The following is a 287,897-nucleotide window of genomic DNA, read 5'->3' as shown; positions in this document are numbered from 1 at the left end:
TTAACTACCAGCCTGCCTTACTGGACCTTCTTTCCTTCCTTCCTTCCTTCCTTCCTTCCTTCCTTCCTTCCTTCCTTCCTTCCTTCCTTCTTTCCTTCCTTCCTTCCTTTTCTAACTACAAGCCCTGCCTTACTGGACCTTCCTTCCTTCCTTCCTTCCTTCCTTCCTTCCTTCCTTCCTTTTCTAACTACCAGCCTGCCTTACTGGACCTTCCTTCCTTCTTTCCTTCCTTCCTTCCTTCCTTCCTTCCTTCCTTCCTTCCTTCCTTCCTTCCTTCCTTCCTTTTCTAACTACCAGCCTGCCTTACTGGACCTTCCGTCCTTCCTTCCTTCCTTCCTTCCTTCCTTCCTTCCTTCCTTCCTTCCGTTTCTAACTACCAACCTGCCTTACTGGACCTTCTTCCTTCCTTCCCTCCTTCCTTCCTTCCTTCCTTCTTTTTCTAACTACCAGCCTGCCTTACTGGACCTTCCTTCCTTCCTTCCTTCCTTCCTTCCTTCCTTCCTTCCTTCCTTCCTTCCTTCCTTCCCTCCTTTTCTAACTACCAGCCTGCCTTACTGGACCTTCCTTCCTTCCTTCCTTCCTTCCGTTCTCCGTTCCTTCCTTCCTTCCTTCCTTCCTTCCTTTTCTAACTTCCAGCCTGCCTTACTGGACCTTCCTTCCTTCCTTCCTTCCTTCATTTTCTAACTACCAGCCTGCCTTACTGGACCGACCTTCCTTCCTTCCTTCCTTCATTTTCTAACTACCAGCCTGCCTTACTGGACCTTCTTTCCTTCCTTCCTTCCTTCCTTCCTTCCTTCCTTCCTTCCTTCCTTCCTTTTCTAACTGCCACCCTGCCTTACTGAACCTTCCTTCCTTCCTTCATTCCTTCCTTCCTTCCTTCCTTTCCTAGCTGACAGCCTGCCTTCCTGGACCTTCCTTTCTCCCTTCCTTCCTTCCTTCTCTCCTTCTTTCCGTTCTTCCCTCCTTTTCTAACTACCAGCCTGCCTTACTTTACCTTCCTTTCTCCCTTCCTTCCTTCCTTCTCTCCTTCTTTCCGTCCTTCCCTCATTTTCTAACTACCAGCCTGCCTTACTGGACCTTCCTTCCTTCCTTCCTTCCTTTTCTAACTGCCAGCCTCACTTGAACTTCCTTGCTTCCTTCCTTCCTTCCCTCCCTTCTTCCTTCCTTCCTTCCTTCCTTCCTTCCTTCATTTTCTAACTACCAGCCTTCCTTACTGGACATACCTTCCTTCCTTCCTTCCTTCCTTCCTTCCTTTTCTAACTACCAGCCTGCCTTACTGGACCTTCCTTCCTTCCTTCCTTCCTTCCTTCCTTTTCTAACTACCAGCCTGCCTTACGGGACCTTCCTTCCTTCCTTCCTTCCTTCCTTCCTTCCTTCCTTCCTTCCTTCCTTCCCTCCCTTCTTCCTTCCTTCCTTCCTTCCTTCCTTCCTTTTTTCCTTCCTTCCTTTTATAACTCCCAGCCTCCCTGACTGGAACTTGCTTTCTTCCTTTCTTCCTTCCTTCTGTCCTTCTTTCCATCCTTCATTCCTTTTCTAACAGCCACCCTTCCTTACTGGTCCGTCCTTCCTTCCGTCCTTCCTTCCTTTTCTAACTGCCAGCCTCACTTGAACTTCCTTCCTTGCTTCCTTCCTTCCCTCCTTCCTTCCTTCCATCCTTTTCTAACTGCCACCCTGCCTTACTGGACCTTCCTTTCTTCCTTTCTTCCTTCCTTGCTTCCTTCTGTCCTTCTTTCCGTCTTTCGTTCCTTTTCTAACTGCCTCCTTGCCTTACTGGTCCGTCTTCCATCCGTCCTTCCTTCCTTCCGTCCTTCTTTCCTTTTCTAACAGCCAGCCTACCTTACTGGACCTTCCTTTCTTCTATCCTTCCTTCCTTCCTTCCTTCTTTCCTTCCTTCCTTCCTTCTTTCCTTCCTTCCTTCGTTCCTTCCTTCCTTTTCTAACTGCCAGCCTCCCAGGAACTTCCTTCCTTCCTTCCCTCTTCCCTTTTTTTTCTAACTGCCACCCTGCCTTTCTGAACCTTCCTTCCTTCCTTCCATCCTACCTTCCTTCCTTCCTTCGTGTTCTAACTCCCAGACTCCCTCACTGGAACTTGCTTTCTTCCTTCCTTCCTTCCATCCTTCCTTCCATCCTTCCTTCTTTTTCCAACTGCCAGCGTGCCTTACTGGACCTTCCTTTCTTCTATCCTTCCTACCTTCCTTCCTTCTTTCCTTCCTTCCTTCGTTCCTTCCTTCCTTTTCTAACTGCCAGCCTCCCTGGAACTGCCTTCCTTCCTTCCCTCTTTCCTTCTTTTTCTAACTGCCACCCTGCCTTTCTGAACCTTCCTTCCTTCCTTCCTTCCTTCTTTCCTTCCTTCCGTCCGTCCTTTCTTCCTTCCGTTCTTCCTTCCTTTTCTAACTGCCACCCTTCTTTTCTGGTCCTTCCTTCTTTCCTTCCTTCCTTCCTTTTCTAACTGCCAGCCTCACTGGAACTTCCTTCCTTCCGTCCTTCCTTCCTTCCTTCCTTCCTTCTCTCCTTCTTTCCGTCCTTCATTCCTTTTCTAACAGCCACCCTTCCTTACTGGTCCTTCCTTCCTTCCATCCTTCCTTCCTTCCGTCCTTCCTTCCTTTTCTAACTGCCAGCCTCACTTGAACTTCCTTTCTTCCTTCCGTTTTTCATTCCTTCCTTCCTTCCTTCCTTCCTTCCTTCCTTTTCTAACTGCCATCCTGCCTTCCTGGGCATTCCTTTCTTCCTTCCTTCCTTCCTTCTGTCCCTCTTTCCGTCCTTTGTTCCTTTTCTTACAGACACCCTGCCTTACTGGTCCTTCCTTCCTTCTTTCCTTCCTTCCTTCCGTCCTTCTTTCCTTTTCTATCTGCCAGCCTACCTTACTGGAACTTCCTTCCTTCCTTCCTTCCTTCTTTTTCTAACTGCCTGCCTCACTGGAACTTCCTTCCTTCTTTCCTTCCTTCCTTCCTTCCTTCCTTCCTTCCTTCCTTCCTTCCTTTTCTAACTACCAACCTGCCTTACTGGACCTTCTTTCCTTCCTTCCCTCCTTCCTTCCTTCCTTCCTTCCTTTTCTAACTACCAACCTGCCTTACTGGACCTTCTTTCCTTCCTTCCCTCCTTCCTTCCTTCCTTCCTTCTTTTTCTAACTACCAGCCTGCCTTACTGGACCTTCCTTCCTTCCTTCCTTCCTTCCTTCCTTCCTTCCTTCCTTCCTTTTCTAACTACCAGCCTGCCTTACTGGACCTTCCTTCCTTCCTTCCTTCCTTCCTTCCTTCCTTCCTTCCTTCATTCCTTCCTTTTCTAACTACCAGCCTGCCTTACTGGGCCTTCTTTCCTTCCTTCCTTCCTTCCTTCCTTCCTTCCTTCCTTCCTTCCTTCCTTCCTTCCTTCCTTCCTTTTCTAACTACCAGCCTGCCTTACTGGACCTTCCTTCCTTCCTTCCTTCCTTCCTTCCTTCCTTCCTTTTCTAACTACCAGCCTGCCTTACTGGACCTTCCTTCCTTCTTTCCTTCCTTCCTTCCTTCCTTCCTTCCTTTTCTAACTACCAGCCTGCCTTACTGGACCTTCCGTCCTTCCTTCCTTCCTTCCTTCCTTCCTTCCTTCCTTCCTTTTCTAACTACCAACCTGCCTTACTGGACCTTCTTTCCTTCCTTCCCTCCTTCCTTCCTTCCTTCCTTCTTTTTCTAACTACCAGCCTGCCTTACTGGACCTTCCTTCCTTCCTTCATTCCTTCCTTCCTTCCTTTTTTCCTTCCTTCCCTCCTTTTCTAACTACCAGCCTGCCTTACTGGACCTTCCTTCCTTCCTTCCTTCCTTCCGTTCTCCCTTCCTTCCTTCCTTCCTTCCTTCCTTCGTTTTCTAACTTCCAGCCTGCTTACTGGACCTTCCATCCTTCCTTCCTTCCTTCCTTTTCTAACTTCCAGCCTGCTTACTGGACCTTCTTTCCTTCCTTCCTTCCTTCCTTTTCTAACTACCAACCTGCCTTACTGGACCTTCTTTCCTTCCTTCCCTCCTTCCTTCCTTCCTTCCTTCTTTTTCTAACTACCAGCCTGCCTTACTGGACCTTCCTTCCTTCCTTCCTTCCTTCCTTCCTTCCTTCCTTCCCTCCTTTTCTAACTACCAGCCTGCCTTACTGGACATTCCTTCCTTCCTTCCTTCCTTCCGTTCTCCGTTCCTTCCTTCCTTCCTTCCTTCCTTTTCTAACTTCCAGCCTGCCGTACTGGACCTTCCTTCCTTCCTTCCTTCCTTCATTTTCTAACTACCAGCCTGCCTTACTGGACCGACCTTCCTTCCTTCCTTCCTTCCTTTTCTAACTACCAGCCTGCCTTACTGGACCTTCTTTCCTTCCTTCCTTCCTTCCTTCCTTCCTTCCTTCCTTCCTTCCTTCCTTCCTTCCTTCCTTCCTTTTCTAACTACAAGCCTGCCTTACTGGACCTTCCTTCCTTCCTCCTTCCTTCCTTCCTTCCTTCCTTCCTTCCTTCCTTTTCTAACTACCAGCCTGCCTTACTGGACCTTCCGTCCTTCCTTCTTCCTTCCTTCCTTCCTTCCTTCCTTCCTTCCTTCCTTCCGTTTCTAACTACCAACCTGCCTTACTGGACCTTCTTTCCTTCCTTCCCTCCTTCCTTCCTTCCTTCCTTCTTTTTCTAACTACCAGCCTGCCTTACTGGACCTTCCTTCCTTCCTTCCTTCCTTCCTTCCTTCCTTCCTTCCTTCCTTCCTTCCTTCCTTCCCTCCTTTTCTAACTACCAGCCTGCCTTACTGGACCTTCCTTCCTTCCTTCCTTCCTTCCTTCCGTTCTCCGTTCCTTCCTTCCTTCCTTCCTTCCTTCCTTTTCTAACTTCCAGCCTGCCTTACTGGACCTTCCTTCCTTCCTTCCTTCCTTCATTTTCTAACTACCAGCCTGCCTTAATGGACCGACCTTCCTTCCTTCCTTCCTTCCTTTTCTAACTACCAGCCTGCCTTACTGGACCTTCTTTCCTTCCTTCCTTCCTTCCTTCCTTCCTTCCTTCCTTCCTTCCTTCCTTCCTTCCTTCCTTCCTTCCTTTTCTAACTGCCACCCTGCCTTACTGAACCTTCCTTCCTTCCTTCATTCCTTCCTTCCTTCCTTCCTTTCCTAGCTGCCAGCCTGCCTTCCTGGACCTTCCTTTCTCCCTTCCTTCCTTCCTTCTCTCCTTCTTTCCGTTCTTCCCTCCTTTTCTAACTACCAGCCTGCCTTACTTTACCTTCCTTTCTCCCTTCCTTCCTTCCTTCTCTCCTTCTTTCCGTCCTTCCCTCATTTTCTAACTACCAGCCTGCCTTACTGGACCTTCCTTCCTTCCTTCCTTCCTTCCTTTTCTAACTGCCAGCCTCACTTGAACTTCCTTGCTTCCTTCCTTCCTTCCCTCCCTTCTTCCTTCCTTCCTTCCTTCCTTCCTTCCTTCCTTCATTTTCTAACTACCAGCCTTCCTTACTGGACATACCTTCCTTCCTTCCTTCCTTCCTTCCTTCCTTTTCTAACTACCAGCCTGCCCTTACTGGACCTTCCTTCCTTCCTTCCTTCCTTCCTTCCTTTTCTAACTACCAGCCTGCCTTACGGGACCTTCCTTCCTTCCTTCCTTCCTTCCTTCCTTCCCTCCCTTCTTCCTTCCTTCCTTCCTTCCTTCCTTCCTTTTTTCCTTCCTTCCTTTTATAACTCCCAGCCTCCCTGACTGGAAGTTGCTTTCTTCCTTTCTTCCTTCCTTCTGTCCTTCTTTCCATCCTTCATTCCTTTTCTAACAGCCACCCTTCCTTACTGGTCCGTCCTTCCTTCCGTCCTTCCTTCCTTTTCTAACTGCCAGCCTCACTTGAACTTCCTTCCTTGCTTCCTTCCTTCCCTCCTTCCTTCCTTCCATCCTTTTCTAACTGCCACCCTGCCTTACTGGACCTTCCTTTCTTCCTTTCTTCCTTCCTTGCTTCCTTCTGTCCTTCTTTCCGTCTTTCGTTCCTTTTCTAACTGCCTCCTTGCCTTACTGGTCCGTCTTCCATCCGTCCTTCCTTCCTTCCGTCCTTCTTTCCTTTTCTAACAGCCAGCCTACCTTACTGGACCTTCCTTTCTTCTATCCTTCCTTCCTTCCTTCCTTCTTTCCTTCCTTCCTTCCTTCTTTCCTTCCTTCCTTCGTTCCTTCCTTCCTTTTCTAACTGCCAGCCTCCCAGGAACTTCCTTTCTTCCTTCCCTCTTCCCTTTTTTTTCTAACTGCCACCCTGCCTTTCTGAACCTTCCTTCCTTCCTTCCATCCTACCTTCCTTCCTTCCTTCGTGTTCTAACTCCCAGACTCCCTCACTGGAACTTGCTTTCTTCCTTCCTTTCTTCCATCCTTCCTTCCATCCTTCCTTCTTTTTCCAACTGCCAGCGTGCCTTACTGGACCTTCCTTTCTTCTATCCTTCCTACCTTCCTTCCTTCTTTCCTTCCTTCCTTCGTTCCTTCCTTCCTTTTCTAACTGCCAGCCTCCCTGGAACTGCCTTCCTTCCTTCCCTCTTTCCTTCTTTTTCTAACTGCCACCCTGCCTTTCTGAACCTTCCTTCCTTCCTTCCTTCCTTCTTTCCTTCCTTCCGTCCGTCCTTTCTTCCTTCCGTTCTTCCTTCCTTTTCTAACTGCCACCCTTCTTTTCTGGTCCTTCCTTCTTTCCTTCCTTCCTTCCTTTTCTAACTGCCAGCCTCACTGGAACTTCCTTCCTTCCGTCCTTCCTTCCTTCCTTCCTTCCTTCTCTCCTTCTTTCCGTCCTTCATTCCTTTTCTAACAGCCACCCTTCCTTACTGGTCCTTCCTTCCTTCCATCCTTCCTTCCTTCCGTCCTTCCTTCCTTTTCTAACTGCCAGCCTCACTTGAACTTCCTTTCTTCCTTCCGTTTTTCATTCCTTCCTTCCTTCCTTCCTTCCTTCCTTCCTTTTCTAACTGCCATCCTGCCTTCCTGGGCATTCCTTTCTTCCTTCCTTCCTTCCTTCTGTCCCTCTTTCCGTCCTTTGTTCCTTTTCTTACAGACACCCTGCCTTACTGGTCCTTCCTTCCTTCTTTCCTTCCTTCCTTCCGTCCTTCTTTCCTTTTCTATCTGCCAGCCTACCTTACTGGAACTTCCTTCCTTCCTTCCTTCCTTCTTTTTCTAACTGCCTGCCTCACTGGAACTTCCTTCCTTCTTTCCTTCCTTCCTTCCTTCCTTCCTTCCTTCCTTCCTTCCTTCCTTCCTTCCTTTTCTAACTACCAACCTGCCTTACTGGACCTTCTTTCCTTCCTTCCCTCCTTCCTTCCTTCCTTCCTTCTTTTTCTAACTACCAGCCTGCCTTACTGGACCTTCCTTCCTTCCTTCCTTCCTTCCTTCCTTCCTTCCTTCCTTCCTTCCTTCCTTCCTTTTCTAACTACCAGCCTGCCTTACTGGACCTTCCTTCCTTCCTTCCTTCCTTCCTTCCTTCCTTCCTTCATTCCTTCCTTTTCTAACTACCAGCCTGCCTTACTGGGCCTTCTTTCCTTCCTTCCTTCCTTCCTTCCTTCCTTCCTTCCTTCCTTCCTTCCTTCCTTCCTTCCTTCCTTTTCTAACTACCAGCCTGCCTTACTGGACCTTCCTTCCTTCCTTCCTTCCTTTTCTAACTACCAGCCTGCCTTACTGGACCTTCCTTCCTTCTTTCCTTCCTTCCTTCCTTCCTTCCTTTTCTAACTACCAGCCTGCCTTACTGGACCTTCCGTCCTTCCTTCCTTCCTTCCTTCCTTCCTTCATTCCTTCCTTCCTTCCTTTTCTAACTACCAACCTGCCTTACTGGACCTTCTTTCCTTCCTTCCCTCCTTCCTTCCTTCCTTCCTTCTTTTTCTAACTACCAGCCTGCCTTACTGGACCTTCCTTCCTTCCTTCATTCCTTCCTTCCTTCCTTTTTTCCTTCCTTCCCTCCTTTTCTAACTACCAGCCTGCCTTACTGGACCTTCCTTCCTTCCTTCCTTCCTTCCGTTCTCCCTTCCTTCCTTCCTTCCTTCCTTCCTTCGTTTTCCAACTTTCAGCCTGCCTTACTGGACCTTCCATCCTTCCTTCCTTCCTTCCTTTTCTAACTTCCAGCCTGCCTTACTGGACCTTCTTTCCTTCCTTCCTTCCTTCCTTTTCTAACTACCAACCTGCCTTACTGGACCTTCTTTCCTTCCTTCCCTCCTTCCTTCCTTCCTTCCTTCTTTTTCTAACTACCAGCCTGCCTTACTGGACCTTCCTTCCTTCCTTCCTTCCTTCCTTCCTTCCTTCCTTCCCTCCTTTTCTAACTACCAGCCTGCCTTACTGGACATTCCTTCCTTCCTTCCTTCCTTCCGTTCTCCGTTCCTTCCTTCCTTCCTTCCTTCCTTTTCTAACTTCCAGCCTGCCGTACTGGACCTTCCTTCCTTCCTTCCTTCCTTCCTTCCTTTTCTAACTACCAGCCTGCCTTACTGGACCTTCTTTCCTTCCTTCCTTCCTTCCTTCCTTCCTTCCTTCCTTCCTTCCTTCCTTCCTTCCTTCCTTCCTTCCTTTTCTAACTACAAGCCTGCCTTACTGGACCTTCCTTCCTTCCTTCCTTCCTTCCTTCCTTCCTTCCTTCCTTTTCTAACTACCAGCCTGCCTTACTGGACCTTCCTTCCTTCTTTCCTTCCTTCCTTCCTTCCTTCCTTCCTTCCTTCCTTCCTTCCTTCCTTCCTTCCTTCCTTTTCTAACTACCAGCCTCCCTTACTGGACCTTCCGTCCTTCCTTCCTTCCTTCCTTCCTTCCTTCCTTCCTTCCTTCCTTCCGTTTCTAACTACCAACCTGCCTTACTGGACCTTCTTTCCTTCCTTCCCTCCTTCCTTCCTTCCTTCCTTCTTTTTCTAACTACCAGCCTGCCTTACTGGACCTTCCTTCCTTCCTTCCTTCCTTCCTTCCTTCCTTCCCTCCTTTTCTAACTACCAGCCTGCCTTACTGGACCTTCCTTCCTTCCTTCCTTCCTTCCGTTCTCCCTTCCTTCTTTCCTTCCTTCCTTCCGTTCTCCCTTCCTTCCTTCCTTCCTTCCTTCCTTTTCTAACTTCCAGCCTGCCTTACTGGACCTTCCTTCCTTCCTTCCTTCCTTCCTTTTCTAACTACCAACCTGCCTTAGTGGACCTTCTTTCCTTCCTTCCCTCCTTCCTTCCTTCCTTCCTTCTTTTTCTAACTACCAGCCTGCCTTACTGGACCTTCCTTCCTTCCTTCCTTCCTTCCTTCCTTCCTTTCTTCCCTCCTTTTCTAACTACCAGCCTGCCTTACTGGACCTTCCTTCCTTCCTTCCTTCCTTCAGTTCTCCGTTCCTTCCTTCCTTCCTTCCTTCCTTTTCTAACTTCCAGCCTGCCTTACTGGACCTTCCTTCCTTCCTTCCTTCCTTCCTTTTCTAACTACCAGCCTGCCTTACTGGACCTTCTTTCCTTCCTTCCTTCCTTCCTTCCTTCCTTCCTTCCTTCCTTCCTTCCTTCCTTCCTTTTCTAACTGCCACCCTGCCTTACTGAACCTTCCTTCCTTCCTTCATTCCTTCCTTCCTTCCTTCCTTTCCTAGCAGCCAGCCTGCCTTCCTGGACCTTCCTTTCTCCCTTCCTTCCTTCCTTCTCTCCTTCTTTCCGTTCTTCCCTCTTTTTCTAACTACCAGCCTGCCTTACTGGATCTTCCTTCCTTCCTTCCTTCCTTCCTTTTCTAACTACCAGCCTGCCTTACTGGACCTTCTTTCCTTCCTTCCTTCCTTCCTTTTCTAACTACCAGCCTGCCTTACTGGACCTTCCTTCCTTCCTTCCTTCCTTTTTTCCTTCCTTCCTTCCTTCCTTTTCTAACTGCCAGCCTGCCTTACTGGACCTTCCTTCCTTCCTTCCTTCCTTCCTTCCTTCCTCCCTTTTCTAATTACCAGCCTGCCTTACTGGACCTTCCTTCCTTCCTTCCTTCCTTCCTTCCTTCCTTCCTTCCTTTTCTAACTACCAGCCTGCCTTACTGGACCTTCCTTCCTTCCTTCCTTCCTTCCTTCCTTCCTTCCTTCCTTCCTTTTCTAACTACCAACCTGCCTTACTGGACCTTCTTTCCTTCCTTCCCTCCTTCCTTCCTTCCTTCCTTCCTTCTTTTTCTAACTACCAGCCTGCCTTACTGGACCTTCCTTCCTTCCTTCCTTCCTTCCTTCCTTCCTTCCTTTTCTAACTACCAGCCTGCCTTACTGGAACTTCCTTCCTTCCTTCATTCCTTCCTTCCTTCATTCCTTCCTTTTCTATCTACCAGCCTGCCTTACTGGGCCTTCTTTCCTTCCTTCCTTCCTTCCTTCCTTCCTTCCTTCCTTCCTTCCTTCCTTCCTTCCTTCCTTCCTTCCTTCCTTCCTTTTCTAACTACCAACCTGCCTTACTGGACCTTCCTTCCTTCCTTCCTTCCTTCCTTCCTTCCTTCTTTCCTTCCTTCCTTTTCTAACTACCAGCCTGCCTTACTGGACCTTCTTTCCTTCCTTCCTTCCTTCCTTCCTTCCTTCCTTTTCTAACTACCAGCCTGCCTTACTGGACCTTCCGTCCTTCCTTCCTTCCTTCCTTCCTTCCTTCCTTCCTTCCTTCCTTCCTTCCTTCCTTCCTTTTCTAACTACCAACCTGCCTTACTGGACCTTCTTTCCTTCCTTCCCTCCTTCCTTCCTTCCTTCCTTCTTTTTCTAACTACCAGCCTGCCTTACTGGACCTTCCTTCCTTCCTTCCTTCCTTCCTTCCTTCCTTCCTTCCTTCCTTCCCTCCTTTTCTAACTACCAGCCTGCCTTACTGGACCTTCCTTCCTTCCTTCCTTCCTTCCGTTCTCCCTTCTTTCCTTCCTTCATTACTTCCTTCCTTTTCTAACTTCCAGCCTGCCTTACTGGACCTTCCTTCCTTCCTTCCTTCCTTCCTTTTCTAACTTCCAGCCTGCCTTACTGGACCTTCTTTCCTTCCTTCCTTCCTTCCTTTTCTAACTACCAGCCTGCCTTACTGGACCTTCTTTCCTTCCTTCCCTCCTTCCTTCCTTCCTTCCTTCTTTTTCTAACTACCAGCCTGCCTTACTGGACCTTCCTTCCTTCCTTCCTTCCTTCCTTCCTTCCTTCCTTCCTTCCTTCCTTCCTTCCTTCCTTCCCTCCTTTTCTAACTACCAGCCTGCCTTACTGGACATTCCTTCCTTCCTTCCTTCCTTCCGTTCTCCGTTCCTTCCTTCCTTCCTTCCTTCCTTTTCTAACTTCCAGCCTGCCATACTGGACCTTCCTTCCTTCCTTCCTTCCTTCATTTTCTAACTACCAGCCTGCCTTACTGGACCGACCTTCCTTCCTTCCTTCCTTCCTTTTCTAACTACCAGCCTGCCTTACTGGACCTTCTTTCCTTCCTTCCTTCCTTCCTTCCTTCCTTCCTTCCTTCCTTCCTTCCTTCCTTCCTTCTTTCCTTCCTTCCTTTTCTAACTACAAGTCTGCCTTACTGGACCTTCCTTCCTTCCTTCCTTCCTTCCTTCCTTCCTTCCTTCCTTTTCTAACTACCAGCCTGCCTTACTGACCTTCCTTCCTTCTTTCCTTCCTTCCTTCCTTCCTTCCTTCCTTCCTTCCTTCCTTCCTTCCTTCCTTCCTTCCTTTTCTAACTACCAGCCTGCCTTACTGGACCTTCCGTCCTTCCTTCCTTCCTTCCTTCCTTCCTTCCTTCCTTCCGTTTCTAACTACCAACCTGCCTTACTGGACCTTCTTTCCTTCCTTCCCTCCTTCCTTCCTTCCTTCCTTCTTTTTCTAACTACCAGCCTGCCTTACTGGACCTTCCTTCCTTCCTTCCTTCCTTCCTTCCTTCCTTCCTTCCTTCCTTCCCTCCTTTTCTAACTACCAGCCTGCCTTACTGGACCTTCCTTCCTTCCTTCCTTCCTTCCGTTCTCCGTTCCTTCCTTCCTTCCTTCCTTCCTTCCTTTTCTAACTTCCAGCCTGCCTTACTGGACCTTCCTTCCTTCCTTCCTTCCTTCATTTTCTAACTACCAGCCTGCCTTACTGGACCGACCTTCCTTCCTTCCTTCCTTCCTTTTCTAACTACCAGCCTGCCTTACTGGACCTTCTTTCCTTCCTTCCTTCCTTCCTTCCTTCCTTCCTTCCTTCCTTCCTTCCTTCCTTCCTTCCTTCCTTCCTTTTCTAACTGCCACCCTGCCTTACTGAACCTTCCTTCCTTCCTTCATTCCTTCCTTCCTTCCTTCCTTTCCTAGCTGCCAGCCTGCCTTCCTGGACCTTCCTTTCTCCCTTCCTTCCTTCCTTCTCTCCTTCTTTCCGTTCTTCCCTCCTTTTCTAACTACCAGCCTGCCTTACTTTACCTTCCTTTCTCCCTTCCTTCCTTCCTTCTCTCCTTCTTTCCGTCCTTCCCTCATTTTCTAACTACCAGCCTGCCTTACTGGACCTTCCTTCCTTCCTTCCTTCCTTCCTTTTCTAACTGCCAGCCTCACTTGAACTTCCTTGCTTCCTTCCTTCCTTCCCTCCCTTCTTCCTTCCTTCCTTCCTTCCTTCCTTCCTTCATTTTCTAACTACCAGCCTTCCTTACTGGACATAGCTTCCTTCCTTCCTTCCTTCCTTCCTTCCTTTCTAACTACCAGCCTGCCTTACTGGACCTTCCTTCCTTCCTTCCTTCCTTCCTTCCTTTTCTAACTACCAGCCTGCCTTACGGGACCTTCCTTCCTTCCTTCCTTCCTTCCTTCCTTCCTTCCTTCCCTCCCTTCTTCCTTCCTTCCTTCCTTCCTTCCTTCCTTTTTTCCTTCCTTCCTTTTATAACTCCCAGCCTCCCTGACTGGAACTTGCTTTCTTCCTTTCTTCCTTCCTTCTGTCCTTCTTTCCATCCTTCATTCCTTTTCTAACAGCCACCCTTCCTTACTGGTCCGTCCTTCCTTCCGTCCTTCCTTCCTTTTCTAACTGCCAGCCTCACTTGAACTTCCTTCCTTGCTTCCTTCCTTCCCTCCTTCCTTCCTTCCATCCTTTTCTAACTGCCACCCTGCCTTACTGGACCTTCCTTTCTTCCTTTCTTCCTTCCTTGCTTCCTTCTGTCCTTCTTTCCGTCTTTCGTTCCTTTTCTAACTGCCTCCTTGCCTTACTGGTCCGTCTTCCATCCGTCCTTCCTTCCTTCCGTCCTTCTTTCCTTTCTAACAGCCAGCCTACCTTACTGGACCTTCCTTTCTTCTATCCTTCCTTCCTTCCTTCCTTCTTTCCTTCCTTCCTTCCTTCTTTCCTTCCTTCCTTCGTTCCTTCCTTCCTTTTCTAACTGCCAGCCTCCCAGGAACTTCCTTCCTTCCTTCCCTCTTCCCTTTTTTTTCTAACTGCCACCCTGCCTTTCTGAACCTTCCTTCCTTCCTTCCATCCTACCTTCCTTCCTTCCTTCGTGTTCTAACTCCCAGACTCCCTCACTGGAACTTGCTTTCTTCCTTCCTTTCTTCCATCCTTCCTTCCATCCTTCCTTCTTTTTCCAACTGCCAGCGTGCCTTACTGGACCTTCCTTTCTTCTATCCTTCCTACCTTCCTTCCTTCTTTCCTTCCTTCCTTCGTTCCTTCCTTCCTTTTCTAACTGCCAGCCTCCCTGGAACTGCCTTCCTTCCTTCCCTCTTTCCTTCTTTTTCTAAGTGCCACCCTGCCTTTCTGAACCTTCCTTCCTTCCTTCCTTCCTTCTTTCCTTCCTTCCGTCCGTCCTTTCTTCCTTCCGTTCTTCCTTCCTTTTCTAACTGCCACCCTTCTTTTCTGGTCCTTCCTTCTTTCCTTCCTTCCTTCCTTTTCTAACTGCCAGCCTCACTGGAACTTCCTTCCTTCCGTCCTTCCTTCCTTCCTTCCTTCCTTCTCTCCTTCTTTCCGTCCTTCATTCCTTTTCTAACAGCCACCCTTCCTTACTGGTCCTTCCTTCCTTCCATCCTTCCTTCCTTCCGTCCTTCCTTCCTTTTCTAACTGCCAGCCTCACTTGAACTTCCTTTCTTCCTTCCTTTTTTCATTCCTTCCTTCCTTCCTTCCTTCCTTCCTTCCTTTTCTAACTGCCATCCTGCCTTCCTGGGCATTCCTTTCTTCCTTCCTTCCTTCCTTCTGTCCCTCTTTCCGTCCTTTGTTCCTTTTCTTACAGACACCCTGCCTTACTGGTCCTTCCTTCCTTCTTTCCTTCCTTCCTTCCGTCCTTCTTTCCTTTTCTATCTGCCAGCCTACCTTACTGGAACTTCCTTCCTTCCTTCCTTCCTTCCTTCTTTTTCTAACTGCCTGCCTCACTGGAACTTCCTTCCTTCTTTCCTTCCTTCCTTCCTTCCTTCCTTCCTTCCGTCCTTCCTTCCTTCCTTCTTTCCTTCCTTCCTTCCTTCCTTCCTTCCTTCCTTCCTTCCTTCCTTCCTTCCTTTTCTAACTGCCACCCTGCCTTACTGGAACTTCCTTCCTTCCTCCCTTCATTCCTTCCTTCCTTCCTTTTCTATCTCCCAGCCTCTCTCACTGGAACCTGCTTTCTTCCTTCCTTCCTTCCATCCTTCCTTCCATCCTTCCTTCTTTTTCTAACTACCAGCCTGCCTTACTGGACCTACCTTCCTTCCTTCCTTCCTTCCTTCCTTCCTTCTTTCCTTCCTTCCTTCCTTCGTTCCTTTCTTCTTTTTCTAACTGCCAGCCTCTCTGGAACTTCCTTCCTTCCTTCCCTCCTACCTTCGTTTTCTAACTGCCACCCTGCGTTTCTGAACCAACCTTCCTTCCTTTTTTTCTTCCTTCCTTCCTTCCTTCCTTCCTTCCTTCCTTCCTTCCTTCCTTCCTTCCTTCCTTCCTTCCTTCCTTCCTTCCTTTTCTAACTGCCAGCCTGCCTTCCTGGACCTTCCTTTCTTCCTTCCTTCCTTCCTTCTGTCCTTCTTTCCGTCCTTCGTTCCTTTTCTAACTGCCACCCTGCCTTACTGGTCCTTCCTTCCTTCCTTCCGTCCTTTCTTCCTTCCGTCCTTCTTTCCTTTTCTAACTGCCAGCCTACCTTACTGGAACTTCCTTCACAGAATCACAGAATCACAGAATCCCAAGGGTTGGAAGGGACCTAAAAAGATCATCTAGTCCAACCCCCCTGCAAGAGCAGGGTAACCTATAGTACATCACACAGGAACTTGTCCAGGCGGGCCTTGAATTTACAAATATGTAAAGGGTAGGTGTCAGGATGATGGAGCTAGGCTTTTTTCAGTGATATCCAGTGATAGGACAAGGGGCAATGGGTGTAAACTGGAACATAGGAAGTTCCACGTTAACATCAGGAAGAACTTCTTTACTGTAAGAGTGACAGAGCACTGGAACAGGTTGCCCAGGGGGGTTCCTTCCTTCCTTCCTTCCTTTTCTAACTGCCAGCCTCACTGGAACTTCCTTCCTTCCTTCCTTCCTTCCTCCCTTCCTCCCTTCCTCCCTTCCTCTCTTCCTCCCTTCCTCCCTTTTTTCCTTCCTTCCTTCCTTCCTTCCTTTTCTAACTGCCAGCCTCCCTTACTGGAACTTACTTCCTTCCTTCCTTCCTTTCTTCCTTCCTTCCTTCCTTCCTTCCTTCCTTCCTTCCTTCCTTCCTTCCTTCCTTCCTTTTCTAACTGCCAGCCTGCCTTTACTTTAACTTCCTTCCTTCCTTCCTAGTCTTCCAGCCTGCCCTACGAGATCTTCCATCCTTCCTTGACTGCCAGTCTGCCCTTCCTCTCCTTCCTTCCTTCCTTCTCTGACTTCCAGCCTGCCTTCCTTAAATTATCATAACTTATTAAAAAATATCATGCAGGATTGAGTCAAAATGTCTGGAAGAAATATAAGTATTACATAAACCCTAATGTTATTTAAGGGCTATATATTTTTATCAATGCGGTGTTTAATAAAACTGTTGTCAGACCTGTTTTTCGTATACCAATATTGACCACCTTTAGTTCTATTGATTTTCTTTAATAGCTTACAGATCAGACTTGTATTCAATTATAGATTTTTTTTCCTACATGAATGCTAGCCAACAATCATCTGCATTTTCCTACTTACTCATTTTAATGCCTGTACTCTTAAATTCATCATGTCTTCTAGAATGTGTTTCCCAGTTTCAAATTTATTGAAAACATACAGTACCAATCCAGATAGCTGCTCAGTAAGTTTTAATATAAACTTAGCTGAACAAGTTACTTTATACCTAGCTTTTATGGCTAACATTCTCCTGAGTTACTGCTGGAATAGGATGTGTTTTCTCACTTTGTGATGTGAGAAAATTTTGGGGTTTACTCATATGCTCCAAACATAGAAAAAAAATATTATTCAGTCTTTTGTGATTTACTAACAACTTTTCCATCATTTCTATAGTCCATATGATTCTTAGGATTAACATAACACTCCCTAAATGTAACACTTCTAGCCATGGCAGCAACAAGGTACATGAATGATGCTTCAGTTTATAACTGAGACAGCAGAGGACTAACTCAGATCTAGAAGTTTCCTTTTATATTCCCCTCCATGCTTCCATACATCCCACACCTTTTTTCTTTATTTTCATCTTGTCTAGGAACTATCATTCATCATTTTTTTCCAAGTAAACTTGGAAAAAAAAAAGTTTAACTATCTTTACACTACAGTTGAGCATATAAGGCTAATAATATTTGTATTTTTAAGTATACTTCACACGCAATTAAGTTTGTTACAAGGCTTCTCAGAATTGCCAGCTGTTAATATTTATACTATTATGCTTTCACACATCAAGGTAAGATCTATACAAATAACACCATGAATACTCTTGCTGAGATCAGCTTAAGCCAAAGTAGTAAATTCACTTTGCAGAAGCTGAGGTGTATTCTCATCAGGACTGCAGTACAAAACATGAATTTTCAGTTCACGAACCACATTTAAACAGTTGTCTTCTGAATGATAATTTCACTCTTGTGTTAGCAGACCGATAAAAAGCATGTAAAGCATGTTGCCATTAAAGTTACTCTCCATTTAACAAACAGTATTAAATAAACCCACATTCAGTGGCAGTAATGCAACTTGGACCAATCCCCAGGTACTCTTAAAGGGGTTGTTCTTCATGTATGTGTTCTGGGTTCAGCAGTAGCAGTCATTGTAACTCCTTAGTAGCTGGTGCAGTGCTGTGTTTTTTACTTTCAGCATGGGAACAACGCTGATAACACCGATGTTTTTAGTTGTTGCTAAGTAATGTTTACTCTGACCAAGGACTTTTTGAGTCTCATGCTCTGCCAGGGAGGAGGGGAAGTCGGGAGGAAGCAGAGACAGAACACCTGACCCAAACTGACCAAAGGGGTATTCCGTACCACAGCACATCATGCCCAGTATATAAACTGGGGACAGTTACCCAGAAGGGCTAGATCGCTGCTCGGGTCTGGCTCGATATCAGTCGGGGGCTGGTGAGTGGTTCTCTTCCCTTGTTATTTCCCTTATCATTATTATTACTGGTGGTAGCTGTAGTGGTTTTGTATTATAACTTAGTTACTGGACTGTTCTTATCTCAACCCATGGGAGTTACATTCTTTTGATTCTCCTCCTCATCCCTCTGGAAGCAGGGGGAGGAAGAGGGGGGAGTGAGTGAGCGGCTGCATGGTTCTGAGTTACCAGCTGTACATAAACCACAACAGTATGCTTCTTAAAATCATAGAATCATAGAATAATCTAAGGTCCCTTCAAACCCAAAAGGTCATCTAGTCCAACCCCCCTACAATGAGCAGGCACTAGACCAGGTTGCTCAGAGCCCCATCCAACGTGTCCTTGAATGTCTCCAGGGATGTGGCATCTACTACCTCTCTGAATAACCTGTTCCAGTTACTCTCTGAGTGTTTCACCACCCTCATCATGAAAAATTTCTTCCTTATATCTAGTCTGAATCTACACTTAGTTTAAAGCCATTACCCCTTGTCCTATTGCAGCAGGGTCTACTAAAATGTCAGTCCCTATCTTTTTTATAAGCCTCCTTTTAAGTACTGAAAAGCTGCAATAAGGTCTCCCTTTAGCCTTCTCTTATCGAGTCTGAACAAGCCCAACTCTCTCAGCCTTTCCATATAGAACTGCTGCATCCCTCTTGTCACTGAAAGTTGGGAAAATAAAACTCCTTAATACCAATGTAGCATTAAGAAGCAGGCATTATTTATTACAGCACAGGTGTATGGGTGATAGCTCCGCCTAACATGCTTGCCAATTCTTACAGGTTTTTGTTATAAGCATTCATCTTATACATGCACATTATAATTCCCAGAAGTCTTATACATATTATAATTTCTTCCCAGAGCTAATTAACATAGGTCATTACCCACTGGAGCATGTGCAGTTTATTATGGGTGAGGGTCGCAAGGGTCTTTGTAACCTCTGGTGGTCGTATCTTTGTCAACCTTTTGCTGAACTTCTATAGTCTTCCTTATTATGGTCTTAAATTGGCTTTTCTTCTAACTTTGTGAGGAATGGTTCCCAGTTCAGTTAGCTGGATAGGCACTTTGTGAGGAGTAATTCCTAGTTCAATATGCTGGATAGGCAAAGAATGTTCTTTACACTTTATCTTGCTCCTTCTTGACATATGCATGGTTTTTTTTAGTTAAAGACCAACTTGGCAGTTTGATTCAGCTTACAATCAGTAAAACAAGTCCTCTCTTATAACTCTGAGAATTTTTGTGGCCCTGCTCTGCACCTACTCAAATAGATCAATGTCATTCCTATGCTGAGGTCTCCAGAGCTGAATGCAGGTCTCCAGGTAGGGTCTCACAAAACAGAGTAGAGGGGCAGAATCACCTCCCTTGTCCTGTCAGCCCACACTACTTTTGATGCAGCCCAGGATATGGTGTGCTTTCTTGGCTGCAAGCAAATATTACTGATTTATGTCCAATCTTTTATCCTCCAGTACCCTCCATGTCCTTGTCCACAGAACTGCTCTCAAACCATTCATCCCCCAGGGATTGCCCCAACTCAGGCGCAGAACTTGGCCTTGTTGAACCTTATGAGGTTTGTATGGGCCCACTTCTCAAGCTTGTCCAAGTCCCTCTGGGTGGCATCCTGTCCCTTGGGCATGTCAACCACACCACTCAACTTGATGTCAAACAGTACTGTTCCCAATATGGACGCCTGAGGGACACCACTAGTCACTGGCATCCATCCAGACAGAGCCATTGACCACTAACCTCTGGATGCAACCATCCAGAAAATTCCACCAAACAGTCCACCCATTAAATCCATTAAATCCATTTCTCTCCAATTTGGAGAGAACGGTGTTGTGGGGGATTAAGTCAAATGCCTCACACAAGTCCAGATAGATGACATCTGTGATAAACACATAAATGTATTGGCTTTCGCAAATCATAGGTGTTGCTATGTGGATATAACTGTATGAGTTCAGAAAGCTCACTAAAGACACAAGATTAGACAACAAGTTGAAAATTACCCGAACTCTTGAGCAAAATGGAGTCACATAGCAAAAGAATTTGTAAAGGTAAAAGAAGGGGGGGGGGGTGTTTGATATGAGGTAAGCTAGTGCCTGGAAAACATAGGGTTAAAGTACTTTTAGCCTAACTTAGGTTGAAGATAAAGAACAATGTTTGTGTTGTAAGTCTGTGGAATTTAGTGGCCCCACTAAACATGAATGAATGATTTCAGATTTCACACCATCCTTCTACTTATCAGTTAGTTTAGAGACAGAGCCTCCCAAACATCTGCTAGCTTTGGATACTCCTTGTCTGCCCATCCTGCAATAAATTTTGTACGAAGGTCGCACTGGTGTAAATCTTTGCCAGCTACCAGAAACTTGCAGATATGGCTGGTTTCAGCTAGTTTTGTGATTACTGGGGCATCCAACTGTGCCAAAGGTGAAAAGTACACCACGAGGAAGACTGCTTACTTCATCTTGAAGACCCCTACTCACATGAGGAAGGCTGCTTACTTCATCCTCAAGACCCCTGCCCACAATCACCGGAGAGAAGTGCACAGATGCCAAGAGGAGGAGACTTATGATAATAAGTTCTTGGAGCTAGTTATAATATTCCCTGCCTATACACAGCAATTATGAATATGTATGTGACTAATGCAATAGTGAAAGTATATAAACCTGTAACAAATGCTAATCAGCGTGCCTCTGGCTACGGTCACACACCCAGTGCTGTTGCTTTTGCTTTATTGACTTTGTCCCTCAATAAAACCCTGTTATCTCGATTAGAGGAGTGATTTCGTATTTCACACATCCACAGCTCTTCCTTTGTCCACTGATGTAGTCACTCCATCATAGAAGGACACTAGGTTGTTCAGGCAAGACTTGCCCTTGTTGAAGCCATGCTGGCTGTCTCAAATCACCTCCCTGTCCTCCATGTGCCTTAGCATAGCTTCTAGGAGGATCTGCTCCATGATCTTCCCAAGCACAGAGGTGAGGCTGACAGGTCAGTAGTTCCTGGTGGCCTCTGTCATGGTTTAGACCAAGCCAATAACTCAGAAACATGCAGTTGCTCTCTCTCACACGCACACACACACACACCCAGGTCAGGATGAGAAGGAAAATTGAAAAAATGTGAACTCAACAGGTTGTGATAAGAACAGTTTAATAACTAAAGTATAATATGCTAATAATAATAATGATGGGGGGGGGAGAATATAAACTAAAAGGGGAAAAGGAAAAGAAGAACAAATAACACAAGTGATGCACAAAACAATTACTCACCACCCGCCAACCGATACCCAGCCCAACCCAAGCAGCAATCTGGGCCATCTGGTTAACTCCCCCCAGTTTCTATACTGGGCATGACGTGCTGTGGTGTGGAATATCCCATTGGCTAGTTTGGACCAGGTGTCGTGTCTCTGATCCCTCCTGGCTTCTTGTGCCCCTCCTCACTAGCAGGACATGAAAGACTGAAAAGTCCTTGACTGGGGTAAGCATTACTTAGCAGCAGCTAAAATATTGGTGTGTTATCAGCATTGTTCTCAGACCAAAGCCGAAACACAGCACTGCACCAGCTACTAGGAATGAAAAAAATAACTGTTACAGCTGTAACCAGAACAGCCTCCTTTCTATCCTTTTTAAAAATGGGTGTGATATTGCCCTCTTTCTAGTCATCAGAGATTTCACCTGACTGCCATGAACTTTCAAAGGTTCCTCAAGTGGTCACAAACCTGATCTTCACTTACAGTGGGAGGGACTTTGCTCCCCCAGTCCCCACCTTGCAGTTCATCCACTCGAGAGGTGTGGGGAGAGAACCTATGTCATGGTTTAAGCCCAGCTGTTAACTCAGAACCACGCAGCCGCTCACTCACTACCCCCATTCTTCCCTCCCCCCCCACCCCCACCCCCCACTCCTGGAGGGATGTGGAGGAGAATGGAAAGAATGTAAATCCCATGTGTTGAGATAAGAACAGTCCAGTAACTAAGGCATAACACAAAACTACTACTTCTACCACCAATAATAATAATGATAATGGAAATAACAAAGGGAGAGAATACAACCGCTCACCACCCACTGACCAATACCCAGCCTGACCCAAACAGCGATCTGGGCCTTCCAGGTACCTCCTCCCAGTTTATATACTGGGCATGACATGCTGTGGTAGGGAATACCCCTTTGGTTAGTTTGGGTCAGGTGTCCTATCTCTGTTTCCTCCCATTTTCCTGTGCCCCTCCTCACTGGCAGAGCATGAGACTGAAAAGTCCTTGATTGGAGTAAACGTTACTTAGCAACATCTAAAAACAGTTGTGTGTTATTAGCACTGTTCTCAGACTGAAGTCAAAAACACAGCACTGCAGTAGGTACTATGAAGGAGAAAAATGAGTGCTACTGCTAAACCCAGGACAACCTGCCAGTGAAGACTGAGGCAAAAAAGCAGTTGAGTACCTCAGCCTTCTCCTTGTCCACTGTTACCAGCTTGTTACCAGTCTTGTTAATGTCAGGTACGCTTTCCTTGACCTTCTTTTCTGGCTGACATACCTGTAGAATCACAGAATCACTAGGGTTGGAAGCGACCCCTGGAGACCATCTAGTATAACTCCCTTGCCAAGGCAGGGACACCTAGAGCAGCTTATACAGGAATGCATGTAGGTGGATTTTGAATGCCTCCAGAGAGGGAGACTCCATGACCCTCCTGGGCAGCCTGTTCCAGTTCTCTGCCACCCTCAAAGTAAAGAAGTTCTTCCTCATGTTGAGGAGAAACTTCTTGTGGTTTAGCTTATGGCAATTGCTCTTCATCCTTGTCGCTGAGCACCACTGAAAAGAGTGTGGCACCATCCTCTTGGCACCCACCTTTGAGATATTTATATGCATTAATGAAATCCCCTTTCAGTCTCAGAGAGTTACAGTCTCCAATTTGCCAATATAGGGGAAACCATCCCTTTCAAGAAATGCTCGAACTTAGCAAACAAATTTTCACTCATAGGACCATCACTGCAGACAAGGCAAATGATTCTGAGCAAAGCAAAACATTTTATTTCTTCCCCTTAGCAGATGTAGTGACTGCGACTCATGAGTACCAGGTGGAGATTGTCACCACAGCATCAATTACTGGGATATGAAACAGCAACCTCTGTAAGGCCCACATCTGTTTTAGGAGGATTTTTCTGATGCTAGAATCAGCCCAGAGTGGATCCAATTTCCCTGGCAGTAAATGCCATTTCGAGGGTGGAGTTGGCAAGGGACTGGGTTTATAAACTCATCTATCAAATATTACTTGCATTAATTCTGCCCTTCTTTTCCTCAGTTCTTCCACTCCCAACTCACATACTAGTGATTTTTTATTTTCTTTCTAAAGGAAAGATCTCTAGCTTTACTAGAGAACTTCAAAAGTAGCCATTTAACTGCAGACAATGAAAAAAAAACCAACCCAAACAAATGAAAACAAAACAACCCACAACAAAATCACCCCCCCCAAAAAAAAAAAATCTAAGCCTTTATGTTTGCAGAAATAAATTGAAAGGTCAGGATATGGGGCAAACTGACTCAGTACTGATTGTCCAAGTGTGCATACAGAGAGCTGTGGCACCTGCGCTAACACTGAGCACAGCGAATCAACCTGGACTTGTGCAAAGCGTTCAACACTGTCCTGCATGACATCCTTGTCTCTAAATTGGAGAGACATCAATTTGATAGGTGGACCACTCAGTGGATAAAGAACTGGCTGGATGTCCACATGCAAAGACTTGTGGTCAATGGCTCAATGTCCAGCTGGAGACCAGTAATGAGTGGTGTCCCTCAGGGATCTGTGTTGGGACCGGTCTTGTTCAACATCTTTGTTGGTGATATGGACAGTGGGATTGACAGCGGCCTCAGCAAGTTTGCCGATGACACCAAGCTGTGTGGTTCGGTTGATGTTCTGCAAGGAAGGGATGCCATCCAGAGGGACCTTGACAGGCTTGTGAGGTGGGCTGATGCCAGCCTTAAGAAGTTTAACCATGACAAGTGCAAGGTCATACACCAGGTTCGGAGCAATCCCAGGCACAGCTACAGATTGGGCAGAGAATAGATTCAGAGCAGCCCTGTGGAGAAGGACTTGGGGGTGCTGGTCGATGAGAAAATGAACATGAGCCGGCAGTGTGCACTCACAGGCTAGAAAGCCAACCGTATCCTGGGCTGCATCAAAAGGAGCGTGACTAGAAGGTCAAAGGAGGTGATCTTGCCCCTCTACTCTGCTCTTGTGATACCTCACTTGGAGTACTGTGTACAGTTCTGGTGTCCTCAACATAAAAAGGACATGGAACTGTTGGAACAAGTCCAGAGGAGGACCACGATGATGATCAGAGGACTGGAGCACCTCCCGTATGAAGACAGGCTGAGAAAGTTGGGGCTGTTCAGCCTGGAGAAGAGAAGGCTGCGTGGAGACCTCATAGCAGCTTTCCAGTATCTGAAGGGGGTCTACAGGGATGCTGGGGAGGGACTCTTCATCAGGGACTGTAGTGATAGGAGAAGAGATAGTGGGTTCAAACTTAAACAGGGGAAGTTTAGATTAGATATAAGGAAGAAGTTCTTTCCTGTGAGGGTGGTGAGGCACTGGAATGGGTTGCCTAAGGAAGTTGTGAATGCTCCATCCCTGGCTGTGTTCAAGGCCAGGTTGGACAGAGCCTTAGGTGACATCGTTTAGTGTGGGGTGTCCCTGCCCATGGCAGGGGGGTTGGAACTAAATGATCTTAAGGTCCTTTCCAACCCTAATTATCCTATGAGTCTACGATTCTTCACCACAACTGGATGAATTCAGAGACCTATCCCTGCCCAGATGCTCCATTTTTTTGAACCACTAAAAGAATGTATTTTATATGAATATACCAGAATATTTTTCCCTCCTTCCTGCTCATGGATCACAACATTCACAGGATGGTAACATCTGCCTAAGCCCACAGTCAGCCTGACACAGTATCTCCTAGAACATCTGAACCACATCACATGCAGTGCCTTTATCTATTCTTTCTGAAGGACTCCAATACAACCCAGCAGAGGAAAGTGTCTAGCAATAAAACAGCTGTCCCATGAGTCCTGCCTAATTTATTGAAGCAAAGAAGCATGGATAAATATAAAGTATCAAGGGGTCCTTTCCTTTTCAGTAGTAAATCTGTCAACTTTTTTCAAGTCTTAATGCCACCCTGGAGGAGGCTCAAAGCACTTACTTTATGGAAACATAAGAGTACATTGTGCCACTATTATTCCAAGTGTAGAAGTGTGGTAAAAGCTTATCTCTCTGCTCATATTAATCCCTGGAGCACAGAAGAAGAAAAGGAAGAATGTTCTCCCTTTCTATTCAGAACAACTTCAAAAGTCAGATGTTGTTTAGCAGAAGATGAATATACAAAAAATAAAAAAAGCCCCAAAACAAATACCCCCCCCCAAAAAAAAAACCCAAAAAACCCAAACAAACTAAAAAAACCCAAACAAACAAAACCAACTCCAAGAAAGGGATTCCAACAAAACCTTTGAAGCTACTGAAGTAGAAGGAAGTACTGAGTTCTCTGACAAAGTTTTACAGCAGCGCTCTAACCATATCTTATCTCTATCTTCTGAATTTGATTACAATGCTTAGCTTGAGATATTAGCTCTGGTACAAAAGGAAAAGGAAAAGGAAAAGGAAGGTGTCCTGGGTTTACCAGTAGCCGTTTTGCTCCTTCTTAGTAACTGGTGCAAGCTCTGTGTTTTGACTTCCAGCCTGGGCAGAGAGCTGATAACACCGATTGTTTTTAATTGTTGCTAAGTAATGTTTATTCTGGCCAAGGACTCTGTGAGTCTCATGCTCTGCCAGGGACGAGGGAGGCTGGGAGGAAGCAGAGACAGGACACCTGACCCAAACTAGCCAAAGAGGTATTCCATACCACAGCACGTCATGCCCGGGGAGGTAACTGGGAGTTACCCCGGAAGGGCAGGCTCGCTCTCTCTTCGGGGGGGTCGAACTCGTTCGGCGGTGGTATCGTATTCTCTTGTTATTTTCTCTTATCAATATTATCATTGGCGGTAGCAGCAGTGATTTGTGTTATACCTTAGTTACTGGGCTGTTCTTATCTCAACCCGTGGGAGTTACATTCTCCTGATTCTCCTCCCCATCCCTCCGGGAGTGGGGAGGGTCGGGGGGGGGTGTGAGTGGACGACCTGTGTGGATTGGTTTAAACCACGACAGGGCCCCATATACAACTCATTTGATACAGTCTCTGTGATACTCTTGTACCAGAAGTTGGCAAATACAAATATGTCCATGCTTCTATCGACCCTTGGAGACCTTTATAGATATTGCTGGCCATTTCTTCCAATGTAGGCTGGCCCCCTGTGTCAGACTGAGTGTGCATTTTGGTCAGTATAAAAGCCCAAGCTTCATGCGATGAGGGGGGGAGAACCTCATACCACCCAGGTCAACGTTGCCTCTGCGGGGGTGCCGGCTAAGGTTGAGCCTGCCACCTGGCACTGCAATGATGCTTCTCGGAGCTGGTTTCTTGATCGTCTTCACAGGGTTCTTGCACCACGTTCTGTATGTGGGGCTGTGTAGTGGGGGAAATGACTGTCTGTCTGGATTTTTTGTTTCAAATATTGTAGTTGTGTGGAGTGTGCTTGTGGGATCCTATACGTGTGTGTGTGTTGAGGGCAGACGGTGTTCTGTGTATTTTTTGTTGTCAGGTTCGTGTAAAAGTTTTTAACGGGTAGCAGATTAACATTCTGGGCTAGAAAGGGTTAACGCAAAAGTGCGGTTGCTGGCAGGTATTTATGGCTGCTGCTAAGCAGGCAGGCAGCTGTAGCTGCTGCCGAGCAGGCCAGTGCTTGTATCTGCTCAAAGCAGGGTGAGTGACTTGAGAGAAAGAAAAAAAAGATGTCCTCTCAATCTATTAAAGTATTGGGGCAGTTTGTAGAGACACCACAGGGAAAGCCTAAAGAGTGCCTGCAACATGCTGGGCACGTGGGAGGAGCCCTGCTTAGTGTGTTTAAAGTAACCTGGGGGTGAATCCAAGACTTGGAGGAACAGATTGGTTGAAACAAGAACTGCTAACTGAAAAAAGCGAGAGGGGTAGTGCAACCACAAGCTTTATTAGCCACCACCCAAGCAGCATCAGGGTGGCAGATGAAAAGAAACAACAAACTGAGATGAGGCGGAAGTGAAAAAGGAAGGAGCCAGTGCAGCTCCTGTGTTTCCAACCTGCCTGGTCTTTTAAACTGCGAGTAATGACACAAACTCCTTGACTGTTAACACTGTAGTTTACTTCTGCAGCTGCTTCACCTTCCTTTTTCATCAGAATGCCTCTGTTTTAAGGAAACACTTTAACCTGTGTTCCTCTCAAGAACTGATAACCTGGGGGAGGGGGTATATTTGTGTCCTCCTACCTATACAGGTCCATGGCGGCTGCTTGCAAAGTTTGTTAAGCCTTACCGTGAGCTGGACTGTGAGTGGAAGAAGCCGATACCTCATCTACAGGAGCTGACCATGAATACCCAGAGCAGAATGAGATAGAGGAAGAGAAAAAGGAATGATTGCAAAACATCACTTGGGGGCAACTGAAAAGTAACAACTTGAATACGCTCGCAGCCCAGAAAGCTAACCGTATCCTGGGCTGCATCAAAAGGAGCGTGACCAACAGGTCGAAGGAGGTGATCCTCCCCCTCTACTCTGCTCTTGTGAGACCTCACCTGGAGTATTGTGTGCAGTTCTGGTGTCCTCAACATAAAAAGGACATGGAACTGCTGGAACAAGTCCAGAGGAGGGCCACAAGGATGATCAGGGGACTGGAGCACCTCCCGTATGAAGACAGGCTGAGGAAGTTGGAGCTTTTCAGCCTGGAGAAGAGAAGGCTGCGTGGAGACCTAATAGCAGCCTTCCAGTACCTGAAGGGGGCCTATAGGGATGCTGGGGAGGGACTCTTTGTCAGGGACTGTAGTGACAGGACAAGGAGTAATGGGTTAAAACTTAAACAGGGGAAGTTTAAATTGGATATAAGGAGGAAATTCTTTCCTGTTAGGGTGGTGAGACACTGGAATCGGTTGCCCAGGGAGGTTGTGAGTGCTCCATCACTGGCGGTGTTCAAGGCCAGGTTGGATGAAGCCTTGTGTTGGATGGTTTAGTGAGAGGTGTCCCTGTCCATGGCAGGGGGGGTTGGAACTAGATGATCTTGAGGTCCTTTCCAACCCTAACTATTCTATGATTCTATGTGTGCTTGAAAAGTAGCTATTATTAGAGGCTGTGATTTTGTGTATAAAACCACCTGTATTTACTAGCCAGTTGCTAATAAGAAATTACACCTTGTATTGTATGGATTTGTCACTTGTAAAATAGATGTTAGAGCATGCAAATTTGCAGCAGCTGCTAGAAAATGCTAAGGCAGAAGCTAGAAAAATTCTAATATGATGGTAGTGTTATAAAGCAGGTAGTGGAACAAATTATGAGGGTGGGAGAACTCCACTGATAGGAAATTTCTTTGGGTGGCTCCCAGCTGCCACCAGCATCTTCAGCGTGCTGCTGCACCCTGTAGTAGTTATACTGCTAATGTAAATCTGCGTGTGCTTTGCCATAGTAGCGACTTGTTACTGGATGAGGCAGGTGAAACTCTGCACTGACAATGAGGTTGGCCAAATGCCTGCTACCACAGTCAAGGGCAAGACTGGGCTGGCCTCTGTGCTTGCCATCAAGAAGAACCTTCAGCTCCGCTGCTGGCAGCAACCCAGCAGGTGCTGAGCATTGGGGACACATACCATGCCAGACCTTGATGTGAGGGATGTCCTCCCCTGTAATCAGAGAGCCATCCAGGAGAGAAGGTCAGGCCCAGCAGCCTGTGGTTGGCATGAGATATGATCTAGTCCGAATCCCCTGCTCAAGTAGGGTCATCTAAAGCAGGTATTGATAGTAGATATATAAAACAAAAAAGGGGAATGCAAGGATTTTCTCCACACAAACAGTTAGCAAAAGCGCAATTTGTACTAATTTTTTTAAATTTGTCTAGTTTTGATTCTCCTTCCACAGTACAGCGCTTGCAACCTCTGATGGACGATTCCTTGCCCAAACCACCAGTTCTATATAAAGACCTACATGATAACGAGTGGAAAAGACCAGTGCCCTTGCTGACGTGGGGTCAAGGATATGGCTGTGTACAGCTATTGACAGGACCGTATTGGCTGCCAGTGAAACATATAAAGCCCCAGAACTCACCAACATAAAGAAGTGATAATAACAGAAATCTTTGTAATATCTGTTCTATTATGTGTGACCATGGGTAATGGACAAGCACACTGGGCACATTAACTAAATCCCCATTATTCCGACCTGTTACATGGTGGGATGGGGACACACCGATTTTAAATGAAGAAACAACATGGCTTGGTGGAAAATGGATTCCACCCAGTCCTAGTGATTTAAGTGACAATGTAACATTGAAAAATGCTACATTTTATATGGGTACTCCTCCGATTTGCATTAACAAATATAGAACAAATTGGACTCTCAAATGGTGTGTAGGATTCACTGATATGACACATGTTATAGGGGTTCAAGTGACTTCAAATCAGACTAATTTTACTGAAATAATGCTGCCTGGAGTAGTGGGTGGTTATGTTAATTATACAGGACAGCCCTCCTTGCCTATTTGTTCCCTGAAAGTATATAACTCATTACACCAAGTTCAATGGAAACCTTATCTGGGGGAGAAACCCCAAATGATAAATTGGGCAGCAGGAGAAGTCATTGATTGGGGCCCTAATGGCACTCTTCATAATTTAATCTGGCATAATGGGGGTCTATCTGGCCCAGGGTTACAATTATTTGCCACTCACAATCATTCAAACATTAAAACTAATATGTGGCAATTGGCCCTACCTTTTATTAATGTTACAAGAGCTGATTTGTTTAGAATACATGATAGTACTAAGATAACACACCATATTCATTCTCGGAATCAATCACACATTTGTACTACACATTGTGTGGGATAGTTTAGTGTGAGGTGTCCCTGTCCATGGCAGGGGGGTTGGAACTAGATGATCTTGAGGTCCTTTCCAACCCTAACTATTCTATGATTCTATGATTCATATGTATTGGGAATTGCAATGGGCTTAACTATTAAGTCAGGAATCTTAACCTATGAAATAAAAGTGGAAAAAATTATTTTTAAGACATGTATTTCTCCTATTGATGTAATGGAAAATGCTAGTATCATACCTTTTAAGTGAAGAGCTTCTGCATGGCTACCAGTGAATCGCACTTGAGAATGGGAAAGTGAAGGAGATTTAGATCACTTTGTTCGATTGTTACAAACAGATATTCGAGACAGAAAGCATAGAATTAAGCATTTTATAGGTTGGCTTTTATTTACTATAATATCAGCTATCGTAATATTAGCTGCTGCATCTACAGCTATTGCATCACTAACAAAAACAGTACAAACGGCTCACACTGTTAGCCAGGCTTTGCAAAATGTCACTAATGAACTTAGCATTCAAAACAGAATTGATGAACAGATAATGATTTATTTAGATGCTTTAGAATCTGCAATATTATGGTTAGGAGATAAACAAGAAGCTTTGCATATACATGTATCTCTACAATGTGATTGGGAAATCTACAAGCAGGATATGTTTGTTACCTCCTTACCTTGGAATCAGTCTATACACAGATGGGATATAGTTAAAAAATATATTCAAGGGGCATTTGATACTAATCTGCATAACAGAATCAATGCTCTCAAACATCAGTTGCAAGAGCAATTAAAAAAACCTACAAAGAAAGCAAACAACATCAGTTCTAGAAACCTTAAGAGATGATCTTTCAGGGATAAATCCAAAAAATTGGTTTTCTGGGTTAAATTTATGAACTTGGGTATTTCTAGGTATCAGATTATTGTTTACAGTAATTTTTATAGTACTCTTGGGAATAGCTATTAACGTAACACGTCATCAAAATTAAGCACAAGCAAATCATGTTTATGATGTTGTTAAAAACAAAAAAGGGGAATTGCGGGAATACAGGTGACCTGCCAAAAATGACAGGCAGTCAAAGATGTGAGGGATGTAACCAGAACAGCTATAAAACATCACAGATGTGAATAACAAATGTTGGTATGCAGCATATCCTGTATGGGAGGACACAAGCTAATAAACAAAGATAATGTGAATTTTAGTGCTGGAACTGATCAAAGCTTAGCTAGTACAAAACCAAGGATAACAGCTGAATAGTTAAGATCTAAAAATAGCCTATCTAAAAATAGCTTGTGTGATTTTGTATAAATATGGCAAGATGCTCAGTAAAAGTTGATTTAGTCTGCACACACATTCTGTCTCCATCTCATACTTCGCTGCAGTACTCGACCATCTCATGATTGCTACAACCACGGCTGCCCTGGAGCGTCACATTTCCAACCAGCCCTTCCCTGTTGGTGAGCATGAGGTCAAGCATGGGACCTCTCCTTGTTGGCTCTTCTATTACTTGCAGAAGGAAGTTGTCTTCCACACACTTGAGGAACCTCCTGGATTGCTTGTGCCAGGCCTTACCATCCCTCCAACAGATATCAGGGTGGCTGAAGTCCCCCATGAGGACAAGGGTCTGCGAGCGTGAGGCTTTTCCTGCTTATCTACAGAGCACTTCATCCACAGAGTCCTCTTGAACAGGCGGTCTGTAACAGATCCCCACAGTAATGTCTCCCAAAACAATAAAAAAGTAATCTTTATACCAAGACTTAGAAATTCTGAATCTTCTAAACAAGTTCAACATGTTAAATTTTAAGAAGTCACTTTCAGATTCTCCTTTTACTTGTAACAGTGATGCTTTTATCCCTAGTAACTTAGTAGTGAGCTAAACTGTCCCAACAGATATCCCAAGGCAAGACATCTTATAAGGAAGAAATAACCCATTCTTGGGGTCTGTTTTCAATAAATGTAAACTGAATGTGTTCATGCCTTGAGGAGATACAGAGCAGCATTAGTTCACAGAGCTCTGGGACTCTGGCACACACAATGCCCTCCCCTTCAGTCCATCTCAGAATGACTTCATACATCAAATATCAAGCCACAAAAAGGCAGAGGACAGAAATTAATGCCAAGACGATTTAGATCAAATGAGGATGTTTATATCTTTTTGCTACTATATAATACTGGCAAAGCACACTTAGTATTTTAATTTCCTAAATGCCTTTAGAGTGTAGCCTCTAAGTCCAGTTTTGGTATCATCATGGAATTTAATTAGAATAAAAAGCTGTACTTGGAAAGGTCTTATCCAGTGTTGCTGGTTTATTTTCACTTTAATAGAGAGACTCCAAAGAGCTGGCAATATTTACAGAATCACAGAATCACAGAATCCCAAGGGTTGGAAGGGACCTAAAAAGATCATCTAGTCCAACCCCCCTGCAAGAGCAGGGTAACCTACAGTACATCACACAGGAACTTGTCCAGGCGGGCCTTGAATATCTCCAACGTCGGAGACTCCACAACCCCCCTGGGCAACCTGTTCCAGTGCTCTGTCACTCTTACAGTAAAGAAGTTCTTCCTGATGTTAACGTGGAACTTCCTATGTTCCAGTTTACACCCATTGCCCCTTGTCCTATCACTGGATATCACTGAAAAAAGCCTAGCTCCATCATCCTGACACCTACCCTTTACATATTTGTAAACATTGATGAGGTCACCCCTCAGTCTCCTCTTTTGCAAGCTAAAGAGACCCAGCTCCCTCAGCCTCTCCTCATAAGGGAGATGTTCCACTCCCTTAATCATCTTTGTGGCTCTGCGCTGGACTCCTTCAAGCAATTCCCTGTCCTTCTTGAACAGAGGGGCCCAGAACTGGACGCAATATTCCAGATGCGGCCTCACCAAGGCTGAGTAGAGGGGGAGGAGAACCTCTCTTGACCTACTAACCACTCCCTTTCTAATGCACCCTAAGATGCCATTTGCCTTCTTGGCCACAAGAGCACATTGCTGGCTCATGGTCATCCTCCTATCCACCAGGACCCCCAGGTCCCTTTCCCGTTCACTACTTTACCCTAGAGTATTTGATTTAAAAGGCTACTAAAAAGCAAATGTTCTATTTTTAACTCCTTATATTAAAAAAATTCTGAACGTAATTAATGAAACAATTTAAGGAAATGTTGTAAACCCAAAGATATTGATCAAGCACACTACTTTCTTCATTGACCAATCTTAAGATGATAAAATTCATCAACATTCATCACTATTTTTCACTTTTTCTGTATTTGAATTTCCAATCATTACACTGCAAAGTGTAGTGATATTCACTACCTTTACCTACAGCAGTGTTTTTCAAGCTTTCAAATGATAAACGATAGAGTACTTTTAAAATCCATAAAACCTATAGCTTTCTTATAAGAACTGAAGTGCTTAGTTATTTAAAAAGCTTAAAGAAACATGTTAAAAAGGCCTTGACTTAGCATTTTAAATCCAGCTGTTTCAGTAGGTTCATCAGTCATTTTCTATTTGATCTCTCTAGCCTCCTTTCCTGAGTTTTTTTTCTCTTCATCTCTGACCTCCTACCCTCAGTGCATGAATCTGGACTCTTGCTCAGCTTAAATGCTATGACTCCTCTCAATGGTTGTTGGTTTTGTTCTCATCTTTCCAGATAAGTTTTAACCACCAGGGTGACTTGTATTGGCCAGCATCAGGTTGTCTAAAAGCTATTTTATTACATTTAGACCATTGTTTGCTTCATACAAACACAACTGTGCATCTGTATGTGATCTTTTAAATTACCACAACTGGTAGAATGCTCAATCCCTGGTATAACTGGAATGAGCAAAAATGACTACAAGTGGCCTAATGCTTTGAAACATTGCTAAGAATGAATTTCACTGAGTGATGGCCAAGGGTATTTTTTCCAAGTAGCTCATAGAATAGGCTTTGATCATGAGGAAGAAGCTAATGAAGTCAAGGTTGCTGTTTTGCAGCCATTCTTTCCTCTCTGGGTAGCTCTGGAACACAGACCTCCTAAAACCATGAGGCAGAAAAGGAGGAAATGAATGCTCAGCTCAGCAAGGTCTTTCCACAAGAACATAAACTGAAAGAAAAAAATAACTATAAAGTTAAATATAGTTCAGGTATGGCTTTAACACATTTTAATTTCTTCCCTGGAATTAACACATCTCACTTGCTTTGAGAAAGTTAATGGAACTCAAAGGACAACAGTAGCAGGACAAAGGAATTTCAGACTCCGATTATAATTTGCAAGCTATTATGGAGCTACACCAATGCAGAGGGAGCCCAAGGAGAAGCATACCTGGTGCTTACAGCAGAATTTCAAGAGCAAAGTTGCCGTTACCTCTTCATGTACTCCCTAGCCCAGAAATTAAAAAAAAAAAGCCTTCAACAGCATCCTGTGTAGTTATTAATATTCATAAACTGAATGGAAAGTAGTTATTCCTGCTGAGTAGTAGATCGATTAAAAAAGGTGGATCTAAAAACTTTTCCATCTGCTTATCTCTGGGATTTCTTAAGTGAATTTGATAATTTCTGCCTATATCTGAAGCAACAGAAGAACGAGTAAGTTAACTGACAGATGGGCTACTTCTGCTTATTATAGAAGTTCTTTTTCTTTTTTCCCCCCATAGGTGTAGCTCTCTTTCTTCTTATTTCTCAATTTTTATTGTAAAGCTTCTTTACTATGACAGTAAGAATTCTTGCATTGGCATTAGTGTTATTTTTATTGCAGCAGGTGGTTAACAGCTGGTAAAGAACAAACATTACCCAGTTTAGAAGAGTATTTTTACTGACTTGCTAGACACTTGCTTAAAACAGAAATAGCTCTATATGAACACAGAAGAAAAACTGCTTCAAGATGTGAACAATTATTAACACAGCATAAGAAGTGGTGTGAAAGTTAAAAATAATTTCCCTCTGCTCTTGTACACATGCAATCATGAAGTTCTTCATTTTTAACCTTCTATATATTCCCTTTCTCTGCTCTCAGAAATACTGAAATCAATACCATGTTAATAGCAAAAGTACTACATCCTCATCTCTTGCTTGCAGCATTCAGGCTCCCAAATACCTCAAATTTAGTTGAAGTATATAAATCCAGTTGTCATGGTTTAAACCCAGCTGGTAACTCAGAACCACACAGCTACTCACTCACACACCCCCACACCCCCCCCCCTCCCCCCTCTGGGCAGGATGGGGAGGAGAATCAAAAGAATGTAAACCCCACAGGTTAAGTACAGTTTAATAACTAAAGTACAACATAATACAACACTATTGGCAGAGCATGAAAGACTGAAAAGTCCTTGATAAGGGTAAGTACTATTTAGCAACAATTAAAACATTGGTGTGTTACCAGCACTGTTCTCAGACTGAAGCCAAAACACAGCATTGCACCAGCTATTAGGAAGGAGAAAAAAAAAACAAAACTGTTACAGCTGAAACCAGGACACCAGTAGATCACTTGTAAAATATATGCATAAAAGTGAAGAAGATGCCAGTTAATATCCCAGCAAGGTATCTGTGAATTTATGAAACTGGCATCTCAAGAGTAACAGATTTGTGCAGTCTATACCCAGAAGCACAAGCATCAGCTTACACTCATTTTCTATCCAGAAGGTAGCTCTCATGAATCCAAAGAAAAAAAAACCACCTTGTGGTATATACAGAAAATAAATTCTGCAGAACACAGTTTAGCCCCTGTATGTAATCTGCAGTTTAAAATCCTTGGTTAAAAAACATTAGCCATTTTCTTGGTATAAGCAACTGACTGCAGAAAGGACAAAAATACATTCTATACCTAGACATAAAAAAACCTCTACCTGTGAACCTGCAAATCAATGCTATCATCTAAGAGCTTACTAGCATATTAAAAAAAAAAAAAAGTGTTAGTACTTGCAATTCTAAACCACCTTCAGGTTTTCTGCTAATCTTGCTTAAAAAAAAAAAAATCAATTAAATTCTGCAAGTCTGATACAGTTAACTGAATTGCCCATCCATTTTTAATGGAAACCACAGTTTCTGCAAAACTCTTCAAACACCTGCTTAGAAAATAAACATCAATAGCAGTAGTTTCATTTTTTTATTTTTTGGTGGAAACAAAAAGTAGATGTTACATTTCAAGTCAAATTGATGTTATTTGTACTTCTTAGACCTTACACCTGACACACTTGACATTTTTTTACTGCATTCCCTGATGGAGTCATCTCCCTACTGCATACCTCCCAGCTGAACACTTGCATTGCATCATGGAAAATGTAGTCTAGTTGGGTAAACTTGCCTACATGGAGGAAGCAACTAGGCACTCAAAGTTTCTGTATTGTATGCTATCAAGTGCTGTTCACTGTTAAATCCAAGCAAGACAAATGTTGTGGTTTCAGCTGAACCCAGGATAACAAATAAGTATTTTCAACCCTAAGTCGCCAAAAAAGAACGTGTAGCTAGCTCACTGCCCTGGACTTCAAAAGAGCAGACTTTGGCCTCTTCAGGAGCCTGCTTAGTAAGGTTCCATGGGATATAGCCCTGGAGGGCAGGGGGGCCCAAGACTCTTGGTTGATATTCAAGGATCACCTGCTACAAGCTCAGGAGTGCTGCATCCCAACTAGAAGGAAGTGCAGCAGGAGGGCCAGGAGACCTCCTTGGATGGATAAGGAGCTGCTGAGGAAAATTCAAAGGAAAAAAGAGGCTTATAAAAAATGGAAGCAAGGACAGGCGGCCTGGGTAGAGTACAGGGATGTTGTCCGGGAAGCTAGGGACCAGGTTAGGAAGGCTAAGGCCCAGTTAGAATTAAACCTAGCCAGGGATGTTAAGGATAATAGGAAGGGATTCTACAGGTACACAGCAAACAAAAAACAGACTAGGGACAAAATAGGCCCCCTGAGGAAGCTCTCAGGAGAACTGGCTACACAGGATTTGGAGAAGGCTGAGGTTCTGAATGACTTCTTCACCTCGGTCTTCACTGGCAAAGGCTCTGACTGCACCACCCAGTTCTTAGAAAGTAGATGCAGGGGCTGTGAGAATGAAGACCTTGGGCTCACTGTAGGAGAGGATCTGGTTCGATACCATCTTCAAAATCTGAACAACATCTTCGCTGTGAGCAAATAAATGACCTGCTCAGGCAGGTGGCTGAACTGAGGGAGGATGTTGAAAGGTTGAGAGCCATTAGAGAGTGTGAAAGTGAAATAGATTGGTGGAACCACACCCTAAGGCAAGGGCAGAGGGAAATGGTTCAACAAGTTATGGATCCCCTTCCCTCCTACCATCAGACAGAAGGAGAGAGCTTAATGGACAAGGATGGATGGAGGGAGGTTCCTCCTCAGAGAGGTAAGCGAAAACCCTCACAATCCCTTCCTCCCTCCCAATTGCCCTTGAATAACAGGTACAAGGGCTTGGAAATTCAGGGCCAGGTGAATGGAGATGGAGAGGCAAATCTATCTAGTGAGTCACCCAGGGCTAGTCACTCACCCACATGCCTCAGAACTTCCCCAACCAAGAAGAAAAGAAGAGTAATTGTGGTGGGTGACTCCCTTCTGAGGGGAACAGAAGGGCCCATTTGTCGACCGGATCCACCCCACAGGGAGGTCTGCTGCCTGCCTGGTGCTCGGATTAGAGATGTTAAAAAGAAGCTCTCTGAACTGGTGCAGCCGTCTGACTACTCCCCGCTGCTGGTTTTTCAGGTTGGCAGTGACGAAATTATTACGAGGAACGTAAGGGCGATGAAGAGAGACTACAGGGCCCTGGGACGGCTGGTTAAAGGGTCTGGAGCGCAAGTGGTGTTTGCCTCCATACCTGTTGCAAGCGAGGGTGAAGGGATATATAAGAAGACTCTGCAGGTTAATGTATGGCTACGTGACTGGTGCCAAAGGCAGGGGTTTGGGTTTTTCAGTCACGGGCTGCTGTATGGGACACCTGGTTTGCTGGTGACAGGCGGGATACACCAGTCCCAGAGTAGAAAAAGGGTTTTGGGGCAGGAGTTAGCAGGGCTTATTGACAGGGCTTTAAACTAGTTATGAAGGGGGGAGGGGATTTAACTGGGCCTGTTGGGGACAAGCCCAAGAGGAACATGCTAGGGATTGAAGGATGGCGGGCTAAGGAGGACTATCAATCTCTTGTTTCACTTGTGGGAAAGGATAGCTTTTCAGACCCTGTCCCGCAGGGGAAAAAGGGTACTAGGACTGGCTCCCTGAAATGCCTGTACACCAATGCACGCAGCATGGGGAATAAACAGGAGGAGTTAGAAGTCTGTGTGCAGGCTAAAGGTTATGATCTAGTGGCAATTACAGAGACATGGTGGGACAGTTCACACAACTGGAATGTGGTCATGGATGGCTATGTCCTTTTTAGGAAAGATAGGTCAGCGAAGCGAGGTGGTGGAGTTGCTCTTTACGTGAGAGAGCAACTAGAATGTATTGAGTTCTGTCTGGGGTCGGATGAGGAGCAAGTGGAATGTCTGTGGGTACGAATCAAGGGGCAGACTGGCACGGGTGATACAGTTGTGGGGGTCTATTACAGACCTCCTGATCAGGACGAAGGAGTTGATGAGGCTTTCTACAGACAACTGGAAGTAGCCTCGCGACTACATGCCTTAGTCGTTGTGGGGGACTTTAACTACCCCGATATTTGCTGGAAGACTCACACAGCCAGTCATTCACAGCCTAGGAGGTTCCTTGAGTGCATTGATGATAATTTCTTAATGCAAATGGTGGACGTACCAACTAGGAGAGCAGCACTGCTAGATTTAGTACTCGCCAACAAGGAGGGTTTGGTCGAAGTGGTGACGGTCAATGGCAGCCTTGGCTGCAGTGACCATGAGATGGTGGAGTTTAGGATCCTGTGTGGGAGGAATAGAATACCTAGCAAAGCCACAGTTCTGGATTTCCGAAGGGCCAACTTTGGCCTCTTCAGTCAACTGCTAAGGGAAGTCTCATGGGAAAGTGTACTAGGCGGTAAAGGGGCTCAGGATAGTTGGTCAGCATTCAAGGACCGCTTCTTCCAAGCTCAGGATCGGAGCGTCCCAATGAGTAGGAAATCAAGTAAGGGATCTAGGAGACCAGCGTGGTTCAACAAGGAGCTGCTGGGCAAACTCAAGTGGAAAAGGAGAATCTATGGATTATGTAAGGAGGGGCTGGCCGCTTGGGAGGAATATAGGACAGTTGTTAGAGGATGTAGGGAGGCAATTAGGACAGCTAAGGCCTCCTTGGAACTCAATCTTGCTAGTCGGGTTAAAGACAATAGAAAGGGCTTTTTCAAATGCATAGCAAATAAAACTAACACAAGAGGCAATATAGGCCCACTGCTGAACGAAGTGGGTGCCCTGGAGACAGAGGATATAAAGAAGGCAGAGGTGCTGAATGCCTTCTTTGCCTCTGTCTTTACTCCCGCAGACTCTCCCCGAGGGCCCCGGATTTCTATAGCCCCAGAAGGAGTCAGGACAAAGGAGGAGTTTGCTTTGGTAGATGAGGATTGGGTTAGGGATCAGCTATGCAAACTGGACATCTGTAAATCGATGGGTCCGGATGGAATGCACCCACGGGTGCTGAGGGAGCTGGCGGAGGTCATTGCTAGGCCACTTTCCATCATCTTTGGTAAGTCGTGGGAAATGGGCGAGGTGCCTGAGGATTGGCGGATGGCAAAGGTCACACCAATCTATAAGAAGGGCAAGAAGGAGGACCCGGGTAATTATAGACCGGTCAGCCTTACCTCCATCCCTGGAAAGGTGATGGAACAACTTATTCTTGACTCCATCACTAGGCATATCAAGGATGAGGGGGTCATTAAGAACAGCCAACATGGTTTTATGAGGGGGAAGTCATGTATGACCAACCTTATAGCCTTCTATGAGGAAGTGACTAAGTGGAGGGATGATGGTAGAGCGGTAGATGTAGTTTTTCTTGATTTCAGTAAGGCATTTGATACTGTCTCCCACAGCATCTTCATAGATAAGCTAAAGAAGTGTGGGCTTGACGATCAAGTAGTGAGGTGGATCGAGAACTGGTTGAAAGGAAGAAGGCAGAGAGTTGTGGTCAATGGCGCAGAATCTAGCTGGAGGTCTGTGACTAGTGGAGTTCCTCAGGGGTCGGTGCTGGGACCGGTGCTGTTTAATATTTTCATCAATGACCTGGATGAGGGAACTGAGTGCACCATCAGCAAGTTTGCTGATGACACAAAACTGGGAGGAGTGGCTGACACACCAGAAGACTGCGCTGCCATTCAGCGAGACCTGGACAGGCTGGAGAGTTGGGCGGGGAGAAACTTGATGAAATTTAACAAGGGCAAGTGTAGAGTCTTGCATCTGGGGAAGAACAACCCCATGTACCAGTACAGGTTGGGGGTTGACCTGCTGAAAAGTAGTGAAGGGGAAAGGGACCTGGGGGTCCTGGTGGATAGGAGGATGACCATGAGCCAGCAATGTGCTCTTGTGGCCAAGAAGGCAAATGGCATCTTAGGGTGCATTAGAAAGGGAGTGGTTAGTAGGTCAAGAGAGGTTCTCCTCCCCCTCTACTCAGCCTTGGTGAGGCCGCATCTGGAATATTGCGTCCAGTTCTGGGCCCCTCTGTTCAAGAAGGACAGGGAATTGCTTGAAGGAGTCCAGCGCAGAGCCACAAAGATGATTAAGGGAGTGGAACATCTCCCTTATGAGGAGAGGCTGAGGGAGCTGGGTCTCTTTAGCTTGCAAAAGAGGAGACTGAGGGGTGACCTCATCAATGTTTATAAATATGTAAAGGGTAGGTGTCAGGATGATGAAGCTAGGCTTTTTTTCAGTGATATCCAGTGATAGGACAAGGGGCAATGGGTGTAAACTGGAGCATAGGAAGTTCCACGTTAACATCAGGAAGAACTTCTTTACTGTAAGAGTGACAGAGCACTGGAACAGGTTGCCCAGGGGGGTTGTGGAGTCTCCTACACTGGAGATATTCAAGGCCCGCCTGGACAAGTTCCTGTGTGATGTACTGTAGGTTACCCTGCTCTTGCAGGGGGGTTGGACTAGATGATCTTTTGAGGTCCCTTCCAACCCTTGGGATTCTGTGATTCTGTGTTTCAAAATCTGAACGCACACAAGTCCATGGGACCTGATGGAATCCATACGCAGGTCCTGATGGAGTAGGCAAATGAAGTTGCTAAGCCACTGGCCATCGTATTTGAAAAATCATGGCAGTCAGGTGAAGTTCCCGACGACTGGAAAAAGGGAAATATAACCCCCATTTTCAAGAAGGGGAAAATGGAAGACCCGGGGAATTACAGACCAGTCAGTCTCACCTCTGTGCCTGGCAAAATCTTGGAGCACATTCTCCTGGAAGGCATGCTAAGGCACATGAAAAACAACAAGGTGGTTGGTGACAGCCAGCATGGCTTCACTAAGGGGAAATCCTGCCTGACCAATTTGGTGGCCTTCTATGATGGGGCTACAGAATTGATGGATAAGGGTAAAGCAGTTGATGTCATCTACCTAGACTTGTGCAAAGCGTTTGACACTGTCCCACACGACATCCTTCTCTCTAAATTGGAGAGATATCAATTTGATGGATGGACCACTCGGTGGATAAAGAACTGGCTGGATGGCCGCACACAAAGAGTTGTGGTCAATGGCTCGATGTCCGGCTGGAGACCGGTAACGAGTGGTGTCCCTCAGGGATCGGTGTTGGGATCGGTCTTGTTTAACATCTTCGTCGCTGACATGGACAGTGGGATTGAGTGCACCCTCAGCAAGTTTACCGATGACACCAAGCTGTGTGGTCCGGTTGATACACTGGAGGAAAGGGATGCCATCCAGAGGGACCTTGACACGCTTGTAAGGTGGGCTGATGCCAACCTTATGAAGTTCAACCATGACAAGTGCAAGGTCCTACACCTGGGTCGGAGCAATCCCAGGCACAGCTACAGACTGGGCAAAGAAGAGATTCAGAGCGGCCCTGCAGAGAAGGACTTGGGGGTGCTGGTTGATGAGAAAATGAACATGAGCCGGCAGTGTGCGCTCGCAGCCCAGAAAGCCAACCGTATCCTGGGCTGCATCAAAAGGAGTGTGACTAGCAGGTCGAAAGGGGTAATCCTGCCCCTCTACTCTGCTCTTGTGAGACCTCACCTGGAGTACTGTGTGCAGTTCTGGTGTCCTCAACATAAAAAGGACATGGAACTGCTGGAACAAGTCCAGAGGAGGGCCACAAGGATGATCAGGGGACTGGAGCACCTCCCGTATGAAGACAGGCTGAGGAAGTTGGGGCTTTTCAGACTGGAGAAGAAAAGGCTTCTTGGAGATCTCATAGCAGCCTTCCAGTATCTGAAGGGGGCCTATAGGGATGCTGGGGAGGGACTCTTCGTCAGGGACTGTAGTGACAGGACAAGGGGTAATGGGTTAAAACTTAAACAGGGGAAGTTTAAATTGGATATAAGGAGGAAATTCTTTCCTGTTAGGGTGGTGAGACACTGGAATCGGTTGCCCAGGGAGGTTGTGAGTGCTCCATCACTGGCGGTGTTCAAGGCCAGGTTGGATGAAGCCTTGTGTGGGATGGTTTAGTGAGAGGTGTCCCTGTCCATGGCAGGGGGGTTGGAACTAGATGATCTTGAGGTCCTTTCCAACCCTAACTATTCTATTCTATTCTATGAAAATGTCATTTTCAAGCTGAAGTTCAGAAATAATGAAAAATACTGATTGTTCTAAAATCATACATCAAAGTCTCTCTCCATAAGAAAGATGGTATCAGCTTTATTTGCTAGCTCTGATCCTTATTGTATATTATTTTTGTAATATTTTATATCAGCAGTGTGGCTGTAGTTAAGGACAGAACTCCCTGATACAAAGGTAGTGTTTGGTGCTTAACCGGTGCTATATCCTTGGCCTGACACTATGGCTCATCAGCATTTCCTCTCTTTTTTTTCTTTTCTCCTCTCTCCAAGAAGGCCATTTGAGGAATCGGTATGATCCCAAATGGTATGATTTTTAATGAAAACAGAAAAATAAAAAGAATCCTTCTTGCTTTATGCTCTGTGGCAACTGCGAGCATTACACACCACACTCTTTGCTAAAAATTAACTGGGACAGAGGGCCAACATCGGCTGTTTTACAGACCCTTCCGACACAAAGATAAATGCAACATGCTAACTGTGTTCAGTTTACTCACTGTGAGTCATGGCACAGAGCCCTTCACCTTGGGCTACTGGAGCAGTTCCAAGCCAGACCACCTGCAAAGTGAGCTGGTCATGTGGAACTCACACCGGACTGCAACCCACGCTTCCAGGGACCAGCCCGTGTGTAAACATATGTCATGGTTTAAACCCAACCACAAACCTCGTTCACTCACTCCCCCCCCCCTTATGCCCTCCCCCTGTTCCTGGAGGGACGGAGAGGAGAATCGAAAAGAATGCAACTCCCATGGGTTGAGATAAGAACAGTTTAGTAAGTAAGGTATCACACAAATCACTGCTGCTACCACCAATAATAATAATGATAAAGGAAATAACAAGAGGAAAGAATACAACACCTCAACACCAGCTGACCAATAACTCGCCCCACTCCCCCCAGCCGAGCACCGACTGATACCTCATCCAACCCTGCAGTCCCTAGCCCTTCCCGGTAACTCTCGGTTACATCCTGGGCATGACGTGCTGTGGTATGGAATACCTCTTTGGTCAGTTTGAGTCAGGTGTCCTGTCTCTGCTTCCTCCCAGCCTCCCCTCCTCCCTGGCATAGCATGAGACTCAGAAAGTCCTTGGCCAGACCAAACATTCGAGCAGCAACTGAAAACATCAGTGTTATCAGCACTGTTTCCAGGCCAAAAGATCAAAGCACTGCACTGTACTAGCTCCTAAGAAGGAGAAAAATGACTGCGACTGCTGAACCCAGGACAACATATAACACGAACTTTCCCTGTTTTAGTTTGAACCCATTCCCCCTTGTCCTATCACTACAGTCCCGAATGAAGAGTCCCTCCCCAGCATCACTGTAGGCCCCCTTCAGATACTGTAAGGCTGCTATGAGGTCACCACTCAGCCTTCTCCAGGCTGAACAGCCCCAACTTTCTTAGCCTGTCTTCATACAGGAGGTGCTCAAACCCCCTTATAATCCTTGTGGCCCTCCTCTGGACTTGCTCCAACAGCTCCATGTCCTTATGTTGTGGACACCAGAACTGAACACAGTACTCCAAGTGGGGTCTCACAAGAGCAGAGGGGCAGGATCACCTCCTGCTGGTCATGCTCCTTTTGACTCAGTCCAGTTGGCTTTCTGGGCAGCAAGTGCATGCTGCTGTTAAGTTTCTCATCGGCCAACACCCCCAAGTCCTTCTCCACAGGGCTACTCTGAATCACTTCTCTGCCCAGCCTGTAGCTGTGCCTGGGATTGCCCCAACAATGCATTTTGCATTGTTGAACATCCTGCAGCCCAATGACCATAGCTATCACAGTGCCTCTAATAGAACGGAAAGTTTAGGGCACGCCTCACTGAGCCTCCTCAAGGGTTTGTTGCTGGGACACGTGAGGTCAGCAATCCTATGCCCGAGAGGAGCAGTATGCCGATAACACCCCAGCTTCACCCATTTCAGCTTGTCTGTTAAGGCAGGAGCCCAGGCCAGTCCAGACCACCCCACCCCTTGCGGGACCGCCTGTAGGCACCTCCTACCTACTCTCTAAAGCTTCTGTGCCACCTCCAAACAACTCTCAACAATCTCGGAGCTCCGGCGAAAGGCTGGCGTCGCTTTATTTCCCCAGGCAAGGCGCTAGAAGCGGACATTTCCACGGATGAGAATGACTACCTTAGCTGTTACCATATTTTCCGGCTGCGAGCGCAGTTCTGCTCAGCCACCCGCCGACTTTTATAGCAAATGTGACCGAGTCGAAAACTCTGCGGCCCCACCCCCACATTCCCTTCTTTACATAGTGTCAGAGACGAGCGCAGCTAGCCACATCCCTCTTTTCCCACCAGGCGCGCAAAGCACTCTCAGGCTTGCGCTAGTGATATCAGCAGGGTGGGAGTAAAGGCGACACATCGATACGGCATCACGCGCCAGAAGCGGGCGCACTATTTCCGACCAGCACAGACCAAACCTTTCTTAGGCTATTCTATTTATGTTTGTGGTGCCGATTTGCATAAGGTTCCGCCCCCCATCGTGGGCAAGGTGGCTGGTACCGCCTCCTGCTGCCATGTAAGAGAAGAGGGGGCGTAAGCCAGGGGGTGGTTTGCTGTCTTCCTGGTGTCGTTTATAGGGTACAGTCACTTCCGCTATCCACTTACAAGTGGCGTGATCATGGCGGAGCGTGGTCATCTCCCTCCTCCCACCAAGCACTTCTGCTGCAGACCCGGCTATGGCTCAGGGTGCAGGCCAGGCCAGCGGGTGGCCAGCACTGGACACAGTAGTGGGGCGCTCTGCCCCCAATCCTCCTCTGCTGCTGCTGCTGCTGCTGCCGCAGCAGCCGCTGCTGCTGCTGCTGCAGCAGCCACAGCAGCAGCCGCCGCCGCCGCCCTGGGGCTGCTGCCTCTCGGCAAAACCCAGAGTCCCGACTCCCTACTGGACATCGCGGCTCGCAAGGTGGCAGAGAAGTGGCCCTTCCAGCGGGTGGAGGAGCGCTTCGAGAGGATTCCAGAGCCGGTACAGCGTAGGATCGTCTACTGGTCCTTCCCCCGCAGCGAGAGGGAGATCTGCATGTACTCCTCCTTCAACACCGGTGCCGAGGACTCCGTCATCACCCCCGGAGGGGCTACCGCCGGCACTGCGCCTGGTGGGGGCGCGGACACCGCCGCCGCCGAGAACCGCCTGCCTTTCCGTAGGGGCATCGCTCTGCTAGATGGCGGCTTTGTCGATAACGTCTTGCAAGTCGGTGAGTCACCGGCCGGGACCGCACTGCGGAGCTGTGCCGCTGCCACATGGGCAGGGCGCCGCTGGCCTCCTCAGCCGCGGATCTCCCCCTGCGCGTTACCCGTCTGCCATCCGGGGAGCTGCCTCCCTTCCTGTGTCCCCCCCGGTGGTCGGAGCTTCCCCGCCTCCTTAGCGCGCCCTGGCAGCCCCTCGGGGGCTGCTCCACTCTCGGCCCGGCCTGCACGAACCCTTCACTCACAGACTGTAATTCAGGCCACGCAACTTCCTCTGCCAGTATGCTCCTCGCATCCAAAATACGAAATAAACCCTTCGCCCCGCTCCGTGACACATCCACGGCTCCCGCCGCTAGCGGCCGGCCTAGTATCCGACAAGTGGGCTAAATACGATGCCCTCCGCCTGTCCCCTGAACTCCACCGATGTGTCGTGCCCTTTCCCTGTAATCCCGTTTGGCTCTGTTCCTTCTCACCCTTGATAATCCAAATCATTACCATGCCCCGAGCTACAATAGTGAGGAGATACCACCACACCTCCCCCGGGACCGTCGGTGGAAATGAATCAGCAGAAGGTGGCCGGTGGGGGAAGAGAGTGGAATGCACCGTGGTCCGAAATCAAAGAGTGCGAGAGCCCAGGAACGGTTGTGCAGTGCTGGGGGGAGGGAAAGAGAGCGAGCCACAAACAAAAGCATTTCTAGGGCAGCGGCGGCGAGCCAGAGGGTAGGGGTGTGGTCCGCCTAAGCCCCGCCACCGAGGGGTGGGGGGCGCGCGCGTCGAAAAGACCCCGGATTAGGGGTGACGGTTTAGAGGGGCACACGAGTTACTTTGGGACGAGCCCTTGCATTATAACGGTGAGGTGAGGAGGAAGGTGCTGCTTTTCCTCCTCCTTCCACCACTGCCCCCACACCTGGTGGCTATCGCAGCCGCTCTTCACCCATTGTGAGCTGGTGCCTCCGGTTAGCTCTTCTCTGCTTCCGTTTAAAGGGTACTGGAGGTTGGTGCTCTCTTCCGCGATAAAAGGTCTAGCCTGGGGGAGAGAGGAGGCTCCATTCCCCGGCCGCAAGTACCCCCCCAGTCTGGGCGGTGATGGCCCCGCGGGAAGGGGTTTACAGCTTCTGCGGAAAACTTCCGCTGAGGAGTGGTGTGTTTGCACTTCATGCGGTCTGGGTGTACAGAGCGTATCGCCGTGCGGCGGTGCCTCGAGGATGAGGCGGCAGCAACGACGACGATGACTGGGCACTTTGTTCTTATTTTCATGTTTATTTGTGTTCTTTTCGATTTTCTGTTTCCCTCTCCCTAGAAAGGGGAAACCAGACAAAAGAGACTGAAAATATCGCTTCTTACAGCCGGCTACGACAGTCGTTGGGCAGGTCGGTACGGCCCTATGCTGGGCTGGACCGTCCCCTGGCGGTGACTCACTCAGCTGTGGCTGCTGCTCGCCTTTTGTTCACAGCGCCGTATGGGGCTGAGCCGGGCTGAGTTGTGGAGGCGGCGGCACCGGTGCTGTTGCTCGAGGTCGGAGTGTGCTAGGTTCCCCCTCGGCTTTGCCTGCAGCGGATTTCACTTAGCAGGCAGTCTGCAAACGTGCCTTCTATTTTTCGAAGGGAGGCTCTGTTGCTGTCCTTCGGTTAAGCGCCCTTCCTTATGCCTAGGTGGAATTCAGCTTTAGCCTTAAGAGGTTAAGAAAGGTGGGTTTTTTTGTGGGTTTTTTTTTTTAATTAGCTTTCTTATAAATATAATCTTTTGTCTTTCTCTCCTTTTCTCTCGTTCTGAGGTGCATCTGTGGTTCCTCAGGACTAGCAAAACCAGAAGTATGGTGCTTTTAATTTTGTTGACAATTTTTTTTATTCCCTTTTGCTTGCACTTGATTCTGTTTGTAAGTAATGAAGAATGACAGGATTGTACATACCGAGGGTTTCTTGGCTGATTAAATTTAAGCTAGGAATTCACTGTGGAAATGAAGTGAAGGGGTGATAAATAAAAGATATGCAGTCTTTTATAGGATGCCCAGTGTGAGCTTGGCTTTGCTTGCTTTCAGCAGTGGAATAGGCCTCAATGAGTAGTTGTGAAAGAAAAAAGGAAGGTATCTTTTTGCATAGCTTCAAAAGGAATAATGTTGGCAAGGGTTAATGTGAAGAAAGAAAATATGTATAAATACAACTGAAGTGTTGACTGCTGCTTTTGGACCCCTTAACTGCATTCCAAACAAATGCTGTACCTACTGCTGAAAATACATGTTTGTTTGTTTTTAACCTTATGCTAGCCTTCTTTGAAAGGCTACACAAAAATAGTAGTGGAAGCTGGTGATATGGAACATGTCAATTGTATTAAGGGCATTGTCCAAATGCCTCTTAAACACTCACAAGCATGGTGCATTGTTCCTGTTGCATTTGACATTGCTGCTGCCTCACCTTGAGCACTGTGTGCAGTTCTGGGCCCCAACAATTTAGGAAGGATGTTCAGGTCCTTGAATGTTTCTGGACAAAGCTGGTGAAAAGGTTGGAAGACGTGCTCTGAGAAGTGGCCTAAGGACTCTGTGTTTGTCTAGTTTGGAGAAAAGGAGGCTGAGGGGTGACCTCATTGCTCTTTACAACTTCCTGAGGTAGAAATGGAAGTGCTGATCTCCCTGGTATCCAGTGACAGGATACTTGGGAATGGTTCAAAGCTGTGCCAGGGGAGGTTTAGACTGGATATTAGGAAGCATTTCTTTACCGAGGGGATGGCCAAACACTGGAACAGGCTTCCTAGAGTGGTGGTTGATGCCCCAAGCCTGTCAGCATTTAGAGATATTTGGACAATGCCCTTAATAATATGCTTTAACTTCTGGCCAGTCAGGCAGTTGGACTAGATTTTTTTTTTATTTTTTTTTTCAATGAGGAAATGTATTGTAAATCACTTTCCATCAGTTTTTAAAGCAAGGAATCTTATTTTCTGTAGAAGCTTTATATTGGGTTGACCTAACAATTTTTCATAATTTCTTTTGTGTTACTTTTCATGTTTCTCACGCTTAATTTTTCCCCTAATTTCAGGGCTCTCCTTGCTCCTAAGTAAGCTCTGAAAATTGATTTATTTCAGTTTAGGAAAGCAATTCTATCTCTGTATATGGTCAGATGTTTTGGTATGTAGCAATTCCTGAATTTGAGCCAGTTGTCATGCTAGCAATTGACGCTTGTGCACATGCGCTCTCTCTGCACTCCAACGTTTAGATGAACAGTTAACTAAAAGCAAAATATGTTTGTGATGGTAGGCTGAAACAATTTAGAAGTTAGCATTGGACAATTTTTTTTTCCTTAAAAACAATTGGTTGTATTTTTTTGCTATATTATTTGTTTTTTTTTTTTTTTTTAATGAACCTATTAAAATTGAACCCTTACGTAAGACAGGTAAAGTTATAATTAAAAAACCAACAAACCCAACACAGAATATTGCCACTAAAAATAACCACAAAAAAACCCTGCCCCCCCCCTTAGGGTGAGAAGTATGTTATTATGAACAGCAGTTTTTACTGGTGAAGGATAAAGTATGTTATGTAGTACACTATAAGGTATGCAAGCATGGGTTCAGTTTTAATGTCACCTGCTATCCGGGTAATCTAGTTGTTATGTCAAGGCAAATCCTGTAGTTTTGTAGTAGTTAAAGTATGAGTGCAAAGTTATGGTAGTATAAGAATGCAGCTGACACCCTTTAACTTACTTTCTCTTTAGATTTTCTTTGTTGATTAGGTAGGAGAATTTAATGCATTTAAAAAAAACCCAAAAAAACCCCACACTATTTTAACTGGCAAATGCTATTCTAATTTATGAATATGCTGTGACAGGAACTAATTTGAAATTTTAAAAAGCTTTCATGTTCAGCAAGGGTACAGATTTAATGCAAATTCTGATTGCCTGGAATGCAGTCAACCTGACAGCATATGAATACTTGAGTACTGTCTAACAACTGCATTTGATCTGGGAGATCTGTTTCCTTGGAATTTTTTTTTTTTTTTTTTTTTGTTTACTATCTAAAACTATGTAAAAAGCTTTTCTTTTCTGGATATGTATGCAGCTCTTGACATGGCTTCATAATGTTCTGTGACCTGTATCATTAGGGATGTTGGCTGGTACTGCACACTGGTTTGCATTTTCCTTCTAGCTATGTGCCAGTTATGATTCATGATGCCCTTGAGATGCATTACCATGCTGTTCTCTGATGAGGTAGCAATATGCATCCAGTCTTTGTTGCTTTGGCCCCACTGCTGAAGACCAGGATGTCTGGAAAACTTGTGATATAAGTCACTACTTTAAAATTATTTTTTTTTTCTGACTTAATTCTGCAAATGTGTAAGCAGACCAGAGGAGAATAGACTTCTAATAGTAACTAAAGTGTAGAGAATTCCTTTGTGGTAAAGTCAGAACTCATAAAAGGCCTGCTGTAAGAGCTGAGCAGTTGTACAAAATAATTTAATGAATTGTGTCAAATTAGAAAGACTGAAGTGTCTCCTAATGTGTGCTTTTTACCAATGCTTTATTAAACCCTCCTGAAAATTTAAAAATAAAATGTGAAAGATAGGAATTTTTAGCTGCATTTAAAGTATATTTTAAGATAATTGTTATGTGCACCATTGCATGCATAAAAAAGGGAACTTAATCTTTTTATTTATGTTTTTTTTATTCTAACCATCTACTCTATGTTGCAAGTGACTACATTTGATAGTCTTGAAATATCTGGAATTTTTTGCTTTGGAAATGCATGTGAAATAGCTGAGGTCTGACTTTATTCACACTAGTAGAACTAGCTGACCAGATAAATCAGAAGCTCATTTACTGAATTAATGTGCTGAAAATTCAGGTGATTTAGCTTTTGTCCTGCTTTATTTAACAATCTGCCTGTTTACATAAGTCATCTTTCACTGTTAATTGGTGTCAGACCTTTAATATGTGATTATTGGAAAAATGGGGGGGAATGGCACTATAGGCAGAAATTACCCAACAGTAGTGGGGATTAAATTTATTTTTTTTGGGGGGGGGAGGGAGCTTATTTACATTCAAATGATCATTTTAAATGTTGAGACAATCAAATGTTGCATAGTTGTATGACTTGTGAGAAGTGAGACCTTTGTATGCATGCCAAGTTTAACTCCTGACTTGTTACTGACAGCTCTGTAGTAATGCAGATGCAGTATAGAAATTGTGCAGCTGACTACAATGTTTAATTTATACTGACTACTGAAATAAAGAACAGTTGACCACTGAGGCACTTAAAATTGGATAAACTTTTATAAAGTGTGTGACAAATTTTCAGTAATACAGTAGAGGATCAAGTTTGCATGTATTATTTTTGTATTTGTAAACTTGTGTTACAAGCAGGGGTTTGGGTTGAAGGCTTTCGTCATCACTGTCTCTCTTGGGATTGTTTTGTTATTCTTAAAGTTTGACTCTTTCCTATTTTATAGTAGTGGTTTGTATTCTCTGCATACCAGTGTTCAGCTATGTGTGCAAGGCATAGTGGCAACACAAACTCTTTAGCAAATCATCTTCTTACCCTTGTCAAGAGCAGCTGGTGAGCTTTATTAGTATTGGGTTTCTATATTCAACTTTGATGTTTTTGACTGGCCTAAAGCTTATAGAGCACTAATTCATATTCAGTGATTAATGATGATATTGATAATGCATTTATGTATAAATAACTGCAGATAGTATGGTCTTCAAGATTTCATATGCTTGTTGTCATTTTTGCCTCTTAACTGCAGTTTTGGCCATGAAAGAATGGCAGGTAAAATGACTGTGTTAAGAATTCATTAACAGAAATGTCTACAGACAGGAGTTAGCAGAATTGTGTGAAGAACATTACAGTAAGCTATTGATTACTTGCACAGCAGTTGCCTCAAGCACTTACTTTTCCCCTTTCATGTTTGAGGAATACAATATACTGCTTTGGGAGGGTGAAGAAGTAGTCTTAGTAAAACACTTGGGCGACATGGTCTAGCGTGAGGCGTCCTTGCCCATGGCAGGGGGGTTGGAACTAGATGATCTTAAGGTCCTTTCCAACCCTAACCATTCTATGATTCTATATTTACGAAGTTGGCCTCAGTGACCACATTAAGCATGGCTTGTGCTTCTTCAAGACAATTCTGCTGAGTCTGGTGATTTTTAAGAGTTCAAGAACAGGGAAAAATCAACGTTCTAAACTAATTGTTTAATATATTACCTCAATGAAAGAAACCTGGAATGCTTTTATTCTGAAATACTGTTATGAGCAATGACAACTGGCTGTACTGCTGCTGTTGTACATGTAAAATGAGTCTTGGTTCCCCCACTGATTTAGGTTGTAAACTGAAACCTTGCAAACTGACTACGGTTGGTGTCTTGGGGATGAAATATCAGTCCATTATATTCTGTATCTGGATCTAGTGTAGCTATATTACATAGAAGCATGAAACTTCAATTTTGCTTCTTCTAGAGCAGAGGGATGAGTATGACATAAAACTCTTTTTTAGATCTTTGTTATTGCAAGCCATGATATGTGAGAGTTGTCATGCAGTTTTCTTGATCAAATCGAAATGCATGAATTTATAGAGGTGAATTCAGCTAAATGTGCCACTAATGTATGAATGGTAGGCAGTGACTAGGGATGGGATTTGATGTAACAGATACCTTGTCAGTCTGATGGGATAAGGAAGTTGAGAATAACTTGATTGGTGCTACCTTTAGAAGCAGCATGCCAGTTAATTTTACTGACAGTTTTCGGTGATCAAATTTTACATTGTCATGTATCTTGTCAGTAATTTACAGGCTTAATTTCTAGCTAGTTATATAGATGATAAATGTAAGTGGCTGTTTGGCTGGAGTGAACAAGTGCTTAGTAGTAAACAAGAGTTTGGCTCATTGAATAAGATGTACTTAAAGAGAAGAAAGGCAGTAAAATACTGAGTTGACCTTTATAGATGAGAGGCTAGGAAGAGAAGTGGGCAAGTGGCATGCCTGAGGTAAGGTAAAGGTCAAATAACTCTGTAAATCCCTGAAGAGGTGTGTTTAAGGAGGATGTAGTCTGAATGACTGCTCCCTCTACATGGTCTACTTTCAATGGGTGAAGGTGTGGAAGCTGATAGTTTCTTTCCTACAAAATGAAACAAAGCTTTGAAAATGGAAAGCAGGTTAGCAAACAGTAACTTAGCTGTCCTGTAGCTTTTGAAATTGTAAAATATGTTTAAAGTTATGAAGTGGGTGTACTTTTGCTCATTTTAAACCTTGCATCCCAATTTAAATTTTATAAATAAGATGCTCCTTTTGTGTGTCAGATACTTCCTGAAAAACAGTGTATTGACTTATCTATTTGAAGGGTGTTTGTCACACTGTACTTTATCAAAAGTGGAAGCTATTTCTGTTGGGTCATGGTGGGGGCTCCATCATTACAGTGGTAAAACAATCATTGGCTTTGTTTTGTACAACTGTTTGAAACAGATTTATTCATAGAGTTAAATATGCATTAGTAAGATCATAGAATATAACTGAATTTTATTATAAGGTATAGTCAAATTGTGTCTTAATTCTCAACAGGCAATAAATGGCTTAATTTTAAAGCATTCTGTATTACAAAAAGAGCAGCTATGTGTGGTTTTTGTTTCTGGTTTGTTTGTTTTCCCTCCATAGTAGTGAATGTTTGTGGTACTCAGACTTGAGAGGAACTGAGAGGGTTGGTTTTTGTTTGGTTGGGTGGGCTTTTTTTGGGTTTTGGGGGTTTTTTTGGTTTGTTTTTTTTTTTAGGCTATATGTTGTGCTGACCTGGGAATAAGGATGGGGGGTGTGTGCAATGTTTGACTAGATAAATGGAAAGAAGTGTGAATTATGCACATTCACTTCAGTGAATCCTGTCTGTTATGAGGTCCATCATCCCTTCCCTCCTTGAATAATGAAATGAAGTTAAGAAGTAGAGATGAAGTGTTGAGAAGCATCTACTGAAAGGAGGAAGCAGAGGAGGACGACTTTGCAACGAAACACTGAGCTGTGATTTTTTTTTTTTATTTTTTTTTTTTTTTTTTTTTAGGAAGTAAAGGAGCCACAAAAGCCAGTAAAGGTCAAAAGTTCTGGGAGAGTAATCATCAATTTATAGAGGCACTGAAAGGTAAAGGAATAAAATCCTGAAGTATTTCCCGAAAAAAATCCACTGGGGACCTTGGTGAGAGTCATCCCATTATGATGCACTGCACTGGAACCAGCAAAGGCTCAATGGCAGAATCATTCCAGGCAAGGGCCTTGGTGTACTCAATTATTTGGCAGCTTGATTGGTGTTTGGGCCAGGTAGCATGGAAGGGATAGCATTGCATGTGACTTTGGTAAGGAAATTAATGTTCTGAACCTGGGGATGATGGAGTGTGGTGTGAGGGAATAAGCAGATCCACCGATATTGCAGTTGCTGCCGTCTGATGTTGGTTTGAAGTACGGTGGGAAGGGTACGTTTGCAATGTGGGCTGGTGGTGAGACTGCCGCTGAGGTACTCTGAGATTTAGTTTTCTATCAGTAGCTGGTTACAAGTAGTGTAAGTTGCCAGGAGCACATTCAGCACAGGTTGGAGGGACCTTTGGCAGGCTCATCCTCTACAGAGCTTGGTGACACCACACTCTGCTCTCAGCACTAAGCAGCTCCTCTTCCATGGGCAAAAGTACTTTGTTCAGTTTCGTTTCCTGTGAAAATGAATAGATTTGTGAGCAGAAGGTTGTTGTGAAGTTTGTTAGCGATGTGTTCTAGGTGTCTAACAGCAGTGTCTAGGGTGGTGGTGTCCTGGGTTTACCAGTAGCTGTTTTTCTCCTTCTTAGTAGCTGGTGCAAGCTCTGTGTTTTGACTTTCAGCCTGGCAAGAGAGCTGATAACACCGATTGCTTTTAATTGTTGCTAAGTAATGTTTATTCTGGGTAAGGACTTTGTGAGTCTCATGCTCTGCCAAGGAGGAGGGGAGGCCGGGAGGAAGCAGAGACAGGACACCTGACCCAAGCTAGCCAAAGAGGTATTCCATACCACAGTACATCATGCCCAGGGAGGTAACTGGGAGTTACCCAGAAGGGCACGGTCCCTCTTTGGGAGGGGGTCAAACTCGTTTGGTGGTGGTATTGTATTCTCTTCTCTTGTTATTTTCTCTTATCATTATTAACATTGGTGGTAGCAGCAGTGATTTGTGTTATACCTTAGTTACTGGGCTGTTCTTATCTCAACCCGTGGGAGTTACATTCTCCTGATTCTCCTCCCCATCCCTCTGGGAGCGGAGAGGATCAGGGGGAGGGGAAAGGAAAGAAAGAAGGAGAAAAAAAAAGGGGGGGGGGGGAATGACTGAACGACCTTTGTGGTTGGGTTTAAACCACAACAGTTCTTTTTGGCACCCAACGTGGGGCACGAAGGGTTGAGACAGCATGGCTACCCCAGCTCCAAGCACAGCAGCTACACCACCCCCAGCGACAAGTACAGTTGCTACTCAAACCACAGTGAAAATCACTGCAGCTAAACCAGAGGACCAATTCGTACCAATATCAGTTGCCCCTGTAAGCAAGAGAAAAAGCAAAAAAGAGTCAAGAAGGGTGAATCAAGATGAAGAAACAATGCATTCACCACCCGGTCCAACATTTGAGCACAAGTCATCTTCATATGATGAAGAAGAAGAAGAGGTGACTTCTTGACCTTGGACCTCAACTGAGCTACGGAATTTGCGGAGAGATTTTACCCGTCAACCAGGGGAGCACATCATCACCTGGTTGCTCCGATGCTGGGACAATGGGGCTGATGGTCACGAACTAGAAGGTAGGGAAGCCAAGCAGCTGGGATCACTTGCTAGAGAAGGGGGAATTGACAAAGCAATTGCAAGAGAGAAAACATCCCTCAGTCTTTGGAGGCGGCTCTTGGCAGCTGTGAAAGAAAAGTTTCCATACAAGGACGATGTTATGAGTCGTTTGGCCAAGTGGACTACTTTAGACAAAGGCATCCAGTCTCTGAGGGAATCAGCCATCGTAGAGATGATGTATCACATCAAGGCAAATAACGCAGAATATACCCATAGACCCAGATGAAGCCGAATGTACACGACCCATGTGGCGAAAACTAACGCGGAATGCATCATCATCATATGCCCATTCATTGGCAACAGTAACCCAGAATGACATAGTACCACTAACAGTGGATGAAATGATTCATAAACTCTGAGAGCTCGAAGACAATCTCATCCCTTCCATCATCTCAGCTGTGGAAAAACTGTTCCAGGATCTCAAACAATTGAGGGACGATCTATCTGATTTATCCAGCTCCTCATGTGTACCAACACACGTCTCAGCTATTAACAAAAGGTGTCCTATTCTTCAAGAGAGAAGATACAGGAGGTATACACCACGGGCCACCCTATGGTTTTACCTGTGGGATCACGGAGAAGACATGATGAAGTGGGATGGAAAACCTACTTCAGCTTTGGAGGAACAGGTGAGTGAATTGAAGAGGGGAGCAAGGGCTGAGACTGATCATCCCATGAGAGCTGTGGCTTCAGTCTCTGGTGAGCAGGTTCCCAGATGGAGTGGAAGAGCTGATTTTACTCCAGCTCCTGTGATAACAAAGAATAATCCCTTTCAACATGACTTAAGTGTTCAAAGTTGTGATGACTATTAGAGGGGCCCTGCCTCAAGCCAGGTGGAGGTAGGGGACAATCGGATTTACTGGACTGTATGGATAAGATGGCCTGGCACATCAGTCCCACAGAAGTATAAGGCTAGAGACCGGTGCACAGTGTACCTTGATGCCATCAAGCTGTCGAGGGGTGGAACCCATCTATATTTCTGCAGTGACAGGAGGATCCTAAGAGTTGACTGTACTGGAGGCTGAAATCAGCCTGACTGGGAGGAAGTGGCAAAAGCACCCCATTGTGACTGGTCCAGAGGCTCTATGCATCCTCGTCATACGCTACCTCAGGAGAGGGTACTTGAAAGACCCAAAAGGGTACCGATGGGCTTTTGGTATTGCTGCTTTGGAGACAGAGGAAATTGAGCAGCTGTCCATCTTGCCTGGTCTCTCAGAGGATCCTTCTGTTGTGGGGTTGCTGAAAGTCGAAGAACAACAAGTGCTTGTGCTTGCCTACAAAACCTGGATTGTGTCATAAAAGGTGTCGTGCTGATCAGAGGCCAAAACCAGTAGTGTACGATCTTTGTAAATACAGATTTAAGGCTAAAATACAAGCCTGATGTCTGTCTTCTTTCTAAGGCTGGTAATCTTAGATTGCCTGAGAAAGATTATAAATAAAAGCCATAAACCTTTATTCTGAGAGAAGTTAATACTGTATTTCTAATTATAATTTAGCAGTGTTACACTCTTCCCCTTTTTCTAGGGAGTGGGCACATTCCTCACAGCAGCAGGCTTGGTCAATGAGGAAAGTTGCTGGTACAGCAGCATAGTGTGGTTGTAACACTTCCTTGTGAGCATGGGAGTCTTTCTCCAGGAGCCTATTCCAGCAAGCTTGCTCCCTCTTGTCACTTTAACTCCTCCAAGGACAGACTATGAAACAGGCCTAACAAATGTTTTCCATTGTGAAATACTCTAGTCATTAATATGGTAAATCAAATTATTTATTTGCTGTGTTGTGACTCATTTACTGCTCTGTGCCTCATTGTGTGACTCCTAGAACAGAAAAAGCATATTGCTGTGCTTATAAACTTGTGTTTTGGGAATTATTTTTGTGATTGTCATTTGCAAACTTCACTCACTGTGAAGACCACTGTTTGTAACTTCAAGGTGAATGACATGGTTTCTTTAGGCTGGCTTAAATGCCGCGTGCTGTCAAAAGGATGCTGCAGTTCTAAAGTTTGCACTTTGTGCCAGGGTTTGTGGAGCTGTGTGGTGAGCCAGACATCTGGCCTGGTTGTGAATTCAGATCTTGCTAGGTGAGTTTTATCTGGTTTATTGTGAAAAATAATTTAAAAAAAGTGGTACTGTTCTGTCAAGGGAGAGTAGATTTTAAGAGGGGAGTACTGAGAAGTGCAGGACTCATTTCTATGTCAGTCAAACTTAGACTGGCTTGAAGTGATCATGAAGCTCTGACTGCTGCCTGGGGAAAGGAGATGGCTGCTGTGTTTGGGAGTTCACTATTGGCAAAAGGTGGCAAGGTGGCCTGATTGTTCCAGAGATGGCAGCATAGGCCTTTCCTGAGATGTGATGCATGTTGGGCCTGTATGAGCGAGGCATCTTCCGCATCTCTTTATCCATACCTATTTATTCCAATTGTTTATGCTCACTTCTCTCTGTATCATCATAGCTGTTGCAAAAGGTGCTTTTTGCCTTCAAAGTTCACATCTTCTTTTGAGACAGTACTTCAGCATGCTTATATGTAACACAGACTTTTGAGGCAGTTTTCCCACTTATACAGTTGTTTATGGACCAAATTATGTGTTTTATGTTTTGTTTTCATTTATAGTTGTTGAATTCAGTTGCTAAAATAAGCATTTACAGCTCTTTGTTTCATTAGGCTTGCTGTGCCAAAATAGCTAAGAATGAGCTGGAATCTCCTGTTTGTTTCTTGGACTTTGTGAAATTTGAGCTCACTCCTCTAATCGAGATAACAGGGTTTTATTGAGGGACAAAGTCAATAAAGCAAAAGCAACAGCACTGGGTGTGTGACCGTAGCCAGAGGCACGCTGATTAGCATTTGTTACAGGTTTATGTACTTTCACTATTGCATTAGTCACATACATATTCATAATTCCCGCGTATAGGTGGGGAATATTATAACTAGCTCCAGGAAGTTATTATCATAAGTTTCTTCCTCTTGGTGTCTGCGCACTGCTCTGTGGTGATTGTGGGCAGGGATCTTGAGAATGAAGTTAACAGTCTTCCTCATGTGGGCAGGGGTCTTCAAGATGAAGTAAGCAGTCTTCCTTGTGGTGTACTTTTCACCTTTGGCACAGTTGGATGCCCCAGTAATCACAAAACTAGCTGAAACCAGCCATATATGTAATTTTTCTGATATCTGGCAAAGATTTAGAACAGTGTGACCTCTGTACAAAATTTATTGCAAGCAAAACAGGACAGGCAGACAAGGAGTATCCAAAGCTAGCAGATTCTCAGGAGGCACTGTCTCCAAACTAACTGATAAGTAGAAGGATGGTGTGAAATAATTCGCTCATGTTTAGTGGGGCCACTAAATTCCACAGACTTACAGCATAAACATTGTTCTTTATCTTTGACCTAAGTTAGGCTAAAAGTACTTTAACCCTATGTTTTCCAGGCACGAGCTTACCTCATATCAAGCCCCTCCCCCCCTCCTTTTCTCTTACCTTTGCAAATTCTTTTGCTATGTGACTCCTTTTTGCTCAAGAGTTCTGGCCATTTTCAACTTGTTGTCTAATCTTGTGTCCTTAGCGAGCTTTGTTTCTGTTATTGCAAACTCATACAGTTATGTCCACATAGCAACACCTATGATTTGCGAAAGCCAATATATTTATGTGTTTATCACAGGCTTTAATCAGTTGCCTCTTGGCAGCCTCACTGCAGGCTGCAAGGGTCATGATGCTGTAGCAGAGATTTTAATTGGCTTGCATGGTCTTCATTATTGGTAGTAGTGCATGAGAAGGAAATGATGGAACAGGACTTGCAGATCTCAAGCTGAGTTTGTATGGCTGGCATGTAGGGTGGGGGGGAACCTCTTATTGCTTGTAAACTGAGTACTTTTGATATGGGCCTCACTGAGAGTCTAAAATAGCTCTGTGGGGTTCCAGTATCATTACTGCTTCCCCAAGTAGAACAGCATTTGAGTATAATGTTAGTGCTTTTATTTAACTTGCACAGTGTGGAAGTTCAATGGCAGACAGCTGCTCCAGTAAGTGTATTTACTGAATTGATCTGTTTTCAGGACTAGAATAAAGCAGGTGTGATCTATTCCAGATGGACTGAACTAACACAGCACTAATCCTGCCCATAACTGGGGGAGGGAAGAAGTGCATTGGAAGCTCTGTCGCATGATTCTTATTGCTAATGAGTCAACTTTCGGGGCAGAAATGGTTTCCCTTTACCATAAATGGAGATTTCATGGGGCTTTATGTGGGCCTTTCTGGGAGAGGATGCTTTCTCAGCTGCTTGCACTGGGGGGGGATTAAAGTTTATCAACAAGGCTCACTTACACCAGTAGCCTGTTTCAATGTGGAAGGATTAATCTGGGTTGTTCACTTCCTAGAGCCTTCTTACAGCTCTGTCTAGAGGATTATGGCTGTTGGATTCTTTTAAAGTATGCATGAGTGAGACAATCCTTAAGTTGTACAGAGTTTAAGCAGGGTGCTTTATCTCTCTTGGCTGACTCCTGCTGGAAAGGAGCCTGCATGACCTCCAACCCTAATTGAAGCATCTAGTTTCCTTTCTAACCTCTGTTGGTGGTGTTTATTGCACATGTTTATCCAGGCTTCTAAACTGAAATTTCCTCATTTGAGGAAGGTGAAGTTACTCAGTGTGTTATCTTTCCTGCTCCACTGCTGCACTGCTAAGAGTTTTCTAAAATTAGATTGCTTCTTTCTGTTAATTCATGTTTTAGGCTGATGTTCCAGAGTTTGAGGATTCCAGGTGAGAGAAAATGAGAGACAAATAGAGAACTCACAACTAGTTTATTAATATAGGAAAATATAGAGAATCTAACAGATACAGTAAAAGATATTTCTGAAGAGTGTATATCTTACCAACCCCAAGGACCCTGTGAAGATGATCAGGAAACCAGCTCCAAGGATCATCATTGCAGTGCAAGGAGGCAGGCTCTACTGTAGCGGGCATCCCTGCAGAGGCAATGTTGACCTGGATGGTATGAAGTTCTGCTTCCCTGCATCGCATGAAGCTCAGGCTTTTTATACTAACAAAAATGTGCACTCATTCTGACGCAGGGGGCCAGCCTACGTCGGAAGAAGTGGCCAGCAATATCTAGAAAGGTCTCCAAGGGTTGGGACTTGTCCGAGAAGGAACCAAAGCAGGACTCTCCAGGGAGCAGCCAAAGCAGGACCTTCTGGGGAGGAGCCAAAGAGAACACACAGTACTTTTCTGTCTTTGTGTGTTTCACCAAGGACCATTATCTGTTGTCCCTGACACAGCTAATCATAGGTGTTTAATATGATGCTTCTGTGAACTGACCATGATTTCCATAAGCCAGGTTTGTTAAAGAAGTATCAGCTTGAACTCCTGTCCACCTAGTGAATGAAGAGCAGTCAGGTATTATCAGCCAATAAGCAACAATCTCTCTGAGTAATGCAAGAAGTATTTTAAGCACAGTCAAGAAAATGTTCACTTTTGAAGTTTGACTAATCTATATTCAGCATAAGAAGTGCTATCCCAAGAAGGATGAAGGCTTACAGGACATGAGTGGGAGAAGAGGAGAGGAGCAGTGCTTTCTTTATCTTGATGAAAGTCTTAAATTATTTCATCTGCTGTGGGTTGATATGTGTACTTTATTATATTTATGCAAATTCATGATAGTGACACAAATTCAGTTTAGTCTAGAAAAAGTATTTTAAGTCACATTTTATTCATAACCAAATATTGCAGTTTTACTCTGTGGAAGTTTCTTTTCCTTCCCTCAGTAAAAAAGAGCTTTATTGGAAAGGCTTTTAAGAGGGTTAAAAGCCTGGAATTTTTGTGCCATACAGTTGAGTGAACCTCCTCAAACCTGCCAAACTTAAAACTCAGTGGGATTGAAATTTTTTTAATAGAAAAGACAGCTCATGGTGGATATTCATATTGCAAGTCTGAGTGAAAAATAGTCTGTTACCAAAACCTAGAAGAATTTACCTATTTCTTTGCATACAAATTTGCTCACAAGTTCAGAAATTTTCAGAGCTGGTTCAGGAATCTTGACTTGCACTTGGCATCCTTGCCAAAGCCCTCCAGAAGCACTACCTTTGCACCAGCTGAAGGTGAGAATGCTGCCTGTGGGTACATGGCCAGAAGCTGCTTGCTGTAATTTCCCCTCTTTGGACCTTTATCTTGCACCTTCCCAAAAGACATCTGACTGCTTGTCCTGGTTTTGGTTGGGATAGAGTTAATTTTCTTCCTGGTAGCTGCTACAGTGCTGTGTTTTGGCTTTAGACTGAGAATAATGTTGATAACACGCTAATGTTTTAGATGTTGCTAAGTAGCACTTACCCTGATCAATGACTTTTCAGTCTCTCATGCTCTGCTAGTGAGGAGGGGCACAAGAAGCCAGGAGGAAGCAGAGACAGGACAGCTGACCCAAACTAGCCAAAGGGGTATTCCATAACACAGCATGTCATGCCCAGTATAGAAACTGAGGGGAGTCACCTGGTAGGGACTGATTGCTGCTTGGGTTGGGCTAGGCATTGGTCAGCGGGTGGTGAGCAATTCTATTGGGCATCACTGTTGTTTATTTTTTTTCTTCTCCCTTTTTAGTTTAATATTCTCTCCCCTTGTTATTTCCCTTAGCAGTATTAGTAGTATTCTTATCTCAACCCATGGGTTTTACATTCTTTCGATTCTCTTCCCCATCCTGCCTGGGGAGGGGGAGGTGAATGCATGGTACTTATTTGCTGCCTAGGTTTAAACCATGACATTGCTTTCCATCAAGAGGTAAAGTCCTGTGGATTACTTTCCAGTCATTGTTGGGAGACTGCCCACAGGGTGATTTCTTTATGTGCTGAATGTTCCACTAGCCATGTCTTTGCATAGTTTTTGTTGCTGCAGTAGGTGTGAAGTTATACAAGGTTGTTTGACTGAGTAGTCTAAGACAACTCTTGGGTTTTTAATTTTGAAGATGTGAGGAAGAGGTCATACTGGGGGAGGCCGTTACCCCGGGAAGCTGGGAATTAGTGACAAAAAAAAAAAAAAAAACAACAAAAAAAGGAGGAAAAGGACAATTAAAAGCAAGGGGCTTCCTCTTAAATCTGTTGTCCCCACGCAGAACGGCTTTGCTGTCCTGCAGAAGGCTAATGAGGAAACGCGCTTGCACCAGAAACAGCCGGCTGATGCACAGGTAAAGATCTCTACTGGTGCTGCCAAGAAAAAGCGGCGGGTCGTAGTAGTAGGGGACTCTACTTTGAAAGGGACAGAAGCACTCGTCTGTCGGCCTGACCCGGTCTCGAGGGAGGTGTGTTGTCTACCAGGGGCACGGATCAGGGATATTACAGAGAGGCTGCCTGCATGTGGGTGCTAGGGATATAGATAGTAGTAGACTGGGGAACATAAAGAAAGACTACAGAGCCCTGGGAGAGGTAGTTAGGGGCTCTGGAGCTCAGATAGTCTTTTGGTCAATTCTCCAGGACACAGGGGAGGACCTAAAAAAAGCTAGGAGGATTAGCCAGGTTAATAAATGGTTAAAAGGGTGGTGTCACAGTCAGGGGCTTGGGTGTCTTGAACATGGGACTGAAGTTTGTAGGCCAGGTCTACTGGGGGCTGGTGGAGCTGGTCTGATAAAGAAGGGGAAGAGCAGTTTTGGTAGGAGGCTTGCCAGACTGGTCAAGGAGGCTTTAAACTAGATGTGTTGGGGGAGGGGGGCATCATTTAATCCCAACACACCCAGTTAGTTGCCAACACCTATAATAAATGCTCGGAGCAATGTAGATACATTCCAGCCACTCAAGGCAACGAGCCGGCTTCATTTGGAGCTCGGCTCAGATGCCTGTATACAAACGCCCATAGCGTGGGAAACAAACAAGAGGAATTAGAGATGTGTGCACGTCTACGGGGGTATGATATAATAGGCATCACAGAAACATGGTGGATGGCTCCTATGACTGGAGTGTTGAAATGGAAAGCTACAGGCTCCTTAGAAAAGACAGGCCTGGCAGGCGGGGAGGGGGAGTTGCCCTTTATGTTAGGGATAGGCTGGAGAGTATGGAACTCTGTCTAGGGGCAGGTGAGCAGTTAACAGAGAGTTTGTGGGTCAGGGTTAAAGGGAAAATAGCTATGGGAGATATTACTGTGGGGATATGTTACAGACCGCCTGGTCAAGGAGAACCTGCAGATGAAGCACTCCATAGACAGATAAGAAAAGCCTCATGCTCACAGGCCCTTGTTCTCATGGGGGATTTCAACCACCCTGACGTGTTGGAACGATGGTACAGCCCGGCACAAGCAATCCAGGAGGTTCCTCGATTGTGTGGAAGACAACTTCCTTCTGCAAGTAATAGAGGAGCCGACAAGGAGAGGTGCCATGCTTGACCTTGTGCTCGCCAACAGGGAGGGGTTGGTTGGAAATGTGACGCTCCAGGGCAGCCTTGGCTGTAGTGGTCATGAGATGGTCAAATTCGAGATCCTCAGGACAGTCAGAAGAGCATGCAGCAAGCTCACAGCCCTGGACTTCAAGAGAGCAGACTTTAGCCTCTTTCAGGAGCCTGCTTAGTAAGGTTCCATGGGATATAGCCCTGGAAGGCAGGGGGCCCCAAGACTGTTGGTTGATATTCAAGGATCACATAGTACAAGCTCAGGAGTGCTGCATCCCAACTAGAAGGAAGTGTGGCAGGAGGGCCAGGAGACCTCCTTGGATGGATAAGGAGCTGCTGAGGAAAATTCAAAGGAAAAAAGAGGCTTATAAAAAATGGAAGAAAGGACAGGTGGCCTGGGTAGAGTACAGGGATGTTGACCGGGAAGCTAGGGACCAGGTTAGGAAGGCTAAGGCCCAGTTAGAATTAAACTTGGCTAGGGATATTAAGGATAACAGGAAGGGATTCTACAGGTACATAGCAAATAAAACAGACTAGGGACAACATAGGCCCCCTGAGGAAGCTCTCAGGAGAACTGGCTACACAGGATTTGGAAAAGGCTGAGGTTCTGAATGACTTCCTTTCATCAGTCTTCACTGGCAAAGGCTCTGACTGCACCACCCAAGTCTTATAAGGTAGACACGGGGACTGTGAGAATGAAGACCTTGGGCCCACTGTAGGAGAGGATCTGGTTCGAGACCATCTTAAAAATCTGAACGTGCACAAGTCCGTGGGACCTGATGAAATCCATCCGCAGGTCCTGAAGGAGCTGGCGAATGAAGTTGCTAAGCCACTGTCCATCATATTTGAAAAATCATGGCAGTCAGGTTAAGTTCCCGATGACTGGAAAAAGGGAAATATAACCCCCATTTTCAAGAAGGGGAAAATGGAAGACCCGGGGAATTACAGACCAGTCAGTCTCACCTCTGTGCCTGGCAAAATCTTGGAGCAGATGCTCCTGGAAGGCATGCTAAGTAAGGCACATGAAAAACAACAAGGTGGTTGGTGACAGCCAGCATGGCTTCACTAAGGGGAAATCCTGCCTGACCAATTTGGTGGCCTTCTATGATGGGGCTACAGAACTGATGGACAAGGGTAGAGCAGTTGATGTCATCTACCTGGTCTTGTGCAAAGCATTTGACATGGTCCCACACGACATTCTTGTCTCTAAATTGGAGAGATATCAATTTGATGGATGGACTACTCTGTGGATAAATAACTGGCTGGATGGCCGCACACAAAGAGTTGTGGTAAATGGCTCAATGTCCAGCTGGAGGCCAGTAACAAGTGGTGTCCCTCAGGGATCGGTGTTGGGACTGGTCTTGTTAAACATCTTCATCGCTGACATGGACAGTGGGATTGAGTGCGCCCTCAGCAAGTTTACCGATGACGCCAAGCTGTGTGGTCCAGTTGATATGCTGCGGGGAAGGTATGCCATCCAGAGGGACCTCAACATGCTTGTGAGGTGGGCTGATACCAACCTTAAGAAGTTCAACCATGACAAGTGCAAGGTTCTACACCTGGGTTGGAGCAATCCCAGGCACAGCTACAGATTGGGCAAAGAAGAGAGCTCATAGCAGCCTTCCAGTATCTGAAGGGGGCCTATAGGGATGCTGGGGAGGGGCTCTTCATCAGGGACTGTAGTGACAGGACAAGGGGTAATGGGTTAAAACTTAAACAGGGGAAGTTTAGATTGGATGTAAGGAGGAAGTTCTTTCCTGTTAGGATGGTGAGGCACTGGAATAGGTTGCCCAGGGAGGTTGTGAATGCTCCGTTCCTGGCAGTGTTCAATGCCAGGTTGGACGAAGCCTTGGTTGAGATGGTTTAGTGTGAGGTGTCCCTGCCCATGGCAGGGGGGTTGGAACTATATGATCTTGAGGTCCTTTCCAACCCGAACTATTCTATGATTCTACTACTAAAATTGTTTGTTTCATTTTATCCACTTTGGTGCTATTTGAGTTTAGGCCAGAGACTTCCTTTCAGTTTGTGCTGGGTTGATCTCGGCTGGACACCAGGTGCCCACCAAACTGCTCTATCCTTCCTCAGCTGGATAGGGGAGAGAAATATAACAAAAGGTTCATGGGTTGAGATAGGGGCAGGGAGAGATCACTCACCAGTTATTTGTCACAGGCAAAACAGATTTGACTTAGGGAAATTAGTTTAATTTATTACCACTCCAATCAGAGTAGGATATTGAGGAATAAAACTAAATCTTATAAACCCCTTCCCCCCACCCCTCCCGTCTTCCTGGGCTCAATTTCACTCCCCAGTTCTCTACCTCCTCTCCCTGGGTGGTGTAGGGGTATGGGGGTTATGTTCAGTTCATCAGACATTGCTTCTTCCTCCTTTCTCTCTTCCCCCGTTCCCATGTGGGGTCCCACCCATGGGAGAAGGTCATCCATGAAGTTCTCATATGTGGGTCCTTCCCACAGTCTCCTGTTCTTCACAAACTGCTCCCATGTGGCTCCTTTTCATGGGGTCACAGGTCCTGCCAGGAGCTTGCTCCAGCGCAGGCTCTTCACTGGGTCACAGCCTCCTTTGGGGCATATCCACCTGCTCTTGCATTGGGTCCTTCACAGGCTGCAGATGGATATCTGCCCCACTGTTAACCTCCATGGGCTGCAGGGGGGCAGCCTTCTTCACCACAGGCTGCAGTGGAATCTCTGCCCTGGTGCCTGGAGCACCACTTCCCCTCCTTTTTCATGGACCTTGGTGTCTGCACAGCTGTTTCTCTTGCATATCCTCACTCCTCTCTCTGGCTGCTGTTGCACAGCAGTATTTCACCCCTTCTTTAAATATGTTATCACAGAGGTGCTACCACTGGTGCTGATTGGCTTTGCCTTAGCCAGTGATGGGTCCATCTTGGAGGTGGGTCTGTCTTGGAGCTGGCTGGCATTGGCTCTATTGGATACAGGAGAAGCTTTAGCAGCTTCTCACAGAACCCTGTTGCTGCCCCTCCCCCCCCCCCCCCCCCGCAAACCTAATACACAGTTATGCTGTGCAGATGGCAGGTTTAGTTCATCCAGCAGTCTTTTTAAATGTATTCATCTTTACCATCTTTAAAGATGGCAGAAACAGGCACATACTTGATTAGTCTGAATCTGTAAGACTCATCTGTAAGAGATGGCCTTTAATAGTATCTTCCCAAGAATAATACTGCACCAGGTAATGAAGCAAATAAGATATCTATTTATTCTTTTGTGCATAATCATTGAAACTTTGGCTGTTGGGAGGCCTCAGAACATTCTTCACTGGAATCAGCTTTCTGAAACTCATTTTCAGGTAGGGGTGGTTATTCTTGATTCAGACCATTGTATGGATTTACAAAACATTTACATTAAAAGCAGTGGGTCAGTTTCGGAAATACCAGCTTCCTTAAAAGAAGGGAAGTCTATCTTGAATAACGATATATAGTGAATATACAGGTTCATGCTGTATTTCTCATTGAGCTTCATGATGGTTTCAGTTAATTTCCTTCTCTCCACCCCCACCCCATGTAGTAGTCATAAGAAGAAAAGAGAAGGGAAAAGCAAAATGTGAAACTGAAGCCTGTGGTATTTATTATGAAAATGCCACAAAGCTGAGATTTAGACTTTCTACTTGTAAGCAAAATGTGATATTCATCTTATTAGATGCAGCGTTTGAGAACCTTTTGAAATCATTCAATTATTAATTTCTAAAAAGTTGAAATACATTGCTGATGATTGCAAAATTCTTAGTATCTTTTGCATTCTGGTTATTCTGAATACATTTTGGCACATCCTGATTAAACCTGTTTTAATTTGATTCAAGTGGGGATAGTGAATGGAACACAAAGGAGAAAACTCAGATAAAAGTTGGAATAGCTTCAATCAACCTTGGTCATTTAGCAAAAAATGTATTTCTGTGGGAATCGCCGGGAGACGAGCTCATCAGATGATGACCAACAAGTCTCGTTTATTGCTAAGCAGATCGATACTTATATACCTTGCTTGCATGTTTATAGTTTGGTTACAGAGAGATCATTGGCTTATAGCTTTTACATGTTACAATATCATTGGTTTATAGCTTCTACATTTTTGCAGCTACACCGTGCACCCCCCCCACCATCCTCCTTCTCATGCACTTATCACTTAGTGGCCTTGGCTGTGATTGGTCATAGTATGTTGGTGTTTGCCGGTGTCCTTCATTTCCTCATTATCTGGCGTGAGAGGTTTGCACCATGTTCTACACAGATGTCTTGTTTCAGCTTGTTGATGGGAGCGTGACCTTTGACCTTTTTCGACAAGCTAATCCTCCACATATTTCCTCAGAAAATGGGATAAAACATGCATGTGCTGTATCTCGGTCATCATTTGAAGTTTGCTATACGTGATATTAAAGGATCACCTGATCCAAGCTCAGGAGTGTTGCGTCCCGACTAGAAGGAAATGCGGCAGGAGAGGCAGGCGACATCCATGGATGGATGGATAAAGAGCTGCTGAGAAAACTTAGAAGGAAAAAGCTTATAAAAGGTGGAAGTGAGGACAGGCAGCCTGGGAAGAATACATGGGCGTTGTCCAGGAAGCTAGGGACCAGGTCAGGAAAGCTAAGGCTGAGTTAGAATTAAATCTGGCAAGGGATGTGAAAGATAACAGGAAGGGATTCTGTAGGTATGTAGCAAACAAAAGACAGACTAAACAAAAGACAGTACCCCTCTCTCTGGAAGCTATAAGGAGGACTGGCTACCCTGGATTTGGAGAAGGCTGAGGTTCTCAATGACTTCTTTGCCTCAGTCTTCACTGGAAAATGCTCTGACCACACCACCCAAGTCTTGGAAGGCAGGCACATGGACTGTGAGGATGAAGACCTTAGGCCCACTGTAGGAGAAGATGTGGTTCAAGACCATCTTAAGAACCTGAAGCATAGAATCATAGAATAGTTAAGGTTGGAAAGGACCTTAAGATTATCTAGTTCCAACCCCCCCACCATGAGCCCAGACACCTCACACTAAACCATGTCATCCAAGGCTCTGTCCAACTTGACTTTGAACACCGCTAGGGATGAAGCATTCACAACTTCCTTTGGCAACTTGATTCGGTGCCTCACAACCCTTACAGTAAAGAACTTCTTCCTTATATTCAATCTAAACTTCCCCTGTTTAAGTTTTAACCCATTACCCCTTTTCCTATCGCTACAGTCCCTAATGAAGAAGAGTTTTACAAGTCCATGGGACCTGATGAAATCCATCCACTGGTCCTGAAGGAGCTGGTGAATGAAGTTGCTAAGCCACTGTCCATCATATTTGAGAAATTATAGCAGTCAGGTGAAGGTCCCGATGACTGGAAAAAGGGGAATATAACCCCTATTTTGAAGAAGGGGAAAATGGATGACCCAGGAAACTACAGAACATTTGGTCTCACCTCTGTGTCTGGCAAAATCTTGGAGCAGATTCTCCTGGAAGGCATGCTAAGGCACATGAAAAACAACAAGGTGCTTGGTGACAGCCAGCATTGCTTCACTAAGGGGAAATCCTGCCTGACCAATTTGGTGGCCTTCTATTATGGGGCTATGGAACTGATGGACAAGGGGAGAGCCGTTGAAGTCATCTACCTGGACTTGTGCAAAGCGTTCGTCACTGTCCCACATGACATCCTTGTCTCTAAATTGGAGAGACATCAATTTGATAGGTGGACCTCTCAGTGGGTAAAGAAGTGGCTGGATGGCCACACGCAAAGAGTTGTGGTCAATGGCTCAATGTCTGGCTGGAGATGAGTAACAAGTGGTGTCCCTCAGAGATCAGTGTTGGGACCTGTCTTTGTTGGTGACATGGACAGTGGGATTGAGTGCGCCCTCAGCAAGTTTGCCCATGACACCAAACTATGTGGTTTGGTTGATACGCTGGAGGGAAAGGATGCCTTCCAGAAGGACCTTGACACGCTTGTGAGGTGGGCCAATACCAACCTCATGAAGTTCAGCCAAGACAAGTGCAAAGCTACACCTGGTTCAGGGCAATCCCAGATACAGCTACAGGTTGGGCAAAGAAGAGATTCAGAGCAACCATGCAGAGAAGGACTTGGGAGTGTTGGTCAGTAAGAAACTGAACGTGAGCTCACTTCAGTGTGCCCTCATAGCCTAGAAAGCCAACCATATCCTGGTTTGCATCAGAAAGTGTCATGGTTTAAACCGAACCACAAACCTCGTTTACTCACTCCCCCCCTTCTTGCTCTCCCCCTGCTCCTGGAGGGACGGAGAGGAGAATCGAAAAGAATACAACTCCCATGGGTTGAGATAAGAACAGTTTAGTAAGTAAGGTATCACACAAATCACTGCTGCTACCACCAATAATAATAATGATAAAGGAAATAACAAGAGGAAAGAATACAACACCTCAACACCAGCTGACCGGTAACTCGCCCCACTCCCCCCACCCGAGCACCGACCGATACCTCGTCCAACCCTGCAGTCCCTTCCCTTCCGGGGTAACTCCCCGTTACATCCTGGGCATGACGTGCTGTGGTATGGAATATCTCTTTGGTCAGTTTGGGTCAGGTGTCCTGTCTCTGCTTCCTCCCGGCCTCCCCTCCTCCCTGGCATAGCATGAGGCTCAGAAAGTCCTTGGCCAGACCAAACATTCGAGCAGCACCTGAAAACATCGTCTTTATCAGCACTGTTCCCAGGCCAAAAGATCAAAACACAGCACTGTACTAGCTCCTAAGAAGGAGAAAACTGACTGCTGCTGCTCAACCCAGGACAAAGAGCATGACCAGCAGGTCGAAGGAGGTGATCCTGCCCCTCTACCCTGCTCTCATAAGACCTCGCTTGGAGTACTGTTTGCAGTTCTGGTGTCTTCAACATAAAAAGGACATGGAACTGTTGGAGCAAATCCAGAGGAGCCCCATGAGGATAAGGGGGTGGAGCACCTCCCATATGAAGACAGGCTGAGAAAGTTGGGGCTGTTCAGCCTGGAGAAGATAAGGCTTCTTAGAGACCTCATAGCAGCCTTCCAGTATCTGAAGGGTGTCTGCAGGGATGCTGGGGAGGGACTCTTGATTAGGGACTGTAGTGATAGGAGAAGGGGTAGTGGGTTCAAACTTAAACAGGGGAAGTTTAGATTAGACATAAGGAAGGATTTCTTTACTGTAAGGGGTTGTGAGGCAATGGATCAAGTTGCCAAAGGAAATTGTGAATGCTCCATCTCTGGCAGTGTTCAGGCCCAGGTTGGACGAAGCCTGGGGTGACATGGTTTAGTGTGAGGTGTCCCTTCCCATGGCAGGGGGGTTGGAACTAGATGATTTTAAGGTCCTCTCCAACCCTAATCATTCTGTGTTTCTATGAAATGAAATATCAAGTTTGCATCTGCACCGTAATTGGCAGGTTATTTTAGAGTGAAAAACATAGCAGATGAATGTTATCTGTAGCTTTTAATCAGCACAGTGAAATTTATGCAGTTTTTTAAGCATGGTACAGAAGCTACAAAAAGTTTTTTTCTTCTGTTGACCACATTTAGGGTTGATATACATCTACCCTATTAGACTTATATTGGCCTACTAGTGTTTCACTTAAAGCAGGAACAGGATCTCTAAGAAAACTTTCATTGGTCTAATGTTCCTATAATGACTCTGATGCACCTCTTGCTCGTGTTCTTGTATTTCACATTAGCACTTAACAGGAGGTGTCGCAGAATGGGTGGTCACCTTAGGCGAGTGGACAAGATGTGTTAGGGAGACCCTCCCATTGAGTTATGAGGTTCAGAAAGGGACCCCCTTGCTTCCCTGCCTGATCCTCAGATATTAGAGGGGTGGTGTGCAGCTGGATCCAACCCTAGTCTCAGACTTGGTCAGTGGTTTATGTCTAAAGGATCGTGTAGTGCTTGTACCTTGTCCAAATTTGTCTCACACACCAATACTGTCACATTAAAAGGGGGTTTCCTTGAACCCTTTATATTTGACCAGTGTTTTGCTGACAGTCAGGGTATGCAACGAAATGACCATACACTAGCTGTATAATATGCACAGTTTATTAAACAGGCACATTAAATAGAATAAGCATACTAATGTCCTGGTTTCAGCTGTAACAGTTATTTTTCTCCTTAGCGTTACCATAAAAGTCAATCAGAGAAACTCTTTAAGACTCAGTTTGGAGTTTCAGAAAGCAGCATTCTTTATTGCAGCGCTGGGAGCACACGTGAATCGTTTGGCAAAGGTGAGTGCACCCAATACTTGCTGACAGCAGCTCTATATTTAGCACTCATGCATATTCATAAGATTTCCTAAGAACTAAATATAATATTTGCATCCTAATTATGAATGCACTTTCTTGCCAAGTGGGGGGGTCTCTGGTGGTTCACCGATAGTCTTCCTCACTGTGTTTACTGAATGACCTCAGTGCTTGCGCATGCTCACAAGGTCCTAGTGCTGAGTTAACAGCTGGTATCTCCTTGCTTCTGTTCTGTTCCAGTTTCACTCCATGTTGGGAGCCACTCTGTTATCTTGAAGACTGGCATCTTTGGTCTTATTTACTGTTTTCCTAGTTGTTATCAGTCCCGTGATGTTCCTTCCCCCATCAGCCAAACGTTCCTTTCTCTCTACATGTTAGTAGAATACAGCAAACTGTTCTAATTTGCTATGTTAAAGGTGCACACTACTGTTCATCCTACAAACAACATACCTTTTTTCTTATTTTTGCCTCTCTGCATGTACCGCTTTCTATGCTGCTAGTAGTTGATAAAAATTAGGTTAAAGGAAGAGGCCATAGAGAAGTCATGTTCAGCAGGTGGTCAAGCATGCACTGGAAGTCAGGAAAAACCAAGAGGGCAGAGTGAAGGTTGTAGTGTATGGTACATGGTTGTATTAATTTCATTCAGCCTTGAGGAGGGCCTCAGCCCTGAGGAACAGGACTTGGGGATGTTGGTCAATGAGAAGCTCAACATGAGCCGGCAGTGTGTGCTTCCAGCCCAGAAAGCCTACACTGGGCTTTATCAAAGGGACGATGACCACAGGTCGAGGGAGGTGATTCTCCTCCTCTGCTGTCATGAGACCCCACCTGCAGTACTGCTTCAGCTCTGGGGCCCCCAGCACAAGAAGGACATAGACCTGGTCAAGTGAGTCTAGAGGAGGGCCATGAAGATGCTCAGAGGGTTGGAGCACCTTTGCTATGAAGACAGACTGAAAGTGTTGGGCTTGTTCAGTCTGGAGAAGGCTCCAGGAAGACCTTCTAGCAGCCTTCCAGTACTTAAAGGGAGTCTACAAGAAATCTGAAGAGGGACTTTTTACAAGCGCATGCAGTGACAGGACAAGGGTGAATGGCTTCAAGCTGAAAGAGGGTAGATTTATATGTTAGGAAAAAATTCTTTACTGTGAGCATGGTGAGACACTGGAACAGGTTACCCAAAGAAATCGTGGCTGCCCCATCCCTGTCAGTGTTCAAGGCCAGGTTGGATGGGGCTTTAGCAACCCTGTCTAGTGGAAAGTGTCCCTGCCCATGGCCAGGGGGGTTGGAACTAGATGATCTTTAAGGTCCCTTCCAACCAAAGCCATTCTATGGTTCTACTGTTAGTTTAAACCTATATTTTAAGCCTACATTTCCCCCTTTGAGACTTATAGGATATACATATATCTTGTAAGTCTCATTCTATACCCTTTACCCATATTTGATTCTAATACACCATTGTGACCAGCAACTACAAAATTGAATCATGATACATGCTAGGATACAGACACAAATTATTACTATAATGATCACAAACAAGTTTTTTAATCACATCCAATTTGGTAGGTAATAAGTAAGTCCATGCCATAATTCTTCAAATCCCCAAGAAGTATTATCTCTATTGGCCTGATGTAAGATAGAATCATAGAATCATAGAATCATAGAATAGTTAGGGTTGGAAAGGACCTCAAGATCATCTAGTTCCAACCCCCCTGCCATGGGCAGGGACACCTGACACTAAACCATCTCACCCAAGGCTTCGTCCAACCTGGCCTTGAACACCGCCAGGGATGGAGCACTCACAACCTCCCTGGGCAACCCATTCCAGTGCCTCACCCCCCTAACAGGAAAGAATTTCCCCCTTATATCCAGTCTAAACTTCCCCTGTTTAAGTTTGAACCCATTACCCCTTGTCCTGTCACTACAGTCCCTGACGAAGAGTCCCTCCCCAGCATCCCTACAGGGCCCCTTCACATACTGGAAGGCTGCTATGAGGTCTCCACGCAGCCTTCTCTTCTCCAGGCTGAACAGCCCCAACTTCCTCAGCGTGTCTTCATATGGGAGGTGCTCCAGTCCCCTGATCATCCTCGTGGCCCTCCTCTGGACTTGTTCCAACAGTTCCATGTCCTTTTTATGTTGAGGACACCAGAACTGCACACAATACTCCAGGTGAGGTCTCACAAGAGCAGAGTAGAGGGGCAGGATCACAGAATCACAGAATCACAGAATCGCAAGGGTTGGAAGGGACCTAAAAAGATCATCTAGTCCAACCCCCCTGCAAGAGCAGGGTAACCTACAGTACATCACACAGGAACTTGTCCAGGCGGGCCTTGAATATCTCCAGTGTAGGAGACTCCACAACCCCCCTGGGCAGCCTGTTCCAGTGCTCTGTCACTCTTACAGTAAAGAAGTTCTTCCTGATGTTAACGTGGAACTTCCTATGTTCCAGTTTACACCCATTGCCCCTTGTCCTATCACTGGATATCACTGAAAAAAGCCTAGCTCCATCATCCTGACACCTACCCTTTACATATTTATAAACATTGATGAGGTCACCCCTCAGTCTCCTCTTCTCCAAGCTAAAGAGACCCAGCTCCCTCAGCCTCTCCTCATAAGGGAGATGTTCCACTCCCTTAATCATCTTTGTGGCTCTGCGCTGGACTCCTTCAAGCAATTCCCTGTCCTTCTTGAACAGAGGGGCCCAGAACTGGACGCAATATTCCAGATGCGGCCTCACCAAGGCTGAGTAGAGGGGGAGGAGAACCTCTCTTGACCTACTAACCACTCCCTTTCTAATGCACCCTAAGATGCCATTTGCTTTCTTGGCCACAAGAGCACATTGCTGGCTCATGGTCATCCTCCTATCCACCAGGACCCCCAGGTCCCTTTCCCCTTCGCTACTTTCCAGCAGGTCGACCCCCAACCTGTACTGGTACATGGGGTTGTTCTTCCCCAGATGCAAGACTCTACACTTGCCCTTGTTAAATTTCATCAAGTTTCTCCCCGCCCAACTCTCCAGCCTGTCCAGGTCTCGCTGAATGGCAGCACAGTCCTCTGGTGTGTCAGCCACTCCTCCCAGTTTTGTGTCATCAGCAAACTTGCTGATGGTGCACTCAATTCCCTCATCCAGGTCATTGATGAAAATATTAAACAGCACCGGTCCCAGCACCGACCCCTGAGGAACTCCACTAGTCACAGACCTCCAGCTAGATTCTGCGCCATTGACCACAACTCTCTGCCTTCTTCCTTTCAACCAGTTCTCGATCCACCTCACTACTTGATCGTCAAGCCCACACTTCTTTAGCTTATCTATGAGGATGCTGTGGGAGACGGTATCAAATGCCTTACTGAAATCAAGAAAAACTACATCTACCGCTCTACCATCATCCCTCCACCTAGTCACTTCCTCATAGAAGGCTATAAGGTTGGTCATACATGACTTCCCCCTCATAAAACCATGTTGGCTGTTCTTAATGACCCCCTCATCCTTGATATGCCTAGTGATGGAGTCAAGAATAAGTTGTTCCATCACCTTTCCAGGGATGGAGGTAAGGCTGACCGGTCTATAATTACCCGGGTCCTCCTTCTTGCCCTTCTTATAGATTGGTGTGACCTTTGCTATCCGCCAATCCTCAGGCACCTCGCCCGTTTCCCACGACTTACCAAAGATGATGGAAAGTGGCCTAGCAATGACCTCCGCCAGCTCCCTCAGCACCCGTGGGTGCATTCCATCCGGACCCATCGATTTACAGATGTCCAGATTGCATAGCTGATCCCTAACCCAATCCTCATCTACCAAAGCAAACTCCTCCTTTGTCCTGACTCCTTCTGGGGCTATAGAAATCCGGGGCCCTCGGGGAGAGTCTGCGGGAGTAAAGACAGAGGCAAAGAAGGCATTCAGCACCTCTGCCTTCTTTATATCCTCTGTCTCCAGGGCACCCACTTCGTTCAGCAGTGGGCCTATATTGCCTCTTGTGTTAGTTTTATTTGCTATGTATTTGAAGAAGCCCTTTCTATTGTCTTTAACCCGACTAGCAAGATTGAGTTCCAAGGAGGCCTTAGCTGTCCTAATTGCCTCCCTACATCCTCTAACAACTGTCCTATATTCCTCCCAAGCGGCCAGCCCCTCCTTACATAATCCATAGATTCTCCTTTTCCACTTGAGTTTGCCCAGCAGCTCCTTGTTTAACCACGCTGGTCTCCTAGATCCCTTACTTGACTTCCTACTCATTGGGACGCTCCGATCCTTAGCTTGGAAGAAGCGGTCCTTGAATGCTAACCAACTATCTTGAGCCCCTTTACCGCCTAGTACACTTTCCCATGAGACTTCCCTTAGCAGTTGACTGAAGAGGCCAAAGTTGGCCCTTCGGAAATCCAGAACTGTGGCTTTGCTAGGTATTCTATTCCTCCCACACAGGATCCTAAACTCCACCATCTCATGGTCACTGCAGCCAAGGCTGCCATTGACCGTCACCACTTCGACCTTTGTCTTCTTCCAGATTTCTGCTAGATCTGTGGATATTCTGCTGCTCTGGTCTATGTATATGCCAAGAGCCATACAGTTCTGCAGCATTACCTGGGATAGGCTGGATACCTCAAGCTGTAATACATAGCATTTGGGAGTGCAACACCCAATGTACATGTTCCGGTCCACCCTGGGGAAAGGGCCTTTCTAGCAGTAGTATTACACAGTCAATACCACCCTTTCCCTTCTTGAGCATTCCAATAGCCAGTTTGGGGTCTCTTAATCTGGAGTTGCATTGTCCAGCTACAGTTTGGGTAATGTCCTACCAAGGTATTACCAGAGTTAAGAGTTTTACCCAGTGCAAGCAGTTATTGTCTGAGATCCTGTTTTCCCTTCAAAGACATATCACTGGAAACAAATGGCAGTTGGTAAGGCCGCCCATACATCAGTTCATATGGACTCACACAATTCCTTTCTGGCTATATTTGTATCCTTAACAAAGCAATTGGTAGGGCTTGTAACCAAGTTAAACAAGTTTCTTGACATATTTTACTTAATTGTAACTGCAGTGTCTTATTCATACATTTCACTTTTCCACTAGCCTGAGGCCTATATAGGGTATGCAGATCCCACTTGATTCCCAAGCGCTCTCCCACCTTCCGAACTACTTCTGCAACAGCGTGCAGACCACTGTCCAAGGACAAACTTGCTGGTATGCCATATTGGGGTATTATTTGATTCAATAAATGTTTTACTACTTCACGAGTCATATTGGTGCAACAAGGGAAAGCCTCTAGCTAGCCAGAAAATGTATCTTTTTGTACCAATATATATATACATATACACACACCTGAGCCTCTTATGCTGTGGCAATTCTGTAAAGTCCACTTGCCAATAGTCTCCTGGGCCATTGTTTCTGTTGTTCCAGGTGGAGGTCTCTTAGCACGGTAAGCAAGGTTCACACTTTTATAAGTCCAGCTATTTGCATACTCAGAACTTGGATCTTTAAAGCCTCAGTCGCTGATTCTGTTCCCCCATGAGTTGCCTGGTGGTTTTCTTCTCATAAGAGGTTGGGCAATTATTACTTGCCTGTTTGGTGTAACTCACCATTCTTCATCATTTTTCTTGGCTTCTAATAGACTAGGCAATTTCTCATCCACTGTTTGATAACTTGGAACTTCATTATCCAAACACTGATATTTAGGAGGCAATATTAATAACAGGTCCCCACCCACAGCTTCTTTGGCTGCTTTGTCAGTAACATGATTACCAATATTCACTGGAGTATTATCAAATTGATGTGCCTTAAAAGCCAATTTTGACTTTCTGACAATTCCAGAACTCTCAGTAGCGCCATCAGCTCAGCTTCCTGTGCTGATGTGTTGAGGGGGATGCAGGGCTTTAGCCTCTATTATCTCATGTTTGATTACTACAGCATATTCTGATTTCTAGTTTACATTTTCATAAAGCAACTGCCATCCACAAACAGTTTGTAGTCCACATCCTTCAGGGATGTATTTTGTAGGTCAGTATGATTGTAGGTCACTTGATCAGTAGTCTGTAAACAGTTGTGAGTCACCTTTCCTGCTTCTGTGTTGGTTGTCAAAACCACTGCTGGGTTCAAAAGATTAGTTACTTTCAATGCTATGTCCTCTTGTTCTAAAAGCACAACCTGATAGTTTAACAGCTTGCTTGGGGAAAGCCAGTGACTGCTTTTCTGTTCCCAGAATGGCTGTTACCATGTGAAGTACAAATACAGTCTATTTTTGTCCCAAAGTATTTGATAAAATTATCTATTAGAGACTCTAGTCCTTTTCTTGCTTCCAGTTTTATAGGCTAGTGTTTCTGTCTTACTGGTCTGATGTTTGGTTTCAGATGAATAGTTACTGCTTCTGCATTTCTCGATCGTCCTGGTGCTCCAGCAGCCCATACTAGTGGGGTGACTGCATTCTCTACTTCCGGTATATCCGGCTCAGTGGCTGGTTTCTGTAACATAAAAACTCAGGCCTCCACAGCCTGTTCAGCAGGAACATGTATCTGAATTTTCTTTCTTTAAGCCTAATTTATGTATGTAATTTATTCAGTATATCTCTACCCAATAGCAGTATGGGACACTCAGGCATGAAAAGAAATTGATGGGTCAACATCTGTGTAAATTCCACGGGTTGAGATAAGAACAGTCCAGTAACTAAGGTATAATACAAAACTACTAATACTACCACTAATAGTAATTGTCATAAGGGAAATAAAAAGGGGAGTGAATATAAAACTAAAAGGGGTAAAGGAAAAGAAAACAATAAATGTAAACGATGCACAATAGAATTACTCAGCACCTGCTGAATAATACCCAGCCTGACCCAAGCAGCGATCTGGGCCTTCCGGGTTAACTGTCCCCATTTTCTATACTGGGCATGATGTGCTGTGGTGTGGAATACCCCTTTGACTAGTTTGGGTCAGGTGTCCTGTCTCTGCTTCCTCCTGGCTTCCTGTGCCCCTCCTCCCTGGCAGAGAATGAGTCTGAAGAGTCCTTGATCGGAGTAAGCATTACTTAGCAACAACTAAAAACTTTGGTGTGTTATCAGTCTTGTTATCAGGCTAAAGTCGAAAACACAGCACTGCACCAGCTGCTAATGTAGGCTTAAAATATGGGTTTAAACTAACATTAGTGTGTGTGTCTTTAAACTATCATAGTAGAATACAGCAAATGGCCCACTGGAGACTGCAGCAGCAACTTTCTTGTGAGGATCCTCATTCTCCCTTGTTTTTCCTTGAAATTCTTGTACCCCTTCCTCCAGCATTGAGGCAGGTTTTCCATCCCATTTTCTCATGTCTTCTCCATGGTCCTGCAGATAAAACCATAGGGTGCCCTGTGGCGTGTACCTCCTATATCTTCCCTCTCCAGCAATAGGGCGCTTACTGTTAATATCTGAAATGTGGATCTGTACACATGGGGAACTGAATAGATCATCTCTCAGTTGCTTGAACCCCTGGGTCTGGAGATTTTCCACAGCTGAAATGATGTAATGGGTGAGATTGTCTTCCAGCTTTCAGAGTTGACAACTCGCCTCATCCGCTGTTGGTGCCACTGCATCCCTCCAGGTCACTGATGCCAATGAGTTGGCATATGATAATGGTGTACTCCATGTATTTTTCCTCCACATGGGTCACATACATTCAACTTCATCTGGATCTATGGGTGTATTCTCGGCGTCCGACTTATGATAGATCATCTCTAGAATGGCTGATTCCCTCAGGGACTGGAGGCCTTTCTCTATTGTGGTCCACATGCCTGGGCGACATATAACATCTTCCTTACCTTTCCTTCACAGCTGCCAAGAGCCGCCTCTAGAGGCTGAGGACTGGTTTCTCTTTTGCAATTGCTTTGTCAATTCCCCCTTTCCTATCAAGTGTTTCCAGCTGTTTGGCTTCCTTACCCTCTAGTTTGTGACTGTTGACCCCATTGTCCCAGCATTGGAGCATCCAGGTGATGATGTGCTCACCTGGAAGATGGCTGAAATCTGTTCGCATATCCCACAGCTCGGTCAAGGACAGGGGCTGAGAAGTTACCTCTTGTTCTGCCTTTTCCTGTGCTTCTTGTAATGGTTCCTCTGATTCTAGTAATGGCCCTTTCCTTCACTAAACGAGTAGTTTTTAATTTCCATTTTCTCTTGCATATGGGGGCAACTGATACCCACAGTGATTGGTTCTCTGGTTCAGTTATGTCACCTATCGCCAGTGTCTGAGTATTTGTTGTGCTTGTTGTCAGGGTTTGAGTAGTCACAGTACTGGTCACAGGAATTAAAACAGCTGCAGTGCTTGTTGCTGATGTTTGAATAGCCACCGTAATACCCCTGGGGTTTGAGTGGCTGCTGTGCTTGTTATGGGGGTAAAAATAACTTCATGCCTGTTACTGGAGTTTGAGTAGCCGTGGTCCTGGTCATCACAGTTTGAGTAGCTACAGTGCTTGTCATGGAGACTGAAGTGGCTCCAGTGCTTGTTGCCGGGGTTTGAGTAGTCGTTGCTGCTATGATTTGAGTAGCTGCAAGTGCATGTTGCAGGTGTTTGAAGTGGCCAAAATCCTTGTCACTGGAGTCTGAGTCCCTCTTTTTCTCATTTGAGCCACAGTGTTTCTCACGTGGGTTGGAGTAGCCAAATGTAGCTGTTTAACCCGAAGCAAGATATGAACCCTATTCACCAATATACTGGTTCCTCACAATAAGGCCAGGCTGGTTTCAGCATCCCAGGAATATTCAAAATTCTCAAATTCTGCTGTAAATAACCTGGAGGGGGAGGGGAGATGTGGGGGAATTTCTCCTCCATTGGTTGTCTCTCCGAGGAGAAAAAGGAAAAGGTATAGTTATTAATAGTTCCCGTTAGATGGCTCCCAAAGTATAGAGGTGATGGCAATGCTGAGAACACATACCAGATCAGTTTCATGACTAGCAGTTTTATCGTATCACCAGCCACTATTATAAAGTACAACAGTGAGAACCTTAGCCCAGGCCCCAAGGGTGATAAACACCGAAACAGGGAATGCGTACTGCAAGCATAACTTAACTCTGAGACCAAGTGCAACAACTCTGAAAGCAAATAAATCAACATTGTGACCAGTGACTATTAAAAGAAAATAATGAATGTTTATCACTTGATTTGACTTCTTTCCCCAAAAATAATGTAAAAATAAATTCTTGCACTTCAGTAACACCACAACAGGGGAATTAAGTTTCCAGATGTGTTTCCAATTTGCACTCATGTTGCCAGATGCTTTTACACTTGTGCTTTTGGAGGGGGACCCCCCCCCCAAAAAAAAGAAAGCTTGCCCCCCCTTCCCAGAATACCTTTGTTCTACCCAGAGGCCAATTCACTTTACCCCTAAAAGCCTGAGCCTTTGTCAGCTGTTCACAAAATAAACAGCTGTGGATGTATGGAAAAACTATTACTACTGGCAGAAAATGAAAGCTGGCAAATAGTTTCTGTGCTTATAATGGAACAAAGTTTCCAAAACACACAAGCATTTCAATAATATTGAGATATTCTTTTTCTTTCCCCTCCCACACCTATTTGGTGTGATAGCCATCAAAATTAGTCTGTGTAAACATGATAAATATAATTAACCTCTGAGTGCCAAAGTTAGGCTACCCTCCTGTGGGAAAATCACGTGTGCGTGAATTAGAGAAAACTGGGGTCTAAACAAAGTTGTATTATAGAAAACTTTTTAGGGTAAAATACAGTTGCCACTTCCAGGATGGTTGGCATGCACAGACTCTACTCGACCATGGTTCTTTGGGCAACACAACCTGCCATCTTAGAGGAGAAATGGAGGGTTGAGCAGAGTGGAGACACTGCAGCCAGGCTGTGTTGTACTCCCTGCAGAACTGGGAACTTGATGGTACCATACAGCTGATAAACCACATAGCAGCTGTCAAATGGAAAATGTAAGAGATGTCTGTTGCTGAGCCAGCAGCTGTGGCAAAATCACTTCCCTTAGATGAACCTTGCTCATTATTATCTCATTATACTACTAAGGCAGACCTCCATGCCAAAGTTACCCACCTCCAAGGTATGACCACCCCTCACCAAGCATGCAATTTATATTTTTTATTGGCTACATCTTTAAGTGAGAAGCGAGAAAATTTTATACTAATCAGTAATAAGAGAATGCACGACTAGAGTCACTCAAGCTCCACTCGAGAGTAAAGAAAAGTATTAAAGTAGATGTGAGGGGAGGAGATAGAAAAGACTCCATCGTAACTTCTGGAATCAGTCGACAGGCTGAACCTGTCTTCTGCCCCATAGGGATGCCTACTGGGTAAAATCTTTCTCTCATACACAGTAAATAACTGGCATGAGTTCAGCTGTAAGTTATTTTTCTCTTTCCTAGTAGCTGGTATGGTGCTGTGTTTTTGCCTTAGTCTGAGAACAATGCTGATAACACACTGATGTTTCAGTTGTTGCTAAGTAGCATTTACCCTGATCAAAGACATTTCAGTCTCATGCTATGCCAGTGAGGAGGAGTGCAAGAAGCCAGGACGGAGCAGAGACAGGATACCTGACCCAAACTGGCCAAAGGGGTATTCCATACCACAGCACACCATACCCACTATAAAACTGGGGTGAGTGATCCGAATGGCCCAGATCGCTGCTTGGATCAGGCTGGGTATCAGTGAGTGGTTTGTGAGCAATTGTATTGTACATCACTTGTGTTTACTGTTTTTCTTTTCCCCTTTTACTTTTATATTCTTCCCCCTTATTAGTTCACTTATCACTAGTCGTAGTAGTATTTGTGGTAGTTTTGTATTATACTTTATTTATTGGACTGTTCTTATCTCAACCTTTGGGGTTTACATTCTTTTGATTCTCCTTCACATCCTGCCTGGAGTGGGGGGAAAGAAGGCGGGGGAGTGAGCGAGCGTCTGTGTGGTTCTGAGTTACTGCCTGGGCTTAAACCATTGCAGTTCTTTTTGATGCCCAACGTGGGGCACAAAGGATTGAGATAACAACAGGTCTGACCAGTGTGTGTGTACTGGTTTAAGCCCAGCCGGTAATTCAGAACTATGCAGCCACTCGCTCACTCCCCCCCTTCTTCCGCCCTCAGCTCCCGGAGGGATGGGGAGGAATGTAAATCCCACAGGTTGAGATAAGAACAGTCCAGTAACTGAGCTATAAAACAAAACCACTACTGCTACCACCAATAATAATAATGATAGGGGAAATAACAAGGGGAGAGAATGAAAAAACTAAAAAGGGAAAGGAAAAAAAAAACAATAAACCGAAGTGATGCACAATAAAATCGCTCACCACCAGCTGACCAATACCCAACCCGACAAGAGCAGAAGTCTGGGCCTTCTGGGTAACTCCCCTCAGTTTATGTACTGGGCATGATGTGCTGTGGTATGGAATACCCCTTTGGCTAGTTTGGGTCAGGTGTCCTGTCTCTGCTTCCTCCCAGCTTCCCCTCCTCCCTGGCAGAGCATGAGGCTCAGAAAGTCCTTGGTCGGAGTAAACATTACTGGGCAACAACTAAAAACATTGGTGCTATCAGCGTTGTTCCCAGGCTGAAAGTCAAAAACACAGCACTGCACCAGCTACTAAGGAGAAAAATGACTGCTACTGCTGAATCTAGGACAATGTAAAAAAAAAAATTTGTGATAAGCATTCATTGTGTTGGATTAATAGTCACTTGGTATTTGCTCTCGGAGTTGTTGTGCTTGTTCTCAGAGTTTTTTTGTGTCACACCTTACTTGCAGCCTGTATTCGCTGCTTAATGTTTATCAGCTTTGGGGTCTGTGCTAAGATTCTCGTTTTGTTGTACTTTATGATAGTAGCTTGTGATATGATAGAATTATTGATCATGAAACTAATCTGGTATGTGTTCTCATCACTGCCATAATCCCTATACTTTGGGAGCCATGTAATGGGAATTATTAACTATTACACCTCTTCCCCCCCCCCCCCCCCCCCCCCCCTCGGAGAGCCACCCTGTGGAGGAGACATCCTCCCATGCCTTCCCCTCCCCCACCAGGCTATTTACAGTAGCATCTGAAGAATTTTAAAGATTTTTAATATCCTTTGAATACTCTTGAAACCAACCTGGTCTTTTTGCTGGGAAGCAGCATGTTGCTGCACATTGTTCAGGTCTTGTTTAAACAACTACCAAAGAATACCACCAAGAGGTCTTCCCTGAGTCTGGACAGTCATGAGCAGTAGGGTGTGTGGGATAGTATGGGCAAGTACCTAGGCCAGTGGGCACCTCCAGTGCTTTGGAACTTCACCCCTGAACAAGTGCAGAATCTGGAAAAACTAGTAAAACATTTAGAAAAGGTGTGCTGTTGTCCTGGCAATACCAGAGAGGGACAAATGACCAGAAGTTACTGGAGCTTGGGCTATGCCTACAGAGCCCTGCTCAACACTATCCGTTACCCTCAAGGGGAAAAGGATGTCTCTGGACCTGATGGCAAAGCAACAGACACTGCGGCTACTCCATCCCTGACAAGCACAGCAGCTACTCCAACTCCGACAACAGACATTGTAGTCACTCCAACCCCAGTGAAAGACACTGCAGCCAATCCAACCCTGGTAGCAGACATTGCAGCTGAACCTCCAAGTTGTGCCTCTGTCAGTTGCCCCTATACGCAAGAGGAAATGGAAATTAAAGCCAACTTGTTCAGTGAAGGAAGATGAAGAAGGGCCAATACCAGGACTACAGGGGGCAATACCAGAACTGGAGGTTCCCTCAGTACCTGAGGGAATTAGCCATTATAGAGACAATTTCTCATAAGTTGGGCGACAAGGAGCCGCCCATGGATCCAGATCAAGTCAAATGTACATGACCCATGTGGCAGAAATTTTCAGGGAGTGCACCATCATCATATGTCAACTCAGTGGCCTCAGGACAGGCTAATTCAAAGACCCAAAAGGGTACAGAAGGGCTTTTGGTATAGCTGCCTTGGAGAGGGAGGAAATTAAGCAACTGTCTACCTTGCCTGGTCTCTCTGGCAATATTGCACCAACTGAGACTTCCTGATTCCCATCCATATAGCTATTTTATTGACTGGAAAGCCAAGATGTGATCAGCAGGACTTGCTCACTCTTTAAGAGCTCCATATGGCCAGTGCAAAAGTATAATGGAGACTGTCATTGCGTGAATGAGGTCACACTGCCATCGAGTACTGCTGTGCCAGACATGATAGAACTTCAGTATGAACTGGAGTCAAAAGCAGCCAAGGGGGATGCTACAATTGGTATTTCCAATGCATTTTTCTCAATCCCTTTAGCAGCAGAGTGCAGGCCATTATGTGGGAGTGTTATGGAAATACTCATTCAAATAAGAAACCCATTGTTTGTTGTCACAGCAGGGAGGAATCAAGACATGACCATTGTGATCCATAAGCGTGATTCGTTTATTGGGCTTCTACCTCCGGTTAATATAGCAACAGTAATACATGAATATGCAAATACTAGGCGCTTGATTGGTTCTGGCATAAGTAAGGCATTGCGTAAGCTCATTATTTTTGCGGTTAAACTGTGTACTTTTATATCTTCTATTTTATGTGCTTATCTTGTTTATTAGTTAGTGTCCTTGTCTGTAATTGGCCAGAGCATGGCGCTTCCTTCCAGATGTCCCTCAGTTCCTCATTATCTGGTGCTAGTAAGTCTGCACCATTCTCTAAACAAATGTTCTGTTTCAGCTCGTTGATGGGAACGTGACCTTTCTCTGCTAGCCACGTCTCCACAGTTTGTAAACCAGTATCTTGACGTGCTTGCTTTTGTAATACTCCTTCCACAGCCATAGTACCTCTTATTTTGCGTATGTCTTATTACTTAAATAACCTTAAGGGAATGCTACTCATCTGTCACACATACAACCCCCCCTTTTATTCTTTTTGTATCTAAACCATTCATTACCACAAACCCTTGATCTAGCTCTGTGACTATTTTAACTCTTGAGTTGTTTGTTTACTCTGCTATTTCACCCTATAACTTAGCAGCAAAGCTCTGAGCACTCTCTTAAGGAGAAATACGTGTTCTGCTTGGAAGAGTAGTTGCTGTTAACATGTGTGACTGTGTCAGGCTGTGCTGGCAGAAACCAAATCAAATTCTCCAGGCACAAAGAGCAGCAACTTGAGTGCAACAGCCTGATGGTGAGAAAACAGCCCGATTGTATTGTACAGGCTAAATGAGTATAGAAAGTAAAGCCTTGCACAAATGGAGCAAAGGCAACGTTGCAGAATTCAGCTTGTTCATTTGCTGAGAGTAACTATTTGTCTTGGTGATCAAAAAAAAAGGGTTTATTATAACCTTCATAATTGGTAAATAGATGTTTTTATACTTCAGTTTATAAACTGTCATTAATCTACCAGTCTAAAACCAACAGTAGCAACTACTTTCTTCTTTAATTTAAAGAGCATTTCCAATGTGATGTGCTACCTCTTTTATGTGTGCTATTGAACACTTTGGGAGACTCCTGGAGAGAAAAAAGGTATTAACCTAGCTGAGTTACGTGATCTCAAGCAAAATAACATTTCCGTGTTTAACGTTTCATTTGGTGCTTTAACAGATACTGAATATTGAAAATAATTAAATTAATTGATTAGGATAAATTATTGTACTCATTGAAGTACACTTTTTATCTTGTTCAGTTCTTTGCTGGTCATAAAATCGTACAAAATAATGTGGTTCTAAGTTTCATGTCTTGCATGCAGTAGACATTGAGTTTAGTTGCAGCAGAGTTGAGCGCTTAGGCTGCTTTTACAGAGGACAAGATGCAATGTGTTCACTGAACAATAGAAAGCAATTTAAAATTGGTTACAGCCACCTTTTTACCTAAGCTCTTTAAATTATTTTAAAATTACTCTGCTTTCCAATTATTCAACTGTATTGTCCATAAAAGCAAGACATTGTCAGGTTTTAGGATTCTTTTCTTAAAGGGTGTAGTGCATATTTGAAAGCTGTTGTTAGAACAGTTCACTGACTTACTATGTATATATCAAAACACAGCTTACTCAATGCTAAAAGATACAGTGGATCATAGCATTCAAAATGCTATAATCTCTTTATTAGAGATAAAGTTGAGCTGACTCTGTCATAGAAAGATCGTGGATGGCAGTCATTCTGTTTGCCCCACGAAGCCAAAATGACCTATCTCTTGTAGACTTGACACTTCTTTTTTATCTCGCTTGTGGCAAGACCTATGCCAGTTATTGAAGGCACCTTCTGGATTATGGAGGCCAGCATTACTGGAGTTCAGCAAGTAATTTTAGGTTCCCTTTGGCTAGATACCGATATCAGCATGTTCCCTTTCCTGCTCTTCTGGCCCCCTCTCCCAATTTTTGTTCGATACTATGTTCTTCATCTGTTGCAAATGAATAAAGGGATGAAGCCCATGACCCTCGTTGGGGCTTGGTTGGGTTCTTTGTAGTTTGTAATACTTAAATACAGTAAGAAAAAGAACTGATCTATTATGCATTGTGTTTTTGAAACTCTGTATAAAAAGTCTTAAACCTTTTTCAAGGGGCATCTGCAGTTTTTGAAACATGGTTCATCATGTGAAAAGTTGCATGCAATAAGGCTAACTAAAAGTTATATCTTGCTTTTCCTTTGAAGTTTTAGAATCTGACTGCCTTTGTAGAAAGATGGGGCTGGGTTATTCTAAGACATGTATCTGCACAATATGTCACTGGACATTCCTGGTGCTAACATATATTTGGCTGCATCTGCAGTTGAAGAACATGTACTCTGGCAGTGTGGATGTGCCTTAAATCAAGCTTACATTAATTGCTTGTGCTGTGAGGCATACACTGCTAATGTGGAACCTACTGAAAGCTGATAAGTGATTACAGAACTTAAACCTAATTTTCACTGAAACCGGAAATGGTTGGAGTCAGATTTGTAGAGTACTTATACCTAAATCTGTGGACAAATGTATAGCTCAACAGTAGCTATTCAGCTAATCACTTGGTGCATGTTTGTATTTGTTGGCACGAAAATATCTTAAAAAAAAAAAAAAAACCAACAAACAAAAACAAATCCAAATGGGTTCTCACTGGTTTCTTTCAAGAAATAGCTGTTCCAGGAGGAATGAACTTTAAAAAGAGATTTTTAAACAAAACCAACTCTGGCCCTTTTCTTTTGAGCTTTTAAAATCTTCTGGCAGGCATTAACCCCTTCTGATTGTGTGTTTTCTGGCAGCTGAATTTAAGCTTTAGAATTTTTGGACAGTTATCAATATAGTTTAGGCCTAATTGTCTCCTTGTTTTTGTTTGGTGGTGGTGCTTTGTGTGGTGTGTTGTTTTGTGGGTGGGTGGGTGTTTGTGGTGTTTGTTTGTAAGATGTGGGACTTTTTTTTGTGTTGGGATTTTTGAGTACTTTATCTGATTCCTTCCTGAGATTTCTGTGTATTTTAAAGCCATGGCCTAGAAGACTGGTAAGGATTTCACTAACAGGAAAAAGGTGTTTATGTTCAGGAGGAACTTCCTTTGTTTCACTTTGTCCTGTCACTGGGCACCACTGGAAAGAGCCTCTCTCCGTCCTCTTTGCCCCCTCTCTTCAGATATTTGTAAAAACTGATGACTTTCCCCAAGCCTTCTCTTCTCCAGGCTAAACATTCCTAGCTCTCAGCCTTTCCCATGTGGGGTGCTCCAGTCCCTTCATTACCTTCATGTCCCTTTGCTGGACTCTCTCCTGTATGTCCATGTCTCTCTTGTACTAGGGAGCCCAGCACTGGACACAGGACTCCAGTTGTGGCCTCAGCAATGCTGAGCAGAGAGGGACAATCACCTCCCTTGACCTGCTGGCAATGCTCCTTCTAATGCAGTCCAGGATGGCACTAGCTGCCTTTGCCACAAGGGCTTCTGTTGAGCTTGGTGTCCATGAAGACCCCCGAGTCCTTTTCTGCAAAGCTGCTTTCCAGTTGATTGGCTCACAACACAATACAAATACCTGGCAACATAAGCAAATTTTTTTTTTTGTAGGCTACTGATGGAAGAGAATCTTACACTTTCTGTGCAGTAGTACAGATACAATTTGCATTACTGCAGAGCTGAATGTCAGTGACCACAGGCTTGTACAGCAGGTAATGCATCAGAACTTGATTTATTCTTTGGCACAAGATGCTTCATCCAAAGAAGTTCTGACCAAAACGGTAGATTTCTTGGATCTGAGCCTGTGGTAACTGCCTTTCTGCTGCTCATGGGACACACTGGCACATCAGTGTTCCTGTGTCTTCAGTATGCTCAGTGATATAGGTGCAGTTTAGCTTATAGCAAATGTCTGCTGGGGCTGAGAAATCTTGTGCTCAGTCCCAAGGTACCTTTAAGAAACACTTCTGGTCTTTATTTCAAGTACAGTATGCATCACTTTGGTTAGTGTGTTTTTTTAAAAAACATCTTCTGTTCCCTTACTCGCCAAATTTACTAAGCGTTTGCTTGGGAAGGGAGCACGACTATAGGTGGCTACAGGCTGCTCAGAAGGGATAGGCAAGGAAGGAAGGGTGGAAGGGTTGCCCTCTCGTCCTGGATTCAGCTGTAGCAGTTATTTTTCTCCTTCCTAGTAGCTGGTGCAGCGCTGTGCTTGAGGGTTGATTAGCTGCGTTGTCTCCCATTATATGCCTCCCAAAGTATAGAGGTGAACAAGAACCTTAGCCCAGGCCCCAGAGCCGATAAACACTAAAACAGCAAATACTGGCTGCAAGTAAGGCATCTAGAGTGCGAGGAGTTGTCTCTGAAGAATAGCCACAAGCAGGTTGAAAGCTTATGGGTAAGAATCGGAGACCAAGGCAACAAAGGAAACCTTGTGACTGGTGTCTACTATAGGCCACCCAATCAGGACAAGACTACTGATGAAGCCTTCTTACTCCAGCTACAAGAGGCATCATGCTCACAGCCTCTTGTCCTGCTAGGGGACTTCAACCACCCTGACGTCTGCTGGAAAAGTATCATGGCAATCTGTAGGCAATCCAAGAGACTCCTGGAGTGCATTGAGGATAACTTCTTAAACCAGGTAATAGACAGTCCTACCAGGCAGAATGTGATTCTGAACCTGATGGTCACCAATGCAAGTGAGCTAATCGGTGACATCAAGACTGGAGGCAGCCTGGGCTGCAGCGATCATGCACTCGTGGAGTTTGCAGTCCTGAGGGAGATGGGACAGGCAAAGAGTACAGTCAGGACCCTAAATTCTAGGAAAGCCGACTTCCAGCTCTTCCAGGAGTTAGTCAGTAGGACCCCATGGGAAACTGCCCTTAGGGACAAGGGAGCAGAACAGAGCTGGACACTTTCCATAGAGCACAAGGTGTAAGATCCCCAGGTATAAGAAAAAGGAAAGAAGGGAAGGGATTCCCAGGTGTATGAAATTGGGCAAGGAAGGCAAGAGGCTGGCATGGCTGAGTTGATGTCAAACTAAAGGGCAAGGAAAACATGCACAGGCAGTGGAAGCAGGGACAGGTATCCTGGGAAGGGTATAGGGACACTGCCCGGTTGTGCAGAGATGGGGTCAGGAAGGCCAAGGCGCAGCTGGAGCTGAACTTGGCAAGGGATACAAAGAATAACAAGAAGGGCTTCTACAGGTATGTCAACCGGAAGAGAATGGACAAAAATAAGCATGCCCCCCCCAATGAGCAAGACTGGTGAACTGGTAACAACGGACAAGGAGAAGTCTGAGGTACTCTACTTTTTTCTTTGTCTCAGTCTTCATTGGAAGGCTCTCTCCCCGTACCTCTTAAGTGGATGAACTGCAAGGTGGGGACTGGGGGAGCCAAGTCCCTCCCACTGTAAGTGAAGATCAGGTTTGTGACCACCTGAGGAACCTGAACATATACAAATCCATTACGGGACCTGATGAGATCCATCCCAGTGTCCTGAGGGAATTGGCTGATGTAGTTGCCGAGCCACTCTCCATGATATTTGAGAAGTCGTGGCAGTCAGGCGAGGACCCTGGTGACTGGAAAAAGTGCAATATCACACCCATTTTTAAATAGGGTAGAAAGGAGGACCCTGGGAACTGCTGACCTGTCAGCCTCACCTCTGTGTCTGGGAAGATCATGGAACAAATCCTCCTAGAAGCTATGCTAAGGCACATGGAGGACAGGGAGGGGGTTCAAGACAGCCAGCATGGCTTCACCAAGTCCTGCCTGACCAACCTATTGTTGCAGCAGGGAGGAATCAACACGACCATTGTGATCAATAAGCACAATTCGTTTATTGGGCTTCTACCTTTGGTTTATATAACAGTGAATATGCAAATACTAGGCACTTGATTGGTTCTGGCACAAATAAGGTATTGCGTAAACTCTACATTTTTGCAGCTACACCGTGCACCCCCCCACCATCCTCTTTCTCATGAACTTATCGCTTAGTGTCCTTGGCTGTGATTGGTCATAGCATGTTCCTGTTTGCCGGTGTCCTTCAGTTCCTCATTATCTGGTGCTAGTAAGTCTGCACCATTCTACACAGATGTCTTGTTTCAGCTCGTTGATGGGAACATGACCTTTCTCTGTTAGCCACTTCTCCACAATTCCCCCTTTTTCTTTATGAAGGAATAAGGACTGAGTTAGGAGTCGTTGTAAACAAGCAGAACAACATTGCAAAGCACAACAAAGCAACAAACCCCCTATAATTATGAGACCTATAACGGCAAAGCAGCTTGTAAAGCAAACGTATATGCAGCTCTATGAAGCGAACCTCGGTTTTCAAATAACTTGAGTAATTCAAAATCTGTACTTCTAAAATCAGCTAAATATTTCCGAAGTGCTATAAGCAGGTTACATAAAAGTTATTTTGACAGACTATACAAAAGGTCTTTGTTTCAGCCAACTCTGGCGAAGATATCTTATAGACTGACAACCACCACAATACAATTCTACTGTAGGGTCACACTGATGACAAAAACTACAAAGTTATCGAAGCACTTGTTGTATCACCAATCTCAGTTGTACCACTGTATGTCTGTGGCCATGGATCAGATCTAGGAGGGCGACCGTGCTCAACGAAAGCTCTGTGTCGATTAAGGAGTTAAGTTCTGCTATTAGTGGCTGTAGCGCTCGGCACAAGCGATGCTCCTCCCAGGCCTGCGAGTCAGGGTCCATACACTAGCTCGGAGACGCCATCACTGGAGCTTCTGCAGCAGCCGGTCTTAGTCACTTGGATGGTACCCACAGGGGTCCTGCGGGAGCAGAAACACAGGCGTAACCACGGCCCAGATATATTACTTCTGCCGGTCCCTGCCACAAACCTGTATTAGGATCTCGATAGTACGCCTTAAAAGAAGGCTTTATCTTCTGCGCTTCTGTTTGTACAAAGTGCTTAACAACCACTGGAGTTTGTTCATCACCCAAGATACATAGATAATTTAACGTATACAATGTTAAGGAAATCCGCTCTTGAACATCTATTATGTCTGAATGTTTCTTTTAACATCCAAGCGGATGGCCACTTACTCAGAGAAACTATGGTAATATCAGCATCAGAGTCAAGCAACGCAGTCAAAGTTATCGAGTGATTTCCCCAAGTTAATATTGCTGTAATCTCTGGGCGGGTTGCCATTGATGGAGAAAATAGGGCGAGTCCTCCGGTAGATCCAAAACCACCGGTGCACGAACGGTTTGATGTGCTCCTGATATTAACTGCGAAATGGGCACAAGTTGTGCTATACGTGTGCCTTTTGGTATATGCAGAGGAGGATAGTCAGTCTTTGCCATAATCTTAATTTCACCCATATAATCAGCATCGATGACACCTGGAACAATGAATAGTCCTTTCAACGCAGATGATGATCTCCCCAGTAGCAAGGCTCCTATGGGCTTATTATTTAAAGTCAGAGGACCATACATTCCAGTAGAGAGCAATGACACGGTCTTATCATATAAGGTAGTATCTGCTGCGGTTGCCAAGTCCATTCCGAGGCTGCCGGTGGTGGCTGGTTGCAGGGCGATGGAGTTTGATTTGCTGCGTACTCATGTTGAGGCGCAGGGGCTGTAGTACCCATGCTTGGGATCATCGCGCGACGGGTCTTGGCGCTCTGCTGCCTGTTTCCCGACATGTTCTGTTTACGTCGACAGGTAGCAGCACAATGGCTATCCATTTGACAATTAGGGCACCAAACCGAGTGGTGGCAATCTTTTCTCATGTGCCCATTTTGACCACATCTAAAACATCGAGGACCCTTGACCATACCGGTGGCTTGCAAAGGTGCCAAGGCCGCTAATACTTGAGAATGACTTTTTTTTAATTGCCTCTCCCACTGCTTTTACTGCCTCAACCAACATTGCCTTATGCCCCATAGGTACCCGTGCCATTTGTTCTAACATCTCTTCTACAGTGGCATTTGCAGGTAACTGAACAAGTATCTGCCTTACAGCATCATTACAGTTCTGTATTGCACACTGACGCAGTAAAATACCATGCATGTATTCTGGAGTACCTGACTTTCTTATAGCATCAGCTAACCTATCCATAAAAGGTACTGAAGGGCTCGTCCTTTTTCTGTATCACTTTCATGTAGGCAGGAGCTGCAGTAGTATCTTTAATCTGTGATAGAGCTCGCAAGTCTAGTCTCATAGATTCTTTTAACAATTCTGGACCTAGCTGGACTTGAGCCTCCTTAGTGGAGAACTGTCCAATTCCTATCAGGTGGTGTAATTGCACCCCAATCAGGGGATCTCCCTGGCCTCGCTGAACTGCAACCGCCTCTTGACAGGCTTCCTGCCAATACATGTTCCATAACAACAACTGCGAAGGGGTGAGGATTAATTTCACAATACCTTTAATATCCTCAATTAACAGCAAATCTGTTCCCCAAATATATGACAACATTTGCCTAGTGGGTTCAGACTGAATGCCTGTAGAAGAAACAGTTTGCCTTAACTGAGATAGCAATTTCCAATTTAAGGGAGACATTTCAGCATTTACTGCCTGACCTTGAGCGTTAATCTGGTACTTAACAGGAAAGGCGAGAATCTTTTCCTGCAACGCCTGCAAACAATCAAAATCATTGTTTGACAGAGCCTCTCTCTGAATAGATTTCCAGTCTATCACCTGGATTCGCATTTGTCTACCTGTGCTCTGCAACTTTACCTTTTTTCCTTCTCTCCCCCCCCCCCCTTTTTTTTTTTTTTTCAAAAGTTGTTCACCCTGCTTTGCACGGCTACAAACAGCAGCCTGCTCGGCAGCAGCTACAGCTGCCTGCCTGCTTCAGCAGCAACCATAAATACCTGTCAGCAACCACACTTTTGCATTAACCCTTTCTTGCCTGAAATGTTAAACCACTACCTGTTAAAAACTTTTACATGAACATGATAACAAAAAAAAAAAACATAGAACACCATCTGCTCTCATCACACACACACACACACACACGTATGCATATGGGATCCCACAAGCACATTTCACACAACTACAATATTTGAAACACAAAATCCAGACAATCATTACTCGCACTATAAAGTCCCACGTACAGAACGTGGCATAAGGACTCTGTGAAGACTATCAGGAAACCAGCTCCAACAAGCATCATCGCAGTGTGAGGTGGCAGGCTCAGCCTTAGCGAGCGTCCCCACAGAGGCTCTGCCTCCCCCATATCGCATGAGGCTTGGGCTTTTATACTGACCAAAATGCACACTCATTCTGACACAGGTGGCCAGCCTATGTCAGAAGAAGTGGCCAGCAATATCTATAAAGGTTTCCAAGCATCAATAGAATCATAGATATATTTGCTAACTTCTAGTACATGAGTATCACAGAGAGACTATATCAAATGAGTTGTATATGGGACCCCAAGTCTACGGTCCGCCACAGTCCACCACAGTCCTCCCGATACCCCTGATAAGGGCATATTTGAGACCTTCCCACCACGGGTCTTGATCCAGCACATACATCACAGGGAAAGCACACAATACATCTGCATCCCCCACCCATCTCGCTTCTCCCTTTGCAGCTGCCCATTTATCATGAGGATCTGGGGATATAAATCAGGTTTCTTTCCGGCTCCATGTCAAAAGGATCATCCAGGTCAGCATCAGAATTAACAGGCGTCAGAACTTCAGACGCAGCAACAGCAGTCTGATGAGCATGCACAAGCTCCTTCTTGGGGTCAGTAGGGTCCGGGTCAAAAAGAGTGTCTTCATCTCTGTCTTCAGTCTTTGCAGCCGCAGCAGCAACTGGCAGAGGCTCAGGGGTGGCCAGGGGTGGGGGAGACACTGAGTTCCACGATCTCACTTTTTGACTTTAACATCTCTAAAATAGTTCTCCAAATGACCAACAAATGTTTCACAGTGTCACTGCCTTTTGTGGCTGCATCCCTCAACTTAACTCGTGCACCATTCCACAAAGAGACCTCAGATATGGTAGACTCATCAGTCTCTGGATAATACGTCTTTGACCATTTCAACATTAAATTTAAGTCTGTCTCTTTAAAGGTTTCTCCCTTCACCCTAAGGACTGAAAACATCCATAAAACAGAGACTTCTTCCTTAGCGATTTTTTCCCAAGTCCCAAGCTCAAAGGCTTCTCGAACCCCCTGGATTAAGTCCTTATCCTTAATCCAGAGCAACAATCTTTTTAGCATAGCTTCATCATACGCTATCCCTCTCGCAGAGAGGATATGTCGGAAGAGTTGAAGTACTGCATACTTATGTAGGCAATTAATAACTGTCCTCCAGTCTTTAGCACTTTTTTTTTTTTTTTTTTTTTTTGCTTGCTTGTTATCATCAATCACTCTATTCCAAAGCTCATCCCCAAACTTCCTCCATTTGGGTGGATCAAATACATCGTTAGGATCACGGAAACAACCTAACTCTCTCGCGTATTCTAACAGAGCCTTTAATCCCTTCGTTAAGTCCAATTCCTTATCCACTTGCCGCTTCTCTAAGAAGCACTTAAATAAATCATATGCTGCCTCTCTATCCATTATTACTCAACTTTTTCTCAACTCATAAGACATTGGCGCCAGTGCAGCTCACCAGGAGGCAGACGAAATACGGGCGGCGAGCCAAGTAAAATCTTGCTCAGGCTTTCGGAACTGACGCTGCCAGCAGCGAAGCGTTCTCTGCCTTCCGAAGGCTGCATTCTTCGGAGCTTTCCCGATCCCTGCTGTCTTCCCAGCCTTTAAAGGTACCTGGGTTCCTGTTCCAATCGGTCCGCTCCCCTCTTATTCCAGCTGTCTTCTTCGCTCAGTCAAGCAACAGCAAGAGGGTCCCTAGTTCGGGCACCAATTTGTTGCAGCAGGGAGGAATCAACACGACCATTGTGATCAATAAGCACGATTCGTTTATTGGGCTTCTACCTTCGGTTAATATAACAGTGAATATGCAAATACTAGGCACTTGATTGGTTCTGGCACAAATAAGGTATTGCGTAAACTCTACATTTTTGCAGCTACACTGTGCACCCTCCATCCTCTTTCTCATGAACTTATCGCTTAGTGTCCTTGGCTGTGATTGGTCATAGCATGTTGCTGTTTGCTGGTGTCCTTCAGTTCCTCATTATCTGGTGCTAGTAAGTCTGCACCATGTTCTACACAGATGTCTTGTTTCAGCTCGTTGATGGGAACATGACCTTTCTCTGTTAGCCACTTCTCCACAACCTATGATGGAGTAACTGCATCAGTGGACAAAGGAAGGGCTATGGATGTTGTCTATCTGGACTTCTGAAAAGCCTTTGACACAGTCCCCCACAACATCACAGATTCACACTCATTAGGGTTGGAAGGAACCTCTGGAGATCATCTAGTCCAAGCCCCCTGCCAAGGCAGGGCCACCTAAAGCAGCTTACGTGTCCAGGTGCATTTTGAATGTCTCCAGAGAGGGAGATTCCACAACCTCCCTGGGCAGCCCACTCCAGTGCTCTGCTACTCTCAATGTAAAGTTCTTCCTCATGTTGAGGTGAAACTTCTTGTGTTTTAGTTTATGGCCATTGCTCCTCGTCCTGTTGCTGGGCACCAATGAAAGAGACTGGCACCATCCTCCTTTGAGATATTTATGTGCATTAATGAGATTCCCCTCTCAGTCTTTTCTTCTCCAGACTTCTCCAGACTAAACAGACCCAGCTCCTGCAATCTCTCCTCATAAGAGAGATGTTCCAGGCCCCTGATCATCCTTGTGGCCCTCCGCTGGACCCTTTCCAGTGGTTCCTTATCTTTCTTGTACTGAGGCACCCGGAAATGGACACAATACTCCAGATGTGGCCTCACTAGGGTCAAGTAGAGGGGATCACCTCCTTCAACCTGCTGGCCACACTCCCCCCAATTCACCTCAGGGTACTATTGGCCCTCCTGGCTGCAAGGGCGTACTTCCATCTCGTAGTCAACTTAAAATTCACAAATGCTCACAGGTCCTTCTCAGCTGAATTGTTCTCTAGTAGGTCAGCCCCTAACCTGTACAGGTTCTCGGTGTTCTTCCACCCCAGGATGCAGTACCATACACTTGCCACTGTTGATGCCATCCTTCTCTCTAATTTGGAGATACATGGATTTGACGGTTGGACTGTTTGGAGGATGAGGAACTGGCTGGATGGTTGCACTCAGAAGATAGTGGTCAATGGCTCAGTGTCCAGATGGGCACCAGTGACAAGTGCCATCCCTCAGGAGCCTGTATTGGGACCAGTAGTTTAATATAGAATCATAGAATCATAGAATAGTTAGGGTTGGAAAGGACCTTAAGATCATCTAGTTCGAACCCCCTGCCATGGGCAGGGACACCTCACACTAAACCATGCCACCCAAGGCCCTGTCCAACCTGGCCTTGAACACCGCCAGGGATGGGGCACTCACAACCTCCCTGGGCAACCCATTCCAGTGCCTCACCACCCTCACAGGAAAGAACTTCCTCCTTATATCCAATCTAAACTTCCCCTGTTTAAGTTTGAACCCGTTACCCCTTGTCCTGTCACTACAGTCCCTGATGAAGAGTCCCTCCCCAGCATCCCTATAGGCCCCCTTCAGATACTGGAAGGCTGCTATGAGGTCTCCAAGAAGCCTTCTCTTCTCCAGGCTGAACAGCCCCAACTTTCTCAGCCTATCTTCATAGGGGAGGTGCTCCAGTCCCCTGATCATCCTCGTGGCCCTCCTCTGGACTTGTTCCAACAGTTCCATGTCCTTTTAACGTTGAGGACACCAGGGCTGTACACAGTACTCCAAGTGAGGTCTCACAAGAGCAGAGTAGAGGGCAGGATCTTTGACCTGCTGGTCACGCTCCTTTTGATGCAGCCCAGGATATGGCTGGCTTTCTGGGCTGCGAGCTCACACTGCTGGCTCATGTTAGTTTTCACATCGACCAACACCCCCAAGTCCTTCTCTGCAGGGCTGCTCTGAATCTCTTCTCCACCCAGCCTGTAGTTGTGCTTGGAGTTGCCCTTACCCCGGTGCAGGACCTTGCACTTGTCATGGTTAAACTTCATAAGGTTGGCATCAGCCCACCTTACAAGCGTGTGAATGTCCCTCTGGATGGCATTCCTTCCCTCCAGCGTATCAACCGAATATCCTCATCGACATAGACAGTGGGGTTGAATGCACTGTCAGCAAGTTTGCAGATGACACCAAGCTGAGTGGTGCAGATGTCACACCCGAGGGATGGGTTGCCATCCAGAGGGACTTGGACAAGCTTGAGAAGTGGACCCATGTAAACTTCATGAGGTTCAACAAGGCCAAGTGCAGGGTCCTGCATCTGGATTGGGGCAACCCCTGGTATCAGTACAGGCTGGGGGATCAAAGGATTGAGAGTACCCCTGAGGAGAAGGACTTGGGGGTACTGGTAGATGAAAGATTGGACATGAGCCAGCAATGTGCACTTGCAAATCGTATCTTGGGCTGAATCCAAAGAAGAATGGCCAGCGGGTCAAGGGAGGTGATTCTGCCCCTCTACTCTGGTGAGACCCCACGTGGAGTACTGCATCCAGCTCTGGAGTCCTCAGTACAGGAAATTCATAGACCTGTTGAGAGGGTCCAGAGAAGGGCCACAAAAGTGATCAGAGGGATGGAACACCTATGAGAAAAGGCTGAGAGACTTGGGGTTGTTCAGCCTGGAGAAGAGAAGACTCCATGGAGACTTTATTGCGGCCTTTCACTTGTTAAAAGGGGCCTATAAGAAAGTTGGGGAGAGACTTTTTAGCAGGGCCTGTTGCAATAGGATGAGGGGAATGGTTTTAAACTTTAAAAGAGGGTAGATTCAGGTTGGACATGAGGAAGACATTTTTTACAGTGAGGGTGGTAAAATCCTGGCACAGGTTGCCCAGAGAGGTGGTGGATGCGCCATCCCTGGAGACTTTCAAGTCCAAGCTGGATGTGATTCTGGGAAATATGATCTAGTTGAAGATGTCCCTGCTCATTGCAGGGAGGGTTGGACTAGATGACCTTTAAAGGTCCCTTCCAACCCAAACTATTCTATGATTCTATTCTATAATTGTTGGTACAGGAAGAAAAGCTATGTAAAATGGTAGCCATTTTCTTAATCTGGGATGCTGATATCACAGTGAAAGTTAGTAGTGCAGGAGGGATTTAATATATATATATATGACTTTTAGTAAAAGACATTACATTTATCCTGGTTTTAGCTGGGATAGTGTCCTGGGTTTAGTTGTAACAATTATATATCTTCCTAGTTGCTGATACAGTGCTGTGTTTTGGCTTTAGTCTGGGAATAATGCTGATAAAACACTGATGTTTTAGTTGTTGCTAAGTAGCATTTACCCCAGTCAAGGACTTTTCAGTCTCTCATGTTCTGCCAGTGAGGAGGGGCACAAGAAGCCATGAGGGAGCAGAGACAGGACACCTGACCCAAACTAGCCAAAGGGGTATTGCATGCCACAGCACGTCATACCCAGTACAGAAACTGGGAGGAGTTGAATGGAAGAGGCCGATCGCTGCTCAGGGACTGGCTGGGCATCGGTCAGCAGGTGGTGAGCATCACTGGTGTTTGTCTGGTTTTGGTGGTTTGTTTTGGTTCTGGTGGTTTGGGTTTTGTTTAATTTTCTCTCTCTCGGTTATTTCCCTTTAGTAGTAGTAGTGTAGTACTGTACTTTATTTCAACTCTTAAATTCGGTTTGGGTTTTTTGAGGTTGAGATTTCTCTCTTTCTCTTTTTTGTTACCTATGTTGTTGTTGTTATTATTATTATTAATAATAATAAATTGCACTTCAATTATTAAACTGTTCTTATCTCAACCCATGGGTTTTATCTTTTTTTCAATTCTCCTCCCCATCCCACTGGGATAGGGGGTAGAGTGAGCAAGCAGCTGTGTGGTATTCTAGTTGCTAGTAGTGACAAGACAAGGGGTAACGGGTTCAAACTTAAACAGGGGAAGTTTAGATTGGATATAAGGAGGAAATTCTTTCCTGTGAGGGTGGTGAGGCACTGGAATGGGTTGCCCAGGGAGGTTGTGAGTGCTCCATCCCTGGCAGTGTTCAAGGCCAGGTTGGATGAAGCCTTGGGTGGGATGATTTAGTGTGAGGTGTCCCTGCCCATGGCAGGGGGGTTGGAACTAGATGATCTTGAGGTCCTTTCCAACCCTAACTATTCTATGATTCTATGATAACTTAAGTTCTCTTTGTTTTTCGGAGTACAGTATAGAAATACAGGTAGCCTGTAGTTTAGATAGAAGACTGTTGTATGGATGGAAAGTAGGAAAGGAGGTGATAAAACAGATATAGATTGCTGATACCACCTTGCAGCCAAAGCTTTTGCTCTTGCTCTCAGAGGAAAATTTGAAGTGTAGCAATGATACAGCTTTATAGATGTTTGCAGAAAATTCCCCCCAAATAAAAGAAGCAAGCAAGGAATTGTTCTGAAATAAGTAAGTGATCTGTCTTTGACTTTTAACTCCAGTTTGTGTGTTTGACCCCTGTCTCAGTAGAATTCTAATATGTTGTTTCCTTTGTAAATTCTCATGTTCTAAAATAGTCTTCCTTTGGGGGAATTTAGACAAAATTCCCCCCCCCCCCCCCCCCCAACTGTGAAGATCTCCTTTGTGTTTGAAGGCTTGGTGGGGAAAACCTCAAACATTTTCAGCCATTACCTCTGGATGTGTAAGGATGAAGTCATAGCCACAACCTAATTGTCAAATACTTGCTTTTTGTTGGGTATATTCATTTAGGGGGACCTAAGTTGACTTGCTATCAGTTAAGCTTTAGCCTTCCTATGTACTTCTGAGCACATCTTCAGTAGGTGGAGATAAGCATGCAAGGAAGTTCATGGTAGAGATTATAAGGCTGACTGTTTTGTTTAGAATATGTTGCAGAAATGCTACTGTTGCTTTTAAGAGGATGTTCAATAAAATTAAGTTATGAAAAAAGACATGGAGTTTATCTTGAAAGTAGTTGTCCTGGGTTCAGCAGTAGCAGTCAGTTTTTCTCCTTCTTAGTAGCTGGTGCAGCACTGTGTTTTGACTTTCAGCCTGGGAACAGAGCTGATAACACCAATGTTTTTTAGTTGTTGCTAAGTAATGTTTACTCTGACTAAGGACTTTGTGAGTCTCATGCTCTGCCAGGGAGGAGGGGAGGCCGGGAGGAAGCCGAGACAGGACACCTGACCCAAGCTAGCCAAAGAGGTATTCCATAACACAACACGTCATGCCCAGGGAGGTAACTGGGAGTTACCCGGAAGGGCATGGGATCTTCCGGGGGGGGGGGGGGGGGGGGGTGTCTGCTTAATGTCTTCAGCAGGGTGGTATTGTATTCTCTTCCCTTGTTATTTTCTCTTATCATTATTATCATTGGTGGTAGCAGTAGTGATTTATGTTATACCTTAGTTACTGGGCTGTTCTTATCTCAACCCGTGGGAGTTACATTCTCTCGATTCTCCTCCCCATCCCTCTGGGAGCAAGGGGGGGGGGGAGGAAAGAAAGAGGGAGAAAGGGGGGGGGAGAGAGTGAACGAGCTGTGTGGCTCGGTTTAAACCACAACAGTGGTTTAAACCACAACAGTAGTACAGAGGATTTCATGGTAATTAAACGTAAGTTTGTACGGATCACTGAAGATGTATGACTAGGTAAAAATTAAAAATATTTGGGATCGTGCCAGACACAGGAAAGTATCTCAGGTGCAGCCAGAGGACTCATTACATTAGTGACAAGTGAGCTTCGAGATGCATGATCATTTACGTTCCTTCCATGACATGAACGTGTTTAACAAAGTATTTGTTTCACCAAATCCATCCCTGTTAAAGTTGGCCTTGCATGTTACCTAACATTATTTCAAACTAGTCACTGAAATCAGTAAGAAAATGTGTGTTGGGGAAGCTGCTGTAGATTCTTGCGAGTAAGACTTAATTAGGGAAAATTCAGTCCACAATGAAATCACATAATAATGGAATTTAGGTACTGAAGAGCGTGCTAATGTGTTTGAATACCTAACCAAAGGAGGCAAATAGATCATTTACACCCAAAAGGCAAAGTTATTTGGGTTTGAGGAACTTGGTTTGACAGGAGTGTTTGTGCAATTAATATTACTCATCCTGGCTCCTTCTGTTCATATTCTCTGCCCCTACAAGTTTACTATCATGGTCACTGGAGAGCAGTATAACTGAGATGACATTGGCGTGTTTGGGATCTTCATTGGAATTTCTGCACACTTAATTATGTTTTCTTTCTCTTCTGTGAAGATGACAAGATTTCTCATGAGCAGAGGATTTAAGCAAGAAAAGCACAGCCTGTTGGGTCTGGCTGATCATGCTTCAGATCCTTTTCTCAGTAATGAAGAGAGGCAGGTTAGACTAGCCTAAAATTTCTGGAGCTGTGTGAAGTTCAGGCTTTGAGCAGATGTGGTTCTGTTTGGGTGGAGCAGAGACCCTCTCAGGGATGGGGCATCCCCCTTGTCCTCTCACTACATGCCCTTGTACGAAGTCCCTCTCCAGGTTTCCTGTAGGCACCCTTTAGGTAACAGAGGGCTGCAATAAGGTCTCCCTGGAGCCTTCTCTTCTCCAGGCTGAACAAGCCCAGCTCTCTCAGCCTGTCTTTGTAGGAGAGGTGCTCCAGCCATCTGATCATCTTCGTGGTCCTCCTCTGGACTTGCTCTAACAGCTCCACATCTTTCTTGCATTGGGGGCCCCAGCACTGAATCCAGTACTCCAGATGGGGTCTCATGAGGGCTGGCTACGCTCCTTTTGATGCAGCCCAGCATGCAGCTGGTTTTCTGGGCTGCAGTCACACACGGCTGGCTCATGTTGAGCTTACCAATAAACACCCCCAAGTCATCCTCCTCAGGGCTGCTCTCAATCCAGTCTCCACCCAGCCTGTAGTTGTGCTTAGGATTGCCCCGACCCAGGTGCAGGACCTTGCACTTAGCCTTTTTTAACTTCATGAGGTTCGCACTGGCCCACCTCTCAAGTGTGTCAAGGTCCCTCTGGACAGCATCCCTTCCCTCCAGCGTGTCAACTGCACCACACAGCTTGGTGTCATGGGCAAACATGCTGAGGGAGCATTCAATCCCACTGTCCATGTCACCAAAAAGATGTTAAACAGCACTGGTCCCAATACCAACCCCTGAGGAACACCAATCATCACTGGTCTCCACTTGGACATCGAGCCATGGACCACAGCTCTTTGAGTACGACCATCCATCCAATCCACCAAGTGGTCCATCCATCAAACCCGTGCCTTTCCAGTTTAGGGACAAGGATGTTGTGCGGGACAGTGTCAAATGCCTTGTACAAATCCAGGTAGACGGCATGAGTTGCTCTTCCCTTATCCACCAATGCCGTGGCCCCATAGTAGGAGGCCACCAAATTTGTTGGGCACAATTTGCCATTAGTGAAGCAATGTTCGCTGTCACCAATCACCTCTCTGTTTTCTGTGTGCCTTAGCATAGTCTCCAGGAGGATCTGCTCCAGGATCTTGCCGGGCACTGAGGTGAGACTGACTGGTCTGTAGTTCCCTTGGTCTTCCTTTTTTCCCTTTTTAAAAATGGGGCTTACATTTCCCCTTTTCCAGTCAGCAGGAATTTCAGACTGCCATGACTTCTCAAATCTGATGGATAATGACTTGGCAACTTCATCCGCCTGTTCCCTCAGGACCTGCGGATGCATCTTGTCAGGTCCCATGTCCTTGTGCACCTTCAGGCTCCTTAGATGATCTCGAACTTGATCTCCTACGGCAAGCAGTTCTTCATTCTCCCAGTACCAGCCCTTGCCTTCTGCAACTTGGGCGGTGTGGTTGGAGCTCTTGCTGGTGAAGACTGAGTCAAAAAAGTCATTGAGTACCTTGACCTTCTCCATGTCTCCCGGGTAACTAGGTCTCCTGTTTTATCCTGGAGGGGACTCACATTTTCCTTTGTCTTCCTTTTATCCCCGATGTACCTGTAGAAGTTTTTCTTGTTGCCCTTAATGTCCCTGGCCACGTTGAGTTTTGTTAGGGCTTTAGTTTTCCTAACCTGATCCCCCTCCTCATTGGTTCCTCTATCACTTAGAGTAGGAAGTTATCATCAACACATTCCAGGAATCTCCTGGATTGCTTGTGCCCTGCTGTTTTGTCCTTCCAACTGATATTGGGGTGGTTGAAGCCCCCCATGAGGACCAGGGCTTGTGAACGTGAGGCCACTCCTATCTGTCTATAGAAGGCATCATCCACTCAGTGTTCCTGGCCGGGTGGCCTGTACCGGACCCCCACTGTAATGTCCCTCCCTTTAATCCTGACCCATAAGCTCTTGGTTGGCTCCTCATCCATTTCCAGGAGGAGCTCTGCACACTCCAGCTGATCGTTAATGTAGAAGGCAACACCCCCTCCTCATCTCCCCAGCCTGTCTTTCCTGACGAGCCTGTATCCTTCCATTCCAACACCAGTCATAGGAGGCATCCCACCATGTCTCCATGACGCCAATGAGGTTGTTGCCCTTCAGGCGTGCACACGCTTCTAACTCCTCTTGCTTGTTCCCCATGCTACGTGCACTGGCATAGAGGCATTTCAGTTGGGCCCCTGATGATGCTGGCTTATTGGCCGGAGTGGATGAAAGACCTTTGTACTGCTCTTCAGGTGGACAATGCTTACCTGTGTTCCCTCTCCGGGCTCTTGGCATCTCCTACTGGCACCAGCATCAAACTGGCAGGAGTGGGATGGATTGAGGTTCCCCTCCCCTGGCAACTTCAGCTTGAAGCCTTCTTCACCAGCTTGGCAAGCCTGTGACCTAAGACACTCTTCCCTTTCTCTGAGAGGTTGTCCTGGGTTCAGCTGTAGCAGTATTTTTCTCCTCCCTAGTAGCTGGTGCAGTGCTGTGTTCTGGATTTATAGAAACATAGAATCATAGAATAGTTAAGGTTGGAAAGGACCTTAAGATTATCTAGTTCCAACCCCCCCGCCATGAGCCCAGACACCTCACACTAAACCATGTCACCCAAGGCTCTGTCCAACCTGGCCTTGAACACCGCCAGGGATGGAGCATTCACAACTTCCCTGGGCAACTCATTCCAGTGCCTCACCAACCTTACAGTAAAGAATTTCTTCCTTATATCTAATCTAAACTTCCCCTGTTTCAGTTTTAATCCATTATCCCTTCTCCTATCACTACAGTCCCTAATGAAGAGTCCCTCCTTATAGGCCCCTGTCCTGGGTTCAGCAGTAGCAGTCATTTTTCTCCTTCTTAGTAGCTGGTGCAGCGCTGTGTTTTTGACATTCGGCCTGGGAGCAGCGCTGATAACACAAATGTTTTTAGTTGCTGCTCAAATGTTTAGTCTGACCAAGGACTTTGTGAGTCTCATGCTCTGCCAAGGAGGAGGGGAAGCCGGGAGGAAGCAGAGACAGACTCTCCTTCCCATCCCTCCGGGAGCAGGGGGGGGTGGGGGGGGGGTGGGTGTGGGAAGAAAGGGGGGGAGTGAGCGAGAGAGCTGTGTGGTTCTGATTTGCAGCCTGGGCTTAAACCGCGACAGTTCTTTTCGGCGCACAACATGGGGCATGAAGGGTTGAGATAACAACAGATCTGACCAGAGTGTGTCTAATCGTATTTGTGATAAGCATTAATTGTTTTGGATTAATAGTCACTCATCACAGCGCTGGTTTATTGGCTCTCAAAGTTGTTGTTCCTGATCTCACAGTTTCAGTACGTCGTACCTTACTTACAGCCGGTATTTGCTGTGTTAGTGTTGATCAGGTGGGGGGCTTGGGCTAAGGTTCTTGTCTCGTTGTACTTTATGGTAATGACTTGTAATACAATAGACTCATTGATCATGAAACTGATCCGGCTCATGTTCCCAGTGTGGTCACCGCCTTTATACTTTGGGAGGTATATAATAGAAGTGCTTAGCAATTACACATCCTTTTTCTCCTTCTCAGGTGGTCAGCCCGTGAAGGAGACATACTTTTACCCTCCCAGCCCTCCTCCCAGACCATTTACAGCATCATTTGAGAGTTTTAAACTTTTTGAATGGCCTTTTAGTACCGTTGAGACCTGTTTGCTGATTGTGATGGGGATCACCATGTTGGCAGGCATACAGAGTGTGTTTTACCCACGACCATTTCATCTGATCTCAAGAGTTAAGCAGAGTCAGGTTTTGGCTTTGTCTGGGGTTAGATGACGAAGGACCAAGAGTTTTTCCCCGTGGCTGGACAGCCATGAGTGGCAGGGTGTGTAGGATAGTATGGGCAAATATCTAGGCCAGTGGACCCCTCCAGTGCTTTGGAATTTCTCCACTGAACAAGTGCAAAATCCAGAAAAATTAGTAAAACACTTAAATGAGGTGTGTTGTCATTCTGGTCATACCAGAGACAGACAAATCATGGCAACGTGCTGGGGCTTGGCCTGTGCTTACAGGGCCTTGTTCAACACTATCCAGCACCTTCAAAAGGAAAAAAATGTCCCTGGATCTGAGGGCAAAGCAACAGACAGTGCAGCTACTCCAGCTCCAAGCACAGCAGCTACACCTGTCCCAGCGACAAGTACAGTCGCTGCTCAAACTTTGGCTGCAAAAGACAGCGCAGCTACTCCAGCGACAAGTACAGCAGCTACTCAAACCTCTGCAACTGCAAGAGAGAAAAAGTCCCTCGGCCTTTGCAGGCGGCTCTTGGCAGCTGTGAAAGAAAGGTTTCCGTACAAGGATGATGTTATGAGTCGTTCGGCCAAGTGGACTACTTTAGACAAAGGCATCCAGTCCCTGAGGGAATCGGCCATTGTAGAGATGATCTATCACGTCAAGCCGAATAACAGGGATATACCCATAGATCCAGATGAAGTCGAATGTACACGACCCATGTGGTGAAAACTTACACAGAATGCATCATCATCATATGCCCCTTCATTGGCAACAGTAACCTGGAATGACATAGTACCACTAACAGTGGATGAAATGATTCATAAACTCCGAAAGTTCGAAGACAATCTCACCCCTTCCATCATCTCAGCTGAGGAAAAACTGTCTCAGGACCTCAAACAATTGAGGGACGATCTATCTGATCTATCCAGATCCTCACGCGTGCCAACACACGTCTCAGCTATTAACAATAGTCATCCTACTGCTCCAGAGAGAACATATAGAAGGTATACGCCCTGGGCCACCCTATGGTTTTACCTGCGACATCACGGAGAAGACATGACGAAGTCGGATGGAAAACCTACTTCAGCTTTGGAGGAACGGGTGCGTGAATTGAAGAGGAGAAGGAAGGTCAAGGCTGATCATCCCATGAGAGCTGCGGCTTCAGTCTCTGGTGAGCAGTTTCCCAGATGGAGTGGAAGAGCTGATTTTACTCCAGCTCCTGTGATAAAGAAGACTAATCCCTTTCTACAAGACTTGACTGCCCAAAGTTGTGGTGACCTCCACCAGCCAGATGGAGGTAGGGGACAATCGGATTTACTGGACTGTGTGCATCAGATGGCCTGGCACATCAGTCCCACAGAAGTATACGGCTCTAGTAGATACCGGTGCACAGTGTACCCTGATGCCATCAAGCTGTCAAGGGTGGAACCCATTTGTATTTCTGGAGTGACAGGAGGATCCCAAGAGTTGACTGTACTGGAGGCTGAAATCAGCCTGACTGGGAGGAAGTGGCAAAAGCACCCCATTGTGACTGGTCCGGAGGCTCCATGCATCCTCGTCATACGCTACCTCAGGAGAGGGTACTTCAAAGACCCAAAAGGGTACCGATGGGCTTTTGGTATTGCTGCTTTGGAGACAGAGGAAATTGAGCAGCTGTCCACCTTGCCTGGTCTCTCAGAGGATCCTTCTGTTGTGGGGGTGCTGAAGGTCGAAGACCAACAAGTGCCAATCGCGACCACAACAGCGCACCGGCGGCAATATCGCACCAACCGATACTCCCTAATTCCCGTCCATAAGCTGATCCATAGACTGGAGAGTCAAGGAGTTTCCAGTAGGACCCGCTCACCCTTTAATAGCCCCATCTGGCCAGTGCAAAAGTCTAATGGAGAGTGGAGACTAACAGTAAACTAACGTGGCTTGAATGAAGTCACACCACCCTTGAGTGCTGCCGTACCGGACATGCTAGAACTTCAGTACGAACTGGAGTCAAAGGCAAACAAGTGGTATGCCACGACTGATATTGCCAATGCATTTTTCTCAATTCCTGTGGCAGCAGAGTGCAGGTCACATTTTGCTTTTACTTGGAGGGGCGTGCAGTACACTTGGAACCGACTGCCTCAGGGATGGAAACAGAGCCCTACCATCTGCCATGGTCTGATCCAGACTGCACTGGAACAGGGGCAAGCTCCAGAACACCTGCAATTCATTGATGACATTATCATGTGGGACGCTAAAGCAGAAGACATTTTTAAGAAACGGAAGAAAATAATCCAAATCCTGCTGAAGGCTGGTTTTCCCATAAAACGGAGTAATTTCAAGGGACCTGCACAGGAGATTCAATTTGGGGGAATAAAATGGAAAGATGGATGTCGTGAGATCCCCACACATGTGATCAATGAGATCTGGAGAATGCACATCCCAAATTACAGTTTGATTGTAAACCCTCTCTATCATGTGACCCGAAAGAAAAGTTATTTTAAATGGGGCCCTGAGCAACAACAAGCCTTTGAGCACATTGAATGATAGTTCATGCAGTAGCCCATGGACCAGTCCGGACAGGGCCAGATGTGAAAAATGTGCTCTACACGACAGTGGGGGAGAAGGGTCCAACCTGGAGCCTCTAGCAGAAACCTCCAGGGGAGACTCGAGGATGACCCCTCGGCTTTTGGAGTTGGGGATACAGTGGATCTGAGGCCAGCTATACCCCAACTGAGAAAGATATGCTGGCAGCCTATGAAGGGGTTCGAGCTGCTTCGGAAGTGATTAGCATTGAAGCACAGCACTGCAGTAGCAGTCATTTTTCTCCTTCTTAGTAGCTGGTGCAGCGCTGTGTTTTTGACTTTCGGCCTGGGAACAGCGCCGATGACACCAATGTTTTTAGTTGCTGCTCAGGTGTTTAGTCTGACCAAGGACTTTGTGAGTCTCATGCTCTGCCAGGGAGGAGGGGAAGCCGGGAGGAAGCAGAGACAGGACACCTGACCCAAACTAGCCAAAGAGGTATTCCATACCACAGCACGTCATGCCCAGGATGTAACTGAGAGTTACCCGGAAGAGCTGGCTCACTGCTCGGTCGGTCTTGGTATCGACCTGAGGTAGCATATGCCGAGGATGTATGGAGCCTCTGGACCAGTCACAATGGGGTGCTTTTGCCACTTCCTCCCAGTCAGGCTGATTTCAGCCTCCAGTACAGTCAACTCTTGGGATCCTCCTGTCACTCCAGAAATACAAATGGGTTCCACCCCTTGACAGCTTGATGGCATCAGGGTACACTGTGCACCAGTATCTACTAGAGCCGTATACTTCTGTGGGACTGATGTGCCAGGCCATATGATCCACACAGTCTAGTAAACCTGATTGTCCCTCTCTTCCACCTGGCTGGAGGCAGGGCCCCTCTAATAGTGATCATAAGATATTCCACTTAGATCTTGTATAAAGGGATTATGATTCCTTATCACAGGAGTTGGAGTAAAATCCTCTTCACTTCCATTCCACCTGGGAACCTGCTCACCAGAGACTGGTGCAGCAACTTTCTTGGGAGGATCATCCTTGACAGTTGTTCTCCTCTTCAATTCACACACCAGTTCCTCCAGAGCTGAGGAAGGTTTAACATCCCACTTCCACATGTCTTCTCCGTGATCCCACAGGTAAAACCATAGGGTGGCCTGTGGCGTATACCTCTTGTATCTTCTCTGTCGAGCTGTAGGATGCCTTTTGTTAATAGCTGAGATGTGGGTTGGTACACGTGGGGAGCTGGATAGATCGGATACATCGTCTCTCAAGTGTTTGAAATCCTGAGACAGTTTTTCCACAGCTGAAATGATAGAAGTTGTGAGATTGTTTTCAAATTCCTGGAGTTTATGAATCATCTCATCCACTGTTGGTGGTGCTACTTCATTCCATGTTATTGCTGCCACTGAGTGGGCATATGATGACGGTGCATTTCGTTTAAATTTCCACTACACGGATCGTGTACGTTTGACTTCATCTGGATCTACGGGTGCATTCCTGGCATCTGGCCTGCTATAGATCATCTCTACAATAGCTGATTCCCTCAGAGACTGGATGCCTTTGTCTAAAGTAGTCCACTTGGCCAAATGACTCATAACATCGTCCTTGCATTGAAACCTATCTTTCACAGCTGCCAAGAGCCGCCTCCAAAGGCTGAGGGACCATATCACTTTTGCAATTGCTTTGTCAATTCCCCCTTCTCTTGAGAGTGATCCCAACTGCTTAGCTTCCCTACCTTCTAGCTTGTGACCGTCGGCCCCATTATCCCAGCATTGGAGCAACCAGGTGATGATGAGCTCCCCTGGATGATGGGTAAAATCTTTTTGCATATTCTGTAGCTCGGTTGAGGTCTGGGGTCAAGAAGTCAGCTCTTCTTCTTTTCAAGGCCAGTTTAGACAGAGCCTCGGGTGACATGGTTTAGTGTGAGGTGTCCAGGCTCATGGTGTGGGGGTTTGGAAATAGATGATCTTAAGTTCCTTTCCAATCCTAATTATTGTATGATTCTATGATTCTTCCTCTGATTCACGTAATAATAACTCCTGATCAGATGCTGTCCCGTGTAGTAAGTGCATTGGTTCTTCATCTTTCTTCACTGTCCGAGTTGCTTTTTTTTGCCACTTTTTTGCTTTTCCCCTTGCGTACAGGGGCAACCGATACCGGCACAAATTGGTCCTCTGGTTTAGCTGCAGTGATTATCACTGTGGTTGGAGTGGCTGCAGTATCTGTTGTCAGGGTTGGTGCAGCCGCTGTGCTTCAGCAGCACATGCAGCTGCGCTGTCTGTTGCTGTTGGGGTTTGAGTAGCTTTGTACTTGTCACTGGGGTTGGTGTAGTTGCTGTACTTGTCACTGGGTTTGGTGTAGTTGATGTACTTGGAGTTGGAGTAGCTGTGTTGTCTAGTGCTTTGCCATCAGATCCAGAGACATTTTTTTTCCCTTTGAAGTTGCTGGATAGTGTTCAGCAGGGCTCCGTAAGCATAGGCCGAGCCCCAGCACGTTGCCATGATTTGTTCCTCTCTGGTATGACCAGAATGACAGCACACCTCATTTAAGTGTTTTTTCTGGATTTTGCACTTGTTCAGTAGTGAAGTTCCAAAGCAGTGGAGGGGCCCACTGGCCTAGATACTATCCCACACACCCTGCCGCACACGACTGCCCATTCTTGGGGAAAATCTCTTGGTCCTCCTATATCATTGTCTAACCCTAGACAAGACCCAATCCTGACTCTGCTTAACTTTCGGGATCAGATTAAATGGTCATGGGTAAAACACACTCTGTATGTGTGCCAACATCGTGATCCCCAGCACAATCAGCAGGCAGGTCTCAAGGGTACCCAAAGGCCATTCAAAACCTTCAGAACTCTCAAATGATGCTGTAAATAGTCTGGTGGAGGAGCTGAGAACGTAAGGGAATGCCTCCTTCATAGGTTGACCACCAGAGGAGGAGAAAAAGGATGTGTAACTGCTAAACACTTCCATTATATACCTCCCAAAGTATAAAGATAATGACCACATTGGGAACACAAGCCAGACCAGTTTCATGATCAATGAGTCTATTGTATTATAAGTCATTACCAAAAAGTACAGGAAAACAAGAACATTAGCCCAAGCCCCACTGCTGATAAACACAAAAACAGCAAATACCAGCTCTAACTAAGGTACAACATGATGAAACTCCGAGATCAAGAGCAACAACTTTGAGAGCCAATAAATCAGCATTGCGATGAGTGACTATTAATCCAAAACAGTTAATGCTTATCACAAATACGATTAGACACACTCCGGTCAGATCTGTCGCTATCTCTACCCTTCGTGTCCCATGTTGGGTGCCACAAAGAACTTGTGGTTTAAGCCCAGCTGGCAACCCAGAACCATGTAGCCGCTCGCTTACTCCCCCCCTTCCTCCCCCCACTCCCGGAGGGATGGGGAGGAGAATTGAAAGAATGTAAGTCCCACGGGTTGAGATAAGAACAGTCCAGTAACTAAGGTATAACACAAAATCACTATTGCTACCACCAATAATAATAATGATAAGGGAAATAACAAGGGAAGAGAATATAACTGCTCACCACCCACCAACCGATACCCAGATCGACCTGAGCAGCAATCTAGCCCTTCTAGGTTACTGTCCCCAGTTTATATACTGGGCATGATGTGCTGTGGTATGGAATACCCTTTGGCCAGTTTGGGTCAGGTGTCCTGTCTCTGCTTCCTCCTGACTTTCCCTCCTCCCTGGCAGAGCATGAGACTCACAAAAATTCCTTGGTCAGAGTAAACATTACTTAGCAACGACTAAAAACATAGGTGTTATCAGCATTGTTCCCAGGCTGAAAGTCAAAAACACAGCACTGCACCAGCTGCTAAGAAGGAGAAAATGACTGCTACTGCTGAACCCAGTACACCTGTTTTTGATAAACTACATCTCTATTAATAATCCAAATGCAATTATTTATATGTGTTTGGGGTTTTAAAAGAAATAAAGGCTATGTTCTTTTAAACCAAACAACCGTAACTATTTGGGATCAAGTTCTCTAAACATTAAGCCTTCCATTCCGTACCTCTGAAAGCACTTGTGGTTTTCATCAGCCCTTCACAACAAACATCATCTGAACTAAAATCTGAATTTCATAGAAAAACTTAAAAGCTTACAAAACATTCTCAAAAACACAAATATTCTTCAAATCAAGTTTAAGTCAAATTATTCCACACAGGTACAGTTTGAGCAAAAGTTCATACCTGGTCATTTGCTTCCTCCAGCTCTCAGAAATCTGTTTGGCTATGTTGCATTCATTTATTTGCTCCATTCAGTAAATGGAGGCAGCAGGACAAACTGCAGATAATGTTCCCTGCCACATGCAGGTCTTACTGGTTAAAAGGACTCTAATTTTAGGCAGTAATGCTTAAACATTAGCACCACCAGCTCACCTCCAGTAACCTGCACGACAGCAGCTAGTAAAGACAGAACCAACTAGGTTGTTTCAAAGCGGTGGGGAAGTGGGAGGTGTAGTGTACATTTGGGAAATATCTTCAACTGCCCAGTCACTCAGAATTCACTGGGGATTGTTTTGTAATGCTCCATTTTAATAGGAAATTTGTATTTATGGCAAACAAGTCACATTCATTGTAAAAACTTCAGAATTATCCAGAACTTTCAGCCAAAAAGAACCACCTCTATACTCTTTCACAGTCAAAAATTATTTCAGACTCAGCATCTACTAGACCTCAAATATTGCACCAAATGTAATGATTTCCTTCCAGCCAGGGCAAGACAGAAAAACTCACATTCTCTGTGGTATCTTAACCAGACACTGCTCACCTAAAAATCAACTAGATTGTCACAGAGTGTATACTGAGTAATCTGTAGCACCAAAATCACTGCCTAGATGTTGCTATGCACTAGTTCACAGTAAATACAATTGTAACTCGCTAGTACAAAACCAGATGTTATTTTGAAGGCAGCAAAAAAATCCAGATAACAGATCCTTACACAGGCAAGCAAAGTCAAAGTTTTCTTCATGTTTCCACTTGTTGATGTGAAAAGTAACTCATTGCTTTATACCAAAACAAGAAAGAGAACAGTGAGCAAATAAAAAAACCCAACTTATACAAATCTGTATATAAAAAAATACTGCTTTGTCACTTTTCTGTAATTGCTGTCTAATTTTTTTAAACATCAATGTGTAGAAAAGAAAAAGTATTAGTACTGTTACTTCTGAACACAGAGGAATTATTCTTTTACTGTGTCTAGTTATGCCCTGTTTTTTCGGCTGGGATAGAGTTAATTTTCTTCCCAGTAGCTGGTGCAATGCTGTGTTTAGGCTTTACTCTGAGAATAATGTTGATAATGCACCCATATTTTAGTTGTTGCTAAGTAGCACTTACCCTAATCTCAGTTTCCCATGCTCTGCCAGGGAGGAGGGGCACAAGAAGCTGGGAGGAAGCAGAGACAGGACACCTGACCCAAACTAGCCAAAGGGGTATTCCATACCACAGCACATCATGCCCAGTACAGAAACTGGGGGGAGCTGGCCAGAAGGGACCAATCATTGCTCTGGGACAGACTGGGCATCAGTCAGCGGGTGGTGAGCAATTGTATTGTGAATCACTTGGGGTTGTTTGTTTGATTGGGCTTTGGTTTTTTTTTGTGGTTTGTTGTGTTGTTTGTTGGTTTGGTTTCTTTTTTGGGGGGAGTTATACCTCTCTATAATAATAATTATGATTATTTCAAGTATTAAACTGTTCTTATCTCAACCCATGGGTTTTTACCTTTGTCCCAATTCTCCTTCCCATCCCACAACAGGGGGTGAGGGGGGGTAAATGTTGGAGAGACAGCCTTGATGATGTGGGAATACTGCTCAGCAGTAGACAAACCACTGGTATGTTACCAACACCTTTCTAGCTACAACTACAAAGTGCAGCACAATGAGGGCTGCTACAGGGAAAGTTAACTCCATCCCATCCAGACCCAATACAACAATGTATCTCAATGTACTATTACAATATCTCTGTAACCTAAGTACAAAACTGTGATAGAATTATTCAGCTAGTACAAAAGAGCTCTTTAACACATTTGAAGGCCTCCTACTAGCACAGACAGACACATCCAATCCATGCCAAGTGGTATCTTGCTTTTGGGATGCAGACAAAAGATACACTCAGCATCCTAAAATTATTAAAATACAGTTTATATTCTGCAGAATAAGGTAAAAGAGCAGTATATACTCAGCATCAGAAACTTTCAAATAAAAAAGATACAATAGTTCAAAGTTAAACTTTCTATAGAGACAGAAAAGCAGTTTTAACAAAAGTTTAAGACTCCACTTGTTCATTTAGCTACAGTCCCCTGCGAATACAGTTAGTTTTTTACTGTTATTAGAATCATTAAAAGAAAAATTTAAATAGCTGTTACGATGGTCAAGCAGTCAAGTCTATGTCATGCAGAAGAGTTCTGAGTCATTTGGTGTGGGGTTCCCAGAGACATTAATATTCAGTTCCTCCTTGTTGCTGCTCAGCTGAGACTCCTGCAGTCCCATAAGATCTCCTGACAAAAGGCACCAATTACACTGTCACTATGGCTCACATTCTGGTGTGGGGACAACAGGGGATGCTGGGCAGACAGACTTGCATCAAAAAGCTGCCAAGTGTCTGGGGAAGGAGAAATGGAAAAGTGATATGCAGAAAATGGGATGGGACAGAAAGGCTATTATTCACCCCTACTGTGTCCATATCCCATCAAGGCAAGAGTCAAGCAAGAGATATTTTAATTCTCTTGATTCATCAATCCAAAGGAGAGAATGAGAAGAGCTACTTTCCCTGGGTGTTCCTACTTTCCTTGAAAGGGTATCACATGCCATGTTGTTTGGTTGTTGGTGGGTTGTTTTCTTCTGCACTGACTATTTGGGTAAAGGGGCATTTGGTGTAAAATTCTTGATTTTTTAATAACTAAAGATATTTGAAACACAACACTAGTACCTACATAGCATTCATTAGGAGATTGATCTCTGTGCCTAATACTCTATTAAATTTTCAGCATTCCAGTGCTTTGTTCCTGCATACTTACACTGACATTGCACTGAATTGCTAATACAGCATCAGTACAAATAGACAAGACATATACAAGACAGGACCATCAGCTGGTAGAGTACAAAGGGAAAGCAACATGCCATTTAGGTACTGGCACTGAAGCACTGCCCCATACTTCTTTTTCAAATTACAATAAACACTATGCCTCACAGGATATCTTAGTGGCTATGTTATTGGATGCGTTTCACCTTCAAGGGAAGGGCCTCTCACTCTCTGAACTGCTTATAGATTTCTTTCATTATGATTCACCATAAAGAGGAACCTTGAGATAAAAGAGCAAGGAGCATTGCACTCTGAAAAAACAGGTTCCAAAAAAGAGAAGTGAAACAGCGGAATATGAGGAACACTATCTACAGTAACACAAGAGAAAATCAAGTATACAAGATTTCTTCTGCCATGTTAATTCATAGATTTAATCGACAAAGAAATAAGAAATGCATGCTTACACAGATATTTTAGTAAAATTGTCCTAGTTTTGGCTGGGTTTTTTTTTTCCAGATTTTGTTAATAAAATGGCAAGATGGATGCTGCCAGATCCCCACAGATGTGATCAACAAGATAACAGCAATGTCTCCACCAACTAATAGGAAAAAACCACAAGCTTTCTTAGGTGTTGAGGGGTTCTGGAGAATGCACATCCCAAATTACAGTCTGATTGCAAGCCCTCTCTATCATGTGACCTGGAGGAAGAATGATTTTAAATGGGGCCCTGAGCAACAAGAAGTCTTTGAACAAATTAAACGAGAGCTAGTTCATGCAGTAGCCCTCGGATCAGTCTGGATTGGCAAGATGTGAAAAATGTGCTTTACACTGCAGCTGGGGAGAATGGTCCTACCTGGAGCCTCTGGTAGAAAGCTCCAGAGGAGACTCGAAGTTGACCACAGCAATATTTAGGTAGCTTAAAAGCTATTGCCCAGGTTATTCATGAGTGTGAAACATGTGCTGCAATTAAACAAGCTAAACGGTTAAAGCCTCTTTGGTATGGAGGACGATGGCTGAAGTATAAATATGGGGAGTCCTGGCAGATTGCTTATATCATACTCCCACCAAGCCGCCAAGGCAAGTGCCATGTGCTTACCATGGTGGAAGGAACCATCGGATGGCTAGAAGCATACACTGTGCCCCTCACCACTGCCCTGAACACTGTCCTGGGCCTTGAGAAACAGGTTTTGTGGTGACACGGCACCACGGGAAGAATTGACTCAGACACCGGGACTCATTTCCGGAGCAACCTTATAGACACTTGGGCCAAATAGCATGGCATCGAGTGGGTATATAACATCCCCTACCATCTCTAAAAATCTGAATGTGCACAAGTCCATGGGACCTGATGAAATCCATCTGCGGCTCCTGAAGGAGCTTGCTAATGAAGTTGCTAAGCCATTGGCCATCATATATGAAAAATCATGGCAGTCAGGTGATGTTCCTGACGACTGGAAAAAGGGAAATATAACCCCCATTTTCAAGAAGGGGAAAATGGAAGACCCGGGGAATTACAGACCAGTCAGTCTCACCTCTGTGCCTGGCAAAATCTTGGAGCACATTCTCCTGGACGGCATGCTAAGGCACATGAAAAACAACAAGGTGCTTGGTGACAGCCAACATGGCCTCACTAAGGGGAAATCCTGCCTGACCAATTTGGTGGCCTTCTATGATGGCGCTACGGAACTCATGGACAAGGGTAGAGCCGCTGATGTCATCTACCTGGTCTTGTGCAAAGCATTTGACATGGTCCCACACGACATTCTTGTCTCTAAATTGGAGAGATATCAATTTGATGGATGGACCACTCGGTGGATAAAGAACTGGCTGGATGGCTGCACACAAAGAGTTGTGGTCAATGGCTTGATGTCCGGCTGGAGACCGGTAACGAGTGGTGTCCCTCAGGGATCAGTGTTGGGACCGGTCTTGTTTAGCATCTTCGTCGCTGACATGGACAGTGGCATTGAGTGCGCCCTCAGCAGGTTTGCCAATGACACCAAGCTGTGTGGTCCGGTTGATACGCTGGAGGGAAGGGATGCCATCCAGAGGGACCTGGACAGGCTTGTAAGGTGGGCTGATGCCAACCTTAAGAAGTTTAACCATGACAAGTGCAAGGTCCTACACCTGGGTCGGAGCAATCCCAGGCACAGCTACAGGTTGGGCAGAGAAGAGATTCAGAGCAGCCCTGCAGAGAAGGACTTGGGTGTACTGGTTGATGAGAAAATGAACATGAGCCAGCAGTGTGCGCTCGCAGCCCAGAAAGCCAACCGTATCCTGGGCTGCATCAAAAGGAGCGTGACCAGCAGGTCGAAAGAGGTGATCCTGCCCCTCTACACTGCTCTTGTGAGACCTCACCTGGAGTATTGTGTGCAGTTCTGGTGTCCTCAACATAAAAAGGACATGGAACTGTTGGAACAAGTCCAGAGGAGGGCCATGTGGATGATCAGGGGACTGAAGCACCTCCCGTATGAAGATAGGCTGAGAAAGTTGGGGCTGTTTAGCCTGGAGAAGAGAAGGCTTCTTGGAGATCTCATAGCAGCCTTCCAGTACCTGAAGGGGGCCTATAGGGATACTGGGGCAGGACTCTTCATCAGGGACTGTAGTGACAGGACAAGGGGTAACGGGTTAAAAATTAAACAGGGGAAGTTTAGTTTGGATATAAGGAGGAAATTCTTTCCTGTTAGGGTGGTGAGGCACTGGAATCAGTTGCCCAGGGAGGTTGTGAGTGCTCCGTCCCTGGCGGTGTTCAAGGCCAGGTTGGACAGAGCCTTGGGTGAGATGATTTAGTGTTAGGTGCCCCTGCCTATGGCAGTGGGGTTGGAACTAGATGATCTTGAGGTCCTTTTCAGCCCTAACTATTCTATGATTTACAAGCCTCTGGGAAAATCGAACGGTACAGTGGGCTGTTAAAAACTACACTGAGCGTAATGGGTGATGGGACTTCCAAACATTGGTATGCACTTTCACCAAAATCCACCTGGTTGGTCCACACTAGGGGATCTGCCAGCAGTGCTGGCCCACCCCAATCAGAGCTTTTACCTGCTTTTGAATGGGATAAAGTTCCTGTGGTGCACATAAAGAATTTGCTGGGGAAGACAGTCTGGGTTACTCCTCCTTCAGGTAAAGGTAAACCTACTCGTGGGTTTTCTTTTGCTCATGGACCTGCATATACTTGGTGCGTAATGCATGAAGATGGCGATATCTGATATGTTTTAGGGGAAACAGACAATGAACTCAATTGTATGCTGTTGCCTGCTATTTAATACTTTTATAGCCCACCAACTAGATGTCTTCAGGTCACCAGCGACTGGCCCTGACTTCCCTCTGACCATCATCTGAACAACAAATGAACTTTGACGAAACCAGACGATTTCAGCAGTGACCAGACAGACAAGTTCTGTGGTGTCATCAGCAGGCAACAGTCCAACACTGCACACCGTCTCTCCTGCTCTGAAAGACTATTACAAGAGGTGGAACCCAACATCATGGACTGGATGAACTCATCAGTTTTATAGGGATTGGTCCATGCAGTACGGAATGATATCTCTCTCTTTGTGTGTGTGTGTGTGTATGTATGTATATGTATATATATAAGACAAGAATGATGGCATATTGAAAATTTTGGGATCTGAGCATGACGTGAATGGTATGGAATAAGGGGTGGATACTGTCTTGGGTTCATCAGTAGCAGTCATTTTTCTCCTTCATAGTAGCTGGTGCAGTGGTGTGTTTTTGACTTTCAGCCTGGAAACAGTGCTGATAACTCTTGTGGTTTTAATTGTTGCTAAGTAATGTTTACTCTGACCAAGGACTTTCTGAGTCTCATGCTCTGCCAGGGAGGAGGGGAAGCTGGGTGGACGCAGAGAAAGGACACCTGACCCAAACTAGCCGAAGAGGTATTCCATACCACAGCACCTCATGCCCAGGATGTAAACTGAGAGTTCCCCAGAAGGCCTACTTCACTGCTTGGTCGGGTAGGGTGGCGGGAGGTATCGGTCAGTGGGTGGTGAGGTGTTGTATTCTCTTCCCTTGTTGTTTCCTTTTTCATAATTATTATTGGTGGTATCAGTAGTGGTTGTGTGTTATACCTTAGTTAGTAAACTGTACTTGTCTCAACCCGTGGTATTTACATTCTTTTCGATTCTCCTCCCCATCTCTCTTGGAGCGGGGGTAGGGAAAGAAGGGGGGGAGTGAGAGCGAGACTGCGTGGCTGATTTATGGCTGACTGGGTTTAAACCACAATACCTGGTCTAGTGGGCATGTCCCAGAGGAGGTTGGCCAATATGACACCTCTCTATAAAAAGTGCAGGAACGAGGACCCCAAAAACTAAAGGCCTGTCAACCTGACCTCAGTGCCGGTGAAGGTTATGGAACAGATGATCCTAAGTGAGATCATAGAGCAGGTGTGGGAAAACCAGGGGATCTGGTCCTGATTGACCAACCTGATCTCCTCCTATGACTAGGTGACCCGCCAGGTTGATGAGGGAAAGGCTGTAGACATTGTGTATTTGGACTTAAGTAAAGCATTTGACACTGTCTCTCACAGCATTCTCCTGGAGAAACTGCCCGCTCATGGCCTGGATACGTGTATTCTTTGCTGGGTTGGAAACTGGCTGGATGACCGAGTTCAAATAGTGGTGGTAAATGTTGTCACATCTAGCTGGCGACTAGTCAGTAGTGGTGTCTCCCAGGGTTTGGTATTAGGGCCAGTGTTGTAGGATATCTTTATTGATGATCTGGATGAGGGGATTGAGTGCACCCTCATTAAATTTGCAGACAACACCAAGTTGTTTGGTAGTGTTGATCTACTGGAGGATAGGAAGGCTCTGCAGACAGACTGGATTGATGGGCTGTGGCCAATGGTACGGTAACTGATGGACAGGGGTAGAGCAGTTGATGTCATCTACCCGGACTTGTGCAAAGCATTCGACACTGTCCCACACGATATCCTTGTCTCTAAATTGGAGAGACATCAATTTGATAGGTGGACCACTCGGTGGATAAAGAACTGGCTGGATGGCCGTATGTAAAGAGTTGTGGTCAATGGCTCAATGTCTGGCTGGAGACCTGTAACAGGTGGTGTCCCTCAGGGATTGGTGTTGGGACCGGTCTTGTTTAACATCTTCGTCGCTGACATGGACAGTGGCATTGAGTGCGCCCTCAGCAGGTTTGTCGATGACACCAAGCTGTGTGATTCGGTTGGTACGCTGGAGGGAAGGGATGCCATCCAGAGGGACCTGGACAGGCTTGTAAGGTGGGCTGATTCCAACCTTAAGAAGTTTAACCATGACAAGTGCAAGGTCCTACACCTGGGTCGGAGCAATCCCAGGCACAGCTACAGGTTGGGCAGAGAAGAGATTCAGAGCAGCCCTGCAGAGAAGGACTTGGGTGTGTTGGTCGATGAGAAAATGAACATGAGCCAGCAGTGTGCGCTCGCAGCCCAGAAAGCCAACCGTACCCTGGGCTGCATCAAAAGGAGCGTGACCAGCAGGTCGAAAGAGGTGATCCTGCCCCTCTACACTGCTCTTGTGAGACCTCACCTGGAGTATTGTGTGCAGTTCTGGTGTCCTCAACATAAAAAGGACATGGAACTATTGGAACAAGCCCAGAGGAGGGCCACGAGGATGATCAGTGGACTGAAGCACCTCCCGTATGAAGACGGGCTGAGAAAGTTGGGGCTGTTCAGCCTGGAGAAGAGAAGGCTTCTTGGAGACCTCATAGCAGCCTTCCAGTATCTGAAGGGGGTCTACAGGGATGCTGGGAAGGGACTCTTCATCAGGGACTGTAGTGACAGGACAAGGGGTAACGGGTTAAAACTTAAACAGGGGAAGTTTAGATTGGATATAAGGAGGAAATTCTTTATTGTTAGGGTGGTGAGGCACTGGAATTGATTGCCCAGGGAAGTTGTGCATGCTCCATCCCTGGCAGTGTTCAAGGCCAGGTTGGACGAAGCCTTGGGTGAGATGGTTTAGTGTGAGGTGTCCCTGCCCATGGCAGTGGGGTTGGAACTACATGATCTTGAGGTCCTTTCCAACCCTAACTTCTATGTTTCCATGAGGTTCAACAAGGCAAAGTGCCACATTTTGCACTTGGGTCACATCAATCCTATGCAACGCTACAGGCTTGGGAAAGAGTGGCTGAAAAGCTGTTTAGGGGAAAAGGACCTGGGGATGCTGATTAATGGCCAGCTGAACATGAGTCAGCAGTGTTCCCAGGCAGACAAGAAAGCTAATGGCATACTGGCTTGTATCAGAAACAGTGTAGCCAGCAAGTAATCATCCCCCTGTACTTTGGCACTGGTGAGGCCATACCTTGAATCCTGTGTTCAGTTCTGAGCCCCTCACTACAAGAGAGACATTGAGGTGCTGTACTGGGTCCAGAAAAGGGCAACAAAGCTGATGAAGGGTCTAGAGCACAAGTCTTGTGAGGAATGGATGAGGGAACTGGGGTTTTTTAGTCTGGAGAAGAGAAGGCTCAGGGGGGACCATATTGCTCTCTACAACTACCTGGAAAGGAGGTTGTAGTGAGGCGGGTGTCCTCTTCTCCCAAGAAACAAGCAATAGGACATGAGGTAACAGCCTCAAGCTGTGCCAGGGAGGTTTAGACTGGATATTAGGAAAAATTTCTTCACCGAGAGGGTGATCAGGCATTGGAACAGGCAACCCAGGTCATCCATCGTCCCTGGAAGTGTTCAAAAACCTTGTAGATGAGGCCCTTAGTGACATGGTTTAGTGGTGGTCTTGGCAGTCCTGGACTAATGGTTGGACTTGATGATCTTAAAGGTCTTAAAGGCAATATAAAAAATTAATATGTCTCTATACAATGCATTAATTTTTTTTTTCCATTTTTTTTTCTACCTCTTTCCAAAAAGAAGTTAAACTAAATTTGGTACTTGAATACCATTCTTCCCTGACAGCTGTGCTTGAAGGATCTCAGATTAATCTTTTGGAGGGACATGTTTCTGAAGCAAGCACCACGGCAGTAAACTTCTGTAGGAGATAACTAGAGTTAAGGTGTAATAATCTGGTGTTGTAGTTCTTGTATCTTGTCTTTTCTTTTCCTATCTATATTTTTTGTCTTGCTTACTCATTGGTCCACATCCAAAAAAGGAATATCCACTTCCTGAATTCAGACCTGAGAAATTTGAAAGTCCTTTAATAGTTCACTATTTCTTCCACTACTTATCTGTTTAGAAATTTACCTAGCATGTTCTGCTATATAATCTGTATTGGTTTTCTTTATCTAAAGCATAATCCTTCCATAAGTTTCCCAGCTAGATGGGAGGAGACAGTATCATAAAATATTAAGATCATGTTATCACCGTTCATTAATATTTGGTTACTTGAATCTTTTATATTGGGAATTATTTACCTTAGGGATGAAATACACAGTATGTTATGAAAATATTTGAGGAAAGTTAATGTGGCTCCTTAGCTTTTCTTTTTAGATAACCTTCTCAAAGCTGTATAAAACAGGAAGAAGAGAAAATATTTGCCATTATTATCTTTTTGGCCTAGTAGATGGTTCATATAGAACTTCTGATAGTAATTTTTCTGGCACTTCAGGATCCATTCATGAAGGTATTTTACTTTAATAGAGTCACTGATTTCCATATGTATTGGGTGATTTTCTCACATAACTGTGTTGTGGTGGGCTTTTTTTTTTTTTTTTGCTTGCTTGAATGAAAAGTATATATGTTTTGTTTTTAAAAACCTTCTTGTTTTGATCACTAGTAAGAGGAAACTGTTCTGATGGCCTGAAATCATATACTAAACCACTAAAGTCAGCTCAGGCTGAAACTTGGCCAGATGCTGTACCTGTGTCAGTCATGGTGGGCTAGAAAATATCACCTCTCAGAGGAACTGGGGTTATCTGTCCTCAGAGAGGAGAAACAAAAGTAAAAGCCTAATTATCGCTTCCAAAAATACTGAGTTCTTTCTATAACATCAGTATGTGAATAAACTGTAGGACGTAAAAATATGCTCCTTGGATGAGAACAGAGACCCTTTACTACTATAGTCTGTAAAATCAGCCTGCAAAGCTGTTCTGGACTGTAAAGTGCTTTACCAGTCTGCATGTCTTCAGATCTAGGAACAAGCTGTGACTGCCACAAAGAGTGCATGTGCATGTACCAAACTTTTACAGAGCTGCTGGTGGAAAAATTGGGTGAACAGCATATAGCTCAACATATTCACATAAGCATGAATGATGCTTGTTAGTTATTCCATAGCTTATTGTTTGCAGTTGACTCTGGTAGTTGATACAAATTGCTGTCAGATCGTATTTTCTTGAACACAAACACATGTGCTTTTGCTTTAAATTTGTACAAATATTTCAAATCTATTTGGGCATATTTTAAGCAACTGGTAGATTCTTTTATTTTTTTTTTTTTTTTGAGTATTGAAATGAATAAGTATTTGGATAGAGCTTTAGGTAAGGTTTTAAGGACAGCAGAACTTGGAAAAAAAAATCTGTAATTATAATATCAGTGGCTTTTATCCAGCAAAGGATATCTGCTCTCTGAGGCCACAACCTTTTTTTTTTAAGATCAGAATTCCTCTTTGCTGTGCACCTATAAGATATAATTGCAGTAAGATGCTGAGAATGCTTCTTTACCTGTTTGGCCTTGAGTGTGTTTTGTGCTGCCATGACAACTCATTTGCAAAGAGGCCTGGGTTTGTGGTTTCCAGGCCTGATTAATACAATGTACTGTAATTAGGAATAAGAAAAATGCCCACTGGCTCTTTTCTAATTTAAATATTCCCATTGCTCCCAAGACTTCCCCAGCTTTCATTATACATTGTTTCAGATTAGTTGTAATAGAAATACTTACTTTGTTTACTGTAGCCTAGACACTGGGAAGAGTCCCTGGAATTTATCTGAGCTTTCAGCTTGGTTTGGAGGTCTTTTTGAGAGGGGTGCTTTACCTGCTATATACCCTAAGAACTGAGACACTAGCATAACGGTATTTCAGTATCCTATTTTTATAGTGCCAGTGCTCATCCAGAAAGGCATTGCAGATAATACAAGACTGCTTATTTAGCTCTTGACAAATTCTTCCATTACTGTTATTTCTTTTCTGTGCCAGTGTAGACGGAAAATTAGTTGAACAACATTAAAGCACTGAAATAGGAAAAACAACAAAACACAAAACTACATGTTGCAGCAGGGAGGAATCAACACGACCATTGTGATCAATAAGCACGATTCGTTTATTGGGCTTCTACCTTCGGTTAATATAACAGTGAATATGCAAATACTAGGCACTTGATTAGTTCTGTCACAAATAAGGCATTGCGTAAGCTCTACACTTTTGCAGCTACACCGTGCACCCCCCCACCATCCTCTTTCTCATGCACTTATCGCTTAGTGTCCTTGGCTGTGATTGGTCATAGTATGTTGCTGTTTGCCGGTGTCCTTCAGTTCCTCATTATCTGGCGTGAGAAGTCTGCACCATGTTCTACACAGATGTCTTGTTTCAGCTCATTGATGGGAACGTGACCTTTCTCTGTTAGCCACTTCTCCACAGCTACATATATTTAATTTTTCTACATGCAGTGGTAACTGATTTGATAAAAATAGTTCTAATTTTCTGTTATGTTTTGTTGGGTTTTGTTTGTTTAAAGTGAATTGGAACTAAACCGAAAGGTATTACTTACTTTTTTTTTTACAACAGCTGCTGTAGAAATGTATACACAGCTACTGTTTTGGTAAACAAAGCCTAGTAGCCAGATGGTGGTAATATTAAAAAAGTTGAGCGATATGATTTGGGAACTAGCCTACTGAAATATTCTGTGCTTTGCCTAGATACCTTAGATTTAGTAAACAGTAGAAGACTTTAAATGTGTTAACACTGCAGTGGCTTGAAAAAACAAATAGACCATTATGTAGAATACAAATAATGCTTATTAAAATTGCGGTTCATTCTTTCTGATAGATATTCAAATTGCTCTCAGACTGTATTTACTTACACATAAATAGATGTGCACCTGCTCTAAATCAGGGTAAGGATTCCAAACCTAGGTATGCTGTTTAACACCTTTGTCAGCAACGTGGATTGAGTGCACCCTCAGTAAGTTCACTGATGACACCAAGCTGTATGGTGTGGTTGATGCACTGGAGGGAAGGGATGCCATCCAAAGGGACTTTGACAGGTTCGAGAGGTGGGCCAGCACAAACTGCATGAAGTTCAACAAGGCCAAGTGCAAGATCCTGCACTTGGGTCGGAGCAATCCCAAGCACAACTACAGGTTGGGTGAAGACTGGATTGAGAGCAGCGCTGAGGAGAAGGACTTGGGGGTGTTGGTTGATGAAAAGCTCAACATGAGCCATCAGTGGAGGATGCAGGAGACCACACAGCATTTCCCAGCACGGCAGAGGAGGAAGATCTGGACTCAGAAAAAGAGAAGCTGGTGGTGAGAGAGTCGGCAAGGACAGTAGCTACACCAGCCCCAGTGACAAGTACAGCATCATTCGAGAGTTCTGAAGGGTTTGAATGGCCTTTGGGTACCCTTGGGACCTGCCTGCTGATTGTGATGGGGATCAGCATGTTGGCACACATACAGAGTGTGTTTTACCCATGACCATTTTGTCTGATCTCGAAAGTTAAGCAGAGTCATGTTTGGGTCTTGTCTAGGGTTAGACGACGATATAGGAGGACCAAGAGGTTTTCCACAAGGATAGACAGTCATGAGTGGCAGGGTGCGTGGGACAGTATGGGTGAGTATCTGGTCCACTGGGCCCCTCCAGTGCTTTGGAAGCATCGGAGATAGAAGGCAGCTGTATGGAGTCCCCAGCAACAAGTTGCAGAAACTGCTGAAGGGGACAGTGAATTATTTTGAGCCTGGTGGGCCCATGACACTTCAGACCATCAGGGCAGAGATGCAACATAGAGATGGACTCATGATCGAGGGGTGGACTTAGCAATGGACACTATTGCCCAAGTTATTCATGAGTGTGAACGCTGCACACAGCCTCTCCTGCTCTGAGAGACTGTTACAAGAGATGGAGCCCAACATCATTAACCGGATGGACTCAGCAGCTTTATAGGGATTGGTCCATGCACTAAGGAATGATCTCTATCTCTCTCTCTGTGGATGTATATATATGTATATATATGAGATAAGAGTGATGGTATATTGAAAACGTGGGATCTGAGCATGACGTGAATGGTATGGAATAAGGGGTGGATACTCTCCTGGGTTCAGCAGTAGCAGCCTTTTTTTCTCCTTCTTAGTAGCTGGTGTAGCACTGTTTTTTGACTTTCAGCCTGGGAACAGCGCTGATAACACCAATGTTTTTGGTTACTGCTCAAATGTTTAGTCTGACCAAGGACTTTCTGAGCCTCATGCTCTGCCAGGGAGGAGGGGAAGCTGGGAGGAAGCAGAGACAGGACACCTGACCCATACTAGCTGAAGAGGTATTCCATACCACAGCACATCATGCCCAGGATGTAAACTGAGTGTTACCCGGAAGGGCTAGTTCATTGCTCGGTCGGGCTGGGTATCGGTCGGCAGGTGGTATTGTGTTCTCTTCCCTTGTTATTTCTCTTATCATTATTATTATCGGTGGTAGCGGTAGTGATTTGTGTTATACCTTAGTTACTGGACTGTTCTTATCTCAACCCATGGGAGTTACATTCTTTCAATTCTTCTCCCCATCCCTCTGGGAGTGGGGGGAGGAAGGGGGGGGGGGAGTGAGTGAATGGCTATGTGTTTTTTCTGGGTTCCCGACTGGGCTTAAACCACAACACCAGAGAAATGGTAAATGCTCCATTCCTGGCAGTGTTCAAAGCCAGAGCCTTGGGCAACATGTTCTAGGGTGAGGCATCCCTGCCCCATGGCAGGGGGCTTGGAACTAGATTATCCTAAGTTTTTTTCCAACCCTAAATATTCTATGATTTTATGCCTTGCTCATTCCTCTTTAGAGGAAGAGGTGGGCTCCTAAATTAACTCTTTAAGAAATGTTAATCTTACCTGCATTGTTTGAGGAGTAGCTGTGTGCTTTGAATGTGCTAGCATTGGCATAGTCAGTAGAAGAACATACATCTGGCTCCCCCACCTGCACAAACCTAGCCTTTACCTACTCGAAGTGCTTGCTCTGCATGTAGCTCCCAGAAATTAGGACCTGAAAACATGTTGTTTTTTGTACTTATAAAATACAAATATCTGATAGTTCAGATAAAAAGATATGCAAGTGACTTGCACTCAGTTTTCTGTGCCTTTGAAAATCTGTTTTTTGTGCACAAAGCCTATTCATACTTCAACCTATGTCTGGAAAGAGGCGGTGCATGCCTAATATGGAGGAATATGGCATGTCTTCTCAACCAGTTTTGATGATGGGTTCCACTAGCTAGGACTTGTGCATATTGATTTAATTTAATCAACTAATACTTGGAACAGCAAGAAGCAAATTAGGATCTAACTTAGCAATGGTATGGGAAAAACTGTGAACCACAAGTAACTGTTTCATGTCCACTTACGTGGGTTTAGGCACTATGCCACTGTTAAAAAGAATGTTCAGATTTCTGAACTTTCTGACCTTTGTATGTGCCTTTTTTTTTATTACAGTAGCTCCAACAGATTCCAGTCTGCATTTCATAGAATGCTTAGGGTTGGAAGGGGACCTATACCTATATGTCTGTGTAAAAGTCCCTCTCCAGATTTCCTATAGACCCCCTTTAGGTATTGAAAGGCTGCTATAAGGTCTCCACACAGCCTTCTCTTCTCCAGGCTGAACAAGCCTAACTCTCTCAGCCTGTCTTCAGAGAAGAGGTGCTCCAGCCCTCTGATCATCTTTGTGGCCCTCCTCTGGACAGGAGCAGGTCCACATCCATCATGTGTTGGGGGCCCCAAAGCTGAATGCACTACTCCAGCTGAGGTCTCACAAGAGTGGAGCAGATTGGAGAGTCACCTCCTTCGACCTGCTGGCCATGCTCTTTTTGATGCAGCTCAGCATAGGGTTGACTTTCTGGGCTGCAAGCACATGCTGACGGCTCACGATGAGCTTTTCATCAACCAACACCCCCAAGTCCTCCTCAGCGCTGCTCTCAATCCAGTCTTCACCCAATCTGTAGTTGTGCTTGGGATTGCTCCAACCCAAGTGCAGGATCTTGCACTTGGCCTTGTTGAACTTCATGCAGTTTGTGCTGGCCCACTTCTCGAGCCTGTCAAAGTCCCTTTGGATGGCATCCCTTCCCTCCAGTGCATCAACCGCACCACACAGCTTGTTGTCATCAGCGAACTTACTGAGGGTGCACTCAATCCACGTTGCTGACAAAGGTGTTAAACAGCATACCTAGGTTTGGAATCCTTACCCTGATTTAGAGCATGTGCACATCTGTTTATGTGTAAGTAAATACACTCTGCAAATATTGTGATGTGAAAACTAAGTAGCCGTAAAAGCTGAAGTGGTACCACCTTGGGAGATAGATACCTTGGGGTATGGGATGAATCTCCGCTGCCTACCTCCTGCAGGGGGGATGCCAGCTTCTGCTCACTATAGTAGTGCAAATGCCTCAGAAGATAGCAACAAATGTCTTCACAGTGATCCTTGTTCTTGGGCTCCCTCAGCATATTGCTGGGATGCAGATACTTGCAGACTGTGTGCACGTACTACTGTCTCAGTCTGTTACCTTTGCAAAAAAACAGGGCCTATGAAGTTCACCAGTAGAGTGAAGGTTTGTTTATCAAAATTTAACTGTAGATTAGTAATATGTCTTAACCTCTTGTTTCTAGCTGAGAAATTGAATATGAGCTGTCAGTGTGTGCTCGCAGCCAAGAAAGCCAACTGTATAGTGGGCTGCATCAAATGGAGCATGGTCAGCATGTCAAAGGAGGTGACTCCTCTGCTGCGCTGGAGCAGGGGAAGAGTGTGAGGTATCCTGCCTGTAAGGAGAGGCAGAGACATGCGAAGAACTGTGGCTGCAACCCCATTCCCTGGGCCCCTGAGGGGGAGGAGGTAGAGAAAATTAGGAGTGAAGTTAAGCCCAGGAAAAATGGAGGGGTGGGGGAAAGGGGTTTTGAAGATTTGTTTCCATTTCTCATTACCCTACACTGATTTGATTGGTAATAAATAATTTCCCTGATTTGAGACTATTTTGCCCATGACACTAAGCGGTGAGTCATCTCCTTGTCCTTATCTCAACCAAAGAACCTTTTGTTACATTTTCTCTTTCCTGTCCAGCTGAGAAGGGGCAGTGATAAAGCAGCTCTAGTGGGCACCTGTTGTCCAGTCAGGGTCAACCCACTACAGCAGCTTAGGTAACTGGACTGTATTAGTGCCATCATTGTTTAGAGATCAGGAGCTGTGTTTATAAATGTTGTTGCTTGCAATGTGAATTCTCAAAAAATCTCAGTGGACAGGAGGGGAGAGAGAGCCAGGAGCTGTGTTTCTGTCTAAATGTAAGTAGGGAATTAAAGTTAGGTCTGCTGTTACCTCTAAATATTTCTGGAGGCACTCATCTGTCCAGGACCTTTTGAATGCTTGATAGGAGTTCAGCTACTTACTGAGAGTAGGAAGAACACTGAAAGGACCTGTTCCCACTCCAATTGTTAGGCTATTCCTCAGCTCATAGATGAGAGTATTATGTATGCTTCATATGAAAGTGATAATATATATAAAAAAGAATAAATCATAGAATCATAGAATCATAGAATAGTTAGGGTTGGAAAGGACCTCAAGATCATCTAGTTCCAACCCCCCTGCCATAGGCAGGGACACCTCACACTAAACCATCCCACCCAAGGCTTCATCCAACCTGGCCTTGAACACTGCCAGGGATGGAGCACTCACAACCTCCCTGGGCAACCGATTCCAGTGCCTCACCACCCTAACAGGAAAGAATTTCCTCCTTATATCCAATTTAAACTTCCCCTGTTTAAGTTTTAACCCATTACCCCTTGTCCTGTCACTACAGTCCCTGACGAAGAGTCCCTCCCCAGCATCCCTATAGGCCCCCTTCAGATACTGGAAGGCTGCTATGAGGTTTCCACGCAGCCTTCTCTTCTCCAGGCTGAACAGCCCCAACTTCCTCAACCTATCTTCATACGAGAGGTGCTCCAGTCCCCTGATCATCCTCGTGGCCCTCCTCTGGACTTGTTCCAGCAGTTCCATGTCCTTTTTATGTTAAGGACACCAGAACTGCACACAATACTCCAGGTGAGGTCTCACAAGAGCAGAGTAGAGAGGCAGGATTACCCCTTTCGACCTGCTGGTCACGCTCCTTTTGATGCAGCCCAGGATACAGTTGGCTTTTTGGGCTGCGAGCGCACACTGCTGGCTCATGTTCATTTTCTCATCAACCAGTACACCCAAGTCCTTCTCTGCAGGGCTGCTCTGAATCTCTTCTCTGCCCAACCTGTAGCTGTGCCTGGGATTGCTCCGACCCAGGTGTAGGACCTTGCACTTGTCATGGTTGAACTTCATAAGGTTGGCATCAGCCCACCTTACAAGCGTGTCAAGGTCCCTCTGGATGGCATCCCTTCCCTCCAGCGTATCAACCGGACCACACAGCTTGGTGTCATCGGCAAACTTGCTGAGGGCACACTCAGTCCCACTGTCCATGTCAGCGATGAAGATGCTAAACAAGACCGGTCCCAACACTGATCCCTGAGGGACACCACTCGTTACCAGTCTCCAGCCGGACATCGAGCCATTGACCACAACTCTTTGTGTGCAGCCATCCAGCCAGTTCTTTATCCACCGAGTGGTCCATCCATCAAATTGATATCTCTCCAATTTAGAGAGAAGGATGTGGTGTGGGACAGTGTCAAACACTTTGCACAAGTCCAGGTAGATGACATCAACTGCTTTACCCTTGTCCATCAGTTCTGTAGCCCCATCATAGAAGGCCACCAGATTGGTCAGGCAGGATTTCCCCTTAGTGAGGCCATGTTGGCTGTCACCAAGCACCTTGTTGTTATTCATGTGCCTTAGCATGTGTCCAGGAGAATGTGCTCCAAGATTTTGCCAGGCACAGAGGTGAGACTGACTGGTCTGTAATTCCCCGGGTCTTCCATTTCCCCCTTCTTGAAAATGGGGGTTATATTTCCCTTTTTCCAGTCATCGGGAACTTCACCTGACTGCCATGATTTTTCACGGTAGAGTATCAGAATATTGCAGTTGAATGTAATCCAAATAGTGATGCTGAGTGCAATTTACAGCATAAACAGAAAAAATGAGATATTTTCCTGTAGCTTGCAGAGCTTTTTAAAAACAATCAGAGATGCAACATTTTGGTCTAGAGCTATGTATATATTTCATTTTTTTTCCACCTAATTTTCATGTGATACTGCTTCCCACAACACACTTTTATATTTCAAGAAATCTAAATCAGTTCAGGTTTGGACTTTGAGGAAGTATGGTTTTATATTATTTTCATTATAAATAGTTAATGAATAGCACTTTACTTGTAGTATCAGTTCCAGATTTTATATGCACAGTCTGTTCAATTTTAATACTGATACGGTATATGAAACTTGTTTGTATTGCTCTGTATCTATACCTCTGACTTGAGCCAAAAATCAATGTCATGTTAACATAAAAGCCAAACCAAACACCCAAATTCTGCAGTGATATAGTATTGAGAGCCAAATCTGGGTGTGGAGTTTGGAAAATTGCTGCCAACTTGATGAGCTACTGGGAGTTTCACAATAGTCTTAATCAAATACAACGCTGCTTCTGCAGATGTCATTTCCCAAATAAATGTTTTTACCAGCCAGTAACTCACTCCCCCCCCCCCCCCCCCCCGACTCCAGGCAGGATAGGGAGGAGAATGAAAAGAATGTAAATCCTACGGGCTGAGATAAGAACAGTCCAATAACTAAAGTATAATACAAAACTACTACTGCTACTACCAATAATAATAATAATGGAAATCACAAGGGGAGAGAATATAAAACTAAAAGGGGAAAGGAAAAGAAACAATAAACCCAAGTGATGCACAATGCAATTGCTCACCACCTACCAGCTGATACCCAGCCGGACCCAAGCAGCAATCAGCCCTTCCTGGTAACTCCCCGATTTCTATACTGGGCATGATGTGCTGTGGTATGGAATACCCCTTTGGATAGTTTGGGTCAGGTGTCCTGTCTCACCTTCCTCCTGGCTTCTTGTGCCCCTCCTCAGTGGCAGAGCATGACAGACTGAAATGTCCTTGATTCAGGTATTTCTTAGCAACAACTAAAACATTGGTGTGTTATCAGCACTGTTCTCAGACTAAAGCCAAAACACAGCACTGCACCAGCTACTAGGAAGGAGAAAAATACCTGTTACAGCTGAACCCAGGACATCTTACTATCAAACTTTTTATGAATATTGTGATGGAATGGCAGAGGGCTTGTAAACTAGCTGCTTTTCATTTTATTGGAGATGAAAAGGGAAAGAAAGGGTTCATTATATTTGTAATTAAAGCAACTTCTTTAAGATGTATTATTTCTCAGAAATAGATGATGATTTTTACTTGATTAATGAAAGGTTATTGATAGATAATGAGTTATTTACTTAATAATGCAAGCTCTCTTTTTTTTCCCTTCACAGGTTTCCACTTGAGTGGCACAGTGATGGAGCCTGCAGTGCAGTCGGAGCCAGAAACTGTTTGCAGTGTAGCCATCAGCTTTGATCGTTGCAAGATTACCTCAGTGACCTGTAGCTGTGGAAACAAAGACATATTTTACTGTGCCCACGTTGTGGCACTCTCTTTATATCGGATCCGCAAGCCAGATCAGGTCAAACTGCATCTTCCCATTTCAGAGACCCTCTTCCAAATGAACAGAGACCAACTGCAAAAGTTTGTTCAGTATTTGATCACAGCGCATCACACAGAAGTTTTGCCAACTGCTCAAAAATTAGCAGATGAAATTCTTTCTCAGAATTCAGAAATCAATCAAGTCCATGGTAAGTTTGATACTTGTTCTTCCTTTTCTTTTCATTCCCTCTTTGGCTTTGAGAGCTTTTTTTTTTTTTTTGTGTCATTCAGGAGTGTGACCTCCTTAGGTCCCTTCCAATCTGAATTATTATGTGATTTTTATGGTGTTTACTAAAGAGGATTCTGTTATTGAATCTTTGCTTTAAGAGGTCTTAAAGGTCTTTTCCAACCTAGTTGATTCTATGATTCTTGATTCTGTGATTCTATGTTTAGGAAGTAATACTTTTTGGAAAAGAGAAAAGACATGTTTGTTAGATACAGCATAGGTGGAACAAAAGAAGGGAATATTTCTGATAATGAGCCTCATCTGCAGCTTAGCCACTCTCCTTAGAATCTGGTGACACTAGCAGGCCCAGGCAGGTGGTGCTGCAAGAAGGTGAATATCAGGAGCAGTGCTCTTTGCCTTTAAGGTCTATGGGGATGTGGCCACAGGCACAGCAATTGCTCTAGTTGTTGTGGAACATAATGAGAAGGTGGTTTGCAGGGCTGCCTGGTGGCAGTGAAAAGGGAAGCTAAAGTAGATGCAGGACATTAAGCAATAGAGGAAGATGCTCAGATGTTGTAAGCTGAAGGTGTGTATTGCATGACAGTTGGTAATAGCCTGAACGTAAAGAATTAAAGGGAAGGAAGAATTACTATGAGTATGCAAGTGGTGCAGAGAAGACTGAAACAGTCAAGAGTGATTAGAAAAGGAGAAGGCAAGGGTGGGAAAGGAAGAACATATGATGGCTATAATGGCTATATTGGCTATGCTATGGTTAATGTAAGAGGAGAAATGACAGAAAGGTTGTTGCAGAGTGCTTAAACTCCATCAATATTGATGGAGTTGAGCATTTGATGACTGGCCTTAGCCGCCTTCCTTGTGAAGGAGGTTACTGGGGGAACTAGTGACATGACTTACCACTTATGACATGGGTTTTGAAATAACAAAGCCTTTTAAGTCCATCAGTGGATACAAATGATGCAATATCCTTTCTTGCTTCATGACTGAGCCTCACTACAGGAAAAAAATAATTAGATGCTGTTAGAAGCGTAGGAATGTGTTGTCTATTTACTAACTTCTTCAGGAAAGCAGTGATTTATTGGAAATCCTCTCTCTGTTTGGCATGCTAATTTTCACTTGGTGTTGATTACATTACAAGAGGGTTTTGCATGTTTTTTAAGGCACAAAAGTACCTCTTGAAGATTTGTTGTGTTCCGATTTTCTCACATGACAGTGCTACAGTTGTACATATTCCTGATGATTTCAAAACTGGAGAACTGTCTAATCTGTGGGGTCTCATCTTCCGTACTGAAGACAGTAGTGGTTATGCATACTGATACCCTGAAGTCTGTTCTGCATAACTGTTAGCTTCACATTGGGTTTCAGTTCAAGGATGCTGACTCAGCTGGATGTAGATTTTTGTATCCTACTTAGCTGAGCCCTCCCCCCCCCCAAATAACTTTTGTACCATCATAGCAGAGGAAGCTGGTAAGTGTGTAAGGTTAGGAAGAGAACAGTCAGGATGACAGATTATCAGATGCATTTGTCAGCTTTAGTTCTGTCTTGTCTTAGATAAGAAACTTTCACTTAAATTAATTGGTTGCAAGATCAAAGTACATTCCTGAGAATTTGAGTGGAAATAGGAAAGTGTCGTGGTTTAAACCCAACCACAAACCTCTTTTACTCACTCCCCCCCTTCTTGCCCTCCCCCTGCTTCTGGAGGGACGGAGAGGAGAATAAAAAAAAAAATGCAACTCCCACGGGTTGAGATAAGAACAGCCCAGTAACTAAGGTATAACACAAATCACTACTGCTACCACCAATAATAATAGTGCTAAAGGAAATAACAAGAGGAAAGAATACAACACCTCAACACCAGCCGACCAATAACTCACCCCACTCCCCCCAGCCAAGCACCGACCAATACCTCCTCCAACCCTGCAGTCCCTCTACCCCTTCCGGGTCACTCTAAGTTACATCCTGGGCATGACGTGCTGTGGTATGGAATACCTCTTTGGCTAGTTTGGGTCAGGTGTCCTGTCTCTGCTTCCTCCCGGCCTCCCCTCCTCCCTGGCAGAGCATGAGGCTCAGAAAGTCCTTGGCCAGACCAAACATTCGAGCAGCAACTGAAAACATCGGCGTTATCACCACTGTTCCAAGGCCAAAAGATCAAAACACAGCACTGTACTAGCTCCTAAGAAGGAGAAAAATGACTGCTGCTGCTCAACCCAGGACAGAAAGTAACTGCAAGATTGGGGGGGAGGTCTGTTTGCATATTAATCTTGTATTAGCATTGATTTGCCATTATGTGCATATTGAAAAAGGGTCTGCCTTTTCCTGGTATAAGGACAGCCTAGCAAACCAATTTATGTTTTCCTTTTAAGGTGTACTGTTTATTTCCTGAGTGTTTAGTGCTTCAGTGACTATCTCTTTAGAAAACCATATCAATGTCCACACTTTCTCCCATTCTCTGCTTATATACAAAGCTACATACAAGTGAACTCAAATTTAACAGGGAAGAACTGTGAGAAAAGAGTTTATGTACATTTGTCTTCTCGGAAGCAGAGGTGCCTGGGAAGTTGTTTCTCTATTTTACAGGCAGATCTGGATATATTCTATTAAAACATTAATCTGTAAGGTATGTTATGAGTGCTGGTGGAGGCATTCAAGAAGAAAACATCTATTAAGATTTTCTTCAGAAGAAAGATTCAGAATATCTAGTGCTGTTCCGATATTGTAAGTTCCAAAGGGCTATTTGGAGAAACAAATGAATATGTGTTAATCTGAACCTAGTGTATTTAGCTGAAATGATGGGGATTTTAGGGGTAAATTGTAGTGTAGTGCTTAACAACAGAATACAGACCCTGTATTGGGACCCACCACGGGTCTTGATCCAGCACATACATCACAGGGAAAGCACACAATACATCTGCATCCCCCACCCATCTCGCTTCTCCCTTTGCAGCTGCCCATTTATCATGAGGATCTGGGGGATATAAATCAGGTTTCTTTTCCGGCTCCATGTCAAAAGGATCATCCAGGTCAGCATCAGAATTAACAGGCGTCAGAACTTCAGACGCAGCAACAGCAGTCTGATGAGCATGCACAAGCTCCTTCTTGGGGTCAGTAGGGTCCGGGTCAAAAAGAGTGTCTTCATCTCTGTCTTCAGTCTTTGCAGCCGCAGCAGCAACTGGCAGAGGCTCAGGGGTGGCCAGGGGTGGGGGAGACACTGAGTTCCACGATCTCACTTTTTGACTTTAACATCTCTAAAATAGTTCTCCAAATGACCAACAAATGTTTCACAGTGTCACTGCCTTTTGTGGCTGCATCCCTCAACTTAACTCGTGCACCATTCCACAAAGAGACCTCAGATATGGTAGACTCATCAGTCTCTGGATAATACGTCTTTGACCATTTCAACATTAAATTTAAGTCTGTCTCTTTAAAGGTTTCTCCCTTCACCCTAAGGACTGAAAACATCCATAAAACAGAGACTTCTTCCTTAGCGATTTTTTCCCAAGTCCCAAGCTCAAAGGCTTCTCGAACCCCCTGGATTAAGTCCTTATCCTTAATCCAGAGCAACAATCTTTTTAGCATAGCTTCATCATACGCTATCCCTCTCGCAGAGAGGATATGTCGGAAGAGTTGAAGTACTGCATACTTATGTAGGCAATTAATAACTGTCCTCCAGTCTTTAGCACTTTTTTTTTTTTTTTTTTTTTTGCTTGCTTGTTATCATCAATCACTCTATTCCAAAGCTCATCCCCAAACTTCCTCCATTTGGGTGGATCAAATACATCGTTAGGATCACGGAAACAACCTAACTCTCTCGCGTATTCTAACAGAGCCTTTAATCCCTTCGTTAAGTCCAATTCCTTATCCACTTGCCGCTTCTCTAAGAAGCACTTAAATAAATCATATGCTGCCTCTCTATCCATTATTACTCAACTTTTTCTCAACTCATAAGACATTGGCGCCAGTGCAGCTCACCAGGAGGCAGACGAAATACGGGCGGCGAGCCAAGTAAAATCTTGCTCAGGCTTTCGGAACTGACGCTGCCAGCAGCGAAGCGTTCTCTGCCTTCCGAAGGCTGCATTCTTCGGAGCTTTCCCGATCCCTGCTGTCTTCCCAGCCTTTAAAGGTACCTGGGTTCCTGTTCCAATCGGTCCGCTCCCCTCTTATTCCAGCTGTCTTCTTCGCTCAGTCAAGCAACAGCAAGAGGGTCCCTAGTTCGGGCACCAATTTGTTGCAGCAGGGAGGAATCAACACGACCATTGTGATCAATAAGCACGATTCGTTTATTGGGCTTCTACCTTCGGTTAATATAACAGTGAATATGCAAATACTAGGCACTTGATTGGTTCTGGCACAAATAAGGTATTGCGTAAACTCTACATTTTTGCAGCTACACTGTGCACCCTCCATCCTCTTTCTCATGAACTTATCGCTTAGTGTCCTTGGCTGTGATTGGTCATAGCATGTTGCTGTTTGCTGGTGTCCTTCAGTTCCTCATTATCTGGTGCTAGTAAGTCTGCACCATGTTCTACACAGATGTCTTGTTTCAGCTCGTTGATGGGAACATGACCTTTCTCTGTTAGCCACTTCTCCACAACCTATGATGGAGTAACTGCATCAGTGGACAAAGGAAGGGCTATGGATGTTGTCTATCTGGACTTCTGAAAAGCCTTTGACACAGTCCCCCACAACATCACAGATTCACACTCATTAGGGTTGGAAGGAACCTCTGGAGATCATCTAGTCCAAGCCCCCTGCCAAGGCAGGGCCACCTAAAGCAGCTTACGTGTCCAGGTGCATTTTGAATGTCTCCAGAGAGGGAGATTCCACAACCTCCCTGGGCAGCCCACTCCAGTGCTCTGCTACTCTCAATGTAAAGTTCTTCCTCATGTTGAGGTGAAACTTCTTGTGTTTTAGTTTATGGCCATTGCTCCTCGTCCTGTTGCTGGGCACCAATGAAAGAGACTGGCACCATCCTCCTTTGAGATATTTATGTGCATTAATGAGATTCCCCTCTCAGTCTTTTCTTCTCCAGACTTCTCCAGACTAAACAGACCCAGCTCCTGCAATCTCTCCTCATAAGAGAGATGTTCCAGGCCCCTGATCATCCTTGTGGCCCTCCGCTGGACCCTTTCCAGTGGTTCCTTATCTTTCTTGTACTGAGGCACCCGGAAATGGACACAATACTCCAGATGTGGCCTCACTAGGGTCAAGTAGAGGGGATCACCTCCTTCAACCTGCTGGCCACACTCCCCCCAATTCACCTCAGGGTACTATTGGCCCTCCTGGCTGCAAGGGCGTACTTCCATCTCGTAGTCAACTTAAAATTCACAAATGCTCACAGGTCCTTCTCAGCTGAATTGTTCTCTAGTAGGTCAGCCCCTAACCTGTACAGGTTCTCGGTGTTCTTCCACCCCAGGATGCAGTACCATACACTTGCCACTGTTGATGCCATCCTTCTCTCTAATTTGGAGATACATGGATTTGACGGTTGGACTGTTTGGAGGATGAGGAACTGGCTGGATGGTTGCACTCAGAAGATAGTGGTCAATGGCTCAGTGTCCAGATGGGCACCAGTGACAAGTGCCATCCCTCAGGAGCCTGTATTGGGACCAGTAGTTTAATATAGAATCATAGAATCATAGAATAGTTAGGGTTGGAAAGGACCTTAAGATCATCTAGTTCGAACCCCCTGCCATGGGCAGGGACACCTCACACTAAACCATGCCACCCAAGGCCCTGTCCAACCTGGCCTTGAACACCGCCAGGGATGGGGCACTCACAACCTCCCTGGGCAACCCATTCCAGTGCCTCACCACCCTCACAGGAAAGAACTTCCTCCTTATATCCAATCTAAACTTCCCCTGTTTAAGTTTGAACCCGTTACCCCTTGTCCTGTCACTACAGTCCCTGATGAAGAGTCCCTCCCCAGCATCCCTATAGGCCCCCTTCAGATACTGGAAGGCTGCTATGAGGTCTCCAAGAAGCCTTCTCTTCTCCAGGCTGAACAGCCCCAACTTTCTCAGCCTATCTTCATAGGGGAGGTGCTCCAGTCCCCTGATCATCCTCGTGGCCCTCCTCTGGACTTGTTCCAACAGTTCCATGTCCTTTTAACGTTGAGGACACCAGGGCTGTACACAGTACTCCAAGTGAGGTCTCACAAGAGCAGAGTAGAGGGCAGGATCTTTGACCTGCTGGTCACGCTCCTTTTGATGCAGCCCAGGATATGGCTGGCTTTCTGGGCTGCGAGCTCACACTGCTGGCTCATGTTAGTTTTCACATCGACCAACACCCCCAAGTCCTTCTCTGCAGGGCTGCTCTGAATCTCTTCTCCACCCAGCCTGTAGTTGTGCTTGGAGTTGCCCTTACCCCGGTGCAGGACCTTGCACTTGTCATGGTTAAACTTCATAAGGTTGGCATCAGCCCACCTTACAAGCGTGTGAATGTCCCTCTGGATGGCATTCCTTCCCTCCAGCGTATCAACCGAATATCCTCATCGACATAGACAGTGGGGTTGAATGCACTGTCAGCAAGTTTGCAGATGACACCAAGCTGAGTGGTGCAGATGTCACACCCGAGGGATGGGTTGCCATCCAGAGGGACTTGGACAAGCTTGAGAAGTGGACCCATGTAAACTTCATGAGGTTCAACAAGGCCAAGTGCAGGGTCCTGCATCTGGATTGGGGCAACCCCTGGTATCAGTACAGGCTGGGGGATCAAAGGATTGAGAGTACCCCTGAGGAGAAGGACTTGGGGGTACTGGTAGATGAAAGATTGGACATGAGCCAGCAATGTGCACTTGCAAATCGTATCTTGGGCTGAATCCAAAGAAGAATGGCCAGCGGGTCAAGGGAGGTGATTCTGCCCCTCTACTCTGGTGAGACCCCACGTGGAGTACTGCATCCAGCTCTGGAGTCCTCAGTACAGGAAATTCATAGACCTGTTGAGAGGGTCCAGAGAAGGGCCACAAAAGTGATCAGAGGGATGGAACACCTATGAGAAAAGGCTGAGAGACTTGGGGTTGTTCAGCCTGGAGAAGAGAAGACTCCATGGAGACTTTATTGCGGCCTTTCACTTGTTAAAAGGGGCCTATAAGAAAGTTGGGGAGAGACTTTTTAGCAGGGCCTGTTGCAATAGGATGAGGGGAATGGTTTTAAACTTTAAAAGAGGGTAGATTCAGGTTGGACATGAGGAAGACATTTTTTACAGTGAGGGTGGTAAAATCCTGGCACAGGTTGCCCAGAGAGGTGGTGGATGCGCCATCCCTGGAGACTTTCAAGTCCAAGCTGGATGTGATTCTGGGAAATATGATCTAGTTGAAGATGTCCCTGCTCATTGCAGGGAGGGTTGGACTAGATGACCTTTAAAGGTCCCTTCCAACCCAAACTATTCTATGATTCTATTCTATAATTGTTGGTACAGGAAGAAAAGCTATGTAAAATGGTAGCCATTTTCTTAATCTGGGATGCTGATATCACAGTGAAAGTTAGTAGTGCAGGAGGGATTTAATATATATATATATGACTTTTAGTAAAAGACATTACATTTATCCTGGTTTTAGCTGGGATAGTGTCCTGGGTTTAGTTGTAACAATTATATATCTTCCTAGTTGCTGATACAGTGCTGTGTTTTGGCTTTAGTCTGGGAATAATGCTGATAAAACACTGATGTTTTAGTTGTTGCTAAGTAGCATTTACCCCAGTCAAGGACTTTTCAGTCTCTCATGTTCTGCCAGTGAGGAGGGGCACAAGAAGCCATGAGGGAGCAGAGACAGGACACCTGACCCAAACTAGCCAAAGGGGTATTGCATGCCACAGCACGTCATACCCAGTACAGAAACTGGGAGGAGTTGAATGGAAGAGGCCGATCGCTGCTCAGGGACTGGCTGGGCATCGGTCAGCAGGTGGTGAGCATCACTGGTGTTTGTCTGGTTTTGGTGGTTTGTTTTGGTTCTGGTGGTTTGGGTTTTGTTTAATTTTCTCTCTCTCGGTTATTTCCCTTTAGTAGTAGTAGTGTAGTACTGTACTTTATTTCAACTCTTAAATTCGGTTTGGGTTTTTTGAGGTTGAGATTTCTCTCTTTCTCTTTTTTGTTACCTATGTTGTTGTTGTTATTATTATTATTAATAATAATAAATTGCACTTCAATTATTAAACTGTTCTTATCTCAACCCATGGGTTTTATCTTTTTTTCAATTCTCCTCCCCATCCCACTGGGATAGGGGGTAGAGTGAGCAAGCAGCTGTGTGGTATTCTAGTTGCTAGTAGTGACAAGACAAGGGGTAACGGGTTCAAACTTAAACAGGGGAAGTTTAGATTGGATATAAGGAGGAAATTCTTTCCTGTTAGGGTGGTGAGGCACTGGAATGGGTTGCCCAGGGAGGTTGTGAGTGCTCCATCCCTGGCAGTGTTCAAGGCCAGGTTGGATGAAGCCTTGGGTGGGATGATTTAGTGTGAGGTGTCCCTGCCCATGGCAGGGGGGTTGGAACTAGATGATCTTGAGGTCCTTTCCAACCCTAACTATTCTATGATTCTATGATAACTTAAGTTCTCTTTGTTTTTCGGAGTACAGTATAGAAATACAGGTAGCCTGTAGTTTAGATAGAAGACTGTTGTATGGATGGAAAGTAGGAAAGGAGGTGATAAAACAGATATAGATTGCTGATACCACCTTGCAGCCAAAGCTTTTGCTCTTGCTCTCAGAGGAAAATTTGAAGTGTAGCAATGATACAGCTTTATAGATGTTTGCAGAAAATTCCCCCCAAATAAAAGAAGCAAGCAAGGAATTGTTCTGAAATAAGTAAGTGATCTGTCTTTGACTTTTAACTCCAGTTTGTGTGTTTGACCCCTGTCTCAGTAGAATTCTAATATGTTGTTTCCTTTGTAAATTCTCATGTTCTAAAATAGTCTTCCTTTGGGGGAATTTAGACAAAATTCCCCCCCCCCCCCCCCCAACTGTGAAGATCTCCTTTGTGTTTGAAGGCTTGGTGGGGAAAACCTCAAACATTTTCAGCCATTACCTCTGGATGTGTAAGGATGAAGTCATAGCCACAACCTAATTGTCAAATACTTGCTTTTTGTTGGGTATATTCATTTAGGGGGACCTAAGTTGACTTGCTATCAGTTAAGCTTTAGCCTTCCTATGTACTTCTGAGCACATCTTCAGTAGGTGGAGATAAGCATGCAAGGAAGTTCATGGTAGAGATTATAAGGCTGACTGTTTTGTTTAGAATATGTTGCAGAAATGCTACTGTTGCTTTTAAGAGGATGTTCAATAAAATTAAGTTATGAAAAAAGACATGGAGTTTATCTTGAAAGTAGTTGTCCTGGGTTCAGCAGTAGCAGTCAGTTTTTCTCCTTCTTAGTAGCTGGTGCAGCACTGTGTTTTGACTTTCAGCCTGGGAACAGAGCTGATAACACCAATGTTTTTTAGTTGTTGCTAAGTAATGTTTACTCTGACTAAGGACTTTGTGAGTCTCATGCTCTGCCAGGGAGGAGGGGAGGCCGGGAGGAAGCCGAGACAGGACACCTGACCCAAGCTAGCCAAAGAGGTATTCCATAACACAACACGTCATGCCCAGGGAGGTAACTGGGAGTTACCCGGAAGGGCATGGGATCTTCCGGGGGGGGGGGGGGGGGGGGGTGTCTGCTTAATGTCTTCAGCAGGGTGGTATTGTATTCTCTTCCCTTGTTATTTTCTCTTATCATTATTATCATTGGTGGTAGCAGTAGTGATTTATGTTATACCTTAGTTACTGGGCTGTTCTTATCTCAACCCGTGGGAGTTACATTCTCTCGATTCTCCTCCCCATCCCTCTGGGAGCAAGGGGGGGGGGGAGGAAAGAAAGAGGGAGAAAGGGGGGGGGAGAGAGTGAACGAGCTGTGTGGCTCGGTTTAAACCACAACAGTGGTTTAAACCACAACAGTAGTACAGAGGATTTCATGGTAATTAAACGTAAGTTTGTACGGATCACTGAAGATGTATGACTAGGTAAAAATTAAAAATATTTGGGATCGTGCCAGACACAGGAAAGTATCTCAGGTGCAGCCAGAGGACTCATTACATTAGTGACAAGTGAGCTTCGAGATGCATGATCATTTACGTTCCTTCCATGACATGAACGTGTTTAACAAAGTATTTGTTTCACCAAATCCATCCCTGTTAAAGTTGGCCTTGCATGTTACCTAACATTATTTCAAACTAGTCACTGAAATCAGTAAGAAAATGTGTGTTGGGGAAGCTGCTGTAGATTCTTGCGAGTAAGACTTAATTAGGGAAAATTCAGTCCACAATGAAATCACATAATAATGGAATTTAGGTACTGAAGAGCGTGCTAATGTGTTTGAATACCTAACCAAAGGAGGCAAATAGATCATTTACACCCAAAAGGCAAAGTTATTTGGGTTTGAGGAACTTGGTTTGACAGGAGTGTTTGTGCAATTAATATTACTCATCCTGGCTCCTTCTGTTCATATTCTCTGCCCCTACAAGTTTACTATCATGGTCACTGGAGAGCAGTATAACTGAGATGACATTGGCGTGTTTGGGATCTTCATTGGAATTTCTGCACACTTAATTATGTTTTCTTTCTCTTCTGTGAAGATGACAAGATTTCTCATGAGCAGAGGATTTAAGCAAGAAAAGCACAGCCTGTTGGGTCTGGCTGATCATGCTTCAGATCCTTTTCTCAGTAATGAAGAGAGGCAGGTTAGACTAGCCTAAAATTTCTGGAGCTGTGTGAAGTTCAGGCTTTGAGCAGATGTGGTTCTGTTTGGGTGGAGCAGAGACCCTCTCAGGGATGGGGCATCCCCCTTGTCCTCTCACTACATGCCCTTGTACGAAGTCCCTCTCCAGGTTTCCTGTAGGCACCCTTTAGGTAACAGAGGGCTGCAATAAGGTCTCCCTGGAGCCTTCTCTTCTCCAGGCTGAACAAGCCCAGCTCTCTCAGCCTGTCTTTGTAGGAGAGGTGCTCCAGCCATCTGATCATCTTCGTGGTCCTCCTCTGGACTTGCTCTAACAGCTCCACATCTTTCTTGCATTGGGGGCCCCAGCACTGAATCCAGTACTCCAGATGGGGTCTCATGAGGGCTGGCTACGCTCCTTTTGATGCAGCCCAGCATGCAGCTGGTTTTCTGGGCTGCAGTCACACACGGCTGGCTCATGTTGAGCTTACCAATAAACACCCCCAAGTCATCCTCCTCAGGGCTGCTCTCAATCCAGTCTCCACCCAGCCTGTAGTTGTGCTTAGGATTGCCCCGACCCAGGTGCAGGACCTTGCACTTAGCCTTTTTTAACTTCATGAGGTTCGCACTGGCCCACCTCTCAAGTGTGTCAAGGTCCCTCTGGACAGCATCCCTTCCCTCCAGCGTGTCAACTGCACCACACAGCTTGGTGTCATGGGCAAACATGCTGAGGGAGCATTCAATCCCACTGTCCATGTCACCAAAAAGATGTTAAACAGCACTGGTCCCAATACCAACCCCTGAGGAACACCAATCATCACTGGTCTCCACTTGGACATCGAGCCATGGACCACAGCTCTTTGAGTACGACCATCCATCCAATCCACCAAGTGGTCCATCCATCAAACCCGTGCCTTTCCAGTTTAGGGACAAGGATGTTGTGCGGGACAGTGTCAAATGCCTTGTACAAATCCAGGTAGACGGCATGAGTTGCTCTTCCCTTATCCACCAATGCCGTGGCCCCATAGTAGGAGGCCACCAAATTTGTTGGGCACAATTTGCCATTAGTGAAGCAATGTTCGCTGTCACCAATCACCTCTCTGTTTTCTGTGTGCCTTAGCATAGTCTCCAGGAGGATCTGCTCCAGGATCTTGCCGGGCACTGAGGTGAGACTGACTGGTCTGTAGTTCCCTTGGTCTTCCTTTTTTCCCTTTTTAAAAATGGGGCTTACATTTCCCCTTTTCCAGTCAGCAGGAATTTCAGACTGCCATGACTTCTCAAATCTGATGGATAATGACTTGGCAACTTCATCCGCCTGTTCCCTCAGGACCTGCGGATGCATCTTGTCAGGTCCCATGTCCTTGTGCACCTTCAGGCTCCTTAGATGATCTCGAACTTGATCTCCTACGGCAAGCAGTTCTTCATTCTCCCAGTACCAGCCCTTGCCTTCTGCAACTTGGGCGGTGTGGTTGGAGCTCTTGCTGGTGAAGACTGAGTCAAAAAAGTCATTGAGTACCTTGACCTTCTCCATGTCTCCCGGGTAACTAGGTCTCCTGTTTTATCCTGGAGGGGACTCACATTTTCCTTTGTCTTCCTTTTATCCCCGATGTACCTGTAGAAGTTTTTCTTGTTGCCCTTAATGTCCCTGGCCACGTTGAGTTTTGTTAGGGCTTTAGTTTTCCTAACCTGATCCCCCTCCTCATTGGTTCCTCTATCACTTAGAGTAGGAAGTTATCATCAACACATTCCAGGAATCTCCTGGATTGCTTGTGCCCTGCTGTTTTGTCCTTCCAACTGATATTGGGGTGGTTGAAGCCCCCCATGAGGACCAGGGCTTGTGAACGTGAGGCCACTCCTATCTGTCTATAGAAGGCATCATCCACTCAGTGTTCCTGGCCGGGTGGCCTGTACCGGACCCCCACTGTAATGTCCCTCCCTTTAATCCTGACCCATAAGCTCTTGGTTGGCTCCTCATCCATTTCCAGGAGGAGCTCTGCACACTCCAGCTGATCGTTAATGTAGAAGGCAACACCCCCTCCTCATCTCCCCAGCCTGTCTTTCCTGACGAGCCTGTATCCTTCCATTCCAACACCAGTCATAGGAGGCATCCCACCATGTCTCCATGACGCCAATGAGGTTGTTGCCCTTCAGGCGTGCACACGCTTCTAACTCCTCTTGCTTGTTCCCCATGCTACGTGCACTGGCATAGAGGCATTTCAGTTGGGCCCCTGATGATGCTGGCTTATTGGCCGGAGTGGATGAAAGACCTTTGTACTGCTCTTCAGGTGGACAATGCTTACCTGTGTTCCCTCTCCGGGCTCTTGGCATCTCCTACTGGCACCAGCATCAAACTGGCAGGAGTGGGATGGATTGAGGTTCCCCTCCCCTGGCAACTTCAGCTTGAAGCCTTCTTCACCAGCTTGGCAAGCCTGTGACCTAAGACACTCTTCCCTTTCTCTGAGAGGTTGTCCTGGGTTCAGCTGTAGCAGTATTTTTCTCCTCCCTAGTAGCTGGTGCAGTGCTGTGTTCTGGATTTATAGAAACATAGAATCATAGAATAGTTAAGGTTGGAAAGGACCTTAAGATTATCTAGTTCCAACCCCCCCGCCATGAGCCCAGACACCTCACACTAAACCATGTCACCCAAGGCTCTGTCCAACCTGGCCTTGAACACCGCCAGGGATGGAGCATTCACAACTTCCCTGGGCAACTCATTCCAGTGCCTCACCAACCTTACAGTAAAGAATTTCTTCCTTATATCTAATCTAAACTTCCCCTGTTTCAGTTTTAATCCATTATCCCTTCTCCTATCACTACAGTCCCTAATGAAGAGTCCCTCCTTATAGGCCCCTGTCCTGGGTTCAGCAGTAGCAGTCATTTTTCTCCTTCTTAGTAGCTGGTGCAGCGCTGTGTTTTTGACATTCGGCCTGGGAGCAGCGCTGATAACACAAATGTTTTTAGTTGCTGCTCAAATGTTTAGTCTGACCAAGGACTTTGTGAGTCTCATGCTCTGCCAAGGAGGAGGGGAAGCCGGGAGGAAGCAGAGACAGACTCTCCTTCCCATCCCTCCGGGAGCAGGGGGGGGTGGGGGGGGGGTGGGTGTGGGAAGAAAGGGGGGGAGTGAGCGAGAGAGCTGTGTGGTTCTGATTTGCAGCCTGGGCTTAAACCGCGACAGTTCTTTTCGGCGCACAACATGGGGCATGAAGGGTTGAGATAACAACAGATCTGACCAGAGTGTGTCTAATCGTATTTGTGATAAGCATTAATTGTTTTGGATTAATAGTCACTCATCACAGCGCTGGTTTATTGGCTCTCAAAGTTGTTGTTCCTGATCTCACAGTTTCAGTACGTCGTACCTTACTTACAGCCGGTATTTGCTGTGTTAGTGTTGATCAGGTGGGGGGCTTGGGCTAAGGTTCTTGTCTCGTTGTACTTTATGGTAATGACTTGTAATACAATAGACTCATTGATCATGAAACTGATCCGGCTCATGTTCCCAGTGTGGTCACCGCCTTTATACTTTGGGAGGTATATAATAGAAGTGCTTAGCAATTACACATCCTTTTTCTCCTTCTCAGGTGGTCAGCCCGTGAAGGAGACATACTTTTACCCTCCCAGCCCTCCTCCCAGACCATTTACAGCATCATTTGAGAGTTTTAAACTTTTTGAATGGCCTTTTAGTACCGTTGAGACCTGTTTGCTGATTGTGATGGGGATCACCATGTTGGCAGGCATACAGAGTGTGTTTTACCCACGACCATTTCATCTGATCTCAAGAGTTAAGCAGAGTCAGGTTTTGGCTTTGTCTGGGGTTAGATGACGAAGGACCAAGAGTTTTTCCCCGTGGCTGGACAGCCATGAGTGGCAGGGTGTGTAGGATAGTATGGGCAAATATCTAGGCCAGTGGACCCCTCCAGTGCTTTGGAATTTCTCCACTGAACAAGTGCAAAATCCAGAAAAATTAGTAAAACACTTAAATGAGGTGTGTTGTCATTCTGGTCATACCAGAGACAGACAAATCATGGCAACGTGCTGGGGCTTGGCCTGTGCTTACAGGGCCTTGTTCAACACTATCCAGCACCTTCAAAAGGAAAAAAATGTCCCTGGATCTGAGGGCAAAGCAACAGACAGTGCAGCTACTCCAGCTCCAAGCACAGCAGCTACACCTGTCCCAGCGACAAGTACAGTCGCTGCTCAAACTTTGGCTGCAAAAGACAGCGCAGCTACTCCAGCGACAAGTACAGCAGCTACTCAAACCTCTGCAACTGCAAGAGAGAAAAAGTCCCTCGGCCTTTGCAGGCGGCTCTTGGCAGCTGTGAAAGAAAGGTTTCCGTACAAGGATGATGTTATGAGTCGTTCGGCCAAGTGGACTACTTTAGACAAAGGCATCCAGTCCCTGAGGGAATCGGCCATTGTAGAGATGATCTATCACGTCAAGCCGAATAACAGGGATATACCCATAGATCCAGATGAAGTCGAATGTACACGACCCATGTGGTGAAAACTTACACAGAATGCATCATCATCATATGCCCCTTCATTGGCAACAGTAACCTGGAATGACATAGTACCACTAACAGTGGATGAAATGATTCATAAACTCCGAAAGTTCGAAGACAATCTCACCCCTTCCATCATCTCAGCTGAGGAAAAACTGTCTCAGGACCTCAAACAATTGAGGGACGATCTATCTGATCTATCCAGATCCTCACGCGTGCCAACACACGTCTCAGCTATTAACAATAGTCATCCTACTGCTCCAGAGAGAACATATAGAAGGTATACGCCCTGGGCCACCCTATGGTTTTACCTGCGACATCACGGAGAAGACATGACGAAGTCGGATGGAAAACCTACTTCAGCTTTGGAGGAACGGGTGCGTGAATTGAAGAGGAGAAGGAAGGTCAAGGCTGATCATCCCATGAGAGCTGCGGCTTCAGTCTCTGGTGAGCAGTTTCCCAGATGGAGTGGAAGAGCTGATTTTACTCCAGCTCCTGTGATAAAGAAGACTAATCCCTTTCTACAAGACTTGACTGCCCAAAGTTGTGGTGACCTCCACCAGCCAGATGGAGGTAGGGGACAATCGGATTTACTGGACTGTGTGCATCAGATGGCCTGGCACATCAGTCCCACAGAAGTATACGGCTCTAGTAGATACCGGTGCACAGTGTACCCTGATGCCATCAAGCTGTCAAGGGTGGAACCCATTTGTATTTCTGGAGTGACAGGAGGATCCCAAGAGTTGACTGTACTGGAGGCTGAAATCAGCCTGACTGGGAGGAAGTGGCAAAAGCACCCCATTGTGACTGGTCCGGAGGCTCCATGCATCCTCGTCATACGCTACCTCAGGAGAGGGTACTTCAAAGACCCAAAAGGGTACCGATGGGCTTTTGGTATTGCTGCTTTGGAGACAGAGGAAATTGAGCAGCTGTCCACCTTGCCTGGTCTCTCAGAGGATCCTTCTGTTGTGGGGGTGCTGAAGGTCGAAGACCAACAAGTGCCAATCGCGACCACAACAGCGCACCGGCGGCAATATCGCACCAACCGATACTCCCTAATTCCCGTCCATAAGCTGATCCATAGACTGGAGAGTCAAGGAGTTTCCAGTAGGACCCGCTCACCCTTTAATAGCCCCATCTGGCCAGTGCAAAAGTCTAATGGAGAGTGGAGACTAACAGTAAACTAACGTGGCTTGAATGAAGTCACACCACCCTTGAGTGCTGCCGTACCGGACATGCTAGAACTTCAGTACGAACTGGAGTCAAAGGCAAACAAGTGGTATGCCACGACTGATATTGCCAATGCATTTTTCTCAATTCCTGTGGCAGCAGAGTGCAGGTCACATTTTGCTTTTACTTGGAGGGGCGTGCAGTACACTTGGAACCGACTGCCTCAGGGATGGAAACAGAGCCCTACCATCTGCCATGGTCTGATCCAGACTGCACTGGAACAGGGGCAAGCTCCAGAACACCTGCAATTCATTGATGACATTATCATGTGGGACGCTAAAGCAGAAGACATTTTTAAGAAACGGAAGAAAATAATCCAAATCCTGCTGAAGGCTGGTTTTCCCATAAAATGGAGTAATTTCAAGGGACCTGCACAGGAGATTCAATTTGGGGGAATAAAATGGAAAGATGGATGTCGTGAGATCCCCACACATGTGATCAATGAGATCTGGAGAATGCACATCCCAAATTACAGTTTGATTGTAAACCCTCTCTATCATGTGACCCGAAAGAAAAGTTATTTTAAATGGGGCCCTGAGCAACAACAAGCCTTTGAGCACATTGAATGATAGTTCATGCAGTAGCCCATGGACCAGTCCGGACAGGGCCAGATGTGAAAAATGTGCTCTACACGACAGTGGGGGAGAAGGGTCCAACCTGGAGCCTCTAGCAGAAACCTCCAGGGGAGACTCGAGGATGACCCCTCGGCTTTTGGAGTTGGGGATACAGTGGATCTGAGGCCAGCTATACCCCAACTGAGAAAGATATGCTGGCAGCCTATGAAGGGGTTCGAGCTGCTTCGGAAGTGATTAGCATTGAAGCACAGCACTGCAGTAGCAGTCATTTTTCTCCTTCTTAGTAGCTGGTGCAGCGCTGTGTTTTTGACTTTCGGCCTGGGAACAGCGCCGATGACACCAATGTTTTTAGTTGCTGCTCAGGTGTTTAGTCTGACCAAGGACTTTGTGAGTCTCATGCTCTGCCAGGGAGGAGGGGAAGCCGGGAGGAAGCAGAGACAGGACACCTGACCCAAACTAGCCAAAGAGGTATTCCATACCACAGCACGTCATGCCCAGGATGTAACTGAGAGTTACCCGGAAGAGCTGGCTCACTGCTCGGTCGGTCTTGGTATCGACCTGAGGTAGCATATGCCGAGGATGTATGGAGCCTCTGGACCAGTCACAATGGGGTGCTTTTGCCACTTCCTCCCAGTCAGGCTGATTTCAGCCTCCAGTACAGTCAACTCTTGGGATCCTCCTGTCACTCCAGAAATACAAATGGGTTCCACCCCTTGACAGCTTGATGGCATCAGGGTACACTGTGCACCAGTATCTACTAGAGCCGTATACTTCTGTGGGACTGATGTGCCAGGCCATATGATCCACACAGTCTAGTAAACCTGATTGTCCCTCTCTTCCACCTGGCTGGAGGCAGGGCCCCTCTAATAGTGATCATAAGATATTCCACTTAGATCTTGTATAAAGGGATTATGATTCCTTATCACAGGAGTTGGAGTAAAATCCTCTTCACTTCCATTCCACCTGGGAACCTGCTCACCAGAGACTGGTGCAGCAACTTTCTTGGGAGGATCATCCTTGACAGTTGTTCTCCTCTTCAATTCACACACCAGTTCCTCCAGAGCTGAGGAAGGTTTAACATCCCACTTCCACATGTCTTCTCCGTGATCCCACAGGTAAAACCATAGGGTGGCCTGTGGCGTATACCTCTTGTATCTTCTCTGTCGAGCTGTAGGATGCCTTTTGTTAATAGCTGAGATGTGGGTTGGTACACGTGGGGAGCTGGATAGATCGGATACATCGTCTCTCAAGTGTTTGAAATCCTGAGACAGTTTTTCCACAGCTGAAATGATAGAAGTTGTGAGATTGTTTTCAAATTCCTGGAGTTTATGAATCATCTCATCCACTGTTGGTGGTGCTACTTCATTCCATGTTATTGCTGCCACTGAGTGGGCATATGATGACGGTGCATTTCGTTTAAATTTCCACTACACGGATCGTGTACGTTTGACTTCATCTGGATCTACGGGTGCATTCCTGGCATCTGGCCTGCTATAGATCATCTCTACAATAGCTGATTCCCTCAGAGACTGGATGCCTTTGTCTAAAGTAGTCCACTTGGCCAAATGACTCATAACATCGTCCTTGCATTGAAACCTATCTTTCACAGCTGCCAAGAGCCGCCTCCAAAGGCTGAGGGACCATATCACTTTTGCAATTGCTTTGTCAATTCCCCCTTCTCTTGAGAGTGATCCCAACTGCTTAGCTTCCCTACCTTCTAGCTTGTGACCGTCGGCCCCATTATCCCAGCATTGGAGCAACCAGGTGATGATGAGCTCCCCTGGATGATGGGTAAAATCTTTTTGCATATTCTGTAGCTCGGTTGAGGTCTGGGGTCAAGAAGTCAGCTCTTCTTCTTTTCAAGGCCAGTTTAGACAGAGCCTCGGGTGACATGGTTTAGTGTGAGGTGTCCAGGCTCATGGTGTGGGGGTTTGGAAATAGATGATCTTAAGTTCCTTTCCAATCCTAATTATTGTATGATTCTATGATTCTTCCTCTGATTCACGTAATAATAACTCCTGATCAGATGCTGTCCCGTGTAGTAAGTGCATTGGTTCTTCATCTTTCTTCACTGTCCGAGTTGCTTTTTTTTGCCACTTTTTTGCTTTTCCCCTTGCGTACAGGGGCAACCGATACCGGCACAAATTGGTCCTCTGGTTTAGCTGCAGTGATTATCACTGTGGTTGGAGTGGCTGCAGTATCTGTTGTCAGGGTTGGTGCAGCCGCTGTGCTTCAGCAGCACATGCAGCTGCGCTGTCTGTTGCTGTTGGGGTTTGAGTAGCTTTGTACTTGTCACTGGGGTTGGTGTAGTTGCTGTACTTGTCACTGGGTTTGGTGTAGTTGATGTACTTGGAGTTGGAGTAGCTGTGTTGTCTAGTGCTTTGCCATCAGATCCAGAGACATTTTTTTTCCCTTTGAAGTTGCTGGATAGTGTTCAGCAGGGCTCCGTAAGCATAGGCCGAGCCCCAGCACGTTGCCATGATTTGTTCCTCTCTGGTATGACCAGAATGACAGCACACCTCATTTAAGTGTTTTTTCTGGATTTTGCACTTGTTCAGTAGTGAAGTTCCAAAGCAGTGGAGGGGCCCACTGGCCTAGATACTATCCCACACACCCTGCCGCACACGACTGCCCATTCTTGGGGAAAATCTCTTGGTCCTCCTATATCATTGTCTAACCCTAGACAAGACCCAATCCTGACTCTGCTTAACTTTCGGGATCAGATTAAATGGTCATGGGTAAAACACACTCTGTATGTGTGCCAACATCGTGATCCCCAGCACAATCAGCAGGCAGGTCTCAAGGGTACCCAAAGGCCATTCAAAACCTTCAGAACTCTCAAATGATGCTGTAAATAGTCTGGTGGAGGAGCTGAGAACGTAAGGGAATGCCTCCTTCATAGGTTGACCACCAGAGGAGGAGAAAAAGGATGTGTAACTGCTAAACACTTCCATTATATACCTCCCAAAGTATAAAGATAATGACCACATTGGGAACACAAGCCAGACCAGTTTCATGATCAATGAGTCTATTGTATTATAAGTCATTACCAAAAAGTACAGGAAAACAAGAACATTAGCCCAAGCCCCACTGCTGATAAACACAAAAACAGCAAATACCAGCTCTAACTAAGGTACAACATGATGAAACTCCGAGATCAAGCGCAACAACTTTGAGAGCCAATAAATCAGCATTGCGATGAGTGACTATTAATCCAAAACAGTTAATGCTTATCACAAATACGATTAGACACACTCCGGTCAGATCTGTCGCTATCTCTACCCTTCGTGTCCCATGTTGGGTGCCACAAAGAACTTGTGGTTTAAGCCCAGCTGGCAACCCAGAACCATGTAGCCGCTCGCTTACTCCCCCCCTTCCTCCCCCCACTCCCGGAGGGATGGGGAGGAGAATTGAAAGAATGTAAGTCCCACGGGTTGAGATAAGAACAGTCCAGTAACTAAGGTATAACACAAAATTACTATTGCTACCACCAATAATAATAATGATAAGGGAAATAACAAGGGAAGAGAATATAACTGCTCACCACCCACCAACCGATACCCAGATCGACCTGAGCAGCAATCTAGCCCTTCTAGGTTACTGTCCCCAGTTTATATACTGGGCATGATGTGCTGTGGTATGGAATACCCTTTGGCCAGTTTGGGTCAGGTGTCCTGTCTCTGCTTCCTCCTGACTTTCCCTCCTCCCTGGCAGAGCATGAGACTCACAAAAATTCCTTGGTCAGAGTAAACATTACTTAGCAACGACTAAAAACATAGGTGTTATCAGCATTGTTCCCAGGCTGAAAGTCAAAAACACAGCACTGCACCAGCTGCTAAGAAGGAGAAAATGACTGCTACTGCTGAACCCAGTACACCTGTTTTTGATAAACTACATCTCTATTAATAATCCAAATGCAATTATTTATATGTGTTTGGGGTTTTAAAAGAAATAAAGGCTATGTTCTTTTAAACCAAACAACCGTAACTATTTGGGATCAAGTTCTCTAAACATTAAGCCTTCCATTCCGTACCTCTGAAAGCACTTGTGGTTTTCATCAGCCCTTCACAACAAACATCATCTGAACTAAAATCTGAATTTCATAGAAAAACTTAAAAGCTTACAAAACATTCTCAAAAACACAAATATTCTTCAAATCAAGTTTAAGTCAAATTATTCCACACAGGTACAGTTTGAGCAAAAGTTCATACCTGGTCATTTGCTTCCTCCAGCTCTCAGAAATCTGTTTGGCTATGTTGCATTCATTTATTTGCTCCATTCAGTAAATGGAGGCAGCAGGACAAACTGCAGATAATGTTCCCTGCCACATGCAGGTCTTACTGGTTAAAAGGACTCTAATTTTAGGCAGTAATGCTTAAACATTAGCACCACCAGCTCACCTCCAGTAACCTGCACGACAGCAGCTAGTAAAGACAGAACCAACTAGGTTGTTTCAAAGCGGTGGGGAAGTGGGAGGTGTAGTGTACATTTGGGAAATATCTTCAACTGCCCAGTCACTCAGAATTCACTGGGGATTGTTTTGTAATGCTCCATTTTAATAGGAAATTTGTATTTATGGCAAACAAGTCACATTCATTGTAAAAACTTCAGAATTATCCAGAACTTTCAGCCAAAAAGAACCACCTCTATACTCTTTCACAGTCAAAAATTATTTCAGACTCAGCATCTACTAGACCTCAAATATTGCACCAAATGTAATGATTTCCTTCCAGCCAGGGCAAGACAGAAAAACTCACATTCTCTGTGGTATCTTAACCAGACACTGCTCACCTAAAAATCAACTAGATTGTCACAGAGTGTATACTGAGTAATCTGTAGCACCAAAATCACTGCCTAGATGTTGCTATGCACTAGTTCACAGTAAATACAATTGTAACTCGCTAGTACAAAACCAGATGTTATTTTGAAGGCAGCAAAAAAATCCAGATAACAGATCCTTACACAGGCAAGCAAAGTCAAAGTTTTCTTCATGTTTCCACTTGTTGATGTGAAAAGTAACTCATTGCTTTATACCAAAACAAGAAAGAGAACAGTGAGCAAATAAAAAAACCCAACTTATACAAATCTGTATATAAAAAAATACTGCTTTGTCACTTTTCTGTAATTGCTGTCTAATTTTTTTAAACATCAATGTGTAGAAAAGAAAAAGTATTAGTACTGTTACTTCTGAACACAGAGGAATTATTCTTTTACTGTGTCTAGTTATGCCCTGTTTTTTCGGCTGGGATAGAGTTAATTTTCTTCCCAGTAGCTGGTGCAATGCTGTGTTTAGGCTTTACTCTGAGAATAATGTTGATAATGCACCCATATTTTAGTTGTTGCTAAGTAGCACTTACCCTAATCTCAGTTTCCCATGCTCTGCCAGGGAGGAGGGGCACAAGAAGCTGGGAGGAAGCAGAGACAGGACACCTGACCCAAACTAGCCAAAGGGGTATTCCATACCACAGCACATCATGCCCAGTACAGAAACTGGGGGGAGCTGGCCAGAAGGGACCAATCATTGCTCTGGGACAGACTGGGCATCAGTCAGCGGGTGGTGAGCAATTGTATTGTGAATCACTTGGGGTTGTTTGTTTGATTGGGCTTTGGTTTTTTTTTGTGGTTTGTTGTGTTGTTTGTTGGTTTGGTTTCTTTTTTGGGGGGAGTTATACCTCTCTATAATAATAATTATGATTATTTCAAGTATTAAACTGTTCTTATCTCAACCCATGGGTTTTTACCTTTGTCCCAATTCTCCTTCCCATCCCACAACAGGGGGTGAGGGGGGGTAAATGTTGGAGAGACAGCCTTGATGATGTGGGAATACTGCTCAGCAGTAGACAAACCACTGGTATGTTACCAACACCTTTCTAGCTACAACTACAAAGTGCAGCACAATGAGGGCTGCTACAGGGAAAGTTAACTCCATCCCATCCAGACCCAATACAACAATGTATCTCAATGTACTATTACAATATCTCTGTAACCTAAGTACAAAACTGTGATAGAATTATTCAGCTAGTACAAAAGAGCTCTTTAACACATTTGAAGGCCTCCTACTAGCACAGACAGACACATCCAATCCATGCCAAGTGGTATCTTGCTTTTGGGATGCAGACAAAAGATACACTCAGCATCCTAAAATTATTAAAATACAGTTTATATTCTGCAGAATAAGGTAAAAGAGCAGTATATACTCAGCATCAGAAACTTTCAAATAAAAAAGATACAATAGTTCAAAGTTAAACTTTCTATAGAGACAGAAAAGCAGTTTTAACAAAAGTTTAAGACTCCACTTGTTCATTTAGCTACAGTCCCCTGCGAATACAGTTAGTTTTTTACTGTTATTAGAATCATTAAAAGAAAAATTTAAATAGCTGTTACGATGGTCAAGCAGTCAAGTCTATGTCATGCAGAAGAGTTCTGAGTCATTTGGTGTGGGGTTCCCAGAGACATTAATATTCAGTTCCTCCTTGTTGCTGCTCAGCTGAGACTCCTGCAGTCCCATAAGATCTCCTGACAAAAGGCACCAATTACACTGTCACTATGGCTCACATTCTGGTGTGGGGACAACAGGGGATGCTGGGCAGACAGACTTGCATCAAAAAGCTGCCAAGTGTCTGGGGAAGGAGAAATGGAAAAGTGATATGCAGAAAATGGGATGGGACAGAAAGGCTATTATTCACCCCTACTGTGTCCATATCCCATCAAGGCAAGAGTCAAGCAAGAGATATTTTAATTCTCTTGATTCATCAATCCAAAGGAGAGAATGAGAAGAGCTACTTTCCCTGGGTGTTCCTACTTTCCTTGAAAGGGTATCACATGCCATGTTGTTTGGTTGTTGGTGGGTTGTTTTCTTCTGCACTGACTATTTGGGTAAAGGGGCATTTGGTGTAAAATTCTTGATTTTTTAATAACTAAAGATATTTGAAACACAACACTAGTACCTACATAGCATTCATTAGGAGATTGATCTCTGTGCCTAATACTCTATTAAATTTTCAGCATTCCAGTGCTTTGTTCCTGCATACTTACACTGACATTGCACTGAATTGCTAATACAGCATCAGTACAAATAGACAAGACATATACAAGACAGGACCATCAGCTGGTAGAGTACAAAGGGAAAGCAACATGCCATTTAGGTACTGGCACTGAAGCACTGCCCCATACTTCTTTTTCAAATTACAATAAACACTATGCCTCACAGGATATCTTAGTGGCTATGTTATTGGATGCGTTTCACCTTCAAGGGAAGGGCCTCTCACTCTCTGAACTGCTTATAGATTTCTTTCATTATGATTCACCATAAAGAGGAACCTTGAGATAAAAGAGCAAGGAGCATTGCACTCTGAAAAAACAGGTTCCAAAAAAGAGAAGTGAAACAGCGGAATATGAGGAACACTATCTACAGTAACACAAGAGAAAATCAAGTATACAAGATTTCTTCTGCCATGTTAATTCATAGATTTAATCGACAAAGAAATAAGAAATGCATGCTTACACAGATATTTTAGTAAAATTGTCCTAGTTTTGGCTGGGTTTTTTTTTTCCAGATTTTGTTAATAAAATGGCAAGATGGATGCTGCCAGATCCCCACAGATGTGATCAACAAGATAACAGCAATGTCTCCACCAACTAATAGGAAAAAACCACAAGCTTTCTTAGGTGTTGAGGGGTTCTGGAGAATGCACATCCCAAATTACAGTCTGATTGCAAGCCCTCTCTATCATGTGACCTGGAGGAAGAATGATTTTAAATGGGGCCCTGAGCAACAAGAAGTCTTTGAACAAATTAAACGAGAGCTAGTTCATGCAGTAGCCCTCGGATCAGTCTGGATTGGCAAGATGTGAAAAATGTGCTTTACACTGCAGCTGGGGAGAATGGTCCTACCTGGAGCCTCTGGTAGAAAGCTCCAGAGGAGACTCGAAGTTGACCACAGCAATATTTAGGTAGCTTAAAAGCTCCAAAGTCCTGTTTCATTATGGTCTATGCTGCATTGAACTAGACTTAGTAATTTTATAGCTCAAATGGGAATCACAGATTGTGCTCACTGGACTGAGAGATGTAAAACTTGCCTGATTCACAGAAGCAACCCAAAGGTTTCCTTGTAGTTATGCTTCTGTACTACTACTGACCAGATGCCCCGGACAGAACCTGAGGCATCACTGTGGTATGCACTGCCCAGCAGTAGTCATGAAATTTAATAATAACCTTCAACAGATAAGGCAGGAGAAAGCAACACACACAAGCAGAGCAACTCATGTAAAGTCATGCAGCACACCTCTGTAGTACAGAAGAAATTCATCTCTTCTAACTCCTAAAGCCCTAACCACTGACTAGGTCATGTCTTAAACTTTAAAATGCTTTTTTCATACTAGTATATCTGGTCTTTTTTGTCTCCACTTAAGACTTGGCCCCAATACCATCTGATAATTTCATGAACTAGTGGTGACTTGCACAAACAAGTTTCTTTTTAACAGTTTTAAAGTTTGTTATATCCAGTATGCTGATTGTTCTCGCATTTATCTTTATTATTAGGAACTGTACTGATGCCACCTATGTCTGCAAAATCATTCACAGGATAAGAAGTGGAAGAACAAAGAGAAAGGGCTTCTCTTGATTTTTTTTCCATCTTCCCACTCCTTCATAAAACTCTTAGAAAATCATTTCCATCATGTATTTAAATTTAAACTCTAAATGTAGTCCTGCAACCTGTCTCTAATTTACAACAGGATTACACTGTTTTATACAAGACTTAGTGACAAGCACACACTGACCAAACACCTGTGATGAGAAACACTGCCCCAGAAGTTTTGCAGACCTAGTGAAGACTAGAAGCAGTAAGACTGGTTATAGGAGGAAATGTAGTCCAAAAAACTAAAACTAAATTAGAAAAGCCAAGGGAGCAGCTTCAAAGAAGCTGCCTAGACCTGCTTAGCAAGTGTTCAGACAGACCAAAAGCCTCTGCAATCAACAGTTCTTCCCAAATCCTTAAAAAAGAAGCATTTAAGTAATGCTCTATTTACCTATGTTGCCAATAAGGCTGATATTGACACATGCTTTGTCAGTCATCCACAGCCCACATATTTCCTAGATACAATCATATTTTGTATTTGTTTCATAGCCATAAACTTGCACTAAATCTGAAGAGAATATAACCCAGAAAGCAAATACAAAAATAGACTATTTTTATTCATTTTGAACCAAAAGCTTAACACCTTGCCACCCTGAAAATACTTTTCTACAGACACTTTCTCTAATTTAAAAAAAAAAAAAAAAAAAAAAGAAAAAAAGGATCTGTGATGTCACCATGGCATCCTTACTGCTCTGGTGCTTCTGGCTGTATCTAATACCCAACAAGTCATGCCCATACAGGCAGACAAGTCACAAGCTTTTGCTTCAGAATCCAGCTGGGCTGAACATGGACCAGATAGGCAGGGAAAGGAGCTCCAACAGTGGAAGACACACACTGCCTCCCAAAATCCTCCAACCCCTATATTGCAAAAGATAAAGGCTATTTTTTTGCACCCTCCTCACCTCATCTGTAGTGCTGAAAATGAAATGAAAAAGCAGACCTTGAGCCATTGGAGGGAGACATTATTTTTCAGTTAAATGACAACTTTGCCTTTATACTGTAGGCCATGGTATGATAGAGCAAGATGAAGAAGTGGAGGCAAGTCATGCCTGACAAATTTGATGGCCTTCTACAATGGGGCCACAGCATTGGTGGATAAGGAAAGAGCGACTGATGTCATCTACCTGGACTTGTGCAAGGTATTTGACACTGTCCCACACAACAATCTTGTTTCTAAATTGGAGAGGCATGGATTTGATGGATGGAGCGCTTGGTGAATAAGGAATTTACTGTATGGTTGCTCTCAAGTTGTGGTCAATGGCTTAATGTCCAAGTGGAGATCAGTGATGAGTGGTGTTCCTCAGGGGTCAGTACTGGGATGGGTGCTGTTTAATATCTTTGTCAGTGACTTGGACAGTGGGATTGAATGCACCCTCACCAAGACTGACGGTGACACCAAGCTGTGTGGTGCAGTTCACACACTGGAGGGAAGGAATGCCATCCAGAGGGACCTTGACAGGCTTGAGAGGTGGGCCAGCACAAACTTCATGAAGTTCACCAAGGCCAAGTGCAAGATCCTGCACCTGGGTCAGGGCAATCCCAAGCACAACTACAGGCTGGGTGGAGACTGGATTGAGATCAGCCCTGAGGAGAAGGACTTGGGGATGCTGGCTGATGAAAAGCTCAACATGAGCCAGCAGTGTGCGCTTGCAGCCCAGAAAGCCAACCATATGCTGAGCTGCATCAAAAGGTGCATGGCCAGCAGGTCAAAGGAGGTGACTCTCCCCTCAGCTACGCTCTTGTGAGACCCTAACTGGAGTATTGCATTCAGTTCTGGGGCCATGTCCCTCTTGTTTTGGGGGAGCTGTTAGAGTGAGTCCAGAGGAGGGCCACAAAGATGATCAGAGGGCTGGAGCACCTCTCCTATGAAAACAGGCTAAGAGAGATGGGCTTCTTCAACATGGAGAAGAAAAGGCTCTGGAGAGACCTTACAGCAGCCTCCCAACACATAAAGGGTGCCTACAAGAAATCTGGAGAGGGTCTTTTTACAAGGGCATGTAGTGACAGGACAAGGGGGAATGGATTTAAGCTGAAAGGGTAGATTTAGATTAGACATTAGGAAGGAAGAAATTCTTCACTATGAGGGTGGTGTGACACTGAAACAGGTTGCCCAGAAAAGTTGTGAATATCCCATTGCTCGAAGTGTTCAAGGCCAGGTTGGACAGGGTTTTGAGCAATCTGGTCTAGTGGAAGGTGTCCCCGCCCATGACAGCAGAGGGGTTGGAACTAGATGATCTTTAAGGTCCCTTCCAGCCCAAAGCATTCTGTGACTCTATGAAGCAGCAGTATTCCATTAATTGCTTATTATTAGGATCTCCGGAGAAGGCACGTTCAGCAGCAGAGAAGGGGCTTGCAGTGGACAGCAGCATAGAAGAGAGTTCCTGAGCAAGAGAAACCCAGGAGTGCCTGGAATGGATGCTCGCACGAGATCTGCTGATGTGGTGTGGGCGGGGCCAGGAATAACAGCACCCCCACACCCACCAAGGGCAGTCCTAGGTAGTGTGGCAAGCAGGGCATGGTGTGGCAGTTTAGGCAGCAGGGCACCTCCTTGAAGGAGGGACATTCCATAGGCCGTCTGCACCAGTTAGGGTACACATCCTACCTGATGCTTAGGGGAGAATGGTGGGCAGTTGTCGAAAGCAAAGGCTGCAGCTCCAGGGGAGGGTTCTGCATCATCTATGCTGGTGGTGGCCTTCACTCATACTCAGAAAGAGGCTGCAGGAGGTGCCTAGAGCGTTCTCTTGGGCCAGCAGACCTGCCTGCAGATGGTGTGCCCAGGTGGAGGACCTCCTGCAGCAAGTGGCTAAGCTGCAGGAGATGGTGAGGGGGTTGAGAATAAGTTAGCTGTTTCCAAGCATGGATGGGAGCAGAGCCACAGCCAAATGCCCCAAACAGACCACAGAGAAGGGAGCAGGGGGCCTATAATGAAGGGGAATGGAAACTTGCAATGGCAAGGACCCACAGGAGGGAGACTTCCCCCCAAGCCAGAGGTGCCCTTGAAGAACCCATTCGTTGCTTTACAAACCGATAATGAAAGACCCATCACAGCAGGAAGGACGCTGGGGATGAGGATGGCAGCCGATGTGCACCCCAATTAATAAGCGCAACTAGGAAAAGGTGATGACTGATACTAGTAGGCATCCATTTGCAGGCCTGATGTGCTCTCCAGAAAGGTGTGCTGCCTACCAGGGGCTCACATCAGGATGTCACATTGAGACTACAGAGCCTCATGCAGCCAAGTGACTATTAATGGCTGTAAACTGAAAGAGGAGAGATCCAGGCTGCATATGAGAAAATAATTCTTTACGAGGGTTAAATGGCTCAGTGTCTGGCTGGAGACCAGTAACGAGTGGTGTCCCTCAGGGATTGGTGTTCAAACCTGTCTTGTTCAACGTCTGTGTCGGTGACATGGACAGTGGGATTGAGTGTGCCCTCAGCAAGTTTGCCCATGACACCAAGCTGTGTGGTCCGGTTGATATGCTGGAGGGAAGGGATGCCATCCAGAGGGACCTCGACAGGCTTGTGAGGTGGGCTGATGCCAACCTTATGAAGTTCAACCACGACAAGTGCAAGGTCCTACACCTGGTTCAGGGCAATCCCAGGCACAGCTACAGATTGGGCAAAGAAGAGATTCAGAGCGGCCCTGCAGAGAAGGACTTAGGGGTGCTGGTAGATGAGAAAATGAACATGAGCCAGCAGTGGGCACTCACAGCCCAGAAAGCCAACCGTATCCTGACCTGCATCAAAAGGAGCGTGACCAGCATGTCGAAAGAGGTGATCCTGCCCCTCTACTCTGCTCTTGTGAGACCTCACCTGGAGTATTGTGTGCAGTTCTGGTATCCTCAACATAAAAAGGTATTGGAACTGTTGGAACAAGTCCAGAGGAGGGCCATGAGGATGATCAGGGGACTGGAGCACCTCCCATATGAAGACAGGCTGAGAAAGTTGGGGCTGTTCAGCTTGGAGAAGAGAAGGCTGAGCGGAGACCTCATAGCAGCCTTCCAGTATCTGAAGGGGGCTGTCGTGGGTTAAACCCTCTTGGCAAGTCAGCCACGCAGTCCACTCCCTCACACCACACACACACACCCCCCCAGGGGGTGGAAACACCCCTGCCCCAGGGGTGGAAACAGAGCCCTACCATCTGCCGTGGTCTGATCCAGACTGCACTGGAATGGGGCAAGCTCCAGAACACCTGCAATACATTGATGACATTATCATGTGGGACGATAGAGCAGAAGACATTTCTAAGAAACGGAAGAAAATAATCCAAATCCTGCTGAAGGCTGGTTTTCCCATAAAACTGAGTTATTTCAAGTGACCTGCACAGGAGATTCAAGCAAGATGGACACTACCAGATCCCCACAAATGTGATCAACAAGATAACAGCAGTGTCTCCACCAACTAAAAAGGAAGAAACCCAAGCCTTCTTAGGTGTTGTGGGGTTCTGGAGAATGCACATCCCAAATTAGTCTGAGTGTAAACCCTCTCTATCACATGACCCAGAAGAAGAATGATTTCAAATGGGGCCCTGAGCAACAACAAGCCTTTGAACAAATTAAATGAGAGATAGTTCGCGCAGTAGCCCTTGGACCAGTCTGGACCGGGCCAGATGTGAAAAATGTGTTCTACACCACAGTGGGGGAGAATGGTCCTACCTGGATCCTCTGGTAGAAAGCCCCAGGGGAGACTTGAGGTCAACCCCTCGGCTTTTGGAGTTGGGGATACAGAGGATCTGAGGCCAGCTGAAAAAGAGATGCTGGCAGCCTATGAAGGGTTTTGAGCTGCTTCAGAAGTGATTGACACTGAAGCACAGCTCCTCCTGGCACCCTGGTTGCCTGTGCCGGGCTGGATGTTCAAAGGCAGGGTCTCCTCTACACATCATGCAACCTATGCTACATGGAGTAAGTGGGCTGCACTAATTACACAATGAGCTCAAATAGGAAATCCCAGTCATCCAGGAATTCTAGAAGTCATCATTTGCCTGGCCAGAGGGCAAAGATTTTGGAATGTCACCAGAGGAGGAGGTGATGAGTTCTGAAGAGGCCCCACAATATAATAAACTGTCAGAAAGTGAAAAGCAATATGCCTTGTTTACTGATGGATCCTGCCTTTTTGTGGGAAAGCATCGGAGATGAAAGGCAGCTGTATTGATTCTCCTACAAGTTGAAGAAACTGCTGAAGAGGGTGAATAGAAACAGTTTGCCAAGGTGAATGCCATCCAGGTGGCCTTGGACTTTGCTGCACAAGAAAATTGGCTAGTACTTTATATCTGTACAGATTCATGGATGGTGGCAAATGCCCTGTGGGAGTGGTTGCAGCAATGGAAGCAGAGCAACTGGCAATGCCCATCTGGGCTGCTGCACTGTGGCAAGATATCGCTGCCCGGGTGCAGAACCTCGTGGTGAAGGTACACCATGTAGATGCTTATGTACATAAGAGTTGGGCCACTGAGGAACACCAGAACACCCAACAAGTGGATAAAGCTGGTAAGTCTGAAGTGACTCAGATGGACTTAGATTTGCAACATAAGGGTGAATTATTTTTGGCCCGTTGGTCCCATGACACTTCAGACCATCAGGGCAGAGATGCAACATACAGATGGGCTCCTGATCAAGGGGTGGACTTAACAATGGGTGCTATTGCCCAGGTTATTCATGAGTGTGAAACATGTGCTGCAATTAAACAAGCTAAACGGTTAAAGCCTCTTTGGTATGGAGGACAATGGCTGAAGTACAAATATGGGGAGTCCTGGCAGATTGCTTATATCATACTCCCACCAACCCGCCAGGGCAAGCGCCATGTGCTTACCATGGTGGAAGCAACCATTGGATGGCTAGAAGCATACGCTGTGCCCCATGCCACTGCCCGGAACACTATCCTGGGCCTTGAGAAACAGGTTTTGTGGTGACACGTCACCCCAGAGAGAATTGACTCAGACAACGGGACTCATTTCCAGAACAACCTTATAGACACTTGGGCCAAAGAGCATGGCATCGAGTGGGTATATCACATCCCCTACCTTGAACCAGCCTCTGGGAAAATCGAATGGTACAATGGGCTGTTAAAAACTACATTGAGAGCAATGGGTGGTGGGGCTTCCAAACATTGGGATGCACTTTCACCAAAATCCACCTGGTTGGTCCACACTAGGGTATCTGCCAACAGGGCTGGCCCAGCCCAGTCAGAGCTTTTACATACTGTTGAATGGGATAAAGTTCCTGTGGTGCACACAAAGCATTTGCTGGGGAAAACAGTCTGGGTTATTCCTGCTTCAGGTAAAGGTAAACCCACTCGTGGAATTGCTTCTGCTCAGGGACCCGGATATACTTGTTGGGTAATGCAGGAAGATGGGGAAGTCCTATGTGTACCTCAATGGGATTTAGTTTTAGGGGAAAACAGCCAATGAACTTAATTATATGCTGTTGCCTACTAGGTAACTCTTTTATAGCCCATCAGCTAGGTACCCATCTCCACCACTCTATGCTCTGAAAAGAATATATGTGCTGTTATAATCATCAGCAGAGAATAAAGTCATGCGAAAGCGGGCAGCCGCAGCAGAACTGTCCTCAGGTCACCATCAGCTCTCCCTGACTTCCCTCCATTCGTCACCCCTACTAAGAATGAACTTTGATGAAACCAGACAAGTTCAGCAGTGACCAGATGAGTTTGGTGGTGTCATTAGCAGGCAACAATCCAACAATACTGTCCTGGGTGCTGTAGCAGTCTTTTCTCTCCTTCTTAGTAGCTCGTTCAGTGCTGTAAGCATAGGCAGGACACCTGACCCAAACTGGCCTAGGGGATATTCAATACCACAGCACATTATGCCCAGTATATAAACTGGGGGGAGTTACCTGGGAGGCCCAGATTGCTGCTTGGGTCAGGCTGGGTGGTGAGCGATTGTATTCTCTCTCCTTGTTATTCCCCTTATCATTATTATTATTGGTGGTGGTGGTGGTAGTAGTAGTTTTGTGTTATACCTTAGTTACTGGACTGTTCTTACCTCAATGCGTGGGATTTACATTCTTTTAGTTCTCTTCCCCTTTCCTCTGGGAGCAGGGGTGGGGAAGAAGTGGGGGGAGTGAGCAACCGGCAGTGTGGTTCTGAGTTACCGGCTGGGTTTAAACTATGACACTATGATTCTATGATCAATAGCAGTGCTCACTAGCAGTCACTAAAACTGGTGCAAGATTGCTGAAGGTACAAAAATTACACAGGTGTTTTGGGAAAAGTGGTTTTAACATTGAATTTGTTGAAGTACTATTTAAAGTTTAATTTTCTTTGTAAAAGCATTCTTGAATAGCTGCTCAGATGGGAGGAAAAAAATTGGATTTAATATTTTATTATAAAATATTATTTATTTAAATACCTTTTTATAAGCTGTCATTTCTAACTGTTTAAGACTACTGAGGAGAAATTTAGGTCTATTTTAAAGAACCTTTATATTAAATTTAACACATCCAAAATAGGACAATGCACAAATCCAAAAACCTCTACAGTACTCGTTTTCCCTGGACCCACAAGCCTCTCCTTTATATAGAACAATGATTTTTCTTCTTGCTGTTTGCAGGTGCTCCTGACCCAACAGCAGGTGCAAGCATAGATGATGAAAACTGCTGGCATTTGGATGAGGAACAGGTCCAAGAACAGGTCAAACTCTTCCTCTCCCATGGTGGATACCAAGGATCAGGGAAGCAGCTCAATTTGCTTTTTTCAAAGGTATGTCAAGTACTCTAAACCTTCCATCTTTTCTCTATCCCCGTTCCCCCAGCCAGTCTTATTCACATCTTACTCAGAGTCCCGTTGTTCTAAAACAAGACAAAGCCTTTGGGAATGCGATGGAAAGTTAATAAAGCAGTGGTACACAATCTGGTGTGTCTTGAGATCAGTTTAAGGATATGAAGTAGCATTTCCTCTGTATGCAGCTTTTATGTTCTCTTCCTTCCTACCCACAAAATGTTGGAGAAACCTGTAGAAATGGTCTTGCAGCAGCTTGCATAATACAGTTGTGTATTACTTGTGGAAGAAGAGTGTTTGCAGAATTGCAATGGGATACTGAAACTAAAAATTGTTACAATTGGGAAGGCTGACTATATTTTTCCACTTAAAATTTTTTCACATCAGACATATAAATTATATTTCTTATTTAACAGAGGTGAAATGTTTAACACTGCAGCATATTGTCTATACTGTGGTTTGCTTTGTTTTTTTCAAGTTTGTATTAAAAGACTGATTTCCTAGGTGCGAGAGATGCTAAAGATGAGAGATTCAAATGGAGCTCGCATGTTGATGTTGATAACAGAACAGTTCATGGCTGACCCTCGTCTGTCACATTGGAGACAACAAGGAAATGCAATGACTGACAAGTATAGGCAGCTCTGGGATGAACTGGGTAAATGTATAGACTTCAAAATCATTTAGGTGTTCATTTGTATAATGAATAAATAATTACATATTTGGGATGGAAGGAAACTTTATTGTGGTACTAGGTAAAGCAGGATAGAGTTTTATGCAGTTTTGCTTCTTCAGTTAAGGTTGGGTGAAATTGAATTTGTGATCTACTACATGAGACAGCAGGAGTGGAAGCATGGTATGAAACAAGTGTGATTGCAACAGACTGTGAGTACCCGAGGATCTAAAAAGAATAAAGCAAAAAGTAGAAATGTAGCTATACAACTGAGGGTAAGTATATAAGCCACTAGCGCAAACTGAAAAGATTAAGTAAGAAGTCAATTCACAACTAGAGAAAAATAGAAGGCAAAAAGAGAAAAATCATTAGGAGTCTGAGGAGATAGCAACAAAGGAAAGCAGAAGTCCACTACTGACCAGGAAAGGAGATCAATTAAGAGAGGGCTATAACAATTAACACTGCTCTACAGGAAAGGTCAGTTGTGACCAGATATATGACTTGTACAATGGAGAGAGGAACACAGGCTGAAATGGGAAAGGAATATTTAAACTGGTGAAGTCTGAAGACACTTGCTCTAAAGTGTTTGAGAAACTTGCTGACACAGTTTTGAACTGCTGCTTCATGAGTTCTCAAAATCTATAGGAATTTGTGGTAGGGAGAGGAAATTTAAAACAACTCGAAAGTAAATATCACCAATATTGTAAGGTGGGTAAGTGAATGGAAATAATAGTATTAAGTAACCACCAGCATGCTTTCCTAGATGTAAGGTATTGGAACAAATTACTAACCAGTAGGTATGTAAGCATATAGAAGATAAAAGTGATAAAAGAAAACCTGAAATATTTAAAATACAATGGTAATTCTAATTTCTTTCTCTAAAAAATAATTCACTGAGTGTATGAGTAAAGGAATTTATGCATATATCTTAGCTATAGTAAGGTTTTGGATGCTGTCTTGGAAGCTTTCTCAAAGCAAGTTGAAGACACAGCCAAATGGAATTGCCTTGTGATTCATGGAACTTGGAGTAGTTACCTGTGCTCTCACTCAATCTGGAAAGACACTTCAAGTCTAGACTTACAGGAAAGTCTTGAGACATGTTCTGGTAAAACTTCCCAACCCCACCACCCCCCCCCAAAAGACCCCAACCAAGACCCAACAAAACAACAAAACTTACTGATGACACCTCTTGGGACAATATGTAGACACCACAGAGAACAAAGCCAAAACAAGTAATGCTCTTGGTACACTTTAAAGATCCAAAAACAAGCTAAATGACATTAAATCCAAGCAAGAATAGTGTGCTTCATTTAGAGAGGAAAAGTCAAAAGCAAAATTTAAGTTTTCTACTGTTAAAGGTTAAAGATGGCCATGATTGATTGCATGTTGTCTGGTAGGCTTGACTGGATATAACCCGGTTAGCATAAATTATGTTCATTCTAAGTGAAGCATTAGGCTAATAAAGCACTGTCTGTCTATAGTTGGTATTATGGACTTCTGTGGTGGATAGCCTTAATGTCAGAGCAGGCAGTTCTGTCAGTGTAGATATAAGTACCTTCAGGTATATTCTTAGTATGTAATACTACATACTACATATGTAATACATACTCCTAGTATGTAACTTCTATGATGCCTTATCTCACTGGAGAATAATGCTTTTTGCCAAGCTTGACATGTATACAGCAAAATTTTATCCCACCATACTGAAAAATGGAGGGTCTCATGCTTCATTGCTTACATGGGTTGAGCTGGTAGGTGGTGGGAGAGGCAGAAATATGTTCTTCATCTGTTACCTGTAGCAGTCTTACCACATGCTGCCAGTAAACATAAGAGATTTTGTTAAAATTTTCTTAGCAGCTCCTCTTCTTGTTTCATCAGTCCCATATTAACATCATCTTGACACCACCTATCTGAAGATGGAATCTCTCTGTCTGTGGCATCAAATAAGCAATATTTTAGATTAATCAAATTTATTAGTTTACCTCTGTTTAATTGGAATTGTAGCTGCCACTCCCAAAAAGCTGCAGTGCAACCCTCCAGCCTCACCACTACCTCAACTGCTGTATTTGCAGTCTGAGGCAGACCCTGTTGTTTCAGTCCTGAACTGCTATGCCTCCTCTAACAGTATCAAAATATGTTGATTATGTACCACAGTTTCAATTGCAAATACATTTCAATCACTTCAGGTGTGCAATAGGCTAAGGATAGAACTTAGTTCTTCCACCTCCAGCTTGTGTTTATGTTGCTAACCTGTCCACTTCTTCCCCACACCAGTAGGATTCCTTCCACTGGTGCTTAGCAAGTTCCCTGAAAAAATCTGTTAATTGGATGATTCTCTCCACCTTGACTCCTACATTGTGTGAAAATTAGAAGCTGCTGTCATGTTTTTGATAGGATTTCACCTTGAGATTCACTCTAGTTAAACACATCTCTTTTTCAGGTGAAACATGCATGTGAATATGCAAAAGTTGAAGGAGGTTTTAAGGGAGACCAGAGTTACAATGGCAAACTACAGAAGGAAGAGCAGGATGTCCCTGGCAACCCTTGATCTGTGCCAGTAGTGGCAGAGAACTCAGACATTGGGTTTAAGGGGGCGATGGTATCGTTAGGTTCTAAAATAATGTTGGCTTCCTATCTTATCATCTTCTAGGATGTCAGAGAACTAAATTATCAATAAAGGGAGTGGGACATGCATTTGCATACTTTTCGTACATTTGCATACTTTTTGTTCAGTGTAATCAGGAGTGGCATATATGTATGTCTTTAAAAAAAGCTTTGTCTATGATCTCAGTTATTTCACAGGTAGGTAACAACATTGTACTTATGGAGATTTTTCAGATATGTAAAGTATGTAAGTCTAGACTGCTTAATAAAGGCTGGCTTGCTTGCACTGGTATGCTGTCTGCCAACTGCTAGGCATTCAGCCACTTTCTCAGTTCCATTTTGGCATAGGTTTTTAAGCATACTTAAATAACTTCAACTTTTCTCCTTGACTGGATTGCTTGAGTCTTTCATTAAAACTTAACTGATGCTGTCTGACATTGGCCAAGGATACTGGAAGGACACATTGGGCTCTGATCAGAATTCCTGCTGAAGTTTATGGTAAACTGTGTTGATTACAGATTATGGTAAATTGTGTAGAAATCAGATTGGGTTTGTATGTTTGAAGATGCTGATTTAAAAAAAACAAAATTAAATATTTCACATCTAAGTATGAGCCTGTCAATTTTCTAATACAAAGTTCTAATTCGATAAGAAATTCTGATTCAAAGGCCTCAAGTTAACTAGCTAGTTATGTGCAATGCTATTTTGTTGTGGTTTAAAGCCTCTAGATCAGGAGGAAGAATATAATTATGCTCAGCAGATTCCCCTGTTGTACATCAAATAATAGGTTGAGCCAAATGCTCCAAAGACGTAGTATTGGAAAAATTAAGATTACAGGTCAAAGCTGTAAGATTAGCTCATATACTTCTCATGTTAGAAGAATTTAGATGAGCTTTAGTGATGCACTGGTGAACACTTCCAACTTGCCACAGTAATACATGGATGTGTTTACCAGAGTTTAGAGTGGAGGTTGAATTCTTCATGTTGCTGTTTAAATGGTGTCTAGGCTGGTAAATTTCAAATGCTGATCTTAATGTGTTTAACTTGATGACCATGGTTGAAGACTTCAGTATATCAGAATGATTAACTATCTGAAACCCTTGGTTTGTCTTTTTAATTAAATTGCATTGGTAAAATGGTGGAATATGGAAATGTACAGTAAATATCTGCTGATGCCTGTTGAACTGAGATCTCAGATTTGAAGAAAAGGTCAATTAGCCTTCTTTGTAGTCTAGAGGGGGAAAAGTGGTCCATGCAATCTTACTACAGCACTAATCCATCAAAAATTAAGTAAGTTTCTTGTTCTCTATGAAAATGAAAAAAAATTCCTTAATAAAAGGGGAAAATTTGGCTTTGTGCCCCAGACCAGGGATCATGACGGCTGTGAGGCTCTGCTTTGGAATTAAATGTTGAGCTCTGCCAGATGCCAGACATTGAGAAGAGGCTGAATTTTTTTGGCAAATGGGATCTGCAAATTAATTGGTGTTTTCTGCAGGCTTATGGCTGTGAAATGAAATTCTCTTTAGCCACATGGATAATACAGGACCTGAATACAAATGTCACATGTCACCATCAGGGCCCACTTCGAAAGAATAGCATTCTCACTCAAACACTGCACAATTACAGATCATTTAAATATGGAGACTACATTTAAACTAAAAGCCCCATTTGCCTTATATTGCAATTTAAATGCCCTCTTAGCAAAAGCTAAGTGGCAAATTAAATGAAGAAAGTGCCCACATTTTTAAAGCTGAAATGCAAATCAACCTTTTATTGCTTCTCATGTCCCACAAATGAATCATTATTCTTGTCAACCCCAAACCAAGCCATAATTTGAGCAGCTACTGTTATCATAGCAGGGCTGCTCTTGTGACAGCTTAATAAAGCTGAAACTGTTAAACTAAATTGCAGATGCTTAACCTGATGAAAGTAGTCAAGTAGAAGAATCTAAGATAGGTACCTATTACTTGGTGGAGTGAGGGAGCCAAACAGCTTGTCAATATGTAGATTATGAGATCAGATATTGTTTTTTGAACTAACATTTTCAATATCTATATCTTCTTGCTTGCCTTTGTGGTGAAGACACTTTACATAATTTGCATGTTTCAAAACAACCATTTCTAGATTTCCTTCACTGGGAAGGAATGGGGGGGATAAGATGGAAAAGATCTTGTAGGTCAAGATAAAGACACTTTAATAAAGCAAAATGCTGCACATGGAAGCAAAAGAAAACAAAAGATTTATTCTCTACTTTCCATCAGCAGGTAATGTCCAGCCACTTCCCAGGAACATGGGTTTCAGTACCCGTAGTGGTTGCTCCAGAAGACAAGTATTGTAATAACCAATGCCCCCTCTCTTATTTTCTCTTAGTTTTGATTGCTGAACAGATGTCATATGGTATGGAATATCCCTTTGGTCAGTTTGGGTCAGCTGTCCTGGCTATGTCCCCTCCCAAACTATTGCCCACCCCCAGCCTACTGGCCTTTGGGGGTGGGGGGGGTGGGGGAATATTTGAGAAACAGCCTTGATGCTGTGGGAGTACTGCTCAGCAGTAGCCAAAACATTGGTGTGTTATCAACACCTTTCTAGCTACCAATACAAAGCACAGTACTATGAGGGCTGCTATTGGGAAAATTACCTCGATCCCAGCCAGACCCAATACACATGGGGAAGAGGGTATAGCCAGAGAGCTCTTGCAAGGCAGGGCAGTGGACAAAATTGGCAAACCTGTTCTCATTTTTCCTCATGCTGATTCTGATCTCTGTTGGTTCTTGTATTTCATGAAGATGAGAACTTAAAAGATATTCTGTACTTCCAGCTGGTTAGTCTCCATATTTTAATGCATAAGCTTCTCCTGTTTATCTCAACCACTTGTTGGTATCTAAAGTTTTTAAGTGTAGGAACCTCTCATGATATTGCCATGAGCCTCATTTGTGGGATAAAGCTTTTCTGGGTGATGTCCTTACGGTCCTGTCTGTTATGCATACTAAATGTCTTGTTCTCAGAGGTATTTCCTGAGCAGAATATGTTTTTGCCTTAGTAGTTCTATCAGTCTTAGTATTTTTTTCACTAGCACTTTGCCTTAATGTGGGCTGCATTTTAACTGTTGGAACAGCCCGATAATTTACTTTGAGTTCACATTTGCTGATATTTTGGATGTTTTCTGGATTAGTGATACATTTTTGTGTTAAAATTTAAAACTAAAATATCATTTTACAAGGTTATGTCATGCAGAGAAATAGTACAATATTTTTCCTGAGGGATCATTCCTAAATCTTTATTAGTAACACTTTGTTCCTCACCTAAAACTTAATTTTAAATGCCGAGTTTAGGCAAGGAATCATTGCAGATCAATTAAGAGAGACTTAATTACCATTTTGCCATGAGCAAACTAAAGATTGAGTGTTAAATAATGCTTTTTTGATTTGGAAGCTGCTCTGATTTTTTCTGATAAATTTTTATATTTATCTCTAGAACCCGAACTAAATGAAGCTGTTCTCCATCTATGGTTCTATCTCAAGCATTCCTTCCCTTTGCACTTACAGAGACAAGCCTGTATTAATGGGATATGCTAGCTGCTCTAAACAGATTACCTCTGCTTACTATTTAAGGGAAGGGGGAAAGGACAAAGTAGCTAGGATTCTTGCAGTACGTCCCTAGAGAAATTTCTTCCTTATGCCAGATTGCATGCAACTACTTCAGGGCTGCCATGAAAATGAATCACTAAAGTTAAGCATTAATTACAGTTTCTATGTTTTAATACTATTTTTCTGGATATGCATACTTCATGCAATCCCTTTTTAGGATCCACTATGCCATAGAAATAGTCACTTTTCCCCATTTTTTATGGTATTTCAAAATGGTATAGCAAGGCTTTAATTCTGAAATTTGAGTGCCAATCCATATTTACATCATTTCTTTGGGTATCTGAAGTTCTAATTGAATCATGTTCTGCCTTAAAGCTAAGGAGAGTACAAATGCCCTGCATCTTCAAATTTCATAGTTTAATCAGTTGCACATATTACATTTCTGGCCTTGAAATGAAATCTGTAGGAATGCCCATGTTTCAAAGGAGATGGGATGCACAATGCACCATTTCATTTGGCCTTTCATTGTTGGACTTATGGGTGATCTTGCACATACTTGTGTCTACAACTATGTCATATTCATGTCCAGTAGACTGTCTTTGCTTAATTGATAATCCTTTTCTTACTATCAGTTTGCTTAGTCTTAGCCGCCATGGTGTGGTTGCCATAACAGTTACAAAATGCATGTGCACTTGAGGTTACAGCTATTTTACAGAAGAAGCTGTTAATATATGTCAGTGTATTTGACTGATTTATGCTGTTGGAGACGCTAAATTAAGAGTACTTATGAGTTAGCATCACAAGACAGTTTTGGTGCTCTAAGCCCTGAGTTATGGATGACAGTGGAGTGTCTCAGTTCTTGCTGTCAAGTTAATCTCCCTGTTGAATGAAGCCAGGCTGCTGTTGTGCAAAAGATGGGTTGTGTCCATCTTCTTTGAGGATGATTTCCTTGCTCCTTCTTTACAAACAGTAGAAGATATTTGCATGTGACATAATAGTATTTGAAATTGAGGGTATATGAGGCTGGAGTATGACAGTAAACGGGAGCTATTTTCTAAGAGGGTATTCTTTCCTGTGGTTAAATTACATTTCTTGGATTTGATGAATAATGGTGAAAGTAATTCCTGATAGACTATAAAAGTATTATCTAGTAGGCAACAGCATATAATTGAGTTCATTGGCTGTTTTCCCCCAACAACCCCCTTGAGGTACACATCAGAATCCCCCATTTCCTGCATTACCCATCGAGTATATCCAGGTCCCTTAGCAAAAGCAATCCCATGAATGGGTTCGCCTTTACCTGAAGCAGGAATAACTCAGACTGTAATCCCCAGCAAATTCTTTATGTGGACCACAGGAACTTTATCACCCTCTACAGTATGTAAAAGTTCTGACTGGGCTGGGCCAGCCCTGCTGGCAGATCCTCTGGTGTTGACCAACCAGGTGGCTTTTGGTAAATGTGTATCCCAATGTTTGAAAGTCATAGAATCGTAGAATCATAGAATAGTTAGGGTTGGAAAGGACCTTAGGATCATCTAGTTCCAACCCCCCTGCCATAGGCAGGGACACCTCACACTAAACCATGCCACCCAAGGCTCTGTCCAAACTGGCCTTGAACACTGCCAGGGATGGAGCATTCACAACTTCCCTGGGCAACCCGTTCCAGTGCCTCACCACCCTAACAGTAAAGAATTTCTTCCTTATATCCAATCTAAACTTCCCCTGTTTAAGTTTTAACCCATTACCCCTTGTCCTGTCACTACAGTCCCTAATGAATAGTCCACCACCAGCATCCCTGTAGACCCCTTTCAGATACTGGAAGGCTGCTATAAGGTCTCCACGCAGCCTTCTCTTCTCCAGGCTGAACAGCCCCAACTTTCTCAGCCTATCATCATAGGGGAGGTGCTCCAGTCACCTGATCATCCTCGTGGCCCTCCTCTGGACTTGTTCCAACAGTTCCATGTCCTTTTTATGTTGAGGACACCAGAACTGCACACAATGCTCCAGGTGAGGTCTCACAAGAGCAGAGTAGAGGGGCAGGATCACCTCCTTCGACCTGCTGGTCACACTCCTTTTGATGCAGCCCAGGATATGATTGGCTTTCTGGGCTGCGAGCGCACACTGCCGGCTCATGTTCATTTTCTCATAGACCAACACCCCCAAGTCCTTCTCTGCAGGGCTGCTCTGAATCTCTTTTCTGCCCAACCTGTAGCTGTGCCTGGGATTGCTCCAACCCAGGTGTAGGACCTTGCACTTCATATCATTGAACTTCATAAGGTTGGCATCAGCCCACCTCACAAGCATGTCAAGGTCCCTCTGAATGGCATTCCTTCCCTCCAGCGTATCAACTGAGCCACAAAGCTTGGTGTCATCAGCAAACTTGCTGAGGGCGCACTCAATCCCACTGTCCATGTCACCGACAAAGACAGGTCCCAACACTGATCCCTGAGGGACGCCACTTGTTACTGGTCTCCAGCTGGACATTGAGCCATTGACCACAACTTTTGCGTGTGGCCATCCAGCCAGTTCTTTACCCACCGAGTGGTCCATCTATCAATTTGATGTCTCTCCAATTTAGAGACAAGGATGTCATGCTGGACAGTGTCAAATGCTTTGCACAAGACCAGGTAGATGACATCAACTGCTCTACCCCTGTCCATCAGTTCCATAGCCCCATCATAGAAGGCCACCGAATTGGTATGGCAGGATTTCCCCTTAGTGAAGCCATGCTGGCTGTCACCAACCACCTTGTTGTTTTTCATGTGCCTTAGCATGCCTTCCAGGAGAATGTGCTCCAAGATTTTGCCAGGCACAGAGATCAGACTGACTGGTCTGTAATTCCCTGGGTCATCCATTTTCCCCTTCTTGAAAATGGGGTTATATTTCCCTTTTTCCAGTCATCAGGAACATCACCTGACTGCCATTATTTTTCAAATATGGTGGACAGTGGCTCAGCAACTTCATTCGCCAGCTCCTTCAGGACCCACGGATGGATTTCATCAGGTCCCATGGACTTGTGCACGTTCAGGTTCTTAAGATGGTCTCGAACCAGATCCTCTCCTACAGTGGGCCTAGGGTCTTCATTCTCACAGTCCCTGCATCTGTCTTCCAAGTCTTGGGTGGTGTGGTCAGAGCATTTGCCAGTGAAGACTGAGGCGAAGAAGTCATTAAGAACCTCAGCCTTCTCCAAATCCAGGGTAGCCAGTTCTCCCAATGGCTTCCAGAGAGTACCCACATTGTCCCTTGTCTGTCTTTTATTTGCAATGTACCTATAGAATCCCTTCCTGTTATCTTTCACATCCCTTAGCAAGTTAAATTCTAACTGGGCCTTAGCTTTCCTAACCTGGTCCCTAGCTTCCCGGACAACATCCCTGTATTCTTCCCAGGCCGCCTGTCCTTGCTTCCACCTTTTATAAGCCTCATTTTTCCCTTGAAGCTTCATCAGCAGCTCCTTATCCATCCAAGGAGTTCTCCTGGCCCTCCTGCCGCACTTCCTTCTAGATGGGATGCAACACTGCTGAGCTTGTACTATGTGATCCTTGAATATCAACCAACAGTCTTGGGCCCCCCTGCCTTCCAGGGCTATATCACATGGAATCTTACTAAGCAGGTTCCTGAAGAGGCCAAAGTCTGCACTCTTGAAGTCTAGGGCTGTGAGTTTGCTGCACGCTCTTCTCACTGTCCTGAGGATCTCGAAGTCAACCATCTCATGATCTCCTCAACCAAGGCTGCCCTGGAGCATCACATTTACAACCAGCCCTTCCCTGTTGGTGAGCACGAGCTCAAGCACAGCACCTCTCCTTGTCGGCTCCTCTATTACTTGCAGAAGGAAGTTGTCTTCCACACAATCGAGGAACCTCCTGGATTGCTTGTGCCAGGCTGGTCCATCCCAGCACCCATTGCTCTCAGTGTAGTTTTAAACAGCCCATTGTACCATTGGATTTTCCCAGAGGCTAGTGCATGGTAGGGGACATGATATACCCACTCAATGCCATGCTCTTTGGCCCAAGTGTCTATAAGGAAATCGGTGTCTATTCGGGAAAGGAGCACCACTGTCTGACTCATTTCTCTCTGAGGTGCCATGTCTTCACAAGATTTTTCTCATGTCCCAGATAGTGTTCCGGGCAGTGGTGTGGGGCACAGCATATGTTTCCAGCCATCCGGTGGTTGATTCGACCACGGTAAGCACATGGCGCATGCCTTGGCGGGTTGGTGGGAGTGTGATATAGTCAATCTGCCAGGTCTCCCCATATTTGTACTTCAGCCATTGTCCTCCATACCAGAGAGCCTTTAACTGCTTTGCTTGCTTAACGGCAGCACGTTTCACATTCATACATAACCTGGGCATTAGTGTCCATTGTTAAGTCCACTCCTCTATCACGAGCCCATCTGTATGTTGCATCTCTGCCCTGATGGCCTGAGGTGTCATAGGCCCATTGGGCTAAAAATAATTCACCCTTATATTGCCAATTTAAATCTGAGTCACTTCAATCTCACCAGCTTTATCCATCTATTGGTTGTTCTGATGTTCTTCAGTGGTCTGATTCTTGGGTACATGAGCATCCACGTGGTATACTTTCACCACCAGGTTCTGCACATGGGCAGCGATATCTTGGCACAGTGCAGCAGCCCAGATGGGTTTCCCTCTGTGTTGCCAGTTGCTCTGCTTCCATTGCTGCAACCACCCCCACAGGGCATTTGCCACCATCCATGAATCTGTACAGATATAAAGTACTGTCCATTTATTTTTGTTGTTCAGCAATGTCCAAAGCCAGCTTGATGGCATTCACCTCGGCAAACTGATTCTATTCACCCTCTCCTTCAGCAGTTTCTGCAACTTCTTGTAGGAGAATCCATACAGCTGCCTTCCATCTCCGATGCTTTCCCACAATATGGCAGAACCCATCAGTAAACAAGGCATACTGTTTTTCACTCTCTGACAGTTTATTATTTGGTGGGTCCTCTTCAGCATGCATCACCTCCTCCTCTGGTGACATTCCAAAATCTTTGCCCTCTGGCCAGGCCATGATGACTTCTAGAATTCCTGGATGACTTGGATTTCCTATTTGAGCTCATTGTGTAATTAGTGCAGCCCAATTACTCCATGGTGTGTAGAGGAGACCCTGCCTTTGAACATCAAGCCCAGCACGGGCAACCGGGGTGCCAGGAGGAGCTGTGCTTCAGTGCCAATCACTTCTGAAGCAGCTCAAAACCCTTCATAGGCTGCCAGTATCTCTTTTTAATTTGGTGTGTAGCTGGCCTCATATAGTCTGTAACCCCAACTCTAAAAGCAGATGGGATGACCTCAAGTCTCCCCTTGGGCTTTCTGCCAGAGGCTCCAGGCAGGATCATTCTCCTCTGCTACGGTATAGAGCACATTTTTCGTATCTTACCCAGCCCGGACTAGTCCAAGGGCTACTGCATGATCTCTCATTTAATTTGCTCAAAGGCTTGTTGTTGCTCAGGGCCCCATTTGAAATCACTCTTCTTCCGGGTCACGTGATAGAGAGGGCTTTGTGATTCTGTGATTCTGTGACTATAGTTTGGGATGTGCATTCTCCAGAACCCCAAAACACCTAAGAAAGCTTGTATTTCTTTCTTATTAGCTGGTGGAGACATTGCTGTTATCTTGTTGATCACATCTGTGGGGATCTGGTGCCATCCATCTTGCCTTTTTATTCCCCAAAATTGAATCTCCTGTGCAGGTCTCTTGACCTTACTCCATTTTATGGCAAAACTGGCCTTCAGCAGGGTTTGGATTATTTTCTTCCCTTTCTCAAAAACTTCTTCCACTCTATCACCCCACATGATAATGTCATCAGTGTATTGTAGGTGTTTTGGACATTGCCTCTGTTCCAGGTCAGTTTGGATCAGTCCATGGCAGATAGCAGGGCTTTGTTTCCACCCCTGGGGCAGTCAGTTCCAAGTGTACTGGATGCCCCCCCAAGTAAAAGCGAACTGTGGCCTGCACTCTGCTGCCAAAGGAATTGAGAAAAATGCATTGGCAATGTCAGTCGTGGCATCCCACGTGGCTGCCTTTGACTCCAGTTTAGACTGAAGTTCCGGCATGTCCGGTACAACAGCACTCAATGGTGGTTTATTGTAGAACTTGCTAAAAAGTTGCTAACAAAATTTAAGTTGACAAGTATGTTTTCTTTATTGCAGCACTGGGAGACACTGGGGATATCTTCTCCTAACGTGTCTTGTCCGAGCATCAAACATACTGTGATTATATTGTTTCTTAACATATTCATTACATTTGCAGTAAATGTCATGCATATTGATAACATTTCCGAGAACTACTTTATGTAATTCCACACCCCTTTCCACATGACCACAACAATGTGGTAGTGGTCTTTGGGAAACCTGGTGGTCCTTTCTTCATCATCCTCCTCTTCATCACTTCATCCTTTGGCTGAACTTTAGGTTTGGAAAGTCCCATTGTCATGCCGGCAACCACTAGTTTGGTTCTAGCTGCTTATTGTAAAACATTTACCAAATATACTCCTCTTACCCACTGCTATTGTTGCAAAGCTACCAAGCTCAACGTTACTTAACCACAAAGCAGAACTGATTTTACTTTTTTTACAAAAGATTATACTTCATTTTGTATTTCTTTCTCAGTGTTTTGACTTCATTCAGGCCACGATAGTCTACTGTTAGTCTCTACTTCCTGTTAGACTGGACTGGATGCTCCTCCAAGTAAAAGCAAAATGTGTCCTGCACTCCGCAGCCAAAGGAATTGAGAAAAATGCATTGGCAATATCAATGGTGGCATACCACTAGGCTGCCTTTACTACAGTTCAGACTGAAGTTCCAGCATGTCTGGTACGGCAGCACTCAATGGTGTGACTTCATTCAGACCACAAGAGTCTACTGTTAGTCTCCACTCTCCATTAGACTTTTGCACTGGCCATATAGGGCTATTAAAGGGTGAGCAGGTCTTACTGATCACTCCTTGGCTCTCCAGTCAGCTTATGGATTGGAATCAGGGAGTCTCGGTTCGTGCAATATTGCCACCGGTGCATTGTTGTGGTCGCTATTGGCACTTGTTGGTCTTCGACCTTCAGCACCCCCACAACAGAAAGATCCTCTGAGAGACCAGGCAAAGTAGACAGCTGCTCAATTTCCTCTGTCTCCAAAGCAGCAATACCAAAAGCCCATTGGTACCCTTTTGGTCTTTCAAGTACCCTGTCCTGAGATAGTCTATGCCAAGGATGCATGGAACTTTTGGACCAGTCACAATGGGGTGCTTTTGCCACTTCCTCCCAGTCAGGCTGATTTCAGCCTCCAGTACAGTCAACTCTTGGGATCCTCTTGTCACCCCAGAAATATAAATGGGTTCCAGCCCTTGAAAGCTTGACAGCATCAGGGTACACTGGGCACCGGTATCTACTAGAGCCTTATACTTCTGTGGGACTGATGTGCCAGGCCATCTTATCCACACAGTCCAGTAAACCCTATTGTCCCTCACCTCACCTGGCTGGAGGCAGGGCCCCTCTAATAGTGATCATAAGATTCTCCACTTATATCTTGTAGAAAGGGATTAGAATTCCTTAACACAGAAGATGGAGTAAAATAAACTCATCCACTCCATCTGGGAAGCTGCTCACCAAAGACTTTAGCAACTTTCATGGGATGATTGTCCTTGACCTTTGTTCTCTTCAATTCATGCACCCATTCTTCCAGAACTGAGATAGGTTTTCCATCCAACTTTCTCATGACTTCTCCATTATCCTGCAGGTAAAACCATAAAAAAAGTAACCCCATAGGGTGGCCCGTGACATGTACCTCCTATATCTTCTCCCTCAGGCAATAGGGCACCTTCTGTTAATAACTGCGATGGGTGGTGTTACACGTGGGGAGCTAGATAGATCAGATAGATCGTCTCTCAGGTGTTTGAACTCCTGGGTCAGGAGTTTTTTCCACAGCTGAAATGATGGAAGGGGTGAGATTGTGTTTGAACTTCAGAGTTGAAGACTCAATTCATTCACTGTAGGTGGTGCTGCCTCACTCCAGGTCATTGATACCAATGAGTGGGCATATGATATGTCATGGTTTAAGCCCAGCCAGCAACCCAGAACCACGCAGCCGCTCGCTCACTCCCCCCCTTGCTCCCCCCACTCCCAGAGGCATGGGGAGGAGAATCGAAAGAATGAAACTCCCACAGGTTGAGATAAGAGCAGTCCAGTAACTAAGGTATAACACAAAACCACTGCTGCTACCACCAATAATATTAATGATAAGAGAAATCTAAGGGGAAAGAATACAACCGCTCACTACCCGCTGACCAATACCGAGAATGACCCGAGCAGCGATCTAGCCCTTCCGGGTACCTGCCCCCAGTTTATATACTGGGCATGATGTGCTGTGATATGGAATACCCCTTTGGCTAGTCTGGGTCAGGTGTCCTGTCTCTGCTTCCTCCCAACTTCCCCTCCTCCCTGGCAGAGCATGAGACTCAGAGAAGTCCTTGGTCAGAGTAAACATTATTTAGCAACAACAAAAATCATCGGTGTTATCAGCGTTGTTCCCAGGCTGGAAGTCAAAACCACAGCACTGCACCAGCTACTAAGACTGAGAAAAATGGCTGCTACTGCTGAACCCAGGACATGATGATGGGTCATCTCCATCTAAGTTTCCACCATACGGATCATGTACATTAAGCTTCATCTGAATCTACGGGTGCATTCCCAGAATCTGGCCTCTGATAGATCATCTCTAGAATGGCTGATTCCCTCAGGGACTGGATGCCTCTCTCTATCGTGGTCCATTTGCCTGAGCAACATATAGTATTGTCTTTGTAGGGAAAGCTTTCCTTCACAGCTGCCAAGAGCTGCCTCTAGAAGCTGAGGACTGGTTTCTCTTTTGCAATTGCTTTGTCAATTCCCCCTTCCCTAGCAAGTGATCACAGCTGCTTGGCTTCCCTACCTTCTAATTTGTGGCCTTCGGCCCCATTGTCCCAGCATCGGAGCCACCAGGTGACGATGTGCTCCACTGGAAGATGACTGAAATAATTTTGCATACTCCACAGCTCAGTCAAGGTCCGAGATCGAGAAGTCACCTCTTTCCCTTCCTCTGATTCTTGTATTAATAGCTCTTGTTCAGATGCCATCCCCTGTAGTACGTGCATTGGTTCTTCGTATGTCTTCACTGTATGGGTTGCTCTTTGTGCCTCTCATTTACTTTTCCCTTTGCTCACAGGGGAAACTGATACTGGCACGGATTGGTTCTTTGGTTTAGCTGCATTGTCTGTCACTGGGATTGGAGTGGCTGCAGTGTCTGTTGTCAGGGTTGGTGTGGCTGCTGTGCTTGAGGTTTGAGTAGCTGTGTTGTCTGTTGCTTTGCCATCAGATCCAGAGACATCTTTTTCCCTTTAAGGTGCTGGATTGTGTTGAGCAGGGCTCTGTAAGCATAGGCCAAGCCCCAGCACATTCAGCAAGTTGTCCCTCTTTGGTATTACCAGGATGACAGCACAACTCATTTAAGTGTTCTGCTTATTTTTCTGGATTTTGCACTTGTTCAGTGTTGAAGTTCCAAAGCAGTGGAGGGGCCCACTGGCCTAGATACTTACCCATATGATCCCACACACCCTGCCACTCATGACTGTCCAGCCTCAGGGAAAATCTCTTGGTGGTGCTCCTGTATCGTTGTCTAACCCTAGACAAGACTTGAACCGACCCTGCTTAACTTTCAAGATCTGATGAAATAGGGCATTCTCAGGGTGGGATAGCAAAACACATGCTGTATGTGTGCCAACATGCTGATCCCCAGCACAAGCAGAGGGCAGGTTTCAAGGGTATCCAAAGGCCATCCAAAACCTTTAGAATTCTCTAATGCTGTTGTAAATAGCCTGGTGGGGGAGCAGAGGGTGTGAGGGAATGTCTTCTTTCATAGGTTGACCCCCTGAGGAGGAAATAAAAGATGTGTAATTGCTAAAAAATTCCATTACATGCCTCCCAAAGTATAGAGGTGATGACCACACTGGGAATGCATGCCAGACCAGTTTCATAATGAATGATTACCATGAAGTACATCAAAACAATAATCTTAGCCCAGGCCCCCCAGGCAATAAACACTAAAACAGCAAATACTGGCTCTAAGTAAGGTATGACATGCTGAAACTCTGAGACCAAGCGCAACAACTCTGAGAGCAAATAAATCAACATTAATCCAAAGCAATGAATGCTTATCACAAATATGATTAGACACACTGGTCAGATCTGTTGTTATCTCAACCCTTTGTGCCCCACATTGGTCATCAAAAAGAGCTGTCGTGGTTTAAGATCAGCCAGTAACTCAGAACCACGCAGCCACTTGCTCACTCCCCCCATTCTTCCCTCCCTCTCCCAGAGGGATGGGGAGGGGAATGGAAAGAATGTAAATCCCACAATTTGAGATAAGTACAATACAGTAACTAAGGTATAATACTGCTTCCTCACAGCTTCTTGTGCCCCTCCTCACTGGCAGAGCATGAGACTGAAAATGTCCTTGATCAGAGTAAACATTACTTAGTAACAACTAAAAACATTGCTTTGTTATCAGCACTGCTCTCAGACTAAAGTCGAAAACACAGCACTGCACCAGCTACTAAGAAGTAGAAAAATGACTGCTACTGCTGAATCCAGGACAGCCAATTCTTCCTTTTATCCTACTAAAAAATGGGGGTTACATTTTTGCCTTTTCCAGTCTGCAGGAACTTCACTAGACTGCCACATCTCAGATATGATCGATAATGGCTTGGCAACTACATCTGCCAGTTTCCTCAGGACCCATGGATGTATCTCCTTAGGTCCCATGCAACTTCAGGATCTTTAGATGATCTCAGAACTGATCTTCTCCAACAGCAAGCATTTCTTCATTCTCCCAGTCCCAGCCCTTGCCTTCTGTGACTTGGGCAGTGTGTCTGAAGTTCTTACCAGTGAAGACCGAGGCAAAAAAAGTCACTGAGTACCTTTGCCTTCTCCATGTCCCAGGTGACCATGTCTTATGTTTCCTTCCCTTGTCTTCCCTTTCCTTCCCTTGTCTTCCCTTTATCTCCCATGTACCTGTAGAAGTTTTTCTTGTTGCCCTTAATGTCCTTGGCCAGATGTCATGTTTTAGACCCAGCTGGTACCTCAGAACCACGCACCCATTCACTCGCACACACCCTTTCCCCCCACACTCCAGGTGGGATGGGCAGGCGAATTGAAAGAATGCAAACCTCATGGGTTGAGATAAGAACAGTCCAATAACTAGGGTATAATATAAAACTACAACTACTACTAATAATGATAATAATAATGGAAATAACAAGGGGACAGAATATAAAACTAAAAGGGGAAGGGGAAAAAAAATAAACATAAGTGATGCACAATGCAATTGCTCACCACCCGACCATAGAAGTGATCTGGGCCTTCCAGGTGACTCCCCCCAGTTTCTATACTGGGTATGATGTGCTGTGGTATGGAATACCCCTTTGGCTAGTTTGGGTCAGGTGTCCTGTCTCTGCTTCCTCCCAGCTTCCTGTGTCCCTCCTCACTGGGAGAGCATGAGACTGAAAAGTCCTTTGTCGGACTAAACATGACTTAGCAACTAAAACATCGGTGTGTTATCAACACTGTTCTCTGAAGCCAAAACACAGCACTGCACCAGCTACTAGGAAGGAGCAAAATAACTCTTACATCTGAACCCAGGACACCAGATTGAGTTCTGTCAGTGCTTTAGCTTTCCTAACCTGATTCCTGGCTGCTCTATTTCTCTCTATTCCTCCCAGGATACCTGTCCTCTTTTCTACCCTCTGTAGGCCTCTTTTTTATGCTGGAATTTTTCCAGAAGCTCCTTCTTTCACACAGGCCTCCCTCCTGGTGTTCCTTACCAATTTCTTTTTGTTGGGATGCATCACTCCTAAGCTTGGAGGAGGCAATCCTTGAATATTATCCAGCTTTCTTTGGTCCCTCTTCCCTCTAGGGCTTTATCCCATGGTATTCCACCACACAGCTCCCTCAGGAGGCTAAAGTCTGCTCTCCTGAAGTCCAGGGTAGCGAGCTCACTGCACACACTCCTCACCACCCTGAGGTTCTCAAACTCCATTTCGCGGTCACTGCAGCCAAGGCTGCCATCCTGCCTCACATTCCCCACCAGCCCCTCCCTGTTGGTGAGGACAAGGTCCAGCACAGCCCCCCTCCTCATTGTTCCGTCTATCACTTGGAGAAGGAAATTATCATCAACACATTCCAGGAACCTCCTGGATTGCTTATGCCAGGCTCTACTGTCCCTCCAACAGATATTGGTGTGGTTGAAGTCTCCCCCATGAGGACTAGGGCTTGTGAACGTGAGGCCGCACCTATCTGTCTATAGAGGGCCACATCCACTCTTCTTCCTGGCTGGGTGGCCTGTAGCAGACCCCCACTGTAATGTCCCCTGTCCCCACCTTCCCTTTAATCCTGACCCATAAGCTCTCAGTTGGCTCCTCATCCATCCCCAAGCAAAACTGTGTGCACTTGTCGTGGTTTAAGCCCAGCCAGTAACTCAGAACCACGCAGCCGCTCACTCACCATTCACTCCCCTCTTCTTTTCCCCCCTCCCCCCCCGCACCAGTTCCAGGAGGGATGGGGAGGAGAATCAAAAGAAAGCAAATCCCATGGGTTGAGATAAGAAAAGTCCAGTAAATAAGGTACCATACAAAACTACTACTACCACCACCACTATTAATAATGATAAGGGAAATAACAAGGGGAGAGAACATAAAACTGAAATGGGAAAGGAAAAAAAACAATAAACACAAGTGTTACACAGTGCAATTGTTCACCACCCACCAGCCAATACCCAGCCCAAACTGAGCAGTGATCTGGGCCTTCCAGGGGACTCCCCCTAGTTTCTATACTGGGCATGATTTACGTGCTGTTTTATGGAATACCCCTTTGGCTAGTTTGGGTCAGGTGTCCTGTCTCTGCTTCCTCCTGGCTTCTTGTGCCCCTCCTCACTGGCAGAGCATGCCAGCATGGTCTTTCATGGTGTGTCCCACCTATTTTTTTTAATTTTTTTTTGCCATTTAATGAGACATTTGCTCATATTGTGAGTGAAATTGGTGACATTATTAAATCTAGTCAAACAGGTACAGAATACCAGGTATTTTGGGAAACATGAGTATAAGCTGTTGCAAACAGCAGTTTCCAGTCACTAAAAATGGATTTAGATATTTTCCTCATAAATTAATTACAAGTAGCTGCCCTTCATTTTTCTGTAAGGGGTAAGTGTGATCAGCAGTTTCCCCATAGGGAATTTTCTGCCATTTGGCAGAAAACAGAGAATCTCTTATTTGAGGGAAGTGTAAGCTTTTACATTGGTGGTAATGTTTAAGGACCAGTTCACGAGGGCTTCCACTGAGCAGCATCAGAGTGAAATAGGAAGAATATCCCCAGGCTCCTTACAGTTGTCATGTAGTAAAATCTGGGCACAAATGACCATCCTACTCAGACTTTTCAGTGCTAGGAGCAGGACAGGAAATGGTGAATTGTAAGAACCAGAATGGAGCAGATGGCAGGGGAGGAGGAAGGCATTTGGGGAGAAGGAGGAGGAAGAAATTAATACAGGCAGATGCACACACGCTGGGTGGGAGATCACATATATACACACAAAAACTTGAAGCCCACATAGGCTGAAGAGTGTGGGATCATTGGCATTATGCTTCCTTCTCCCAGATGGTAGCCTTTGTAGCTCTACAGGAGCTGAGTCTGAGGCTCTTTCTGTTCCATTCTCTTCCCAGTGAGGGAGTTGTGTCTCGCACTCCTCTTTCTGCAGGGAATCTGGCAGTCATGAAAGCTGGATGAGATCTCAAATGTGCATGCAGGTTGCCCTGAAGTCACCAGAAGCAGGGTGAAGTTGATCTATTGAAATTTTAAGTTGTTTATATTGTGTTTATAAGAAATACACTTGTCCTTGTGCTTCATTTGCATTAAAATACTGTGGATTTCTGAGACAGTCACTGTTAACAACGTAGTTATGCTTGACAGTATCCCTCTTTAAACCGATGAAGTTTCTTAATGACTTCTTTGCCTCGGTCTTCACTGGCAAAGGCACTGACCACACCACCCAAGACTTGGAAGACAGATGCAGGGACTGTGAGAATGAAGACCCTAGGCCCACTGTAGGAGAGGATCTGGTTCGAGACCATATTAAGAACCGGAACGTACACAAGACCATGGGACCTGATGAAATCCAACCACAGGTCTTGAAGGAGCTGGCAAATGAAGTTCCTAAGCCACTGGCCATTATATTTGAAAAATCATGGCAGTCAGGTGATGTTCCTGATGACTAGAAAAAGGGAAATATAACCCCCATTTTCAAGAAGGGGAAAATGGATGACCCAGGGAATTACAGACCAGTCAGTCTGATCTCTGTGCCTGGAAAAATCTTGAAGCAGATTCTCCTGGAAGGAGATTCTGTTCCCAGGCCGAATGTCAAAACACAGTGCTGCACCAGCTACTAAGAAGGAGAAAAATGACTGCTACTGCTGAACCCAGGACACATGCTAAGGCATATGAAAAACAACAAGGTGCTTGGTGACAGCCAGCATGGCTTCACTAAGGGGAAATCCTGCCAGACCAATTTGGTGGCATTCTATGATGGGGCTGCGGAGCTGATGGACAGGAGTAGAGCAGTTGATGTCATCTACCTAGACTCGTGCAAAGCATTCGACACTGTCCCACATGACATCCTTGTCTCTAAATTGGAGAGACATCAAATTGATAGGTGGACCACTCGGTGGGTAAAGAACTGGCTGGATGGCCGCACGCAAAGAGTTGTGGTCAATGGCTCAATGTCCAGCTGGAGACCAGTAACGAGTGGCGTCCCTCAGGGATCGGTGTTGGGACCGGTCTTGTTCAACATCTTTGTTGGTGACATGGACAATGGGATTGAGTGCACCCTCAGCAAGTTTGCTGATGACACCAAGCTGTGTGGTCCGGTTGATACACTGGAGGGAAGGAATGCCATCCAGAGGGACCTCAACACACTTGTAAGGTGGGCTGATGCCAACCTTATGAAGTTCAATGATATGAAATGCAAGGTCCTACACCTGGTTCAGGGCAATCCCAGGCACTGCTACAGGTTGGGCAGAGAAGAGATTCAGAGCAGCCCTGCAGAGAAGGACTTGGGGGTGTTGGTCTATGAGAAAATGAACATGAGCCGGCAGTGTGCGCTCGCAGCCCAGAAAGCCAATCATATCCTGGGCTGCATCAAAAGGAGTGTGACCCGCAGGTCGAAGGAGGTGATCCTGCCCCTCTACTCTGCTCTTGTGAGACCTCACTTGGAGTATTGTGTGCAGTTCTGGTGTCCTCAACATAAAAAGGACATGGAACTGTTGGAACAAGTCCAGAGGAGGGCCACGTGGATGATCAGGTGACTGGAGCACCTCCCCTATGAAGACAGGCTGAGAAAGTTGGGGCTGTTCAGCCTGGAGAAGATAAGGCTTCTTGGAGACCTCATAGCAGCCTTCCAGTATCTGAAAGGGGTCTACAGGGATGCTGGTGGTGGACTATTCATTAGGGACTGTAGTGACAGGACAAGGGGTAACGGGTTAAAACTTAAACAGGGGAAGTTTAGATTGGATATAAGGAAGAAATTCTTTATTGTTAGGGTGGTGAGGCACTGGAATCGGTTGCCCAGGGGGGTTGTGAGTGCTCCATCCCTGGCAGTGTTCAAGGCCAGGTTGGATGAAGCCTTGGGTGAGATGGTTTAGTGTGAGGTGTCCTTGCCTATGGCAGGGGGGTTGGAACTAGATGATCTTAAGGTCCTTTCCAACCCTAACTATTCTATGATTCTAAGTTTTTAAAGGATTTGGGTGCTTTGGGCTATCTCTTCCCTTTCCTGCCTCTTAGATGTACTACATGCGTAGTGGAGCTTCTGAAGAAGGCAAGTGAATTCCTTTGCTTCTGGTGGTGTTTCTGAGATGCAAAAAAAAAAAGAAAAGGCAACTCATTTTGTAGGGTCATGGTTTAATCAGTAGTGTGTATTCTGCCTTTCCTGGATGATTGAAATACCACATGTGGTTAAGATATTCCACTTTGCTTTTGCTTCAATCTGAAAACACCAGGAATCTGGTTACAAAGTTTTAAATTGGCTTTTTTTTTTTTTTAGATGCTGAGAGGTACAGTGTCTACTCAGTGCCGTAAAGCAGTACTTTATTTTAAAAATAAATAAGCATGCCCAAGATAACTATTCTGCAAGGCTTTCCAATATGCCCCATCTTCACTTTTGTTGTGTACTTTGCAAATAATATAGTCCTTTTGTCTTGGGCAGCACTGAATGCTTAGTGCTTAATAATAAGAACCAATTGTAATGTAATTCAGAGGGACCTGGACAAGCTAGAGAAGTGGGCTCATGTGAACCTTATGAGGTTCAAAAAGGCCAAGTGCAAGGCCCTGCACCTGGGTCAGGGCAATCCCTGGCATCAATACAGGCTGGCGGATGAAGGGATTGAAAGCAGCCCTGTGGACAAGGACTTGGGGGTACTAGTGGATGAAAAGCTGGACAAGAGCCAGAAAGATGGGGACAAACTTTTTAGTAGGCCCTAAAAAGTTTTGATAGAAAAAGATAATGGTTTTAAACTGAAAGAGGGTAGATTCAGACTAGATATAAAGAAGAAATTTTTTATAATGAGGGTGATGAAACACTGGAACAGGTTGCCCAGATGCCCTATCCCTGGAAACATTCAAGGTCAGGTTGGATGGGGCTCTGAACAACCTGATCAAGTTGAAGATGTCCCTGCTCATTGCACGGGGGTTGGACTAGATGACCTTTAAAGGTCCCTTCTAACCCAAACTGCTCCATGATTCTATTCTATAATTTGACTCTGGGGAGTTAGTGTGTTGAAGATTGTCTAAAGAAAGTCATAAAAAACAGTATTGGCTTTATTCAGTCCCATGGCAAGTTTCAGACATGTAAAAAAATCCAAACAACAACAAAAGCCATACAAAAAAAAAAAAAAACAAACCAAAACAAAACAACCTCCCCCCCAAAATCCCACAAACAAAACCCCAACAGAACAGCATGCTCTACAGTATGTAACTACTGTGCAGTGATAATCTGCATTGGTGTAGTGTCTCTCTGGTGTTCTGCACTGTACCATATCTTATATTGTTGTTGTTTTCAGATTTCTTTAATATTTTTTCCTCATTTCATGTTGGACTGAATAGCAGCAGACTTGGAACCTTAAGAATCAAGCTCTGTTTCAACTGGCTCCAATGCTGTGGCATATTGACATACTGAGGTTTTGGGGTGCTTTTTTCAGCCTGTCATGAAGATGATTGTATAGTTTAAGCATATTCTTTAAATCTCTTGTAGTGTATAAGACACATTCTTAAAGAGACTGTTAGCTCATTACAGAAGAACTGTAGCTAAACAGTACTTTCAGATGTCTTCATGCTTCTGTCAAAGATAATGCTGATGAAGAGGCAGCTGATTTAGAGAAAAATATTTACATTTGAAACTTGTTGATTGAGACCTTCATGTATTAATGCCTGCCCTGCTATATAGTGTCAGGGAACAGGCTCTGAAGTGATGGTATATGTGAAACAACAGTGCAAATTAGCTTTCTCTTAGAGCTCTGTAAACAGAAAATGTAAAACAAAATTTCTAGTGTAACCAAATTACTGAAGTAGTAGCAGTAAAAATATCTAATTCCTACTAGATTGCACAAAACCAGTGTTTACTGGATCTCCGAGGTCCAGATGTGTTTGGAAATGAGTTATATGATCAGCAGTACTTCTGCTGGGCTTTGAGTGTGGAAGTATGTGTTTACAAAATACATGTCTTACTAATGCACTTGTTTGGTTCCTGTAATGGGAAGCTGGAAGATACACTGTTACTGTAAAATCAGGCAGAAAAACCAAGACTCAATTTGGAGTTTTAGAAAGCAGCATTCTTTATTGCAGTGCTGGGTGCACACGTGAATCATTTTGCAAAGGTGAGTGCACCCAATACTTGCTGACAGCAGATACATATTTAGCATGCTCATGCATATTCATAAGCTTTCCTAAGAACTAATTATTTGCATCCTAATTATGAATGCACTTTCTTGCTGAGTGGGGGGTCTTTGGTGGTCATTGATAGTCTTCCTGTGTTTACTGAATGACCTCAGTGCTTGCACACGCTTGCAAGGTCCTAGTGCTGAGTTAGCAGCTGGTACATCTTTGCTTCTGTTCTGTTCCAGTCTCGCTCCATGCTGGGTGCTGCTGTTATCTTGAAGGCTATCATCCTTGGTCTTATTTACTGTCTTCCTAGTTGTTATCAGTCCCATGATGTTCCTTCCCCCATCAGCTGAACATTCATTTCTCTCTGCATGTTAGTAAGTTAGAACAGTTTGGCCTATTCTACTATGTTAAAGGCACACATACTATTGTTAGTTTAAGATTTAAGGTTACAACATAGTTCTTGTTTGTAGAAAACAACATTTGCTTTGGTACAAAAATTAGAAGAAGAACTTGGGTAATTTACTCCTATTTGCTTTTGACTGATGTTCCTGTCTGATGGGCCATACATTGTAAAGTTTAGATTTTCTAATACAAAAGACACACTTAATGCCTGTTAATTGAGGAGGTTGGCTTGATACAGTCTTTCAACTGCTTTAGATAGGCCACACCAACTCCAAGATTCTGCATCAGGAATTCAGTCTCCCTGATGTTAGGCTGGGAAACAAACAGTATAGTCTTTGAGGGGAGAAAAACTGTTATAGTATAGAAGTTTGCAATTAGTCATTCGCTGCTGTGTTTTTAATAGAAAACCTAATTTAGCAATGTTTTTAAAAAAACAGGTGCTTTGTGGATGTGTATAGTCTTAAATCCCCACTGCAAGTTGGAGCAGAAGGCCAGTTGGCTAAAACAGCTGAAAAAATGGAACAGTGTGGATGTTTGTCCCTGGGAAGATGGAAACCATGGAAATGAGCTGTCCAATTTAACCAATGCTTTACCTCAGGGTGCAAATGCTAACCAAGGTGAGCCTAAATATATGCACTGATTGCAACATATAATATAGCCTTTATTTTATATACTATAGCCTTGCAGAATTCAGTACATTTCCTGGGGCAAGTAACTTTCTTGTTGAGGAGTGACCAGCCAAATCTATTTTCACTAATACTATCCTTGCAGAAAGGATAAAGAGAAGTGGTTTTGTGCTGGAACTGAAATTTTTTTCAAAGCAAGTATTTGTGTTTAGTTAGGTCTTATAACTTTTCACTTGGTCCTTCTAAATACTTGTTGCATGAAAATTGGATGTCCCTGAAGTATGTCATGTAAAAGCCTGTTGTTTCTTTGCTTAAAAATAATCTTATATCCCTTCTGGTGTTGGGGTTTTTATTTTGTTTGCAGTTACAAAGTCTTTGATCCTTACTTAAAGGGAGATCTGTTGTAATGGCATTAAACTGAGTGCATGAGAAACTAAAGCAGCTATCTGGGATGTGCTCTGTATGTGCAGTCTGCATTGACAAGTGGGGGGGTGCAGAGGCAATACTGCCTTCTTGGAGGAGGTGTCTCTTCTTACTCAATATCATGCTTTATAATTTAAAACATGATTATCAAATCTGACAGAAGCCTTCTCCAGTCAACTTCAAGCAAAGATTGCTACTTTGCTAATAACTGAGGAAGATGAAGGATATTTACCTGTGGAAAAAACAAACCCAAACCCTCATAATCCTCAAAACCCTCAGTATTTTGATACATATTTCATATAATCATGATAAAATTAAAATTAAATGCTTGTGGGAGGTGACAGATCTGGGCTTATATGGGGTTTTCCTTGTTGCTTTTTCTTGGAAAATGACCTCTGAAGGAAATAGACTTGGTTCATTTTTAAATCTTGCAGCTAGCTGGGGACATAAGTTCATTCAACATATAACTTCCTACAGAGGTGTTTTACTTTCTGGAACTTGTGATGTTTAGCCCAACCTGGGCAGGCTTGTAGCAACTCTGATATGGCATTTCAACATTCATAGACACAGTACCATATCAACAGAGCACTTTTGCCATAGGAAGATATCCAGTAAGCATTATGTCAGTTCCATGGCCTCAGTACTTCGCTTTCTTCGCAGTATTTGCACATGTTTATGACAAAATTATGAAAGTGCTCAAAGTTAATATCACTTCTCAAAGAGAACAATTAAAACCCTTTCATGTGATGTTTATCTGTACCTCATCCTAGTAGCTCTGGGTCTGGGAAGGAGAGAAGCTGGGGATGCTTGAGTAGCTGTGTGCCACATGCTTTCTAGCTCTAGGGGAGCTTTGCATATGCTGTTTAATAACTTTCATCTCTAGATGTTTCCTTTGCAAAGCCCTATTTATCATTAGCTGTGCTGGTTTGTAGATCTCTCTGAATGCAAAGTGAATGGCACACACTTTGTCTGAGCTGTTGGGTAATAGTATGTGAAATATCATCTGTGGTCTGATCCTTGTGGAGCCAAGCAAGGCAGGTTGCCATAAATTGGAGGCTGGTGAATAAGCAGAAGATGAGACTATTGTGAATGACTGATTCGCATATGAAAGAGCAAAAGCTGATGCAGCTTTCTGATCATTCTGAAAATGACAGATTCAGCAAACAGGCATCATCGGACAGTGTTCACTCGAGCCATTGAAGCATGCAATCTGCACTGGCAGGACAGCCATTTACAGCACATTATCAGCAGTGACCTATACACCAACTGCTGTTACCATGACAACAATGAAAATTCACTCTTTGACTCTCAGGGGTGGCCCCTCTGGCATGGTAAGTGGCTAAACTGGAAAGACAAAAGACATCATGTTTCCATGACTTGCTGCTTTGTTCAGTTTCTATGGCATTATTTTGGGGGGATGATGGGGAGGTGAATGAAAAGTTTGGCAAAAAGAATAGAGGCTCCCTTGAAATGCTGTCTCAGAAGTAGTCCTTTAAGTCTCTCTTGCATAGTTTTAAAAACAAAACAAAGAAAAAAAGCTCTTTTGAGTAACCTAGCAAAACAGGACATTTTAGACATGGAAGCATTGCTATTCCTCAATTATCTTCTCCATTTTAGAACATGTTCCTACAGCCTGCGCGAGGGTGGATGCATTACGATCTCATGGATACCCACGAGAAGCACTGAGGCTAGCAATAGCTATTGTTAATACGCTAAGAAGACAGCAGCAGAAACAGCTGGAAATGTTCCAGGCTCAGAAGAAAGGTAATTGTGGAGAAGAGGGAAGGGCAAAGGATGTGGCAAGGTGACAATAACACTGGACTGTAACTCTGCATGAGAAAACTGCTTTTGAAACTAAAGCAAAAGAGGTGACTTAACTCTTCCATCCAAATGACTGTAGTGGTAATGCCACATTCTGGATGTTGGAGGGATTTTTTTTTAAGCTGGGTTGTAAACTCTGCAGGGCAAGGGCTATGTTCTGCCTTTTGCAATATGTCTGACATGATGGTGCATTTATCCCATTAAGGCTTTTTGGTTACACAGTGTAAATATTCATCCTGTGTAATTTATAGGCTTTTAAACAAGCTTTGCATTTGGCACATCAGGTATTTAAAATAATTTTTTTTCCTCTGACATATAATTTAGCAGCGCTATATATTTCTGAGGTGGAAGCCTAAAAAGGACATTGAAGGTAACAACAAGGCAAAGTCTGAACTACAGAAATTCATCAAATTTGGCAGTTTGTTCTAAAAGTCTCTTATGATGCTTAAAACTTTATTAGATTCACATTTCTGGAGATTTTTGAAACACTGGCTTTATAAAATTTTCTGTGGTGTCCCTCTGAGCACTACCCCCATTTTTTGAAGGAACATTCTACCAAAAATAATCCTGCACTGAACTTTCTTATAAGTTTGAAGAGGTAGTGGAAGAAGAAAGGGATGACTCTGTGGTTAAAGAATGTATGTGGGAAAACTGGAATTACATTCTCAGCTACTACAAGAACACTTTTCATTCAAATTTTATTTCAGAACTTTGTTGCTACTCTTAACCATGTGTATCCTCATGCATTGTAGGTAAAAAATATCAGTGTGAAGTCATGTGTGTAAATTTTTCAAGTGTATGTGCAGGTGTTTTCCCAGAAATTTCATTTAGAATTTGAAGACAAGGTAGACACCTAACTGGGAAAAAAAAAAAAATAATAGCTGGCAGTTCCTATCTGCCTCCATTTCCATTTCACACTACCCAAGGAAGAAGTTTTGAGTACTATTGTGGGTCCTAGATTTGAAAACTTAAAAGCACTTTGTATTATTACTTATGAGAATTTTTCTGAGTGTTTTTATCATGGAATATATCTTTCCTTAACATGCGTTTCCTTGAAAGCTTTGCATGTTTCCCATCTTCTCAGAGTGGGGAGGTAAGAAGGGAGGAGGCTATGCCAGTGTGTGAATGTGTATACATACTGCTGACAGGTGGTGAAGGGTTTGCTGCAAGTGTGCTATTCCTAGTACTGCTTCTTTTCATTCCCAGTTGCTAATGCAGTATCTAGACATTCAATAATTCTGTTAAGTTCCTTTCCCTGTGTGCAGTTTCTATAGCTGTCAACTAATATTATTCTAAAAATGGAGTGTATGAAGTGCAATTCATCCTACCCCAAAACAAAGAAGTTTGTAATTTCTGTGTTGTTACTGCTTTTTTTTTGTTTGTTTGTTTATTTGTTTGTTTGTTTTTTCTCTTATGCTTGGAATTCTAAAATATTTTTAATGCTGCAAAATATGCTGGTCTTCTCTATAAGCAGATTAATTCTGCAGCTACAGTTTCGGTTCAGCAACCACCACATGCTTCTACTTAGCTTTCATTCATGTGACTGATCTGACGTCTGTGGAACCATTTGCATGATTTGTCTACATTATGTCTACATTATGTCTACATAAATGAAGGACTGAAGCCTTTGGCATGAGACGAGTGAAGTTCATAAATAGATGAAATGGAATATAAGCGAGTCAGAAGTCACTGATATTAATCCTTTTTGGTAATACTACAGGCTTCTGCCTGTCATCTTTAGTACATGTTATTTTTTAGTAAGACAATTATTGTTTTTAATATTCATATCAGTTGATTCTTTTTAAAAAAAGCCACCCTCCTGAACACTCAGTTCAGCAGTGTGGCTGTGTTTCACTTTATAGCCCCACATGTTTAAAGATTCATGATTATATACATGGTTACTTAGAAAGAGAGCATTTTGTGAATGAGAGAGAGCAGAGGCAGGTACAAGTTAGCGTGCAATAGGCAGAGAAACAGAGTATCAGTAATGGCTTGTATACAGTTTTTTTAATGGTTACCCGTAATGCAACTGATCTCTCATAGTTCAGTCATGTATGTGTCTAGGAGAAAAAAGTTGAGAGTTGTAGTCAAAGGGAAGCTACTGCCATAAGATTCTTAATAAAAACTAAAAAAGGGATTTGTGAAACCTCTAACCTCTGTTACCACAACAACATTTCTTTTAATTAATTCATTGTGCTAAACAATTTTTTCATGTTACAACCGATTGATGGATGAGGGCTACAAAACAAAGTATCCATGAAGGTATTTGTTGACTGAATCTTCAGAATAACAAAAAAAAAAAAAAAAAACAAAAAAAACCCAAAAAAAAAAACAACCACATTTTCAGAAGAATTACTGGTATCAACTAAGAAATTTCAAAAGATACTGCAGTTGAAATTTTTGACCTGTAATGCACTTTGCTAGTGCTCAAAATGCTTGGCCTTTGTCCATTTTCTTTTTTTTTTCCTCTTTTAACATATTCACAAAGGTCAATGAATTCAACCTGAAAGATGGTATATTCTCCTTCTAAGCAGAAGCTACTGGAAATACTTTGAATTCGTTACCAAGAGCATTTTAATCAGTTTTATTTCTAGAATTGTTTTGAGGGGCTAATGTGCTCTCTTTCCTTCCCTTCTCCCTCCATCTTTTCTGTCACAGAACTTCTCCACAAAGGAGTAACCTCAGTAACGAATCTTGAAGGTTGGGTGGGACACCCTTTGGATCCCATTAGTACCCTTTTCAGTAGCCTGATGGAAGCCTGCAGGGTGGATGATGAGAGCTTACATGGATTCTCAGACTTCATGGGTAAGGCCATGAAAAGGGAGCAATCTTCTCTAAGTTTTCAGTAACTGGAGGCATTTTTCTATCTTGACTTTCTAAATTAAATTTTAAAATAGTGTCTTTATAGTATAACTCACATTTGCATACTCATACTGTCCTGTTTTCATATGAGATAGAGTAACTTTTCTTCCTAGTAGCTTGTACAGTTTTGCGCTTTGGCTTTAGTCTGAGAATAATGTTAATAACACACTGATGTTTTAGTTGTTGCTAAGTAGTGCTTACCCCAATCAAAGACTTTTCAGTCTCTCATGCACTGCCAGTGAGGAAGGGCACAAGAAGCAGGGAAGGAACATAGCCAGGACACCTGACCCAAACTAGTCAAAGGGGTATTCCATACCCCAGAACATCATGCTCGGCACAGAAACTGTGGGGAAGTTAGCCAGAAGGAGCCAATTGCTGCTCGGGAACAGGCTGGGCATCAGTCACTAGGTGGTGAGCAGTTGTACTGTGCATCACTGTTGTTTGTTGGATTTTATTCCTCTTTTTATTTCCCATTATTATTTATTATATTATACTTTACTTTGTTTAAATTATTAAACTGTTTTTATATCAACTCACAGATTTTACCTTTCCCTAATTCTCCTCCCCATCACATCAGAATGGAGGGGAATGAGCAAGCGGTACTTAGTTGTGCTATTTAGTTGCCAGCTGGGGTTAAAACATGACAATTCTCTAAAAAACATAAGGGAGAGAAAATTTTTAAAGTAAAATTTTGTTTTAAGTTATATGAAAGCACTTCAAAAACTACCAGTTACTCATTCTTGAAGACAACTCCATACTTGATGCTTGAAATAAAACCAGATAAGACTTTATAGCACAACCCTCTCCACATACATTGCTCTGTCCTCTTTTTGAGAAGCTACAGGAAATCACAGGGTTGTTGAGGTTGGCAGGCTCTTCTGGAGTGTTTTCTTACTCTCAGACGGAATTTCCTGTGTTTCAATTTGTGCCCATTGCCTCTTGTCCTGTCACAGGATACCGCTGAGAGGAGTCTGGCTCTGTCTTCTTTACATTCTCCCATCAGATATTTATACATGTTGCTAAGGTCCTCCTGAGCCTTTTTTTTTTTTTTTCCAGACTAAACAATGCCAGCTGTCTCAGTCTCTTATATGGGAGATGCTCCAGTACTTAAATCATCTTTGTGGCCCCTCACTGGATCTGCTCCAGCATGTCCATGGGGAGGCCAGTACTAGACAGAGCACTCCAGGTGTAGGCTCACTAGTTCTGAGTGGAGCGGAAGGATCACCTTCCTTGACCTGCTGGTGATGATCCTCCTATGCAGTCCAGGATGTTTTTTGACTTCTTAGCTACAAGTGTATATAATAATTCAAATTGATGACAAAACAATTTATAACAGGCATGGTCTGTAAAGGTTACGAATTGGAAAACAGTGTTGCAGTATTGATATATAATTTAGGACAGGATGTGTATGCCCATTTTAACTTAAGCATTTGCTTTCCAGGAGCTTAACTGATTTATTCCTTAATCTCTTTTCACCTTCTGTGTGGTCAGAAAATCAATTTATCCCTGTATTTAAGCTCTCTTGTATATGCACATTCCAAATCTTCTTGGGGCTTTGCCTCAAAACCCATTTTATTCAATCCTAAACCCATATCCACAAATTCTGGAAAAAAATTAATTAAAAGAAATCAAATTCTTTGAAATTAGGAAAAAAAAAAACACAACAAAAAAAAAAGACATTAAATAAAAGTAGTGTGTGTGTTGAAAATTAAATTCCCCCTACACATATATATGCAATCTACCAAATACATTCTACCTTCTCATTTCTTGCAGCTGTCTATCCCCTTTTTGGTGGGTTGATCTTGGTTGGATGCCAGGTGCCCACCAAAGCTGCTCTATCACTCCCCCTTCCCAACTGGACGGGGAAAGAAAATATAACAAAAGGCTCATGGGTCAAGATAAGGACCAGTAGAAATCACTCACCAATTACCATCAAAGAAGAGTTAGGGTTGGAAAAGACCTTAAGATCATCTAGTTCCAACAGGCAAAACAGACTCGACTTGGGGAAATTAATCTATTACCAATCAAATCAGAGTAGGGTAATGAGAAATAAAAACAAATCTCAAAACACCTTTCTTTCACTCTTCCCCTGCGCCAGCATGGGGTCCTTCCCACAGGCTATACTTCTTTATGAATTGCTCCATGAGTCCCCTACAAGGTCACAAGTCCTCCTAGCAAACCTGTTTCAGCATGAGCTACCCTCTCCACAGGGCCATAGGTCCTGCCAGAAGCCTGCTCCAGCATAAGATTCTTACAGGGTTACAGCCTCCTTCAGGTGTATCAACCTGCTCTTGTGTAGGATCCTCCACAGGCTGCAGGTAGATCTGGTCTACCATTAATCTCTATGGGCTGCAGGTGGACAGCCTGCCTCACCATGGTCTTCACTAAGGACTGCAGGGGAATCTCTGCTTCAGCACCTGAAGCATCTCTTCCCCCTACTTTTTCACTGATTTTGGTGTCTGCAGGGTTGTTTCTCTCACATATTCTTCCTCCTCTTTTCCAGCTGCAATTTCTTCTGCACGATAACTTTTTCCCCTTCTAAAATATGTTATCACAGAGGTGCTACCACCATAGCTGATGGGCTCAGCTTTGGATAGTGGCAGGTCTATCTTGGAGCCGGCTGACATTGGCTCATTTGGACACTGGGGAAGCTTCTGGCATCTTCTCATAGAAGCCACCCCTGTAGCCCCCCTGCTACTAAAACCTTGCCATACAAGCCAAATACATCCTTACTTCTGTACATTACAACTTTTCTCAAACTAGACTGTAAACTGCTAGGGGTTGGAGTAGCATTTTGTCATATGGTGTGTCTCTGAAGTGCTTAATGAATCAGTAGTACTCTTGAGTAATTCATGGCTTTGTGTGGAATTTATAAATAATCTTTGCTAAAAGTTGCCCTTCTAGTGTTAATAGAAGTCAGAAACATTATACATGTTTATCATAAATACAACTGTAACAAAAAAGCATGAAAAGAGCTCTAGGAAACAGGTTGCTTTACAGTTTTGTGGAGTTCCCAAGTCTGCTGTATTTGTACAGTCCTAATAGCTTCATATGAAATCTATGCAGTATATAAGCATCTTCCCTTTACACTTATATAACATCAAAACTTTAAGGAGATACAGAAATGGGTGGGGAAAAAATGGAAATAGATCTTCCAATTTTGGGCTTATTATGCAAAGCTGGAGAAACTGCCTTTCTCCAAATCATGCAGTTTAAAATAAAAACTTTGGGGGTTTGAGTAAGTTTTTTAAAACCGAATTGTTTTATATATTTCTGCCATGTGGAATTGGATCAGGTGGTTCAGATTGGATCATTGGATCTTGAAATTGTGCTAGTAATTTAAATAATTTTTAAAAAATTAATACTGACAGAGGAAGCATTTGTAAATGTGGCATTATTGACAGATTATGGATTAGAATGATTTCCTGATGTGTTATTCTTTGTGTCACCCTTTACAGAGAATATGGGGCAATGCAAATCTCTGGAGTACCAGCACCTGCCTGCACACAAGTTCTTAGAAGAAGGGGAATCTTATTTAACACTGGCTGTGGAAGTAGCATTAATAGGGCTGGGACAGCAACGAATAATGCCAGATGGCTTGTATGCACAAGAGAAGGTTTGTCGAAATGAGGAGCAACTCATTTCTAAGCTACAGGAAATTGAACTGGATGATACTCTGGTGAAGATTTTTCGAAAACAAGCAGCCTTCCTATTAGAAGGTAGCTCAATGTAGATGCTCACTGCTTCTTTAAACTGTCTTCACTTATACAAACCCACTGAATTTAATATTCCAGTGGAAACTGCCTTACATACTTAAGATTTTTTCTGATGTAGAGCTCCAGCAAAATTTTATTTCCAGTCTCTTATGAGAATCAAACATACTTCAGATATCACATGACTGTAGAGATAAGGAATCTACTGATTTATAAGCCTTTCATTTTAATTTTTATTGTGTTTTGTTCTTTAGATTTGTTGCTTGTCGTAATCTCAGTATCCTAATTATACAACCCAGGCTCACAGTTAAATAATATAGACATTAGTTATCATCAACAGTTCTCAGGTAGCAAATTTCTAAATGTCACTTGTATCCTGAAAAAGGACTGGCAGATTAGTAAATGTATGAGGACTTTTACCTCTGTTCCCAAGTGAAGAGCTCAGAAAATTCACTTAGAATTACTGGGACAGAAATATAACATTTTCTTTGTACCAATTAGGAAAATTACTTGCCTCTGAAATTTGTATCATACATGAAAATTAAAATATACGTTCAAATATTGAGGCTTAAGGCCTAATCTTATGACTAAATTTTGATTAAGACAAATAACTTGTGTTTGGCAATTAGCCGGTGTATTGCAATAAAATCTGCACTGAATAAGTGCATGCTTTTGCCTTAGCTTTTAAAAAGGCTTAACATAAAACACTTAAGCCTCATGTTCAGAGAGTAGTCTTATAGGTTCTAAGGTTGTCTTTCTAGTTTTGGGGGTATTTTAAATCAAAGAAAAAACTTTAAAGGAACCAATTAGCTAAAGGCATGGTCCAGGTTTTGAGTGCTTGCTCAAGGGATGGTGGGGAGTGTGATACTGTTCTTGGTAAGTTGTGAAGACTGTTACACAGAAGTCAGGTTTTGCTTTTTTTCTGTAAGACATTTTTCTTTTAAAACTACTTCTTTAATGGAAGGGATACAGTATGTTGTTTAGGGTTCAGCTTTGAGTCACTATTAATGCCCCAGATCCTTAAAGACTTTGGTACCTACTGATGGTGCTATTTGAAACTACAGAGAAGCTGCACCATAGGGAGAATTTCCATTATGGTCTGGCTGTAACCGCTGCTTTATGGCCTTTGGAGAAGAACAGCTACTTACTGGATCTAGCTATTAACCACCATAGAGAGATCCTATGGATAATTAAATCAATTCACTCCATCTGTTCACTGGTAAGGATGTTTTATGAGGAAAAGGGAGGATTTCTATGTTCTCTGATACTTCTAGTTTACTGCTTTGATCACTGATTTTTTCTTTTTTTTTTTTCTTACAGTAGTAAGCAAGTGATCATAGCAGGAAATTTGCTAAAATAACTACCTGTAACTGGTGAGCAGTGTGCAACGATGGTTTTGCATTACTGTGTGCTGAGAAATCTGGCTTTTCTTTAATAGCTTTAGTTTATTCCAGGTTAGACAGAAACTGCCAGCTCACATGGAGGAAAAACTGTGCAGTGATTTAAGATCTTAATCATATCAAATGTGGTTTTATAGTTAAAGTCCTGTAAATATAATAAAGAAACCTTAATCTAATATTAAGATGATTTCTATGCTGTTAACACAGATTAATCTATGCTGTATGTAGCTACCATTTGAATGCGTGGGAAAGCAGAACATAAGACTGTGTTGCAAGAACTGATCTAATTTTTGCTCTACTGCTAGGTTAATGGCAGAATATATTTTAATATATATTTATGAAATGGTTTCTTTCATTGAAGCGATGCTAGCTTGTTTTGAATTGCTTTCAACTTCATTTTAAATGATTGAGACACACATTGTCACCTACTTAATCTTCATTGACATTTCCTTTGTGATCAGCCCCACCTATGCCCACCTATGGAGCTCAGACTTTCTTAATGCCTAGTGATTTTTATCTTTGCATTTTGTGGGTGCATAGGGATTCGCGTGCACAACATAACTATGCAGAGGCAAAGCTAGGATTATCACCTACTTTGGCATATCATAGACTTGATGAATGAGCCCCATGGAGTCTTGGGACCATTCTGTCATTTGTCTGGCACTGGTAGTGTGCTTAATACTATACAATTTGTGGTCTGTCTTCTTGTCTCAAAGAATATATGGTATTTAATATCCTTCTAATATATTTCACAAAAATATTAATTTAACTTTACCTTTTGTAGAGCAAACTGTCTCTGAATACCAATTCTAACTCAAGATTTAATTAATGTTTTTAAAGGTCCAGAAGTTGGGTTTTAACAGTCTGTAAAGACTGACATTATCTTTCTTTCTCTTTCCCACAGCTGGACCATATAGTGGTTTAGGTGAAGTCATTCATCGAGAGAGTGTTCCAATGCACACATTTGCCAAGTATCTTTTCACCTCTCTCCTACATCATGATGCTGAATTGGCATACAAAACTGCACTGAGAGCCATGCGGTATGTATTTACAACTCATCTAGAAAGAGCACAAGTAGTCTGGAAAAAGGGAAAAGCTTGGTAATTAAGACCATCTTTTTTTTCTAAAAGAAGCATTGTTCCCTTTAAGGAGAAATTACTTTGATTCTGTCATCTGTAAAAGCAATTGATGTCTGTAGTAACTACAGTATAATCATTTATAAATGTACAATTAGTGTTTACAACTGTAAAACAGCATTCTATGTTACAAGTCCTTGTAGAATTCCAGTCTTGGGGCATGTGGTTTTGTGTTAAACAACAGCTTTAGTGTGTGTGTCCTCTTACTGATATGGTTGTGCGTGTGATGGCAGTGACAAGAAATGAGGAAAGAGGGATCTCACCAGCAGTCTCAGAATCATCTACTGCTTAGCAGATGATAAGACTATTAGTTCCACCAGCATTCTTTATAAATTAATTCTCAATGATAGATTTGAAACCATATGGTGTGGTCTGAGCAAGTACTTTTTTCTTGTGTTTCATAAATAAGCAGTCTTGCACCTTCCTGGGTGAATGTTGAGATTTAAATGGAATATGTCATATGACAACAAATGTCTGACTTGCATCTCATTTGACTTCAGTAATCAGGGAAAAAGATGTTTCTTAGTGAGTGTTCAGTGTGTGTTGGCTTTATCTCAGGGCAGGCCACATTACTGATAGTGGCTAAGAAGGGCCTTCTGATGGGAGTTTCAAGGGCCTAAATGATCAATGAGAAATATGATAGACCATTCAGTGGATAAAGGGCTGTCTGGATGGCCGCACGCAAAGAGTTGTGGTCAACGGCTCAATGTCCAGCTGGAGACAAGTAATGAGTGGTGTCCCTCAGGGATCGGTGTTGGAACTGGTCTTGTTCAACATCTTTGTTGAGAACATGGACAGTGGGATTGAGTGCACCCTCAGCAGGTTTACCGATGACACCAAGCTTTGTGGCTCAGTGGATACGCTGGAGGGAAGGGATTGTCGTGAAAGGAAGACTTGGAGGACTCAATATGAGTTAACAGCATGCTTCATTTATTGGGCTTCTACCTTCGGTTAATATAACAGTGAATATGCAAATACTAGGCACTTGATTGGTTCTGGCACAAATAAGGCATTGTGTAAGCTCTATATTTTTGCAGCTACACTGTGCACCCTCCCACCATCCTCCTTCTCATGCACTTATCACTTAGTGTCCTTGGCTGTGATTGGTCATAGTATGTTGCTGTTTGCCAGTGTCCTTCATTTCCTCATTATCTGGCGTGAGAGGTTTGCACCATGTTCTACACAGATGTCTTGTTTCAGCTCGTTGATGGGAACGTGACCTTTTGACCTTTTTCGACAAGCCAATCCTCCACAAGGGATGCCATCCAGAGGGACCTTGACATGCTTGTAAAGTGGGCCAATGCCAAACTCATGAAGTTTAACAAAATTAAGTGCAAGGTCCTACACCTGGGTCAGGGCAATCCCAGGTACTGCTACAGGTTGGGCAGAGAAGAAATTCAGAGCAGCCCTGAGGAGAAGGACTTGGGGGTGTTGGTTGATGAGAAACTGAACGTGAGCTGGCAGTGTGCACTCGCAGCCCAGAAAGCCAACTGTATTCTGGGCTACATCAAAAGGAGCTTGACCAGAAGGCCGAAGGAGGTGATCCTGCCCCTCTACTCTGCTCTCGTGAGACCTCACCTGGAGTACTGCATACAGTTCTGGTTTCCTCAACATAAAAAGGACATGGAACTGTTGGAACAAGTGTAGAAGAGGGCCACAAGGATGATCAGGGCACTGGAGCACCTCCCATATGAAGAGAGGCTGAGAAAGTTGGGGCTTTTCAGCCTGGAGTAGAGAAGGCTGAGTGGAGACCTCATAGCAGCCTTTCAGTATCTGAAGGGGGCTGATAAGGATGCTGGGAAGGGACTCTTCATTAGGGACTGTAGTGGTAGGACAAGGTGTAGTGGGTTCAAACTTAAACAGGAGAAGTTTAGGTTGAATATAAGGAAGAAGTTCCTTACTGTCAGGGTGGTGAGGCACTGGAATGGATTGCCCAGGGAAGTTCTGAATGCTCCATCCAGAGAGGGACAAATCGTGGCAACGTGCTGGGGCTTGGCCTATACTTACTGTTCAACGCTATACAGCAACTTCAAAGGGAAAAAAATTGTCTCTGGATCTGATGGCAAAGCACCAGACAACACAGCTGCTCCAACTTGAAGTACAGCAGCTACACCAACCCTAATGACAAGTACAGCAGCTACTCAAACCCTGACAGCAAGAGACAGCGCAGTTGCTGGTGCTACTCAAACCCCAAGCACAGCGGCTGCACCAACCCTGACAACAGATACTGCAGCCACTCCAACTACAGTGATAATCACTGCAGCTAAACCAGAGGACCAATTTGTGCCAATATTGGTTGCCCCTGTACGCAAGGGGGAAAGCAAAAAAGAGGCAAAAAAAGCAACTCACACAATGAAGAAAGATGAAGAACCAATGCACTTACTACATGGGACAGCATCTGATCAGGAGTTATTGTTATGTGGATCAGAGGAAGAATCATAGAATCATAGAATAATTAGGATTGGAAAGGACCTTAAGATCATCAAGTTCCAACCCTCCTGCCATGGCAGGGACGCCTCACACTAAACCATGTCACCCAAGGCTCTGTCCAACCTGGCCTTGAAAAGAAGAAGAAGAGGTGACTTCTCGACCCCAGACCTCAGCTGAGCTACAGAATATGCAAAAAGTTTTACCTGTCATCCAGGGGAGCACATCATCACCTGGTTGCTCTGATGCTGGGACAATGGTGCCGATGGTCACGAACTAGAAGGTGGGGAAGCCAAGCAGCTGGGATCACTCTCTAGGGAAGGGGGAATTGACAAAGCAATTGCAAAAGAGATACGGTCCCTCAGCCTTTGGAGGCAGCTCTTGGCAGCTGTGAAAGGTTTCCATACAAGGACGATGTTATGAGTTGTTCGGCCAAGTGGACTACTTTAGACAAAGGCATCCAGTCCCTGAGGGAATTAGCCATTGTAGAGATGATCTATCACATCAAGCTGAATAACGGGGATTTACCCATAGATCCAGATGAAGTCGAATGTACACTACCCATGTAGCGGAAATTTACACGGAATGCTCCATCATCATATGCCCACTCAATGGCAGCAATAACCTGGAATGAAGTAACACCACCAACAGTGGATGAAATGATTCATAAACTCCAAGAATTTGAAGACAATCTCACCCCTTCTATCATTTCAGCTGTGGAAAAACTGTCTCAGGAGTTCAAACAATTGAGAGACGATCTATCTGATCTATCCAGCTCCCCATGTGTACCAGCCCACGTCTCAGCTATTGACAAAAGGCGTCCTACTGCTCCAGAGAGAATATATAGAAGGTACACGCCACAGGCCACCCTATGGTTTTACCTGTGGGATCACGGAGAAGACATGTGGAAGTGGGATGTTGAACCTACCTCAGCTCTGGAGGAACGGGTTTGTGAATTGAAAAGGAGAACGAAGGTCAAGGATGGTCATCCCATGAAAGCTGCGGCTTCAGTCTCTGGTGAGTAGGTTCCCAGATGGAGTGGAAGAGCTGATTTTACTCCAGCTCCTGTGATAAAGACTAATACCTGTCAACAAGATGTAAGTAGAGAATCTTATGATCACTGTTAGAGGGGCCCTGCCTCCAGCTAGGTAAGGTGAGGGACAATCAGCTTTACTGTCCCACAGAAGTATAAGGCTCTAGTAGATACCGGTGCACAGTGTACCCTGATGCCATCAAGCTGTCGAGGGGTGGAACCCGTTCGTATTTCTGGAGTGAAAGGAGGATCCCAAGAGTTGACTGTACTGGAGGCTGAAATCAGCCTGACTGGGAGGAAGTGGCAAAAGCACCCCATTGTGACTGGTCCAGAGGCTCCATGCATCCTTGGCATAGACGACCTCAGGAGAGGGTACTTCAAAGACCCAAAAGGGTACCGATGGGCTTTTGGTATTGCTGCTTTGGAGACAGAGGAAATTGAGCAGCTGTCCACCTTGCCTGGTCTCTCAGAGGATCCTTCTGTTGTGGGGGTGCTGAAGGTAGAAGACCAGCAAGTGCCAATAGCAACCACAATGGTGCACTGGTGGCAATACCGCATGAACCGAGACTCCCTGATTCCAATCCATAAGCTGATCCATAGACTGGAGAGCCAAGGAGTGATCAGTAGGACCCGCTCACCCTTTAATAGCCCCATATTGCCAGTGCGAAGGTCCAACAGGGAGTGGAGACTAACGGTAGACTCTTGTGGCCTGAATGAAGTCACACCACCCTTGAGTGCTGTAGTACCGGACATGCCGGAACTTCAGTCTAAACTGGAGTCAAAGGCAGCCACGTGGGATGCCAAAACTGATATTGCCGATGCATTTTTCTCAATTCCTGTGGCAACAGAGTGCAGGCCACAGTTCGCTTTTACTTGTGGGGGCATCCAGTACACTTGTAACCGACTGCCCCAGGGGTGGAAACAAAGCCCTACTATCTGCCATGGACTGATCCAAACTGACCTGGAACAGAGGCAATGTCCAAAACACCTACAATACACTGATGACATTATCATGTGGGGTGATAGAGTGGAAGAAGTTTTTGAGAAAGGGAAGAAAATAATCCAAACCCTGCTGAAGGCCAGTTTTGCCATAAAATGGAGTAAGGTCAAGAGACCTGCACAGGAAATTCAATTTTGGGGAATAATAAGGCAAGATGTATTGCACCAGATCCCTACAGATGTGATCAACAAAATAACAGCGATGTTTCCACCAACTGATAAGAAAGAAACACAAGTTTTCTTGGGTGCTGTGGGGTTCTGGAGAATGCACAGCCCAAATTAGTATCTGACTGCAAGCCCTCTCTGTCATGTGACCCGGAAGAAGAGTGATTTTAAATGGGGCCCTGAGCAACAACAAGCCTTTGAGCAAATTAAACGAGAGATAGTTCATGCAGTAGCCCTTGGGCAAGTCCAGACCGGGCCAGATGTAAAACATGTACTGTACACTGCAGCCGGGGAGAATGATCCTGCCTGGAGCCTCTGGCAAAAAGCTCAAGGGAAGACTCGAGGTGAACCCCTCGGCTTTTCGAGTCAGAGATACAGAGGATCTGAGGCCAGCTATACCCCAACTGAAAAAGAGATACTGGCAGCCTATGAAGGGGTTCAAGATAGAATCATAGAATATTTAGGGTTGGAAAGGACCTCAAGATCATCTAGTTCGTGATTGGCACTGGAGCACAGCTCCTCCTGGCACCCCGGTTGCCCATGCTGGGCTGGATGTTCAAAGGCAGGGTCTTCTCTACATGTCATGCAACCGATGCTACATGGAATAAGTGGGCTGCACTAATTACACAACGAGCTCGCATAGGAAATCCCATTCATCCAGGATTTCTAGAAGTCATCATGGCCTGGCCAGTGGGCAAAGATTTTGGAATGTCACCAGAGGAGGAGGTGATGCGTGCTGAAGAGGCCCCACCATATAATAAACTGTCCGAAAGTGAAAAGCAGTATGCCTTGTTTACTTATGGGTCCTGCCTTTTTGTGGGAAAGCATCGGAGATGGAAGGCAGCTGCATGGATTCCTCGACAACAAGTTGCAGAAACTTCTGAAGGAGAGGGTGAATCAAGTCAGTTTGCCGAGGTGAAAGCCATCCAGCTGGCCTTAGACATTGCTGAATGAGAAAAGTGGCCAGTACTTTATCTCTATACTGACTCTTGGATGGTGGCAAATGCCCTGTGGGGGTGGTTACAGCAGTGGAAGCAGAACAATTGGCAATGCAGAAGGAAACCCATCTGGGCTGCTGCACTGTGGCAAGATATCGCTGCCTGTGTGCAGAACCTGGTGGTGAAGGTATGCCATGTACCTGCTCATGTACCCAAGAGTCGGGCCACTGAGGAACACCAGAACAGCCAACAAGTTGATAAAGCTGCTAAGATTGAAGTGGCTCAGATGGACTTAGATTGGCAACATAAGTGTGAATTATTTTTGGCCCATTGGTCCCATGACACCTCAGGCCATCAGGGCAGAGATACAACATACAGATGGGCTCATGATCGAGGGGTGAATTTAAACAATGGCAGACTGCCATGTGCAGTGCCTCACTTGGATGTGTCTGCAGTCTCGGAAGCTTGACTACCCTACGTTCTCCTACAACTGGACCATGAGTTTGTTTGGAGGTTCTAGAAGGGGAGCACAGCTACCGTATACCCGTGACCGATGAACGGTACTGCCTATATTGGGGAAGGTTGTCCTCTTTGACCGAGCGTGCAGTTTTGGGAGGGAAGCACATGGAGCAGTGAGGGAGGAAGGGGACACCCGCCTAGCCAGCCAGATCAGCCGAATCAACCCTGGCGATCAGTGGGGTGACAGATGTTGCAGCCAGATTGCCCTCACGTCTGTACACATCTGCCCATGGTGGAGGGGTTGGAACTGGATGATCTTAAGGTCCTTTCCAACCCTAACCATTCTATGATTCTGTGATCAGAAGAGGTAAATTTGAGCATCCCTTCCTCCATGGCTAGGGTAGAATATTTGCACATAGAAATCTGTGCACTTGCTCATGCTTTTAGAAGTCAAGCATATTTCTTTCTTCTGAACATTTATCAAAGAAGTTTACTTCCCAAGAGTACAGCTAGTTTCTCTCCAGACATAAGTGTTTAGTGTCAGTCTACACAGGTCACTGACCTATGATGGCAACTCTGGAGTATTTTGTCTCTCTGTATTCAAAATCATGTGTTGCTGTTTATTTTTTCTGTTCCTCTTTTAGCGTGTGGAACATTCAGTGTGAAATCAGTGGAATCTGAGACCATAAGGCCTTTCATGCATGCACCTCAGTTCTTCAATGATAGGGTTTGCTATTCTTGATGGTCACTTCTGTCTACAGTCTGTCTGCTTGCAACACTGAAACATATGGAGTAGAGCATTGGAGAATGTGGATCTGTGGTGACCTGGTTGACTGCTCACTTGGAATCTGAACTTCAATATTTATCTTAATTTGGCTAATACCTTGCGAAGCCTGAATTTCAACCTAGGCTTTGGGAGTCAGACTTTAATGGTGATGTTTAATCACAAAGTAGCTTTGCTAAAACTTAGCTAAATAATTGATGCTCTAAAGGGGAAAAAAGTGAAGAATGCTAAATCTGCTTGTTATTGTTATGATGTTCCCTAATTTTGCCAAAATTGCATGAAAGCCACCAATTCACAACAGTATTTCTTTTTTCACAGAAAAGAAGCATAGAAGCTGGCAATGAAATTCAAAGTGCCAAGATTTCCCCCAAACAGCTTCTTCCTTTCATGCTTTTTGTCTATTTACTGTTACTCATAACCTAAAAATCCTTTTTGCATTATGCAGTTCAGATTTTTCCTGTTTATTTGAAACATTTTATAATGCATCTTTTTTTCTTCTCCCTCTCTCTGCTTGGAAAAAAAAATCAGCTGAAGAATTTATATCTTTTATTTTAGGTATATAAAGCTATATAAAGAGGTGTCTCAGTGATTCTAGGGAAGAGATTTGACTTGATACAAATCAAAAAGGTCTTTTTTTCATATTAGCATGCACGTTATCAAATGTTGGTAGGTAGAGTTTAACGACCTTAAAAACTAGTTCATATTTGAACAGTAAAATGTCCTTTCAGTAGGCCTGAAATTATTGCAAGGTTAAAATCCAAATGACTTGTTGAATATCCCTCTCCCTTAGTTTGAGCATCTGCAAGTAAAGAAAGTATTCCAAATATTCAAAGACTGAAACAAGGCGAGAGAAAAAAGCTTCAACTCTATGGATGATACAGAAAGTCTCTGCTGCCTTGGCTAGTGGATGGCTTAATTGTCCTGTGAATTCCTACAGATGCCCACTGATGTAGGCAAGTTTGGCAAATGGACTTTTAAGATACCCCAAGAAGAAAAGTGGTTTTCAATACCTTTATACCCGAAACTACACATTTCATAAACAAGGTCAAGTGTTCTTGCAGCTTTAGTTTTGCTTATGAGTAGCCTAATATAATAATGATTTCACGAAACATGATTTCTTCCTTATTTCAGGTTGCTAGTGTTGGAATCTACAGCTCCTTCAGGAGACATGTCCCACCCACACCACATTGCATCAATTGTTCCAAACCGGTATCCCCACTGGTTCACCCTAAGTCACATAGAATCCCAGCAGTGTGAGCTGGCATCGACCATGCTAACAGCGGCCAAAGGTACATTGCTGTCAGTTACATACTCAACTAAATGTATGCTTTTAATATTACATGTAATAAGCACAAGTTTGGGAATCCAAATCACAATCTGACAGGAGCTTGAAATGGGAACAACAAACTGAACTGACTTAAACCTGTCAATTTTCTAGCACAGTGGTTAAACTAGCTACATAGTAGCTTGAATTGACACTCATGGGACAGCTTTTTGTTCTGGCATATGATATAGATTGTGAAATCCAGGAGTAGAAAATTCACTTTTAAATTTCACAAATTGGGATGACTTTTGGCCATGTACCATCAGGCAGGCACTAGAGGAATTTGTGCTGTCTTGTATCTTTCGTTCATGCGATTTAATTATGGCAGGTTTATAAAAACTAAAATGTGTATAACTGAAACGTACTATTGCATAGCAATGGCTGGCTCAATTATAAGGTATTTCTGGATGTTTTGGGAGCTTGTTTCATTTTGGTGATTCTGTTCACACTTTGCAGGTGATGTTCGGAGGCTGGAAACAGTGTTAGAATCCATCCAGAAAAATATCCACTCCTCATCACACATCTTCAAACTTGCCCAGGATGCATTTAAAATAGCAACACTCATGGACAGCTTGCCAGATATCACCCTTCTGAAAGTTTCTCTGGAGTTGGGCCTTCAGGTATTTCCCTCATTCATTGTTACTGCAGTAGAAGACGGAAATTTTACCCCGTCTTGGTGGGTGCGGCTCTTTAAGTCACTTAGGAACATACCCTCTTTGGGCTTTGTCTGGAATTTTTAGGTTCTGCTTTCTGATGCAAAGCACAGTTGACTGGTAAACACAGAGCAAGGATCTGCACCTCTGTACCATTCAAGTGGAAGAGAGAGCTGGGAGCAGCTGTCTGCAGGGCACTCCTGTTCAGGGGTGAGAGGACTAATACAGTGGGTTTGGAAGTATATGTAGGAACGGCTAGAGAGCAAAATTATTCTGCTTGCCAGAAATGCACTTTTGCAGATCTTTTCCATGGCGTTGAGGGGCTTCTTATCATTCCTCCCATCCTTTCCTCTTTTCCTTCAAATGAGATTTGGTAGGTGCTTGTTGAATTCCTGGAGAAAGCCAAGGTCAACCATAATGACCTGTTTCTAAGGCAGACTGTGCTACCAGCAGCCCTTTCACTTCCTTCATAAAATCCTGCACTCCACAAGCTGCAGGATGATCATCTGTATCAGACTCAGCTTGACATGTACAAGAACCTCAGATCAGACTTCACAAGCTACAAAGAGAAAGCTAATTTTTTTTTTATATCTGGAGTAATATTGCCTTACACTGATGAATCTTGTAGTTTACACAGTTCATTTCAACAAAAATAAATCTCTCTATCCCTCTTCAGGGAGTTCTTAAAAACAATAAAAAACCCCAAACAAGCAAAAAATGCAAAGAACAGAAAACCATTTATTACTTTGCTTCAGTAAACAAAGTTCCAAACACTTCCGGGGAAAGGATATTATTCCAGTTGCTTCTCATGCCAAAGAAAGGTACTATTTGCCTATTCTAGACTTTTAGATGTCTTTAATCAGAAAGCTGACATTGTTTGCTATGTTAGCCTTTCTTATTCCCATGGTTGCTGTGGAAATCTGCTTCTCTTATGGGTAATGAGATCATCTGTTCCTCTAGAATAAGAAATTCTTATTAAAAAAAAAAAAAAATCATCAGGACAAAGTCAAGGTTATTCTCTGTATTCTCTGTGAAAGAGAGCTTAGCTTTCAGATAAGCTATGTAATTCCCAGGGGCTTCTTGTCATTTTCAGACTTACTAACCTGTTGAGAAGCTCTCTTCAATTGATAGCACAGATTTTGGATATAATTTGAACAGATCTGGAACTCCCTTTTAGGAAGAGGTGGCTCAAGAACATATTGAGCAGAAGTGAAAAGTATAAATTAACTTCAGCTTCTCTGTGGTCAAGACATCAATATATGCTTTATTTTAAATCCTTGGGGTTTTTTTTATCTTCAGTAAAGGGTTCCTCTCTTAGTGCTCTCAGCTTGCCAGTTTAATCAAATGAAAGGTACCTAATTCCAGAACAGTTCAGGAAACTTTTTCAGGTCAAAAACTCTTACAAAAGCTCTTACAAATTTTGCTGACTCCAAGCTGTTTTCTGAGTGCATTTTATGAATTAATATGTAATGATCATCACTGAAAGCTCTGACTGTGACCTATTATGCTCTTTGTTTAATTGCTACAAATAGTAATACCACAGTATGATCAATGATATTGTAAGGGGAAAACTATTTGCTTTCTTCATCTAGATGTCTGTGGAGTCTGTCCAGTCAGCTTAAACAAGCTTTCCATGAAACTTCCATGCAGTGTTCATTTTACTGCATAAACATATTTGTCCACATTTTAAGAAACAACATAGACAACAATAATAGCAAATGATGTGAAATACAGGCACTGTAATCAGAATGTATAGTCCTTTTTTCTATGACGGTTTTATGGTGGAACTTCTTTGCAAGGTGTCGTGGTTTAAACCCAACCACAAACCTCGTCCATTCACTCCCCCCACTTCTTGCCCTCCCCCTGCTCCTGGAGGGACGGAGAGGAGAATCGAAAAGAATGCAACTCCCACGGGTTGAGATAAGAACAGTTTAGTAACTAAGGTATAACACAAATCACTGCTGCTACCACCAATGATAATAATGATACAGGAAATAACAAGAGGAAAGAATACAACACCTCAACACCAGCCAACCAATAACTCGCCCCACTCCCCCCAGCCGAGCACCGACCGATACCTCCTCCAACCCTGTCGACCCAACCCTTCCGGGTCACTCCAAGTTACATCCTGGGCATGACGTGCTGTGGTATGGAATACCTCTTTGGCTAGTTTGGGTCAGGTGTCCTGTCTCTACTTCCTCCCAGCCTCCCCTCCTCCCTGGCAGAGCATGAGGCTCAGAAAGTCCTTGGCCAGACCAAACATTCGAGCAGCAACTGAAAACATCGGCGTTATCACCACTGTTCCAAGGCCAAAAGATCAAAACACAGCACTGTACTAGCTCCTAAGAAGGAGAAGAATGACTGCTGCTGCTCAACCCAGGACACAAGACTTGTTCTTCAGAGAGCAAAATCATCTCTACAACTTACTAATAATATCTGGATATATCTAGAAGTGTGTATATATAACATCTCAGAATAAGCAGCCAGTTAAATCACAGTACACTCTAACTCCTCTTTGTATTGTTGAAGTCAATGAAAAAAATGCAGATGGGGGAAAAATTAGATGGGTTAGTTTGCTCAACAAGAGTTAACACATTTTGTGGTGGGCTGACCCTGGCTGGATGCCACTCCATCACTCCCCTCCTCAACTGGACGGGGAAGAGAAAATATAATGAAAGCCTCGTGGGTCAAGATAAGGATGGGTAGAGATCACTCACCAATTGCCATCACTGGCAAACCAGACTTGACTTGAGGAAATTAATTTATTACCAACCAAATCAGAGTAGGGTAACGAGAAATAAAACCAAATCTTAAAACACCTTCCCTCCACCCATCCCTTCTTCCTGAACTTAGCTTTACTTCCAACTTCTCTACCTCCTTCCCCCAAGTGGTGCAGGGGGACAGGGAATGGGGGTTGTGGTCAAGTTCATCACACATTGTTTCTGCCACTTCTTCCTCCTCAGGGACAGACTCCTCACATTCTTCCCCTGGTCCAGTGTGGGGTCCCTCCCACAGGAGACAGTCCTCCATGAACTTCTCCAATGTGGGTCCTCCCGTGAGCTACAGTTCTCCACAAACTGCTCCAGCATGGGTCCTTTCCATGGGGAAATCTTTCAGGGACACACTGCTCCAGCATGAGTCCCCCATGGCAACACAAGTCCTGCCACCAAATCTGCTCCAGAGGGCTCCTCTCACTCCACAGGTTCAGTGGTCTTGCCAGGAGCCTGCTCCAGTCCAGGCTTTTCACAGGGTCACAGCCTCCTTCAGACAGCCACCTGCTCCAGCATGGGATCCTCCACAGGCTGCAGATAGATGCCTGGTCCACTGTTAACCTCCATGGGCTGCAGGGGGACAGACTGCCTCATCATGGGCTGCAGGGGAATCTCTTTTCCAGCACCTGGAGCACCTCTTCTCCCTCCTTCTTCATTGACCTTGGTGTCTACAGAGTTGTTTCTCTCACATATTCTCACTAATCTCTCTGGCTACAATTGCTCCTGTGCAATAGTGTTTTCCCCTTCTTAAATATGTTATCACAGATGTGCTGACACCATCACTAACAGACCTGGCCTTGGCCAGTGGCAGATCTGTGTTAGAGCCAGCTAGTATTTGCTCTATTGGATGCAGGGGAAGCTTCTAGCAGCTTCTCACAGAAGCCATCCCAGTAGCCCCCCACTACCAAAACCTTGCCACGAAAACCCAATACACACTTTAAAGACTAAATACATAGAGGGAGGAGACACAATATATTTTAGTTTGGATAATTGGTTATTGGTTGGGCTTTTTTGTAGTGTATTTTTTTTTTTTGGGGGGGGGGGGGTTGTTCCTCTCCCTGAATAAAACAGAGTTTCTCCTCTGGCCTTGAAGGACCTGTAGTTGGAATTACTCTGTATGCTTTTCTAAGGTAGTTGAGCACTATTTATCAAGTCTTTTGACATATCAACTAAAAAGAAGTAACAGAGTGGAGAGGGCAAGAGGCTGCCTTTTTGAACCTCACTGTATTTGAGTAACTTGAATCCCTAATTGCTGGCATATTGCCTTCATTTTGCAATAGGATTAATTTGTATTTTATTTGTGTTGTTTTAATAGGTGATGCGGATGACGCTGTCAACACTGAATTGGCGACGGCGGGAAATGGTGAGGTGGTTAGTAACATGTGCAACAGAAATAGGTATGTTTTGAGATGCTTCTCAAGGGCTCCTGCTTTTTTGTCAGCTAATCTTAGAGGGCTTGATCTTGTTTGTCAGGACCCAGGCTCTGCAAATGTCTTCCACTTCCTATTCATCTATAAAATTCCTTTTGTTAGAAGACATTAATTATGGCAATGATGAGTGGGCTTTTTGAGCATGTGATAGAATAAGCACAAGCCAAGTGTGACAATAGTTGAGTAATGCAGTGTGACTTCTTTCCCCTGCAATGTAGGGGCATGCATAACCTCATGAGAAATACCCCAGATTTCTCCTTGTCCCCTCCACACTGGGTTTGGGTTTGAGGCTACAGCAGAGAAAAGGCTCACGGTTATGGGCTGTTACACCATTCTACAACTTTGCTTGCACTGAAATGTGAGGCTCCAAAAATCTGGTGAGCACGCTGTCTATCTGGTCAACTGTGGGGAAGAGGAACCAGGAAATAGGTGAATGAAATGCTGAGGATGTCTCTGTGTGGCAGACCATCTCATGAAGGGGCAATCGTTGCTTGCTGTTTGTTTTCTCAGTTTTGTTTTTTTAAAGCCCTGGGTAAATCCAAGCTTAGAGTGCAGTGCATCTTTGTTATGTGGCTATGACATAGTGGCCTGCCTCTCATCTGCACTGGAAAGCAAACCAAATATTAATGCACCCATCCATGTAAGGTGAATATAAGGTGGGAGCAGAACTAGCCTCATACTTAGAGGACCGTAGTGGGAGAATAGTGCACTCAGCGGGACATTATGTTAATTTTGGGGTTTTGCTTTTGAATCAAGAAAATGTAACTCCCACAGGGTTAGATAAGAACAGTCCAGTAACTAAGGTATAACACAAACCACTACTGCTGCCACCAATAATAATAATGATAAGGGAAATAACAAGGGAAGAGAATACAACTGCTTGCCACCTGCTGACCGATACCCAGCCCGACCTGAGCAGCAATCTGGGCCTTCTGCGTAACTCCCCCCAGTTTATATACTGTGTTATGTGGTATGGAATACCCCTTTGGTTAGTTTGGGTCAGGTGTCCTGTCTCTGCTTCCTCCCAGCTTCCCCTCCTCCCTAACTATTCTATGATTCTATGATTATTTAGATGAAGATCTGGTATTTTCTGACTATGCTGAAATTTTGCACAAGTGAAATGGTACACAGGAAAACATCAGAGTCCTATGGAGAAAAGGACCTCTGGGTGTGATTTAGGTGGGCTCACAGATATGTGTAAACTGCCTCTATCAATAATAAGACACTCTAGTTGGCTATAAGACTCAATTCATGGAACCCATTAGTCACTGTTTCCCCCTTCTTCCCCACCACCACACACATGTGCCAGGAATAAAGTGATACTAAGGAAAATATCTATTTCAGGTAATATCCAGTAGTGAATATTGCTCAGAGTATTTCCATTATAAGGAAATTCAGGTGCATATGAATTTGATACAAGATGTATCTGAAAAGCCTGTTGGGAGGGAGTGGGGTTTAGGATTTGTGTGTGTGTGCTTAGTATTAAATTCTATGGTGTTCTATTAAATGAGACATTTAATATGCTTTCATATTCTTTTGTGCATGCACTCACTATATCTTGAGATGAACACTGAGAAAGGAAGTGTGAAGGCTGCTTTTGAGTCATGTGATGAGACCAAATAAACCAGAACTTGTTATCCAAAATGTCTTAGATAAACAGCTCAGTTGTCATACCAGGAGATTAAAGCTTATCTTGCAGGCTTTTTAGTTATTATCTGCATTACAGTGATTGCTATAGAGTTTGCACAGTAGCCTTTGTTTTAATGTCCTTTTCCAACCATGTTATCTGGTTTAGCCCTTCTTGCTTGAAGCACATCTCCTTGGATGTACAAGCAACCTGTTAGACTTTGAAAATGTAATCTTTTGCTGAACCCTAACCATCCTATGATTCTATGATTCTGTGATTCTATGATTCTATTATCTGTATCTACTAGGTTTTATCAGTTGTGGCTGATTCTTTCTTTCTCCCCAGGTATTTATGCACTGGATAGTATCATGCAAAACTGGTTTACACTTTTCACTCCAACAGAAGCTACTAGTATTGTTGCTACAACAGTGATGTCCAACAGCACCATTGTCCGTTTGCATCTGGACTGCCATCAGCAGGAGAAGCTGGCCAGCAGTGCTAGGACGCTTGCTCTACAGTGTGCTATGAAGGATCCTCAAAACTGTGCCCTATCTGCACTGACCTTATGTGAAAAGGATCACATAGCTTTTGAGACCGCTTACCAAATTGTTCTAGATGCTGCTACAACCAGCATGAGTTACTCTCAGCTTTTTACTATAGCACGATACATGGAGCACCGTGGTTACCCCATGCGGGCATACAAGCTGGCCACTTTGGCTATAACGCATCTCAACCTGAGTTACAATCAGGACACACACCCTGCCATTAATGACGTTCTGTGGGCATGTGCACTCAGCCACTCCCTTGGGAAAAATGAGCTAGCAGCTATAATACCTCTGGTGGTCAGAAGTGTCAAATGTGCAACCGTACTGTCAGATATTTTGCGTAGGTGTACTTTGACCACTCCTGGCATGGTGGGACTTCATGGAAGGAGGAACTCTGGTAAGATCATGTCATTGGACAAAGCCCCTTTAAGACAACTCCTGGATGCCACAATCGGAGCCTACATTAATACAACACATTCACGTCTCACTCACATCAGCCCGCGACACTATAGTGAGTTTATAGAGTTCCTCAGCAAGGCCCGAGAGACCTTCTTAATGGCTCATGATGGACACATCCAGTTTACACAGTTTATTGACAACCTAAAACAAATCTACAAAGGCAAAAAGAAACTGATGATGTTGGTTCGTGAGCGGTTTGGTTGATGAAAATGTGGAGGGGGGAAGGGGGGATTTGTTTTTACTTGAGCTTTGAGCCTGCCTTTGTATCCTTTTGAACTTAAAGGAACAGAGCCACACTGGTATTATATGTCTGTCATTATACTGAGTTTGCAAACTGAACTGTCATGTTGTAAAAGTCTGTGTTTATTTTTTCCCTTTTTTCTGTTTTGTGTGAGAGAGAGGTTAAAAAAGGTTTGGTTTACACTGAGTATATGTTGTCAAGTGGCAAAAGCCCACATTGCTCTCCTTTTTCTACATGTTCAGAGCCTCAAAAAAAAACCCATATATTGCAATGGCTTTAAAAACCAAACCAAAGCAAACCAAACACCTCCATCTCGTGATAAGTACCTCGAATGGATTCAGCTTTACTCCCTTGTAACTCATCCTTACATTTCAGCATATTTAAACAAACCAACAAGTGAAATACAGTTAAGAGGCTGACCACATGGCTTTGCAGTTCATCCAGAAGCATAGCACACAATGCTTGTGCATGTGGAAACTTAGCGACTGTCAACATACATTCTCAGGGATTTATAAAAAAAAAAATTAAAAAGAATGAGAGCATTTATTGTAGTGTATATATATTCTAGTATATGTCTGAATATTGAAAAAATATAACATTAATTTATAAAACCAAGAAAATCTATGTAATACAAAATACTTGAACCTGCAGTACCTTGGTTTTAAACAAAAAAGAAAACCTATCTGAAGGTCTAAAGTGCGCCTTGCTTCTCAGGTGGTGAACTATATGCTGGGCATCTATGCAGAACCACCTTTTGGTTTGCATGGGGGAAATTTTATATAAATATATATATACACATCCCATGTATACATATATATGTATACACAAATTCTTGCTACAGGCACTGTACTAAAGAGGGACAACAAAAAGTACACAGCCAGAGCAGCAATCCTTAGCTGCTACAGTATGCTAGAATCGGATTTTGTGCCACCTAGCCTAGGAAACTTAGAGAAATATCCTTTTTGACACAAAACGCAAAATGATTTTCATGATATGTTAAGCCTTTGCAGTGAGCTAATAATAAGCTAATCTTTGTGCACAAATATATATAAATATTCTGCATAGGTATTTTGACTTTGTGCAGGACAAAGTTGTGTAAGTATAACTGTTCTAGTTTTCCATTTGTCTTTTTTTAATATATTTTATTTTCTCTAGAATTGCTCAAACAAAAGCAGCCTTCTATCTTGCCTTTTCTTAATGCTTTAAAATAACCAAACTGGAGATCTAACTACCAAACCATTCATTATATTATTAAATAACAACTTTGGTTACAGTATAGTGTCTTTACTTTAGCTGATGGTTCTGTATCCTTGTATTTTTTTAAAGCAGTTTTTATGTTTTGATGCAAAAGTTGTCCAGTGTCTCTTGTTCCCTTCATTAGAGAACATGCTAGAGGTATGTTTGCAGGTTTTTTTGTTTGGGAAAACTATTTCATGCTCTCCATTTTATTTATTATTATAGGTAAAAAGGTTGTACTTCATCACCCATGTAAACATGCTCATCAAGTTGAAAGTAATTAAGATTTGATACACTGATATTAATTTATTTAACTAAATCACTGTTTTATATACTTGTTAATGATCAACAATTTCTTGTTTTGATTAAAATTAGTTTTCTGAAAGTTGATTCTATCTCCTTTATGTTGTCTGTCGAATTATGTATGGATAGTTCATAGATCTTAAATGCCCAGCTTGCAACTTTGGTGCATTATGATGATAAGCAATATGACCACCAAGACCAGGAAAGAAATCTTTTATTCCTCAAAAATCTTCTGAGGAATGGTAGTGTTCACAATTTCAACAGCTCCTTTGCTGGTGGAAGAAGACTTGGTGCGTCAGAGGGACTAAACGCTGCCTGTGATTGCAGATGTGTGGTCTATACAATGAACTGTAAGACATGACATATTGCCCTGGTGGAAGAGTGAGTGGGGGCATGTTCCTACTCAGTGGATTATTTGGGTGACTATGAGAGTTGAAATGTGATGCAAATATATACAAGGATAGTTCTTGCTCTTCTTTGGCTTTTGTAAAACATTTTGTGTATTCTGAACTATGCAGCTCACTCCACTCTGCATGGAGTTCTGCTCACCAGCTGACTGCCAACATTTCTGCTTTTCTGGAGCCTTTGCTCTGTAAGATTTGTGACTGATAATATGTGCGATCAGTGCTTTGAATGACCAGTCAGCAGTTATTGTAGTACAGATGAAATTCTGGAGGATGGGTTATTTAGTTTGGTTGGTTGGTTGGGGTTTTTTTTGGGGGGAGGGGGGTGTGCGGGGGGTGGGAGGGGGGTGTGCTGGTGGATTTTTTGTTTGGTTTGGAGGGTATTTTTAATATAAAAAGTAACATTGGCTTCCTAGTATTAAGTATAAAAGATACTGAGTATTTTGCATTAATAAATTCATGTTCTATAGAAAACCCATATTCTGTCATTTCCTTTGCAAAGTTTCATGCTGCAAGCTTTCAAAGGTCTGTGAAAGTCACTTTTCAATAATGCTTTAGTGTTCTGTCAAATTAGTTTGAGCTAGTTTTCTTTCAGGTTTGTCTAGAAGTAATAAAGTTTTTATATAAGTGGGTATAAGTAACATTAAGTGCAGCAAAACTAGACTATAATCTAAATTTGTAGTTCCATAGAATGGATTTGCACTAGAAGTAAATTTATTTCACTGAGACACCTTCAATTTGATTAAAACACAGATTTTTACTGAAAAGTCATCCAGCCTTCTATTTCTGATTCATCTACTTTTAATGAAGGATATAATTTGGAAAAATCATAATATAGCTGATACCTTTACAGAATTGGGAAGTATGATACCCTCAAGTATTCTCTTGCTCTGCAGTTCCAGCTAAGGATAAAATTGTTCATAAATAAATATTTTCCCATCTTTTAAAGTGCTTCTCCCCTTGAAAGTATACTTTTTTGCAAGGGTAACTGGGGAAGGAAGGGGCACAAACCATGAATTGTTATGTCCAACCCTTGCCTCGTGATGATGCAAGAGATAGCAAAGATTTATGGGTATTTTAGCATGTTACAAACTACACTGAATATGTATATTAAATTGCATCAGCTGCTGTATTTGCAGACATCTGCAAGGTCACAGGATCAATTAATGTCTATTAACATGTACTGGATATTAGAGGGGCTGTGTGCAGCTGGATCCAATCCCAGTCTCAGACTTGGCTAACAGTTTATGGGTAAGGATTGTGTAATGCCTGCACCTTCTTGTCCAAATTTGTCCCGCACGCCAATACTGACACATTACAGTGGGGTTTCCTTGAACCCTTTTGTCATGGTTAAAGCCCAGCTGGTAATTCAGCCACGCAGCCCACTCGCTCACTCCCCCCCCTTCCTCCCCCCTGCTCCCAGAGGGATGGGGAGGAGAATCGAAAGAAAGTAACTCCCACAGGTTGAGATAAGAACAGTCCAGTAACTAAGGTATAACATAAACCACTACTGCTACCACCAGTAATAATTGATTGATGGCTTGGCTTTGCGAGTGAAGATTTGGGAAAGGGTTTACCCACGCCTGCTACAAGCATGATGACTAAGGGCAGTGTGGGATAGGCAAATTTGGTTGGAAAAAAGGCTGCTTAGGCATTCAGGATGTTTCCGAAAAGGACTGTCATCTCCTGGAACAATCTTGTGCGACCAGTGTCCTGAAGTGCCTGTTGCTACAGGGCTTTGCAAGTGTGAGTAAACCCTTCCAGCCTGCGCAATGGATTTTTTAGGTGCAGCAGAGAGTGCACAGAACTGGCCCCACCCTTTACACCTCAAGTTTATCTGCCAGGGCCTAGCTAGCTAGGACAGTGACAGCAAAGTCCTTAGGTTGTAGGTTTTTGTAAGTGTCATTCTCTTAGATGGATGCTGGGGAGGGACTCTTCATCAGGGACTGTAGTGACAGGACAAGGGGTAACGGGTTAAAACTTAAGCAGGGGAAGTTTAGATTGGATATAAAGAGGAAATTCTTTCCTGTTAGGGTGGTGAGGCACTGGAATCGGTTGCCCAGGGAGGCTGTGAGTGCTCCATCCCTGGCAGTGTTCAAGGCCAGGTTGGATGAAGTCTTGGGTGGGATGGTTTAGTGTTAGGTGTCCCTGCCCATGGCAGGGGGTTGGAACTAGATGATCTTGAGGTCCTTTCCAACCCTAACTATTCTATGATTCTATGGAAGACCAAACACGGATAGATGAGCTCCATCTGCCCGGGTTTGAAGTTAGGAGTTTTCCTTCTATGGGATGGATTGTCTTCACTAACAAAGATTTGGGAAGGGCTTTACCCACACATTCTGAGCAGGATCAGTAATAATAATGATAAGGGAAATAACAAGGGAAGAGAATACAACCGCTCACCACCTGCTGACCGATACCCAGCCCGACAGAGCAGTGATCTAGCCCTTCTGGGTAACTGCCCCCAGTTTTACATCCTGGGCATGATGTGCTGTGGTACAGAATACCCCTTTGGGTCAGGTGTCCTGTCTCTGCTTCCTCCCGGCTTCCCCTCCTCCCTGGCAGAGCATGAGACTCAGAAAGTCCTTGGTTAGACTAAGCACTGCTAAGCAGCAACTAAAAACATCGGTGTTATCAGCGCTGCTCCCAGGCTGAAAGTCAAAAACACAGCACTGCGCCAGCTACTAAGGAGAAAAATGACTGCTACTGCTGAACCCAGGACACCATTATATTTGACCAGCCTGCCAGTTTCCAGCAAGAGACTGCCTTGTGCCTGACCAGTCTGTTTGCATCCTGTTACTAGACAGCTCATCGAACAGAAGGGTGGTTTGTCTAATCTATTCAGGGACCTTCACCAACATTGTCACTGAGTCAAATCTCTTATTTCGATCATTCAAGTCTCTGGAGACTTACACAGAACAAACTTCAGTTGAAGTCCTTAATTATACAAAATACAAGTTTGTGACAGGATAAGGTTCAGAGATTGATGGTGATAGGGACTCTCTGCAAAAACAAGCTTGAAGTGATACACAACCAGACTATAATCACTAATAACAGCTAGAGTGAGTTATTTAGAGGGCGGTGTTCCTGCCCATGGCAGGGGGGTTGGAACTAGATGATCTTAAGGTCCTTTGCAACCCTAACTATTCTATGATTTTATGATTTATTGAGTGTGCATAAGATAAAGTTCTTACCCAATAGGCGTCCTTATGAGGGAGAAGACAGGTTCAGCTTGTCAACTGATCCCAGAAGTTACAATGGAGTCTTCCCTATCTCCTCCCATCTCATCCACTTTTATACTTTACTTTCATGTGGAACTTGAGTGACTAGCCATACATTCTTTTATTATTTATTGGTGTAAAATTCACTCTCTTTTCTCTTAAAGCTATAGCAAATAAAATATAGAGCTCATGCTCAGTGAGGAGTCATCGTACCTTGGAGGTGGGTAACTTTGGGACGGAGGTGTGCGTTAGTATTACAATGAGATTATAATGAGCCAGGTTCACCTAAGGGAAGTGATTTTGTCATAGCTGCTAGCTCAGCAACGGACATCTTCTCTTATGTTTTCCATTTGACATCTGCTACGTGGCTTATCAGCTGTATGGTACCATCAAGTTCCCAATCCTGCAGGCAGTACAACAGATCCTGGCCGCAGTGTCTCCACTCTGCGCTACCTTCCATTTCTCCTCTAAGATGGCACGTTGCGTTGCCCAAAGAACCATGCCATTCTGTGCATGCCGACCATCCTGGAAGTGGCAACTGTATTTTACCCTAAAAAGGTTTCTATAATACTACAAATCCTGTTAGACCCCAGTTTTCTCTAATTCATCCCCCCACCAAGTGATTTTCCCACAACATCTCTGGCCAATTTCAATCCAAGCTGAGCTTTTGCTTTTCTAACTGCATCTCTGTGCACCCTGGCAATGCTCTTATAGCTCTCAACAGTTATTTGTCTGCTTTTCCATCTCTTGTATGCTTCTCTTGATTTTGAGCAGACTCAGAAACTCACAGTTAAGCCAAGGGATTCTCTTGCTCTGCCTACTTCCTTTCCCTTTAAAGGGGATGAATTGCTTTTGTGCTTCCAGGAGAGCATTCTTGAAAAACTCCCAGCACTCATTAGTGTTGCCTTTGGGGGCATGGCGACCTATCTCAGGAACCGTACAGCGACCAACCCCAGGCCGCTAGGTCCATCTGCTCACAGACACCAATGTGGTGGACGGCAAATGGCGTTTACTGATAGGTGACACAGCATTATATACCCTGAATTTACAACGTCGCTTCCGTCTACTTACATCAAAAAACAAATGTTATTGGCTCTAGGGAGAGGGGCCTTATCTTCTTATCTTTCCGTACAACACGACATCTTCTGACCGCCGAACCCTAACTACCACATTTCCCCCCTCCCTATGCTCAACTAAATAAGCCAAAATATAAAAGCATAAAAGCATGCACCATAATCTCATAATAACAATAAAATTAATTAAAATCTAATAAGTTCTAGAGGAGGTATACCATTATCTACTTATCTTAAGGTATGTATCACAGACAAACTTAAATATAAAACATAAGGCACATAGAGCAAAAAGTACCCTGAGGGTAACTAGAATCAGTGAGGTATAATTGAAGATGGCGAAAAAAGACTTCAAATAAGAACGTTTTTAAAGCAGTTGTCGGCGTTCTAACAACATAATGTTGACTTGTTCTAACCGGCTCTTGACAAACGACATAAGCTTGTTCAGGACACAGGGTCCAAAGATCAGTGCCATCACGATCATTGCAATAGGCCCACCAGGGCAGATATCAGGGTGTTCAACCATGGTGAATGGTTGAACCATGTTTCATACCACCCTTATTGGACTTCTCCATCCCTTTTTCTTTTTTCTAGACCATCTCTAAGTTTGGTCATAGTATCTCTGATGACTCCAGTGTGATCTGCATATCCTTCTCTGGATTCTGTCGAGATGTCGTTCTTTCTTGCCAACGGAGAATACAGGTTACAGGGGCGGCCGATGACAAGATCCTGCGGATAAAAACTCGCAATTTTCGTTAGTTTTATTTTGAAGGTCTGGTTTGATGGACTTAAGCGGACACCACTTAACTCTACCATCCTTTTTAACTGCAGCATAACCTCGCCCTGTCAAAGATCATTCTACAAGTTTGTTTTATATCGAACGGGAGCATATCATCTCCCCCAAAAACACCATCTATGAGGGTGGAGACCATGGCAGAATTAAGTCCTTTATCCGCAACTGCCTTAACAATCGCTTGTATATCCTTCGGGTTTATTGGCAAGTGGACCCTCTGTCCCCTATCTGTCACCCGAACCGGGAACGCTAATTTGGCTAATGGGGTCCAGTCGGTGCAAGCAATCTTTATTTTCCTCCAATCCGTGAGGGGGATTTCCCCCCCTTTGTCCGTCTTCGTTTCCTCCGCCTCTAAGCTTGGATCGGTTGTGAACCACTCGTCCCAGCTGGTATCTGATTCAGAGTCAGAGCTCGACTGACTGGTTACTTCCGGTTTTTTTGTCGGGCTCCGGCCCCGCCCGCTTTCCTTGCGGGCGGGCCGTTCCCTCCCTCTTGGTTCGCCCCGCCCTCTACCCGGCGGGGTGTTTGCTCTGCAGGGACATTGCTTCAAGTGGCCGCTCCGATTGGCTTTCTGCCCTTCACTCACACTCTCCTCCTTTTTCCGGATGCCCCCACCAGTTCTCTTCTTCCCATTCTCCTCCCCTTCCCGTCTGCATGCGCATGGTAATGCTAGCGCTTCCTCCTTTTTCCCGCCACGGGCATCTTCGCCCCGCCCTCTACCTTTCTGCTCGGCGCCATCTTGGGGCGCATATGGCGGCGGTCTAGCCCAGACGGCCCCAGACTCCGCTTTCTCCGCGGCGCCCCCGGCCTCCTCGGCCAGCCAGCCCCAAAAAGATTTATCTTGTTACTGTCCCTCCGTTAGCATATCGGGACCCATATAGGGATCCGATCGAGGGGACAGGTCGCCCTTGTGAGGGATATGGGTGTGATTCGTGTCAGTAACTTAGAAAACTATTGAATTAATTTTTGCATTAAACTATATGTACGAAACTATGAATTAGGGTATTGTTTATTAAGATTTATGTTAAGCCCAATGTAAAGGTTAGGCAATAAAAGGTATGAAATTGCTTACTCAAACAGTCACCGGACACAGCTTGTGCAAGATAAGATAACCATAGACTAACAGTCGCCAACCGCAATCGCTTATCGCTTATGCAAACATAGCAGATGTTGCCTAAAGACAGCTGTAAGATGTTCCAGGAACTGGCGGAAATAAGACAAGCAACTCCGTATAAGGACATATGGGTAAAAGGTCAACTATGGGACAAAGGAGGAAGACTTCTTACTTCAGCCTCAACGACCACCAGGAGGCAGAAGTCGACCCCCTAGCAACAGCTGAAGCATGCGCAAAGTACCTCCACTACGTCATGAACACGGAAGTAAAGAAGTATAAAAAGGGCTGTTTGAACTGCTCAGCACGGCAGTTGGCGGAGCGCAGACTCCCCTGTCGTCCAGCGCTGTCTTTGCTCATATTCTACTTGCTATAATTAATAAAATTTTAATTGGATTATGATCCGTTGTGGTCTCAATTTATAACACTATATTAACAGAGATAAACTTTAAACTAACCAACTAATACATGCTTACGCAAGATTGTAACCACAAGCACGTTATGTCCAAACAAGAACATATAGATATGCTAAAACTAAGCCTTATGCTAACCGCAGATATCCGGTAATGTAAACAAGGCTTGTGCAAGCTTAGCACTTATTGTATAAAGGTCACAGAACAGGAAGACTCGAGACCTTCGATTCAGCAATCTTCAAGGAGGCAGATCAAGACCCCCTAGCAACAGACTGGCGCAGACTCAGACTATACCATGAAAAAGACTCGTATACAGGATGTGAAAGGACACGTATACCGGATACAAAAGAATATAAAAGGACAGAATCTTTGAGAAGATTCGTGCGTCGTTGGTGGAGCGGAGACTCCCCGGCGCACCCAGCGCTGCTTGTTTATTGCCTCTCAATACTAATCAATTGTAAATAAAATTAATCAGACAAATTCACGCCTGTGGCGAATTTTTATAACACCCTTGTTATAAATTGAGACCACAACGGATCATAATCCAATTAAAAATTTTATTAATTATAGCAAGTAGAATATGAGCAAAGACAGCGCTGGACGACAGGGGAGTCTGCGCTCCGCCAACTGCCGTGCTGAGCAGTTCAAACAGCCCCCTTTTATACATCTTTACTTCCGTGTTCATGACGTAGTGGAGGTACTCTGCGCATGCTTCAGCTGTTGCTAGGGGGTCAACTTCTGCCTCCTGGTGGTCGTTGAGGCTGAAGTAAGAAGTCTTCCTCCTTTGTCTTATAGTTGACCTTTTACCCATATGTCCTTATACGGAGTTGCTTGTCTTATTTCCGCCAGTTCCTGGAACATCTTACAGCTGTCTTTAGGCAACATCTGCTATGTTTGCATAAGCGGTAAGCGATTGCGGTTATCATAAGCTGTGTCTGGCAACTGTTAGTCTAACGACTGTTAGTTTGTGTAAGCGATTGCGGTCATCTTATTTTGCATAAGCTGTGTCTGGTGACTGTTTGAGTAAGCAATTTCATACCTTTTGTTGCCTAACCTTTACATTGGGCTTAACATAAACCTTAATAAACAATACCCTAATTCATAGTTTCTTACAATCCCCCCTTTTTCTTTTTATGCTATTATTGTTTATCAAACGCTACTTTCATTTTCAGAATTGTAAGCCAACCTTTTTCCACACTCCCAACATTTATCATAACACTCACAAGGTAATTCCTTACAATCACAGGTATAGATTTTACCTGGCATGGCACATTCACAACAATCTTCATCCTCATCACTAGATACATTCTTATATTTTACCCCAGATCTCGTAGTTAAAATAAGCAGTTTAGCTATGTCAAACCGTTCTCTAATAAAGTGTAAAATATAGCGTAATATACAAGGCCCAAATATAAGTCCCAAAACCAATATAATAAGCGGTCCTGCTAAAGCAGACAACAAAGTGGTTAGCCAAGGTGAAATATTAAACCAGTTTTCATACCATGACCTGCCCGCCTCACAATCTTTCTTACGTTGATCTAACCTTTTCCGGAGTTCTACATAAAGGTTGTACAGGGAATTCAGGTTGTCCCGTCCCAGTGAAAGTGGTTATCACTTTGGATGTTTCCCAGGATATTAATTCCCACTTTAATGGTTCATGCGGGTTTCCATTTGCTTGGGTTATTATCAATAACAAAACTAACGGTATACCAGGAAAAAGGGTGTCTGTCAATTTTGCCAATTTAAGTATATTTTTACCAGTCCTGGGGAAGTTCGGCCATTGCTGTTTTTGCATCCCGTTGTTCTGGTTCTTTTCTCCACAGTTTATTCCTCCTCTGCCTCGCCCGTCGACTCGGTTGCTTCGAGCCACGGGGTGTACCATCTTCTCGGCAGCAAGGGAATTCTTCAGGAGAACAGCTGTTTCGGGCTTTCTGCCTGTTTACATAGGCTTCCCACTTTGCAGCCTTAACTAATGGGGCAAAGCAAGATACAGTTAGTACTTCCCTTCTACACTTTATAATCAAAATTTCGGCTATAAAGGGGACTGGTTCATTGGAGTGGTAACAATAATATTGAGGGTTTATTCCTTTGGCAAAAATCTCCCACCACTCATGGGATTCCCAAATAATTTCTTGTTTTAGACTCTAATTGTTTTAATTTCCACTCAGTGAGAGTTCTTTGGATTTTCCAACACTGTGTGCAAACTCCTATTGGAGGGCATCCACATTCACAGTGTGTCCACCATTTATCCTGACATACCTTACACCTAAAACAAGCAAATGGATAACAATTGCAATTCAAATTATTACACCTAATTCGTATATCTAGAGTACATACATTATTTACATCAGCATATCTTCTATATTCACTATTGTGTGGTTGCATAAGTTTAGCAATTTCCTTCAACACACTTTGTACGCTTCCATATATAATAGAAAAGAGGAGAAATAATTATAGCAAATATAAACAGCAATACACACTTTATACCAAAAGATAATGCGGCAAAATAATTAAATAAAGTCTCTATCATTATGTTATCTTTTCAGGGTTATCTTGGTGTCCCCTGGAGTACTGATTACTTTCCAGTGGGGTCTCGTCACTGGGCCTTTAATGCGACTGGCTCCAATATTTTCTGGCCATTAAACAAATAATGTCCCAAATATTTCACTTTTTCCTCCACAAATTGTAACTTTTCTTGTGATACCCGTAGGCCCTTTTGTGCAAGAAAGTTTAGAAATCGAATGCTTTCTTTTCTTACATCCTCCTTATTATTCCCTGCTATGAGCAGATCATCTACATACTGTAACAGCACGTTCCCCGTTTGTACCTGGTATTCTTTTAAGAGCTCTTCCAGGTATGTTTTTAGCCCATACCTCTGGGAATATCTGATCCAGTATATCTTCAATCTGACTTCTCCCTCGACATGATTAGTGATCAAAATTAAGCTTTTAACATCTCTATATACTGTTGGTCCTTTACTTTTAAAGTGATCTTGCCTCCTTTGAAAGTAATGGTTGCTCCCAAGTGTTCTAACAAATCTCTCCCCAAAAGAGCTTTTGCAGAGTTAGGCATATACAAAAACTTATGGATGCCCCATTGTTTTCCCAATTGATATTTTAGTAGTTTACAAAAATAAGCCTTTTCACCTTGGCCAGTCACCCCTTTTATCATCATATAATCGTCCCCAAAGGCATTAAAGCTTTGTTTAAAACTGAATACGTTGCACCCGTATCAACCAAAAATTCCATTTCCCCTTTCTTGTCCCCTAGCTCCATTATAACCAGTGGATCTGCTAGGGAAGATTCCCCTGGTCCCCGTCAGCCTAGTTCCAATTCAGTCACCCGAGCCACCCCATGGCACTCCCACCAGGGCAGTCTCACTCCCAGCGTCCAAACTCCTCATAGCACTCACACCGATCCGGTTCCACAGAAGAGGAGGTCACTCCCCCACTTCTGTCCGACATTCGTCCTCCACCAGTTTCAAAGCAACCAGCGCAGCCGTGGCTGTAGCACGACCCAGCTTTTTCTTTTCTACCTATTTCCAATTCCTATACACTCTCCATGCTTCCTCCTTCACTCCCATCCACATTTATTCATCAACCGTTCAATCCCGTCTGTCAACATGTCTGTCTGCCTGCCCCAGCACCCATCCCATGCTCAAACACAGGAACTGCGGGAGCTTCCCTCCTTTCCCCTTTTGTTTTCCCTTTATTTATTTTTTTTTTTTTTTTTTTTTTCACAGGTGCTCTCCCTGCTCTGCAGGGGTTACAGATGCCTGCCTCTGCAACAGCACTTCTGGTTTAACCCCTTCTTAACCCTGAATGTGAATGTGCTGCTTGTTGCCAGTGACAGCAATTTCCTCCTCCTTATCAATACCTGATAGGACAGAGGCAGAGGGTGCCCCTCTCGGAGGTACCTGTGATATATAATTTTCTTGATGACTGTCCCAATATCACAGGCTGAACAACATCTCTCCAGCTTAGCTTTCTGTTTTTCCCTGTCCTTTTCCAAAACCAAAATTAGGGATCTGGCAAAGTTATATTAATTTCACATTCTGTCTGCCACTCCAGGTGCTTTCTTAAAGTGAAACATATCTGCATACATTACTTCATTGCATTTTCTTGGCCACCTCAAAACCAACATAAATTGTAAAAAAAATGCATTAGAATTCACAGTTCCATTTTTAGGCCATTTTTCCTGATTTTCCAAAGTTTATAAAGGCCACCATTGATTACAATATTTTACCAATGTTTTCTTGTTTACCGAGCCCCCAGAAGAACCTCCCAGTTCTTTCCAATGTGCCAAAATGTAACCCAATGGGCTTTTCTTCAGAATTCCCTTGTTTTGACAGGCTCCCATTTCAAACAATCTCTTACAAATCTCTATAGCTTCTCTTTCCCAGTGCTCTGCAAATGCACTTAAAATATGAGAGCACCTACACACAAGTTTTATGATATTCTCAGGGGATTCAGTAAGATAGTATCTCTGGGTTCTGCAGATCAACTCCCCTGTCATTAGAACATAGTTTCAGTTCCAGCAAAATTTACACTGCCCTAGTATCCACAGCAGGTTCCACTGTTCAAAACTTATTATGCACTCATATGTCAGGTTACGAAGGTTTTCCTGATATCCCCCATTGATTGTCCCAAAAAGAGAGACATTAATTGTTGTATTCCCATTTTATTTTTTTCCTTTGTAACCACATCTTCTCAAATTTTCTTTGATACCTTTTATAAACCCTTTCTCAGTTTTCCATTCTAACTTCCCGGAAGTCCACCAGGATTTTTTGGCTTTTCTCCACGAAGTAATCTTTTATTTCTGGTCACCGATTAGATAATTATAATTTTCTACCTGGCAGTGTTTTGTAAGACACCCCGAGCAGTATCTGCCCCACCGCTGTCCTGAGTGGCAATATCCACGTGAAATGCCACCCGTCACATACAGTTACACTCCTACAAGGCATATACTCTCACAGGGCATATAGGAAATTCCCTGCCCTTGTATTTCGTAAAGTTATCCACTGCGGGAGGGGTAGCCGGACCTTCCCCCGCTTTCTAAGCTGCTTGATGGTTATACACAGACAAGACACAGGACAAAAAAACATAAACGCTTCGTCCGTCTCCGGCCGCTCCCCTCGCGGAGACACGGAACCGCGGATTAGGACTCCACACTCGCTTCGTAGCTACGCTACGTCTCAGTCACACAGAAACACATGGGATCCCACACACTCACGCTATGCTTCCGCTTACCCTTCTCCTGCTTCCTACACGGTCATTAGCAGGTCCGCCCTGGCTCCCAGAACTTGGGATGCAGCGAAAACCCGGGCTCGCCCGATCCGTCTCCAGGATCGCTTGCAGCCGCGCTATCGGTCAACGAGCCCCCCCAGCTTGCAAGCCCTACCTGCCAAGGGGAACTCCGCTGTGCGCCAGACGTCTCTGCACGCCTTACCAGCAGCCCCGGGCCACGCGTACGCCCTACAGGCCCCCCGAAGTACCTAAATTCCAAGCATACCGCCTCTCCGCAGCCGGCGCAGGTAGCTGTCTGTCCCCGCAGTGAGCGGATGAGAAGCGGAGCTCCTCCAGGCAAGCGGCCTGGGGGGCTTAGGATATCCGCTCCTCACCCGATCCTGCAGCCGAACAGAGGCCTCCTGGCTGGCTCGCCAAATTGATACGCGGATTGACTCCACAACTCGTTAAAGTTGTAAAGTAGGTATGCTTTATTCAGCGCTGAGGTGCATGGGGATTGTTCCTCCAAAGTATGCACCCCCAGGGTCGTTTTTTCCTTTACATTTATTCCCTTACACCTATACATATTTAGTATCTGTCCCCGCTTCATATTATACCTTCTTTTTCTTTTGTTTAGTTTTTATCTCATTCAGCGGGTAAAGTCTAGCTCCCGGTCTTTTTAGCCACACTTCCGCATATTGACTCTCCTCAGGGTTAAGGGGTTTTTTATTATTAACCCAGAGGTTTAATTGCTGTCTTACCCAATCTTCTTCTGACCCATAGACTGGCCAAAAAAACATTTTTAAAAATCTTCTTCCCTCCCCATATCTTAGTACAATATTCTATCATTTTTTGCTTATCTTTCCCTAGGGTTCCAGGGAAATATCTCCAATTGTCTAAGATATATGCCAGAGGGGTATTCTTAGGTACAGTGGGTACCCTTCCCATGGGAGTCGAAGGCTTGCTGCCCTTCGCCCCCATCTTCTGGAATATCTCCGAACACGCACTCACTCACTCCCCCTTGTTCCTGGCCCAGTCCCTCGCGGGAGATGGGAAACGCAGTACTTAAGGGTCCACACTCGCTTGGTTCAGTATATCGAACCTCTCAGTCGTTATACTCCAGGAAACCCAATCCCGCCCGAACGGCAAACCCGCGAACAACTCTGCCGTGAACAATTTCACTCTGCAGATCTGCCGTGAACCAATTTCACTCTGCAGACCTCCGCCGCGAACTATTTCGCTCTGCGGAAAATTTCGCAATATACTTACGCGTCCTGCGTCTTCGTCCGGACTCCCGTGCACAGAATTTTTATGGGATTTTACCGGTTCCTTCTTTGCTCATATTCTAGAATTTTGGTTCGTCGGTAAGGTTGGGGTAAGCTGTTGGTCGCGGGGCCGCGAAACGTCGCGGGGCGCCTCCCCGGAGGACCAAAGCCCACCGTTCCTTATCCGAGTCACGGCACCAGAAAATTGTTATAAATTGAGACCACAACGGATCATAATCCAATTAAAAATTTATTAATTATAGCAAGTAGAATATGAGCAAAGACAGCGCTGGACGACAGGGGAGTCTGCGCTCCGCCAACTGCCGTACTGAGCAGTTCAAACTGCCCCCTTTTATACATCTTTACTTCCGTGTTCATGACGTAGTGGAGGTACTCTGCGCATGCTTCAGCTGTTGCTAGGGGGTCAACTTCTGCCTCCTGGTGGTCGTTGAGGCTGAAGTAAGAAGTCTTCCTCCTTTGTCTTATAGTTGACCTTTTACCCATATGTCCTTATACGGAGTTGCTTGTCTTATTTCCGCCAGTTCCTGGAACATCTTACAGCTGTCTTTAGGCAACATCTGCTATGTTTGCATAAGCGGTAAGCAATTGCGGTTCTCATAAGCTGTGTCTGGCGACTGTTAGTCTAACGACTGTTAGTTTGTGTAAGCGATTGCGGTTATCTTATTTTGCATAAGCTGTGTCTGGTGACTGTTTGAGTAAGCAATTTCATACCTTTTGTTGCCTAACCTTTACATTGGGCTTAACATAAACCTTAATAAACAATACCCTAATTCATAGTTTCTTACACCCTCTTGCTGATCTTTGGGCTCAATACAATCAGCACCGTCTGGGGGGTGCAAAGTCTGCGTGGCTGCCCCGACTCCCAATTTCGGGGCGGCCAACAAACCGTTCTCCGCCTTCCAGGTCTCCTGCTCTTGTATAGCCTTTTTCAGAGCCTGTACGACTTTCCCCCATAAGTTAAGATTTTTCCCACAACCCGAAGACATCGTTTCTTCGGCTAACGCTTTAGTACATTTATCCCACACTTCGGGGTGGAGAATATCCACCGGCTGGGCAATAACCCCAGTATGCAAAAGCCTTGCAACTGCGAGAGTAAAATCTTTGGGTTTACAATCAATACCCCACTGACTATGTAACTGTGATACGACCTTCACAAGGGCTTCCATCCTCCTTGCGGGTCCTGGGAGCTCCCTTCTCCTCGCCGGGCTGGTCCAGCCGCTCCGGCCGCCGTTCACCCATCCAGGCGATTCCCGAAGCCCCGCTTCCCGGGTTTTGGCACCACTTGTTGCCTTTGGGGGCGTGGCGACCTATCTCAGGAAAGGCACAGCGACCAACCCCAGACTGCTCGGTCCATCTGCTCACAGCCACCAATGTGGTGGACGTCAAATAGCGTTTATCGATAGGTGACACAGCATTATATACCCTGAATTTACAACGTCACTTCCGTCTACTTACATCAAAAACCAAGCGTTACTGGCCCTAGGGAGAGGGGCCTTATCTTCTTATCTTTCCGTACAACACGACATCACAACATTCCCGAAGGGGAAAGGGACCTGGGGGTCCTGGTGGATAGGAGGATGACCATGAGCCAGCAATGTGCTCTTGTGGCCAAGAAGGCAAATGGCATCTTAGGGTGCATTAGAAAGGGAGTGGTTAGTAGGTCAAGAGAGGTTCTCCTCCCCCTCTACTCAGCCTTGGTGAGGCCGCATCTGGAATATTGCGTCCAGTTCTGGGCCCCTCTGTTCAAGAAGGACAGGGAATTGCTTGAAGGAGTCCAGCGCAGAGCCACAAAGATGATTAAGGGAGTGGAACATCTCCCTTATGAGGAGAGGCTGAGGGAGCTGGGTCTCTTTAGCTTGGAGAAGAGGAGACTGAGGGGTGACCTCATCAATGTTTACAAATATGTAAAGGGTGGGTGTCAGGATGATGGAGCTAGGCTTTTTTCAGTGATATCCAGTGATAGGACAAGGGGCAATGGGTGTAAACTGGAGCATAGGAAGTTCCACGTTAACATCAGGAAGAACTTCTTTACTGTAAGAGTGACAGAGCACTGGAACAGGTTGCCCAGGGGGGTTGTGGAGTCTCCTACACTGGAGATATTCAAGGCCCGCCTGGACAAGTTCCTGTGTGATGTACTGTAAGTTACCCTGCTCTTGCAGGGGGGTTGGAGTAGATGATCTTTTGAGGTCCCTTCCAACCCTTGGGATTCTGTGATTCTGTGATTCTGTGATTCCCACCGCCGAACCCTAACTACCACAATTAGCTTCTCTATCTACCATGTAAGTTTCCCATGGTAGCCCTCCCAGATGAGGTCTGAGCCAGCTAAAGTTTGCTCTTCTGAAATCTAAAACCTTTGTCTTACTACTAACCTTCCGCATACTCAGCTGGATCCCAAACTCCATGTTGGGGCTTGGCCTATGCTTAAAGGGCCCTGTTCAACACTATTCAGCACCTTCAAAGGGAAAAAAATATCTCTGGATCTGATGGCAAAGCACCAGACAACGCAGCTACTCCACATTCAGCAGCTGCGTCATCCCCAGCAACAAGTACAGCAGCTACTTAAACTCCAACTGCAACAGACAGTGCAGCTACTCCAGATCCAAGCACAGCAACTACCCCAACACCAGTGACAAGAACAGCAGCTACCCAAACCACAACAGCAACACCCAGCACAGCTGCTGGTGCTACTGAAACCCCAAGCACAGTGGCTGCACCAACCCTGACAACAGATACTGCAGGCAGTCCAGCCACAGTGATAATCACTGCAGCTAAACCAGAGGACCAATTCCTGCCAATATTGGTTTCCCCTGGAAAATCACAAAAGAGGCAAGAAAGATGAAGAGGAAAGATGAAGAACCAATGCACTTACTACACGGGACAGCATCTGATCAGGAGTTATTGTTACGTGAATCAGATGAAGAAGAAGAGGTGACTTCTCTACCCCAGACCTCAATCGAGCTATGGAATATGCAAAAAGATTTTACCCGTCAACCAGGAGAGCACATCATCACCTGGTTGCTCTGATGCTGGAACAATGGGGCCAAGGGTCATGAACTAGAAGGTATAGAAGATAAGCAGCTGGGATCACTTGATAGGGAAAGGGGAATTGACAAAGCAATTGCAATAGAGATACAGTCCCTCAGCATTTGGAGGTGGCTCTTGGTAGCTGTGAAAGAAAGGTTTCCATACAAGGACAGTGTTATGAGTCATTTGGCCAACTGGACCACAATATAGAAAGGCATCCAGTCCCTGAGGGAATCAGCAATTGTTGAGATGATCTATCACAGGCCAGATACTGGGAACGCACCCGTAGATCCAGATGAAGTCGAATGTACACTACCCATGTGGAGGAAATTTACATGGAATGCTCCATCATCATATGCCCACTCAGTGGCAGCAATAACCTGGAATGAAGTAGCACCACCAACAGTGGATGAGATGATTCAGAAACTCTGAGAATTTGAAGACAATCTCACCCCTTCTATCATTTCAGCTGTGGAAAAACTGTCTCAGGAGTTCAAACAATTGAGAGACGATCTATCTGATCTATCCAGCTCCCCACGTGTACCAGCCCACATCTCAGCTATTAACTAAAGGCGTCCTACAGCTCGAGAGAGAAGATATAGGAGGTATATGCCACAGGCCATCCTATGGTTTTACCTGTGGGATCACGGAGAAAACATGTGGAAGTGGGATGTTGAACCTACCTCAGCTCTGGAGGAACGGGTTTGTGAATTGGAGAACAAAGGAGACTTGACTGTCCAAAGTTGTGATGACTATTAGAGGGGCCCTGCCTCCAGCCAGGTGGATGACAATCGGATTTACTGGACTGTGTGGATCAGATGGCCTGGCACATCAGTCCCACAGAAGTTTAAGGCTATGGTAAATACCGGTGCACAGTGTACCCTGATGCCATCAAGCTGTCGAGGGGTGGAACCCGTTCGTATTTCTGGAGTGAAAGGAGGATCCCAAGAGTTGACTGTACTGGAGGCTGAAATCAGCCTAACTGGGAGGAAGTGGCAAAAGCACCCCATTGTGACTGGTCCAGAGGCTCCATGCATCCTTGGCATAGACGACCTCAGGAGAGGGTACTTGAAAGACCCAAAAGGGTACCGATGGGCTTTTGGTATTGCTGCTTTGGAGACAGAGGAAATTGAGCAGCTGTCCACCTTGCCTGGTCTCTCAGAGGATCCTTCTGTTGTGGGGGTGCTGAAGGTCAAAGACCAACAAGTGCCAATTGCGACCACAACAGTGCACTGGCACCAATATCGCACCAACCGAGATTCACAGATTCCCTTCCATAGTCTGATCCATAGACTGGAGAGTCAAGGAGTGATCAGTAGGACCCGCTCACCCTTTAACAGCCACATATGGCCAGTGCAAAAGTCTAATGGAGAGTGGAGACTAACAGTAGACTAACATGGCCTGAATAAAGTCACACCGCCATTGAGTGCTGCAGTATCGGACATGCTGGAACTTCAGTATGAACTGGAGTCTAAGGCAGCCAAGTGGTATGCCACCGTTGATATTGCCAATGCATTTTTCTCAATTCCTTCGGCAGCAGAGTGCAGGCCACAGTTCGCTTTTACTTGGAGGGTTGTCCAGTACACTTGGAGCCGACTGCCCCAGGGGTGGAAACAGAGCCTTAACATCTGCCATGGACTGATCCAGACTGCACTGGTACAGGGGCAAGCTCCAAAACACCTACAATATATTGATGACATTATCGTATGGGGTGATACAGCAGAAGACGTTTTTGAGAAAGGGAGGAAATCCAAATCCTGCTAAAAGCCGTTTTTTCCATAGAAAGGAGTAGAGGTCAAGGGACCTGCACAGGAGATTCATTTTTGGGGAATAAAATGGCAAGATGGACATTTCCAGATCCCCACAGATGTGATCAACAAAATAATAGCAGAGATATTTACAATTGCCTTTTCTATGTCACTAACACCTAAAGATGGGGTGAGCCATCTAACAAAGCTATGGAACCCAATGCTTCTTTCGGCTATGGGATTATATCCTCGTTTGATTCTTTTAATAAAACTCCAAATCCAGGTTCCAGAGGGATGAATGTCAATAACTGTAAAATTGGGAACTATCACACCTAGCGTGCATGTTCTTTTCCAGTTAGGAAGCAAAGCCTTTTAGGTATTTTCTCCACATAACCAATACCATGCTTTCCCTTCAGGAACATTCCAGTAGTTAGTCAAAGGTTTCCAGAGGTGAAGTTGCACTGCCCAGCTACAATATGGATAGTTTCCTACTGACATATTACCCTGATTACGGGTTTTTTTGGTGGTTACGCATTTAGTTTCTGATATATTTGAGGCTTGAATCCTCAAAACCTGTGGATTTGTGTGGTCCTTGTCAGTATAGAGAGGGTTTTTTCCAAAATTCATTCCAATTGGTTTTAAAGGGGATAGGGAGGCCAATTAAAGGAATACCTGGCTTCTCTCCTGATTTAGACAACTGAGTACAGATCCAGCAATCACTCTTATTTAAAACTCTGGTCACATTTTGTATCAATCTCAAATATAGATTTTGATTCCAAGGCTGTATTCCAATTATGCAAAATCCTGATAGTATATACACCATTAACAGTCGTTTCATCAAATTCGAAGCTGCAGAGGTCCAGCAGGAGTTACTCCCCATTGTGGCTTGGGGGCTTTCTTTATTCTGGTGTGGTTTATCCACAATGCTTGTTCCTTAATCTTAATTGCTGTATGAGAAGTCAGCAACACCTGAAATGTACCTTCCCACTTAGGTTCCAGAGGTAAATCTGTAAGAGAGCTGACGTATACATAATCTCCAGGGTTAATATTATGCACAGGTCCATCAAGACCTCGAGCCCTAGTCCCCAGGACTAGTTTTTCTATATCTTGGAGTTGGTTTTGCATGCTCATTACATAGTTGTAGGGGACTTCTTCCTCTACTTGTGCTGAAGTTCCAGCTTGAACAATATATGGTCTTCCATATAATATTTCAAAAGGACTCAGGCCAATTTTTACTTTAGGCCTAGTCCTAATTCTCCCCAAAGCCAGAGGTAGAGATTAAGGCCAGGGCAAATTAGACTCTTCTCCCAATTTTACAATTTGCAACTTAATTAGATGGTTCATTTTTCCCACTCGACCACTTGCTTGTGGATTATATGGGGTATGTAACTGCCAATCTATTCCTAAAAGTTTACTAACTTGCTGAATGGCTTTTGCAATAAAATGTGGTCTGAGGAGATTACTGCTGGAGGTCCCCGGTCTGAGGAGATTACTGCTGGAACCCCAAATCTCAGTATTTTTTCTTGTAATAGTATTTTGGTTACTTCTCTGGCTTTATTGGTTCGGCGAGGGAATGCTTCTGGCCACCCTGAAAAGGTATCTGTCATGACCAACAGGTATCAAAACCCCCCTTTTCTTGGGAGTTCTGAGAAATCAATTTGCCACTGTTGTCCCAGATAATTCCCTTTCCCTATTTGACCGAGCTGAACTTTAGGACTTGTCTTGGGATTATTCTGCAAACAAATTTCACACTGCTGTGTTACTTGCTTAATGGTGGCATATAAATTTCGGGCAATTATAAGTTTGCTCAAGTATTTGTACAGGGCCCCTACTCCCCAGTGGGATTTCCTATGTTCTGCCATGACTATTGCCCACAATAATGCAAATGGCATTATCATTTTACCTTGTGGAGTCTTTGCCCACCCACTTTCTTCTACTTTTCCTTCTAAATCCTCAATTAACTTTCAATCTTCCTTGGAGTATTTGGGCTCACAATCAATTTATATTTTACTGTCTGGGACCAAAGATTGCACTTCTAAATTGCCTTCCTCAGCCACTCTTTTAGCCTCGCGACCTGCCATATCATTACCCAGTTCCTGAGCAGTACTTCCTTTTTGATAGCATTTGCAATGCATGATAGCCACCTTTTCAGGCTGTTGTACTAAGATCTTGAGTATCTCTTCAGCATGTTTTATATATTTTCCTTGGGTGGATAAAAGTCCTCTTTCTTTCCACACAGCTCCATGAGCGTGGACTACTCCAAAGGCATATTTGGAGTCTGTCCAAATATTAATCTTCTTGGTTTTGGCCAATTCTAATGTTCTAGTTAGAGCTATTATTTCTGCTTTTTGTGTGGAGGTGTTTGGGGCAAGAGCTTTTGATTCTATTACCTGGTCAGCAGTGGTTACTGCGTACCCTGCCTTACGGATGCCTTGTCGGACAAAGCTGCTTCCGTCAGTGTACCAGGAATCTTCAGCATCTTCCAGTGGTTCCTCCTTTAGGTCTGGTTAGCTGGAGTAGACTGCTTCAATCGTTTCCAAGCAATCGTGTGATACCAAATCTCCTGTGTTTCAGTGAGGAAGGATGCTGGATTGATAATGTTAGTAACCACTATTTCTACATCATCCTGTTCTACCAGGACAGCTTGATATTTAAGGAATCTTTGTGGTGAAAGTCAATGTCCTCCTTTTATTTCTAGTACTGCTGACACAGTGTAAGATACCAACACTGTTGTCTTTTGCCCCAGTTTAAACTTACGGGCTTCCTGGATATTCAATACGACTGCTGCTACTGCTCTCAGGCAACTGGGCCATCCTTTATTTACTCCATCCAGTTGTTTGGAGAAGTACGCAACTGCCCTTCAATAGGGTCCCAAGTTTTGTGCTAGGACCCCCAGAGCTATTCCCTGTTTTTCATGCGAGAACAGCCAGAAAGGTTTGGTTATATCTGGTAGCCCCAAAGCGGGGGCACCCATTAATTTTTTCTTCAGCTGATGGAACACTCTATCTGCCTCTCTGTTCCATACATGGTTCTTTGAGTTTGACTTTAATAATTCATAAAGTGGTTTTACCATAAGTCTATAGTTATATATCCATAGGCAACACCATCCAGTCATCCCTAAGAATGTACTCTTTGGCAGTCTGCGGTTGGGGAGTCTGACAGATAGCTTCCTTTCTAGCTGTCCATAGGGTTCGCTGGCCCACAGTGATCTCATATCCGAGGTTCGTGACTTGCTGTTGGGCCACTTGGGCTTTCTGCGAAGAGACTCGATAACTATTAAGTCTGAGAAAATTTAACAGAAAATTGCACCCCAATCAGGGGATCTCCCTGGCCTCGCTGAACTGCAACCGCCTCTTGACAGGCTTTCTGCCAATACATGTTCCATAACAACAACTGCGAAGGGGTGAGGATTAATTTCACAATACTTTTAATATAACAGCAAATCTGTTCCCCAAATATATGACAACATTTGCCTAGTGGGTTCAAACTGAATGTCTGTAGAAAAAACAATTTGCCTTAACTGAGATAGCAATTTCCAATTTAAGGGAGACATTTCAGCATTTACTGCCTGACCTTGAGTGTTAATCTGGTACTTAACAGGAAAGGCGAGAATCTTTTCCTGCAAACAATCAAAATCATTGTTTGACAGAGCCTCTCTCTGAATAGATTTCTAGTTTATCACCTGGATTCGCATTTGTCTACCTGTGCTCTGCAACTTTACCTTTTTTTCTTCTCTCTCTCTCTCTCTTTTTTTTTTTTTTTTTTCCTCTCTAAAGTTGTTCACCCTGCTTTGCACGGCTACAAACAGCAGCCTGCTCGGCAGCAGCTACAGCTGCCTGCCTGCTTCAGCAGCAGCCATAAATACCTGTCAGCAACCACATTTTTGCATTAACCCTTTCTTGCCTGAAATGTTAAACCACTACCTGTTAAAAACTTTTACATGAACACGATAACAAAAAAAATACATAGAACACCATCTGCCCTCATCACACACACATACTTATGGGATCCCACAAGCACACTCCACACAACTACAATATTTGAAACACAAAATTCAGACAATCATTACTCCCACTACACAGTCCCACGTACAGAACGTGGCACAAGGACTCTGTGAAGACTATCAGGAAACCAGCTCCAACAAGCATCATCGCAGTGTGAGGTGGCAGGCTCAGCCCTAGCGAGCGTCCCCGCAGAGGCTCTGCCTCCCCCACATCGCATGAGGCTTGGGCTTTTATATTGACCAAAATGCACACTCATTCTGACACAGGTGGCCAGCCTACGCCAGAAGAAGTGGCCAGCAATATCTATAAAGGTTTCCAAGCATCAGTAGAATCATAGACATTTTTGCCAACTTCTAGTACATGAGTATCACAGAGAGACTGTATCAAATGAGTTGTATATGGGACCCCAAGTCCACGGTCCGCCACGGTCCACCACAGTCCTCCCGATACTCCTGATAAGGGCATATTTGAGACCTTCCCACCGCGGGTCTTGATTCAGCACATACATCACAGGGAAAGCACACAATACATCTGCATCCCCCACCCATCTTGCTTCTCCCGTTACAGCTGCCCATTTATCATGAGGATCTGGGGGATATAAATCAGGCTTCTTTTCTGGCTCCATGTCAAAAGGCCCATCCAGGTCAGCATCAGAATTAACAGGCATCAGAACCTCAGGAGCAGCAACAGCAGCCTGATGAGCACGCACAGGTTCCTTCTTGGGGTCAATAGGGCCCGGGTCAAAAAGAGTGTCTTCATCTCTGTCCTCAGTCTTTGCAGCCGCGGCGCAACTGGCAGAGGCTCAAGGGTGGCCAGGGGTGGGGGGGACACTGGGTTCCACGATCTCACTTTTTGACTTTAACGCCTCTAAAATAGTTCTCCAAATGACTAACAAATGTTTCACAGTGTCACCGCCTTTTGTGGCTGCATCCCACAACTTAACTCGTGCACCATTCCACAAAGAGACCTCAGATACGGTAGACTCATCAGTCTCTGGATAATGCGTCTTCAACCATTTCAACATTAAATTTAAGTCTGTCTCTTTAAAGGTTGCTCCCTTCACCTTAAGGACTGAAAACATCCATAAAACAGAGACTTCTTCCTTAGCGATTTTTTCCCAAGTCCCAAGCTCAAAGGCTTCTCCAACCCCCTGGATAAAGTCCTTCTCCTTAATCCAGAAAAAACAATCTTTTTAGCATAGCTTCATCATACTCTATCCCTCTCACAGAGAGGATATGTCGGAAGAGTTGAAGTACTGCCGTTTCTTCTTTGCTCATTCGATTACTTTTTTTTTTTTTTCGCTTGCTTGTTATCATCAATCACTCTATTCCAAAGCTCATCCCCAAACTTCCTCCATTCGGGTAGATCAAATACATCGTCAGGATCTCGGAAACAACCTAACTCTCTTGCATATTCTAACAGAGCCTTTAATCCCTTCGTTAAGTTCAATTCCTTATCCACTTGCCGCTTCTCTAAGAAGCACTTAAATAAATCATATGCTGCCTCTCTATCCATTATTACTCAATTATTACACAATTTTTTCTCAACTCATAAGACGTTGGCGCCAGTGCAGCTCACCAGGAGGCAGATGAAATACGGGCGGCGAGCCAAGTAAAATCTTGCTCAGGCTTTCGGAACCGACGCTGCCAGCAGCGAAGCGTTCTTTGCCTTCCGGAGGCTGCTTTCTTTGGAGCTTTCCCGATCCCTGCTGTCTTCCCAGCCTTTAAAGGTACCTGGGTTCCTGTTCCAATCGGTCCGCTCCCCTCCTATTCCAGCTGTCTTCTTCGCTCAGTCAAGCAACAGCAAGAGGGTCCCTAGTTAGGGCACCAATTTGTTGCAGCAGGGAGGAATCAACACGACCATTGTGATCAATAAGCACGATTCGTTTATTGGGCTTCTACCTTCGGTTAATATAACAGTGAATATGCAAATACTAGGCACTTGATTGGTTCTGGCACAAATAAGGCATTGCGTAAGCTCATTATTTTTACATTTAAACTGTGTACTCTTATATTCTCTATTTTTATGTGCTTATCTTGTTTATTAGTTAGTGTCCTTGTCTTTAATTGGCCAGAGCATGGCGCTTCCCTCCAGATGTCCCTCAGTTCCTCATTATCTGGTGCTAGTAAGTCTGCACCATTCTCTAAACAAATGTTCTATTTCAGCTCGTTGATGGGAACGTGACCTTTCTCTGTTAGCCACTTCTCCACACAACACAAACATTGTTCTCTATCTTAGACATAAGTTAAGGTAAAAGTATTTTAACCCTATATTTTCAAGGCACTAGCTTTCCTTATATCAAAAGGGGGGGAATTGTAAGCTGAAATGCTAAATTGTAAATTAAAAACCACTCTGTTAACAAACTGACCTAAACCATGGACACAATTGTTAAGTAATTCACAAGAGTCTTTTGCACAAGCACAGAGGTTCATCAGTGGGCACACTGAGGAAGACTATTGACCACCAGAGGCACCTCAAGACCATCACCTGGCAAGGAAGCACACGTGTAATTAAAATGTAAATACTGTAATTTCAGGAAATGTAGTGAATATTTGTAAACAAATTGTTGGGCCCCCACGTGGCACAGTCACTTGGGAGGCTTTGATAAAATATTGTAACAAATTATAAAGCATGACAGATCGGCTACCTGAAACCCTACTGAACTGGTCAGCGGTGCTTGAGAACCTATTTATAACTTAAATTGCATTATTTGGTTACAAATTAACTGTGCCCTTGATCTGTTAGCAGAGCAGGCCAGGAAAATGCTGACAGCAATATTTCAACATTGCATGGTTCTCTACTACCTGCTAGCCATGGAAGGGGAAGTTCGTGGCAAATTAAATTATACTACTTGTTGTTTGAAAATTGCTGATGGTAAAATAGTAAAACGAATCACATCTGGAATCCAAAAATTGGCTCATGTTCCTGTCCACACCTGGAAAGGATGGGAGTTTGACCCTTTTTCCCAGCTTCTTGGAGGCCTGTGGGTTAAACAAATTTTATTCTGTTTGTTATTTGGGTTTTTCAATGTTTTTATTTTTAATTTTTATTATTCCTTGTCTCAATTAATTTGAAGTGTAACAAATGTGCAATTTGTAGCTACTGCCTTTGAGACAAGGAGGAACAAAATCACAAAATTTAATATAAACCTTTGTAAATAAATAGAATCAGTTTTAAGTAACATTAAGTTTGATGGCTTTGTAACAGTAGCAATGGAAAATTACTGAGGTGCATGTTTCACAGAAAAAAAAAGTAGTCAGAGTGCAGCAAGAGAACATCATGAGAATCCTTGTGTAAGATAAACCATTGTATTTGACATAGTTTTAGGTCCTTATGACCTTAGTACAAAATAAGTGTAAGAAAACAGGATAGAAAAACAGGATGTGTAGATAAAGAGTATCTGAAATTAGCAGATGTCCAGGATGGGCTGCAGCTAAGCTAACTGATAAGTAGAAGGACAAGATGATTGCTATGTCTGCAGTGTTAACGAACCAATTAAGCTGGTATAAACATCTACTGGGTGTGCTTCAAAGACTGCCATAAGTGATGAAGATTGTTGCAAGAAGTAAACGACCCTCAGAGACCACCACCACTTTTTTGTATGCATGCGGGGAAACTTTCTGGAAAATTATGTAATTCATACGTAGCCTCATGAATATGCATGTATGCCCAGTGACTGTATAAGGACCGCTTGTGTAGCAATACGAGGACACACGCTAGGTGGAGCTATCCCCTGTTCTCCCGGCGCCGCTATAAAGAATACCTGCTTGTCAACTTAAACTTTGTTGGTGAGTTCCTGGAGTTTTCTCAGAATCACTCTCCTGGTGGAACCAAGCAAATCAGATTAATATGTACACAGAAACCATTGGTTGCAGAAACAGTTAAAACCAATACTCTTTTCATTTCTTGGCCTCTTTTGCACTCTTTTCTAAAACCACCTGTATCCAGAACAATCTTTGAGACACAGGGTGGTGTGAGAGACTGATCTGGAATCAGACTCCACTGTCTATTGTCTCAAAGATTGGTGGAAGCTGAGATGAGACTCCAACATCCACTGCCTGAGGGATGAGTGGGAAAGAGCTAAGACTCTTCCTTCCATTGCCTCAAGGATTGGTGTGAGGAATTGAAATGGGACTCTACTGACCATTGAGAGATGAATGAGAAAGAGCTGATAAAACTCTTCCATCCATTACCTGGACGGACTGGTGTGAGGAATTCCTGTCCATTATCCCAAGAATTGCTGCAGACGTGTGTGTGCAGACGTGTGCAGTTGAAGAGCTGCTGGCAAGACCAGGGAAACTGGTCCACCAGGAACGTGGAATACGTGACATGAAGAGCAGAGGTACTCCCCCCAACTCTTTACAAAAGGGGAAAAGGACATCACAAAGAGGCACATCAGCAGGGAGCCATGGCCATGAGGATGACTCCAGAAGGATACCTCCATGAGGACACTCTCCACCAATGACTACTACAGACCCTGAGGGACACCCTCCATGAGACAACGCCATGAGGGCAACTCCACGAGACATACTCCACGAGGTACCTTTGAGGGGACTCCAGAGGACACCCACCACCAACAGACTCTTGGGGGACACTCTGCTCTGATACTACGAGACTACGAACCCTGAAGAACTCCAACTACCAACGATGACGACAACAGATCCCCGGGACACCGCTGGATCCATGGTGGTGACTCTCTCTCTCTCTCTCTCTGCACCCGAATTCTTGATTTATTTTCTACCTTTTTTCCAATCTGTCCTATCGCTATCCCCTTTATTACAATAATTTCCCTTTTTTATAACTTTTTGTAATTTGTAATAAACAAACTGTCCAATTACAGTACTTGACCTCGTTTGTGTCTTAATTTCACTCTTGGGATCATGAACTGAAACAGTGTCCAGCACAGGGGTTTTTCTCCAATAGGACCCTGACAGAGGGTCTCCCTTATTCCTTTATATCCCCAGTTTCTGTACACATCACTAGTCCAATTCTGTATAAATTACTTTAACCCTTTTCTGTATAAATCATTACCAATCCTGGCACAATTTCCATTTTTAAGTAGTAGAGTAAACCTTGACATTAAATTCTGTTGAATCACACTTTTAAAAAATTCTATTAAAATTACTTTTGCTAATATGTGATTCTATGAGCAATCCTAAACACTCTTTTCACAACAGTTGGTAAGCAGAGCTTTTCTCCTTCCACATGCAAATGTTTTAATCAGATGTTTTTCCAGGCTTCTAGTCTTTACATCTGTCTGTATACCAAAAAAATTATCTTCTACTAGCCTATAAATGGTTGTCATATGTTCCTGGTGCATTTATAATGTGCATAAGTATATGTATTTTTAAACTTTTAATCTCTGATGTGATTCCATTCAAAGATGGATATAGTAATGCTGGTACTGAATATCATGCAAGCTTGCATAAGTTTCTCTCTGAGTGATCTGAACAATGCCTTTTCTTTTTCTTTACAAATTAAGCATGCGTGGGCATGCATATAGTGTTCAAATAACGTGCAATAAAGCACCTAGATGCCTTGTTTCCATTAAGAAATATTTAACTATGGTATAAATCTGTTCAGGAATTTAAACCTGCATTGATTATAAGTGGAGTGGAGTGTAGTTCTGAGATATCATTGTCCTGGGTTCAGCTGTAACAATTATTTTTCTCCTTCTTAGTAGCTGGTGCAGTGCTGTGTTTTCAACTTTAGTCTGAGAACAACACTGATAACACACCAATGTTTTAAATGTTTCTAAGTAATGATTACTCCGATCAAGGACTTTTCAGTCTCATGCTCAGCTAGTGAGGAGGGGCACAAGAAGCCGGGAGGAAGCAGAGACAGGACACCTGACCCAAACTAGCCAAAGGGGTATCCCATACCACAGCATATCATGCTCAGTATATAAACTGGGGGGAGTTACCTGGAAGGCCAATGTTCCAGGTTTGTAGGATTCCCATGTACAAAGACTGGACACCAAACACAGCATAAATTATTCAATGCTCTAGTCTATTGAGACAAGGGGGACACAAAATCACAAAATGGAATATATAAACCTTAAGAATAAGTTTTAAGTAATGTTAAGTTTGATGGCTTTGTACCAGTAGCAATGAAAAATTACTAAATTGCATGATACATAGGGAAAAAATAGAATGCAGCTAGAGAACACACTGAGAATTCTTGTACAAGATAAATTGTTATAGTTGACACAGTTATAAGAAAAACAGTCTAGAAGAACAGGACACAGGGATAAGGAGTACCTGGGAATGGCAGGTGTCCAGGATGGGCTACAGTTAAACTAACTGATAAGTAGGAGGATTATTATGTCTCTGGTGCTAACGAACCAATTAAACTGGTATAAGCATCTACTGCGCGTGCTCCAAAGGCTGCCAGAAGTGATGAAGATTGTTGGAAGAAGTAGACGACCCTCAGAGACTGTCCTGGGTTTACCAAGAGCCGTTTTGCTCCTTCTTAGTAACTGGTGCAAACACTGTGTTTTGACTTCCAGCCTGGGCAGAGAGCTGATAACACCGATTGGTTTTAATTGTTGCTAAGTAATGTTTATTCTGGCCAAGGACTCTGTGAGTCTCATGCTCTGCTGGGGACGAGGGGAGGCCGGGAGGAAGCAGAGACAGGACACCTGACCCAAACTAGCCAAAGAGGTATTCCATACCACAGCATGTCATGCCCGGGGAGGTAACTGGGAGTTACCCGGAAGGGCACACTCTCTCTCTTCAGGGGGGTCGAACTCGTTTGGCAGTGGTATCGTATTCTCTTGTTATTTTCTCTTATCAATATTATCATTGGCGGTAGCAGCAGTGATTTGTGTTACACCTTAGTTACTGGGTTGTTCTTATCTCAACCCGTGGGAGTTACATTCTCCTGATTCTCCTCCCCATCCCTCCGGGAGTGGGAGGGTCGGGGGGGGGGGGTGAGTGGACGACCTGTGTGGATTGGTTTAAACCACGACAGAGACCACCACCACAATTCTGTACGCATGCGGGGAACTTTCTGGAAAATAACATAACGTATGTATGCCCAGGGACTATATAAGGATGGCTTGTGGAGCAACAGAGAGATACACGTTAGGAGGAGCTATCCCCCGTGTCTCCCAGCGCCACGATAAAGAATACCTGCTTGTCAGCTTGAAAACTTTGTTGGCAAGTTTGTTCCTGGAGTTTTCTCCGAATCAGTCTGGCAACCCAGATGGGACCCTCTCTACTCGGCTGCAGGACCCGCTGAGGACAGGGCTCCCTAGGGCCCTCGGGAATTTTTCCTGGAGGGACCCCTCGACTCATTTGGATTACTGCAGGAGCAGACAAGGATCATCTTCATAAAAGGTATTCTTTTCTTTTGTATGGTCCGTAAGGTGCAGGGGGCATCTTGCATAAAGACTAAATTGGTAATTGGGTTGGTTTGGTAAGCGTACGCAAGGTTTGGAAGACTTCTGTAAATCGAGATAGGAAATCTCACAGGTAAAGGCGTATACCCGGCTGCTAGCGTCCATTTGGTATACACCCACAAGAAGCAGGGGGCATCTTGTGGTTTGGGTCCTACAAGACGCAGGGGGTGTCTTGTGGAAATGGTTTTGGATCTTGTTTGTATTTGATTTATTTTGTGGCTTGTTACATTAAGGATTTTGGTCTTGTGATTTGGTATTTGTGACGGGATGTTATAAATGTGTTATTAACTGTTGTTTATTTGATAGAATTTTAGCCTCTGTCTCCAGTGTTGTAACTGTGTGAAGTGTGTCTGTGGGATCCCATGTGTGTGTGTGAATGTGAGATTGATAATGGAAAATAAGCAGAGTGAAGAGATCTTGAAAAAGAGTCTTTTAGGGTGCATTTTGGCACACTGGAAGGAACTTGGAGGGTCTCCTGGGGGCTCGGTAAATAAGAAAACATTGGTAAAATATTGTAACCGATGGTGGCCTTTGTATATTTTGGAAAATCAGGGAAAATGGCCTAAAAATGGAACTCTGAACTGTAATACATTGTTACAATTATTGTTTTGAGGTGGCAAGGAAAATGGGATGAAGTAATGTATGCAGATATGTTTTTCATTTTAAGAAGCCACATGGAGGGACAGACTGAAAGCAAAATTAATATAGCTCTGCCAGATCCCTTAATTTTGGCTTAGGAAAAGGACAGGGGAAAACTGAAAGTTAAGCTGGAGAGATGTTGTTCAGCCTGTGATATTGGGGAAAGATGTTTAAGGTTAAAAAACAGTAATCAGGAAGATAGGTTGGAAAATTATGCATCACAGGTACCTCTGAGAGGAGCACCCTCTGCACCTGTCCTATCTGATATTGATAAGGAGGAAGAGATTGCTGTCACTGGCAAAAAGCGGCAGATTCACATTCAGAGTTAAGAAAGGATTAAACCAGAAGTGCTGTTGCAGAGGCAGGCATCTGCAGCCCCTGCAGAGCAGAGTGAGCAACTGTGAGGAAAAAAAAAAAGGAAAACCAAGGGGGAAAGGAGGGGAGCTCAAGCAGCTCCTGTGTTTGAGCCTGGGAGGAGGGATGTCGGGCAGAGGTGGGGGAGTGGGCTCTTCTGTGGAAGAGGATCTGTGTGCGTGCTATGGGTAGTTTGGACATTGGAAGTGAGACTGCCCTTGGGGGGGGGGGGGGGCAGTGCCATGGGGTGGCTCCGGTGACTGAATTGCAACTAGGCAGACAGGGACCTGGGGAATCTACTCTACCAGATCCACTGGTTAAATTAAAACTAGGGACTAGAGGAAATAAAGTGGAATTTTAGTGGTTACAGGAGCAAGTTATTTGGTGTTAAATCAGAGAGAAAAGAATTCGTTACAGATGTGGGAGCTACTGGCCACCAAGTAAAAGAAAAAAAAAAAAGAAGAGAGGCATTCTTTCTGAAACCTTTAAAGTACAAATTGGGAAAACAAATAGGAATGCATAAATTTTTATGCATGCCAAATTCTCTAAAATCTTTATTAGGGCGAGTTTTGAGTTTATCGTTAATTCAGCAGAAAACCAAACAGGAGGACCTCCCTGAAATAGAAGAAAACCTTAATCAGGTATATCTGGGAGTATGGGCATCTGAAGTTCCGGGTAAGATGAAAAATGCTTTGCCTCTTAAAGTGGAAATAAAAAAGGGGGGGGGCTTGGTCAATTAGAATAAAACAATATCCCTTAAAATTAGAAGATCAAAGGGAATCAAAAATCACTGATAAATTTTAAAATATAGATTCTTAATTGAATGTGAATTGGAATCTAATACTCCTATCTGGACAGTAAAGGAATATGATGGGAAAAGTTGCAGAATGGTTCAAGATCTCAGGGCAGTCAACAAAACTGCAGAGGATATTTGTCCAGTAGTAGCTAATTCGCATGACTTATTGACTAAATTGAATAATAATCAGAAATGGTTTGCCGTCCTGGATTTAAGGGACGCTTTCTTTTGCTTACCATTGGCCAAAGAATGCCAAAGTTATTTGCTTTTGAATGGGAAAATCCTGACGCAGGAAGGGAAACTCAATTAGCTTGGACAGTATTACCTCAAGGGTTTAAAAACAGTCCACCAATGTTTGGAAATCAGCTAGCATGAGAACTAGAATCCTGGAAGCCACCTACTCAGACGGGACTCTGTTACAATATGTGGATGACCTATTAATTGCTACAGAAACAAAGGAAGAATGTATCCAGTAGACAGTGGAATTATTAAATTTTCTGGGACTGAATGGTTATCGGGTATCCAAATGAAAGGCCCAACTAATCCAAACCTGAGTTTCCTTCCTAGGATATGAAATAGCAGGAGGACAGACAGAACTTGGAGCTGCTAGAAAAAAAGCCATTTGTCAGACTCCATGACCGTCGACCACCAAGGAGCTCCGGACATTCCTGGGAATGACCGGATGGTGCAGACTTTGGATCCATGATTATGGTGTTCTGGTAAGACCACTATATGAACTGTTGAAAGGAAACCCTCCCTCTTTAAAATGGACTGATACAGCAGAGGGGGCTTTTAAAAATTTAAAAACAGAGCTAATGAGAGCTGCAACTCTGTGACTTCCAGATGTGACTAAATCCTTTAGGCTATATTCCTATGAAGAACAGAGAATAGCTTTGGGGGTCCTTGCTCAGAAACTAGGACCCTACAGAAGGGCAGTGGCATATTTTTCAAAACAGCTGGATGAAGCGAGCAAAGGATGTCCCTGATGCCTAAGGGCTGTGATGACGGTTGTCATGAATATTGAAGATGCTCGCAAATTCACCTTGGGGCAAAAGATCACTGTGCTAGTGTCCCATGTGGTATCAGCAGTCCTGGAGCAGAAAGGAGCCCAGTGGTTATCTCCTTCACATTTTTTAAAACACCAGGCCACCCTTGTGGAACAGGACGATATAGAAATTGTGGTCACTAATGTTGTGAAACCAGCATCCTTTTTGCAGGAATAATCGACAGAACCACTAACACACGACTGCTTGGCCACTATAGAGACTGTGTATTCAAGCCGACCAGACTTGAAAGAAAAACCTCTGGAAGATGCTGATTCTTGGTTTACTGATGGTAGTAGCTTCATGAAAAATGGTGAACAAAAGGCAGGATATGCCGTTACCACCACTTAACAGGTAATAGAAGCTAAACCTTTACCTGCAAACACCTCTGACCAGAAGGCAGAAATAATAGCATTAACGAGATCCCTGGAATTGGCTAAAGATAAAAGGATAAATATTTGGACTGATTCTAAATATGCATTTGGTGTGGTACATGCACATGGTGCTATCTGGAAAGAACAAGGACTTTTGAACACACAAGGGAAACAGATTAAACATGCTACAGAAATTCTACAATTACTGGAAGCTGTTCAGCTACCTGAAGAAGTAGCTATTATGTACTGTAAAGGACATCAAGGTGACTCTGATCAGGAAATTGGAAATAATTTGGCTGATTTTGAAGCCAAACGAGCAGCTGAACAATCTCAAATCATGTCCTTAATCCCTGATGGCAAACTAACAATTGAGAAATCTAAACCTAGGCATTCAAAAGAGGATAGAAAATTGATTCAAGATCTAAAAGGACAGGAAAATAAAGAGGGTGGGGTTCAGATACCTGATGGGCGAATTGCAATCCCCTATAACCAACTCTGGAAGTTAGTTCAGGAGGAACATAATAAAACTCGTTGTGGTAGTAACTCTTTGTATGAATACTTAAATTGTAGGAAGAAATATATATACTATAGTTCAATTACTGACAAAAGAATGTCAGCTCTGTCCCAAGAATAATCCTAAAACTGAAAATAGAAATCAAATTGGGACAACTGTGAGAGGAAGTTATCTGGGACAGCAGTGGCAAACAGATTTTACTGAAATTCCTAGAAAAGAAGGTTATCGGTATTTGTTGGTGTTAACGGATACTTTTTCAGGTTGGCCAGAAGCATTCACTTGTAGGATAAATAATGCAAGACAAGTGATTAAAATATTATTTAACGAGATCATACCTCATTTTGGAGCACCAGAGACAATTTCTTTGGACCAAGGTTCACACTTTATTGCAAAATTGTTACAAGAAATTAGCAAAAATTAGAAATTGATTGGCAACTCCATGTTCCATACAGGCCTCAGGCCAGTGGGCAAGTAGAAAAGATGAACCCTCTGATTAAACAACAGATTAGTAAAATATGTCAGGAAACAAATTTATATTGGTACCAAGCTTTACCACTGGCTCTATTAAGAATTCGAACTAAACCTCGGTCGAAAGAAGAGGTTAGCCCATTTGAGATTTTGTGTGGAAGACCATATCAGTCCCAGTTTCAAGGAGAAAGTCTTCAGGAAGTGGGGGAAGGCTATCTCCGACAGTTTCTGATCAATCTGGGAAAACAATTGGAGGAGATAAATAAAAGAATAGTAGGGAGAAGAGCAAGAGGTCTGGATTATCCGATTCACCCTTTCAGATCTGGAGACTGGGTTTATGTTAAGAATTTTTCAGGAGATCCTCTACAGGAAAAGTGGAGCGGACCGTACCAGATATTACTGACCACCTTTACAGCAGTGAAGATAAAGGAACAACCTGCTTGGATACATTATTCAAGAATAAAGACAGCACCAGAGCCAGAGAAGACATGGCAGATCGAACCTTCAGGACCCTTGCATATGAAATTACATCGGTCATAATTTGGACTCATATGATAACTGGCGCACAAGCCTGGGACCAGAACTTATACCTGAAATTAGTGCAGAATGTCACTAAGGTTTTCAATTGTAGTGACTGTTGGGTGTGTGCACAGTTGCCTAAATCAGGAGAAAGCCTGGATCTCCCATTAATTGGAGTTCCAATTCCTAACACTGTCTCATGGACAAATTTGTGGGTGAACACTAGCAATCTGTATTCGAAGGAAAGGTTAAAATTCGGAATAGTTAATCCTAATCCAGGTAATAAATATTACACCTGTGCACAAAGGTGTATTACAGCAGGAACCAGGGTAGGAGATCATGCTTGTTTAAATGCCACAGATGTAGGTCACTGTTAAAATTGTAATCATACTATTAATACAGAGGGTATTGTAGTCCAGTGGTGGCCCGTTCCTAAAGGGAAAGGATGGTATTGGTTATGAGGAGAAAATGCTTGTAAGACTCTAGTTCCCAACTAGAAGGGGGCAAGCACCTTAAGTGCTGTAATACCTACTTTAATTATTATTGACAGGTATCCTATCCTTCCTATCCTGGAAAAAGTTAACTTCATGGTTACCTGATCTCTCCTGGTTGAGGCAACTGGTTGCAGGAATATTGGTGTTAATTATTTTAATATTGATTACTTGTGGTATGATACAATGTTCCCTCTGGTGTTGTAAATGATCTATGATAAATAATGAAGACTGGAAAAGGAATGAAATTAAGCACCAAGTAGAAACAGGAAATTATTTTGAAAAGAATCTAGACAGTAATGGTAATATATAAAATATTGCAAAAGAATTTGCAAAAGGACGGAAAAAGGGGGGATTTGAGACAAGGGGGACACAAAATCACAAAATGGAATATATAAACCTTAAGAATCAGTTTTAAGTAATGTTAAGTTTGATGGCTTTGTACCAGTAGCAATGGAAAATTACTAAATTGCATGATACATAGGGAAAAAATAGAATGCAGCTAGAGAACACACTGAGAATTCTTGTACAAGATAAATTGTTATAGTTGACACAGTTTTAAGAAAAACAGTCTAGAAGAACAGGACACAGGGATAAGGAGTACCTGGGAATGGCAGGTGTCCAGGATGGGCTACAGTTAAACTAACTGATAAGTAGGAGGATTATTATGTCTCTGGTGCTAACGAACCAATTAAACTGGTATAAGCATCTACTGCGCGTGCTCCAAAGGCTGCCAGAAGTGATGAAGATTGTTGGAAGAAGTAGATGACCCTCAGAGACCACCACCACAATTCTGTGCGCATGCGGGGAACTTTCTGGAAAATGACGTAATGTATGTATGCCCAGGGACTATATAAGGATGGCTTGTGTAGCAACAGAGAGGCACACGTTAGGAGGAGCTATTCCCCGTGTCTCCCAGCGCAGCATTGTCATTTCACTTATCATTGCTATTATTGGTGGTAGTAGTTGTGGTTTTGTATTTTACTTTAGTTATTGGACTGCTCTTCTCTCAACCTTTGGGATTTAAATTCTTTTGATTCTCCTCCTCATCCCTACAGGAGCAGGGGGGGAAGAAGAGGGGGAGTGAGCGAGCGGCTGCATGGTTCTGAGTTACTGGCTGGGCCTAAACCACAGCAGTCATTTAGCTGGATTTTGTTAAAATCTGTGCTAAATCTGTAAGAAATCAGTGGTTATTTCTTTTTATACATTCATTTTCCCTTTAATTGCTATTGTGGATTTCTTTTATGCCTAAGGTATGAGGGGTTGGTGCATAGTGGTTTTGAACTATGTATTGGGTGCTCAAAATATTATTGATACTTTTGAAAAATTTGAAAGTTTTTTTTAGTTTTCTATCTGTGAGAGACACACCTGAAAACTCATGTAGATTAAATACATGAGAGTACTCCCATTCTTCTCCCCAAAGACTGAGTAGTGGTCAGATGAATGATTAAAAAATGTGTTGCTTTTGAAAGACTGATAAAAATATAAGAAGCTTAAGTACAGTATACTAAAATATTCTCAATTCAGATTATGTTTTCTTTGCTTTTAATCTTGTAATGCATCTTAAGTTGTGCTTTATATACAATATTTTAGAAATGGATTTGCAGAGGGAATATTATATATTAAATCTAACTACATCTTATGTCTATTGTCCTGGGTTCAACAGTAGCAGTCATTTTTTCTCCTTCTTAGTAGCTGGTGCAGTGCTGTGGTTTTGACTTTCAGCCTGGGAGCAGCGCTGATAACACCGATGTTTTTAGTTGCTGCTCAGTAATGTTTACTCTGACCAAGGACTTTCTGAGTCTCATGCTCTGCCAGGGATGAGGGGAAGCCAGGAGGAAGCAGAGACAGAACACTTGACCCAAACTAGCCAAAGAGGTATTCCATACCACAGCACATCATGCCCAGGATGTAGAACTGGGGGCAGTTACCCGGAAGGGCTAGTTCACTGCTGGGTCAGGCTAGGTATTGTTCGGCAGGTGGTACTGTATTCTCTTCCCTTGTTATTTTCTTTATCATTATTATTATTGGTGGTAGCAGTAGTGGTTTGTGTTATACCTTAGTTACTAAACTGTTCTTATATCAACCCATGGGAGTTACATTCTTTCGATTCTCCTCCCCATCCCTCCAGGAGCGCAGGGGTAGGAAAGGGGGGGAGTGAGTGAGCGACTGTGTGATTTGCGGCTGAGCTTAAACCACAACAGCTATAAAGAGATTTTAGTAAATTTTGGTACTGTACTTATCCCTCAGCTACAACACAGTGAAGGAATCTTTCATTAAATAATGATTTTTTAGTGAAGTTCATTATAGATGTTAAAATGAATTTATCTGTAGTAATTTGGAAAATGGTATCGTCTTTTTGTCAGCAAGTTTTATATAGGGTTAAATGGAAAAAGATTTGTAGTCCTGACATTTTTTAGAAAGTAGGAAGGTATATAATACCACGAATTCAAACGCTCATTAGAACTAGAAAGATATATAGCACAATGTTATAACTGTATGCATTATCTGTATATTTAAATATAGTCTGATAATGGAATGTTTGATATGAAAAATCTTCCTAAATTGAAGATTGTTTTGTTGCTTTTGAGTGTTGGCACTAATTGAGATCTATTAATGAATTAAAATATGCTGCATGATACTCCTTGCTTCACAACTTCTGTTCACAGGACACATAACATTATATTACCCTTCAGTGTTCTGTCTGTGGCTTGTTAAACTGAAGCAGATAATTAAATTATAAAATCTTTTAACAGATCTATTCCATTAATCTGAAAATCATTGACTAAATATCTGCCTAAAAGTCCCATCTGCTGTTGAAAGAAATGCTATTGTAATGATTACATTTCAGCAGTAGTTTCTAACTGCAGATTAATTTTTGTAGGATTTCAAATTTTAAGAATTTTTCTTTAAGAATCATTAATTGTAATCAGTTGAAGTTAAAATGCAGCTGGCATTTTAAGAAATTACTGGCAATTTCAACAAAATTAAGCAATTTTTAGGTGCTGAGAGTTGTGGAATTGAGACCAGTGGTACTGTAAGTACCCCATTCTCCCACCATTGGAGCAACCATGTGACAATGTGCTCCCCTGGAAGACGGGTGAAAAGTTTTTGCATATTCTGTAGCTCGGACAAGGTCCAGGGTTTAGAAGTCACCTATTCTTCCTCTTCCTCTGATTCACATATTAATAACTCTTGTTCAGATGCTGTCCCCTGTAGTAAGTGCATTGGTTCTTCATCTTTCTTCACTGTATGAGGTGCTCTTTGCGCCTCTTGCTTGCTTTTCCCCTTGCTTATAGGAGCAACTGATATTGGCACAGATTGGTCATTTAGCTTAGCTGCAGTGTCTATCACTGTGGTTGGAGTGGTTGCAGTCTTTCACTGAAGTTGGAGTGTCTGCAGTATTTGTTGTCAGGGTTGGTGCAGCTGCTGTGCTTGGGGGTTGGGTAGCACCAGCAGCTGCATTTTATGGGTTTGAGTAGCTGCTGTACTTGTCACTAGGGTTGGTGCAGTTGCAGCGCTTGTAGTTGGAATAGCTGTGTTGTCTGTTGTGGTCAGGGTTTGAGTAGCTGCTGTGCTTGTCACTAGGGTTGGAGTAGCTGCGTTTTCTGTTGTGGTCAGGGTTTGAATAGCTGCTGCACTTGTCACTGGGGTTGGAGTAGCTGCACTGTCTGTTGCTTTGCCATCAGATCCAGAGACATCTTTTTCCCTTTGAAGGCGCTGGATAGTGTTGAACAGGGCTTTGTAGGCATAGGCCAAGCCCCAGCACATTGCCATTGTCCCTCTCTGCTATGACCAGGATGACAACACACCTCATTTAAGTGTTTTACTAGTTTGTCCAGATTTTGCACTTGTTCAGTGGTGAAGTTCCAAAGCACTGGAGGGGCCCGCTGGCCTAAATACTTGCCCATACTATCCCACACACACTGCCACTCATGACTGTCCAGCCTTGGGGAAAATCTCTTGATCACCCAATTCTTAGAAAGTAGATGCAGGGGCTGTGAGAATGAAGACCTTGGGCCCACTGTAGGAGAGGATCTGGTTCGAGACCATCTTCAAAATCTTAATGCACACAAGTCCATGGGACCTGATGGAATCCATCCGCGGGTCCTGAAGGAGCTGGCGAATGAAGTTGCTAAGCCACTGGCCATCATATTTGAAAAATCATGGCAGTCAGGTGAATTTCCCGACGACTGGAAAAAGGGAAATATAACCCCCATTTTCAAGAAGGGGAAAATGGAAGACCCGAGGAATTACAGACCAGTCAGTCTCACCTCTGTGCCTGGTAAAATCTTGGAGCACATTCTCCTGGACAACATGCTAAGGCACATGAAGAACAACAAGGTGCTTGGTGACAGCCAGCATGGCTTCACTAGGGGGAAATCCTGCCTGACCAATTTGGTGGCCTTCTATGATGGGCCAATTCTTCTACAGAATTGATGGATAAGGGTAAAGCAGTTGACGTCATCTACCTGGACTTGTGCAAAGCGTTTGACACTGTCCCACACGACATCCTTCTCTCTAAATTGGAGAGATATCAATTTGATGGATGGACCACTCGGTGGATAAAGAACTGGCTGGATGGCCGCACACAAAGAATTGTGGTCAATGGCTCGATGTCAGGCTGGAGACCGGTAACGAGTGGTGTCCCTCAGGGATCAGTGTTGGGACCGGTCTTGTTTAACATCTTCGTCGCTGACATGGACAGTGGGATTGAATACGCCCTCAGCAAGTTTGCCGATGACACCAAGCTGTGTGGTCCAGTTGATATGCTGGAGGGAAGGGATGCCATACAGAGGGACCTTGACACGCTTGTGAGGTGGGCTGATGCCAATCTTATGAAGTTCAACCACGACAAGTGCAGGGTCCTACACCTGGGTCGGAGCAATCCCAGGCACGGCTACAGACTGGGCAAAGAAGAGATTCAGAGCGGCCCTGCAGAGAAGGACTTGGGGGTGCTGGTCGATGAGAAAATGAACATGAGCCGGCAGTGTGCACTCGCAGCCCAGAAAGCCAACCGTATCCTGGGCTGCATCAAAAGGAGTGTGACCAGCAGGTTGAAAGAGGTGATCCTGCCCCTCTACTCTGCTCTTGTGAGACCTCACCTGGAGTATTGTGTGCAGTTCTGGTGTCCTCAACATAAAAAGGACATGGAACTGTTGGAACAAGTCCAGAGGAGGGCCACGAGGATGATCAGGGGACTGGAGCACCTCCCGTATGAAGACAGGCTGAGGAAGTTGGGGCTTTTCAGCCTGGAGAAGAGAAGGCTGCGTGGAGACCTAATAGCAGCCTTCCAGTACCTGAAGGGGGCCTATAGGGATGCTGGGGAGGGACTCTTTGTCAGGGACTGTAGTGACAGGACAAGGGGTAATGGGTTAAAACTTAAACAGGGGAAGTTTAGATTGGATATAAGGAGGAAATTCTTTCCTGTTAGGGTGGTGAGGCACTGGAATCGGTTGCCCAGGGAGGTTGTGAGTGCTCCATCCCTGGCAGTGTTCAAGGCCAGGTTGGATGAAGCCTCGTGTTGGATGGTTTAGTGAGAGGTGTCCCTGTCCATGGCAGGGGGGTTGGAACTAGATGATCTTGAGGTCCTTTCCAACCCTAACCATTCTATGATTCTATGATTCTATATCGTTGTCTAACCCTAGACAAGACCTAAACCCGACACTGCTTAACTTTCGAGATTAGATGAAATAGGGTGTTCACAGGGTGGCATAGCCGTGGGTAAAACACATGCTGTATGTGTGCCAACATTCTGATCCTCAGCACAATCAGCAGGCAGGTCTCAAGGGTATTCAAAGGACATCCAAAACCTTTAGAACTCTCAAATGATGCTGTAAATAGCCTGGTGGGGGAGCGGGAGGTGTAAGAGAATGTCTCCTTCATAGGTTAACCCCCCAAGGAGAAAAAAAAGATGTGTAATTGCTAAATGTGGCATTTCATGACATGGACTCAAGTTGATGCAGAGACTCAAATCCTCGTTTATTAGCACCAAGCCCTTTTTATCCCCTTGTTCGGTACTTTCCCAACCTGCACATATATACAACGTTCAATCTCATTGGCCCCTGTAAAACTCTCCAGGCAAATAGTCCAATCACAATGTTGCAGACCCTCTCACAATCCCCACATCCTCCAACTGAGATTCCCACCACAACTACATCCTGGCCCATCCTCCTAAGGCTTGCTTTGTTTACCTTCCCTGTCCTTTAACATTCCAACTTGCCCCAGGGCTTGTCAAAGCACTAAGGCCTCAGAGCTCACTCTCAAACTCTTTTTCATGGAAATCTTATCACCTTCAGTCCCCACAGCTAAACACTTTCACTATATACCTCCCAAAGTATAGAGGTGATGACCACACTGGGAAGGCAAGCCAGACCAGTTTCATGATCAATGAGTCGATTGCATTACAAGTCATTACCATAAAGTACAGCAAAACAAGAACCTTAGCCCAGGCCCCCCAGCCAATAAACACTAAAACAGCAAATACTGCCCATAAGTAAGGTACTACACGCTGAAACTCTGAGATCAAGAGCAACAGCTTTGAGATCCAATAAATCAGCAACTTATTCTTGACTCCATCACTAGGCATATCAAGGACGAGGGGGTCATTAAGAACAGCCAACATGGTTTTATGAGGGGGAAGTCATGTATGACCAACCTTATAGCCTTCTATGAGGAAGTGACTAGGTGGAGGGATGATGGTAGAGCGGTAGATGTAGTTTTTCTTGATTTCAGTAAGGCATTTGATACTGTCTCCCACAGCATCCTCATAGATAAGCTAAGGAAGTGTGGGCTTGACGATCAAGTAGTGAGGTGGATCGAGAACTGGTTGAAAGGAAGAAGGCAGAGAGTTGTGGTCAATGGCGCAGAATCTAGCTGGAGGTCTGTGACTAGTGGAGTTCCTCAGGGGTCGGTGCTGGGACCGGTGCTGTTTAATATTTTCATCAATGACCTGGATGAGGGAACTGAGTGCACCCTCAGCAAGTTTGCTGATGACACAAAACTGGGAGGAGTGGCTGACACACCAGAGGACTGTGCTGCCATTCAGCGAGACCTGGACAGGCTGGAGAGTTGGGCGGGGAGAAACTTGATGAAATTTAACAAGGGCAAGTGTAGAGTCTTGCATCTGGGGAAGAACAACCCCATGTACCAGTACAGGTTGGGGGTCGACCTGCTGGAAAGTAGTGAACGGGAAAGGGACCTGGGGGTCCTGGTGGATAGGAGGATGACCATGAGCCAGCAATGTGCTCTTGTGGCCAAGAAGGCAAATGGCATCTTAGGGTGCATTAGAAAGGGAGTGGTTAGTAGGTCAAGAGAGGTTCTCCTCCCCCTCTACTCAGCCTTGGTGAGGCCGCATCTGGAATATTGCGTCCAGTTCTGGGCCCCTCTGTTCAAGAAGGACAGGGAATTGCTTGAAGGAGTCCAGCGCAGAGCCACAAAGATGATTAAGGGAGTGGAACATCTCCCTTATGAGGAGAGGCTGAGGGAGCTGGGTCTCTTTAGCTTGCAAAAGAGGAGACTGAGGGGTGACCTCATCAATGTTTACAAATATGTAAAGGGTAGGTGTCAGGATGATGGAGCTAGGCTTTTTTCAGTGATATCCAGTGATAAGACAAGGGGCAATGGGTGTAAACTGGAACGTAGGAAGTTCTACGTTAACATCAGGAAGAACTTCTTTACTGTAAGAGTGACAGAGCACTGGAACAGGTTGCCCAGGGGGGTTGTGGAGTCTCCTACACTGGAGATATTCAAGGCCCGCCTGGACAAGTTCCTGTGTGATGTACTGTAGGTTACCCTGCTCTTGCAGGGGGGTTGGAGTAGATGATCTTTTGAGGTCCCTTCCAACCCTTGGGATTCTGTGATTCTGTGATTCACACTGTCCATATGGGCTATTAAAGGGTGAGTGGGTCCTGCTGATCAATTTTTGGCTTTCCAATTGACAAATCAGGTTATGGATTGGAATCAGGGAGTCTCAGTGCAATATTACTAACACTGCAGCATTGTGGTCACAATCGGCACGTGCTGTTCTTTAACCTTCAGCCATGATACAACTGAAGGGTCTTCTGATATACCAGGCAAGGTAGACAGCCTCTTAATTTCCTACATCTCCAAGGCATCTATACCCAAAGCCCACTGGTATCCTTTTAGGTCCTTGAAATACCCTCTCCTGAGATGGCAGTTGATTTCATTAACAAGAATCAACGTGACACTACAGTGATTATGCACTAAAGACATTCTTTTAACTTATTTTAATAAAAGAATCAACATATTTGAATAATGTCTGATTTGCAGCCAGCAGTAAGCACAGGATAAAATCAGGCTGAGTTAAAATACATGTAACTACTATAATAGAGATTAGAAGCACTTTGTAAAGCCACTGGAAAAACACAAAGAGATTTTAGGACAGAATCACCATTAAAATAAGAAAAATAGTTTTTATTTCTGTTGTATGCAGGGACTTCCTTAAATTATTAGATCTATTCAGCCATAGTTTAGATACATAAAATTTGCAATTATTTGTTTAGAGATTATGCTTAAGAACTTTGAGTCAAAATAAACCCCACACTTTTTTAAAGTATCATCAAATTTATTTATTTATTGTGCAGTACATCCTTGATCAGTTCTCTTACATGTGTTTTAAGCTATGTAGGTGGAATACATACACATTTGACAACATTTGATACAGAACAGTGGAGATAATCCCATGTACTATAAAATGCAGAAACATCATATTCTAATAATGCTTGCTTTGATGAAGAAAATCGTAAGATGGTCAACAGTTACTGTTTGCATACAAGTACTTCACATTTACTTTAAGCTGTTCCAGTTCAACTCCCCACTTTTAATCCCCCTTAGTGTAACTCAGCTCTATAGGTCTCCTCATTTGAGCCACTGTATTATTTTAAGGTTCTATTTTTGAACATATAATGAGAGACTAGTTGCTAGAAAGCGTAAGTCTGTACTGCTGTTTAGAAATATGCTAAGTCTAAAAACCTAATGACTACCAGAAGCGCTTTAAAACTAGACCATTAATAAAAATTAGGCTCTGAAAAATTAATCACTTGTGGGTTTTTTTTGTTTTCCTGATATGAATTGGAATTAAGGTTAAAAATTTTGGCGTATTTACAACACAACCCCCACTTGAACTTTTTCCAGTATGTGCTATGTGCAAATTTTTGTTATAGGCTACTTGTGCATTCTTATTGAAAACCTGACTGTAGTGTTCAGGTTCTTGTAACATCTTTTAAAATTAGTATCTCTGTACATGTATTAGCCATTTTCATAAGCATCAAAACTCTTAGAAAGGTTATGGGTCCCTGTTTGGTATGTAATTTGCAAATGTTGGCAAAATATAGCAAACTAAATTTATTGGATCCTAGATATTAGTTCTGAGGTGCTGTATTTATTAGTATCATTATAAGATGGTTTTGCACACTGTGTAGCCAGTTTAAAGGTAGATGGGCTATTACATAAGTATAGTCTATTTCTGGTAAAATTGCATACTGGGCTAAAGGAGAAACAGTTATGTTTTTGATGCTCGGATGTCAAATTCAGATACCTAAGTCAAAATAAGCACTGACCTTAGTTAACAGCTATATACAAGCTGCTTAATATCACCATCTTTAGACCTACTGCAAAATTAATTTCCAGTTCCAGTCTTTCCATAATAGTAATAGTCTCATCTATCTGTCTATGTCTTCTGTCTTATGGATTTAAAAAGTGCTTGATTCACTGTGGCAGGGAAAAAATAAAAAGCAGGGATTTTTAATTTGCTTTTCTAAGAAAACTGATTTTATGTAATTACCTTTTCTGTGTGTCCTTCTCCCCCTAATAGCTTCTAAAATTGTTGGCTGGTTACACTGGCAAATTTGTAGAGGTCTCATACATCATAATTCTACTCTTTTAATTTCTGTGAAAATAGGCAGCTAGCTAGTGAAGAGAGGCCCAGGGTACAACCTTGATTGAAAGCTGTAGTACATCTGTGTTTGGAACAGAGATGTTATGGGATTACCACTTGGTAGGAAGGCTTTATTTGGGGCTTGCACTCAGCTGAATTCAGAATAATTCAATCATAAGGCCACAGGTGATCGGGCCACTTGTTTTGCTTTTCTGAGTTACTCAGTTAATATACTTTAAGTACTTAAAGAGAGAAGAGAAATTCCAGTTTACTGCAACTTGAACAAAGCATCAGAACCCTTAGCACACCATCAGAATACTTTAAAAGACCAAATTAAGTATATGTTTATGTTCATTATAATTTTGGCAGTTAATCCCTACTTGTTAAGTATGAACTTTACATCTCATCTAGAATTCCTTTAGATGACCTCGTTCTGTTAAATTATACCTATGTGTGTGCTAGAGTTCATTTTAAACTAGGCACCATTTAATCTACCAGTTATAAGTAGATGAGTGAGAGAATTGGAGGGTCTAGGAAGGAGCATAAAAGGATGCACTGATGAGAGAGATTGCATTGTTTAAAGTGTGGCTTGAAAGTCATGGTTTGTTGATTCATACTACACATCATAAAGTTTTACCTAGATGTCATTCCAAATATCTAGGGTAGGAAGGAACTTTACTTTAGATGGAATTACGCTTTTCAGTAACTCTATGACCTCAATGACAGCAGCTGCAGAAATAGCACAAAATTGTAATACTGTAAGAATTTATGAAACAAAGTTTAATAAAATTAAATCACAATTCATATAGATATATACACATATATATATTCTGTTGAACAGTTCTGTTTCAATGGAATTTCATGAGAGCATGCTTGAGGGGACAAGCATTACTGTCCAATGTCACACTTTCAAAGGGGAGTGGGCAGAGGAATGGAAGAGACGCTCTAGAAATCCAGCAAAAATAAAGATACAATGCAGAGAAATATAACACAGGCATGGAAAATTGGAGAGTTACACACATGAAAGAAAAACATTTCTCATGCCAACAGTGACTGAACAGTCTATGATTGTTTTGGAGTGTGTGGTGAAGATAACCTTTAAGTAAACATATTCATTTCACTCATGTGTTGACACGTATCAGTGGTCCAGAATCACTCTATATAAAGTAAGCTGCTAAATGTTTCATGCAGTGTAATCTCTAACTATCCTTTTATAATTTGTAAACTACTTCCTTGAAGCGACTTTTTGTGGGAACTGCAAGCTGTCCTGTTCCTGCTATGTAGATAATTAAGAAGAAGAAGAAGAATTACTGATAGTGCACCTGGGTCTTGAATAAGCCAGGGAGTGTTTGGGTGCAAGGTTGGGCTGGGAAACAGCCTGGGGAGTGATTGTTTATAGAATGGAATTTATAGTGACTGAAAACAATCCCTGGGAATGATGTAGTTGCTGTTTGGCTTCATAGCTCAGACCCATATCTGTATACTATATATTACCATGCTTGAATAAATAAAGTAGAACCAGTTGTGAAAGCAGTGTGTGTGTGTGTTTAACCTCTTTCTTTATAGATGCCGCAAATGGTGCCCTCCGTGTGTGGTCACTAAAGTACTCGACATTGCGGTATCTGCGTGATCCGACAGGGAATTACTGGCACCAACATTTGCCTGTTAAAGGTCATTAATACCTTTTGAATGGGGAATTATGAAACTGCATTAGAAAAATGGGACAAGTAGAATCAGCCAAGCAGAAATGGTATTTGAAAGATTTACAGCAAATTTTAAAATCCTCTGGATATCATTTGTTTGAGAAGCAAGTAATGAATCTTTTGTTATGGGTGAAAACAAATTGCATTTGATTTCCAGCAACAGGGTCATTTCATACTCGGATGTGGGAGAGAGTGGGAAAACATTTACAGACTCGAAGTCGTCTTGGTATGGAGGTTCCTGTTGATTTAATAGTGACATGGCATTTTGTCTATTCTGCGTTACCTAATTTACAACCTGCTGAGGATATAATTCAGAATCATGATGAAACAAATGATCAAAATACTGACAATTTGGAAGAGCAAGGACAGAAGGATGCAAATATTTTTTCTGAGAAGCCTGATGATCCTTTTGATCCTGGCTCTGTAGATTCAGAAAAGAAGCAAAATTTATACCATCCTTTGGTATAAATAAAGGCATTCACATCGAATATTTCTCATCCTCCTCAACCTACAGCACCTCCCTTGACTGATCTCGATAAAAACCCATTTGACCACCCGTTAGTTAACCAGAAGGCTACGAAAACATTTATACAAAAATGTATGGGGAAAGCAATAGAGGATGGTGATTTTACTGGAGACATGGCTTTTGCTTTTCCTGTATTTTATAGAATGGATGGGCAGGGACAACAACAACCAGTACATGAAAATATTCCATACACAGTATTTAAGGAATTGAAAAAATCAGTGATGGAAAATGGAATTCAAAGTCCTTATACATTAGGTCTGCTAGAAATGATGGCTAGTTCAGGATCTATGATGCCATGGGACTGGAACACTTTAATGCAAACGATTTTGACACCTGCTCAATACTTGGTGTGGAGATTGGAATATAATAACTTAGAGGCTTTACAGGTATTAGATAATGTTCAAAGAGGAATACCAATAGATGCTGACACGTTAACAGGCTCTGGGTAATGGTTGCAACTTCATGATCAAATTAATTTAAACCCTCTAGTATTCAAACAAGCCGCCCATATGGCTGTTCAAGCTTGGAGGCAAGTACCTAAATCAGTAATGAAAACTACTTCTTTAGCAGCTGTACGCCAAGGGTCTCAGGAATCATAGAAACATAGAATAGTTAGGGTTGGAAAGGATCTTAAGATCATCTAGCTCCAACCCCCCTGCCATGGGCAGGGTCACCTCACACTAAACCATGTTACCCAAGGCTCTGTGCAGCCTGGCCTTGAACACCACCAGCTGGCCTTGAACACCGCCAGTAGGAACCCTATGTGTCTTTTATAGATCAATTAAGCAATGCTATACAAAGGCAAATTGATAATCCTGAGGCTGCTTGTGCATTTTTATTTCAGCTAGCATATGAAAATGGAAATGAAGATTGCAAAGCTGCTTTAGTTCCAGTCAGGGAAAAATTTACAGACATTGCTGAGTTTATTAAAACATGTCAGGATATTGGTACGGAGGCTCATAAGGCTACTGTATTGGCTGCTGCGTTATCAAAACTCAATATGTGTCAGCAAAAATGTTTTAACTGTGGACAGGAAGGACATATTAGTAAAATGTGCCCCAAAAAGAAACAAAAGCCAAGAGAAAAAAACGCCGTGTCAACTCTGTCCCAGATGCAAGAAAGGATACCACTGGAGCAATCAGTGTAAATCTAAATTGAGAAGGATGGAAATGCTTTGTCAGGAAACCCCGGGGGGGGGGGGGGGGGGGGGGGGGAGGGGTACAGTGAAATCCACTGCCCATCAAAACAACAGAGTTTTTGCAGCAAATGCTCCATCTCCAACCTTGCAGCTGCCACAACAGGCAGTGCCAGGTTGGATTTGACAGCAAGCACCAACATTGAATTAGATTGCTCCACTGTTAAAGCTATAGCTATCAATGTTTGGGGACTTTTACCAAACGGATTTATGGTCTTTTGTTAGGACACTCAAATACAACTACCCAAGGAGTAAAAGTTCATCCATGAGTAATAGATTAGTATTATACAGGATAGGGTTTAGCAGTAGCAGTCAGTTTTTCTCCTTCTTAGTAGCTGGTGTAGCACTGTGTTTTGACTTTCAGCCTGGGAACAGAGCTGATAACACTGATGTTTTTAGTTACTGCTAAGTAATGTTTATTCTGGCTAAGGACTTTGTGAGTCTCATGCTCTGCCAGGGACGAGGGGAGACCAGGAGGAAGCAGAGACAGGACACCTGACCTAAGCTAGCCAAAGAGGTATTCCACACCACGGCACGGCATGCCCAGGGAGGTAAATGGGACTTACCCCGGAAGGGTACAGGCTCTCTTCGGCGGGGGGGGGGGGGGGGGGGGGTCGAACTCTTTCAGTGAGTGGTATTGTATTCTCTTCCCTTGTTATTTCCCTTATCATTATTATCATTGGTGGTAGCAGTAGTGATTTGTGTTATAACTTAGTTCCTGGGCTGTTCTTATCTCAACCCGTGGGAGTTACATTCTCTCGATTCTCCTCCCCATCCCTCCGGGAGTGGGGGGGGTGGGAAGGAAAGAAAGAGGGAGAAAAGGAGGGAGGCGCGAGTGAATGAGCTCTGTGGCTGGGTTTAAACCACGACAGTTCTTTCGACGTGGGGCTCAAGGGGTTGAGATAACGACAGATCTGACTGGAGTGTGTCTAATCGTATTTGTGATAAGCACATAAAACATTGTTTTAGATTAATAGTCACTCGTCACAATGCTGATTTATTGACTCTCAAAGTTGTTCCTCTTGATCTCAGAGTTTCAGTATATCATACCTTACTTAGAGCCAGTATTTGCTGTGTTAGTGTTTATTGGCTGGGGGCTTTGGGCTAATGTTCTTGTCTCATTGTACTTTATGGTAATGGCTTGTAATACAATAGAATCATTGATTATGAAACTGATCTGGCTTATGTTCCCAGTGTGGTCACCACCTTTATACTTTGGGAGGTATATAATAAAAGTGCTTAGCAATTACACATCTTTATTATCTTCTTGGGTGGTCAACCTGTGAAGGAGACATTCTTTTACCCTCCCAGTCCCCCTCCCAGACCAGCTACAGCATCATTTGAGAGTTTTGAAGTTTTTGAATGGCCTTTTAATACTGTTGATACCTGTTTGCTGATTGTGATGGGGATCACCATGTTGGCACTCATACAGAGTGTGTTTTGCCCAGGACCATTTCGTTTCTGATTTCAAGAGTTAAGCAGAGTCAGGTTTGGGCCTTGTCTGGGGTTAAACGATATAGGAGGACCAAGAGATTTTCCTCGAGACTGGACAGCCATGAGTGGCAGGGTGTGTGGGATAGTATGGGCAAGTATCTAGGTCAGTGGGCTCCTCCAGTACTTTGGAATTTCACCACTGAACAAGTGCAAAATCCAGAAGAATTAGTAAAACACTTAAATGAGGTGTGTGGTCAGTCTGGCCATACCAGAGACGGACAAATCATGGCAACATGCTGGGGCTTGGCCTGTGCTTACAGGGCCTTCTTCAACATGATCCAGCACCTTCAAAAGGAAAAAAATGTGCCTGCATCTGAGGGCAAGGCAACAGTCAGCAGCAGCTACCCCAGCTCCAAGCACAGCAGCTACACCACCCCCAGCAACAAGTACAGTCGCTACTCAAACCACAGTGATAATCACTGCAGCTAAACCAGAGGACCAATTCGTACCAATATCGGTTGCCCCTGTAAGCAATAGAAAAAGCAAAAAAGAGTCAAGAAGGGTAAATCAAGATGAAGAAACAATGTATTCACCACCCGGTCCAGCATCTGATCAGGAGTCATCATCACATGATGAAGAAGAAGAAAAAGAAGAGGTGACTTCTCAACCTCGGACCTCAACCGAGCTATGGAATATGCGAAAAGATTTTACCCGTCAACCAGAGGAACACATCATCACCTGGTTGCTCCGATGCTGGGACAATGGGGCCGATAGTCACAAACTAGAAGGTAGGGAAGCCAAGCAGCTGGGATCACTTGCTAGACAAAGCAATTGCAAGAGAGAATAAGTCCCTCAGCCTTTAGAGGTGGCTCTTGGCAGCTGTGAAAGAAAGGTTTCCATACAAGGATGATGTTATGAGTCATTTGGTCAAGTGGACTACTTTAGACAGAGGCATCCAGTCTCTGAGGGAATCAGAGAATTCTCCTCCCCATCCCTCCGGGAGTGGGGGGGGGGGGGGGGAGGAAAGAAAGAGGGAGAAAAAAAAAAGGGGGGGGGGGGGGTGAGTGGACGAACTGTGTGGATCGGTTTCAACCACGACATCAAGTCCTCAAAGCTATTGCACCAGATGGTGCTGTAGCTCATTTTCAACCATATATACTGATAGTTTTTATGAATCTGTGGGAGCGAGATTTGCAAAAGCAATGGAATTTGTTACTTACCACAGATGGTGAAAATTTATCCTAACGGTCACTGATCTGAAGCTCCTGCTCAAACTTTTTTGGTTAACAGGAAAACCACTTTGGGTTGATCGGTGGCCTTTAAAAGGGAAAAAAATGGAGCAAATACATTTATTGGTTGAAGAGCAACTGAAAGCAGGACATATTTTTCCATCTACTAGCCCCTGGAACACATCCATTTTTGTAATCCCAAAGAAATCAGGGAAATGGCGACTTTTGCAAGCTCTGCGTGCAATTAATAATGTATTGCAACCCATGGGGGCTTTACAACCAGGTTTGCCTAATCTCACTATGATTCCAACTGACTGGTTTCTTTGCATTATTGACTTGAAGGATTGTTTTTTTACAGTTCCGTTGCATCCTGCAGATTGTGATCATTTAGCTTTTTCTGTGCCTTCAGTCAACTGTGCTGCTCCTATGCAAAGATATCAATGGACTGTTTTGCCACAAGAAATGATGAACAGTCTAACAGTCTGTCAGCTAGTAGTTTCCACTAGGAGCCCATATTTAGAAACTACTGTTAACCATTTAACAGAAAAATTTTGTTGTTTTGGACTACAAATTGCCCAGGAAAAAAATACAAAGAATGCCACCCTGGAAATATTTGGGGTGGGTGCTGACTGAAAGGACAGTAAAGCCTAAAGACAGAAGCTAAAACTAGCAAACAAAATCACAAATTTGAATGATTTACAGAAGCTCTTAGGTACTATTAATTGAGTGCATCCTATGTTGGGTATTGCTAATGATGACCTTGAACCACTCTTTGATTTATTACGAGGAGACTCAGACTTGAATTCTCCTCGTCAACTTACCCCTAAAGCTGTTGACTCTTTGAATATAGTGACTCAGAAAACTGAGTCGCTACAGGCAGATAGAGTGCATTTACACTTGCTGATTTCTGTTAATATGCAATTAATATGCAAATTTTGTTAATATGCAAAAAAGGCCATTAGGAGTTACATGTCAAATCGACAGTAACTCTGTTTACTTTTTGGAATTTTTTTTTTATACCACATACCAAGAGAAAGACTGTGACAGAACCGTTAAATATGACTGTTGACTCAATCGCCAAAGGCCATAGGAGGGTTCAACATTTAACAGGCAACGACCCTGCAGAATTGCATTTACCGTTAACTGTAACAGACTTTCGGTTTCTTTTTGCTCAGTCTGATTCTTTCCAAATTGTGTTAGCAGACTTTACAGGAAAAATTTTTTATGGTACTCTGAAACATAAATTTCTAAAAGCTTTTTCAGATTTTGATCTACAGGAGCGATTCGTAATTCAAACGCAACCCATTCGGGATGCTAAAACCAATTTTGTTGATGGCTCTGGAAAAACTGGCAAAGCTGCTGTTGTTTGGTTTGAAAATGTTGCCTAGCAATCCTCTGTTATACATGTGGATAGCTCTACGCAGCTTGTTGAAACTGCTGCAGTCTTATATGTGGTACAGTTGTTCCCTGCAGAATCCTTAAATATTGTTTGTGACTCAGAATACGTTGTTCGATTGTTACCACACCTTCCTTTTAGTGTGTTAAAAGAAAACAATAACCGTGCACTTTTTGACATTTTGCTGAAGCTAAAACATTGTTTGGAAACTAGGAAGTATTCTGTTTTTATTGAACATATTAGATCGCATTCCAACCTGCCTGGCCCTTTAACTGTGGGTAATGACATAGCAGACTCCTTGACTGTTAACACTGTACAGTTTACTTCTGCAGCTGCTTCACATTCCTTTTTTCATCAGAATGCCTCTGCTTAGACGAAACAGTTTAACCTGTCTTCTTCTCAAGCAAAGCAAATTGTCAGGTCTTGCCCTAACTGTCAGTCAACAGCTCAATCCTCAATTGCCATGGGTGTAAATACTCGTGGCTTAAAGGCGAATGAGATTTGACAAATAGATGTTACTTACACACATTGCTTCCTTTGGTGCCTTTAAATATGTTCATGTGTCTGTTGACACATTTTCACATATGATTTCAGCCTCTGCCCATAAAGGAGAGAAGGCTCCTGATGTTATCTGACATTTAACACATGCATTTGCTACCTTAGGAGTTCCTTCCCAGTTGAAAACAGATAACGACCCTGCACATAATTCATTAGCTTTATCACAATTTTTACAGCAATGGAGTGTCACACGTCACTGGTATTCCCCACTCCCCTACAGGCCAGGGGATTGTAGAACGAACTCACGGTGTTCTGAAATCCATGCTTCAAAAACATAAAAGGGGGAATATGGTCCCTCAAGAACAATTAGACAATGCCATGTAAACATTGACTTTTTTAAATTGCACTCAATCTTCCATGAATACTCCTGTCACTGCAGTACAACAACATTTTGGGTCTGATAGTCCACCTTCTGAACGTGCTAAAGTGTGGTATCGTGATCCTCTGGGCCCACAGAAATGGGAAGGGCCTGTGGAACTGATAACCTGAGGGAGGGGGTATGCTTGTGTCCTCCTACCTACAGGTCCACGGTGGCTGCCTGCAAAGTTTGTCAAGCCATACCATGAGCTGGACATACGAGTTGAAGAACCCTATGCCTCAGATGCAGGAGGTGACCTTGAAGACCCCAAGCAGAATGAGATAGAGGAAGAGAAAAAGGAATGATGTGCAAAACATCACTTGGGGGCATCTGAAAAGTCTCTATAACCGGACTTGAATATGTGTGCTTGCAACATAGCTATTATTAGAGGCAGTGATTTTGTGTATAAACCACCTGTATTTACCAGCCAGTTGCTAATAAGAAACTATACCTTGTGTCGTATGGACTTGTCACTTGTAAAAGAGATGTTAGAGCATGCAAATTTGCAGCAGCTCCTAGAAAATGCTAAGGCAGAAGCTAGAAAGATCCTAATAATTGTACATCACAAGGGTAGTGTTATAAAGCAGGCAAAGGAATGAATTAAGAGGGTGGGAGAACACCAGTGGTGGGAAATTTTCTTTGGCTGATCCTTCACCGCCACCAGCATCTTCAACGTGCTGCTGCACCCTGTAGTAGTTATACTGTTAATCTAAATTTGTGTGTGCTTTGCTATGACAGTGACTTGTTATTGGATGAGGCAGGAGCAACTCTTCATTGACAACGAGGTGACAGGACTGAGGTTGGCCAGATGCCTCCTACCATAGTCAAGGGCAAGACTGGGTTGGCCTCTGTGTTTATCACCAAAAACCTTGAGCTCCACTGCTGGCTGCAACCCAGTAGGCGTTGAGCGTTAGGGACACATACCATGCCAGACCTTGATGTGAGGGATGGCCTCCCCTGTTATAAGAGGGCCATCCAGGAGGGAAGGGCAGGCCAAGCAGACTGCAGTTGACACGAGAGATGATTTAGTCCAAATTCCCTGCTCAAGCACGGTAACCTAAAGCAGGTTTCATCACCCTCACAGAAAAAAAGCAAAAGTTAGCATAAGTAACTATAATAAATAATAATATTAATAATATATATAATAATATCAGTTGCTGAGGTGAGTAGCTTGAGAGAGGACGCCTGCAACACCGGAGCGGAGAGGGGAGAGATCAGCATCCAGGAGCCTCAACTCAGAGCGACAAGAGCCACTGAGGAGGGAGCCTCAAGTCCTCAACAGGACTTGCTCAGGACTCGGAAGCTCAGCTCCCGCGAGGGGCTGACTCACAGGGGGTGGAGCCAGGAGGAGTGGCACCAGCTGGGAGTGGCTAAAAAACCTTCCCAGGGAGCGCGGCGACCAGAGCCGGCAAACAGAGAGCGTCGAGGCAGAGGGTCGAGGCAGTTCGCGTGGCAGTTCGCGCGGGCAGGCAAGCAGGCAGGGGAGCGCGCAGGGAAGCGTTCCAACCGCCTCATCGAGAGGACTCGCCTGGAGTACAGGAGGGGGAAGGAGTGCTGAGAGACGAAGACGGATTGATTGACCAGATAGATCATGGTTACAACACGATCAAAAGCTGTAGTGGGTACTAATGTGGGTATCCAGACTGAGCCTTCCTGCAGACATGCAGCTGTGCAGGTCTCTGGCTGCAGCGAATGCCTGAGCCTGGCACTTGTATTGGAGGGAGCCAGTGATACTGCTTGTGTTCGCTGTGAGCAAATAAATGACCTGCTCAGGCAGGTGGCTGAACTGAGGGAGGATGTTGAAAGGTTGAGAGCCATTAGAGAGTGTGAAAGTGAAATAGATTGGTGGAACCACACCCTAAGGCAAGGGCAGAGGGAAGTGGTTCAACAAGTTATGGATCCCTTCCCTCCTACCATCAGACAGAAGGAGAGAGCTTAATGGACAAGGATGTATGGAGGGAGGTTCCTCCTCAGAGAGGTAAGCGAAAACCCTCACAATCCCTTCCTCCCTCCCAATTGCCCTTGAATAACAGGTACAAGGTCTTGGAAATTCAGGGCCAGGTGAATGGAGATGGTGAGGCAAATCTATCTAGTGAGTCACCCAGGGCTAGTCACTCACCCACATGCCTCAGAACTTCCCCAACCAAGAAGAAAAGAAGAGTAGTTGTGGTGGGTGACTCCCTTCTGAGGGGAACAGAAGGGCCCATTTGTCGACCGGATCCACCCCACAGGGAGGTCTGCTGCCTGCCTGGGGCTCGGATTAGAGATGTTAAAAAGAAACTCTCTGAACTGGTGCAGCCGTCTGACTACTATCCGCTGCTGGTTTTTCAGGATGGCAGTGACGAAATTATTACGAGGAACGTAAGGGCAATGAAGAGAGACTTCAGGGCCCTGGGACGGCTGGTTAAAGGGTCTGGAGCGCAAGTGCTGTTTGCTTCCATACCTGTTGCAAGCGAGGGTGAAGGGATATATAAGAAGACTCTGCAGGTTAATGTATGGCTACGTGACTGGTGCCAAAAGCAGGGGTTTGGGTTTTTCAGTCATGGGCTGCTGTATGGGACACCTGGTTTGCTGGTGACAGGCGGGATACACCAGTCCCAGAGTAGAAAAAGGGTTTTGGGGCAGGAGTTAGCAGGGCTTATTGACAGGGCTTTAAACTAGATATGAAGGGGGGAGGGGATTTAACTGGGCCTGTTGGGGACAAGCCCAAGAGGAACATGCTAGGGATTGAAGGATGGCGGGCTAAAGAGGACTATCAATCTCTTGTTTCACTTGTGGGAAAGGATAGCTTTTTAGACCCTGTCCCGCAGGGGAAAAAGGGTACTAGGACTGGCTCCCTGAAATGCCTGTACACCAATGCACGCAGCATGGGGAATAAACAGGAGGAGTTAGAAGTCTGTGTGCGGGCTAAAGGTTATGATCTAGTGGCAATTACAGAGACATGGTGGGACAGTTCACATGACTGGAATGTGGTCATGGATGGCTATGTCCTTTTTAGGAAAGATAGGTCAGCAAAGCGAGGTGGTGGAGTTGCTCTTTACGTGAGAGAGCAACTAGAATGTATTGAGTTCTGTCCAGGGTTGGATGAGGAGCAAGTGGAATGTCTGTGGGTACGAATCAAGGGGCAGACTGGCACGGGTGATACAGTTGTGGGGGTCTATTACAGACCTCCTGATCAGGACGAAGGAGTTGATGAGGCTTTCTACAGGCAACTGGAAGTAGCCTCGCGACTACATGCCTTAGTTGTTGTGGGGGACTTTAACTACCCCGATATTTGCTGGAAGACTCACACAGCCAGTCATTCACAGTCTAGGAGGTTCCTCGAGTGCATTGATGATAATTTCTTAATGCAAATGGTGGACGTACCAACTAGGGGAGCAGCGCTGCTAGATTTAGTACTCGCCAACAAGGAGGGTTTGGTCGAAGTGGTGACGGTCAATGGCAGCCTTGGCTGCAGTGACCATGAGATGGTGGAGTTTAGGATCCTGTGTGGGAGGAATAGAATACCTAGCAAAGCCACAGTTCTGGATTTCCGAAGGGCCAACTTTGGCCTCTTCAGTCAACTGCTAAGGGAAGTCTCATGGGAAAGGGTACTAGGCGGTAAAGGGGCTCAAGATAGTTGGTTAGCATTCAAGGACCGCTTCTTCCAAGCTCAGGATCGAAGCGTCCCAATGAGTAGGAAATCAAGTAAGGGATCTAGGAGACCGGCGTGGTTAAACAAGGAGCTGCTGGGCAAACTCAAGTGGAAAATGAGAATCTATGGATTATGGAAGGAGGGGCTGGCCACGTGGGAGGAATATAGGACAGTTGTTAGAGGATGTAGGGAGGCAATTAGGACAGCTAAGGCCTCCTTGGAACTCAATCCTGCTAGTCGGGTTAAAGACAATAGAAAGGGCTTCTTCAAATACATAGCAAATAAAACTAACACAAGAGGCAATATAGGCCCACTGCTGAACGAAGTGGGTGCCCTGGAGACAGAGGATATAAAGAAGGCAGAGGTGCTGAATGCCTTCTTTGCCTCTGTCTTTACTCCTGCAGACTCTCCCCGAGGGCCCCGGATTTCTATAGCCCCAGAAGGAGTCAGGACAAAGGAGGAGTTTGCTTTGGTAGATGAGGATTGGGTTAGGGATCAGCTATGCAATCTGGACATCTGTAAATCGATGGGTCCGGATGGAATGCACCCACGGGTGCTGAGGGAGCTGGTGGAGGTCATTGCTAGGCCACTTTCCATCATCTTTGGTAAGTCGTGGGAAACGGGCGAGGTGCCTGAGGATTGGCGGATGGCAAAGGTCACACCAATCTATAAGAAGGGCAAGAAGGAGGACCCGGGTAATTATAGACCGGTCAGCCTTACCTCCATCCCTGGAAAGGTGATGGAACAACTTATTCTTGACTCCATCACTAGGCATATCAAGGACGAGGGGGTCATTAAGAACAGCCAACATGGTTTTATGAGGGGGAAGTCATGTATGACCAACCTTATAGCCTTCTATGAGGAAGTGACTAGGTGGAGGGATGATGGTAGAGCGGTAGATGTAGTTTTTCTTGATTTCAGTAAGGCATTTGATACTGTCTCCCACAGCATCCTCATAGATAAGCTAAGGAAGTGTGGGCTTGACGATCAAGTAGTGAGGTGGATCGAGAACTGGTTGAAAGGAAGAAGGCAGAGAGTTGTGGTCAATGGCGCAGAATCTAGCTGGAGGTCTGTGACTAGTGGAGCCCCTCAGGGGTCGGTGCTGGGACCAGTGCTGTTTAATATTTTCATCAATGACCTGGATGAGGGAACTGAGTGTACCCTCAGCAAGTTTGCTTATGACACAAAACTGGGAGGAGTGGCTGACACACCAGAAGGCTGTTTTGCCATTCAGCGAGACCTGGACAGGCTGGAGAGTTGGGCGGGGAGAAACTTGATGAAATTCAACAAGGGCAAGTGTAGAGTCTTGCATCTGGGGAAGAACAACCCCATGTACCAGTACTGGTTGGGGATTGATCCGCTGGAAAGTAGTGAAGGGGAAATGGACCTGGGGGTCCTGGTGGATAGGAGGATGACCATGAGCCAGCAATGTGCTCTTGTGGCCAAGAAGGCAAATGGCATCTTAGGGTGCATTAGAAAGGGTGTGGTTAGTAGGTCAAGAGAGGTTCTCCTCCCCCTCTACTCAGCCTTGGTGAGGCCGCATCTGGAATACTGCGTCCAGTTCTGGGCCCCTCTGTTCAAGAAGGACAGGGAATTGCTTGAAGGAGTCCAGCGCAGAGCCACAAAGATGATTAAGGGAGTGGAACATCTCCCTTATGAGGAGAGGCTGAGGGAGCTGGGTCTCTTTAGCTTGCAAAAGAGGAGACTGAGGGGTGACCTCATCAGTGTTTACAAATATGTAAAGGGTGGGTGTCAGGATGATGGAGCTAGGCTTTTTTCAGTGATATCCAGTGATAGGACAAGGGGCAATGGGTGTAAACTGGAGCATAGGAAGTTCCACGTTAACATCAGGAAGAACTTCTTTACTGTAAGAGTGACAGAGCACTGGAACAGGTTGCCCAGGGGGGTTGTGGAGTCTCCTACATTGGAGATATTCAAGGCCCGCCTGGACAAGTTTCTGTGTGATGTACTGTAGGCTACCCTGCTCTTGCAGGGGGGTTGGAGTAGATGATCTTTTGAGGTCACTTCCAACCCTTGGGATTCTGTGATTCTGTATGCTTCTGAAATCGCCTACAGTAAATTTTCCATATATGCAGATTGCAACCTGCTCTCCATTACTGTATGCCACAATTTCTTATATCATAACTCAAAGTTTCAAACTAAGGAGGTTGTCCTGGACATACAATAACAGGCATAACTTCTAATAAATCAGACACAGGTAAATGCTTTAACAATTCCTCATCCCCATTCACTATGATATCTTTCAAGGACACTTGTAATTGTGTACAGCTGGCAGTTGTTCTAACAGTCTCAGCTGCTAAAGCTTAAAGTGCATATGGAGGAGGGTGATATGCCTGTTTATACCTAGCTCAGGAGGCTTGAAGGATTTCAGGTGCCATCAGAGCTTTTGCGGCAAACTCCCAAATAGCAGTGAGGGAAGGATATAAGTCAGGTGCCTGTCCCGAATCAACTGGGCCGGTATCAAAAGGATCATTTGACTCCTCTGAGTCAGAATTAGCACCAGCAGTCTGAACGTGCACAGGCTCCTCATAAGTATGTTTTGTAGTTTTGTTTGTATCAGCCATGTCAGCATTATCAAGTGCAATTAAAACATTTCCTCCCACAGGTTTCGGGTGATCTGAGAGTACTGTAATTGAGTCAGTTTGTGAAAGGTTATAATCCGCTACCCATGGCTGAAGAGAGCGCAGCAAAACCGATGAGCCAAGTAATTAAGTAATCAGGATTAATATCATGGCCATCGGATTGTACAGTTTTAACTGCTGTCCCACACACTTCCAATCCCGTGTTTCGTAAGAGTCTGTAAAAGGGTACCAAGGACAATTGCATCCTACCCATAGCAGCAAGAGTCACTTTCTGGGGGGCCACACAATACCCTTGCTCCTTTGTAATACACACCAACATTTGGTGATGTAATTGCTGCAGTTTAGTTGCAGTCTGCCCCATTATGCTACCCTGGCCGCTTCCTTATACCCATGGAAAATACCTGCAGGGAAGGAGGGACGTGTTGTCGTTCTCTCTCCTGTTTGGCTCACTGGGGGTACTTCGCTCGGTGAGTGAAGAATCCCTGTTCAGGCTGCCATTTGCAGCGAAGTATGAGACAGAGACAGTGTGTGTGTGCAAACTGAATCACTTTTACTGAGTTTCTTGACATATTTATACAAAATCGCACAAGCTATTTTTAGACAAGATATTCAACTGTTATCCTTGGTTTTGTACTAGCTAAGCTTTGATCAGTTCCAACACTACAATTCACACCATCCCTGCTTATCAGCTCGTGTCCTCCCATACAGGGTATGCTGCATACCAACATTTGTTATTCACATCTGTGATGTTTCATGGCTGTTCTGGTTACATCCCTCACATCTTTGACTGCCTGAGGTTTTTGGAAGGCCAGCTGTATTCCCACAAGATAACAAGAATAGTCATCCTTTCTGATGAGCACAAACAACATGCTTTCAATAAAACACGAATAGATATAATGAGGTTTGTGTTATTTGTATAAAGGGCTTGAAGCTGCAGTGATCTATCTCTTGCAGATACATCTCCATTCTCATGAAGAAGTCACTGTAGATTATGACTGTAAGGTCAGTATTTTAAGTTGTTTTATTTAACCCAGAACCTTTTTTGCCCATGTGTACCTTTCTAGAATGCATAAGCAGAAAGAAATAATGAACAACCAACAATAATGTGCCATGTTCCTCACCAAATCACAGTTTCTTATCATGCCATGAAATTCCCCAAATACACTAGGTTCTGCACAAATGTCTAGGAACATGCTGATTCATATAAAAATCATATAAAACTCCAAGAACTCGCCAACAAAGTTTAAGTTGACAAGCAGGTATTCTTTATTGCAGCACCAAGAGACATGGGGGATAGCTCCTCCAAGCGTGTCCCGTCCAAGCAGCAAACAAAATGTGTATATATTGTTGATTAATTTACATATTCATTGCATGTTGTACATATTCATTAGGTCTCTAATCAATGACATCATATTTCTAGAATTCCTGCATGTGTACAATAATGTGGTAGTGGTCTTTGGGACCCCTGGTGGTCGTTTCTTCATCATCTTCCTCTTCAACACTTCGTCCTTTGGCTGAACTTCAGGTTTGGAAAGTCCCGTTGTCATGCTAGCAAACATTAGCTTGGTTCTAGCTGGTTATTGTAAAACATTTATCTAAGATACTTCTTCACTGTCATTTACCACAAAGCTCTTACCCATTGCTATTGTTGCAAAGCTACCAAGCTCAACGTCACTTAACCACAAAGCAAAACTGATTTTACTTATTTACAAAAGATTATACTTCATTTTGTATTTCTTTGTTTCAATGCATCCCTGCCTTAAGCAGATTACCTATATTACTTTTTCTGAGGGAAAAAAAGTGGAATTTTCTGCTAAAATATGAAATTATTCAATCTGTAAAATTTCATCTCTTAGTTGTGTTCAAATTTCTTGGCATGTGTTTACTCTCAGTGGTACTAGTTTTGTATCTGCATCAGTACAGTGCTTTTAGTAGGTTGCCTACTTTATTAAAAAAAAAATGTGCAATTTTATTCTCTGGCATAGCATGCCCACAACCTCTAGCTGAAATAAAACCTCTGCTTTTCTCTCTTGCTCTCTCCACCTAGAAGCAGAGGCATGGCATACAGACAAAACATCCAGTATAGGCCATGTTTTTTCATCACGTGTCATGGTAACTTCTGCACAGCCTTTCTCCTCCTACTCCACTCCCACACTCAGCCCCCACATGCAGATCACAATTATGTGCAACTGGGGTTCATCTACAATATCTACTTAATCCTGTGGGGTTTTTTTTATGAATACAGATGCTTAGCACATTGTTTCTTTTTTGCTTATGTTACAAAGGACAGTCAACATTGGCTGCTGTGCGGAGATTCTCCTAGGAGAGGCAGATGAGTCTGTCAAGTTCCTGCTTTGGATGTAGAGACGCAATTCAGGGCTCCCACCTGTTCTCCTCTTGCTCTGCTACCTGCTTCTCACACAGTTACAGTGCAGCACTGCTCTTCCCTCCCCTCTTGCTTCTGGCAGGGCTGTGAGCTGTGGACCTTCTGTGCATAACACAGGGGTCCTTCACAGGGGACAGGCAGTATGCAAGATAATGTGCTTCCTTCCTCTTTTTCCACCACACCCCTTTGCCTGATTCAGATCAGGCAAAGTTGCATTCATCACATGACATCCTGTGACCTGGTTTGTGAGCTTGGGATGCCAGCATAGTGTTTTACAAGATCTCCACACTTGCTACAAGCGGTGTGTAGCCATTAGAGAAGGAATGTCACTAGGCCACTGGCTATACCTGTGTGCTGGTTTTGGCTGGGGTAGAGTTAATTTTATTCATAGCATCTAGTATGGGGCTATGTTTTGGATTTGTGCTGGAAACAGTGTTCATAACACAGGGATATTTTAGTTATTGCTGAGCAGTGCTAACAGAGAGTCAAGGACTTTTCTGCCTCTCACACCACCCCACCAGCAAGTGCACAGAAAGTTGGGAGGGGACACAGCTGGGACAGCTTATCCCAGCTGACCCAAAGGATATTCCATACCATATTATGTCATGCTCAGCATATAAAGCTGGGGGAAGAAGAAGGAAGTAGGGGATGTTCAGAGTTATGGTGTTTGTCTTCCCAAGTAACCATTACACGTGATGGAGCCCTGCTTTCTTGGAGATGGCTGAACACCTGCCTGCCACTGGGAAGTGGTGAATGAATTCCTTGTTTTGTTTTGATTGCATGTGCAGCTTTTGCTTTACCTACTAAACTGTCTTTATCTCAACCCATGAGTTTTCTTACTGTTATTCTTCTGATTCTCTCCCCCATCCCACTAGGGGGGGAGTGAGCGAGCGGCTGTGGGGAGCTTGGTTGCTGGCAGGGGTTAAACCACAACAGTATCCTTTATAGTTTTTTAGCATTTACTTCTGAAGCCAGTAACAGGTTTCCTGTTCCCATAGGGTGAGAGGAACTGGTGCTGGAACCATGGGCCTCCCCAGGGCTACAAGGTAGTATTACCAAAGTTATGTATGTAGCTGCTCCCTTTGCTCAAAAGACCTCCATTTATTCATCACATATTTTACATCTGACTCATGCATTTTTATGCCAGGTGAATAATTACTCTCTGAAATTGAAATTGTTCCATCCTACATATGGCAGAGATTTCTTACTTCAAATTAAGATTAAATGTTGCATGCATGAATACTGTATAGACTGGAAAGGAAGGGATGGGATTGTTTTGTGGCATTCAGTTCCCACATCAGATGATATGAAACTAATAAATGGGTTGGTGCCAGTAACTAGATTTTCACAGAACGGCTAGAGATGCAGTGGAAGATCTTCACTGTGGGGGAACTGTGGCTGCAAACATGACTTGAGCACGATCACCTATGAAGACAGTGAGATATTTACTTGAGTGAACTCGAAAGGCTCAGACTGAGGCAGATTTGCTATTTCTGGCAGAAATAAATTCCCCAGGAGAATCTAGTAATTTCAAGACATCTGCTTGCAGATTCAGACAGGGGATGTTTTTAGCCTAGAAAACTTTTCTCCACCTGATCTCCTCTGTTATAAATGCTGCTTACTTCAAGTAGAAAAACAAGAGAGCTTTGAAATGAGCACACAACCTGTTCAAATATCAAATTACTTATAGCTCAAGAGGACAATAAATACTTACTTGAAAATACTAGGATCCATGAAGAAAACTGATCATGCTAAGCTGGCTTAAAAAAGGATACTTGTTCTTGCCTCTGCACAGGGGCTGTATCTGACCACATTCCTTCCCAGTTCAAAAACATGCTTAGGTAAATGCCTGATGGTGAGCAGCTGACTAATTCCCATGGCTTTTGGAGACTTACAGGTAAATCCTGCAGGAACACCTATAATCCTATGTAGGTCGGAGCAAAATATCATATTGTCCACTCAGCACTTTGCTGGAGTTACTCTGTTGCTGAATCAAGATGGTTTATTTCCCTTATAAACTTACTCAAATGTGAACTGAGAAGGTCCTTGATCATATGAGGGGAATTCAACATAGTCCACTGCTGCCACTGACTATCTGACAGAAGATAAACAAATGTATTTTTGAACCTTATTCTTTCCCATACTGAAAATGTCCTGCAAAATATTATTGCATTCCCTTGCTCACTTTCCCAGCCCCCCTTCCTTTTCTTCCTCTCTTTCTGCCTGATAGTCAACCCGATTTTAATGAAGAAGCTGCTGCCAACAAAACAGTGGCTATATTTAATGATCCTGCTCCAATGTGTCATTTAATTGCTCCATTATTTCCTTTGTTAGCACTCTGGATAACAAATTTATTGGTATTTGACTAATTTTTCAAGCTTGAATTAAAATATATTAGTAAATGCAATGTCAGCTGCAAAGAAGAACTACCATCAAATTGTGGGAATTTAGGGACTTGTTTTTTGATCTCTCTCTAAGCAGTAATTACTGAGGTAAATGAAACTTCTGGGAATTGTCATTTCAAATTGAATTTTAGCTGCTTGCTTCCTGGAAGTGAAGACATCAAGCTTACTGTCTGAGTGAAGCATAAACAAGAATAAATATGGAGGTACTTAGTGAAGGACTCAGGGAAGGCAGATAGTGGGATGTTTATGCTAAATGTTATGCCACTCATATTCAAGTAACAAAAATTAAGTTACTCAAGTGAACGCTACCTGTAGCTAATGTTTTTATCTGGGACAGGGTCATCTCCTTCCCTAAGGAGACATACTCACAGGGCATTTCAGGTCCACTTTCTTATTCTCCTTTCCAAAGAGGGAGTGGTTTATAGCATGTTCACTGGGAAATCGAAGCACAAGCCTCCAAGAGGAAAACATGTTGCAGTACCAACGGTTGGTGCTGTAAGGGAAAGACTAGACCTGGCTCCTATAGTATGACTTTGTCCCCCACAGGGCACCTTTCTGAACTGCATCCACCTCTCCTGTTCCTCCTTGGAAGGGAAGGGGGGAAGTGAGAGAGGAGGGGAGGGGAGAGAAAAAAGAAAGTCTGATTAAATTCCACACTGAGCTTTTCATGACATATGAAATGAGTGGTCATGTAAGTAGGTAAGGGCAGAGTGTGATAAAAGCAGCTGAAAGCTCTGTTGACTTTTTTCAAGAAGATACTTTCAGGTAGGACCAATTCTGATATCAATTTAAGTAACAAAGACAAGAACTTCCATAGAAACTTCCGCAAAAAACAAAAGTTTTTTTTGTGTTGCTGTGTAAGCCCAGGCTTCTATAACCCCCTGAGACATCTTGTCACTGATTAGCATAGAGCATCAGAAAGCCAGAAACTTGGAAAGCTACCTGGGAATGGAACATGCCTTCATTATAAAATCTGTGATTGTTGCAGTACAATATACTTTCCAGCTCATTTCATTTAAACACAGGGCAACATAAGGTGAGATGAGAGCAAGTCACTGAAAGTCAAACTGTAAAAATCAGCATAGTAAGGAGCAGAGGAGACTAGGGGTGGGGATTGCAGCATTATCTGGGACAGATAAACAGGTGGGTTAATGTTAAGGTGTGGTTAATCAGGTACAGCTGCCACTTGGCTCTTACATCAGACACATGGACACTTTCATCATGCTTGTTCTGACAAAACTAGAATTCAAGCCTGTAAACTTAATCAACAGTGCTTACAGAGCTGAAATCAAAGGATTAGTTAATACTAATGTGATAGAAAGGAGTGCAAGAATAACTAAACATATCATTTAGGTTTTGAACTAGAATATAAAGTAGGACCTCCAAAATAAATCAGTGCTGCAGAAAAAAAGTGTGAGATAGATGAAATTATATCTGCTGTGTTGTGGTTTAAGCACAGCTGGTAACTCAGAACCATGCAGCCACTCGCTCACACTCCCCATTCTTCCCTCCCCCCGCTCCTGGAAAGCTGGGGAGGAGAATGGAAAGAATGTAGCTCCCATGGGTTGAAATAAGAACAGTCCAGTAACTAAGGTATAACACAAAACCACTACTGCTACCAAGAATAATAATGATAAAGAAAATAACAAGGGAAGAGAATACCACCCGCTGAACAATACCCAGCCTGACCCAAGCAGCAATCTGGGCCTTCTGGGTAACTGCCCCCAGTTTATATACTGGGCATGACGTGCTGTGGTATGGAATAACTCTTTGGCTAGTTTGGGTAAGGTGTCCTGTCTCTGCTTCCTCCCGGTTTCCTGTGCCCCTCCTCCCTGGCAGAGCACGGGACTGAGAAAGTCCTTGATCAGAATAAACATTTCTTAGCAACAACTAAGAGCAACATCGGTGTTATCAGTGTTCTCAGACAAAAGTTCAAAACACAGCACTGCACCAACTACTAAGGAGGAAACTGTTACAGCTGAACCCAGGACAGTATCCACCAGGACAGTATTCCATACCATTCATGTCATGCTTAGATCCCACATTTTTCAATATACCATCGCTTATGTCTCATATATATATGCACATATATATGCATACATATATACACACACACACACAGATATAATTCCTCAGTCCATGGACCAATCCGTATAAATCTGCTGAAATCATCCAGTCCATGATATCAGGCTCCATCTCTTGTAACAGTCTTTCAGTTCAGGAGAGAAGGTGTGTAGTGTTGGGTTGTTGCCTGCTGATGACACCACCAAACTCGTCTGGCCACTGCTGAGCTCATCTGGTTTCATCAAAGTTCATTCTTTGTTGGGGTGATGATTGGAGGGAAGCCAGGGTCAATTGCTGGTGACCTGAGGACAGTTCTGCTGCTGCTGGCTCTTCACATGATTTTATTCACCACTGATGATCATGACAGCACAAATCTTCTTTTCAA

The 287,897-nt window shown here is 44.2% G+C and overlaps 1 protein-coding gene and 1 long non-coding RNA gene across 6 annotated transcripts; one reads left to right on the top strand and one right to left on the bottom strand.

Annotated features, from left to right (window-relative positions):
* The first annotated feature begins 44,416 nt into the window (after nucleotides 1–44,416).
* On the top strand, nucleotides 44,417–221,312 carry LOC136004468 (zinc finger SWIM domain-containing protein 6-like). Of its 5 annotated transcripts, XM_065660958.1 has the most exons (15): nucleotides 44,418–45,039; nucleotides 53,057–53,134; nucleotides 132,890–133,246; nucleotides 166,467–166,615; nucleotides 167,138–167,288; nucleotides 192,288–192,467; nucleotides 194,054–194,230; nucleotides 194,517–194,663; nucleotides 197,379–197,525; nucleotides 201,041–201,301; nucleotides 203,600–203,735; nucleotides 211,768–211,925; nucleotides 212,417–212,580; nucleotides 216,700–216,781; nucleotides 218,787–221,312. In XM_065660958.1, exons 1-15 carry the CDS (start codon nucleotides 44,469–44,471, stop codon nucleotides 219,647–219,649), a joined length of 3,621 nt encoding a protein of 1,206 aa, XP_065517030.1. In that variant the 5' UTR covers nucleotides 44,418–44,468; the 3' UTR covers nucleotides 219,650–221,312. The 5 variants fall into 5 exon arrangements, with proteins under 5 accessions (XP_065517033.1, XP_065517030.1, XP_065517032.1 ...); XM_065660961.1 differs by lacking the exon at nucleotides 194,054–194,230 and having other exon boundaries at nucleotides 44,417–45,039; XM_065660960.1 differs by lacking the exon at nucleotides 197,379–197,525 and having other exon boundaries at nucleotides 44,419–45,039.
* Nucleotides 221,313–228,777: 7,465 nt separating this feature from the next.
* LOC136004350 (uncharacterized) lies at nucleotides 228,778–236,479 on the bottom strand. The gene is made up of 2 exons (XR_010608401.1): nucleotides 234,731–236,479; nucleotides 228,778–230,206 (listed from the first exon to the last, which is right to left on the bottom strand). It is a non-coding gene; the product is annotated as an uncharacterized LOC136004350 (long non-coding RNA).
* Between the last annotated feature and the right edge of the window lie 51,418 nt (nucleotides 236,480–287,897).

Source organism: Lathamus discolor, chromosome W, assembly GCF_037157495.1.
Source record: "Lathamus discolor isolate bLatDis1 chromosome W, bLatDis1.hap1, whole genome shotgun sequence".
Taxonomy (NCBI): Eukaryota; Metazoa; Chordata; class Aves; order Psittaciformes; family Psittacidae; genus Lathamus; species Lathamus discolor.
This window is presented reverse-complemented; position numbering and strand designations above follow the sequence as displayed.

Coding starts and splice junctions, on each gene's coding strand:
- LOC136004468 (XM_065660958.1), top strand. CDS start 44,469: ATGGCGGAGCGTGGTCATCTCCCTCCTCCCACCAAGCACTTCTGCTGC. Junction 167,289..192,287: donor GCAGCTCTGGGATGAACTGG/GTAAATGTATAG, acceptor TTAAAAAAACAG/GTGCTTTGTGGATGTGTATA. Junction 211,926..212,416: donor CATGCTAACAGCGGCCAAAG/GTACATTGCTGT, acceptor CACACTTTGCAG/GTGATGTTCGGAGGCTGGAA.